The sequence below is a fragment of the Anolis sagrei genome, chromosome 3 (genome assembly GCF_037176765.1).
Source record: "Anolis sagrei isolate rAnoSag1 chromosome 3, rAnoSag1.mat, whole genome shotgun sequence".
NCBI classification, from domain to species: Eukaryota; Metazoa; Chordata; class Lepidosauria; order Squamata; family Dactyloidae; genus Anolis; species Anolis sagrei.
Window position 1 is genome coordinate 159,673,379 of NC_090023.1, and position 288,358 is coordinate 159,961,736.

Here is a 288,358-nt window from a genome sequence, read left to right on the forward strand (position 1 = left end):
GGCTTTTTAAGTCCCTTCTGCTGTGTTTTTCAATGTTTTTATGAGTAATGGTCACTTGTTGGCCTGATAAGTGTATTGTGTCCAAATTTGGTGTCAATTCGTCCCGTTATGTTAATCCCACAAACAAACATTGCATTTTTATTTAAATAGATATATGCACACACACACACACACACGACTTTGGTTTTTAGGCTTGTTCCTGGGTTAATTTGGGGTGTGAATTCAGAAAATGGTATTGGATAGACCAAATCAGCTCTAGTTTATTAGGTATAGTTATCATGGTTTTCTATGGCCAAGCAGATGGTAGATGGCAAATGGTCCATATCTTAAAAACTAGAACTGATATAGGAACACTGGTGCCATTTTTTGAATCAGCATGTCAAATATACCCAGAAACAGGTCTGACATTAGAGGCACCAAAATGTGTATATCCAGTGTTATCATTCAGTCTTGGGATAAGCACATTGGCAGCTAGGTCATTACGGTAGTAGATCTACTTTCAATTTAATCTGTATTTCAAAGGCTCACTCCAAAGTGTTGAAGCCCATCCTAAGAATAGGTTCAGTACCATGGATAGTTTTGTTAAAATTCACACTGAAACCAAGAATGGATTTACTGCCCCACTGACACCAAAGTTACTAGCTGGGACGGTAGCCCTCCAGATTTTGCTAGACTGTTTTCTCCTGCAGTTTAACACACATATATGTCTCATTAATGCTACATGTATTTTCCAGAACTTAGGAAAGGATCACAACTCTCAGATACTCATTCCAGCATGACCACTAGCTATGAGGTTTGGGGAATTCTTGAAGCTGTACTTCCCCAAAAAGTAACATTTCCAAGCTCTGCTGTCTAATGGCTATTCCAATATAAGGCATCTCTGGTAGGATGCAGATACCTTGCAATCCAGTTGCTTCAGTAGCCAGACTAATATAAGGGAAGCCTAATGGGTCACACCAAATGTCTATCTAGTCCAGTGATTCTCAACCTGGGGTCCACAGATGTTTTTTGGCCTTCAACTCCCAGAAATCCTAACAGCTGGGAAACTGGCTGGGATTTCTGGGAATTGTAGGCCAAAAACATCTGGTGACCCCAGGTTGAGAACCACTGGTCTAGTCCATCATCCTATTCTCCATAGTGACCAGCTGCCTATGGGAAGTTTGTGGCCAAGCCATGAGTGCCCTATTTCACTCATTGTTTATTTATTTATTAATAGCTGTACCCGCCATGCATTGCTGTGGCCAACCTTCCCTCCCTCTTTCTCTTCTTCTTTTTCTCTCTCCTTCCTTTCCTTTTTTTCTTTCCTTCTCTCCTTCCTCCCTTCTCTTCCTCTTCCCTTCCTTCTCCCCCTTTTCTTTCCCTTCCTCTTTCTCCCTGTTCTTCCTTCTCTGCCTATTCTTGGACTGCAACTCCCAGCAGTCCACCTGATCTATCTACCTACCTACCTATCTATCTCTATCTAATCTATCTATTGGGAGGATTGGTGGGAGTTGCAGTCTAGGTATTGGAAATTGGAAATATGCAGGGATTGGGATGCTCTCAAAGAAATCCAAGGAGAAGAAAGTTTGCATCTTGGAAGCAGTGCATTTGTATCATCCTTCTCTCCTAAAGGGACTGGTCTAGGGGATGCTGGGAGCTGTAGTCCGGAAGAGAGTGTGGATATGCTGTTGTATGTTTTGTTTGCCAGAGGAGTTGTTTTTGCACATGCGCTGTAGTGACTTTTTGCTTTTAAAGTCCCTTCTGCTGTGTTTTTTGTGTTTTTATGAGTGATGGTCACTCATTGGCCTGATAGGTGTATTGTGTCCAAATTTGGTGTCAATTCGTCCAGTGGTTTTTGAGTTATGTTAATCCCACAAACTAACATTACATTTTTATTTATATAGATTTATTTACTCCATTTATACCTTACCCTTCTCATCCCTGAAGGGAACTCAGAGCAACCTTACAAAATAGCCAGCAATTCAATGCCATAAATGATATACAGTAAAAAAATAAACAGTTACATTAAAAGCAAAAACATTAAACAACACAATAAAAAAGCTATTATTAAAAAAATAATGTTGCTTCCCAGTAACTGGTATTTGGTGGAATGCTACCTCTACACATAGTGGTCCTCACCATAACTTTTGAACAACAAAAGCCCAATTTTCTATTAATGCATCTGAAGCCCCTTTTAAAGCCACTTTAGTTGTCCATAATCACATCTTATGGCAGCTTTATTTTATTTTTATTTATTTTTTTGTTGTGTCAGGAGCAACTTGAGAAACTGCAATTCGCTTCTGGTGTGGAGAATTGGCCATCTGCAAGGACGTTGCTCAGGGGATGCTTGGATGAATTGATGTTTTTATTATCCTTGTGGGAGGCTTCTCTCATGTCCCCGCATGAGGAGCTGGAGCTGATAGGAGCTCATCCATCCCTCCCTGGATTCGAACCTGCGACCAGTCCTGCTGGCACAAGGGTTTAACCCACTACGCCACCGGGGTCTCCAGTGCTCTTATGGCAGTGAAGTCAATGTGATATAATGAATAGACCAGAGCTCTTGTATTCCCTTTGAATCTGAAATGAAGAAATCTACAACTTGAGGTCTTGTGGATTCAATTGACTTCATTAGATGCATCTTATCTTCCATCTTCATTTTGTATCTTATGAAGTAGACTGAGTAATGCTACAAACTTATTTAAGTCTCAATGCAGTAGGCTTAGCATGGGGATATCCACGTTTGAATTGTTGAAACTCATTTATTTATTTCTTAAACATCTCCCTACATATGGAAACCATGAAGTAGTGCCACGATATTAGGGACTGACCTATGTGTACTATATTACCTGTCCTGCAGTCTTTCAGATAGCCTGATACCCTCCGTTGTGATGTAAGAACTTGTGCCATCAAAGTAGGAGTCAATTACCGGTCCAGCAAGCCTCTGTATTTAGGATGCTGGCACCCATTTTGCTTTTTGTCTCATGTGGTAAAATACCTTTTTCCAGTTCTCATTAACATACATACATTTCAGTTCATAACACTACCTCCTGCAGGTTCAACTGACATCAAGCAGGGAAAACTTGATTCTCCTGAATGTATCAACAAGTCCTGAGAACCAATTTTTTCATTGGATTTCTAATATTAAAACGAAAGAGTAAAATGTTGAAAATGTTTCTTACCAGCATCATGCATTGTGCGCTCTGCTTGTTGAGCAAATCCCTGGATATTCTTGCCAGACATGCTTGCTTCCAACAGCTTTAGTCCTTAAGCCAATAAATCAATGGGCACTTCTTAAACATAGGTAGTTTTTTATACATGCCAAAGTCCCACCCTGATGCACACCTGGCATTTATTTGAAATGGGTGGAGCACCTCGATAGCTTAATTTTTTAGCTTAATGCGCACTGATATTTTGATTTTTTACCTTTCTCAGAGAGATGATCTATTTTATTTAACATGCCCTTTCTGCATCGCTGACATATTTCACATGATTTCTGGATAATTTCTGAATGGAAAATAACTGAACAAACACCTGGCATGGCAGCTTGGGGCAACAAAAATGCACCCTTGCCTCTTAATATCTGGGCTTGGCGTGCCTAGTAGAAGAGGCACAACAAATCGCATTCCGATCTATATGTGTTTTGATTCAAACATGCAGAACTTATGAAATGAATGAATATAACTTGGGTGAACCCTTTGGCCTAAATCAGCCAAAGGGAGCGGTCAACCCCCTGTTTAAGGAGCTCCATTGGCTGCCATTTATTTTCCTGTCCCAATTCAAGGTGCAGGTTATCACCTATAAAGCCGTAAATGGTTTGGGACTCTCCTACCTTCGTGACCGTATCTCCTTCCAAAACCCGCCCAATCCCGTCAATCTTTGGGGGAGGTCCTCCTTTCGCCCTTTCCTCTTGTTACATCCCGAATAGATTACTGCAACGCGCTCTACATGGGGTTGCCTTTGAAGACTGTTCGGAAACTTCAATTAGTCCAACGGGTGGCGGCTAGATTACTCACCGGAGCATCATACAGGGAGCATACCACCCCCCTGTTATGTCAGCTCCACTGGCTGCCAATCCAGTTCCAAGCACAATTCAATTGTTGGGCATCAAATTGTGCCTTTTGTAAGCCACCCTGAGTCCCCCCCTAGAGGGTTGAGAAGGGCGGGGTAGAAGCACTCCAAATAAATAAATAAATAAATAAATAATGACTTGTGGGAACGAGGGAGAGAGCCTTCTCCGCTGTGGCCCCCCAAGTCTAGAACTCACTGCCTGGTGAGAAAGATCTCAAAACTTGGTTTTTCCATTGTGCCTTTGGAGAGTGATATGATACTCCCTTTTGTTGTTCCTCTCATAAGGTTTGTTCTCTTATTGCCCTTTATATTGCACTTTTCGCTCCCTATTTGAAAGCCTGTCTCCACTACGTCTCCTACTTCTCTTTCACCCGTATCTCATCCTGAGTTTTTATCATTTTAACTTGTTCAGGTGGCCCACCCTTGGGATTGATTTTACATTGTATTTAATTTGTGCTATTTTTATTGTATTCTTATGTTTTTATTGATTTAATTGTATTTTGTGTGTTGTTGTTGTACGGGTACAACTGTACCAGGAGCTCTAATTTTGTTTGCTTTGCATTGAATGTTTGTTGTAGTCCTAAGTTTCAGGAACTCTGCAGATAGGTGGCTTCTTTTGGCTGCAATCATAGAGCAAGCCACCTGTCAATTATAGTTAGATTCCCTGGTCCTGCCCCCTTTTTGGGTTTTAGAGGGAATAGGAGCCATTTTGGGTTCAGTCCACACAGAGAAGCTTTTCATGCAGGACATAATACCAAGAGCTCCTGTAGAAAGCTTCGTCTTCCACAGCTTGGCCGGGGAGAAAGGTCCCATAGCTTGATCGAGGATTATACAGCCTTACAGTTCCTTTGCTGAAGGACTTCAGTCAGCCATCACGGAAACCTGAGTTCTTTTCCCCCTGGAGGTCTAAAAAGATCTGCTTGATAAGGGTCACTCGCGTACCAGGTGCAGGGGCTCCACGCCAACAGAGGCAAAGACAAGACTGCCCAGATTAGAAATTAAGGATTTCCCCATTAGTTACAGTTATGAAGATAGTGCCTGTTCCCTGTGGACAATATTGAGAGAGAGCCAATAGACTGTTAAGAAAACCTTAAAGTACCTGTTTGTTTTCATTAATAAAGAATTTTGTTGAACCTTTAAGCAATCTAAAGACTCTGTTTTAAGGAAATCCAAAGGCCTTTAATCTGAGGCAGCCCTGGCGTCCCGTTGGGCACACAGAATGTATGTCCTGTCTACAGTCTTATGCACAGGCCCAGCGTGCGACAGCACAGTTGTTTTGGTTTTATTTTACTGTACTGTACTATTGGGCTTGGCCTCATGTAAGCCACCCCGAGTCCCCTTTGGGAAGATGGTGGCCGGGTATAAATAAAGATTATTATTATTATTATTATTATTATTATTATTATTATTATTAACTCTCAAGTGGAGTAGATCTCTTGAGTCGATTACTGAATGATATGTCAATTCTTAATTAAATCCCATTGGTTAAATGTATTGGCTCTAGTTGGAGCATGCCATTGAATGTAGGTCATTGTTTCTTGCTTTCAGTTCTATATTTAAAGGGTTTTCAGAGGATAATCTTCTATTTGAAAGTTCCTTAAACCCTATATGGTTCTGGCCCAGCTTACTTGTCTGAACGTATCTCCTTCTACATTCCACCACGTAGTTTAAGATCAACTGGGAAGGCCCAGCAGCTTCACAAACATGTCTGGTGGGGATGAGGGTTAGGGTTAGGGCCTTCTCGGTCGTGACCCCCCGCCTGTGGAATTTGCTCCCCAGTAAGATCAGGTCGGCTTCTTCCCTCCTTTCCTTTAGGAAAAAAAACCTGAAATCATGGTTTTGGAACCAGGCCTTTGGCTAGCAGGCATGATAGCACTTTGGACATCGAACTGGACTGTATAACTGTGATAATAATGGAAATGACTATATGACTGTGATAATAATGTTTAATTGTTTTTAATCTATTGTTCTATTTATTGTTAATATTGCTGTTATTCGTTATATTTGTGGCATCGAATTATTGCCACTGTAAGCCACTCTGAGTCCGCCCTCCTCCCCCCGGAGTTGAGAAGAACGAGGTAGAAATGTTGTAAAAAATAAAATAAAAAAATACATAAATCAAAGGGCAGAAACAGCCTTGAAGATCCCAATCAACAGTAAACAACAGGCCAACAGGCTCAGCAAACAACCAATAACAGCCTTTCCAACTATGGTAAGATGTATTTCTTTACAAACTATAGCAACCACTGCTACATGTGTTTGCCTTGTAAGGTGGTCCTCTAAACAGACACTTCCAAAGTAGCATTTGGAGATCTACTGCCATCGTGAAAATGTCCAGTGTTTTCCTTATTTATTTCTAGATAACCATGAATAATATAAAATAAATGTCAACCCCCAGGTGTTTAGAATTGTTTGAATATCTTCAGGTTATTATACTAAAACATGAATATCTGTCGAAACTGCACTGAGAAAACCACACAGGAGAAAGTATAGATCGGACTCATTCCAAAACAGAGAGAAATGTGGAAACATCTTGTCTAGATCAGTTTCGAACTTTGAACTTTTTCCCCATCTACAAAGGCCCCAAACTTGGAAGAAATTTGGATAAAATGGGGGAGGTGGCTAGAAACCAGAGACTGAAATTGCACACTTGATCATGGGACTGCATGAAAACCATGCGATAAAAAGATTTGTATGCAATCTGATATCAGGCGCTGCTACGGAACTACAGTATGCTCCCCCCCCCCAAAAAACCCCAAGACTTCCTTGTTTTATGCTGATGTAGATTGCTCCCTAACCCTAACACATATCCTCATTTTAAAATCCCAAAACAGCTGATGAGAGATGTTAACAGATGGAGTCACATATGCACAGATGGCTAAATGGAAGCTTGAGAGGAAAGCAGTTCCCATGAGAACTTTTTCCAACCATTCCTTTGCTCTTATATTTCTGAAAGGAAACAGAGCTTGAATTTACACAGTAGGCAAGTGACTCCACAGGGAAACAGGGTTCAAGAGGACAAATCTAAAGGCTCCAGGAGGACAAGGAGAGATGATGACTGGAAATCTGTTTGTGTACACTTTATTAAAATGCCACTTTGTTCTGTAGCATGGGTGCCACCACTGAGAAGGCCCTGTCTCTAGTCCCCACCAGTCGCACATGCGAGGGCAGGGCCTCCTCGGACGATCTTAATCTCTGAGATGGTTCATAGAGTGTCATGTATCATATTCTGCAGTTGATGGTGGTTGGTGGTGGTAAGCCTAGCAGTTGGTGATGGAAAGCTTAATGTAAGTCTTAGTTCCAAAGGGTTGAGTAATCTGTAAGTAAGAGTTCATGGGTGAAAACAATTAAGGGTGGAGATATGCAAGAGATGGGTTGCAGCTGGGTGTTTCTGGATATAAAGGGCTAGCCTTGGGACTGATTTTTGGGAGAAAAGTATTGTCTTATCTTGGTGGTAAATGCTGCTGGTTTACTCCAGAATTGTCCATTTTTTGGTGTCCTGATCTGTCTCCTGAACCTTTGGAATCCTGGAACCTTAAACCTTTGGATTGGCTTTTGAGTACAGTATAGACTCATGATCCCTGGACTTTGATTCTGGGACCTGCAGTCCAGCAAAAACAGAGAGCAATATATTTCCCAGTGTTTCTCAGCCTGGGGGGTCGGGACCCCTGGGAGGGTCATGAGGAATATCAGAGGGGTCGCCAAAGACCATCAGAAAACACAGTATTTTGTGTTGGTCATGGGAGCTCTTCATGGGAAGTTTGGTCCAATTCTATCATTGGTGGGGTTCAGATTGCTCTTTGAGAGTAGGTGAGCTGTAAATCCCAGCAACTACAACTCCCAAATGTCAAGGTCTATATTACCCAAACTCCACCATTCACATTTGGCTATAACCATGCCAAGTTTGGCCCAGATCCATCATTGTTTGGGTCCACAGTGCTCTCTGGACAGGCATGTAGCTGGGGGGGGGGGGGGGGGGGGGCTCGGGGGGCTTCAGCCCCCCCCCCCCCGAAATTCTTATGGTGGTTCGCGAAAAGGCCTTACTGGTGCATTATTTAAACTGTTATGTTTATTCATATCATGATCTGATCACCATACTCAATATATCCCATATGCATGGGGGTATTGGGTAATGATACAAAAGGTTTGCTAGGCTAGACCCTCTTTCACTCAGACTCAGCCCCCCCCCCGAAACTCAGCCCCCCCGAACCCCTCCTGAAAAAAATTCACCCCCCCCCCCCCCCCGGAAACAAAATCCTGGCTACGGGCCTGTCTCTGGATATAGGTGAACTACAACTCCAAAACTCAAGGTCAATGCCCACCAAACCCTTCCAGTATTTTCTGTTGGTCATGGGAGTTCTGTGTACCAAGTTTGGTTCAATTCCATCATTGGTGGAGTTCAGAAGGCTCTTTGATTGTAGGTGAACTATAAATCCCAGCAACTCCAGCATTACCAAATGACAAAATCAATCGCCCCTAACTCCACCAGTATTCAAATTTGGGCATATGGGGTATTTGTGCCAAATTTGGTCCAGTGACTGAAAATACATCCTGCATATCAAATATTTACATGACGATTCATAACAGTAGCAAAATGACAATAATGAAGTAGCAATGAAAATACTGTTATGGTTGGGGGTCACCACAACATGAGGAATTGCATTAAGGGGTTGCAGCATTAGGAAGGTTGAGAAACACTGTGTTAGTAGCTTGAGTCATTCCTACAGCAGAGATGAGGAAGGGGTGGCTCTGCAGATATTGTTGGACTGCAGTTGTTTATATATCTTCAAGTAATTTATGATTATCGGTTAAACAGTGCCAGGTTGTATAAGACTACCCAATATCAATTCTTTCTTCTGTTGATTCCAGGATGGTGCAGTTTTTCCCCAGTGAGAAGGGGTGAGGGAAACCTTTGTGAAAGTTGACAGTGAGCAGCTGGCATTGCTGAATGTGCCTTATCTCATTTTAGAAAAGATACAAAGTGCTTGGAAAATGGAGCTTGTCTCCATTATATGCGAGCTTCCAATAAGCAATGCTATTAAACCAACCGCATGAGTCAGGTAAGGTCAGAGGATGATATAACTGCCTATGAGAAATGTAAGTTATTAAAAAGCTAATGCTTGTTCGCGAATCCATTTCTTTCAAGGAGACGATGAATAGTCAGGTCAGTTGCATTCTTTGGGGCAAAATGTGAATGAGCACATTAAAAGTTAGACACCTTCTATTGCAGTAAAGCTTTTACAGTTTGCTATTACTCATATTTAGGACAAAAGAAAGGGGGAGAGTTGCACATGAAGAGTGCAGTGTTATATATGTCTCCTTAGAATCATTTCACATTGTGCTTCATAATGTTTACTATGAGATAGTCGACTATAGAGGCAAGTTGGCAACATGCAACTCCCTGACAATATGTGTCTCCTGTCCGGTGTTGAGGTCCCTCTGAAATATGCAATCCTGTTAAATTCATTAGTACCCTCCACCTCATATATACAGACTTTAAATGGAGACATTTTAATATGGTTTTTGCTTGCAGTAAGTGCTGTTTTGTGCTTATATTTCTGGTCCTGGTCAGGATTTATTTATTTGTCGTGTCAGGAGTGAACCAAAACAGATGTATTGCATTAAAACAAACAAAGAACAAAACACAAAGTTTGCAGGCTTGGTATTTTATTAAATGTCCTTTGACCAGTATCTGGCCACTTGGAGTGCCTCTGGTGTTGCTGCAAGAAGGTCCTCCATTGTGCACGTGGCAGGGCTCAGGTTGCATTGCAGTAGGTGGTCTGTAGTTTGCTCTTCTCCACACTCGCATGTCGTGGATTCCACTTTGTAGCCCCATTTCTTGAGGTTGGCTCTGCATCTCATGGTGCCAGAGCGCAGTTAGTTCAGCACCTTCCAAGTCGCCCAGTCTTCTGTGTGCCCAGGAGGAAGTCTCTCATTTGGCATCAGCCATTGATTGAGGTTCTGGGTTTGAGCCTGCTACTTTTGAACTCTTGCTTGCTGAGGTGTTCCAGCAACTGTCTCTGTAGATCTTAGAAAACTATTTCTTGATTTAAGTCGTTGGCATGCTGGTTGATACCCAAACAGGGGGTGGTCTGGAGATGTCACTGCCTTGGTCCTTTCACTACTGGTTGCTACTCCCTGGCAGATGTCAGGTGGTGCAATGTTTATTTATTTATTTAGAACTTTTATATATCGGTCTTCCGACCTACAATGAGGGACTCAAGCCGGTTTACAACAGAGGAATTCATACACAATAGTTTAAAACATCACATCCAATAATACACTAATATAAAACACATTAAAATACAATCATATAATTACATAAGGCCAAGTCGTCAGAATAAAATCATCCGTCCATGTGGTCAAGAATTATTGACTCACTCATCAAAATGCCAGATTCCAGAGCCAGGTTTTCACCAACTTTCTAAAGGTCAGGAGGAAAGGGGCAGTTCTAATCTCCAATGGGAGAGAGTTCCAGAGCCGAGGGACCACCACCGAGAAGGCCCTTCCCCTCGTCCCCACCAGACGCGATTGCGAGGGTGGTGGGACCGAGAACAGGGCCCCTCCAGAAGATCTTAACAACCTTGATGGTTCATAGGGAAGAATCCGTTTGGACAGGTAAACTGGGCTGGAGTCATTTAGGGATTTATAGGTCAACACCAGCACTTTGTATTGTGCTCAGAAGCTAATTGGCAGCCAGTGGAGCTGGCGCAACAGAGGAGTAGTATGCTCCATGTACCCAATACTTGCTAAACAGTGTAATTTCTCCAGTGGTGTAGGGTGCAGACACACCGTGATAATGCGGCATGTCTCATTAAGAGCCACATCCACCATTTTAGTGTAGTGAGATGTGTTCCACATTGGGCATGCATACTCAGCAGCAGAGAAGCATAGCACAAGGGCTATTTACTTTACTGTATCTAGTTGTGATCCCCAGGTTGTGCCAGTCAGCTTTCGTATGATATTATTTCTAGTGCCCACTTTTTGCTTGATATTCAGACAGTGCTTCTTGTAGGTCAGAGCACGGTCCAGGGTAACTCCCAATATTTGGGTGTGCTGCAATGCTCCAGTGGGATTCTTTCCCAGGTAATCCTCAGAGCTCGGGATGCTTGTCTGTTCTTAAGATGAAAAGCACATGTCTGTGTTTTAGATGGATTAGGGATCAGCTGGTTTTCCCTGTAATAGACAAGAGTAAGTGCACCTAGAGCAATGGTTCTCAATCTGGGGTCCCCAGATGTTTTTGGCCTTCTACTCCCAGGAATCCTAACAGCTGATAAACTGGCTGGGATTTCTGAGAGTTGTAGGCCAAAAACATCTGGGGACCCCAGGATGAGAACCACTGACCTAGAGCTTCGGAGAGCTTCTGTTCATCCATCTCAAAACTCCCTGCTTGAGTGGTAATGGCACGATCATCAGCATAGATGAAACTCTCTGTCCCTTCTGGCAGTGGCTGGTCATTTGTGTAAATGTTCAACATTGATGGAGCAGAATGAGAGTACACGAATACATCCCTCCTGACTCTCAGATATTGGGTATCCCTGACCTTTCAAACAGTAGTCTTGACAGTCAAACATCAGTGAAATGAGGGTTTGGCCACAAGTGTACACCCAGAACAATTCACTCACAGTGTGTGAAATAGCATCAAGTAGTTTATGGTTTGTGTTTTTCTGCATGAATGAACACGCCTCTGCAATGACCAAGTCTGAGTTAGATAAGAACTGGTGAGAGATGTAACAGGTGGCCTCCTCGGAGGGTGAGCAATTTTTATGTCTCTCTCACTCAATTTTATTACAATATTTCAAAACTGTCAAATCGCTTGTAAATCTCTAGAAATGTCAGCCTATATAAAGGATTTCTTTTTGAAATGTGTGCTACTTCATGATCAGTTGAAGAATAAAACTCAACCCATGAGAGATTACATTACATCTCCAGAATGGTGGGGCTCACCAAAAAGTCACATCATAATATTCTTTTAATTTGTCAACTCTTGGCTAGTCTCAAATTTCCCCTATTTGGGTAAAGTCCTAGAACGTGTGGTGGCCTTGCAACTCCAGGGATTCTTGGAAGACATGGATTATCTAGATTCGGTGCAGTCTGGCATTAGGCCGGGACATGGTACTGCAACCGCCTTGGTCGCCTTAGTGGATGATCTACGCTGGGAGCTAGACAGGGGGAGTGTGTCCCTGTTTGTTCTGCTGGACCTCTCATTGGCCTTCGATACCATCGACCACGGTATCCTTCTGGGACGCCTCACAGGAATGGGCCTTGGAGGTACTGTTTTACAGTGGCTCCAGTCCTTCCTGGAGGGTCGCTCCCAGAAGGTGTTGTTAGGGGACAGCGGATACAGGAAGCGCACAATGCCCTTGTTACACCAGCTCCACTGGCTGCCTATTAGCTTCCAGGCACAACTGAAAGTGTTGGCTTTGGCCTATATAGCCCTGAATGGTTCTGGCCCAGTTTACTTCTCCGAACGTATCTCCGACTACGATCCACCTAGGACCCTAAGATCATCCGTTGTCTCCCCCATCATCGTAATCGTGTTTGGCGGGGACAAGGGGACAAGCCTTTTCTGTGGTGGCCCCTTGGCTGTGGAACTCCCTCCCAAGTGAAATTAGATCTGCTCCATCCCTCCTGATCTTTCAGAAACAAGTGAAATCCTGGCTATAGGATCAGGCCTTTGCAGACTAGGCTGACCTGCTGGCAATGGACTTGACAGACTGCATTTAGGACGATGACTTAAATCAGCGACTGTTTGACTGTTTGAATGTTTTATACTGTTTTATATTGTTTTTATTTAAATTGTATATTTATGCTTTTGGTTGTGGGCACCATGGTGTGCCAGTTGCTAGCCACCCTGAGTGTTGTAGTAGTCTGTTGGCAATGCTACAACTGGTAGTAGGAGTGGTAGAGGAGGGAAATGAGGCGCCCAGGTGTTAGATGAGGAGCAGCAAAGGAAGAGAATTCGGGAGATACTTATGTCACCCACTGATGAAGAATCCTTTGAAGGTTTCTCCTAGAGTGAAATGAGGAATAGAGGCATTAAGAGGACTACTCGAGAGCAGGAGTCAGACGAGGAGTGCCAGGGAAAGAAGATCTGGGACATACTTACTGCTCCCATTGAGGAAGAGGATTTCATGGGCTTTTCTGGGAATTATGAGTCTGGGAGTAGTGGGGATGAAGAGGAACCACTGGATTGGACCAAGGTTCAGGGGATTTGGAATGTGTGTACTCAACCAATGTCCAGTGACACTTTTGAGGGGTTTTCTGGTGGCGGGGATTGGCAATCTGGTGATACCATGGAATTGTGGGGAGACCTAAGTCTTGACAAAAGATGGAAGAGTTGGAGGGATGGGCGTTGGCATTCAGCTGTAGAGGCTAAGCCAGCTGACAGTGATGAGGATGGGGTGGAGGGCAGCTCATCAGTGGATGTTGAGCTGTAAGATAAATGAAGGCACTGGAGTGATAGAACTTTGCAGTAGGCAAAGTGTTGGTTTCGTGCCTTGGGTCTTGTCGCTGCCGCTTTTCTTGTTGGGCTTGGGTCCTGGATCTGCAGGTTGCTGCTTTCTTCGTGTACTGACCAGCTTGGATTCTTGTAAGTGCAGAGTTCCCCTCTCCTTGACTTCGGACTGTTTTTGATGACGACGCTGCCTTTTGGACTTTGGAACTTTCAGCTGGGATTTCTTCGACTTTGGACTGCTTCTAGACGACAGCTTCTCTTCACGGCTCTTTGTTTGCTTATTATTTTCGAACTGTGTGATTTTGGTGTGTTTTGGAAGAACTCTTATTTAATCTGTATTTTTTGCCAGTTTAATCCGGTTTATTTTCCAAGTTTGTTTTGCAAGCTGCAAATTGCTGCAATCTTTGAGTTTTGACCAGAGGCACTGAAGCAAGTGTCTCTGAGTCCTGTTTACTTTGCTTTAATAAACTATTGTTTTGGATATACTCCTGTGTCTGGTTCTTTAAGGCATCTGGGTCCCTCTGTGGAGATCGAGATAGGATGGGATACAAATGTCCAAAATAATAAATAAATAAATAAATAAATAATAAAAAATTCTAAATGGATGAGCCTATTTTCTTGCGCTTGGAGAACTAATGTCTTCCTTCTCAACCCTATGCTATTCAGATATGTTGTGTTAAAATTCCCATCCTTTTATTGCCATATATCAGTAACCAAGTTAGACGAGGCAAATTTAGATCAGCATGTAAAACTTTATTAGAAATACATGTATAATGAATGACCTGGAGGCAAACGTCCTCAATGTGTAGCATACTTTATAGTGGACTTCCCCATTCTGGTATGACCGTGAGTGGATATTAAAGTTCAAATTCTTCTAATCCGGTCATGCAGCTTGCAGGGGTTATGTAAATACTTACTCAATCTTCTGACAGTAGTGTTATTGACTCTAGTAATCGTAGTGCTGAACTAGTGTGTTTTAGTAAATGAAGCATGCTTTGCTCACCATTTAATGCAAAGATGGCCAGGCCATTAATGTCTCTTGTCTCTTGACTTGGATTTTTAAAAAGCAAAGAGAGCAAACAGTCACCTGAAGGTGGCAAATAAACATTAAGTACCGTCCAGCTGTTGGGGGGGGGGGGGCAGGGAGGAATTTTGAAAAGCCACCTCTTCTGAATTTCCTAGAAGAACCAAGATACAGCTTCATCTAGTATTTAATCAACACAACCAGTGGAAAGGGAAAACATCATTCTATAAGAGGTGATTCTAGACCAGGTGTGCTGTCGCGCGCTGGGCCTGTGATAGTGTCTGTTTACAGGACGCCGGGGTGCCTCAGCTAAAGGGTCCCTTAGGTTTCCCAACACAAAGTTCTGTAGAGGCTCAAAGTAAGTTCAACAAAGCTCTTTATTAAGGCTTAAATCCTCGAACAAATGAATTAAATACTTTATAATCTTGAAAAACTAGTAGCTTTCTCGATCTGCCAACAAGGGACAGGCAACTGCTTGATAAACTGTTCCTTTCTTTCTTGGTGAAACCTTCTGACCCCTCCTTGGGCAATCTTTCTTTACCTTACTGGCGTGAGGCCCCTACTCCTGGCTCCAATCTGCTTTATGGATAGTCCGAGTGTCCCTTAGCAGATAAGGTTTTTTGTAGATCTGCTAAGCTGGTGTCCTTTAGATTTTCCACGAAGGTTGTGGAACCATTCCTTTTGCCTAGCAGAGCTGGCTGTATTTCCCAGCAAAGATGGCTGCATTTCTTTCCCCCCAGCAAAGATGGCTGCATTTCTTTCCCCCCAGCAAATCTGTGAGAAATGAAGCCTTTTTGCAGTTTGGAGAGAGAAGTCCACACGTCCTGTCTGTTAGGCTCCAAGCTGTGAGACTGAACTACTGTTAGGCTCCAAGCTGTGAGACTGAACTAAAAGTCCCCTTTTCCCTCCAAACCTGGGGAAAGAGGTGGGTGTAAAGGCTCTAACGATGATTGATAGGTTGTTGGCCCTATGATTGCAACCTGGGGAAAGCTACCCAATTGCAAAATGCATGGCCCAGATGAATTCAAACAAACTAACACTGCAAGAAAAAGAATCAAATCTTCTGGGACAGCCATGCCAGTACACCAGGAGTCTGCAACTGTGGGAAACTAGGGGCACAGAACCTGGCAGTCAGCACTCCCATTACACCCCTGTTGCAAATCTTTGACCATAAAATGCCTGCTAACCCCACTAGGAGTTGTTGAGACATTTATCACATTTTAAATCCCCCCCCCCCCCAAAAAAAAACACAATTTTGGGTCCAGGGGGGTCTTTTTCGCAAAAGAAAGGAATTGGAAGGAAATTCTTGCTTGCTTTCTGTATTTTAAAAAAGTATCACTTGGCTCTAAAATGGCAAAATGCAAATCATTTCTTCTAGTTTTAATAAAATGTTTCCCCAAACTGTTTTTTTCCTGCTTGTTCTAGTTGGAGAATATGACTGGGAATATGACTGTAGCAGATGGACGATGAAAGCGACAGCTCCCCTGGTGGCCAGAAAAAGTTAAATAGCTTCTGTGTATGTCTGTATACGTTGTATGTCAAAATTGGCATTGAATTTTTGCCATATATGTGTACACTGTAATCCGCCCTGAGTCCCCTACGGGGTAAGAATGGCGGAATATAAATACTGCAAATAAATAAATAAATATTATTATTATTAACACCAAAGCACAGTATGTCACAGCAAACGAGATCTATATGCTGGATTTCATATCACAAAATCACAAGTCGAAGACTTCCCAAGCGTCTAGGACTGTGTGATGTATTTCCGAATGATGCGTACAGATCCAAGTAAGGTGGCCTTTTGCAGTTGACAAATCATGATTTTGTCAATGTTTATTGTTTCCAAATGCCAGCTGAGATCTTTTGGCATGGCACCCAGTGCGCCAATGACCACTGGGACCACCTGTACTGGTTTATGCCAGAGTCTTTGCAGTTCGATTTTGAGGTCTTGATAGCGGCTGAGTTTTTCCTGTTGTTTTTCCTCAATGCGACTGTCACCTGGTATGGTGACATCAATAATCCAGACTTTTTTCTTTTCCTATTATTATTATTATTCTGCTGCTAAGTCTTGTTTTTCCAGAACTGTGTGTGCTGTCGCACGCTGGGCCTGTACAAAAGACTGCAGACAGGACATAAATTCTGTGTGCCCAACGGGATGGCAGGGCTGCCTCAGATTAAAGGCCTTTGGATTTCCTTAAACAGAGTCTTTAGATTGCTTAAAGGTTCAACAAAGTTCTTTATTATTGAAATCAAACAGGTACTTCAAAACTTTCTTGATAAACTATTGGCTCTCTCAATCTTGTCCACAGGGGACAGGCATTATCTTCATGACTGTATTTTGACTAATGGGGAAATCCTTAACCTCTTATCTGGGCCGTCTGTCTTTGCCTCTGTTGGCGTGGAGCCCCTACACCCGGTACCAACTGCCTCTGGCAGCCGCAAGTGGCCCTTACCAAACAGAGTCCTTTGCAGACATCCAGGGGAAAAGAAGGTGTTCAGGTTTCAAGTGATGGCTGGCTGAAGTGCTGTGGGACTGGATTCCCTCAGCAAACGAGCTGTAAGGCTGTAAAACCCTCAGCAAAGGAGCTGTGCTGAGACTGTATCTCCCTGGCCAAGCTATGGGGCTGTATCTCCCCAGCCACGCTGTAAACGACGAAGCTTTCTACAGGAGCTCCTGGTTTTATGTCCTGTATGAAAGACTTCTCTGTGTGGACTGACACAAAATGGCTCCTATTCCCTCCAAAACCTAAAAAGGGGGTGGGACTAGGGAACCTAATGATAATTGACAGGTCATAGATCCAAGAAATACAAATTAAGGAAAGCCAGCTAACTGCAAATGCACAGAACCCCAAAATACATGCAACACTCAACAAATGGAAAGGGAGGTTGGAGCTCCTGGTACGGCCGTACCAGAACACTGTGAGATTTTGTACTTCTGCTATTGCATAATTTCCCTTTTAAGAAAAAGGAAAATAGAGTAATATGGATGGAAACTACACTTTCCTGAGTGATGGCAATTGAAGTGAGTGATTGTTGTTGAGACAGCAGGAGTCTATCACGTATGATGAGGGAGACTAAATTCTCAGTTTTTAAGCAACACGGAAAGACACAGAATACATTGTTAAGACAATGGTTTTCCCCACTTTTATCCACTTTCTCCCCCAAATAGTATAAGCTTCTAAGAAAGAGGGAAACAAAGGTTTAGTTGAAACAAGTTGTTTTATTTTGTTTCTTTAGAAATAAAAATATGTCCACCTTTTCTAGCGATATCAAGTGCTGACACTAATGGGCAAAAAGAAATTAATCAGCAATTCCAATTACCACTCTGCTAACAGTATCACACAGCTATCGGGCCATACACTTAGAAGGCATGGAGATGGGCAAAGAAGGAAGCCACAAAAAAGACAGTAAGGGAGACACAAATTGTGCTGCACACAGTTGCCCTAAAACATATGATCAAGACTCTGCCAGACACTTATGGTAAGTCGGAATGAGGCAAGTGAGACTGTCGTGCTGAATGAAGTTAGCCTAGGGGATGAGTGATTTCCCTGCTATGGTGTCAGCTAACATTTCTGTATTTACTCCTGGATTCCCATTTTTTTTTCACACTAGAAGACCGGAGGGGGGTTAATTTCCTTCATTTTCACCCTGGGAAGAAGAAAAACAAGAGAATGGGTTAACGTTTCTTAGTTAACTCTGCAACAGGGATGCCAGAACAAGGAATATTCTTCATATTCATGCTGAAATTTTCAAAAGAGGGCAAAACAAGTTGAATGCCCCAAGTCTCCATCTGATAAGAAAACAAACAGGCCATGGGAAGCATATATGAGTATGTTGAATGACTATTTCTCTCCAAGGATCATGCATCTTGATAATAAGGAACATGCAAGTAAATGGAAAAATTTCATGCCCATCTTAGCTGTGTCATAACATTAAATGGCAATGATTCTCTATTGACATTTTCTCTAACTTACATGTTAACATGAAGTGGGGTTGGGAGGAGAACATCTCATGGATCACTTGCATTGCGATACATTTATTTTTCAAGGGAATGAAATTTTGGAATGGCTCATTGAACGCTTGACCTGTATTTCTAAACAGTTGACTGAGGTTTTAAGTTATTGAAAGGCTACATATTTGGGTAGCACAGGAAAAATTCATTTAGTGGGGAAGAATTCTTGTTTAGGGAATAATGCTCACCCCCATCACTATGGCTGTGCTCCTGAACATTGCACCGGCATCTATATAAATAGAAATGTAATGTTATTGAAGCCCTTCTCACCCCGTAGGGACTCAGAGTGGCTTACAAGATATATATACATAATACATTATATTATTAGCATAGTACAATATCAGTATTGAATATTAATATATTGTAATATACCATTATATTGTAATCTATATAAATAAAAATGTAATGTTCATTTGTGGTATTAGCAGAACACAAAAACCACTGGACGAATTGACACCAAATTTGGACACAAGACACCTAACAACCCAATGTATGTCCTTCACTAAAAAATTTTGCTTTTGTCATTTGGGAGTTGTAGTTGCTGGGATTTATAGTTCACCTACAATCAAAGAGCATTCTGAACCCCACCAACGATGGAATTGAACCAAACTTGGCACACAGTTCTCCCATGACCAACAGAAAATACTAGAAGGGTTTGGTAGGCAGTGTCCTTGGTTTTGGAGTTGTAGTTCACCTACATCCAGAGAGCATTGTGGACTCAAACAAACGTGAACACTGGTGGAGTTTGGGCAAAATAGAATCTTGACATTTGGGAGTTGTAGTTGCTGGGATTTATAGTTCACTTACAATCACAGAGCATTCTGGACCCCACCAACAATAGAATTGGGCCACAGAACCCTTATATGGGCCACAGCAATGCGTCCCCTGCCACACGTTGCTGTGGCCCACATGGGGGTTCTGTGTGGGAGGTTTGGCCCAATTCTATTGTTGGTGAGGTTCAGAATGCTCAGAGATTGTAGGTGAACTATAAATCCCAGCAACTGCAACTCCCAAATGTCAAGATTCTATTTTCCCCAAACTCCACCAGTGTTCACATTTGGGCATATTGAGGATTTGTGTAGAGTTTGGTCCAGATCCTTCATTGTTTGAGTGCACAGTGATCTCTGGATGTAAGTGAACTACAACTCCAAAACCAAAGGACATTGTCCACCAAACCCTTCCAGCATTTTCTGTTGGTCATGGGAGAACTGTGTGCCAAGTTTGGTTCAATTCCATCGTTGGTGGGGTTCAGAATGCTCGTTGAGTGTAGGTGAACTATAAATCCCAGCAACTACAACTCCCAAATGAGAAAATCGATTTTTTAAAGTGATGGTCACTCCTTGGGTTAGTAGGTGTCTTGTGGCCAAATTTGGTGGCAATTCGTCCAGTGATTTTGAGTTATGTTAATCCCAGAAACAAACATTACATTTTTATTTATATAGACTAGCTGTCACCTGCCATGTGTTGCTGTGGCCCAGTCATTTTTTGAGTGAAGGACATACATTGGGTTGTTAGGTGTATGCTGTCCAAATTTGGTGTCAATTCGTCCAGTGGTTTTTGAGTTCTGTTAATCCCACAAACGAACATTACATTTTTATTTATATAGATTACAATATAATGGTATATTACAATATAGTAATATTCAATACTGATATTGTACTATGCTAATAATATAATATATTGTGTGTATCTTGTAAGCCACTCTGAGTCCCCTTCGGGGTGAGAAGGGCTTCAATAACACAAGCCAGGGACCTGCTGTTTATGAGCTGCTCAACAAACCGCAGAACTTTGATTTATGTTTTGTTTGCTGCATTGTCCAAACATGGAGAGCTTCCTCTCTGTGTTTCTCTCTTAGCAAACCAGAAAAGGAAACCTAAAAATGGATCATTTATTCTTTATTGAGAAACCACCATGAGCAGGAGTGACTGAGCAGCATGTATCAGGATGCTGCTCATAACTGAAAGGCTACTTCCCCAGTTTCCTGCTTTCATATGCTATCCAGCCACACCAGTGGTGTGTTTGTTATCTGAAATAGCTGTGGTTTAAAACCTAAAAAAAATGTTGAAATAACAAAATGGTACTAATGATAAAATTAACAAGCAAATTGGTCACCCAAGGCACAATGGTTTCAATGGAAGTAAGACAAAGTTGCCATTGCTGTCTTTAGGAGGGGAAGGCTGGACTTTCGAAGCAGCCTACACTTCCACTGCTTGGCTTCTGAAGTCAGGTTGTTCTATGAGGGTTGAAGGAAAAGTAATGCCTCCACCTTCATAACTTCTCAACAGATGGCAGTACTGGTATGCGGCAGGTACTGGTTTGTTCAGTAGACTCTCCTCTACAGTTCCATCTTGGCAGGAAGCCTTAGCATTGAATGGTTGTGTTGTTAAAGTGCAAAGTATGGAACCCTGTGCAGACGGTCGGTCAATGAGACTTAAGCAACGTGCAGTCATTGAATTCTTGACATCAAAGAACACAGATATCTATCACAAAAATACAAGTTGCAAACCATTATGCAAACAGAACTATGTTAACATAAACCATGTGAATACACTGCATATGAATGTAATAACGTGAGTAATAACGTGTGTGTAGTCTATCTCACTGGAATGCATGTCATTATCACTGAATGTTTTTGGTTTGGGTACCTTTTTGGCACATCTATTATGTTGTTTGTTATCACCCATTTAGGGACCAAGGCAGAGACATCTCCAGCTCATCCCCTGTTTGGGTATCAGCCAGCATGTCAACGACTTAAATCAAGAAATAGTTTTCTAAGATCTACAGAGACACTCGCTGGAACACCTCAGCAAGCGAGAGTCCAAAAGTGGCAGGCTCAAACCTAGAACCTCAACCAATGGCTGATATCAAATGAGAGACTCCCCCCTGGGCACACAGAAGACTGGGCGACTTGGAAGGCGCTGAACAGACTGCACTCTGGCACCATGAGATGCAGAGCCAACCTCAAGAAATGGGGCTACAAAGTGGAATCCACGACATGCAAGTGTGGAGAAGAGCAAACTACAGACCATCTGCTGCAATGCAACCTGAGCCCTGCCACATGCACAATGGAGGACCTTCTTGCAGCAACACCAGAAGCACTCCAAGTGGTCAGCTACTGGTCAAAGGACATTTAATCAACTACCAAACTTGAAAATTTTGTGTTTTGTCTGTCTGTTTGTTTGTTTGTTTGTTTTGTTCTGTTAGAAATGTAATACAATTGACTGGTTGCCCTGACATGACAAATATAAATACCCATTTAGGGATGTATGGTGAACCACCCACTTATATAAAGAAGACAAAATCCTGAAGAAGGGGAAGTCCCCCGAAACAAGGCAACCTCAACCCGGGGATCCTTGTCGCATTATAGTTTGGATAATATTTTGAACTGGACAGCATTTTGAACTATTTGGACTTTATTTGGACTGCATTTTGAAGACAGTTTACTTTCTCAAGGACTATGACATAACTAAGTAGCATTTATACTTGTAATTTTTTGTGTGGTTCATATGCAGTGTATTCACACAGTTTATGTTAACATAGTTCTGTTTGGATAATGGTTTGCAACTTGTATTTTGTCATTGAATTCTTGACAGCAGAAGGTGTCACCCCAAAGGAGATTCACCAGAGAATGCAAGCTGTTTATGGTGATTGTGTTGATGTGGGTACTGTGCGTTGTTGGGCGACTAAATTTAAAGATGTTGAGGTGGGAATATCTGACTTGTGTGACAAACAAAGAGTTGGACGTCCTGTGACAGCAACCACGGAGTTTCACAAGCAGAAGGTTAACAGATTGATTCAGGACGATCGTCGTATCATTCAGAGAGAAATTTCAAACATAATTGGCATTTCACAAGAACATGTGGGTTACATTATTGCTTTGCTTGGCTATCGGAAAATCTGTGCATGATGGGTTGTGGAAACAGAGTGTCAACTTCTTCCGTGACGGCTTCAGAAAACTTGTTCATTGTTGGCAGAAACGTATCCAATTGTCTGGTGATTATGTGGAAAGGTGAATAGTGTAGCTAAGAGCACATTCTAAGGATGATTTCTGTATTTGATTTATTAAAATATTCCCATCCAAACCCAAGTAACGAAGGTGGAGGCATTATTTTTCATTCAACACTCGTAAGGCGCTTGGCTTGGGAAATCACCTGTGCCATGGGGCAGATGATTTTTCAAACATGTCTTCCCAGAACATCCTAGCTCCAAGGACCCATTTGGAAGCCAAGCATTACTGCTCAGAACCTGCCTTGATTCTTAATGGTGACATGTTTGTTTGCCTTCCACCATGGCCATTGCACAACCCTAGCAAAAGTGCAATTGCTAGCGAAGAAGACGTAATGCATCATCAGGAGTGTTGCCAATATATTCATATTTGCAAATACTTGCAATACTTTATCGTGTTGTCTCTCTCTAGAAAAATAGCACATATAAAGTCTACTTGTAAATCACAATATTTTGCTGTATTTTGTAGGCTGCTCTGAGTACCCTTAGGGGTGAAAACAGAGGGGTATAAATATAGTAAATAAATAGATGGTAAATAAAGGACATTTCGGTGAGTTCAGTGAAACCTGCCAATCAACTAAAGTAGCTGCTGGTTTTTATTTCAGAGATTATTATTGTTGTGCAAATATTTTTCTAGTTTTGCCTCTAATAAATAGATTCTGGAGTTGTTGTAGGTTTTTTGGGCTATATGGCCATGGTCTAGAGGCATTTTCTCCTGACGTTTCGCCTGCATCTATGGCAAGCATCCTCAGAGGTAGTGAGGTCACCTCTGAGGATGTTTGCCATAGATGCAGGCGAAACGTCAGGAGAAAATGCCTCTAGACCATGGCCATATAGCCCGAAAAAACCTACAACAACCCAGTGATTCCGGCCATGAAAGCCTTCGACAATACATAGATTCTGGAGGTTTTTCTGCCATTTCAGAAACCTGTAAAGCCTACTTAACCACCTTCAACGATAGGAGAAAAAGGTTTGTGCACACCGTGGGAAATAAAATTCTCCGTCTTCTTTTTACTCGCTTACATACTACTGTCTGATCCTAGACAAACAAAGAATGGACATGGGCCAAATGTGGACAGATGGAAAAATAAAATGACAATATTTTTGAATAAAGATCAGCAGAAAAAAGATCTGAAATCACCTGTATGCAGAAAAGAAATGGAAACCAGCTCAGCACAGAGAAAGTAAGGAAAGAACAATAGATGGCGAGAAAAACCCCAGACCAGCCAATGATTCTGGGGTTAGCTGGGCTGTGACTGTGCTTTACCTCTGGACTAGTTTCTGTGGCTTCCACTGGGGCGTCTTCTTCTGCATCAGCAAGTGGCTCTTCGGGCTGCTCTGGGTGCTGTAAATCATCCTGCAGAATATAAACAAAAAGTATATAATAATAATAATAATAATAATAATAATAATAATAATCCTTTATACCCCGCTACCATCTCCCGGAGGACTCGGCACGGCTTACAAGAGGCCGAGCCCAATACATCAATAAAAACAACACAGCAATAAAGACAATAAATAACTCATAAACAAAGCAATAAACAAACAGTAATGCCACAATGCATTAAAACCTATGGCAGGGCCAAATGTAATAATTAAAATTTTAAAATACTGGGCATGACAAGGTGGCATATAACTAGGATGTGTATTTGGAGAGAAATGGGGTGAGCAGAGACAATCCTAGATCATCAGTAAAGTACGATTAGGGACATGTTGCTTAGGGTTCCTTATTTGTTTTCAGGCTCCTCTTAAAAACTACCAGAGTTGGGGCATGTCTAATGTCCTTGGGGAGCAAATTCCAGAGTTGAGGGGCCACCACCGAGAAGGCCCTATCCCTCGTGTCCACCAATCGCATTTGCGATGGAGGTGGGATCATGAGCAGGGCCTCTCCAGAGGAACGAAGAGATTGTGTGGGGTCGTACTGGGTTCACGTAGGTTCGTATACTTACTGGAGTAAAGAACACTAGAGGTCTACTTTAAAGACTCCCAAACATTCAAGGGAGCTACAGCCACTGAAGAAGAAAGGTTGCAAGTGAGAAGATAGCTTGGAAGTTGCTTAGTGAGGTTTGGAAGAAGACTAAAATGAGACACAAATATATCATGCAATAACTAGATCGAGGGAGTATTAGTACCACTCTATTCTGCTTTGGTTAGACTTCACCTGGAATATTGTGTCAAATCCTGGATAACATGATTATAGAAGGATATTAACAAGCTGGAATGTGTCCAGAGAAGGGCCACCAAAATGGTCAAAGGTGTGGAAACCAAGCCCTACAAGGAGCAACTTAGGGGGTGGTTATGTTTAGACTAGAGAAGGGGGGGTTAAGAAGAGACACGATTGACAAGGTTAAACCTTTGAAGGGATGTCATACTGAAGATAAAACAAGTTTATTTTCTGTTGCTCCAAGGGCTAGGATATGGAGCAGTGGGTTCAAACTACATGAAAAGAGGTTTCTACCTAATCTAAATGCTCTTCAGTAGTGGAATATACTGCATTGGAGATGAGATTTTTAAACAGAGACTAGATGGCCATCAGTTCAGAGTGTGTATTCCTGCACTGCAGGGAGTTGGACTGGAAGGCTCTCGTAGTCTCTTCCAACTCTATTATTCTTTCCATATTAATAAATTCTGGTATTTGAAAAAAAAAGACCACTCAGGTAAAAACAAACAAACAAACAAACTGGAGGGACAACATTGTCATTGAAAGGGCAATAAAATGCCACATAACTCCAAAACCCTGGATTCCGCCGCATTTTTAGTAAGTAAAGAGAATGAGGTCTAGTTAGTACTTGGATGAGAGGCTGCTAATAAATGCCAGGCTATGTTTCAGGGGAAGTAATAGGCAAAACCAACTCTGAGTATTCCTTACTTAGCAGAACCCTATGAAATTCTTGGGGTTGCCATACCTTGACAAGTGGGTTAAAGGAATATACCCACAAAAATAATATTAAGAATATTTGTGAGTACGAGATGCATGGGGAAAAATAAAAATAAAGTAGGGTGGGAAGCCCCCTGGAGGTCTAAGGTAGGAGAGCAACCCTTCAATCTGCTGAAGTTGTCCACTCCTATGCTATAGGTTAGGGGTCCTCAAACTAAGGCCCGAGGGCTAGATATGGCCCTCCAAGGTCATTTACCCGGCCCTCGCTCAGGGTCAACCTAAGTCTGAAATGACTTGAAAGCACCCAATAACAACAACAATCCTATCTCATCAGCCAAAAGCAGGCCCACACTTCCCATTGAAATAGTAATAAGTTTATATTTGATAAAACTGTTCTTCATTTTAATTATTGTATTGTTTTAAGTAGGTTTCTTTGCACTACAAATAAGATATGTGCAGTGTGCATAGGAATTAATTCATTTTTTTTTCAAATTATAATCTGGCCCTCCAACAGTTTGAGGGGCTGTGACCTGGCCCTCTGTTTAAAAAGTTTGAGGACCCTTGGGTTCGACAAAGTTGGGCCTAGTAGCCATGGGGACCTCATCACATACCTAAAATTTCTCATCCTATAACACTTCCTTGACACAGCTAGCACAGTCATAAAGATCTCATCCCATGACATCTACTTCCAGCGGGGCTGTGTGCCAGCAGTGCCAAGAAAGCATGGTGGGAGGGGTAAACCTGAAAATGGGAGACCACCTGTGTTCAGGTTAGTAATCATGGGGACAATGCAGATCAGGTTGGAAAGCTATGCTTTCTGGGGAAGCGGGTGATGTGGGCGATGCAGAGTGCCGGGTGACAGATTCGCCCTGCTGTCCTACGATTTGCCCTGCTGCTTTATGGGCTTCCCCACTGTCCCCCGCATGTCACACCTCAATGTGATGAGGTCCTTAGGGTAAGAGCTTGGAAACCTTTCAGTGCCATTTGCTGGGGAAGCATAAGCAGGAAAATGCTATTGTTTGTTTATGGGCTTCTGGAGTTGACCATATTTAAAGAGGTTTGATCTTCCTGTATTTTACATTTTTGTTGTACGTGTGAATGCATGCATGGATGCAAAGTGCTGCACAGAGAACTCAGTGAATCCAGCTCTCCAAATGTTTTTCAGCTCCCCCTCCCTTCACTCCTGCTTATTAATAGCATTATTCAAACTTATGCAATGTCCCACTGACAAAAAGAAAAGATGTTTGGCCACTTTTCAAGTCAGTTTGGTATGCAGGCAGTGGGCCATTGGTGCAATATTTAACTCTGTGTAGTGAAGAGCTCCAACTTCCGAATCCTTCGTATCAACCACACTCTTCATGGTTCAAGAGCAGGCCAGGACATTTTAGGGGCAAGGCTGTGGATCATTTGGCAAGCTTAAAAGAAAATCAGGCTGGCAATGTAAGCTTGGAGCTGAATACGGGAGCACATCCTCGGCTGGGAGAAGCATTTTTGGCAAATTTTCTTTTTTCTAATTGAGCACACGTTAATTGTTTTATCATTTGCACAGGGGCTAGTTTGGTTTTTAAAAAAATAACAATAGACACTTTCTTCAGTTTTCTGAAGAACAGGTCATAACGTGTTCCAAACTATGCTAGAAGGATTCTGCAAAATAAATAGATGGGAAGCTTGAATGTACTCTGCATACAGGGGCGGCTCAACCCATTACGCAAAGTAAGCATTTGCAGTATACATGATTTTGCCCAGGGACGCTCTTGAGGCGCTCTTGGGGGAAAATAGACCTTGACATATGCGAGTTGTAGTTACTGGGATGTATAGTTCACCTACAATCAAAGAGCATTCTGAACTCCACCATGATGGAAGTGAACAAAATATAGAACTCCCAAGATGAACAGAAAATATATATCAGTGATTGGTTGGGGGGGCACCAAAATACTATATGCTTACCATTGAAAATTACCTAGGGCCGCCTCTGTCTGCATACCAAACCTCAAAGTGTTCTTATCTGGGAGCAAGTCACATTGAATTTAATTGTGTTTGCATACACATATATCAAACTGTATTATTCTAAAAACTAACTGATAACGGATTGTTACTTGGAGGAGTGGGGATATCGATCTGTAAATTGTCAACATATTTAGGAGTGTTTTTGGAGCCACAATATCCTGTAAAGTACAGTCCAAGTGATGGTGGTGTGGAACTTATCCTAAAATAGTGTTAAATGTTTTGGCCATAAGCTGATCATGTCTAGAATCATAAAATCCTTCCTTGGAAGAGACCTTGTAGGCCATCCAGTCCAACCCCACAACAAAAAGAAGGAAGCACCGGGATTGTGGTGCAGCTGGCTGAGTGTCAGCTGCTTTAAGATCACTCTGACCACAAGGTCATGAGTTTGAAGCCAGCCCGGGTTGGAGTGGGTTTCCAACCAATTGTGTAGCCCGTTGTCAACCTTTGCAACCCGAAAGACAGTTGCATCTGTCAAGTAGGAAAATAAGGTACCACCTTAAAGTGTGGGGAGGCTAAATTAACTAATTTATGAGGCCATACAAAAGACTTCAGCAAAAAACATGCGGGGAATGAGGAAAGTACTTCATCAGTGTCGCAGATGGACGATGATAGCGACAGCTACCCTGGCGGCCAGAAAAAGTTAAATAGCCTCTGTCTATGTCTGTCTATGTTGTATGTCAAAATTGGCATTGAATGTTTGCCATATATGTGTACACTGTAATCCACCCTGAGTCCCCTGCGGGGTGAGAAGGGCGGAATATAAAAGCTATAAATAAAAATCGCATTCAAAGCATCCCCGAAAGATGACCATCCAGTCTCTGTTTAAAAGCCTCAGGAAAAGGAGTCTATTATTATCTAGAGATAATAATATCCCAGTCTAAGGACTGCTAATTCTAGCAAACTTGATTTTTCATTCAAATCTGCAGTTTTGCAATGCTAAACCTATTCTATCTCAATGCCACAATATTTTTATCCAACACACTAAATCTCCATGAATATTTTAAAATGTGTATTTTCCAAAATATAATTATTATGAGTTTTTCTTTCAGAGATAGAATTTTTAAAAGTTTGAGACCCCCCCCCCCCCCAAAAAAAAAAGCATTCCTATTTGGGTTTATTTTGAAGGAACATTTCTTTATATGTTTTTTAAAAAGCCATTTTTATGGCCAATTTTCTCCTTATCTCCTGACTGCATTGCACACATTCAAAATGGGTGGATTCTGTCAACAAACTCTATTCTGGTTTGTGCTTGGATTCAGAATGTGCCAAGGGGGCTGTGCGCAAACTGGATTTCTCACAGATCTACTATATTCCTACCCACCAAGTTTCCCTTTTCCTGAGCCACCAGTCAGGGAGTATGTTTATTGTTTTGAATACAAACTCCTGGACCATAAGGGAAACATGTCTCTATTGTGTTGATTTCCTTCTTCCTCCCCTACAGCTATTTCCCAAATTTTCCACCATGCCCTTCACTGTTCCATCTCCATTTCCCCCTGGAACAGGCCATGGTTTTAAAAAACCATGGCTTTTAATGAAGCCTCATAATATGAGGCTCAGAGTGTAGCTGAGGGTAGCTTGTGGATCAACACAACACTGGAGCAATAAGTATTGTGCCATTTACAATTATGCACTACATAGGTTAACATGTTCTGCAAATTAGACCAGGATCCTGTATTTGTACTATATTGTTCCTATTTATTCTCCCTCTGCTAAATATAAGAAGCTCAAAGTGATAACTGAGAATAATAAAAACTTTATCCCTTGGGATTCTCCTGTCATTGGCTACATATTTCTAAATCCATAAATATAGTCATAAGGGCTGCAAACTCCCTTGAAAAATGAAAATAGAGCAGCAGTTGGTGCTGCGGGGAGGGGTCCCCAACTGATGACATATGCAGGAGACAAGGTGGAACTGTCCCTGGCCCCCTCTCTCTTCACTCTGGCCCAGAGCAGCAGTTGGTGCTGCAGGGAGGGGTCCCCAACTGATGACATATGCAGGAGACAAGGTGGAACTTTCCCCGGCCCCCTCTCTTTTCACTCTGCCCCAGAGCAGCAGTTGGTGCTGCAGGGAGGGGTCCCCAACTGATGACATATGCAGGAGACAAGGTGGAACTTTCCCCGGCCCCCTCTCTTTTCACTCTGGCCCAGAGCAGCAGTTGGTGCTGCGGGGAGGGGTCCCCAACTGATGACATATGCAAGAGACAAGGTGGAACTGGCCCTGGCCCCCTCTCTCTTCACTCTGGCCCAGAGCAGCAGTTGGTGCTGCGGGGAGGGGTCCCCAACTGATGACATATGCGGGATACAAGGTGGAACTGGCCCCGGCCCCCTCTCTCTTCACTCTGGCCCAGAGCAGCAGTTGGTGCTGCGGAGAGGGGTCCCCAACTGATTACATATGCAGGAGACAAGGTGGAACTGTCCCCAGCCCCCTCTCTCTTCACTCTGGCCCAGAGCAGCAGTTGGTGCTGCGGGGAGGGGTCCCCAACTGATGACATATGCAGGAGACAAGGTGGAACTTTCCCCGGCCCCCTCTCTCTTCACTCTGGCCCAGAGCAGCAGTTGGTGCTGCGGGGAGGGGTCCCCAACTGATTACATATGCAGGAGACAAGGTGGAACTGTCCCCAGCCCCCTCTCTTTTCACTCTGGCCCAGAGCAGCAGTTGGTGCTGCAGGGAGGGGTCCCCAACTGATGACATATGCAGGAGACATGGTGGAACTTTCCCCGGCCCCCTCTCTTTTCACTCTGGCCCAGAGCAGCAGTTGGTGCTGCAGGGAGGGGTCCCCAACTGATGACATATGCAGGAGACAAGGTGGAACTTTCCCCGGCCCCCTCTCTTTTCACTCTGGCCCAGAGCAGCAGTTGGTGCTGCGGGGAGGGGTCCCCAACTGATGACATATGCAAGAGACAAGGTGGAACTGGCCCTGGCCCCCTCTCTCTTCACTCTGGCCCAGAGCAGCAGTTGGTGCTGCGGGGAGGGGTCCCCAACTGATGACATATGCGGGATACAAGGTGGAACTGGCCCCGGCCCCCTCTCTCTTCACTCTGGCCCAGAGCAGCAGTTGGTGCTGCGGAGAGGGGTCCCCAACTGATGACATATGCAGGAGACAAGGTGGAACTGTCCCCAGCCCCCTCTCTCTTCACTCTGGCCCAGAGCAGCAGTTGGTGCTGCGGGGAGGGGTCCCCAACTGATGACATATGCAGGAGACAAGGTGGAACTTTCCCCGGCCCCCTCTCTCTTCACTCTGGCCCAGAGCAGCAGTTGGTGCTGCGGGGAGGGGTCCCCAACTGATTACATATGCAGGAGACAAGGTGGAACTGTCCCCAGCCCCCTCTCTTTTCACTCTGGCCCAGAGCAGCAGTTGGTGCTGCAGGGAGGGGTCCCCAACTGATGACATATGCAGGAGACATGGTGGAACTTTCCCCGGCCCCCTCTCTTTTCACTCTGGCCCAGAGCAGCAGTTGGTGCTGCAGGGAGGGGTCCCCAACTGATGATATATGCAGGAGACAAGGTGGAACTTTCCCCAGCCCCCTCTCTTTTCACTCTGGCCCAGAGCAGCAGTTGGTGCTGCAGGGAGGGGTCCCCAACTGATGACATATGCAGGAGACAAGGTGGAACTTTCCCCGGCCCCCTCTCTTTTCACTCTGCCCCAGAGCAGCAGTTGGTGCTGCAGGGAGGGGTCCCCAACTGATGACATATGCAGGAGACAAGGTGGAACTTTCCCCGGCCCCCTCTCTTTTCACTCTGGCCCAGAGCAGCAGTTGGTGCTGCGGGGAGGGGTCCCCAACTGATGACATATGCAAGAGACAAGGTGGAACTGGCCCTGGCCCCCTCTCTCTTCACTCTGGCCCAGAGCAGCAGTTGGTGCTGCGGGGAGGGGTCCCCAACTGATGACATATGCGGGATACAAGGTGGAACTGGCCCCGGCCCCCTCTCTCTTCACTCTGGCCCAGAGCAGCAGTTGGTGCTGCGGGGAGGGGTCCCCAACTGATTACATATGCAGGAGACAAGGTGGAACTGTCCCCAGCCCCCTCTCTTTTCACTCTGGCCCAGAGCAGCAGTTGGTGCTGCAGGGAGGGGTCCCCAACTGATGACATATGCAGGAGACAAGGTGGAACTTTCCCCGGCCCCCTCTCTTTTCACTCTGGCCCAGAGCAGCAGTTGGTGCTGCAGGGAGGGGTCCCCAACTGATGACATATGCAGGAGACAAGGTGGAACTTTCCCCAGCCCCCTCTCTTTTCACTCTGGCCCAGAGCAGCAGTTGGTGCTGCAGGGAGGGGTCCCCAACTGATGACATATGCAGGAGACAAGGTGGAACTTTCCCCGGCCCCCTCTCTTTTCACTCTGGCCCAGAGCAGCAGTTGGTGCTGCGGGGAGGGGTCCCCAACTGATGACATATGCAAGAGACAAGGTGGAACTGGCCCTGGCCCCCTCTCTCTTCACTCTGGCCCAGAGCAGCAGTTGGTGCTGCGGGGAGGGGTCCCCAACTGATGACATATGCGGGATACAAGGTGGAACTGGCCCCGGCCCCCTCTCTCTTCACTCTGGCCCAGAGCAGCAGTTGGTGCTGCGGAGAGGGGTCCCCAACTGATTACATATGCAGGAGACAAGGTGGAACTGTCCCCAGCCCCCTCTCTCTTCACTCTGGCCCAGAGCAGCAGTTGGTGCTGCGGGGAGGGGTCCCCAACTGATGACATATGCAGGAGACAAGGTGGAACTTTCCCCGGCCCCCTCTCTTTTCACTCTGGCCCAGAGCAGCAGTTGGTGCTGCAGGGAGGGGTCCCCAACTGATGACATATGCAGGAGACAAGGTGGAACTTTCCCCGGCCCCCTCTCTTTTCACTCTGGCCCAGAGCAGCAGTTGGTGCTGCAGGGAGGGGTCCCCAACTGATGACATATGCAGGAGACAAGGTGGAACTTTCCCCAGCCCCCTCTCTTTTCACTCTGGCCCAGAGCAGCAGTTGGTGCTGCAGGGAGGGGTCCCCAACTGATGACATATGCAGGAGACAAGGTGGAACTTTCCCCGGCCCCCTCTCTTTTCACTCTGGCCCAGAGCAGCAGTTGGTGCTGCAGGGAGGGGTCCCCAACTGATGACATATGCAGGAGACAAGGTGGAACTTTCCCCGGCCCCCTCTCTTTTCACTCTGGCCCAGAGCAGCAGTTGGTGCTGCGGGGAGGGGTCCCCAACTGATGACATATGCAAGAGACAAGGTGGAACTGGCCCTGGCCCCCTCTCTCTTCACTCTGGCCCAGAGCAGCAGTTGGTGCTGCGGGGAGGGGTCCCCAACTGATGACATATGCGGGATACAAGGTGGAACTGGCCCCGGCCCCCTCTCTCTTCACTCTGGCCCAGAGCAGCAGTTGGTGCTGCGGAGAGGGGTCCCCAACTGATTACATATGCAGGAGACAAGGTGGAACTGTCCCCAGCCCCCTCTCTCTTCACTCTGGCCCAGAGCAGCAGTTGGTGCTGCGGGGAGGGGTCCCCAACTGATGACATATGCAGGAGACAAGGTGGAACTTTCCCCGGCCCCCTCTCTTTTCACTCTGGCCCAGAGCAGCAGTTGGTGCTGCGGGGAGGGGTCCCCAACTGATGACATATGCAGGAGACAAGGTGGAACTTTCCCCAGCCCCCTCTCTTTTCACTCTGGCCCAGAGCAGCAGTTGGTGCTGCAGGGAGGGGTCCCCAACTGATGACATATGCAGGAGACAAGGTGGAACTTTCCCCGGCCCCCTCTCTTTTCACTCTGGCCCAGAGCAGCAGTTGGTGCTGCGGGGAGGGGTCCCCAACTGATGACATATGCAAGAGACAAGGTGGAACTGGCCCTGGCCCCCTCTCTCTTCACTCTGGCCCAGAGCAGCAGTTGGTGCTGCGGGGAGGGGTCCCCAACTGATGACATATGCGGGATACAAGGTGGAACTGGCCCCGGCCCCCTCTCTCTTCACTCTGGCCCAGAGCAGCAGTTGGTGCTGCGGGGAGGGGTCCCCAACTGATTACATATGCAGGAGACAAGGTGGAACTGTCCCCAGCCCCCTCTCTTTTCACTCTGGCCCAGAGCAGCAGTTGGTGCTGCAGGGAGGGGTCCCCAACTGATGACATATGCAGGAGACATGGTGGAACTTTCCCCGGCCCCCTCTCTTTTCACTCTGGCCCAGAGCAGCAGTTGGTGCTGCAGGGAGGGGTCCCCAACTGATGACATATGCAGGAGACAAGGTGGAACTTTCCCCAGCCCCCTCTCTTTTCACTCTGGCCCAGAGCAGCAGTTGGTGCTGCAGGGAGGGGTCCCCAACTGATGAAATATGCAGGAGACAAGGTGGAACTTTCCCCGGCCCCCTCTCTTTTCACTCTGGCCCAGAGCAGCAGTTGGTGCTGCAGGGAGGGGTCCCCAACTGATGACATATGCAGGAGACAAGGTGGAACTTTCCCCGGCCCCCTCTCTTTTCACTCTGGCCCAGAGCAGCAGTTGGTGCTGCGGGGAGGGGTCCCCAACTGATGACATATGCAAGAGACAAGGTGGAACTGGCCCTGGCCCCCTCTCTCTTCACTCTGGCCCAGAGCAGCAGTTGGTGCTGCGGGGAGGGGTCCCCAACTGATGACATATGCGGGATACAAGGTGGAACTGGCCCCGGCCCCCTCTCTCTTCACTCTGGCCCAGAGCAGCAGTTGGTGCTGCGGGGAGGGGTCCCCAACTGATTACATATGCAGGAGACAAGGTGGAACTGTCCCCAGCCCCCTCTCTTTTCACTCTGGCCCAGAGCAGCAGTTGGTGCTGCGGGGAGGGGTCCCCAACTGATGACATATGCAGGAGGCAAGGTGGAACTGTCCCCGGCCCCCTATCTCTTCACTCTGGCCCAGTGCAGCAGTTGGTGCTACGGGGAGTGGTCCCCAACTGATGACATATGCAGGAGACATGGTGGAACTTTCCCCGGCCCCCTCTCTTTTCACTCTGGCCCAGAGCAGCAGTTGGTGCTGCAGGGAGGGGTCCCCAACTGATGACATATGCAGGAGACAAGGTGGAACTGTCCCCAGCCCCCTCTCTTTTCACTCTGGCCCAGAGCAGCAGTTGGTGCTGCAGGGAGGGGTCCCCAACTGATGACATATGCAGGAGACAAGGTGGAACTTTCCCCGGCCCCCTCTCTTTTCACTCTGGCCCAGAGCAGCAGTTGGTGCTGCAGGGAGGGGTCCCCAACTGATGACATATGCAGGAGACAAGGTGGAACTTTCCCCAGCCCCCTCTCTTTTCACTCTGGCCCAGAGCAGCAGTTGGTGCTGCAGGGAGGGGTCCCCAACTGATGACATATGCAGAAGACAAGGTGGAACTTTCCCCGGCCCCCTCTCTTTTCACTCTGGCCCAGAGCAGCAGTTGGTGCTGCAGGGAGGGGTCCCCAACTGATGACATATGCAGGAGACAAGGTGGAACTTTCCCCGGCCCCCTCTCTTTTCACTCTGGCCCAGAGCAGCAGTTGGTGCTGCAGGGAGGGGTCCCCAACTGATGACATATGCAGGAGACAAGGTGGAACTTTCCCCAGCCCCCTCTCTTTTCACTCTGGCCCAGAGCAGCAGTTGGTGCTGCAGGGAGGGGTCCCCAACTGATGACATATGCAGGAGACAAGGTGGAACTTTCCCCGGCCCCCTCTCTTTTCACTCTGGCCCAGAGCAGCAGTTGGTGCTGCAGGGAGGGGTCCCCAACTGATGACATATGCAGGAGACAAGGTGGAACTTTCCCCGGCCCCCTCTCTTTTCACTCTGGCCCAGAGCAGCAGTTGGTGCTGCGGGGAGGGGTCCCCAACTGATGACATATGCAAGAGACAAGGTGGAACTGGCCCTGGCCCCCTCTCTCTTCACTCTGGCCCAGAGCAGCAGTTGGTGCTGCGGGGAGGGGTCCCCAACTGATGACATATGCGGGATACAAGGTGGAACTGGCCCCGGCCCCCTCTCTCTTCACTCTGGCCCAGAGCAGCAGTTGGTGCTGCGGAGAGGGGTCCCCAACTGATTACATATGCAGGAGACAAGGTGGAACTGTCCCCAGCCCCCTCTCTCTTCACTCTGGCCCAGAGCAGCAGTTGGTGCTGCGGGGAGGGGTCCCCAACTGATGACATATGCAGGAGACAAGGTGGAACTTTCCCCGGCCCCCTCTCTTTTCACTCTGGCCCAGAGCAGCAGTTGGTGCTGCGGGGAGGGGTCCCCAACTGATGACATATGCAGGAGACAAGGTGGAACTTTCCCCAGCCCCCTCTCTTTTCACTCTGGCCCAGAGCAGCAGTTGGTGCTGCAGGGAGGGGTCCCCAACTGATGACATATGCAGGAGACAAGGTGGAACTTTCCCCGGCCCCCTCTCTTTTCACTCTGGCCCAGAGCAGCAGTTGGTGCTGCGGGGAGGGGTCCCCAACTGATGACATATGCAAGAGACAAGGTGGAACTGGCCCTGGCCCCCTCTCTCTTCACTCTGGCCCAGAGCAGCAGTTGGTGCTGCGGGGAGGGGTCCCCAACTGATGACATATGCGGGATACAAGGTGGAACTGGCCCCGCCCCCCTCTCTCTTCACTCTGGCCCAGAGCAGCAGTTGGTGCTGCGGGGAGGGGTCCCCAACTGATTACATATGCAGGAGACAAGGTGGAACTGTCCCCAGCCCCCTCTCTTTTCACTCTGGCCCAGAGCAGCAGTTGGTGCTGCAGGGAGGGGTCCCCAACTGATGACATATGCAGGAGACATGGTGGAACTTTCCCCGGCCCCCTCTCTTTTCACTCTGGCCCAGAGCAGCAGTTGGTGCTGCAGGGAGGGGTCCCCAACTGATGACATATGCAGGAGACATGGTGGAACTTTCCCCGGCCCCCTCTCTCTTCACTCTGGCCCAGAGCAGCAGTTGGTGCTGCAGGGAGGGGTCCCCAACTGATGACATATGCAGGAGACAAGGTGGAACTTTCCCCGGCCCCCTCTCTTTTCACTCTGGCCCAGAGCAGCAGTTGGTGCTACAGGGAGGGGTCCCCAACTGATGACATATGCAGGAGACAAGGTGGAACTTTCCCCGGCCCCCTCTCTTTTCACTCTGGCCCAGAGCAGCAGTTGGTGCTGCGGGGAGGGGTCCCCAACTGATGACATATGCAAGAGACAAGGTGGAACTGGCCCTGGCCCCCTCTCTCTTCACTCTGGCCCAGAGCAGCAGTTGGTGCTGCGGGGAGGGGTCCCCAACTGATGACATATGCGGGATACAAGGTGGAACTGGCCCCGGCCCCCTCTCTCTTCACTCTGGCCCAGAGCAGCAGTTGGTGCTGCGGGGAGGGGTCCCCAACTGATTACATATGCAGGAGACAAGGTGGAACTGTCCCCAGCCCCCTCTCTTTTCACTCTGGCCCAGAGCAGCAGTTGGTGCTGCGGGGAGGGGTCCCCAACTGATGACATATGCAGGAGGCAAGGTGGAACTGTCCCCGGCCCCCTATCTCTTCACTCTGGCCCAGTGCAGCAGTTGGTGCTACGGGGAGTGGTCCCCAACTGATGACATATGCAGGAGACAATGTGGAACTTGACCCTGCCCCCCCCCCCCCCCCAAGGAGTCAAGCAATTGCTATGTGTGTTTCTAGCCTGGCCTTCAGGAAACCTATAAACTAGGATCTGATTATGAGTGGTGGGATATATATACACCTTATGTTTCTGTCTTATGTGCCTCAGAATTTATTCCTGAGCATGATTTCATATCTCTGACTCACCAACCTATTTCTGAATAGGCAGGAAATGAACGTCTTGAGAACTTCTCCCTGAACCGGAACGGCAGCAGCTAACACAATTGCAGGATGAAGAAGTGTCAGCCTGGATTAAATTTTCACTCCATTTGATTTCCTCCTGCTGCCGCCCCCTCAACCTGATGAATTTGGTCTGTCAAGAAACACAAACTCTGGACATGGCGGGGCAGCAAACCTTACATTTCTATTAAACCGTAACCTTTGCATCTGTTCTTTGAGATATGCTTCAACACACCACACTAATATATTGCTGAAGAGCACACTCCAATTGCTGTATATGCTATACTCCTCAACTCTGAGATGAAAAAATGCCACTCAAAATGTTCCAGTTTTGTTAAAAAAATGGGGTGTGGAGGCTTTGGAGAGTATAAAGATGTGGGGTCCAGGAGTCACATTACACCCATGGATGAGATTTCCCCACTTCTGATCTAAAGGTGCTTTGAGTTCATAAGAAGCACTCTGTACAAGTCTACTTCATAATACATTGGGTTTGTACGATGAGGATGATTTTTCCACAATGTACCAGGCTGCCAAGAAAGCCAAAGTACGTCTCTGAATGGTCTCATGATTTTCACTGAAAGGCAATACTTGTTTAAGTAGGGGCGAGAATTTAGCTGCTTCCTGATGTTGCTGGGCTGCAATTCCCATCATTCTTCACCATTAACAATGCTGGCAAGAACTGTTGGGAGATGCAATCCAGCAACCTCTAGAGGGCTGCAGATTCCCATTCAAATCAAGTCTTTTCAAGTAGTTGGAAATAATCTGAGCTTATTCTGAAACACACACACACACCACAACACAACTGTCAACTGGGCTAAACATGACTCGGAAAAGAATCAGACTGACAATGCAACCCTTGTGGCCTTCAACTTGACTGTGACTTATTGTCATAGGTATTCTTGGCAATAGTTCTTGTGGGTTTTTTCGGGCTATATGGCCATGTTCTAGAGGCATTTCTCCTGACGTTTCGCCTGCATCTATGGGAAGCATCCTCAGAGGTGAGGTCTTGGCAATATTTTTTTCAGTGGAGGTTTGTCTTTACCTTCTTCCAAAGGTGGGAGAGTGTGACTCGCCTAAGTAAGTTGGGAAGGCTAAATCTAAACGGTTCTGGCCCAACTTACATGTCTCCCATTATGAACCATCTAGGACCTTAAGATCATCTGGGGAGGCCCTGCTCTCATTACCACCTTAGTAACAAGTACGTTTGGCGTAGATAAGAGACAGGGCCTTCTCGGTGGTGGCCCCTTGGCTGTGGAACGCCCTCCCTATAGATATTAGATCGGCCACCTCCCTTTTAACATTCTGGAAAAAAGTCAAGATGTGGCTTTTTGAACAAGCATTTGCAGATGCAGAGTAACTGACAAAGGAAAATGGGATGACTAGACAATGAGTCCGGACAATGTTTTTAACAAGGAGACACTATGAATTTATATTTTACTAGCTGTCCCCTGCCACGCGTTGCTGTGGCCCAGTCTGGTGATCTGGAAAATAAAGTAATGAGAAAGTGTTGGTTTCTAATATATGTAATGCCTTTATGCTTGTGAGTAAACAGTATTTCTTGTTGTTTCTTTGTCAGTGTTGATGTGGAGAGTGTCTGGTTTGCCTACTGTGGAATATGCAACGTATCATAGTCCTTCTTTAAGGATCTCTTTCAAATCCATGATACTATATCTGTGTGTGTGTGTGAGAATCATGTGTGTGAGAATCATATCTATCTATCTATAACTATGACTGGATGGCTCTTTGTCAGGAGTGCTCTGATTACATTTTCTTGCCCTGGTGAAGAGTTGGACTGGATGGCCTTAAGTATTTTCTGTTGGTCATGGGGGTTCTGTGTGGGAAGTTTGCCCCATTTCTGTTGTTTGTGGGTTTCAGAATGCTGTTTAATTGTAGTGAACTATAAATCCCGGTAACTACAAATCCCAAATGTCAAGGTCTATTTCCTCCAAACTCCATCTCTGTTCATATTTAGGCATATGGAATTTTTGTGTCAAGTTTGGCCCAGATCCATCATTGTTTGAGTCCACAGTGCTCTCTGGATGTAGGTGAACTACAACTCCCAAACTCAAGGTCAATGTCCACCAGTGTGTTCTGTTGGTTGTGGAAGTCCTGTATTCCATGTTTGCTTCAATTCCATCATTGGTGGAGTTCAGAATGCTCTTTGATTGTAGGTAAACTATGAATCCCAGCAACGACAATTCCCAAATGACAAAATCAATTTTTTTGAGTGGAGGACATACATTGGGTTGTTAGGTGTCTTGTGTCCAAATTTGGTGTCAATTCCCCCAGTGGTTTTTGAGTTCTGATGGTATCACAAACGAACATTACATTGTTATTTATATAGATTGATTTGTTTAGTTTTTATTATATGTTATGTTTTTAAGTATATTTATGACATTATAAGCATTAAATTTTGCCCTGTTAACCGCCTTGAGTCACCTATGGGCTGAGAAAGGCGGTATACAAATACAGCAAATAAAAACATAAATAAATAAAATAAGGCAGAGCACAGGTTTCTTATTTCAGCACACATCTACTCGGGATTAAATACCACTAAATTATGTGGAGCACAGTTCCTTGGTAAGAAGTAATATGATTCACCTTAAATATGGTTTATAGGTGTTGGAAAAAGAAATGACTTCTGATCATGGCTTGTGTATTAGTGGTTCACAGGATAGGTGAGGATTTGCACCTTGGTCTCTTACACTTACACTCCTTATGTGGGCAATAGAATCAAAGAGTTGGAAGAGACCTCATGGGCCATCCAGTCCAACTCCCTGCCAAGAAGCAGGAATATTGCATTCAAATCACCCCTGACAGATGGCCATCCAGCCTCTGTTTAAAATCTTCCAAAGAAGGAGCCTCCACCACACTCTGGGACAGAGAGTTCCACTGCTGAACAGCTCTCACAGTCAGGAAGTTCTTCCTCATGTTCAGATGGAATCTCCTTTCTTGTAGTTTGAAGCCATTGTTTCGTGTCCTAGTCTCCAGGGAAGCAGAAAAAAAGTTTGCTCCCTCCTCCCTGTGACTTCTTCTCACATATTTATACATGGCTATCATATCTCCTCTCAGCCTTCTCTTCTTCAGGCTAAACATTCTCAGCTCTTTAGCCGCTCCTCATAGGGCTTGTTCTCCAGACCCTTGATCATTTTAGTCGCCCTCCTCTGGAGACATTCCAGCTTGTCAATATCTGTCTTGAATTGTGGTGCCCAGAATTGGACACAATATTCCAGGTGTGGTCTAACTAAAGCAGAATAGAGCACAGGTAGCATTACTTTCCTAGATCCAGACACTATGCACCTATTGATGCAGGCCAAAATCCCATTGGCTTTTTTTTGCCACACCATCACATTGTTGGCTCATGTTTAACTTGTTGTCCATGAGGACTCCAAGATCTTTTTCACACGTACTGCTCTCGAGCCAGGCATTGTCCCCCATTCTGTATCTTTGCATTTCGTTTTTCCTGCCAAAGTGGAGTATCTTGCATTTGTCACTGTTGAACTTCATTTTGTTAGTTTTGGCCCATCTCTCTAATCTGTCAAGATCGTTTTGAATCCTGCTCCTGTCCTCTGGAGTATTGGCTATCCCTCCCAATTTGGTGTCGTCTGCAAACTTGATGATCCTGCCTTCTAACCCTTCATCTAAGTCATTAATAAAGATGTTGAACAGGACCGGGCCCAGGACGGCACCCTGCGGCACTCCGCTCGTCACTTCTTTCCAAGATGAAGAGGAAGCAATAGAAGTGAGATGGCTCTTTAGAGCCACATTGGCTGACTCTGTGTCTACTATGAGGCAATCATTATATCCTTAATGAAATAATGACTCCAAGTTTATTAGATGTTCAGTTGCATATGCCTAGTGGCAAGAAAAACCTGAGCCAATTTTATCTGAGTGCCAAGACACAGCAAATCTACCTCATTGATTATTTTATTGCCTCTCACGGCACATGTATAATCTGCGGTGTCTTTATGTTTTGTTTCTGAAGTATTCTGCTCTTTGGTTTGGGCCTGAATACATCTGAATGGAACTAAAGGGAGATAACAAAAAAGGCAAAGCATTAGCGGCCTGGATAATTTATCCTAGCTTTGTGGCTCATTTACAAATTTACCGGGTATTAGCTGGTGATCATGTGGCCAGTGCCTGCATTGCACCAAGCTTTCTGCTGTGTCATCCAGATAGAAAAGTTGATCCCTATTCTGAGTCAAGAACATTTAAATGGAAAAGAGGAAAAGTGTTCTTGCCATACATCAAGGGAACCACTGACCGCATAGGGAATCTGATGAGGAAACACAATATACAAACCACCTACAGACCCACCAAGAAAATCCAACAAATGCTACGTTCAGCAAAGGACAAGAGGGATCCTCTCACTTCTACAAGAGTCTACCGTATTCCATGTAGCTGCGGACAAGTCTACATAGGGACCACCAAATGCAGCATTGCCCAAACACGAATCAAGGAACATGAAAGGCACTGCAAACTACTCCAACCAGAGAAGTCAGCCATAGCAGAGCACCTGATGAACCAACCTGGACACAGCATATTATTCAAGACACAGGAATGCTGGACCACTCTCACAACCACCATGTCAGACTACACAGAGAAGCCATTGAAATCCACAAGCATGTGGACAATTTCAACAGAAAGGAAGAAACCATGAAAATGAACAAAATCTGGCTACCAGTATTTTAAAAACTCAAAAATTACAACAGCAAAACAACAGAGAGTAAACAATCAGGCATATCAAATCACTCCCAACGAAAGATTCCCCCCAGGCACTTCCAAGCCATTAAATGCTAATCAAGGTGGTCAGTTGAAACATTCACACCTAGCTCCAGCAGACAAAAGTCCTTTGTCCTACCCTGGTCATTCCACAGATTTATAAACCCATTTTCCTACTTCCAACAGATCTCACTACCTCTGAGGATGCTTGCCATAGATGCAGGCGAAATGTCAGGAGAAAATGCCTCTAGAACATGGCAATATAGCCCGGAAAACCTACAACAACCCAGTGATTCCAGCCATGAAAGCCTTTGACAATACATTTAAATGGAAGTTGGTTTGTTTAGCACTGAAGCATACTCAGAAAAGAGAGGAGATGTTATTCTGATGCACACACACACAAAGAGTTTCAACAGGAATGCCTACTTTAAAAAAAAGGGATATGTAGCTGCGGTTGGCTTATGGGCTTTTGTGGTTAGGACACAGCCCTCCACAAAAGTGGAAAAACCACAAATATTTGGAGGCGAATTCCACAAATGAGGTGGTGGAGGAGCAAGGCCACTTTCTCCTTACCCTGCTGTTCCTCCAGGGCTACCACCTCAACTGATCCTCCCAGATAGTGACATTGTCAGCATTGCCTGAATCAAACAGATGACCTCTACACACGGTGCATGTTTGCACTGTTTTGCTGCTTTTATAGCTGGCAAGGATGGGGCCTGCCATGCGCCACCACACAATGCATGGTAGGCCTCACCCATATTCTTCCCAAAGTGGAGGGAAAGTACCAATAGGTGCTTTCTCCTCCATTACATGGAGGATAGTGTAGTTTAGGTAGCTCCGATGGAGCTACCAGCACTTTCCTCCCCTTTTTACCACGTGATGGCAGAAAGAGTGGTGGGGCAACACGCATTGCCGCCCTTTTTGCCATCTGATGAGGGAGGGAAAAGATGCCAAAGCATCCTCTCCTGCCCCCACCATGTGATAAGAGGAGGAGGGAGGGCATGGGGCAGGCCCGTAGCCAGGATTTTGATTTGGGGGGGGGGTGAGTTTGATTCGGGGGGGGGGCTGAGTCTGGGTGAAAGAGGGTCTACCCTAGCAAACCTTTTGGATCATTACCCCAATACATATGGGATATATTGAGAATGGTGATCAGATCATGATATTAATAAACATAACAGTTTAAATAATGTACCAGTAAGGCCTTCTCGCGGACTACCATGAGAATTTCGGGGGGGGGGGTGAAGCCCCTATACCCCCCCCCCTCCGGCTACATGCCTGGCATGGGGGCACCATGAGCCACCCTGTACACCTTCCCTTTTACTGGCAATTGCTGGCGCAACAGCATGGCCTGAAAGGACCATGTGAAGAGGTCCCTAAACACGTGGTGCGTAGCAGCAGGAGGAGGAAGAGGAAAATACAGCCCACACCACCACAACCTCAGCTGCCCTGTTGATCTTCCTTCTCATCCTGTTGCTTATTACCTGGAGAGATTAGGAAAGCCCCTACTCTAGAAACCTTTAAAAAGAACCTTAAAACCTGGCTCTTCTGTTGTGCTTTTGGTGAGTATACAACCATACACTATTGCTTAGCCTCAATGTTCTGTCATTGGAGTATACGCCCCCCATTTTGTGGGTAAGCTTGATTCCACCATCCCCGTTTTAATGAGCCCTCTTCCGCAAATAACCTGCTTCTCCTATCTCACTCGAGTTTTTAATCAGTTTTTAATTAGTTTTCTTTCAGTCATTACATGTAGCCCGCCCAATGTCATTGTGATTGTGTTTATTGTAATTTTATATTATTATGTATTCATATGTGTTTGTAATTATGTTGACCTCACTACCTCTGAGGATGCTTGCCATAGACGCAGGTGAAATGTCAGGAGAAAATGCCTCTAGAACATGGCCATATAGCCCAGAAAAACCTACAGCAACCCACTCAAAGTGTATTTGATATTTAGTTAGTTTGTGCCATTCCTATGCAGATATGCTGCCCTGGAATTTATAGACCATCAGAACAGTTGTAAACATCAAAAAGTCAAACCTAGTTGTGACTCTCTGCCGTACCTATCGTAGTGAGAATTCGAGCCTCTGCAAGGTTATTAGGAGTTGACTGGTGAGATCTGTAAGTGCACATGAGAAGTAACCGAGTAGTCGCGATGGACATGGAATATCTTAGCAGGAGAGGTTGAAAGGGGTTTATTTACTCATCCTGCCTGCTAATTTCCCCCTGGAAATATCTCAATCTCATATTGATACTAGATTGTATGTGGTGAGAATGGAGTACCACATTCTTCAACCAACTTTAATGTATTTTGGGAGACAATGTGTTCTATCACCGCTGGGCCTGTAGTTAGTTGACTTTTAAAAATAGGATGTGTAACCTTTGCCCAGCGGGAAGCCAGGGGCCTAAGGAGAAGTTCGCAGAGGTTTCCACTACAAAAGAATCTTCAGATGGCTAGAGAAGTACAACAAAGTCTTTTATTAATGAAATCAAACAGGAACTTCAAGGCTTTCTTGATAAAGTATTGTTTCTCTCAATCTTGTCCACAGGGGACAGGCACTATCTTCAATAACATTTTCTTTAAAGGAAAATTCCCCTTTTTAACTTCTCCCAGGCAGACTGAAATCCAACCCTCACTGATGTGTGCTCCACTACGGGGCCGAACTGCTTCTCGGACGCCGAGTGGACATACCAACAAGACAGTGGATATTCTCCAGCTGGAGTTCTTTACTCTTTAAGGCTGTTTTCCTGGAAATTCCCAAAGCTGTGGGAATGCTTCCCTGGAGTTCTTAGGAGACTCTTAAAGCTGTTCTCCTCTGGATTTCTTTCCTTTCTGTTTCTGTTGGAATTTCTGTAACCCTGGAAATTCTTAAAGCTTGAAGCCTTGTACAGGGGAAGTTACACACATCCTATACAAAAGCTAACCTGGCTGAGACTAACTAACAAAATGGCTCACTTCCCTTCCAAAGCCCAAAAGGGGGGCGGGACCAGGGAACCTAATGATAATTGACTAGCAATTGACCCAATAACTGCAAAGTAAGGAAAGCCATCTAACTGCAAAGGCATAATTGAGGAATACATGCAGTAATCAACAAATCAAGATAAGCTGGAGCTCCTGGTGCGGCTGTACCAGAACACAATGTGTTTATTGAATGGTTAGACCTTACTGGTCTAACCATTTGATATCACCGAAGGACCACACTTACCATTTTTACAACCCCAGTGGAAGCTACTACAGTCTCTGCTCCTTCTACAGTCTGTTTTGCCACTGTGTTCGCACTGGCCACTACACTTTCACCCACGAGGTTGACCTGTTCTTTGGTCTTTTCAGCAACTGTAAATTAAATTGAAATAAGTTGAGGTAACAAGACAAGGTACCTTCTCTCCCATTTCCCACAATAAGGGAAGTCCTTCCAAATGATATGCCATGCTTCACTTAATTCCAATGTAGTAAATTCGCTTTTGGAGAATTCAATGAGGCGGTGACCTGGGTAATACCACTGAAGGTGTAGGCACATACAATGAATTTTCTTATATAGAGCTCTGTAACACAAAATTAGAGAGCGAATGTGGTGTAGTGGGTTGAGCATTGGAGTAAATATCTGAAAACCAGGGTTTGATTCCTCAATTAGGTATGGAATCCCATTGGCTAATATTGGGCAAATCAAACCCTCTCAGTCCAGAAAATCCTGTGATTGATTCACCTTAGTGTCATCATACATTGGAAGCAGCTTGAAAGCACACAATAAGAACAACATACAGTTATACAGTGTAGATGAAGCTACGTTATAACTCTTCTTCCAGACTTGCCAGTTGTTTATATCCATTCATTTGGGGAGCTGAACCCGCGGTGGCACAGTGGGTTAAACCCCTGTGCCAGCAGACTGAAAACCGACATATCATAGGTTCGAATCTGGGGAGAGAGAGGATGAGCTCCCTCTGTCAGCTCCAGCTCCTCATGCAGGGACATGAGAGAAGCCTCCCACAAGGACGATAAAACATCAAAACATCCGGGCGTCCCCTGGGCAACGTCCTTGCAGACGACCAATTCTCTCACACCAGAAGCGACTTGCAGTTTCTCAAGTCACTCCTGGCACGACAAAAAAAAAATTGGGGAGCTATAGGAGCAACACTAAAACATGTGATCCCCCTCCCTGTCAGCCCCCCCCCCCACACACATATACACACACACCTACTGTTTACAATAGTAGTATATCGAAAATGCTTGTTTGTTTATTGTTTTGTGCTTTCAAGTCGTTTCTAACTTGTGGCAGCCCTAAGCTGATCCTATCATAGGGTTTATTTGGCAATATTTTTCCAAGCGGCTTTGCCTTTCTCTGAGGTTGAAAGAATGTGATTTGTCCAATGCTCACTAGTGGTTTTCCATGTTTGAGTGAGGATTTGAATCTTGCTCTCTAGAATCATAGTCCAATGTTCAAATCACTTTACCATGTGGAGTCTCAGAATGTTTGTATGCTTTATTATTCAGTCTCAGAATATTCAGGATCTGATTTTGTCAGTTCAGTTTTACCTAAGCATAGTTTCTCATCTCCCTCACACCTAGGTAATTTACTCTAGGAAAAGACTCCGGAGCATGGCCATTAGACAAAGTGACAGATGCCGGAGAGCAGAAAGTAGAACTATATTGTTTTTAATGTATTGTCGAAGGCTTTCATGGCCGGAATCACTGGATTGTTGTAGGTTTTTTTGGGGCTGTATGGCCATGGTCTAGAGGCATTCTCTCCTGACGTTTCACCTGCATCTATGGCAAGCATCCTCAGAGGTAGTGAGGTGACCTCTGAGGATGCTTGCCGTAGATGCAGGCGAAATGTCAGGAGAGAATGCCTCTAGACCATGGCCATACAGCCCCCCAAAAACCTACAACAACCCTATATTGTTTTTACTTAGACATATTAAATATATGAGTGGGTGGAGGGCAAGATATCCAGACGGTTGAGAGTAGGCTTGCCAGGTCTTTAAATCAGTAATATGGAACAGTCAATGGCTAGTTCAAAACCGGATAAGGATACATAAGATAGGCTGACTTAAATCTTGAGTAAAGATAGCCTCTCATGTAATCTCCGTGTTCCTGTGAGATTTCAGATTTCTAGGTGTGTGGGAAACAGCACAGAATCTGCTCTGTTTTTGTTCTTTTTGTGTTTTGAATCTCACCTTCCCTCCCAAGTTCCTGAAACAGAAACAGAACTCAGGATTCTGAATCTGAATGGCCCTCTCTCCTAATCTTCCAGTATTTTCCCCAAAAAAAGAAAGGGAGTGTCCAAAATTTGAAACAAAACAGAACGGATTCGTACATCCCTATATTCGTACATCTCTATATGAGACCTGCAAAAACTGAAATCTCATGACAGCTGCTGATCATTATGTGAGGTGTTTAATACACCAAGGCTACAATGAGTGTGCTATTTGGCAACCTTAGTCAGAGAGTAGGAAGTGAAGGTTCCAGCCATGGTCCAACAGAGAGACCCCACAGCATTTAGTACACTATTCGAGGCCACTCTGCTTCACACCAAAGCCTTGTTGGTCCATTGGGAGCATGGCTAGCAAACTCAGTCACCAAACGAAGAACCACAACTTTGGGGATATTCCATATGATCCCCATGTGAGACCAGAATTTAAGTCGCTAAAAGTGGGGCACTCCATATAAAACAGAATGTCTGGACACCCTAGTTGGGAGTGGATGTGCACAGAAGAGTGAGGATATCATGTCAGTGGTTCTCAACCTGGGGTCCCCAGATGTTTTTGGCCTATAATTCCCAGAAATCCTAACAGCTGGTAAATTGGCTGGGATTTCTGAGAGTTGTAGGCCAAAAACATCTGGAAACCCCAGGTTGAGAACCACTGATGTAGATAATACTCAACTCAGTTCCAAGCTTGAAAGTGTTTAGAGCCTGTCAAAGCTTTCTTAGATCAGGAATGCAGCTCTTCAGGAGTCCTAAACAGGTTTTGCCCCCCAGCACCATCAATCCATAAACATGTTTGTTTTTTACCAAAACACTCCCAGCTTTGAGACAGAGTTTTGTGCTTGAGTGCTTGTTGGAGGCCTTCCAAAACAGCGGAAGAATCCACTCCAAAGGTGACCAGGATGTCACTTTCAGTGATGGACAATGGCACCTGTCGAAGTGCAGTGTATTCCCCACAGGGGATGGAACTTGGGTGAGAATGACTGCCACGAAAATGACATGTCATCAATTGCTGCCCGAGGCAGTGAGGTTTCTTGAAGTAAAGGTTATGACAGTGGTTCCCAACCTGTGGGTTCCCAGATGTTTTGGTCCCCAACTCTCAGAAATCCTAACAGTTGGTAAACTGCCTGGGATTTCTGGGAGTTGTAGGCCAAAACACCTGGAGATCCACAGGTTGAGAACCACTGGGTTAAGATGTCATACTCCACTTGAACCCCAGCATTCATGTACAGAAGATGATCAGAGTGAGAGTTCAGTCTTGGTTCAAGATTGGCTGATTAGTTCAAAACCAAATGTGAAGGAAGAAAGTTGTGTGCTACTCATACAACTCTCTCCTCCAAGACCATACTGTCATTCTCTTGCCCCTAAGATTTGTTGCCTCACTGAACCTAACCGTAGGGCCAACCCAGATGACACCGTGGAGCTTCCACTAGGAGACAACTGAAGTCACATAGAAAAATCATTGTTACAGGTTGATGAACAAATATGTAGTTTTACTTATAGGAGTGAACCGAAGGCATACAATGGAATGTACTCTCTAATGCACAGCACAATAATTCATTCCTTTCTTACCTGAAGTGACACTCTGTACTACACCCTCTTTGGTTTTGGCCCCTGTAAAAAAAAAAGAAAAGAAAAATATTATGAGTCTTGTTTACATAGATCCTTGATTGTTTTTTCTAGAACTCTCCCATCAATTTACGTTCATTGTTACATGATAACGTAGCAGAGGTGAGTCACCAAAGAAAAATATTTCCCGCATCAATGACAAGATGGCACTTTAGACAAGTGGCATGTTTGAGAAACCATTCAAAGGCAAAAAAATCAAACACAGAAAGAAAGAGACTAGAAATACATACACACCAGAACAGCCTTTTAAGACTGCATTGTTTTTGTTCCCTAACTTAACCCAGAACTGGGATACAAATTAAAACTTGAAATAAAATAAATACAATAATTTAATATGTACTAGGAAAATCTTTCACTGAAAACTCAATAATGCTTGTGAAAATAATATAATATTGTCGAAGGCTTTCATGGCCGGAATCACTGGGTTGTTGTAGGTTTTTTTGGGGCTATATGGCCATGGTCTAGAGGCATTCTCTCCTGACGTTTCACCTGCATCTATGAGAAGCATCCTCAGAGGTAGTGAGGTGTATGGCAAGCATCCTCACTTTCTCTGAGGATGCTTGCCATACAGGCATGTAGCCGGGGGGGGGGGGGGGGGGGGAGGGGCTTGAGGGGCTTCAGCCCCCCCCCCCCGAAATTCTCATGGTAGTCTGCAAAAAGGCCTTACTGGTACATTATTTAAACTGTTATGTTTATTCATATCATGATCTGATCACCATACTTAATATATCCCATATGCATGGGGGTATTGGGGTAATGATACAAAAGGTTTGCTAGGCTAGACCCTCTTTCACTCAGACTCAGCCCCCCCCCCCCCCGGAAACTCAGCCCCCCCTTAAAACCCCCCTGAAAAAAACTCATCCCCCCCCCCCCCAAATCGAAATCCTGGCTATGGGCCTGTTGCCATAGATGCAGGCGAAACATCAGGAGAGAATGCCTCTAGACCATGGCCATATAGCCCGAAAAAACCTACAACAACCCAATAATATAATATGAAAATAACAATTTAATAGTATGAAAACCAGCTTAGTAGTCCTAAAAACTGGATTTTATCAAATATTTAGTGATCCATAGCTTTTTGTTGAAGATTTTTGTAGTATTGGATTCTTTTATTCCTTTCTCCCCTTTTTTTTGGAGGATAGGGAGAGTATATTTGTTTTATTCCTATGTGTGTTAAAGATACTGCTAACACTTTCATAGTCTATTAAGTAAAGGTAAAGGTTTCCCCTTGACATTAAGTCTAGTCATGTCCGACTCAGTGTGTGTGTGCATGCTAATCTCCATTTCTAAGTCAAAGAGATGGTGTTGCCTGTGGACACCTCCAAGGTAGGAGCCCCCAGTGGCGCAGTGGGTTAAACCCTTGTGCCGGCAGGACTGAAGACCGACAGGTTGCAGGTTCGAATCTGGGGAGAGGCGGATGACCTCCCTCTATCAGCTCCAGGTCTTCATGCAGGGACATGAGAGAAGCCTCCCACAAGGATGAGAAAAACATTAAATCATCCGGGCGTCCCCTGGGCAACATCCTTGCAGACGGCCAATTCTCTCACACCAGAAGCGACTTGCAGTTTCTCAAGTCGCTCCTGACATGACAAAAAAAAACAAAAACCTCCAAGGTCATGTGGCTGGCATAACTGCAGGGAGTGCCGTTACCTTCCTGCTGAAGCTGTACCTATTGATCTACTGACATTTGCATTTTTTTGAACTGCCAGGTTGGCAGAAGCTGGGGCTAACAGCAGGAGCTCACCCCACTCCCCAAATTCGAACTGCCAACCTTTCAGTCAGCAAGTTCAGCAGCTCAGCTGTTTAACCCACTGTGCCACAAAGGGCTCCCTCCATAGCCTATTAGAGATGAACAAAAAGCCAAACTGTAAAATTTTATACCATGGATTTGGTCAGTTGTATCATTACAAGCATGGTGTACATTTTGATTGCCACTGATTTTATTCTGTGACCAGAGTTGGGTCCTATCAGGTGGTACAGTTGCCCATATGCCAATCACTTGTTAAATGGCTCAACTTTATTCCACCCAGGAGCCCCATTGTTATCAGACACAAATTAATGTAAGCTAAAGGAACAGATTGATGCCCTTATCCACGGGGAATATACGAGGGGTATTTTTTAAGTAAGGTCCGTTTTGTTGTAGACACTAGTAGTTTGCGCGCATACCGCAACTAGCGCATGCGTCGTGTACCGGCATGCCTTGGGAACAACTGTGCTCAGTTTCCGCTCTGTAGTTAACCTGTACGGTTCTGTTCTGTGCTTTAAAAATGTTTAAGGCTATCAACTCACCCTCCGCATGTGAGGTTCACTCAGTGATACGGTTTTTGTCAGCAAGGAACCTGCCTGCTGCAGAAATTCATCGACAGATTTGTGAAGTGTACGGTGATACTGTTATGAGTGAAAGCAAAGTGCGTAAGTGGGTACGACAATTCAAAGATTTTTATTATTGTTATTGTGAAGCGCCTGTTCTCATGAATCCTCGCTTCAACTGAAGCCACCAAATCGTCTGTAATTAAAGAAGGGCGACCAGAGCGGTCCTCATCATGGACGTTGTCACGACCATCTTTGAATTGTACCCACTTACGCACTTTGCTTTCACTCTTAACAGTATCACCATACACTTCACAAATCTGTCGATGAATTTCTGCAGCAGGCAGGTTCCTTGCTAACAAAAACCGTATCACTGAGCGAACCTCACATGCGGAGGGTGAGTTGATAGTCTTAAACATTTTTAAAGCACAGAACAGAACTGTACAGGTTAGCTACAGAGTGGAAACTGAGCACAGTTTTTCCCGAGGCATGCTGGTACACGACACACGCGCTCGTTGCAGTATGCGCGCAAACTACTAGTGTCTACAACAAAACGGACCTTACTTAAAAAATACCCCTCGTATTACTGGACTAATATGGAAACATGGATTATACTGAACCAATGGGATTTTGGCCTGCATCAATAGGAGCATAGTGTCTAGATCTAAGGAAGTAATGCTACCCCTCTATTCTGCTTTGGTTAGACCACATCTGGAATATTGTGTCCAATATTCCACCACAATTCAAGAGAGATATTGACAAGCTGGAATGTGTCCAGAGGAGGGCGACTAAAATGATCAAGGGTCTGGAGAACAAGCCCTATGAGGAGCGGCTTAGGGAACTGGGCATGTTTAGCCTGAAGAAGAGAAGGCTGAGAGGAGACATGATAGCCATGTATAAATATGTGAGAGGAAGCCACAGGAAGGAGGGAGCAAGCTTGTTTTCTGCTTCCTTGGAGACTAGGACGCGGAACAATGGCTTCAAACTACAAGAGAGGAGATTCCATCTGAACATTAGGAAGAACTTCCTGACTGTGAGAGCCGTTCAGCAGTCGAACTCTCTGCCCCGGAGTGTGGTGGAGGCTCCTTCTTTGGAAGCTTTTAAGCAGAGGCTGGATGACCATTTGTCAGGGGTGATTTGAATGCAATATTCCTGCTTATTGGCAGGGGGTTGGACTGGATGGCCCATGAGGTCTCTTCCAACTCTTTGATTCTATGATTCTGATTCTATGAACTCTATCAAAGGGAACAATATCTGCTGGAGGCATACAACAGAATTGCACTAGAAGACCTAGAAAATGCCTAAAGAGATTTTTTTGTGGGTAAGTGAAACTAGTCCTGCAGATATGGAGATTATACTGCTTGCTGTTTTTCTCTCTCTAAAATAACAAGGAAGGGAGTGGGGAGAGTGAGAATGCTTTGCTTTTTTGCTTCTCTGGCAACTTACACGGGACCTAAAAATCCCACTCAGCCATATTTTCAACAGAGCTGTATCCTTCACTCTCCGCTGCACGAGTTGTCACATGTTTATGGAGCTGACTGGGTCAAGGAAGAATGACTCATGCACCACCACACCCATTGCTTATAATAGAGCTGGAAGGTAAAAGAAAATAACTGCAGGCATCACAAAGAGCCTAGTCAAGCCCATGCCTGTTTAGCTGGGTTGCTCGAAAACAAAATTGTGAAGCTGAGCACATCACTTAATTCAGTTTGATGGATTTAAAGGTCATCATGGGTTAACTGAGACACACACCACACTCTCAGCCACCTGCCATCACAGGACATTAAAACATTAAATAATGCCATGGGCAGGCAGACAATGCTTTGTGTAGTGCAAACTCCAGACCTCTCCATCTGGCTTGGGAGTGATGGTCGGTGGAATCTAAAACCTCAGGAAGACCCCAAGCTGGGAATTCACTGGAGACCCAGTGATTATTTTACTATGCCTATAACCACAGAGGTTCAAACCATGCAGAAAGGCCTCTCTTAAGTATTATTTATTTACTTAGAACTGTTATATCCCGTTCTTCTCTACCTCAGTGGAGAGACTCAGAACAGCTAACAGCAAGAATTCAATGCTAGGCAACAGTTAAAAACATACAGATACAATAAGTTAAAATATGTATACCTCATATTCCAGCATATAAAACAACTGGGCGTATAAGACGACCCCCAACTTTTCCAATTACAATATAGAGTTTGGGATGTACTCGCCGTATAAGACTACCTTCTTCCAACGCACACCAAATAAATTTTTTAAAAGCATCAGATTTGATTTCAATATGGTAATTTTCCTATAACTATACCTCCTTCTCTGCCTCTCAGATCTCGCACATGCACACCTGCACCACTTCACTGCAGTGTGGAGCCCTATTCTTGATCTGCATGTTCTCCTGCAGTGACGGCATTGGTTTCCAGGTGGAAGGCGGTCCCGTTCGAGGTTGGCTTGATGCGCCTTCCTCTTAGCATGTTTTTCTCTTTTGCCCTCCATTTGTTCCTCTTCAAATTCTACAGCACTGCTGGTCATAGCTGACCTCCAGCTGGAGCGCTCAGGGGCCAGGGTTTCCCAGTTTTCAGTGTCTATGCCAGAGTTTTTAAGGTTGGCTTTGAGTCCGTATTTTCCTTTCCTCCAACATTCCATTTTCCATTCTTGAGTTCGGAGCAACTGCTTTGGGAGACGGCGGTCGGGCATCCGGACAATGTGGCTGGTCCAGTGGAGTTGATGGCGGACCAATGCTGGTGGCCTTTCCTGCTTCCAGCACAAGAGATTTGCAGGATTTTTTGGAGACAACGCTGATGGAATCATTCTAGGAGTTGCATGTGACGTATGTAGATAGTCCACGTCTCACAGGTATATAGAAGCATTGAAAGGACAATAGCTTTATAAACAAGCACCTTGGTATCCCTACGGATGTCCCGGTCCTCAAACGCTCTGTGCTTCATTTGGAAAAATGCTGCACTCACAGAGCTCAGGCTGTGTTTTATTTCAGTGTCGATGTTGACTTTTTTTGAGAGAGAGGTGGTTGCCAAGGTAGCGGAAATGGTCAACATTTACTAATGTTACACCATTAAGCTGTATTTCTGGCATTGGAGAGGGATCGGCTGGTGACTGCTGGAAGAGCACTTTGGTTTTCTCAACATTCAATGACAGGCTGAGCTTCTCGTATGCTTCTGCAAAGGTGTTTAGAGTGACTTGTGTCAGGATTAATTTAGTTATGTATGTGTTTTAAATGTGCTTCTATGTATTGCAAATATGGATGCCACTGTGAATTAGAAATGCTGTGTAGAATGTTTATACTATGATGCTGTGATTAAGTGAACTTGAGAAAAGGAAGATAAGGTTTGCTCTTGTTGGGAACAGAAGGGAGTAACCAGTCTCAGCAAGAGAAGATAAGCAGATGTGAAGAAGCTTTCGTTTTGACTAGTTCCTGAATTGTAGCTCGCTGTAGTAAGACATGTCTGTTAGGCTTGGGTAACCACAGAAAAATTTGGTTCTAAACTCGTTTTGTTTTTAGGGGATCCTTGCATTTCGTTTTTTAAAATAATTCCGAAATTTTCCTTTAAAAAGTTTCGAAATTTACGAAATTTCGTAAAATTACGAATCGATTCGTTAATGGCGGACGAAATTGCGCAACATGCTAAAAAAACCTCCAAATGGGACAGGAGGAACTTCTGAAGCTCCCCTCTCCCTCTGTTGTTGACTGTTGGTGTGATAAAACAAACAACAAGTATAAAACTTGCACCAGACATTCGAAAATAATTAAGAAATAATTATGAAATAATTACGAAATTGTTTCGAATCTTTATTACTCCTCACACAATTCCTGCATGGCTCAATATTGGATCGTAACCTAATTTAAATACGAATTAATAACGAATTACGAAATTAACCAACGAAACCGCCCAAGCCTAATGTCTGTTGAATGTGCTTAGTAAACTTAGTTTCTTTTGTAACTCAAAGCCTGCAGAGTCCTTATTTTGCAACTCAGTGTCTGCTGATCTAGCATTCCTTCCACTGGGCATCGTCTGACTCTGACAACTTGTAGGTCTTCTTCTGAATGCGTACAGATGACATGGTCATCAGCATATTGGAGTTCTATAACAGATGTTGTTGTAACCTTGGTTTTGGCTTTCAGTCTGTTAAGGTTAAATAGTTTGCTATCTGTCTAATAGATGATTTCTACTCCGATGGGAAGCTTCCCATAAACAAGGTGAAGTATCATAGCAATGAAGATGGAAAATAAGGTTGGGGCAATAACACATCCCTGTTTGACACCTGATTCCACCTTAAATCGGTCACTTTGGGAGCCATTGCTGTCCAAGACTGTTGCCATCATGTCATCATGGAGGAGCCACAAGTATAGCATGGTGCTATACTCCAGCACCATGGTGACTGTCATAGCTAAGAACAGGCCCCTGCAAATAATGTCTGAGTTGAAAACATCCAAACAACAGGAGATACAAAGCCAGAAGGAGGCAGTTTAGTAATGCGATTCCAAGCTTGTCCGGCCTTTTCTGTGTTCTTTAAAGACCGCACCCAGTGACTCAGACTTGATGCATCTCTTGTGCCTGGAATGAAATCAGATCTGGCAGCACAGAGCTTTGCCAGCAAAGGACAGCTGTTGCAAACAAAAGGGATCCGATCATGGCAGATCAACCTTTTTGCCTGCAGCCTGGGTGTGTGATGTTACAAGTTCAACTTGTCCCTATCACTACTGTCAATTGGCAAGCATACCCATCTCTTTTCTTTGCATCTCTTCCGCTGGGAAATGAAATTGTGGGTGGGAATGGAAGAAATGGCATATGTATAGAAAAATCTTCAATAAGCAGGCAGGCTGTACCCTTGCGCTGCAACCTGACCCCCAACCTTGAGGGCTACTGCATTAGACAAGTGGGTCTATGAATTGTGTGTCATCATAATTTCCCAGCATGCCCTAAAAGTAGCATCATATGTACATAATAGCACCCATCACCCGCCCACTTCCTCAGGCCACTTCTACACTGACCATATAATGCAATTTGAAGCCAACTTAGAATCATGGAATCATAGAGTTGGAAGAAACCTCATGGGTCATCCAGTCCAACTCCCTGCTAAGAAGCAGGAAAATTGCATTCGAAGCACCCCTGACGGATGACCATCCAGCCTCTGTTTAAAAGTTTCCGAAGATGGAGTCTCCACCACACTCCAGGGCAGAGAGTTCCACTGCTGAACAGCTCTCACAGTCAGGAAGTTCTTCCTTATATTCAGATGGAATCTCCTTTCCTGTAGTTTGAAGCCAATGTCCCACGTCCTAGTCTTCAGGACAGCAGAAAACAAGCTTGCTCCCTTCTCCCTATGACTTCCTCTCATGTATTTATACATGCTGGAAGAAGCAAAGACCACCAGCATTGAAGCGATGGTCTACCGCCATCAGCTCCGCTGGATTGTCCACATTGTCTGGGTGCCCAACCACCATCTCCCAAAACGGAAGATGGAATGTTGGTGGGCAGGAAAATTATTATTATTATTATTATTATTATTATTATTATTAACTTTATTTATACCCCGCAAAATCTCCTGAAGGACTCGATACGGCTTACAAAGGCTGAGATTTAAAGATGGGCTCAAAGCCAACCTTAAAAACTGTGGCATAGACACTGAGAACTGGGAAGCCCTGGCCCTTGAGCGCTCCAGCTGGAGGTCAGCTGTGACCAGCAGTGCTGCAGAATTTGAAGAGGCACAAATAGAGGACGAAAGAGAGAAATGTGCAAAGAGGAAGGCGTGTCAAGCCAACCCCGACCGAGACCGCCTTCCACCTGGAAATCAATGCCCTCACTGCGGGAAAAGATGCAGATCAAGAATAGGGCTCCACAGTCACCTACGGACTCACCAGAATACTGATCCTGGAAGACTATCTTACTTGGCCAATGAGGGATTACCTAAGTAAGTAAAGTAAAAGTAAATTTATACATGGCTATCATGTCTCCTCTCAGCCTTTTCTTCTTCAGGCTAAACATGCCCAGCTCTTTAAGCCACTCCTCATAGGGCTTGTTCTCCAGACCCTTGATTATTTTAGTCACCCTCCTCTGGACACATTCCAGCTTGTCAATATCTCTCTTCTATTGTGGAGCCCAGAATTGGACACAATATTCCAGGTGTGGTCTAACCAAGGCAGAAATAGAGGGGTAGTGTGACTTCCCTGGATCTAGACACTAGACTCCTATTGATGCAGGCCAAAATCCCATTGGCTGGGCAGAGTGGGGCTGGTCAACCCCCTGGAAGGGGAAATAGATTACTTAAGATGCTAACAGTCATGTTCCCTTTTTTTCACTCATACATCTCTGGTGCACTGATGCACAACTTTCTGGGAAATGTAAAAACAGAACAAACCCTGCAAAGCAGTTTGAAGCTAGGTTGCTTGTTGCGGCTAGGTTCCAATGTAATCTTTTTCTTAGCCTCAAATATCTTTCAGACCTGTCAATCTAATCATTCTGCAGTGAAACTGCATCCTTTTGAACTGGTTCCAAACTGGATTATAGTGTCAATGTAGAAGCTCCGTCCCTCTGAGGGCTAGATGCTGTGTCGGTGTGGTTTGTAGAGAACAACACTGGTTGCAAAGAGGGTCTGGCACCCTTTCCCACAGAGCCAGCTATCCTTCAATACCTGGGGTTCCTTTCCTCATAACCAGGGTTCTGATGGCGATGGTTAAATCAGCCCTTGCCGCTATAGCATTGGGATGGAAAGATTAAAAAATGGACAATGGACAGATAGAATTAACAAGTACAATAGGATATTATGGGATTAATACAACAAGATATCCCATGGAATCTATATAAATAAAAATGTAATGTTTGTTTGTGGGATTAACAGAACTCAAAAACACTTGATGAATTGACCCCAAATTTGGACACAAGACATCTAACAACCCAATGTATGTCCTTCACTCAAACAAATTGATTTTGTCATTTGGGAGTTATAGTTGCTGGGATTTATAGTTCACCTACAATCAAAGAGCATTCTGAACCCCACCAATGATGGAATTGAACCACACTTGGCAAACAGATCTCCCATGACCAACTGAAAATACTGGAAGGGTTTGGTGGGCAGTGTCCTTTGGTTTTGGAGTTGTGGTTCACCTACATCCAGAGAGCACTGTGGACTCAAACAATGATAGATCTGGACCAAACTCTACACGAATACTCAATATGCCCAAATGTAAACACTGGTGGAGTTTGGGGAAAAATAGAATCTTGACATTTGGGAGTTGTAGTTGCTGGGATTTGTAGTTCACCTACAATCACAAAGCATTCTGAACCCCAGCAATGATAGAATTGGGCCAAACCTCCCACACAGAACCCCCGGCGACCACCAGAGTGGGCCACAGCACACATGGCAGGGGACGGCTAGTATAAAAATAAAAATAATCAAAGAGAACTGGTTAATATATGTGAAATGAAGAAGGGAAAACTAATGATCAGATAAAGGAGAAAATGGACAGACTCCTGGACTGGCTTGCACTTAAAAAATGCTTTGTGAAGTTGGAGTGGGGGGGAGGAAAATAAAGGGGGCAAAAATGCAATGGTTTATGGATGTATATAAAGTAAGTTTATTTTGGTGTATTAGATGGATACCATTGCAATAAAAAATTATTAAAAAAATGAAATGCTACTCCCCCACAACTTGATGTTCATTACCGATGTTCGCTGCCCCCCACACTTATCAAGTAAACACACAGGGCATCTGTGATACAGAATACTTTGCCTCTCCAAACTCACCTCTGCAAGAAATTCTCAGTTTTACGTGGTGTTGATACATAGTGTTAACTTGTTCTAGGAAGTCGAAACTAGCTCCAAGAATGCTGTTATTCATGTACCAAGGTCTCTGTGTTTAAATTACAGTGACCTAGAGCTCATTAGCACACTAACAATCACACCCAAAGGTGGGAGCATAGCCAATGAAAGGGCGCCCCCAAGCTTACGATGGGATGTATATAAGCAACAGCAGTTATACGCATGTGCAAGTTATATAATTCCTTAACTGATGGAATGTTAAACATTTGTGATAAGTTTCTGCACTTTGAGTATAAACCAAGATACCTCTAGTGCTGTGGTTTTCAACCTGGGGTCCCCAGATGGTTTTGGCCTTCAACTCCCAGAAATCCTAACAGCTGGCAAACTGGGATTTCTGGGAGTTGTAGCAGGCCTGTAGCGAGGGGATGGTTTTAGGGGTTCAACCCCCCCCCCCCGAAATGTTTCAGATTTTTAAAAAAACCTAGTTTACTCATGAATTTTAACTAGTTAACCAAATCCCCATGCTACATCTATGAGATGCAAAAAATCAACAGTCCCTCCAGAACTGCAAGCACTATCTCAGGCAAATACTGACAATTTATTCACACTGTCATTACTTGTGATGTAGCGAAGTAACCAAGTTGGGGGGGAGGGGTGTTGAATGCTCTCATTAAGGAGGCCAGACTTGGTGGAGGTGGTTGACAGGGACAGAGCTGCAGGCTATTGAAGACTGCTCTGCCCCCTCCTGTGCTCTTTGCTTTAACGTGACCTAGGAGGCAGGTTTTAACCCCCCCCCATAAAATTTCCAACCCCCCCCCCCCTGAAAATTTCAACCCCTCCCGAAATTTTTTTCTGGCTATGGCCCTGAGTTGTAGGCCAAAAACATCTGGAGAACCCAGGTTGAGAACCACTGCTCTAGTGTTTGGTGTGCTCATCTTTAAGGAAGGACTCTTCCTGCACCTTTTGCTGCACAGAAAAATAAAACTTTGTTGGATCTTCTGGTATTTTCTTCTGATTGGGCTTGAGACACAACAGATGCATGGGCTAGTTTTGACCTGGGACATCAGTGTACCTTCTCAGATCAAAACTAGGCCCATTCATCTATTGCGTCTCAAGCCCAATCAGAAGAAAACACCAGAAGATACACTGATGACCTGAGACACCAGTGTATCTTCTTGGAGCCCCCGGTGGCACAGTGGGTTAAACCCTTGTGCTGGCGGGACTGAAGAATGACAGGTCACAGGTTCGAATCCCTCTATCACAGTGTTTCTCAACCTTCCTAATGCCATGACCCCTTAATACAGTTCTCCATGTTGTGGTAACCCCCAACCATAACATTATTTCCATTGCTACTTCATAACTGTAATTTTCCTACTGTTATGAATTATAATGTAAATATCTGATATGCAGGATGTATTTTCATTCACTAAACCAAATTTGGCACAAATTCCCATTATGCCCAAATTCAAATACCGGTGGGGTTGGGCAGGGATTGATTTTGTCATTTGGGAGTTGTAGTTGCTGGGATTTATAGTTCAGCTACAATCAAAGAGCATTCTGAACTCCGCCAATGAGGGAATCGAAACAAACTTGGCACACAACTCCCACGACCAACAGAAATACTGGAAGGGTTTGGTTAGTATTGACCTTGAGTTTTGGAGTTGTAGTTCACTTCCATCCAGAGAGCACTGTGGACTCAAACAATGATGGATCTGGACCAAACGTGACACAAATACTCAATATGCCCAAATGTGAACATAGGTGGACTTTGGGGGAAATAGACTGTGACATTTGGGAGTTGTAGTTGCTGGGATTTATACTTCACCTACAATCAAAGTGCATTCTGAACCCCAACAGTGATAGAATTGTGCCAAACATCCCCCACAGAACCCCTATGACCCACAAAAATACTGTGTTTTCTGACGGTCTTTGGCGACCCCTCTTACACCTCCTTGCGACCCCCCCCCCCGGGGTCCCGACCCCCAGGTTGAGAAACCCTGCTCTATCAGCTCCAGCTCTCCATGCAGGGACATGAGAGAAGCCTCCCACAAGGATGGTAAAACATCAAAACATCCAGGCGTCCCCTGGGCAACGTCCTTGCAGACGGCCAATTCTCTCACTACAGAAGCGACTCGCAGTTTCTCAAGTTGCTCCTGACACTAAAAAAGTGTATCTTCTGACTTTTTGGGATGCTAAATCAGAAGATTGTAATTCCCCCCATCCCAAACATACATCCAAGCCCTTGTTGTCTAGAGCAGTGCTACTTCAACTTTTCCTCTCATGACCCCTTTTAGCCCGAGAAATTTTTATGTGATTCCAGGTTTTTATAGGTCTATAAAATAGGTATAAAATCAAACATTTACTGATAAGAAATCAGCATTTACAAGGCTTGCTAAATAGGCTGGTTTTCTTTTTTATGAAGCACAGTGGAAGTATCCCCTTCAGAGTTCACTGTAAACACTGTACAACAGATTCAAGTCAATGTCTAAAACAGCCACTAGATGACGGTGAGAAAATGTTTACTGTTGCCAAAATTTCTGGGATCCCACTTTTGTGCGAATGGGATCTCATTTGGGGCCAGGAGCCACAGTATACGAAACAGTGCTCTAGAGATCCAGGCTGTGGGTGAAAGTTTTTCTTTTTCTTTGCTTCATGACCAGAAATTGCATGCAAATCTCTGTCCACTGTGCATCATTTTTTCTATCACACTGATCCTCCAGCTCCATATTTTTGCTATCTTCCAGTTAGCTCAGTGTTTCTCAACCTGGGGGTCAGTCATGAAGGGGTGTCAGAGGGGTCAACAAAGACTATCAGAAAACAGTATTTTCTGTTGGTCGTGAGGGTTCTGTGTGAGAAGTTTGGCTCAATTCTATCATTGGTGGGGTTCAGAATGCTCTTTGGCTGTAGGTGAACTATAAATCCCAGCAACTACAACTCCCAAATGTCAAGGTCTATTTTCCCCAAACTCCACCAGTGTTCACATTTGGGCATAATGAGTATTCATGTCAAGTTTGGTCCAGATCCATCATTGTTTGAGTCCACAGTGCTCTCTGGATATAGGTGAACTATAACTCCAAAACTCAAGGTCAATGCCCACCAAACCCTTTGAGCATTTTCTCTTGGTTGTGGGAATTCTGTGTACCAAGACTGGTTAAATTCCATCATTGGTGGAGTTCAGAATGCTCTTTGATTGTAGGTGAACTATAAATCCCAGCAACTACAACTCCCAAATGGCAAAATCAATTCTTTCCCCGCCCCAATCCAACCAGTATTAAAATCTGGGCGTATTGGATATTTGTGCCAAATTTGGTCCGGTGAATGAAAATACATCCTGCATATCAGATAATTACATTACGATTCATAACAGTAGCAAAATTACAGTTACGAAGTAGCAACAAAAATAATTTTATGGTTGGGGGTCACCACAGCATGAGGATCTGTATTAATGGGGGTTGCAGCATTCAGAAGGTTAAAAAACACTGAGTTAGCTCATCCGTTCTCTCCTTAAACTAGGGCTTATGTAGCCCTTCATCTGTTTTTCAATTTCTGTTTCTATCAACCCAAGTCATCTGATGGGAGCTAAAATGAACTCTTCTCCATTAATGTTTTTGAACATTAGAAGTGAGATCCTAAAGTAGTGATGGCAACGATGAAGGAACTAGATAAGATTCAATATGCAAAGATACTGGATTTAAAGTCATCCATGTTTTCTCTTTCTGGTTTTTATGTGTGGCTGCAAAAACTGGATATTTAACAAAGCTGACTGGGAAAGAATCAACTGATTTGAAATGTGGTAATGGAGAAGAGTCCCGCGGATACATACTATGGATTGCTAAGAAGACAAATAAATGAATCCTCGAGCAAAGCAACCCTAAACTCTCCCTAGGTGCTAAAACTGAGACAGCCATACATGGATATATCATGGATCACATGACTTCTTACTATACTCGTTGGCAAAGTGGCAGGCAGTGGAAAAAGGAGGAAGACCAGACTAGAGGTTTTTGTTGTTCATTCATTCAGTCATTTCCGACTCTTCATGACGTCATGGACCAGCCCACACCAGAGCTCCCTGTCGGCCGTCACCACCCCCAGCTCCTTCAAGGTCAATCCAGTCACTTCAAGGATCCCATCCATCCATTTTGCCCTTGGTTGGCCGCTCTTCCTTTCTCTTTCCATTTTCCCCAGCATAATTGTCTTCTCTAAGCTTTCCTTCCTTCTCATGATGTGGCCAAAGTACTTCATCTTGGCCTCTACTATTCTTCCCTCCAATGAGCTGTCGGGCTTTATTTCCTGACGTATGGACTGGTTGGATCTTCTCGTGGTCCAAGGCACTCTCAGAACTTTCCTCCAACACCACAGTTCAAAAGCATCGATCTTCCTTCGTTCAGCCTTCCTTATAGTCCAGCTCTCACATCCATAGGTGACTATGGGGAATACCATTGCTTTGACTATGTGGATCTTTGTTGTCAGTGTGATGTCTCTACTTTTCACTATTTAAACGAGATTTGTCATTGCTCTCCTCCCAAGAAGTAAGCATCCCCTGATTTTCTGCTGCAGTCTGCATCTGCAGTAATCTTTGCACCTAGAAATACTATACCATACTAAGAGTATAGGTAGACAGACTAAATTAAGAAAGCCACAACCCTGAATATTCATGATGTGAGCAGGCTATTCATTATAGGCAGAGGTGGCCCTAGGTAATTTACAATGGTAAGCAAACAGTATTTTGGCACGCCTCCCCCCCCCCCCAACCAATCACTGATATATATTTTCTGTTCGTCGTGGGAATTCTGTGTGCCATATTTGGTTCAATTCCATCATTGGTGGAGTTCAGAATGCTCTTTGATTGTAAGTGAACTATACATCCCAGTAACTACAACTCGCATATGTCAAGGTCTATTTTCCCCCAAGTGCGCCCCTGGGCAAAATCAAGTATACTGCAAATGCTTACATTGCGTAATGGGTTGAGCCGCCCCTGATTATAGGTCTCTTGGAGATCTCTCATTCATAGAGTTGCCATAGGTCAAAGCTGGCTTGATAGCAATTGACAGTGATAACGTTATGTCAATTTTCAGACTATAGGTTATGGGTATCTCTTGGCCCTATCTCCTAGGAGAGAGGTAAAATGAAAGACTGAAGGAAGGTGAAAGACACAGGAGTTGGAGTCAAAATGGGTGCAGTGATGGAATGAGGATGGGAACCATCCACAAGTAATCAGTCCTCTGATAAGGTAGACAAAAACAGGAAGAAGGGCAGTCAGATGTGTGTATATGGAGAGGTTTCTGGCAGGAAGAGCTGTCTACAAGCAGCTCACTGTGTAGGAAGGAAGAGGATGAAGAAGAAACAATATGAGATCAAGGAAGAAAACAAGAGGTAAAGGAATAGAAGAGAGACTGGGGAAGGTCTGGTCTCACCCACCTTTTGCTTAGGTCCTGACCAACAGAATGGAGTAATGTATTGTCGAAGGCTTTCATGGCTGGAATCACTAGGTTCTTGTGGGTTTTTCCGGGCTATAGAGCCATGTTCTAGAGGCATTTCTCCTGACGTTTCGCCTGCATCTATGGCAAGCATCCTCAGAGATAGAGGATGCCTCTGAGGATGCTTGCCATAGATGCAGGCGAAACGTCAGGAGAAATGCCTCTAGAACATGGCTCTATAGCCTGAAAAAACCCACAAGAACCTAGAATGGAGTAATGTTTTAATGGTGAACAATAACTCAAAGAGACAAGGGTTTGAAACCTGTCCAACCATGGAAATCCACTGAGTGACCTTGAGCAAATCATAAGGTCTCAGCTTTAGAGAAAGGCAATAGATCCCCACCACGGCACAAATCTAACCAAGAAAATATCATGATAGGTTCACCATGAGTAATAATGAAGAGCCCTTCCACACAAGAACTGGATTTTATGGCAAAGTGGACTCAAATAACCCAGTTCAAAACAGATATTGTGGATTATCTGCCTTTATATTCTGGGTTATATGGTTGTGTGGAAGGGCCCCAACTTGAAGGCACAATACAACAACAATTTGCACTTTATTTGGGCCCTTCCATGCAGCCCTATATCCCAGAATATCAAGGCAGAAAATACCACAATATCTGCTTTGAACTGGGTTATCTGAGTCCACACTCAGATAATGTGGGATTTTCTGTTTTGATATTCTGGGATATAGGTCTGTGTGGAATAGCCCTTGGTTTAAGCTTCACCCACATCTGTCTTCAGTCCTGTACACATATTGTTCTAAAGGACTGAAAAACACAGGAATCATGCAAGAAAACAAATTTTCTATCTCCCATCCTAAAAGTTGATGGAGAAGCTGCACAATGGTATCCTCTAAGGCAGTGATTCTCAACCTGGGGGTCGGGACCCCTGGGGGGTTCACAAGGGGGTGTCAGAAGGGTCACCAAAGAACATCAGAAAACACAGCATTTTCTGTTGGTCATGGGGGTTCTCTGTGAGGAGTTTGGCCCAATTCTATCATTGATGGACAGAATGCTCTTTGATTGTAGGTGAACTATAAATCCCAGCAACTACAACTCCCAACTGTCAAGGTCTATTTCCCCCAAACACCACCAGTGTTCACATTTGGGCATATTGAGTATTTGTGCCAAGTTAGGTCCAGATCCATCATTGTTTGAGTCCACAGTGCTCTCTGGATATAGGTGAGCTAGAACTCCAAAACTTAAGGTCAATGCTCACTAAACTCTTCCAGTATTTTCTGTTGGTCATGGGAGTTCTGTGTGCCAAGTTTGGTTCAATTCCCTCATTGGTGGAGTTCAGAAGGCTCTTTGATTGTAGGTGAACTATAAATCCCAGAAACTACAACTCCCAAATGACAAAATCATTTTTTTTAAAGTGATGGTCACTCCTTGGGTTAGTAGGTGTCTTGTGGCCAATTTTGGTGGCAATTCATCCAATGGTTTTGAGTTATGTTAATACCACAAACAAACATTACATTTTTACATATATAGATTTATACCCTGCCCTTCTCACCCTGAAGGGGACACAGAGTAGCTTACAGAACATCATTGGTGGAGTTCAGAAGGCTCTTTGATTGTAGGTGAACTATAAATCCCAGCAACTACAACTCCCAAATTACAAAATCAATTTTTTTAAGTGATAGTCACTCCTTGGGTTAGTAGGTGTCTTGTGGCCAAATTTGGTGGCAATTCATCCAATGGTTTTGAGTTATGTTAATACCACAAACAAATATTACATTTTTACTTATATAGATTTATACCCTGCCCTTCTCACCCTGAAGGGGACTCAGAGTAGCTTACAGAACATCATTGGTGGAGTTCAGAAGGCTCTTTGATTGTAGGTGAACTATAAATCCCAGCAACTACAACTCCCAAATGACAAAATCAACCCCACTAGTATTCAAATTTGAGTGTATTGGGTATTTGTGCCAAATTTGGTCCAGTGAATGAAAATACATCCTGCATATCGGATATTTGCATTACAATTCATAACAGTAGCAAAATGATAGTTATGAAGCAATAATGAAAATAATGTTATGGTTGGGGGGTCACCTCAACATGAGGATCTGTATTAATGGGTCACGGCATTTGGAAGGTTGAGAAACACTGCTCTAAGGGCCCTTCCGCACAGTCATATAATCCAGAATATCAATGCAAAATATCTGCTTTGAACTGGATTATCTGAGTCCACACTGCCATACAATCCAATTCAATGTGGATGTTATACAGCTGTGTGGAATGGCCTATGTGTTGAAACCCACTCCCTTGCTTTTTGAGATGTTCCCCTTTACTTTGGTCAGCTCTCTTTAATGAAAATGGGCTTAGATTGTGTTAGAAGCACCCTATTCATTCATTTTAAATGTGTATAATTTCCACCCAGCACTACTGGGTACGTTGAGGGATTCTGGTAAAACGATGCCGATGTGATGAAACACATCCTCAAAACAGTTATGTAGGACTGCTGCTGTCCTGCGGTAATAGCCCTCACTAAGCTCACGGTCCCTCTCCAGCTCCGCAGTGACTCATCAATGTATTGCAGCTTGAACTTCTTCACAGTGAAAAGGAAAAACCTTGGAGGATATTCAAGAAATCCCATCAATGCAGTGATAGGGTGACTGCCAATTAGCTGCATAATTGAGTGCCAAGTCTGAAAATCAATCCAGGTAAAGGATTAGTTCGCTACAAGGCAAGAGAAGACTCTCAGAGGTAATGGGATCGAAAAGCTTCTTCAGGGCAACTGCAATTTTTCTGATCCCATTTGTATTTCTTCTCCTAGAGCAGTGTTTTTCAACCTTCTTAATGCCGCGACCCCTTAATTCAGTTCTTTATGTTGTAGTGACCCTCAACCATAACATTATCTTGCTACTTCATAACTGTAATTTTGCTCCTGTTATGATTCGTAATGCAGGATGTATTTTCATTCACTGGACCAAATTTCGCACACATACCCGATATGCCCAAATTTGGATAGTGGTGGGGTTTGAGCGGGGGATAGATTGATTTTATCATTTGGGAGTTGCTGGGATTTATAGTTTACCTACAATCAAAGAGCATTCTGAACTCCACCAATGATGGAATTGAACCAAATATGGCACACAGAACTCCCACGACAAACAGAAAATATATATCAGTGATTGGTTGGGGAGGGGGGGGGGGGGGGCAGGGTGCCAAAATACTGTTTGCTTACCATTGAAAATGACCTAGGGCCGCATTCTGAACTCTACCAACGATGGAATTGAAACAAACTTGGCACACAAAACCTCCATGGCCAACAGGAAAAACTGGGCATTGACCTTGAGTTTGGAGTTGTAGTTCACCTACATCCAGACAGCACTGTGGGCTCAAACAACGATAGATCTGGACTAAACTTGGCATGAATACTCAATATGCCCAAATGTGAACACTGGGGGAGTTTGGGGAAAATAGACCTTGACATTTGGGAGTTGTAGTTGCTGGGGTTTATAGTTCACCTAAAATCAAAGAGCGTTCTGAACTCCACCAACGATTAAATTGAACCAAACTTGGCACACAAAACTACCATAGCCAACAGAAAACACTGGAAGGGTTTGGTGGGCATTGACCTTGAGTTTTGGAGTTGTAGTTCACCTACATCCACACAGCACTGTGGGCTCAAACAATGATGGATTTGGACCAAACTTGGCATGAATACTCAATATGCCCATATGTGAACACTGGGGGCATTTGGGGAAATAGACCTTGACATTTGGGAGTTGAAATTGGTGTTTATAGTTCACCTACAATCAAAGAGCATTCTGAACTCCACCAACGATTAAATTGAACCAAACTTGGCACACAAAACTATCATAGCCAACAGAAAACACTGGAAGAGTTTGGTGGGCATTGACCTTGAGTTTTGGAGTTGTAGTTCACCTACATCCATAGCACTGTGGGCTCAAACAATGATGGATCTGGACCAAACTTGGCATGAATACTCAATATGCCCATATGTGAACACTGGGGGCATTTGGGGAAATAGACCTTGACATTTGGGAGTTGAAATTGGGGTTTATAGTTCACCTACAATCAAAGAGCATTCTGAACTCCACCAACAATTGAATTGAACCAAACTTGGCACACAAAACTATCATAGCCAACATAAAACACTGGAGGGGTTTGGTGGGCATTGACCGTGAGTTTGGAGTTGTACTTCACCTACATCTAGGCGGCACTGTGGGCTCAAACAATGATGGATCTGGACCAAACTTGGAATGAATACTCAATATGCCCAAATATGAACACTGGGAGAGTTTGGGGAAAATGGACCTTGACATTTGGGAGTTGTCGTTGCTGGTATTTATAGTTCACCTACAATCAAAGAGCATTCTGAACCCTTACAACAATCAAATTGGGGCAAACTTCCCACACAGAACCTCCATGACCAACAGAAAATACTGTATTTCCTGATAGTCTTTGGCGATCCCTCTGACACTCTTCCAGTTGGTTTGGGCAAAAGAAAACTGTGGTGCAGCTGGCTGGGAGTCAGCTGCATTAAGATCACTACTGATGGTCATGAATTCAAAGCCAGCCCGGGTCGGATTGAGCTTCTGACCAATTTGTGTAGCTTGTTGTTGACCTTTGCAGCCCGAAAGACAGTTGCATCTGTCAAGTAGGAAATTTAGGTACCACTTATGTGGAGAGGCTAATTTATCTATTTTACAAGGCCATAAAAATCTCCAGCAAGCATGCAAAGAATGAGGAAGTACTCCATCAGTGTCACAAATGAACGGTGAAGGGACAGCTCCCTGGTGGCCAGAATACCCTCATGAAAAAGCTGGAATGTTTATTTATTTATTTGCTACATTTGTATACCGCCCCTCTCAGCCCGTAGGCAACTCGAGGCGGTTCGAAAGGCAACAATTCAATGCCAACAACATCATAAAGACATTAAAACATTTAAAAGCATTAACACATCAATTAAAAGCATGACAGTAGTAAAAACAATCATTTCGTCTCCTAGATGAAACATAATCCATGAAACTCATCGTCCAATTGTTCCATAATCCTATGTTTAATTACACTGCCTTTTGTTAAATGTTAAATTGCCTCTGAGTGTCTGTCTATATATGATCCAATGGGCGGCAGCCAGGTTGTTAACTGGGGCTCCTTACAGGGAGCGGTCAACCCTCCTATTCAAGGAGCTCCACTGGCTGCCATTCATCTACTGGACCCAATTCAAGGTGCAGGTTCTTACCTACAAAGCCCTGAACAGTTTGGGACCCACCTACCTGCGTGACCGCATCTCCATATAGGAACCCACACGATCTCTTCGATCATCCGGAGAGGCCCTGCTCTCGATCCCACCAGCATCGCAGGCGCAATTGGTGGGGACGAGAGAGAGGGCCTTTTCGGTGGTGGCCCCTCGACTCTGGAACTCACTCCCTAAAGACATCAGACAGGCCCCAACTCTGGCAGTCTTCAGGAGGAGCTTGAAGACGTGGCTGTAAAGTGCTTTGTCCTCCAAAGCACTTTACATTTCTTTAGGTCTGCTCGTATGCCCTTCCACAAACACCACTATCACCTTCTCGTCCATGTCCCAGCATTACTTCCAATTTTAATTTTACATTTGGCCTTCCCATTGTTTTTAACTGTGTGTTGTCTTATTGATAATGTTGTATATTTTATTGTCTATTTTTAAAATTTCTTGTATTGTTGTTTTATTGCTTGTATTGTTGTATTTGGGCTCGGCCTCATGTAAGCCGCACCGAGTCCCTTGGGGAGATGGTAGCGGGGTACAAATAAAGTATTATTATTATTATTATTATTATTATTATTATTATTATTATTATTATATGTTCTGTGTCTATGGCATTGAATGTTTGCCATGTATATGTACATTGTAATCCTCCCTGAGTCCCCTGCGGGGTGAGAAGGGCGGAATATAAATACTGTAAATAAATAATAAATAAATACATTTCAGCTTCTCCTAGCTTGTGTTTTTCTTTCTCGGTAATAATCTTAACCATATTTTCAGATGACCCAGTTTTCTATCTGTGAAATGTTGGTGAGCATGAAAAGTGATCTGCAGCTTTAATCCACATATCTAATCTATTGACCCATTTTCTTGTTCAATCAATGCATGAAGAATCAGTGAACCCGACAGTGGAGTCCATACACCACTTCTTGAACACCAGATGTGACCACTTAAATGCCACCAAACTCAAACAGGGACACCATTCACATGGCCCTACTATGCCTATCTTCTCTCACGAATTATGCAGTGGATTGAGCAGTAGGATACAAATAAGGAACAGACACATCTGTGCACATTCAGAAGAAGATCTACAAGCCACTCTAAACACATTCGCAGAAGCATATGAGAAGCTCGGTCTGTCATTGAACATCAAAAAAACCAAGGTGCTGTTCCAGCAGACACCAACCAACCCCTCTCCAGTGCCAGCAATACAGCTTAATGGTGTAACATTAAAAAATGTTGATCATTTCCGCTACCTTGGCAGCCACCTCTCCACCAAAGTCAACATCGACACCGAAATACAACACTGCCTGAGCTCTGCGAGCGCAGCATTTTCTGAATGAAGCAGAGAGTGTTTGAGCACCGGGACATCCATAGGGATACCAAGGTGCTTGTTTATAAAGCTATTGTCCTCCCAACCCTGCTATATGCCTGTGAGACGTGGACTGTCTACAGACGTCACATGCAACTCCTGGAACGATTCCATCAGCGCTGCCTCTGGAAAATACTGCAAATCTCTTGGGAAGACAGGCGGACAAACGTCAGCATGCTGGAAGAAGCAAAGACCACCAGCATTGAAGTGATGGTCCTCCGCCATCAACTCCGCTGGACTGGCCACGTTGTCCGGATGCCCAACCACCGTCTCCCAAAGCAGTTGCTCTACTCCGAACTCAAGAATGGAAAACGGAATGTTGGTGGACAGGAAAAGAGATTTAAAGATGGGCTCAAAGCCAACCTTAAAAACTCCGGCATAGACTGAGAACTGGGAAGCCCTGGCCCTTGACCGCTCCAGCTGGAGGTCAGCTGTGACCAGCAGTGCTGTAGAATTTGAAGATGCATGAATGGAGGACGAAAGGGAGAAGCATGCCAAGAGGAAGGCGCATCAAGCCAACCCCGACCGAGACCGCCTTCCACCTGGAAACCAATGCCCTTACTGCGGGAGAAGATGCAGAGCAAGAATAGTGCTCCACAGCCACATACGGACCCACAAGAACACTGGAAGATAATCCTCCTCGGAAAACGAGGGATCGCCTTAATAATAATACAAGTAAGGAAACACTATAAGTACTTCTTGGATGGGAGATTTAAAAAACTAAGGTCAATCATGACCTGGCACAAAGTTGAAGGCTATTCTTTCTTTCCCTAAAACATGCCCATGACCCAAATACATAACACTGTTACGGATACGAAATGATACTGCCTCAAGTGCCTATTAAGAGGATCGGCACATCTGGGTCAGGAGTATGAACGATGATGAGTCATGGTCATGCTAAGCTTGGATGTTGGGGTCCAGAAAGCAGTCACGATGCCTTTATTTCTGAGAGTTTTGCAGAAAGGATAGATTTGGTAAGCGGAGCTTGTTATGAAACAATGAAGTGAGCACCACCAGTTTCTTTTGTGCAGCTATTAAATTACACCAGTGTCTTTCAACCACACACAGATATGTTAAGGAACAAGTATATGGCTTAACCTTTCCAGACACAAAGAGAAGTCAAAATATGATATTGACCATCTGTTGTGAGCCCAGCAGTCTTTTAAAAAAGCACAAACACACACAGAAACCAAATCTTTCCACTAGTGTTCCTTTCACTCAAATCACAGGGGAAAAATCACTGCTGCTAGTCCGATGCTATACTTTATTTAAAGGGACAGCATCACCATGACTGAGCAGGAAGAACACAGATTCAGCGTCTGGTGTCTAGAATCGCAAAGCATCCTAATGTGCTAGAGAAAAGATTGGAAAATGTGAGATGACCTCCCAAGAGATAACAGTAGCACTAAACTTCATATTTATTTATTTATTTATTATTATTTACAGCTTTTATATTCCGCCCTTCTCACCCCGCAGGGGACTCAGGGCGGATTACAGTGTACACATATATGGCAAACATTCAGTGCCAATTTTTGACATACAAACATATACAGACATAGACAGAGGCTATTTAACTTTTTCTGGCCGCCAGGGGAGCTGTCACTTTCATCGTCCATCTGCAACACTGATGAAGCACTTCCACATTCCCCGCATGCTTCCCTGCTGGAATGCTTTGCTGGAGTCTTCTTTATGGACTCATAAATCAGTTAATTTAGCCTCCCCACACTTTAAGGTGGTACCTTATTTTCCTACTTGACAGATGCAACTGTCTTTCGGGTTGCAAAGGTCAACAACAGGCTACACACAATTGGTTGGAAACCCACTCCAACCCGGGCTGGCTTCGAACTCATGACCTTTTTGGTCAGAGTGATCTTAATGCAGCCAACATTCAGCCAGCTGCGCCACAATCCTAGTGCTAGCAAAGTTTCAGCATCTTCTCTAGTCATTAAACCAGAGGTCCTCAAACTAAGGCCCGGGGGTCGGATACGGCCCTCCAAGGTCATTTACTCGGCCCTCGCTCAGGGTCAATCTTAGCCTGAAACGATTTGAAAGCACACAACAACAACAACAACAACAATCCTATCTTATCAGCCAAAAGCAGGCCCACACTTCCCATTGAAATACTAATAAGTTTATATTTGTTAAAATTGTTCTTCATTTTAATTATTGTATTGTTTTAATTATTGTGTTTTTTGCACTACAAATGAGATATATGCAGGGTTGTTGTAGGTTTTTTGTGCTGTATGGCTATGTTCTAGAAGCATTCTCTCCTGACGTTTCGCCTGCATCTATGGCAGGCATCCTCAGAGGTTTGTGAGATCTGTTGGAAACTAGGAAAATGGGGTTGATATATCTATGGAATGTCCAGTGCGCATGGAAATTAATTCATGTTTTTTTCAAATTATAATCCAGCCCTCCAACCGTTTGAGGGACTGTGCCCTGGCCCTCTGTTTAAAAAGTTCGAGGGCCTCTGCCTTAAACGTTACATTCTCTTTCTCATATTTTGCTTCTGAAAAACTCCAGTTGTTTGTTTAAAAATTAAATACAATTTCTTCACTCTTGACAATGCATTACCCAAAGCAGCCAACCATATAGATATACCGCACAGCAGGTTAGAAGCTAAATACCATAATTGGATTAGGAATTGGAGAATATGTATTATCGAAGGCTTTCATGGCCGGAATCACTGGGTTGTTGTAGTTTTTTTTCGGATTATATGGCCATGTTCTAGAGGCATTCTCTCCTGACGTTTCGCCTGCATCTATGGCAAGCATCCTCAGAGGTAGTGAGGACCTCACTACCTCTGAGGATGCTTGCCATAGATGCAGGCGAAACATCAGGAGAAAATGCCTCTAAAACAGTGTTTCTCAACCTGGGGGTCGGGACCCCTGAGGGGTAGTGAAGGGGTGTCAAAGGGGTCACCAAAGACCATCAGAAAACATAGTATTTTCTATTGGTCATTGGGATTCTGTGTGGAAAGTCTGACCCAATTCTATTGTTGGTCGAGTTCAGAATGCTCTTTGATTGTAGGTGAACTATAAATCCCAATAACTACAACTTCCAAATGCCAAGGTCTATTTTTCCCAGACTCCACCAGTGTTCACATTTGGGCATATTGAGTATTCATACCAAGTTTGGTCCAGATCCATCATTGCATGAATCCACAGCACTCCTCTGGATATAGGTGGACTACAACTCCCAATCTCAAGGTCAATGCCCACAAAACCCTTCCAGTGTTTTCTAATCATCATGGGAGTTCTGTGTGCCAAGTTCGGTTTAAATCCATCACTCGTGGAGTTCAGAATGCTCTTTGATTATAAGTGAACTATAAATCCCAGCAACTACAACTCCCAAATTACAAAATCAATCCTCCCCCAACCCCACTAGCATTCACATTGGGGCATATTTGGAATTTGTGCTCAATTTAGTCCAGTGAATGAAAATACATCCTGCAAATCAGATATTTACATTACGCTTTATAAAGTAGTAAAATGACAGGTATCAAGTAGCAACGAAAACAATATTATGGTTGGGGGTCACCACAACATATGAAACTGCATTAAGGGGTCACACGGCATTAGCAAAGTTGAGAACCACTGCTCTAAAACATGGCCATATAGCCCGAAAAAACCTACAACAACCCAATTGTAGAATAGTTTTTCTGTGATCACTAGTCCACACAACAGCCGTATTCAGGACTCCAGGCTCTTGGTTGAATCCACCCATCTATAATGATACAGATAGGCGAAGATTCAACATTTCAGATGTTAGTAGAGCAAGCAGTTTCTAGCATTAGGATGAACTCTAGCACCACGCTACAAAGCAGGGAAGATGCACTAGGGCAGTGGTTTCCATTTCAGTAATATCATGGTCATACTTTCTCATTTAAGGATAATGATATATTTCCCCCCTTTCTTTAGCTCACAACTAAAAATGGGATTGTGATGGAGCAACCACAGAGTATCAAAACAATGTTTACGGAATGGGAAGACATTGCCATGGATGGTTAATCTTTTCATCATTTACTGATTCTCCTCTGCAAATCTTCCTTCCAGCAGCCTCACTCCCATTGGGTTCCAATGAATACTGTTAGAACTGCAGATTTAGCAACCAAAATACATAAATAAATAAAATTCAATGAGTTTCAGACTGAGGTCTTCTCCATATTTGCTTCCCTGTCTCATATTCAGGGCATTCTTTCTCATTTCCTACATGGAAAATGGAAACTTATTCTATGTATTGTCGAAGGCTTTCATGGCCGGAATTACTGGGTTGTTGTAGGTTTTTCTGGCTATAGGGCCATGTTCTAGAACAGTGGTTCTCAACCTGGGGGTCGGGACCCCTGTGGGGGTCGCGAGGGGTGTCAGAGGGGTCACCAAAGACCATCAGAAAACATAGTGTTTTCTCTTTGTCATGGGTGTTCTGCGTGGGAAGTTTGGTCCAATTCTATCATTGGTGGGGTTGAGAATGCTATTTCATTGTGGGTGAACTATGAATCCCAGCAACTACAACTCCCAAATGGCAAGGTCTGTTTTCTCCAAACTCTACCAGTTTTCATATTTGGGCACAGGCATGTAGCCGGGGGGGGGGGGGGGGGGGGGGGGCTCGGGGGGCTTCAGCCCCCCCCCCCCGAAATTCTCATGGTGGTTCGCGAAAAGGCCTTACTGGTGCATTATTTAAACTGTTATGTTTATTCATATCATGATCTGATCACCATACTCAATATATCCCATATGCATGGGGGTATTGGGGTAATGATACAAAAGGTTTGCTAGGCTAGACCCTCTTTCACTCACTCAGCCCCCCCCCCCCCGAAACTCAGCCCCCCCAACCCCCCCCCTGAAAATTTTTTAGCCCCCCCCCCCCCCGAAACGAAATCCTGGCTACGGGCCTGTTTGGGCATATTGATTATCTGCGCCAAGTTTGATCCAGATCCATCACTGTTTGAGTCCACAGTGTTCTATGGATGTAGGTGAACTACAACTCCAAATTCTCAAGTTCAGTGTCTACCAGACTCTCCCAGTATTTCTCTTGGCCATGGGAATTCTGTGTGCCAAGTTTGCTTCAATTCCATCATTGGTGGAGTTCAAAAGGCTCTTTAATTTTAGGTGAACTATAAATCCCAGAAACTCCAACATTCCCAAATAACAAAATCAATCCCCTCCAACCCCACCAGTATTCAAATTTGGGTATATCAGGTATTTGTGCCAAATTTGGTCCAGTGAATGAAAATGCATCTTGCATATCAGATATTTATATTACGATTCATAACAGTAGCAAAATTAAAGAAGTAGCAACGAAAATAACGTTATGGTTGGGGGTCACCACAAGGTGAGAACCTGTACTAAGGGGTCGCGGCATTAGGAAGGTTGAGAACCACTGTTCTAGAAGCATTCTCTGTTGTGGTTTATCAGTCTACGCGGAAGCTACCCAGTAGTCTTCCCAGCCCCAGCCCTCTAGTTGAATCACAGAGTCAGAGTAAAAGGAAAAACAAAATTTACTCTTGAGTAGTCAGAGATAAATAAGCAGCTTTACAAAATAACCAGCCTTGAAAATAAACTGAGTCCATTGCAGCAAAATAACTCACACAAAAGTCCAATGCATTAAAATCATGCATTCTCTTCTTCTTCATTGGTGCAAGGAGTCTTGCAGTATAGAAGTCCCATCCGGGCTCCTCCTGATCATCTGATCACCATGTCTCCATCTCTAAAACCACCATGAAGCACTCCTCATGATATACTCCATGCAGGGAGTGGCTCAAGCTTAATTGCTTAATTGTCCAGGTGTTCTTCCTCAACACGCACCCATATAGGCAATGATCCTTGTAAAAACTTAGCATACATATGCACATTCTGTAATATTCTCTCTTGACCTTTTGCCTGCATCTATGGCAGGCATCCTCAGAGGTTGTGAGGTCCTCAACCTCTGAGGATGCCTGCGATAAATGGAGGTGAAACGTCAGGAGAGAATGCTTCTAGAACATGGTCATATAGCCCAAAAAACCTACAACGACCCAGAAACTTATTCTACTGTGTTGGTTGAAATAGAAACCTCTGAACTCCTTCAAGCACTTCTGAATTGATAACAGAATACAATACTCAGTAGTTACATCAATAGGAGCATAGTGTCTAGATCTAGGGACGTAATGTTACCCCTCTATTCCACCTTGGTTAGACCACACCTGGAATATTCTGGGCTACACAATTGAAGAGAGATATTGACAAACTGGAATGTGTCCAGAGGAGGGCGACTAAAATGAACAAGGGTCTGGAGAACAAGCCCTATGAGGAGCGGCTTAAAGAGTGGGGCATGTTTAGCCTGAAAAACAGAAGGCTGAGAAAAACATGATAGTCATGTATAAATATGTGTGAGGAAGTCATAGGGAGGAGGGAGCAAACTTGTTTTCTGGAGACTAGGACGCGAAACAATGGCTTCAAACGACAAAAAAGGAGATTCCATCTGAACAATAGGAAGAACTTCCTGACTGTGAAAGCTGTTCAGCAGTGGAACTCTGCCCCGAAGTGTGGTGGAGGCTCCTTTTTTGGAAGAGTTTAAATTCTTGGCCATCTGTCGGGGGTGCTTTGAATGCAATTTTCCTGCTTTTTGGCAGGGGGTTGGACTGGATGGTCCAACTCTATGATTCTATTATTCAATTCTGCATGTCTTTCCTTGGCTGTCTTTGCAACAGAATGAGCGACAGAATGCAAGAGACTTAAAACTGATCTTAATAAACAACAACACTTAGAAGAACTGGAATTTTTTTGCTGTTACTAAAGCTGTTTGAGAGAGCAAATGGGATAAGAAAGGGGAGATGATTTCCATTATTTTCCCATAGACTAAGCTCCCAAGTTGCTGCATTTTTCTCTTTTTCTACCTCCAAGCTGTAATATATTGGTCAAAACTCCTTCCTGACTTTGAGATCGGGGCAGGAGATACTGAAGTCTAGTGCTCAGAAAAGCTTTGCTAATTTCAAAGAACATCAAACTGCATATGGCATGGGTTAGGGCAGGGGTCCTCAAACTAAGGCCCGGGGGCCGAATGTGGCCCTCCAAGGTCATTTACCTGGCCCTCGCTCAGGGTCAACCTAAGTCTGAAATGACTTGAAAGCACTCAACAACAACAGCAATCCTATCTCATCAGCCAAAAGCAGGACCACGCTTTCCATTGAAATACTAATAAGTTTATTGTTGTTAAAATTGTTCTTCATTTTCATTTTGTATTGTTTTTAAGTGTTTTTTTGCACGACAAATAAGATATGTTCAGAGTGCATAGGAATTCATTCATTTTTTTTCAAATTATAATCCGGCCCTCCAACAGTTTGAAGGACTGTGACCTTGGCCTCTGTTTAAAAAGTTTGAGGACCCCTGGGTTAGGGTTATGCCCCCCCCCCCCAAATTCTCAAGGTGGTCCACGAGAAAGCCTTACTGCTACATTATTTAAACTATTATGTTTATTCATATCATGATCTGATCACCATGCTCAATATATCCCATATGCATGGGGGTATTGGGGTAATGATACAAAAGGTTTGCTAGGGTGGATCCTGAGCCCCCCCTCAAAATAAAACTCAGCCCCCCCCCCTCACCGAATCAAAATCCTGGCTACGGGTCTGATGGGACATATAGAATCATAGAATCAGAGTTGGAAGAGACCATCCAGTTCAACTCCCTGCCAAGAAGCAGGAATATTGCATTCAAATCACCCCTGACAGATGGCCATCCAGCCTCTGTTTAAAAGCTTCCAAAGAAGGAGCCTCCACCACACTCCGCGGCAGAGAGTTCCACTGCTGAACGGCTCTCACAGTCAGGAAGTTCTTCCTCATGTTCAGATGGAATCTCCTCTCTTGTAGTTTGAAGCCATTGTTCCGCGTCCTAGTCTCCAAGGAAGCAGAAAACAAGCTTGCTCCCTCCTCCTCCCTGTGGCTTCCTCTCACATATTTATACATGGCTATCATATCTCCTCTCAGCCTTCTCTTCTTCAGGCTAAACATGCCCAGCTCCTTAAGCCGCTCCTCATAGGGCTTGTTCTCCAGACCCATGATCATTTTAGTTGCCCTCCTCTGGACACATTCCAGCTTGTCAATATCTGTCTTGAATTGTGGTGCCCAGAATTGGACACAATATTCCAGGTGTGGTGTAACCAAAGCAGAATAGAGAGGTAGCATGACTTCCCTAGATCTAGACAATATACATTCAATGCATTTCAGTCTGCTATTGAGGGGTAGATTTGGGAGAGAAAACATAGGGGAAAAGAAAGAACAGAAGCTATCAAACCAAGCTTTCCGTACTTGCAGTTTCTAAATTATCACTTTTTTACAACGTTCAGTATCATACAGGGCAGACTGATCTTTCCTTGTCCATTTGCAAAGTGTCCCTGTTTGTCTGCCCACCCCAAGGTCAAACCGCAAACATGGATTTGCTTGCTAACAACAGTGTGCTGCAGTTGGCGATGCCCCTTTGGAAGAGAGTTCTGTTACCTACCTACATACATCACCCCTTCCTTGGTCTTCTCCGCAGCTTCAGTCACCCCTTGCTTGGTCTTTTCTGCAGCAGCCACCACACCTTCTTTGGCGATGGAAAAGCCTTTCTTAAAGACATCCATGGTGGCTTTGCTCTTGTGTGCCTCTGTGGAAAGCAAAAGCTCTTCTCTCAGAGAGATGCTGCTGGCTGGCTCGGCTCTGCAGAGTCCCTCTAAGCTCACTTTTTCTCACCGAAGTCTCTCTGGCTCTTCTTCCTCTGCCAGAGGCATGCAGTGGGCTGCTCCCCCTCCTTGCCAGCTCTTATCGATGAGCTGGGTTGCAGCTTAGCCAATGTCTGCCAGGGGCCGAGGCTGAAATATTAATGATATGGATTCGCCTGGTAAGGTTTTAGAGAAAAGCAGAAGGGATGGGAAGGGGGGTGGGGAGATGCCTAGGTAAGTGAGAGGCTTTTTGGAAAGCATCCAGATCACAGCCTTTAAAAGAACTGCTGCAATGCTTCCTCAAGGACACTCAGCAGGGATGCTTGCAGTAGAACAAGGAGAGACTCGTAGACCTGCTCCAGAAAACTAAAGCAAAAAATTCACAAACCATAGGGTGGAAGCGAACAGGAGTGACAGAAAGTACCCAGAACACTGCAAATAATTTCATCATTCAGTTCAATCGTAATTTCAATCAGTGCTAACATGGGTCATAATGACAACTCCAAGACACACAGGACCACATCTATTATGAAAACTTTCTCGTCCGCACAGAAAAATCTAAGGTTGGATTTTACTGTATGAGGCATGCAAACTGGCATTGAAGCTGGACTGTCACATAGAATCATAGAATCAAAGAGTTGGAAGAGACCTCATGGGCCATCCAGTCCAACCCCCTGCCAAGAAGCAGGAATATTGCATTCAAAGCACCCCCGACAGATGGCCATCCAGCCTCTGTTTAAAAGCTTCCAAAAATGGAGCCTCCACCACACTCCAGGGGAGAGAGTTCCACTGCTGAACGGCTCTCACAGTCAGGAAGTTCTTCCTAATGTTCAGATGGAATCTCCTTTCATTCAGTTCAATCATAATTTCAATCAGTGCTTTTGTAGTGCTAACATAATGACAACTCCAAGACACACAGGACCACATCTATTATGAAAGCTTTCTTGTCCGCACGGAAAAATCTAAGGTTGGATTTTACTGTATGAAGCATGCAAACTGGCATTGGAGTTGAACTGCCACATTTGGTCCCCATCGCATGAGACTGTGTGCATCTCATTGTTGATCTGCCGCTTCCCTGCAATGAATCTACCACTGTATTGTCGAAGGCTTTCATGGCTGGAATCACTAGGTTCTTGTGGGTTTTTTTCGGGCTATAGGGCCATGTTCTCTCTGCTGTTTTGCTGTTGTAATTTTAGAGTTTTTTAATACTGGTGGATCTTCAACTGGGCTCTCCAGGCCAATGGATACGCCACCTCAGACATCAGAAGAGCTGCAAGACCAAGAACAAGCCACGAGAGTAAAGATGAAGATCCACCCAGAGGAAAAGTGTTCCTGCCATTCATCAAGGGAACCACTGACCGCATAGGGAAGCTGATGAGGAAACACAACATAAAAACCACCTACAGACCCACCAAGAAAATCCAACAAATGCTACATTTAGCAAAGGACAAGAGGGATCCCCTCACTTCTGCAGGAGACTACCGTGTACCATGCAGCTGTGGGCAAGTCTACATAGGGACCACCAAACGCAGCATTGCCCAAACACGAATAAAGGAACATGAAAGGCACTGCAGACTACTTCAACCAGAGAAGTCAGCCATATGGGAGCACCTGATGAACCAACCTCGACACAGCATTTTGTTTGAAAACACAGAAATGCTGGACCACTCTCACAACCACCATGTCAGACTACACAGAGAAGCCATTGAAATCCACAAGCATGTGGACAATATCAACAGAAAGGAAGAGACCATGAAAATGAACAAAATCTGGCTACCAGTATTAAAAAACTCTAAAATTACAACAGCAAAACAGCAGAGAGGAAACAACCAGGCACATCTTAACACCTCTCAACAAAAGATTTTCCCAGGCTCAGCCAGGTCTTCAAATGCTAATGAAGTTGATCAGTTGAAACATTCACACCTAGCTCCAGCAGAGAAGAGCTCTTTGCCCCACCCCAGCCATTCCACAGATATATAACCCCATTTTTCTAATTCCAACGGACCTCACTAGCTCTGAGGATGCTTGCCATAGATGCAGGCAAAACGTCAGGAGAAATGCCTCTAGAACATGGCCCTATAGCCCGAAAAAACCCACAAGAACCTAATCTACCACTGCTGCTCACTGAAAGGTAAAGCCTGCCAACAGTTGGCAATCCCACAACACTAAAATGATCAAGGGTCTGGAGAACAAGCCCTATGAGGAGCGACTTGGAGAGCTGGGCATGTTTAGCCTGAAGAAGAGAATGTTCCTAATGTTCAGAAGGAATCTCCTTTCTTGTAGTTTTTTTTAAAATAGCTTTTATTAAGGTTATGTATAATTACATGGAAAGAGGGGGAATATTTAGAAGGAGATAGAAAAGTAGGAATAATAGCCACCTGATCCCCGGCCAAGCCCAACCCAGCCAAGCCCAATTGTGAGGAGGTAGATCAGGCCTCTCATTTTTGAAAACAAAAGAGCCAAAATGTTTCTTTTTCTTCAGGATCACAGCCACTGCCTTCCCAGCCATGTATCTGCCTGGCAGAGCCCCACTTGCGAGCTTGCTGTTGGCTCCAAGAAGAGGGAAAATTGTAGTGTCAATATGAATTTGAGCAGACGAAATGCGTGACTATCGATATAATTTCAAATGGGTAGATTATGAGCAAGTGTGGCACTAATAGGGTGGATTTAGGGCAGATTTTGCGCAGAATACTCTGAATTGCAGCTGAATTATTTGCAGGTGTAGACAACACTAGACAACATTTGCAATGAAGGTGGGATTGAGAGCAGGGCCTCCTTGGAAGATCATAAATTTCGAGGTGGGATGTAGAAGCTCTGATCATGTCTCTGAAACTGTCCCGTCATGTCTGTGAGGCAGCAGTTTGGGCAACTTAGGATCTCCCTGTTGATACATGCCTACTGGTTCAGGATCTACCATTAAAATGTCTGTAGAAGGCTGCCTTAGAGAAATACAGTATTTGGCTATTGTGGTACAATCTAGTGGGCTGCCAAATAAGTCAGAGTCCCCAGGGCCAGATCAACTAGACCCAAGAGTATTGAAGGAACTAGCGGAAGTCATTTCGGAACCATTGGCAACCATCTCTGAGAGTTCTTGGAGAACGGGAGAAGTTCCAGCAGATTGGAGGAGGACAAATGTGGTCCCAATCTTCAAGAAGGGAAAAAAGGATGGCCCAAACAACTACCGTCCAGTCAGCCTCACGTCGATACCAGGCAAGATTCTGGAAAAGATTGTTAAGGAAGTGGTCTGCAAACACTTGGAAACAAATGCGGTCATCGCTAATAGTCAACATGGATTTATCAAAAACAAGTCATGGCAGACTAATCTGATCTCTTTTTTCGATAGAGTTACAAGCTGGGTAGATGCGGGGAATGCCGTGGATGTAGCGTACCTGGATTTCAGTAAGGCCTTCGACAAGGTCCGCCACGACCTTCTGGCAAGGAAACTCAAACTAGTCCAATGTGGATTGGCAAAACTACGGTGAGGTGGATCTGTAATTGGTTAAATGGACGAACCCAGAGGGTACTCACCAATGCTTCCTCTTCATCTTGGAAAGAAGTGACGAGCGGAGTGCCGCAGGGTTCTGTCCTGGGCCTGGTCCTGTTCAACATCTTTATTAATGACTTAGATGAAGGGCTAGAAGGCATGATCATCAAGTTTGCAGACGACACCAAATTGGGAGGGATAGCCAATAGTCCAGAGGACAGGAGCAGAATTCAAAACGATCTTGACAGATTAGAGAGATGGGCCAAAACTAACAAAATGAAGTTTAACAGTGATAAATGCAGGATACTCCACTTTGGCAGGAAAAACGAAATGGCTCGAGAGCAGTATGTGTGAAAAAGATCTTGGAGTCCTCATGGACAACAAGTTAAACATGAGCCAACAATGTGATGTGGCGGCAAAAAAAGCCAATGGGATTTTGGCCTGCATCAATAGGAGCATAGTGTCTAGATCTAGGGAAGTAATGCTACCCCTCTATTCTGCTCTGGTTAGACCACACCTGGAATATTGTGTCCAATTCTGGGCACCACAATTCAAGAGAGATATTGACAAGCTGGAAAGTGTCCAGAGGAGGGCGACTAAAATGATCAAGGGTCTGGAGAACAAGCCCTATGAGGAGCAGCTTAAGGAGCTGGGCATGTTTAGCCTGAAGAAGAGAAGGCTGAGAGGAGATATGATAGCCATGTATAAATAAGTGAGAAGAAGCCACAGGGAGGAGGGAGCAAGCTTGTTTTCTGCTTCCCTGGAGACTAGGACACGGAACAATGGCTTCAAACTGTAAGAGAGGAGATTCCATCTGAACATGAGGAAGAACTTCCTGACTGTGAGAGCCGTTCAACAGTGGAACTCTCTGCCCCGGAGTGTGGTGGAGGCTTCTTCTTTGGGAGCTTTTAAACAGGGGCTGGATGGCCATCTGTCAGGGGTGATTTGAATGCAATATTCCTGCTTCTTGGCAGGGGGTTGGACTGGATGACCCATGAGGTCTCTTCCAACTCTTTGATTCTATAATTCTATGATTCTATGAGAGGAGACCTTTGTGTGTATATCCCTTCAAATTGCCCATCAATTTATGGCAATTCCATGAATTTCATAAGTTTTGTTAGGCAAAGATGGTGGTTTTGCCTGTTCCTTCCCCTGAAATATAGCGTACAGACTCCCATCCAAGTTCCAAGATGAATCAAATCAAATGCCTTCAGGGGTATTTCAGCCCTGGGGGGATTTTTTTGCCCGTCATTTCCTTGAATCTGGAGTTGGCTTTGATCTGAACCCCATTTCACACATATTTAATTTATTAGGTTTCTGTATCACATAAAAGCGAATGACTTTACTGATTCCCAGAACCAGAAAGGGCTTGAAGTGACAGGACCACTATGAGGAACAATACATCTCTTTTATTGTACTCCCTTAGATGCAAAATAAATATTCAGGTCTTGAAAATGTTGCGTTTCTGGCTGGAAGCTTTTAAAACTTGCACAAGCTGGAAATGCAAACAGAGAAGCTCTAACTGCGAAGGAAAAGATAATGTGCTGCAGTATCACGAAGAATAACGGCCCATAAATCACTTGTGCAATAAACAGGCAAAAGGAGTTTTATTTACAGAGTAGCTGTGAAGTTAGTCATTTGCTGAATCCTGACTGAAATCCAAATGAAAAATGATACACAAGGATATACAGATATTCTTTTCTCCAAGTGAAAATGAACTGGGGACTGAGCTTCTCACCGCATCTTTTAGGAAAAGGCCGAGGAGGATAAGATACTAATGACTGATGCAGTGTAAACACTGCTCACTGGGTGCTATCCTTCTTGTGTGATCTCAAGCAGGTTTGAAACCAAAGTCTAGGAAAGAGAATTAAGCAGCGAATCCTCTTTTGAAAGAAACCTGATTATTTTGTATAGGTTAAGCCAGTTCTTACACCTGGTTATCTATATATATATAAATGCTCTGTGCATAATGAGTACCTTAAAAACAAAAGAACAAAGGAACGAAATCACACCAGTTTGGCAACAATGTCTCACAACACAAGGATGTAATGTTTGTTTGTGGTATTCTCAGACCTCGAAAACCACTGGGGGAATTGACACCAAATTTGGACACAAGACACCTAACAACCCAATGTATGTCCTTCACTCAAAAAGTTATGATTTTTCATTTGGGAGTTGTAGTTGCTGGGATTTATAGTTCACTTATAATCAAAGAGCATTCTGAACTCCACCAACAATGGAAATGAACCAAACTTGGCACACAGGACTCCCCTTACCAACAGAAAACACACGAAGGGTTCGGTGGGCATTGACCTTGAGTTTGGGAGTTGTAGTTCACCTACATCTAGAGAGCACTGTGGACTCAAACAATGATGGATCTGGACCAAACTTGGCATGAATACTCAATATGCCCAAATGTGAACACTGGGGGAGTTTGGGGAAAATAGACCTTGACATTTGGGAGTTATAGTTACTAAGATGTATAGTTCACCTACAACCAAGAGCATTCCGAACCACACCAACGATGGAATTGGGCCAAACATCCCACACAGAACCCTCATGACCAACAAAAAATACTGTGTTTTCTGGTGGTCTTTGGTGATCCTTCTGACACCTCCCGGTAAACCCCCCTCCCCCCGGGTCTTGACTTCTCAGGTTGAGAAATGCTGACTTATGGCCATCCAGTCCAACTCCCTTCGCCAAGGCAAGAAAACATAATCAAAGCCCTCTTGACAAAGGGCCATCCAACCATTCACACATACACACATATGTATATGACAAATGCAGTATCAAAGATTTGAAAGGGACCCCTAAAGAAGGACAATTGTATGTTGCATGTTCCAGAGTAGGCAAACCAGACAATCTCCACATCAACCCTGGCAAAGAAACAGCAAGAAATACTGTTTACCCACAAGTATAAAGACATTACATAGATTAGAAACCAACACTTTCTCATTACTTTATTTTCCAGATCACTAGACTGGGCCACAGCAATGTGTGGCAGGGGACCGCTAGTACTTATATAAACAACAGGGCACTTTGCTTATATATTAAGCCCCTGTTGTCTCATGTGCATGCTGCCATCTTCATGCTACATACATATTATAATTGACTAGCCGTCCCCTGCCACAAGTTGCTGTGGCCCAGTCTGGTGATCTGGAAAATAAAGTAAAGGTTTCTTCTATATATGTAATTCCTTTCTGCTTGTGGGTAAACAGTATTTCTTGTTGTTTCTTTGTCAGTGTTGATGTAGAGATTGTAATGTTTGCCTACTCTGGAACATGCAACATATAATTGTCTTTCTTTAGGGGTCCCTTTCAAATCTATGATACTATATCTATGTCTGGATGGGTCTTTGTCAGGAGGGCTTTGATTATGTTTTCTTGCCCCGGTGAAGGGAGTTGGACTGGATGGCCTTAAGGCAGCGTTCCCAACCTGGGAGTTGGGACCTCTGGGCCGGGGGGGGGGGGGTTGTGAGGGCGTGTCAGAAGGGTTTTGAAAGACCAACAGAAAACACAGTATTCTGTTGGTCATGGGGGTTCTGTGTGGGAAGTTTGGCCCAATTCTATCGTTGGTGGGGTTCAGAATGCTTTTAATTGTAGATGAACCATAAATCCCAGCAACCACAACTCCCAAATGCCAAGGTCTATTTCCTCCAAATTCCTTCTGTGTTCATATTTGGGCATATAGAGTATTCATGCCAAATTTGTTCTAGAGCTTTCATTGTTTGAATCCACAGTGTTCTCTGGATGTAGGTGAACTACAACGCCAAAACTCAAGGTCAATGCCCATTAAGTGTTTTCTGTTGGCCATGGGAGTCCTGTGTGCCAAGTTTGGTTCAATTCCATTGTTGGTGGAGTTCAAAATGCTCTTTGATTGTAGGTTAACTATAAATCCCAGCAATTACAACTCCCAAATGACAAAAACAATATTTTGATTGATGGCCCCCTCCTTGGGTGAGTAGGTGTCTTGTGGCCAAATTTGATGGCGATTCGTCCAGCAGATTTTGAGTTATGATGTCACTGAAAACAAACAGAGCATGTCTATATATATAGATGGGCTGACATAGGATGGACCATGAAGCTCACTGCATGACTTTGGACAGCTCACAAAGCCTCAGTCAAAGGCAATGGAAAAAAGGTACTTTTCCACTATCCGGGCTGAGGTCACTAAGGGGCACTAGAAAGAAGAATGGTTAGTCCATTTTATGGGGTGGGGGGTGGGGGATTTGAAGGAGGAAAAGCTTTTCTCCTGTTTTACTTTTATTCCGCCTCCCCTGTCCCATATCATAAATGAGGGTTGTTTCCACAACGGTGACATGGGTGGGGGGAAACAACTTGAAGGCACATGAGTTGGGGGGTGGGGGTGGAGAGAGGAGGCAAGCCTCTCCAGTAAGTTTGGGGCCCAAATGGGTGGCTTTGGGATAGCGTCATGCCATCCTGATTTCACTTGGGATGTCATGTAGCTGCCCCACCCCCCAGGGAAAGTCCAGAATTTGGGTTGGGGGTGGAGAACCCAAGTGGAAGTGGGTTATTTTAACCCGTTTCTATGCAGGTTTTAGCTCTGTCTGGAAGTGTCCTAATAGTTCTACCATACCACACTATGATATCACTATATTTCACCTCAATCGCCATCGCACTATTCTGCGGAATTTAGGGATTTGCCATTTAGTGATACCCAGGAGCTGTCCCCAAAATGCAAAATGTATTTCTGTAAAGTGCACATCCTAGTATTCTTTATGTTTTCAAGGTAGTTACAGTGGAACATAATGTAATTGATAGAGCCCTAAGGTTCTGTGCTATGGAGATCCTACTTCTGCAACAACAAAACAGAATTCTGGTATTTATTTATTTATTTATTTATTTACAGCTTTTATATTCCACCCTTCTCAGGGTGGATTACAGTGTACACATATATGGCAAACATTCAATGCCAATTTTTGACATACAAACATATACACAGAGGCTATTTAACTTTTTCTGGCCGCCAGGGGAGCTGTCGCTTTCATCGTCCATCTGCGACGCTGAAGAAGCACTTCCGCATTCCCCGCATGCTTCCCCACTGGAATGCTTTGCTGGAGTCTTCTTTATGGCCTCATAAATCAGTTAATTTAGCCTCCCCACACTTTAAAGTGGTACTTAATTTTCCTTCTTGACAGACTGTCTTTGTTACCAATATAATTCATGAAGTAAGGGCAAATTTCCTTAATGCCCTTGCATATATTTTTCATTACTCCCACTTTTGCTAAACCCAGGAAGAAATAAGAACTCCACAGACAATTGAAAGTGTTGCAACTTCGATGACATAATTATTTTACAAGGACATCTTTACCACCATTAAGACTAGAAACTGGTCTGGCCACTTTCACTCTTAAATAGGGAAAACCAGAATTCCCAGGAAGCTGAATTCTGAAGTCAGATTATTGTATCCTGCAAAGTTTGCTTACACACTTTTGCAGATCACGCACCTCTTTTTATGACTGAAATGGAAGTTAAAAATCTTCAACTTCATGTGATGTATTCATGTTTGAAAGTAGCAATAGCAGCACTTAATGTTTATACTGATGTTCCTTGACCCTGCATGTCCCAGTTTTCATATGTGAAATGGAAAGTATGTGTGTGCAAAGAAGCCTGCCCTTTGGCTTTCCAAATGTCCTATTTTATAGAGTTTGCAAAGAAGACCAGAAGCAAAGAGAAAAAGTAGAAAGCCTCAGAATTTGATTTCTTTGTGCTCATGAAAGCAACATGAAGTGTGTTAAATCCCAAGAGCCATTGCACTGAGAGTGCAAGACGGAGGATGGGTAAATGATATACATGCAACAGTGTCTGCATTATAAGCAGATCAGAATGAACCAGCACTTTAAAAAGTGCTATATTTGTTCACTAAGAGCAGTTTTTTACTCCAGTTATTTTCAATTTAAAATCCTTTTAAATTATTCAAATTCTGCGCAAAAAATTCATCATAAGGCAATTGTCTTCTCTTTACCTCCCTCTTTGCTTTATATTTTCTGATTGGTAGGTATGAGATTTTGCCTCATTTTGCATTCTGTACAGTTTTGAAGAACAAGCCCTGGAGACAACAACCAAAAAGCCCACGATATGGTTCAGATATGTGGATGACACCTTCACCATTTGGAGCCATGGAGAAGAAGAACTCAACAGGTTCCTGGACCATCTTAACAGCATCCACCCAAACATCCAATTCACCATGGAAAAAGAAAAGGAAGGAAGACTGCCTTTTCTAGATGTCCTAGTCATCCGCAAACCAGATCAACAATTGGGTCACACCGTCTACAGAAAACCCACACACACAGATAGATATCTACATAAAAACTCCAGCCATCACCCAAGTAAAAAAAGAAGCACCATTAAAGCCTTGGCAGACCATGCAAAAAGAATCTGCGAACCCCACCTCCTCCAAGATGAACTGAACCACCTCAACTGGGCTCTCCAGGCCAATGGATACTCCACCTCAGACATCAGAAGAGCTGCAAGACCAAGAACAAGCCACGAGAGTAAAGACGAAGATCCACCCAGAGGAAAAGTGTTCCTGCCATACATGAAGGGAACCACTGATCGCATAGGGAAGCTGATGAGGAAACACAACATACAAACTATCTACAAACCCACCAAGAAAATCCAACAAATGCTACGTTCAGCAAAGGACAAGAGGGATCCTCTCACCTCTGCAGGAGTCTACCATGTACCATGCAGCTGTGGACAAGTCTACATAGGGACCACCAAACGCAACATTGCCCAAACACGCATCAAGGAACATGAAAGGCACTGCAGACTACTTCAACCAGAGAAGTCAGCCATAGCAGAGCACCTGATGAACCAGCCTGGACACAGCATATTATTTGAGAACACAGAAATGCTGGACCACACCAACAACCACCATGTCAGACTACACAGAGAAGCCATTGAAATCCACAAGCATGTGGACAATTTCAACAGAAAGGAAGAGACCATGAAAATGAACAAAATCTGGCTACCAGTATTAAAAAACTCTAAAATTAGAACAGCACAACAACAGAGAGGAAAAAAAACCAGGCACAGATTAACACCTCCCAGCAACAGATTTTCCCAGGCTCAGGCAGGCCTTCAAATGCTAATGAAGGTGATGCAGTTAGGTGTGAATGTTTATTCACACCTAACTGCAGCAGGGAAGAGCTCCTTGCCCCACCCCAGCCATTCCACAGATATATAAACCCATTGTCCTTATTCCAACAGACCTCACACCTCTGAGGATGCTTGCCATAGATGCAGGCGAAACGTCAGGAGAAATGCCTCTAGAACATGGCTCTATAGCCCGAAAAAACCCACAAGAACCTAGTTTTGAAGTAATTTGTGGATACCCAGAGCCGCTGCTCTGCATCACCCACTCCTCTGGCTGTTGATACCATGAGGGATTGGCTTCCCCCATTGAAGTCAATGGCAACACAGGAAGCCTCCTGTGTTGCTTCGACAATATGCCGGTTCCACCCTGCTTCACCCACGGAGCCAGCATGACATTGTCTGATAGGAGCTGATGGCTCCATGGGTGGCCAGGGCTAACTCGGCACATGCCACCAATTTTAGCCCTGTATGGTGAGTTGTAAGTCTCTCACCAGCTCCTTCATGCTTCATCACTGCCACCTTCCCCTGATACCACTTCCCATTCCCCCCAGCTAAGTTTCTCCTGCCCTTGGCAGTGGTGATCTCAGCACTCAGACTGTACACACAGATTATTAACCAAAGATGGATTTGTTACATGCAAACATTCTTGCATGATGGAGCCGGGCTTTAGCACAGCAGGTTAACCACGAGCTGCAATAAAATCTTGCCAATCAAAGGATTGACAGTTCAAAGCCTAGGTTGGGGTGAACTTCTGGCCTTCAGCCCAGCTTCTGCCTACATATCAGATCAAAAACAGCAATTGTGAGTAGATAAATAGGTACCACTTTAAAGCAGAGAGGTATTTAAGGAACCCATAAGGAAATGCCAGAAAAAATGTCAGTGATTTGATCAGGGAGGAAGTTTATGAACAAAGCTCTTTGGCAGGTAAGATGGAGCAACAGCACCCTCCTGTGGCCAGAACCGAGCACAGCCTCCAAGATGCCAAATATAGGAGAGCCTATATGCCTCTATTTATGTACAATTGTCTGTCTTGTCATTGTATAATTGCATTGAATGTTTGCTGTATATGTGTTCTGTGATCCACTCTGAGTCTCCTTAGGGGTGAGAGGGGCGGAATATAAATACTGTACATTTATTTATTTATTTACAGTACATCCCACCCTTCTCACCCCGAAGGAGACACAGAGTGGTTTAGAGAACATACATATGGCCAACAGTCAATGTTGATTATACAATTAACAAGGACAGACAACACAAACACAGGCAAAGGCATTTTCCCCATCTAATTCTGGCATCTTATAGGTTGCAGGGGGGGTGGGGTGCTGTTGCTCCATCTTCCATGCTGAATAGCTTTCTTCCGATCAATGTCCTTTTAATGATGCCTTTTATTGTCTCACTGCTAAAAGTGGTGCCTGTTTTATCTACTTGCATTCCTGCTTTCAACCTGCTAGGTGAGCTGGGGCTAGTAGGGGCTAATTGTGGGTGCTCACTCTGCCCGGGCTTGAACTGCTGATCTTCTGATCAGCAGGATTTTTCTTCAGCACAGCAGTTTAGCCTGCTATGCTAAGCTTGGCTCCATTGCTCAGGATAGAATCATTTGTTTATGTTCCTATTGTCCCACAGAGTAAGAAACACATATGTCTTTGCACCATTTTCTAGGTTGTGCCAGGTTGTGCCAGCTGGCTGGCACAACCTGACACAGTGAAGACATCTGCCCTTGCGCTATGCTACTCTGCTGCTGAGTATGTCCAGTGTGGAACACATCTCATCACACTAAAACAGTGGATGTGGCTCTTAATGAGACATGCCGCATTATCACAGGGTGTCTGTGCCCTACAACACTGAAGAAATTACACTGTCTAGCCGGTATTGCACCACCTGACATCTGCTGGGAAGTAGCAGCCAATAGTGAAAGGACCAAGGCAGTGACATCTCCAGCCCATCCCTTGTTTGGGTATCAGCCAGCATGTCAATGACTTAAATCAAGAAATAGTTTTCTAAGATCTACAGAGACACTTGCTGGAACACCTCAACAAGCGAGAGTCCAAAAGTGGCAGGCTCAAACCCAGAACCTCAATCAATGGCTGATACCAAATGAGAGACTCCCGCCTGGGCACACAGAAAACTGGGCGACTTGGAAGGCGCTGAACAGACTGCGCTCTGGCACCACGTGATGCAGAGCCAATCTTAAGAAATGGGGCTACAAAGTGGAATCTACGACATGCGAGTGTGGAGAAGAGCAAACTACAGACCATCTGCTGCAATGCAACCTGAGCCCTGCCACATGGACTGGAGGACTTTCTTATAGTAACACCAGAAGCACTCCAAGTGGCCAGCTACTGGTCAAAGGACATTTAATCAACTACCAAGCTTGTCCAGGGGAGCATTTGCATAACTCAAACTTCTGCGCCAGTTGCGCCCGTACCTTGGGAAGTCAGATTTGGCCACGGTAGTCCACGCTCTGGTTACATCCCGGATTGATTACTGCAACGCGCTCTACGTGGGGTTGCCCTTGAAGACTGCCCGGAAGCTTCAGATGGTCCAGCGTTCGGCGGCCAGGTTACTAACGGGAGCAGCACTCAGGGAGCACACCACTCCTCTGTTGAGCCAGCTCCACTGGCTACCAATCTGCTACCGGGCACAATTCAAAGTGCTGGCTTTAGCCTATAAAGCCCTAAACGGTTCTGGCCCTGCTTACCTCTCCGAACGCATCTCCACCTATGAACTGATGAGGATGTTAAGATCGTCCGGGGAGGCCCTGCTCTCGGTCCCGCCTGCGTTGCAGGCGCAGCTGGTGGGGACGAGAGACAGGGCCTTCTCGGTGGTGGCCCCTCGGCTATGGAATGCCCTACCCGTAGACATCAGGCAGGCCCCTTCGTTGCTGGAGTTCCGGAGGAGGGTCAAGACGTGGCTCTATGAACAGGCGTTCAGTCAACAAGGCAACTGAACTCATGAAGACGGTATAAATGAACGAAGGAATGGTAGAAGGATTATGAGAACGGAATCTGATTTTACTGAGGCGTTGATGACCATGTTGTTTGTCTTGTATTGTCTGTCGTGTGTGTTGTGTTTTAATCTAACTGTCATTGTTATATAAATTGCATTGTAAACCGCATTGAGTCGCCGATTTAGGCTGAAAAATGCGGTATAAAAATAAAGCAAATAAATAAATAAATAAATAAATAACTTTGTGTTTTGTTTGTTTCTTTGTTTAAAAAATGCAATAAAACTGTTTGGTTTGCTCCTGACACAATAAATAAATGCCTTTGCATAATTTTCTAAGGATATGATTGCCATCAGACTCTTTACTAGAGGGTTGTCTTCACACACACATATGAAGGTAAGGGCAAAAACTCATTGGAACAATCTTGCCGGGAAAACCCCGTCATAGTTTAGGATTGCCACAAGAAATTATATGAAGGCATATAAGAATACCAGGTCCATACATTTACTAGAGCAAAACCATGTATTTCCTACTACTAAGTTATAGCAATTAAAGGCCTACATAGTTACTCTACTAAGGTATGTATTAGGCTACTGAAGCATGCGGTCTACAGCATGGGAACCTGTTCCATCGCTCAATATTTTCTTTTCCTCGCCTCCTCATTAAAGCTAACATCCTCTTCCTGTACCCCAGCAAGAAGGCAGCTGATAAAAGACTCAGTTCCTGTTCACTGATAAATTAAGATACCGGCTAGAAATTGGAAAAAAAATATCCCATCCTTAAATAATCCATGATCTCATGTATATTCACAGACATACATGTTTCTATCTTTGGATCTCCCTCTCTATTTAGACATACATGCAAATGTATACAGATGCAAACACATAAATGCCACCTTTTGCACTGAAGTCTTTTAGGTTCCTGCACAGGAACCCTCCTCTCCTCTGTCGTCTGACCTCTGACATTTCAATGGCAGCTGGGAGGGTTAACAGCTTAACTTCCGCTCTTTGTTAAAAGTGGTAAAATTCCTCCTTCCAAGCTTTAACTTAAGGAATGATGCAAGGAGGATTGTAAGAACAATCTGATCTGAGATCCCAGGAGGTGTGAGCAGCTGAGAGGAACCTACAATGATTGCTAAGATTTTACTCCTTTGTGGTGCTATAGGACTGATACGGTCAGATATAGGTTTGCAGGATCCAGATCATCATGGGCATAAATCATGGCCAGAAGATCATGGGATGCCAACCAGCTCACAGCCGTCTTCTCTGTTTGAGGAATATTGGGGGACAGAGTTTGATCGGGATGAAACCCCAAATCAAGCTCCAACAGCATTGACTGGATTGGACCATTACAACACGGGAAGTGATCGGTCAAGAAATGGGTAAGTTTCTGACAAAAAGACTTTTTTTTGGCTAAGTATTGAAATGTAATTACATCCAGAAGGACAGTTTGGGATTCTTGGAAAGATTGCTGTTTAGTCTGGAGCACGACTGGACTTCATATCCATTGAGAATGAACTCAAAAGCATAATCGTAGCTTTCATTTCATAATAGTTAATCTTGTAATAGTGCTTCTAAACCTGAAATAGATACATGTGTTTTGCAGTAACATGGCTCTAGATCAGAGTTTCTCAACCTTCCTAATGCCACAGACCCTTAATACAGTTCCTCATGTTGTGGTGACCCCCAACCATAAAATGGTTTTCGTTGCTACTTCATAACTGTAATTTTGCTACTGTTATGAATCATAATGCAAATATCTGATATTGTCCTGATTTTAGAGTTTTTAATACTGTTTGAAGCAATATGGAAGAGGCAATTTTTGAATGAAATGTATGTCTGAAGTAGGATTGATCTGTCCAAAATCAAGCTTTGCTTTCAGTGAACAGGACAAAAACACATGTCATTTTTTCCACCGAACACAGTGGGAAGTCACTGAAGCACTTTTGAACTGAGGACAGGTTGTGTCCTTTGCATGTTTGGTGGCAACAACGGGATGGTGATTATTTTGTTTCGTTTTGACCTTTTTTTGACAGACAGCAAAAATTTCATAGATGGGTTATTTTTGCTTATATAACCCTTTGAAACCCTGGTCAATTATCTCGAATTCCAACTGTGCGCTGACACAAGCGCGGACAGGTTTCTTTGGTCTTGGAGAGCAGTAGCAGTCTTTCTGTGGGCACATCTCTTTTAAAGGACTGAATTGTCTCTTTGTCACACAGTCTGTTCTGGCGTTATTCACAAGCTACATAATTTACAGGCTTGGGCCTCAGAGGAACTTTAAAATATGAACAGACACTACTTGCTTTTCTAGATTTCAGGTTTTATATAATAGACCCTTTTTTTTGGGTGATGTGGTGGGTTCTTTGGTTGAAAATAAAATAAAAACTCATCAGAAAGTAAAGCTGTTTATATGTATGGATAGATAATCCCTAACTTAGAATTACAAAATATTCCAAAATTAGGTGGCTGAGATCATGATACTGTTGCTTTCTGATGGTTCAATGAACACAAAATTTGTTAATACTAAATTATTGAAATCTTGTGTCGGAACCCAGACGCCTTAAAGAGCCAGACTCAAGAGTATGTCCAAAAGTAGAGTTTATTAAAACAAAGCAAAAGGGACTCAGAGACACTTAACTCGGTGTCTCTGGTCAAAACTCAAAAGTAGCAACTAGTTCCAGTTCAAAAGGTAAACTGAAGCAATAATCCGGATTATCCGGAGAAAAGATTCGGATTAAAACAAAACGCTCCAAAAGTCACACAAAATAACACAGCAAGTAAAAGGTTAACAAACAAAGAGCCGCAAGGAAGAAGACATAGTCAAACGAAGTCCGAGGTCGTAGTAAGCCAAGTCCAAAGTTGCAAGGTTCCAAATCCACATAGGCAGCGTCATAGTCAAAACCGATCTGAAGTCAAAGAAGGGGAAATCCGCACTCATGAAAATCCAAGCTCAGTCGAAACACACATGAACGGGAGCAGCAACCTGCAGATCCAGGACCCAATACCAACACGAAATAGGCAGCGACAAAACCCAAGGCACAAAACCAACACTTTGCCTTCTGCAAAGATTCCCCATTTCAGAGCCTACTTTTATCTTACACCTCATCATCCGAAGATGAGCTGACCTCCGCCCTGTCATAATCTCTTACAGCTGTCCTTGACTCTACACGTGAACTGCGACGCCCATCCCTCCAACTCCTCCATCTTTTGTCAAGACTTAGATCCCCCCAAGACTCAGAAGTATCTCCCGACTGCCAATCCCCACCACCAGAAAACCCCACAATCGTGTCACTAGATGTTGGCTCTGCACATACATTTTGTACCTCTTATACCTTAGTCCAGTCCAGTGTGTCATCCTCACTTTCATCACTCTCTAACCCATCATTCCCAGAGAACCCTGCAAATGATACTTCATCTGTGGGAGCAGTAAGTATATCCTGGATCTTCTTCCTTTGTAGCTCCTCATCCGATTCTTGCTCCCGAGTAACCCTCTTAGTTCCTCTATTCACATCCACTGTGTCTCCTTCCTCTTCCTCACTCATCGACCCTTCATTATCAGAGAACCCTTCGAATGAGTCTTCATCGGTAGGTGCCATAAGTATATCCCGGATCCTTTTCCTTTGTTGTTCCTCATCTAACTCTTGCTCACGAGCACTCCTTTTCCCCCTTCTGACACCCATACTACCACTTGCAATGTTATTTACAGGCTCTACTACAACATCTTGTGTATAAGAATATCTTCAGGCTATGTGTTTAAGGAATATATGAAGTATATAAATGGATATTGTGTTTAGATATGGGACCCACCCCCAAGATTTCTCATTGTGTAAATGAAAGTATTCCAAAATTAGAAAAAAAAAATCCAAAATAAGGAACACCAGGACTGTGGCGCAGCTGGCTGGGAGTAGCTGCACTAAGATCATTACTGACCAAAGGGTCATGAGTTCAAAGCCAGCCCGGGTTAGCGTGAGCATCCGACCAATTTGTGTAGCTTGCTGTTGACCTTTGCAGCCCGAAAGACAGTTGCATCTGTCAAATAGGAAATTTAGGTACTGCTTATGTGAGGAGGCAAATTTAACTCATTTACAAGACCATAAAAATCTCCAGCAAGCGTGCAAAGAATGAGGAAGTACTTCATCAGTGTCACAAATGGTCGGTGAAGGGACAGTTCACCTGGTGGCCAGAATACCCTCAAGAAAAGCTGGAATATTAAATTGCCTCTGTGTCTGTCTATATATGTTGTGTGTCTATGGCACTGAATGTTTGCCATGTATATGTATATTGTAATCCACCCTGAGTCCCCTGCAGGGTGAGAAGGGTGGAATATAAATACTGTAAATAAATAAATAAATAAACAAACACTTCAGAGACCCTTCCACACAGCCATATAACCCAGAATATCAAGGCAGAAAATCCCACAAGATCTGCTTTGAACTCGGTTATCTGAATCCACACTGCTCAAAGGAAAAACGTGGGATTTTATTCAGTTGTGTGGAAGGGGCTCTAGCTTTAATTATTTTGAATAAGAGATCTGTATCCGCAAGGTTTCTAAAGACAATGGATTGGAGAGATGTCTGGGACATGAAGTAAGTAGGTCCTTAACTGATAAAATATAAAAAATCTTGCTGGCAAGCCTAATGAATGTTTTATAGTCCAACCTCTTAACTCCAAAGCAATGCCTGGGATAGCAGCGGGAGTCCAGTTTTTTTTAAAGGCACATGGCTTGGTGCCATCCGCATTTTATTCTTTTCCTTTTTCCCATGGAAATCTTGCTTCCGATGCAGAGTCAAACTGACAGCATGGAAGGGAGTGTCTTCTGTCTTTGCTCCCAAACTTCCCTCTCTCAAAAAAAGTGAAAGAGGAATATTGTCATACTGTTACATTCTTCCCATATTTTACATCTTTCATTTATGGTGGACAATAGGTCCCATCATTCCAACTCAGCTCTCAGCCTAAACACACCAGTTGGGAGTGATTTATTTAATTTATTTATTATTTGTGCATTTATTTTATGGACTACTTTTCTTCCAGCACTGATCCAAGGCTGCTTACAGTAATTTATTTATTTTATTTATTTACAACATTTATAGCCCGCCTTTCTCAGCCATATGGTGACTCTATAACCATACCGGTTACAGATTGGCATGACTCGATACCATGCATTCATAAAAGTGCTATTAAAAAAGGTCAACATATCAATATAAAAACATATAAAAACCATTAAAATATTTAGTCACCAATGTCATCTTGTTAGAAACATTTTCCAGTAACAACGTCTGGCCATTTCATGTTCATCATTCATAGTTTCATCTTATCTATTCCGCTGCATTCTCATAAGCTTGCTCAAAGAGCCAAGTTTTTACCTTTTTCAGAAAGTCAGAGGGGAGGGGGACAATCTAATATTCCTGCAGAGGGAGTTCCGTAGCTGGGAGGCCACCACTGAGAAGGCCCTGTCCCTCGTCCATGTCAACTGCACTTGCGATGCAGGCAGGATCGAGAGTAGGGCCTCCCTAGACGATTTTAGGTGACTAGATGGTTCATAAGGAGACATACATTTGGACAGGTAAGCTGGGCCAGAACTGTTTAGGGCTTTATAGGCTAAAGCCATCACTTAGAATTGTGACTGGTAGCAAATTGGCAACCAGTGGAGATGATGCAACAGAGGAGTAGTGAGCTCCCATAGCGCCACTCCTGTTAGTAACCTGGTTGCTGCCCGTTGGACCATTTGAAGCTTCCGAACAGTCGTCAAAGGCAACCCCATGTAGAGCATGTTGCAGTAGTCTATATGGGATGTAACCAGAGCGTGGACCACCATACCCAAGTGAGCAGAATTTTTAATGACATTTTGATTTAACCTTTCCACTAAAAAGGAAGTGCTTGAGATAGTTAAAGTTGCTTCCCAAGGTATGGGCGCAGCTGGCGCACAAGTTGATAAAGTTTTTAGTCCAACACATTCCCAGGCTCTGTTGAGCTTGATATGGAGATCTATTGGGGTTGTTTCTTTATGAACCATGTTGAACATCGGGTCCCTTTTTGAGTTTATCAGGCTCAAAAGTGTCCCCAAGATTCACAGTAGTACATGGGGCAGGCTTAAGTGGTGAACTCCAGCATACCAAGTTTTCTCTTCGTTGCAGTTTTATTTCTGAATCAACACAGTGGTTAGAGCAGTATGACTTGCCCAAGGCATTGGCATGATGAAACATGGCATGCCTATTGCTCAGGAGCAGACTAATGCCAGTTATTTCTTTCACTTTGGAAAACTGGTTTAGCACCTTGGATAGCTCCTTGAAGGCTGAACTAAAACCTAGGAAGGATTCACTGCCATGGGACCACAACTACCTCAGATGTCTTCTTATTTTTCATCCTCCTCCTCCTTCTCTTCCTCCTCCTTTTTTTGCCCTTGCTCTTCTCCCTCCTCATCTCTTGACTCAGCACTTTTGAGAAAGCTTTGCAAAACTGGTAATGAAAAAACATAGGTCCATGCTTTAAGGAAGTTAAAATTTCATATATGTTTTTCATAGGCGATCCCTCGTTTCCCAAGTAGGATTGTCTTCCAAGATCAGTGTACTGGAGGTGGGTCCGTAGGTGACTGTGGAGCCCTATTCTTGATCTGCATCTTCTCCCGCAGTGAGGACATCGGTTTCCAGGTGGAAGGCGGTCCCGGTCAGGGTTGGCTTGACACGCCTTCCTCTTGGCACGTTTCTCTCTTTCACCCTCCATTCATGCCTCTTCAAATTTTACAGCACTGCTGGTCACAGCTGACTTAAAGCTGGAGCGCTCAAGGGTCAGGGCTTCCCAATTCTCAGTGTTTATGCCAGAGTTTTTTGAGCCCATCTTTAAATCTCTTTTCCTGTCCACCAACATTCCGTTTTCCATTCTTGAGTTCAGAGTAGAGCAACTGCTTTGGGAGATGGTGGTCGGGCATCCGGACAACGTGGCCGGTCCAGCAGAGTTGATGATGGAGGACCATCGTTTCAATGCTGGTTGTCTTTGCTTCTTTCAGCATGCTGACATTTGTTTGCCTGTCTTCCCAAGAGATTTGCAGTATTTTTCGGAGGCAGCGCTGATGGAATCATTCCAGGAGTTGCATGTAACGTCTGTAGACAGTCCATGTCTCTCAGGCATATAGCAGGGAGTCATAATACCTGGGAGTCACTCTGGACCGTTCTCTGACCTACAAGAAGCGCTGCCTGAACATCAAACAAAAAGTAGGTGCTAGAAACAATATCATACGAAAGCTGACGGGCACAACCTGGGGATCACAACCAGATACAGTGAAGACATCTGCCCTTGCGCTGTGCTACTCTGCTGCTGAGTACGCATGCCCAGTGTGGAACACATCTCACCACACGAAAACAGTGGATGTGGCTCTTAATGAGACATGCCGCATTATCACAGGGTGTCTACGCACTACACCACTGGAGAAATTACACTGCTTAGCCGGCATTGTACCACCTGACATCCGCCGGGAAGTTGCAGCCAATAGTGAAAGGACCAAGGCAGAGACATCTCCAGCTCATCCCTTGTTTGGGTATCAGCCAGCACGTCAACAACTTAAATCAAGAAATAGTTTTCTTAGATCTACAGAGACACTCGCTGGAACACCTCAGCAAGCGAGAGTTCAAAAGTGGCAGGCTCAAACCCAGCACCTCAATCCGTGGGTGATACCAGATGAGAGACTCCCCCCTGGGCACACAGAAGACTGGGCGACTTGGAAGGCGCTGAACAGACTGCGCTCTGGCACCATGAGATGCAGAGCCAATCTTAAGAAATGGGGCTACAAAGTGGAATCCACGATATGTGAGTGCGGAGAAGAGCAAACCACTGACCACCTGCTGCAATGCAACCTGAGCCCTGCCACATGCACAATGGAGGACCTTCTTGTGGCAACACCAGAAGCACTCCAAGTGGCCAGATACTGGTCAAAGGACATTTAATCAGCTACCAAGTTTGCAAAATTTGTGTTTTGTTTTTTTAATCTGTTTGTTTGTTTTGTTCTGTTAGAAATGTAATACAATGTTCTGGTTGCGGATGACACAATAAATAAATAAATAAATAAATAAATAAATAAGCAGGGTTGGGAGGACAATAGCTTTATAAACAAGCACCTTGGTATCCCTACAGATGTCCGGGTCCTCAAACACTCTCTGCTTCATTCAGAAAAATGCTGCACTCGCAGAGCTCAGGTGGTGTTGTATTTCAGTGTCAATGTTGACTTTTGTGGAGAGGTGGTTGCCAAGGTAGCAGAAATGGTCAACGTTTTCTAATGTTACACCATTAAGCTGTATTTCTGGCATTGGAGAGGGATTGGCTGGTTCATGAACATATAACCAAAGTGTCTAATAGATAGTATTAAGCAATAAATTAGTCATTAAAATGATAATAAAACAGGAATTAGTATCATGGTCTAAAAGAGCCATTCTCATCAAGATCCCGTCTGTTGTATTTGGACTACAGCTCTGATCAGCCTCATCCAACATAGTGAGTAGTCAAGAATAATGGAGCTGGTAGTCCAAAATATCTATAATGCACCAGGTTAGGGAAAGCTAATCTAAATCACACTGGCAACAAAAATCCACCTAGTCAAAGCCATGGTATTCCTGTAGTAACCTACGGATGTACGAGCTGGACCTTAGGGAAGGCTGAGTGAAGGAAGATAGATGCTTTTGAACTGTGGTGTTGGAGGAAAGTTCTGAGAGTACCTTGGACTGCGAGAAGATCCAACCAGTCCATCCTCCAGGAAATAAAGCCCGACTGCTCACTGGAAGGAAGGTTGAAGTTGAGACAAATTGAAGTACTTTGGCCACATCATGAGGAGACAGCAAAGCCTAGAGAAGACAATTATGCTGGAAAAAGTGGAAGGTAAAAGGAAGAGGGGCCGACCAAGGGCAAGATGGATGGATGGTATGCTTGAAGTGACTTGACTGACCTTGAAGGAGCTGGGGGTGGTGACGGCCGACAGGGAGCTCTGGCGTGGGCTGGTCCATGAGGTCACGAAGAGTCGGAGACAACTGAATGAATGAACAACAACAACAATCTAAATCAGTGAGTCAGCAGTTAAAAGCAGTGGTAGTAGTTGGCTCTGAAATCAAAAACAGAATTCAGAAATGCCCAAGCAGTCATCAATACAGAGAGTACAGACAAGTAGGAGAGGAAAGATGAAAACAACTTGTACGTGACAGATGTGAGCAGAATTTTTAATTACATTTTTTATTCAACCTTTCTACTTAAAAGGAAGTGCTTGAGATAGATAACATTGCTAAAAAAAATTAGATCATTCAAATAAACACTTAGTAAACATAGAACTAGTTTAATTGTTCAAAGCTAACTGTCACAACTAATGAGAGTCGGCTGTATCTGGTGTTTAAATGTGGTTTCTGAGAACAATGTTGAAAGAAGATGGAGATCATCGGGATCCTATTTCTCACAAGACACTAATGCCTTTTCTGAACATCTTCTAGACCAGGGGTCCTCAAACTTTTCAAGCAGAAGAGTGGTTCATGGTCCCCGAGACTGTTCGGGGGACTGAACAATAGTTTGATTAAAAATATCAACTAATTCCTATGGACATATTTTATTTGTAGTGAAAAAGAACCTTTGAAGAACAATGCAACATTTGAAAGGTAGAACAATTTTAACCAGTAGAAACTTACCAATGTTTAAATGGGACGTGTGGGCCTGCTTTTGGCTGATGAGATAGTCAAGATAATTACAGTTGTTGTTTGCCTTAGGGCAGTGGTTCTCAACCTGGGGTCCCCAGATGATTTTGGCCTCCAACTCCCAGAAATCCTAACAGCTGGTGAAGTGGCTGGGATTTCTGGGAGTTGTAGTCCAAAAACATCTGGGGACACCAGGTTGAGAACCACTGCCTTAGGGCAACCCTAAATCATAGAATCATAGAATCAAAGAGTTGGAAGAGACCTCATGGGCCATCCAGTCCAACCCCCTGCCAAGAAGCAGGAATATTGCATTCAGAAGCAGGAATATTGCATTCAGAAGCAGGAATATTGCATTCTTAAAGTTTATGGCAGGGGGGTGCGTAAATGACCTTGAAGGGCCACATTCGGCTCACGGATCTTGGAGACCCCTGATCTATGCAGTGGTAGATGATGATTTTCATGTCATTGAAGTGGTTTAACCTGTTGGAGCAAGCACGGAATCAATGTGTGTGTGTGAACTGTAACATAAGATGTATGAAGCTGATTGATTGGGTAATGCCTGGGGAACAGGCTGAGCCTGGGACTTTTGGATACTGTTACATTTTTGTTCAGGCTTGAGCTACGCAGGTGTTCAGAGGGAAGCAGAGAAAGACAGAGTTTGGAGTGTGCTCTTGCTTCATGAGCTGTTGAAGTAGATTATCCATATGGACAAAGAAAGACCATTTTAAATCTCCTATAAAAGGACATTATGTGAGTTGATGCAACTGACCACATTGTACATATGTTGTTCTGAACTACGAAGAGTAAATTACTTGTTCTTTACTGCTCACCTGTATGGCATATTTCCTTTCTCTGGCAAGGCAGTGTGTTGGCTGACCAAATGTGAACTACATGTGGTTCATTTTACATTATGCCACAAAACCCTACTACCCTACAAAGAAATCATGGACAGTAAAAGTTTCTCTGGGCATATAATACACTCCAGAAAATGTGCGCATGAAATCATTCCATGTGGTGGTCTAAATGTGGTATTCACCTATTTCCTCACATGAAAGAGCTCTCTGTTTTGGAAATGGCCCATTGACAATGCATGAGAGTCACATCATAGGAAACAATTCAGTCTCCAGATGGCGACATCAGTGACTATACATAAATATATACCATTCTGTTGACATTTTCCCATACAAGGTCATGTGGAGCATTACACCACTTCCTATCATCTCACAACAGGTGGTTCAATGTATGCCTGGAGGAGGTGTTGTACTGTCCGCTATTTCAATACGTTTTCCTCATCTTTTGTAATGGCTTTGTCTGACTATAAGGAAGTTGTTTTGTCTGCCTTAAAAAAAGAAGTTGACTTTCTGATGTGTCTAGGTTCAAGCTCAGGAACTCTTAGAAGTTCGCCAACCCCTATGGATTTAAGGTTTTCGAAAGCAGTGATGCTATTTTAGACTCTGCGATTAACGGATGTATATTTTTATACATGATTTTTACCAGATGTTTAGACTGCCTTTTGGGGGTTTACTCTCCCAAGATAAGAGTATTCATACATCAGAAAACATAATAGAAAGATAAGAACAATTTAAAAATCCCAGAAAGAATCAACAATTGAAGCCAGAAAGTTCAGTCAACACAGTACTTTTTAAACTTTGTCATAGGCCAAAATAAACAGGAGAGTCTTTAGACTCTGGGATTCAGATCTGACTTTTTCTTTTTCTCCAAGACTTCGTGGAACAATATTGCTGGCCTTGTATGTAATTTTAAATGACATTTTGTTATTCCTAACCATTTGAAGTGGGCAGTTTAGTGTGTTTTTTCCCAGCTGAAAAATGAAATGCAATGATTTGAATTTTGCTTCTGTTTGGGTCTTTGAGTGGTCAGTGATGGAGTCCAAGGAACAAATAAGACCCCTCTGAGATATCTGTAGGCAGTACAATTCTTACCCCTACTTTAAGTCAATCTGTTATAGAACTCCAATATGCTGATGACAACGTCATCTGTGCTCATTCAGAAGAAGACCAACAAGCTACTCTAAACACCTTCACAGAAGAATATGAGAAGCTCAGCCTGTCATTGAACACCGAGAAAACCAAAGTGCTCTTCCAGCAGTCACCAGCCAATCCCTCTCCAATGCCAGAAACACAACTTAATGGTGTAACATTAGAAAATGTTGATCATTTTTGTTACTTTGAATGGAGGGAGAAAAGAAAGAAATGTCTTTCTCATCTACATCAGAATACTATGCGCAACAGTGGGCAAGAATGGAGTAAAGGAATGAGAAAAGAGAATACACTGCTTTGAGTCAAGACTCAGTCATGCTTTGACTAGAACCAAAGAAATGAAAGAGACTTAATTTACTCACAATTAACTTAAATCCTATTGATTTCAATGTATCTGCTTTAATGTAACTCTGGAGTACACTGACATATAATGCAATTCAATGCAGTTAAACTGCATTATATGGCACTGTAGATGTGGCTCAAGATATGCCACATGTCCCTATTCCATCAACAGATACACCAATTGTAACAAATTACTTAATTTATAGGAGTTTTTAAAAAGGTTTTATTGAGTGATATTTAGTACAAGCAGGTCAGCTTGAAATGTAGCCATTTGTTGACTGTGTTGCCATAGCGACGTAGGCCTCTAGGCAAAAGAAAAAGGGGTGGAGCTAACTGCCTTCTGTGGAGAGAGCACAGTTTAAAAATTGAATCTTTGTCAGAAATACTTAAAAACGGTGTCAATACACTTTGACAGAAATCAGGCTCTATTGATAAACTTTGGTGGACACTCAAGAGTGCAAGTCCAGTCAGTCTTTCTTGCCTCATTGTACTTCTTGTGTATGTTTTCAAACATTTAAGGGTTGAAAACGACATTTCATTTGTAGCTGTTGACACTGGCAATGTTGCAGAAATCTAAAGAAGTTTCTTCACATTTGGAAAAATATTGTCCATCACAGACAAGATAAAATATGCTTCCAGTGCATTTGATGGTTTTTCTGCAGGTGCAATTTCATAGACTTAGCATGGGGATTTGGTTAACCAGTTAAAATTCATGAGTAAGCCAGGTTTTTTTTACTTGAAAAATTTCGGGGGGGGGGGGGTTGTTGCATCCCAGTTCAAGAAACGAGACCATAAGATTAAATCCACCACAGTGGACTGTAGGAAAAGCAATCCTTGTTTATTGATGAAAAATTGGTTACAAAAGAAAGGTAAATGCAAAGTCAAAAAGCCACAGAAAAACACAGCAGTCAGTAGAATCTCTGAACTTGAGCAAAATTCCAAAAGCCACAATACACGAACCAGGATTCTGTTAGCCTTTTACTAACCATGAACTTGAAAACTAGAAGCCTCTAGGATTACTGGCCATGGAACACAGGAATTCTGCCAAGGCACAGCCACAGTCCCAAACGTTGCTTGATCTAAAGAGGCACCCGGCAGGAGGCCTCTTAAACCAAAGAAGCTATTCTTTGAAACGCCCCTTGACTTTGAAGTCTGTGCCTGTCTCTCCTGTAAACGATGTGACCTTCGTAGACACTGGGAAATATTTCTGTCTCTAACTATCTGTTCTCTTCGGTCCTCATTAAAAACCCCAGGTGGAAAGATATCACTGCTAGTGATATCACGGCAGCTGAGTCTCATTTTCATCGCCGCTGACCTCAGCATCAACAACAGATTCCACACTGTCAGGGTCAGGGAGAGCTTGCTCAGTTGGAAAAACTATCAGAGAATCCGGTTCACACAGATCAGGATCAGGCTGAACCCCAACAGGGTTGAACCCCCCCCCCCCCCCCGGCTACAGGCCTGTCTGCACGCATTATTCGCTGATACAACACACAGTCCTAGACATTTGGGAAGTGTGCGACATGTGATCCAATACAACAGCCAGCAGAGTGATCTTGTCTGCTGTGGACTCATCTTGTTGTGTTTCAAATAATAATAATAACTATTTATAACCCACTCTATCTCCCCGAGAGGACTTAGAGCGGTTTCCAAACAAAGTGGCAAACATTCAATGCCATAATAAAAACGGAACAAGAAACATGCCAAATCAAACAATAAGTAAAACAACAATGCTAACTTATAAAGCTAACCTAAAAGTAGCATCTAAATAAACATAATATAACAACAAGCACATTTATTTATTTTGAGGGCCTGTTCCAGACAAATCTGTAAGCATGGGAAGCAAATAAAATACAATAAAATAATAACCCCCCCCCCCCATCCAGTTTTTTTTATCATGTCAGGAGCGACTTGAGAAACTGCAAGTCGCTTCCGATGTGAGAGAATTGGCCGTCTGCAAGGACGTTGCCCAGGGGATGCCCGGATGTTTTGATGTTTTTGCCATCCTTGTGGGAGGCTTCTCTCATGTCCCCGCATGGAGAGCTGGAGCTGATACAGCAGTGTTTCTCAACCTGGGGTTCGGGACTCCTGGGGGGTCACGCAGGGGTGTCAGAGGGGTCACCAAAGACCATCATGTTGGTCATGGGGTTCTGTGTGGGAAGTTTGGCCCAAGTCTATCTTGAATTGGGCCAAGTGGGGTTCAGAATGCTCTTTGATTGTAGATGAACTATAAATCCCAGCAACTACAACTCCCAAATGTCAAGGTCTATTTTTCCCAAACTCCACCAGTGATCATATTTGGGCAAATTGAATATTTGTGCCAAGTTTGGCCAAATCAATCATGGTTTGAGTCCACAGTGCTCTCTGGATTTGGTGAACTAAAACTCCAAAACTCAAGGTCAATGCCCACCAAACCCTTCCAGCATTTTCTGTTCGTAGTGGGAGTTCTGTGTGCCAAATTTGGTTCAATTCCATCATTGGTGGAGTTCAGAATGCTCTTTGATTGTAGGTGAGCTATCAATCCCAGCAATTACAACTCCCAAATGACAAAATCAATCCCACCAGTATTCAAATTCAGGCGTTTTGGGTATTTGTGCCAAATTTGGTCCAAGGAATGGAAATACATCCTGCATATCAGATACTTACATTACGATTAACAACAGTAGCAAAATAACAGTTATGAAATAGCAACGAAAATAATGTTATGGTTGGGGGTCACCACAACATGAGGAACTGCATTAAGGGGTCGTGACATTAGGAAGGTTGAGAAACACTGTGATAGAGGGTGCTCATTCATGTCTCCCCGGATTCGAACCTGTGACCTGTCCGTCTTCAGTCCTGCTGGCACAGGGGCAGGCCTGTAGCGAGGGGGTGGTTTTAGGGGTTCAAACCCCCCCCGAAATGTTTCAGATTTTTTAAAAAAACCTGGTTTACTCATGAATTTTAACTGGTTAACCAAATCCCCATGCTGCTAAGTCTATGAGATGCAAAAAATTAAGAGTCCCTCCAGAACTGGAAGCACTATCTCAGGCAAATATTGACAATTTATTCACACTGTCATTACTTGCAGCAATAGCTGATGTAGTGAAGCAACCAAGTTGGTTGTGTGTGTGTTGAATGCTCTCATTAAGGAGGCCAGACTTGGTGGAGGTGGTTGACAGGGGCGGAGCTGCAGGCTATTGAAGGCTGCTCTGCCCCCTGCTGTGCTCTTTGCTTCAGCATGAGCTAGGAGGCAGGTTTCAACCCCCCCCCTGAAATTTTCAACCCTCCCCGAAATTTTCAAACCCCCTCCCCAAAATTTTCAACCCCCCCCCCCCCCCCGCCGAAATTGTCAACCCTCCCCGAAATTTTTTTCTGGCTACGGCCCTGCACAGGGGTTTAACCCACTGCGCCACCGGGGCTCTATCCAGTGGGAGAAAAGAAGTGGGGAGAAAGTGGACTACACTGGTACTACACTTCTTTTGCTCAGTCTGTATATATATTTAAAACATTTGGGAAGACTCTAGATTCCTCACCTTATGAGGAAAGCAAACCAGGAGAGGCTGGACTTGGAGGAAATAAGTCATGAAAGGAGATTTATTTCCAATGTTATGTGTTATCTCGCACAATAGCACCCAGACTTCCCTGCTTGTGAAAGGCCATCCAGAGCAGGGAACCACAAGGAGCCTCTCATGGCTGCCTGTCTTGCTTGAAATGATAAATGAATCCATCAGGAACTCTCCAAAGTGTTGGAAGCAGATAAAAGCAATGCAGAAATCCCCACTGCCTTGCTTCTAAGGGAAGCCAGAACAATGCTCGGTCGTAAATGCTTGTTTGCCTTGCTTGATTTTACCGGAAAACACTCAAAGCTCTAATGAAGGCCTTTTTTTTCATGCTGTCTGGTTTGTGGCATAACTGCTGAAAAGGCTCTTTCGATAACAAGCCCACACAGACATTGTGACTAGGGCTAGGTTTTGTCTGAATGCAGTACTCTTGCCTGATGTGATTTTGCATTTCGTAGCAATTGCCAACAAGGAAAAGAAAAACCACTTGACAATGAGTTCCATGAACCTGAGATGAGAAAGATAAGTTGGAAAATGCCCAAACTGTTTTCAACCATTATAAAGGTTGGAGATTGTCACAAAGGTGATTTGAAGCAATCTTATCTTCTAATTGCATACATTTTAAAAAATATTCTATGGTTGTCTGATCTCAAATATATTTTCAATTAATATAGAGACACATGTAAGCTATTTGCATGCTAAAACAAAAGGGCATCGCAATTCTTTCATAGGACAGAAGAGCCATTGAAATCCACAAGCATGTGGACAATTTCAACAGAAAGGAGGAGACCATGAAAATGAACAAAATCTGGCTACCAGTATTAAAAAAAACTCTAAAATTACTACAGCAAAACAGCAGAGAGGAAACAACCAGGCACATCTTAACACCTCTCAACAGAACATTTTCCCAGGCTCAGCCAGGCCTTCAAATGCTAATGAAGGTGGTCAGCTGAAACATTCACACCTAGCTTCAGCAGAGAGTCCTTTGTCTCACCCTGGTCATTCCACAGATATATAAACCCATTTTCCTATTTCCAACAGACCTCACTACCTCTGAGGATGCTTGCCATAGATGCAGGCGAAACGTCAGGAGAAATGCCTCTAGAACATGGCCCTATAGCCTGAAAAAACCTACAAGAACCTTGTCATAATTTCATACCAATTTCTCTAATTTTAATCAAATGTGATAAGGAACCCCTGGTGGTGCCATGGGTTAAACCCTTGTGCTGGCAGGACTGAAAACTGACACGTCAGAGGTTCGAATCCAGGGAGAGTGTGGATGAGCTCCCTCTGTAGGCTCCAGCTCTCCATGCAGGGACATGAGAGAAACCTCACATAAGGATGGTAAAACATCAAAACATCTGGGTGTCCCCTGGGCAACATTCTTGCAGATGGCCAATTCTCTCACACCAGAAGTGACTTGAAGTTGCTCCTGACACACACACACACACACACACACACACACACACACACAAATTAAATGTGGCATAGCACAATATTGTCTTTTCTTTTTTGCTATAATTATTTGCATTTTATCATTTTATCATCCTTTTCTTCAATATTCCCTTGCTTCAAACATGTTGGGACACACACACCTTCTTTGTTGCTCATTGCTTATCTAGCCAATCTCAGATCATTTGAGCTTTAGCTTTGCTTATATTATGCCTGCAAGCTTGGGTTACACATCTGAATTCTTCGCTAGTGATTTGTCCTTCCTTTCTTTAGTAAAGGTAATGGATTCCCTGGACATTAAGTCTAGTTGTATCCAACTCTGGGGGGTGGTGCTCATCTCCATTTCTAAGCCAAAGCGTCGGCGTTGTCCGTAGACACCTCCAAGGTCATGTGGCTAGCATGACTGCATGGAGCTCCATTACCTTCCTGCCAAGGCAGTACCGATTGATCTACTCACATTTGCATGTTTTCCAATTGCAAGGTGGGCAGAAGTCTAGTCATGTCCAACTCTGGGGGGTGGTGCTCATCTCAGTTTCTAAACTGAAGAGCCTGCTTTGTCCATAAACACCTCCAAAGTCATGTGGCCAGCATGACTGCATGGAGCTCCATTACCTTCCTGCCAAGGCAGTAACGATTGATCTACTCACATTTGCATGTTTTCCAATTGCAAGGTGGGCAGAAGTCTAGTCATGTCCAACTCTGGGGGGTGGTACACATCTCCATTTGTAAGCCAAAGAGCTTGTGTTGTCCGTAGACACCTTCAAAGTCATGTGGCCAGCATGACTGCATGAAGGCCCATTATCTTCCTGTCAAGGCAATACCTATTGATCTACTCACATTTGCATGTTTTCCAATTGCTAGGTTGGCAGAAGCTTCTTTATACATTTCCATTTGTTCATTTCACTTTTTCTTTGAGTATATTGTGCAATCATGTTGGAAAGATGACCAAATTTTCTCCAGTTCCACCTTCATCCGGTAAGAGAATGGGGCACTTATCACAGTGACACCAAGGCCAGTGACAAAAGAGCCATATGAAAGTTTCACACGTGAAAATAATGTGCTCACACATTACAGTTGGTTCTCCACATCTATAAATATCTACAGATTCAACTATGCACAGTTGGAAAATATTTTTAATCCAAAAAGCAAACTATGATTTTGCCATTTTATATAAGGGGCACCATTTTACTATGACATCAAGTATAACAGGACTGGAACATCCATGGAGTTTTATATCTAACAGGGAACCTGGAACAAACCCTGGCGCTCAGACAGGGCTCACAGTATGTTCCAATTTGAAGCAAAATAGGGAAGGTTTGGAGTGAGTTTTGGGGAAACTCCAGCTGGCTACCACCATCTTTGCTTCTAAAAATGAACCCCTTCAACTTTTCTTCCAACGGAAACACAAGCTGGATAGCATATGTGGTTATTCTGCAAAGTAGGCAGTACTCTGGGAAACCTCTCATAAGTTCCTACCAAAGTACTAATAGCTTTGTAAATAAAACACACTGGTTGTCCATCATATGTGCACCATGTTCCCAATGGAAGCTCTGGAGTGGCAATTGCAAGGCTATTCGTTCTTTTAGGAGTGCTATTAGCCTTGCATTTTGGTTGAAGGGCTTTTTTAAAGTTAGCTTTTGGAAGTAGTGTTGGAGAGAGAGCGGCAAGGCCTATTAAAAGGGTTCTGGCCCCCGTTGGCACAGTGGGTTGAAGCGCTGAGCTTGTTGACCTAAAGATTGCAGGTTTGAATCTGGGGAGCGCCGTGAGCTTCGCTGTCAGCCCTAGCTTCTGCCAACCTAGCAGTTCGAAAACATGCAAATGTGAGTAGATCAATAGGTACCACTCCAGCAGGAAGGTAACGGCGCTCCATGCAGTCATGCCAGCCACATGACCTTGGAGTTGTCTACGGACAACACTGGCTCTTCGGCTTAGAAATGGAGATGAGCACCACCACTCAGAGTCGGACACGACTGGACTTAATGTAAGGGGAAAAACTTTACCTTTACCTATTGCAAGGAAATTAAGATTATTAATTTATTCCATGACCTGTTATTGGAGGAATGTAACAGAATGGCCTGCGTCTTTCTCGGGGTAAATCACATTTTAGTACAGAGTGCCACAGTTTATCAGAAGCAAGAAAGTGGCAACTCTTGTGTTTCTTTGGCCATTTCTTTATCTCTGAAAAAATGTTTCCTTGAGGACTAAAAGTATTCCTCCCTCCCCCAGACACTTTTATTCTTTCTGTTTTAATCCTGCCAAATCTGTCCATTTCCAGCTACCAATCCCCTTTAAAACCTTGTTCTGCTCTTTGTATCGTGCTTGAATGATTTCAAATGACCTACTTTCAAATTTTCTTACTCCTCATCTCCTTTTCCCACTTTCAGTGCTTAATTTTGTTCTTCATTTGTTCCCCATCCCTCTTATAATTATCTATAACAAGACTTTCTCTTACTCTTTCTGCCCTTTACTGGTGTCTCTTTCCCCCAGTTTAATAGGTACAATCCCAATTAGTTCTGTTCCTCTCTTCTCCTCTCTCTTCCCTCCTTTGTCATCATCTTACTTCAACTGCTGTATCCTTAGGGCCATTTTACACATGCCTAAAAACCCAGAAGAAACCAGGATATAAGGGGGTGGGGGCTAAATGACATTTTGGGAAAGTTCGCATTGAATCGGGTTAACAACTGAAAAGCATGTGTTTAAATGGTGCACTTCCAGCCAAAAATGTGCATATTCTCATGACTGTATAACCCTTCAGTCATCGAAAACATGTGACTTCTTTCTGACCCCCTGCTGTGAACTGCTCCAGCGCATGTGCATGTTTTAAAAGCCCAAAACGTCTGATCGAGCTGTCAAAAAATGGAGCCATGGACATACAGGTGGCTCAACCTAAGCACAGTTGGAAAGCAATTAGAACTCCCTGCAACCATCCCTTTTGTCTAATCTTTATAATCTTAAACAGAGCTTGAATTTATAGTTGGGTGTACTTAGTAAGAGGGAGAGAAGTGGAAATGGGAAAATACCACTCTTCCTAACAAGTTCAAGCAAAAGTAAGATAGTTGAATGCTCAAACCACTGCATCATTGTCACGTTGACAGGGTTCTGCCTTTACAGAGGCAGAGATGAACCAAACTCTCAGTTTATGTTAAACAATTTAATTAAAACAGCATATATAATATAAAAGATAAAGATAGCACTCAGCCACAGAATAAACAAAAACTGACAGCAAACACTGTTGCAGGTTCAAGATAACACTGTAGTAAAAATATCCAGTCCAGTGGTCAAACGCCAAGAGTTCAGTGAGCAAAGTCCAGGGATCAAGAGTCTATACCAGGGGTCCTCAAACTAAGACCCAGGGGCCGGATGCGGCCCTCGAAGGTCATTTACCCGGCCCTCACTCAGGGTCAACCTAAGTCTGAAACGACTTGAAAGCACACAACAACAACAACAATCCTATCTCAAAAACAGGCCCACACTTCTCACTGAAATACTAATAAGTTTATATTTGTTAAAATAGTTCTTCATTTTAATTATTGGATTGTTTTAAAGTTTCTTTTGCACTACAAATATATAATCCGGCCCTCCAACAGTTTGAGGGACTGTGACTTGGTCCTCTGTTTAAAAAGTTTGAGGACCCCTAGTCTATACCATAGTGAAAAGCCAGTCCAAAGATTCAAGGTTCCAAGGGTTCAAGAGACAGGTCAAGATAGCAGAACTCCACAAACCTGGGGGAAAAACCAGCAGCATCTACCACCAAAATAACACAACACTTTTCTCCCAAAGATCAGTCCCAAGTCTAGCTCCTTATATCCAGAAACACTCAACTGCAACCCATCTCTTACATACCTCCACCCTTAATTGCTTTCACCCATGAACTCTTACTTATTCAATCCTTTAGAACTAAGACTTACATTAACCCTTCCACCACCAACCACCATCAACTGTAGAACATGATACATGACAATCATGCTGATTTTCTGTTACATAAAATCTTGGAGGCTTTGGTAATGAAAGGGCTGAAATACTTTAAGGGTATCAGATCCATCCGATCATGGAAGCTAAGCAGGACCAGCTGGTTAGTACTATATTGGGGATTGTCAATGAATTCCAGGTATTGTAGACAGTATTTCAGAAGACAAAACTGACAAAACCACTTCTTAATATTTCCCCAATTGTTTTCCCAATTACTCTTATTGATTCTGCCTTTTCCCCTCTCCAGTCTAAATCTTGTTGCTTTCTTTTACAGCCCCTGATGCTGTCTTAACACTATAATTTTTCAAAACCTATTGTCTATTTTACTGTTCCTGCTGGAGAATCCCTTTTCTTTTTAACAACCCCTCACCTTTAAACATTAGTTGATTTTGTTTTAATTGCTTCCCCAGGTTAAGAAGCTTTGGCCTCCCTAAGAGTGCTTCTAAGTTGATTTGGCAAAATGTCCTTCCCACTGTAGAAGGATGAAAGCAAAATGCAAGCTGCCTTCTGAATGTTTGAGAGCACTCGTATTGTGGTGATGATAATGTAGGAACCAAAGATGCTTTCAGAAGGAAGAAAACATTTTATCATTGCATTAATCTCATGCTAGAGAAATTTTGTACTCATCTCAGAGATCAAAAATCCATTTCAGTTTGCCATCTTTTGACCTCTACTTTCTCTAATGTTTCTGAATTGGTGCCTTTTGACTTCAGTCAAACTCTCTCATAAAGAGACTGTTTTGCAAATGGACTGGGAAAGGGCCACAACTCAGGAATATCACATATCTTTTGCAGATGGAACATCCCGAGTTTAATTCCTGGCATCTTTCAGCCTGCAATCCTGGGAGCAACTGCCAGTCAATAAAGAAAATGTTCACTTAGATATTGGATTGCCAACATGTGCTCTGTCCATTTTTATGCACACCCCACCCCATAAGAATCATAGAATCATAGAATCAAAGAGTTGGAAGAGACCTCATGGGCCATCCAGTCCAACCCCCTGCCAAGAAGCAGGAATGTTGCATTCAAATCACCCCTGACAGATGGCCATCCAGCCTCTGTTTAAAAGCTTCCAAAGAAGGAGCCTCCACCACACTCCGGGGCAGAGAGTTCCACTGCTGAACGGCTCTCACAGTCAGGAAGTTCTTCCTCATGTTCAGATGGAATCTCCTCTCTTGTAGTTTGAAGCCATTGTTCCGCGTCCTAGTCTCCAAGGAAGCAGAAAACAAGCTTGCTCCCTCCTCCCTGTGGCTTCCTCTCACATATTTATACATGGCTATCATATCTCCTCTCAGCCTTCTCTTCTTCAGGCTAAACATGCCCAGCTCCTTAAGCCGCTCCTCATAGGGCTTGTTCTTCAGACCCTTGATCATTTTAGTCGCCCTCCTCTGGACACATTCCAGCTTGTCAATATCTCTCTTGAATTGTGGTGCCCAGAATTGGACAGAATATTCCAGATGTGGTCTAACCAAAGCAGAATAGAGGGGTAGCATTACTTCCTTAGATCTAGACACTATGCTCCTATTGATGCAGGCCAAAATCCCATTGGCTTTTTTTGCCGCCACATCACATTGTTGGCTCATGTTTAACTTGTTGTCCACGAGGACTCCAAGATGGAACATCCCGAGTTTAATTCCTGGCATCTTTCAGCCTGCAATCCTGGGAGCAACTGCCAGTCAATAAAGAAAATGTTCACTTAGATATTGGATTGGCAACATGTGCCCTGTCCATTTTTATACACCCCATAAGGATTTCCTTTAAAACAAAGGGCATGCTGGGTTGTTGTAGGTTTTTCAGGCTATATGGCCATGTTCTAGAAGTATTATCTCCTGAAGTTTCACCTGCATCTATGGCAAGCATCCTCAGAGGCCCAAAAAACCTACAACAACCTGGTGATTCCAGCCATGAAAGCCTCCAACAATTGGCATGCTCTTCATGCACCATGTTTACAAATCAAATAGTATACCCAGGAACTTCTTAGCAGCATTAAATTTCTTGTAAATGAAGCACAAGAGGTGTGTAAAATATTGTGTGGACCTGGGTTTGATTGACCCCACAGGAGTTAGCTCAGTGACAGAAGTGTGGAGTGGAGCCTCCACTGGACTAAGCAACTTCCAGTATGGTCCTCTGTTCTGCAAAAATGGCCTAATTTTTCAAATAAAAATGTAATGTTCGTTTGTGGGATTAACATAACTCAAAAACGACTGGACGAATTGGCACCAAATTTGGACACAATACACCTATCAGGCCAACGAGTGACCATCACTCATAAAAACACTGAAAACACAGCAGAAGAGACTTAAAAAGCCAAAAACAAAATTATATTACAACACATGCACAAAACCACATATATATACACAAACACACATATACACAAATATATACACAAAAAACATGTATACATAGACTGGGCCACAGCAACGCGTGGCAGGGGACAGCTAGTCTATATAAATAAAAATGTAATGTTTGTTTGTTTGTCGGATTAACCTAACTCAAAAACCACTGGACAAATTGCTGCCAAATTTAGCCACAAGACACCTACTAATCCAAGGAGTGACCATCACTCAAAAAATTGATTTTGTCATTTGGGAGTTGTAGTTGCTGGGATTTATACTTCACCTACAATCAAAGAGGATTCTAAACTCCACTAATGGTGGATTTGAACCAAACTTCGCACACAGGACTCCCATGACCAACAGAAAACACTAGAAGGGTTTGGTGGGCATTGACCTTGAGTCTGGGAGTTGTAGTTTACCTACAATCCTACATATTGAGTATCCCAGCCAAGTTTGGTCAGATCCATCATTGTTTGAGTCCACAGTTCTCTCTGGATGTAGGTGAACTACAACTCCAAAACTCAAGGTCAAGGCCCACCAAACTGTTTCACTATTTTCTGTTGGTCATGGGAGTTTTGTGTGCCACATTTGGTTCAATTCCATTGTTGGAGTTCAGAAAGCTCTTTGATGCTCTTTGATTGTAGGTAGGTAGTCCCCCGACATTAAGTCCAGTCATGTCTGACTCTGGGGTGTGGTGCTCATCTCCATTTCTAAGCCGAAGAGCCAGCGTTGTCCGTAGATACCTCCAAGGTCATGTGGTCGGCATGACTGCATGGAGCGCCGTTAACTTCCCGCCGGAGCGGTACCTATTGATCTACTCACATTTGCATGTTTTCGAACTGCTAGGTTGGCAGAAGCTAGGGCTGACAGCGGAAGCTCACGCCGCTCCCCGGAATCGAACCTGCAACCTTTCGATCAACAAGCTCAGCAGCTCAGTGCTTTAACCCACTGCGCCACCGGGTTATGAAGTAGCAATGAAAATAATTTTCTGCTTGGAGTCACCACAACATGAGGAATTGTATTAAGGGGTCACAGCATTTGGAAGGTTGAGAAACACTGTCCTAAAGACTGCCAATGTGGGGGCTTCTGTGATATCCCTGGGGAGTGAGTTCCAGAGTCGGGGGGCCACCATAGAGAAGGCCCTCTCCCTCGTCCCCACCAGTCATGCCTGCGAAGGGATTGGGAGCGAGAGCAGAGCTTCTCCTGATGATTGAAGAGATCGCGTGGGTTTGTAAACAGAAATGCGATCACGCAGGTAGGTGGGTCCCAAACCATTCAGGGCTTTGAAGGTGAGAACCTGCACCTTGAATTGGGACCAGAAAATGAACAGCAGCCAATGGAGCTCCTTAAACAGGGAGGTTGACTGCTCCCTGTTAGTAATCTGGCTGCCACTCGTTGGACCAATTGAAATTTCTGAGCTGTCTTCAAGGGCAGCCCCACATAGAGTACATTGCAGTAATCCAATCTGGAGGGGACTAAAGCGTGGACCACTATGGTATGTATATTGTGTATAAAATTACATCCAGTCTCTGTGTATAATGTACATAGGAAACCAAAATGCATTTTGTGCTTAGACTCGGATCTAATTTCCAGTTTATCTCATTATACACATATAATGGATAAGGGATAATCAACCTGTCGTGTAATGCAAAAGGGCCATGAGAGGTTTTACAGAGAAGGCAAGGCACTGGCTCAAGAAGCAAGAGTTAATTTCACTGGGAAAGACTAAAACAATAAAAGAAAAGAGAGACTGATTCTCTCTACAAGAAAACAGCCTGTGCCTGAGGCTGGCAGATTTCCCAAGGAGCAGAGGCAAGACTGTTTGAAAGGAAAGCCCAGCCGGTCCAAACTGGAATCCACGTGGTTCCATTTACATGAAATAGCAGAAAGGGAGCTAATTCTGGCAGTGATCGTGCATTTGTGTGTGTGTGTGGAGAAGAGAGCTTTCAAAGCATCCCCTTGTGAAGCATTGCAGAAGAGGCAAGTGTGTCTTTCTTGGATACCTCACTCGTTATTTTATGGAGTTCAAATTCATTGTTTCCTTAAATCTGGTCATCAAATCCCAGATACAGAGTGCTGCAACAGGCCCGATCATGGGAAGAAAGAGAAAATTTCTGAGCTGCCTATTTCTTATTTCTGTTTCTTCCAGTGTCTTTGGTGTTTTTGTGGCTGTTATGCTCATTGCCTTTTTCTTTCTAGCAGAATCACTGATGCTGGCATGATTCTACTAGTATAGTCATGCTGGTGCAATGCACCAGCAGGATTTTGTCCACTCCCAAAGTAATTGTCCAGCCTCAAGTCACCTATTTATTTATTTATTTATTTCAAAGTTTTATATACCGAGCTTCTCACCTCATAAGAGGGATTCAGCCCGGTTTCCAACCATAAAAACACATACAATCGGTAAAATATCAAAATACACATTACAATAAAACATTTAAAAAGCACATATATTTAAAACTACAGTGGTCAGTCGTCATACTAAAATAGAATATACACCGTCTTCCATCCAAATCGTTGTCTTATTCTTCAAAAGCCTGTCTCCATAACCACGACTTCACCTGTTTCCTGAATGTCAGGATTGTTGGGACAGTTCTAACCTTTGGCGGGAGAGAGTTCCAGAGTCGCGGGGCCACCACCGAGAAAGCCCTGTCCCTCGTCCCCACCAGCCGCGCTTGTGAGACCGGTGGGACTGAGAGCAGGGCCCCTCCAGACGATCTTAGTAATCTTGATGGTTCGTAGGGGAGAATACGTTCGGAGAGGCAAACAGGGCCGGAGTCGTTTAGGGCTTTATAGGTTAACACCAGCACTTTGAATTGTGCTCGGAAGCTAATTGGCAGCCAGTGGAGCTGGTGTAACAGCGGAGTGGTGTGCTCCCTGTACCCAGCACCTGTTAGTAATCTGGCTGCCGCACGTTGTACTTGCTGCAGCTTCCGGGCAGTCTTCAGAGGGAACCCCACGTAGAGAGCGTTGCAGTAGTCTAAACGGGATGTAACCAAAGCGTGGACTACCGTGGCCAAGTCAGCCTTCCCACGGTATGGGTGCAGCTGGCGCACAAGTTTTAGTTGTGCAAAAGCTCCCCTGACCACCGCCAAGACCTGGGGTTCCAGGCTAAAGAACCACAGTGAGATTAGGCCCCCACGTTCTTGCTCAGTTACTCAAACTGTTTCCCAAACAACAGAGCAGGCAAGTGAGGAGTTTCAAAACTTTCATATTGAAGCAAGGTTCTGTTTTTAGCCCACTTTCTCCTTACCATGCTTAGTTCTGAACTGTTCTAACATGCCCCCCCCCCCCCACATTCACCAACTTTTTTTCCTAAACAAAAAAGACAAAGATCAGCCACTTCTCCTCGCAGGGACATTGCTTCCCCTGATTGTTTGAGTTGTTCTTTTTTTCCTCCTGCCTCCTTCCATCACAACTCTTTAAATGCAGATTAAGGAATTTATCACAGTGGCTATTGGATTGGCCATACATTGTGGTAGAATTCATGGGGTCCTGGTGGCGGGGGGGCGGGGGGGGGCTAAAGAATCCATTGCCTCACACCCCACATTGCCCAACTTACTGCTGGCCCCATCCCACAGAGTGAAACGCCGCTGCCCGGCTTCCCCCCATTTCTCCAAAGGCCACGTGGGAAGCCTGCAGGGTGGCAACCTGTGCTGGACGGGGTTACACTCCCCCTGAAGTCACAGGTCCGCAGTTTGGGTGTCCTCCTGGACTCATCACTTACGCTTGAGGCTCAGGCGTCGGCGGTGGCCCGGGAGGGCTTTTGCACAATTGAGACTTGTGCACCAACTGCGACCGTACCTCCCAAAGGCTGATCTGGCCGTGGTGGTCCATGCTTTGGTCACCTCTAGATTGGACTACTGTAATGAGCTCTATGTGGGGCTGCCCTTGAAAACGGCCCGGAAATTCCAATTGGTCCAACGGTCGGTGGCCAGGCTGTTAACTGGCACTCCTTACAGAGAGAGGTCAACCCTCCTGTTTAAGGAGCTCCATTGGCTGCCGTTCATTTTCTGGTCCCAATTCAAGGTGCAGGTGCTCACCTACAAAGCCCTAAAAGATTTGGGACCCACCTCTCTGCCTGACCGCATCTCCATATACGAACCCACTCGTTCCCTTCAGTCATCTGGAGAGGCCCTGCTCACGATCCCACCTGTGTCGCAAGCGCATTTGGTGGGGAAGACGGACAGGGCCTTCTCTGTGGTGGCCCCCCGACTCTGGAACTCTCTCCCCAAGGACATCAGACAAGCCCCAACGTTGGCAATCTTTAGGAAGAGCCTGAAGACCTGGCTGTTCAAGTGTACCTTTCTAGAATAGGAAACTCCTGACATCATGTCCCAAATGCACTTTGTTAGTTTTAGGATTGTCTGCACATTGCACCTACCTCCAAAAACCTCTACATACCTCCTGTCAAGTTCAGCACTTTTAAATTCTGTCCATCACATTTGGCCCGGCCTTAGGTTTTAAATGCGTCATGATGTCATTGTTTTTAGTGTTTTATTGTTTCGCTTGATGTTTATTATTTGCTTATGAGTTTTACTGTGATATTTGTATTTTGTTGTTGTTGGCGGCCTTGGCCTTTGTGAGCCGCATCGAGTCCTTTGGGAGATTTTGCGGGGTATAAATAAAGTTAATTAATTAATTAATTGCTGCTGTAGTGTAGCGTGCTGCTTCCTTGCCCCTTTCTCCATGGAGCTCTGCCAGAAGTAGGTATGTGCCATGTAATGGGCTCCATGGAGAAAGGGGTGAGGAAGCAGCATATGACGGGCAAATTATTCCATACAGTATTATTCATTATTTATTTATTTAGAGCTTTTATAACCCGGTCTTCTCGACCTCCGAAGAGGGACTCAGGCCGGCTAACAGCAGAAAATTCATACACACATAGAATAAACATAATAGCATCATAATACATTAATACAGAAATACATTAAAATACAGATCATACAATTACAAAAGCCAGGTCGTCAGAGTAAAATCACAAATTCATCACCATCCGCCAGTGTGGTCAGCCGTTATTGACTCAATCATCATTCTGCAAATGCTATATTCTAAAGCCAAGATTTTACCAGCTTTCTGAAAGTCAGGAGGGAAGGGGCAGACCTAATCTCCAACGGGAGAGAGTTCCAGAGCCGAGGGGCCACTACCGAGAAAGCCCTGTCCCTCGTCCCCACCAGACTTGATGGCGAAGGAGGTGGGACCAAGAGCAGGGCCCCTCCAAAAGATCTTAACAACCTTGATGGTTCATAGGGGAAAATCCGTTCGGACAGGTAAACTGGGCCGGAGTCATTTAGGGATTTAAAGGTCAGCACCAGCACTTTGAATTGTGCTCGGAAGCTAATTGGCAGCCAGTGGAGCTGACGCAGCAAAGGAGTTGTATGCTCCCTGTACCCTGCTCCTGTTAGTAATCTGGCTGCTGCTCATTGGACGAGTTGAAGCTTCCGGCAACCCCACATAGAGTCTTCATAGGCAACCCCACATAGAGAGCGTTGCTGTAGTCTATACGAGATCTAACAAGAGCGGTTGTATATGCACTTAATTTTGACTGTTCTGCTCCCTGAAGGGGGGGGAAGCAACAAGACAAGGACATTACCTCCCCAAATAATACCTTTGCTCTCCCATGACATTTTTGTTCAGGCTTCAAATGTCTAGCATTGCAGAGAGTGAGGCACTGGAAATGATTCACACATAGATACCTTATATTTGCTGTATTGTTATTTGTTAGGCATTGCATTTTTGCTATTTTTGTTATTTTTGTAAACCACCCTGAGTTCTTTTGAGGAGAGAGGGTGGGTTATAAATAAAGTTTTTATTATTATTATTATTATTATTATTATTATTATTACTATTATTATTATTTGAAACACAACAAGATGAGTCCACAGCAGACGCTCTGCTGGCTGTTGTATTGGATCACACATTGGACACTTCCCAAGTGTCTAGAACTGTGTGATGTATCGGCGAATAATGCATCCAGATCCCAGTAAGGTGGCCTTTTGAAGCTGGCAGATGGTAATCTTGTCAGCACCGACTGTGTTTAAGTGCAGGCCAAGGTCTTTAGGCACTGAACCCAGTGTGCCGATCACCACTGGGACCACCTTGACTGTCTTGTGCCAGAGTCTTTGCAGTTCGATCTTTAAATCCTCATATTGTGTCAGCTTTTCCAGTTGTTTCTCTTCAATCCTGCTGTCACCTGGGATTGACAATCTATACTTTGTTTTTTAACATGATTGTGAAGTCAGGAGTATTATGCTCCAAAACTCTGCCAGTCTGAATTCGGAAGTCCCAGAGCAGTTTGATGTGTTCGTTCTCTGTAACTTTTTCCGGCTTGTGATCCCACCAGTTCTTTGTCGCAGGTAGATGGTATTTGTGGCACAAGTTGCAATGAATCACCACCACCACCACCACCATCATCATCATCATGCACCGGGATTGTGGCGCAGCTGGCTGAGTGTCAGCTGCATTAAGATCACTCTGACCAAAAGGTCATGAGTTCGAAGCCAGCCCGGGTTGGAGTGGGTTTCCAACCAATTGTCAGCCTATTGTCGACCTTTGCAACTCGAAAGACAGTTGCATCTGTCAAGTAGGAAAATTAGGTACCACCTTAAAAGTGTGGGGAGGCTAAATTAACTGATTTATGAGGCCATAAAGAAGACTCCAGCAAAGCATTCCAGCGGGGAAGCATGCGGGGAATGCGGAAGTGCTTCATCAGCATCGCAGATGGACGATGAAAGTGACAGCTCCCCTGGCGTCCAGAAAAAGTTAAATAGCCTCTGTGTCAAAAATTGGCATTGAATGTTTGCCATATATGTGTACACTGTAATCCGCCCTGAGAAGGGAGGAATATAAAAGCTGTAAATAAATAAATAAATAAATAAATAATCATATTATTATTATTATTATTATTATTATTATTATTATTATGTTACACTTCCCTTCGTAACTTTGCCTGTCATTTTTCTTTGAATGGCTATATTCACATTCCTAAAAGCTCAAGTAAAGCTTTAAGTTGTTGCAATGTAACAATTTGGAGACTGGAGGAAAATTTCATTTGGGAGACAGAATTCATATGGGGAAAATTCCCTCATTTTGCCAACCGTGTAGCTACATTTCGGTCCACACTCCTAGCTTTTGTGTTTTTGTTTGTTTGTTTGGTTTCTTTCTTTCATGTTGCTAAGCGTTCTGTCCCCTCCGCCTCCTTCGCACACACAAACTTTCTCTGCAATGCTGACCTCAGGCTCCACTCTAGTGTTTTACGTCTTTTCCTATTGTTTTTGCTGCTCAGAGTTTCAAGCCAAAAACTTTCCCATGTATGGAGATTATCTGAGTTTTAGTTCCTCTGTTGAAGATCTAAGATTGGCAGCGCAACGCCAGTCATTCTTTAGAGGCAGCAGATTCTTTCCAATCTTGGACAAACACTACTCTTTTTCAATGCAAATCTCCCAAAACAACACAGTGGAGAAAAGCCTCCTGACCTTTCTGAATTCCCACATGACGTTGGTGGCATTGCGTGAAATTTTATGTTCTATTTTATTGTTGACCCACCTTCCCTTTTTAGGGGGAAAGGATTATTTTTGTCTCCACAATGCAAAGGGACAGCCCACTCCATGAGAACTCATTCACCCTACTTAGTGACCTATGCCAAAGCAGTTGTGTTTAGAGTAAAGTGAAGCATCCTTTGTAATACAGCCTTTTAGAGCTTTGTCATATTTATTTATTTATTTATTTCTCACACTTCTATCCCACCCTTCTCAACCCCCGAGGGGGGACTCGGGGCGGCTTACAAAAATGCTGGCACAACAACAAAGTAAAAAATAAAACATATAAACAGTAATTAAAACAATCCATTATACATCACAATCCCTAAAAACAATCTAATGCTCAATGTTTACCAGCTCAGAGTCCGTAAATTCAAATTCCACATTGTCCAATCCATTAATTCTAGTCGTCGCTTGTCCCTTATCTATCCGCCAGATTACCCGAAGGCCTGGTCCCAAATCCATGCTTTTAATTTCCTTCTAAAGGAGAGGAGGGATGTCAATGACCTAATTTCCCTGGGGAGTGTTCCACAGGTGAGGGGCCACCACCGAGAAGACCCTGCTCCTCGTCCCCGCCAATCTCACTTGTAATAGAGGTGGGGCCGAGAGCAGTGCCTCCTCAGATCTTAAACTCCAAGGTAGGACGTAGAAGGAGATGCGTTCGGACAGATACACTGGGCCGGAACCCTATAGGGTTTTGTAGGTCAAAACCAGCACTTTGAATTGTGTTCCGAATTGGATCGGCAGCCAGTGGAGCCGACATAACAGAGGGGTGGTATGCTCCCTGTATGATGCTCTGGTGAGTAATCTAGCTGCTTGACTAATTGAAGTTTCCGAACAGTCTTCAAAGGCAACCCCACGTAGAGTGCGTTGCAGTAATCTATTCGAAATGTAACAAGAGTGTGGACCACTGTGGCCAGATTATGCTGGAATAGTGTAGTTAACGTCCAAAGGAAAGTAGTTTCTCTGGGTTTTGCCTTTTGTCAGTGCAAAAGCATGGATTTCCTTACCAATGGTTACAAAAACAATTAAACGTATGGCAAAGGGTGTTACCCCCAACTTGCACTTTCATCCAATCAAGGTGTGGTGGCACATCGGAGTAAAAGGAAAACTATATGTCTGGCTATTCTTGGTGACTGTCGGTATACACTCTGATATACTTCCGTTCTTTAAAATAAAGACTCTTGAGACAGGATTAAAGTTAACCAAAGACGTTTACTGGAAGCAAAAGGCAAAGTTAATTTCAGTTAGAGTTCTTGAAAGGCGAATCAAAGTAAAATATTACAAAGACAAAGTTTGTTGATTGAACTTAGTTACACTGGTAATAAACACTTGACTATATTCGTAAAATATGAGGTACAATACTTTACTATAATTGTGGTAAGTCACTTGTAAATTACTTGGCTATTGAAAATAAAATACTGGACTAAATTATTGGTAAATGCTTGGCTATATTGGCTATAGTAAGGTTCTTGGCTATTGATATAGTACAGAACTGAAATGGTAAAGTACAAAACTATAATAACTAAATAGTAAAGGTACAAGCTATATTGGTTATGTGGTTTATGTACAGCTATGATGGTCTGTACTAGCTATGCTGATGGTATAGTACAAGCTATGAAGACTATAAAGTATATACTTTAGACAGCCTTGGTCGCCTTGGTGGATGACCTCCATAGAGAACTGGACAGGGGGAGTGTGACTCTGTTGGTTCTCTTGGGCATCTCAGCAGCTTTCGATACCATCGATCATGATATCCTTCTAGGTCGAATCTCTGGGATGGGTCTCGGGGGCACGGTTCTGTCATGGCTCCGGTCCTTCCTGGAGGGACGAACCCAGATGGTGAAGCTGGGAGATGCCTGCTCGGACCCCTGGCCTTTGACCTGTGGGGTCCCGCAAGGCTCTATTCTGTCTCCCATGCTTTTTAATATCTACATGAAACCGCTGGGAGAGGTCATCCGAAGTTTTGGAGTTAGGTGCCATCTCTACGCAGATGACACACAACTCTACTACTCCTTTCCACCTAATTCCAAGGAGGCCTCTCGGGTGCTGGACAATCCGGCAATGTTTCTGTCACTTACCTTGGTACAATGGACCCCTTCCACTTCTGTGCTGGCATGACAGCAATAATATGATATTGGGGGCCAAATTCTCCTCCATCTCTAATCTGGCTCATTATTTCCAAGCTGACTCTTTTGCTTTTATTTTATACATATCTTTTTTTGTTTTTAATAATAAAATTACATAATTGCACTAAAAATAAAAAATGTTTCTTTAAAATTAAGGAATCTCAGTTACGTGCAGAAGTATAATCATGGAATCACATAATGGCAAATCAATGCCATTATGTGTACGATTTTAAAGGTGGTCAACACAATATGTACCCACCATCTATGCTAATTGTGACTGCAGTGGAATAGTTAATTTGATGTGAGAATGTCATAACTGCATTATTTGAGAGGCCAGAGGTAGAGCCATGGCAGAACATGAATGGTCATAGGCAGAGCTTAGAAAGGTGTACCTATCTTTGTTCTGATTATGGATAGTTCCAAACTATTGATTTCATAGGCCTTGCTGGACACAAGTTGGAGCTAACTAGCTTTTCAGGCCTCTGGGGCATGACTTTTGTGTGGGCTATACCAAATGCCATCTGATTTACAGCCCCAATTATAAGAAGTTGTTTACATAGATATGCCCCTGGGTCTCTTGGAAGGATATGGAAGCCCCAGGCAAAAGTTGGTAGGTTTTATATGCCATTCACATACATCTTAATTAGAAGTTCTTGCAGTGCCACACAAAAGACAGAAATGAACAAAGAAGTAGTGCATTAGATAGGCTTTCCCTGTGGATTCCTGCTTGCTATATACCCATTAAAGGTAGAATGATTCAGCCCATCAAAATGATGCTTGCATAATTGCCAGTCTGACAATGGTAGATCCGCGCTACTGGTATTTTTCGACCTTACCGCTGCCTTTGACACCGTCGACTACGATCTAATGATTCACCGTCTTGCCATGTCCGGAGTTTGTGGTCAGGCCCTCAATTGGTTCAACTCATTTCTCCGGAACCGGAGTCAATGCATCGAGTACATGGATCAAGTCTCCGATAGATCCCCCCTCCTATGTGGGGTCCCCCAAGGTGCAATTCTCTCTCCTCTTCTCTTCAACATCTACGTTAGACCCCTTGCTAGTTTGGCTTGGAGTTTTGGCCTGGATTGCTACCAATATGCAGACGATAACCAACTCCTTCTGCGTCTGGAGCCTGGAGCAACGTCAATTCCAGACAATTTCACCCTATGTCTGGAAGCTCTGTCAAACTGGCTTCATGCTAGCAGACTGAAGGTGAACCCGGCGAAGACTGAGATTCTCTGGCATGGCCGCCCAGCAGGTCTGACTCCTCCATTACCCACCTTCGATGGTGCCGCCCTATCTCCATCGACCACTGTTAAGAGCTTAGGTGTCATCCTGGATTCACAGCTGACAATGGAAGCTCAGGTCGCTGCTGCCAGCAAACAGGCCTTTTTCCATCTACGACAAGCGAGGCAACTGGCACCCTACCTATCTGACGAGGCTCTGGCAACTGTCATCCATGCCACGGTCATGTCTAGGCTGGACTATTGCAACACCCTGTATGTGGGCCTTCCGATGTCTATGACCCGAAAGCTTCGTATTGTTCAGAATGCGGCAGCCAAGTTACTCACAAGAACGCCCATGAAATGCCATATAATATCAGTGTTGCAACATTTACATTGGCTTCCAACTGAGTACCGTGGCCTGTATAAGATGCTAGTTCTGACCTTTAAAAGTCTTTACAGGCAGGGTCCATCATACCTTAGGGACCGCCTCTCCTTCTCCCATCATTGGAGGTCGCAACGACCAGCCCAACGTGACTTACTCCATATACTGGGTCCTAGAGAAGTGCACTTGGAAAGGACCCGACGCAGGGCTTTTTCTATTTCTGCCCCTGCCTTGTGGAATTCCTTGCCGCCCTACATGAGAGCCATGCGTGACTTAGGGCTTTTTACTCTCACATTTAAGACCTGGTTTTTTACTAGAGCATTCGATCTCTGTTGATTTTAAATTTTTGTATGTATGTATTTTATCTTTTGTAATTTAGCTGTAAATTGCCTGGAGCATTCTCGGATGGAGGGCGATTAATAAGTTATTAAATGATGATGGTGATGATGATGATGATAATTTCAGATGTATGTAATGGCTATTTTTATAACTTTCCTGGTTTTTCCTTCTTTTCACCTAGAAATTGGTGCTCCTCCATCAGGTCCCGGCCGATCACATACATAGCTGCTTGCAAGACTGAAAAATACGTTGTTAAGTCACAGCGTCCATGTCCAAATGGGACTCCAGATTGCCAGAAGATCATGTAAGTTTGACAGCTTCCTCTCCTAATGAGGTTTCATGAGAATGTCCAGCCCTTCTCAGCTCTCTCTGAAGGCTCTCATTTTTATGTCTGTTGAGATGTCATGGCTATCCTAAAAACATCCCAGGAATTGTTTCACCAGAGCTGCCTAGGAGAATGGAGAATGATTGAAGGAAAAAAAATCAATAGAATGTTAAATTTACAAATAGTAATAGTTAATAGAAATTTATCACCTGCAAATATAACAGGAGTGAAGAATATACAAAAGGAAAAAAAAATGGTGCACAGATTGTTTTAGTGAGGGCTTGGAAAGATAAAACAAAATGGACACTGACCTATTGGTATTTATTTATTTATTTATTTATTTATTTACAGTATTTATATGCCTTCTTGAACAGCCAGGTCTTAACTCTCTTTCGAAATGTCAGGAGGGAGGGGGCCCATTTAATGTCCCTAGGGAGGGCATTTCATAGCCGGGGGGCCACCACTGAGAAAGCCCTGTCTCACGTTTCCACCAATCGGATCTGCCAAGAAGACAGGACTGAGAGCAGGGCTTCTTCAGATGATCTTAAACACCTAGATGGTTCATAGGAAGAGATGCGTTCAGACAGGTAAACTGGGCCAGAACCATTTAGGGCTTTAAAGTCTAAAGCCAGCACTTTGAATTGTGCCCGGTAGCAAACTGGCAGCCAGTGGAGCTGGCGCAACAGAGGAGTTGTGTACTCCCTGAGTGCCGCTCCTGTTAAGAACCTGGCTGCTGTCCGTTGGACCAATTGAAGCTTCTGAACAGTCTTCAAAGGCAGCCCCATGTAGAGAGCGTTGCAGTAGTCTATACGGAATGTAAACAGAGCATAGACTACCGTGGCCAAGTCAGACTTGCCAAGGTATGGGCGCAGCTGGCACACAAGTATTTATATTCCACCCTTCTCACCCCGCAGGGGACTCAGGGCAGATTACAATGTACATATATATGGCAAACATTCAATGGCATAGAAACACAACATATATAGATAGACATGCAGAAGCTATTTAACATTCCAGCTTCATGAGGGTATTCTGGCCACCAGGGGAGCTGTTGCTTCACTATCCATTTGTGACACAGATGGAGTACTTCCTCGTTCTTTGCACGCTTGGTGGAGATTTTATGGCATCGTATTAGCCTCCCCACATAAGCGGTACCTAAATTTCCTATTTGACAGGTGCAATTGTGGAATTTTCTGTGGAAGAGAATTCAAAATACCCTGCCCTAAACTGCATTTTCCAGAATTCTGCTCAGCATCAGAAAGTTCCAATTAGGATTGGAGAAAGATTTTTTCCTCCTAGCAGCAGCCAGAATTCCAATAAATTGTTGAATCTGCAGAGGAGTAGTGGCTGATATGTCAATATTAGTAAATAAATCAGTGCTGGGATGGGAAAGAATCCCTAAATTCAAGTTCAATGGGAGACAGTCAATGAGAAAGCTGTTGTGCCTTTTTTGGTCAAAACTTTTTAAAAAAATCTCCAAAAATCAGTAGATATATGAATATTTCTGAAACTTTGGGGGAATGATCCCCTGTTATCTTGTGTCATTGTATAGAAAATTCATGGAGGATAGCTCTTGTAGCTTGTTTTTTTAAAATGTTGTTTGTAAAAACTTTGAAAATTCCGCCCAAAATCCATAGATGAGTGAAACATTCCTATACTTGATGGGTTAACAGTGGTAAATGTGTTTTATAATTGTAGCAAGTTTCATGCCAATAGCGCTAACAATGAGGGACAAAGGAGCCCTTGAAGTTTCCCCATTGGCACAATTACTTAACAAAAAGTAATGAAGAAGTAGTTAAATCATTGTAGTTAAAATAGAAACCCCATCCAATTTTGGAAACATTTTAGAAATGATTTCCCCCACCTCCTAATTTCATATTGAGTAATGAATTATTTTTTCATTGATCGCTCAGGCTAATAACTATAGTGACAGAACTCCATTGTCATAGCTACTTCTGCAAATGACACTCTACAGTTCAGAGTGCTAAGAAATGACAGCTGTAACATTCTCTTGGTCATGGAGTATATGGAGAAAAGCAGCTGCAGCAAGACTCAAACACATGACTCCAGCTGCCTGTCACAATGTCTCTCATGTCCAGGGGAGCATTGCAGTTATAATTTCCCCAAACTTAATCTTCAGTGCATTAGAAACCTTTCTGTTGGGGTGTCATCTGGCCTGAAAGGTATATTTAGCTATTATATTTGGTCATTAGCACTCAAATATTGAATCTATAAAATAATGAGATCATAAGTCCAGTTTATGATTGTAAATATAGTATGACCCCTGTATCTGAGGGACCAGTATCAGTTTCACATATCTATTTTTGACAAAATATGGTCTCCCTAGGCACTTTCCAGATTCTCCAGAGTAACTTTGCGAGATTCTTGAGCTAGAGGCCCTTCATTTCAATAGCATTTGCTTTTATCTCTGTGTTGAGATTAACTTCACAATTCAGCAGCAGATCAGTTGCACAACTTCAGCGCTTTCCAGTAGCTTCTTCCTGCACAGTATTTTCAGTCAACTGCTCCCACAGCCTGCAGTCACGCTGGAACCTTTTACAGACACTTGAGTACATGCCCGGCCAATGTCAGTTTTGCCATTGTTTTTCCCCCAGTCTAGATGATATTACAAACTTACCACAGCATACAGTTATATCTTGTCTTAGCAGACAGGTTCTTTTAATTACATATAGCCTTCGACGAACAACATCACAGCACAAGGAGAAATATACACTGTACATGACTTCCTTATATACAATTCATTTACACATAGCAATCTCTGATTGGTTCCCAACTCTTTGACTTAACTCAGACCCAGGATTACATCATTCACAATCACCTGGACTAGGCCAGGACACATTCCTCAAATGATTCCCTATATACAGTTAATGCATGACACAGCATTTCCAATAGAAGCCCATTAGCAGTGCATGACTCAGCTATATTACATTACAATACATTGTAAAACCTGACACTGTGGTTTCACATATTCACACAAAATCTGTGAATATAACCTTTATGGAAATATGGGTCATACAGCATTGATCAAGATGCCAGTCATCTGATTCAGTTCTTCCTAGTACTATTTGGCAGAAGTGGGAAGGGTTGGTTGAAATTTGCATGTCCTTGTTTGATATGTTGGCCTAATCCAGTACTTTCCAACAGCTCACATTTTATTTTCTTATTATCTTTGCATGTGTGCCATTCCTTTAGGTACAGAGCAGCATTGAAGCCAGTCTACCAAGTAAAACACAAAGTCATAAGTTCTCTATACTGGAAGTGTTGTCCTGGGTACAGTGGGAAGAACTGTGAGCATCACGGTAAGAAAAATAGAACAGTATCATCCATATAGAATTGCCACTAAAGCACAGGAAGTAAGCTTGCCAAGAAAGTCAACCCAGAATCTATAAATGTTTTCTATGGGTTATACTTTTTCCAGGAAAGGAAAAAAATGTGCAATATGGCATACCGAACTCTAAAGCAGGAAATCCTTTGTTCCAATCTTGACTTTACCTTGCACATCACAGGTGATCTTAGGCAACCTGCTGTGTTTCGGATCCTGAGATTTTGAAATAGCCATACGTAGAATGTATTATTGTAATGATGAGGGTAGAGTTTTGGTAGATATATGGCATTGTGACAGAAGTCATGGGTGGGGGTTCACAGGTGGGAATGGGGATGGTGGGGTTGGGAAATAATATTTGTATTTTGATTTTTGAATTTCATAGATTGTATGCTTTTTTCACATAACACAATACAATTATTAAATCGAATGACTTTGTGGGGGACACAAGCAGCTAGAGAGGATGACAGAGGATGATAAGGTTTCTTTCCATGGATGTTCTTCCTTCATGGTTGTCAAGATCCATGCTCTGTGCTCAGTACCATATAGAGATTTCCAGATTCTGGGAAAGTAACTTATTTGAACTACAGCTCCCAGAATCCCCATGACCATTGGCCATCCTGGTTGGTTAACCCTGGAAGTTGTAGGCCAAATTTTCATCCTGGTTGGGGAACCCTGGAAGTTGTAGACCAAATTGTCATCCTGGTTGGAGAACCCTGGAAGTTGTAGGCCAAATTTTCATCCTGGTTGGAGAACCCTGGAAGTTGTAGGCCAAATTTTCATCCTGGTTGGAGAACCCTGGAAGTTGTAGGATACATTTTCATCCTGGTTGGAGAACCCTGGAAGTTGTAGACTAAATTTTCATCTTGGTTGGAGAATCCTGGAAGTTGTGGGCCAAATTTTCATCCTGGTTGAAGAACCCTGGAAGTTGTAGGCCAAATTTTCATCCTGGTTGGAGAACCCTGGAAGTTGTAGGCCAAATTTTCATCCTGGTTGGGGAACCCTGGAAGTTGTAGGCCAAATTTTCATCCTGGTTGGAGAACCCTGGAAGTTGTAGGATACATTTTCATCCTGGTTGGAGAACCCTGGAAGTTGTAGACCAAATTTTCATCCTGGTTGGGGAACCCTGGAAGTTGTAGGCCAAATTTTCATCCTGGTTGGAGAACCCTGGAAGTTGTAGGATACATTTTCATCCTGGTTGGAGAACCCTGGAAGTTGTAGACCAAATTTTCATCCTGGTTGGTTAACCCTGGAAGTTGTAGGCCAAATTTCCATCCTGGTTGGAGAACCCTGGAAGTTGTAGGCCAAATTTTCATCCTGGTTGGGGAACCCTGGAAGTTGTAGGCCAAATTTTCATCCTGGTTTGAGAACCCTGGAAGTTGTAGGCCAAATTTTCATCCTGGTTGGAGACCCTGGAAGTTGTAGGCCAAATTTTCATCCTGGTTGGAGAATCCTGGAAGTTGTAGGCCAAATTTTCATCCTGGTTGGAGAACCCTGGAAGTTGTAGGCCAAATTTTCATCCTGGTTGGAGGACCATGGAAGTTGTAGGCAAAATTTTCATCCTGGTTGGAGAACCCTGGAAGTTGTGGTTTAAATCTCCTAACTGGTGAGAGCTCTGGTCTACCTTTTCTAGGTTTGATCAAAATATAGCCAGATTCTTTGAATGATAAAAGTTTATATAAGCTTATATAAACAGGAAATATTGCTAGAATGCTTTGCAGAAATTTTCTCACACACACCCTTAAGCTTTTCTATTTGTTGTTGTGTTTCAATCTGGAACTGAAATTGATTTAACTGGCATTGTTAACACAAAATACACAACACTGTGAAGGTACAAAAATATTGTTAATATGGATCAGACATAACATTAAAAACAAAAAAACATATGGATACCTCTTAGGTCCATAAATATTTCCCCTCTCCTCCAAATCAGAGTATTTACATGCTTTAATGTAAGTCTAGCACATAGAAATGCATGTTTGGAGTATCTGTTGAATGTGATTTTCCTGCTTTTTGGCAGGGGGTTGGACTGGATGGCCCACGAGGTCTCTTCCCACTCTATGATTCTATGACATACTTCATCCAAATGGATTTTCCCAGTGTATTGAATTGTGAATAGCCAAGGAATGAAGAGAATCACTATTTTAATACATTCATTTGCAGAGCCGAATTTTCTTCCGGTGCCCACTGATCAGCCAAGAAGCTGGGAAGAAGAAAGTGATGCTTTTGCAAGCCAAAGTATGTTTCAATGCAACATATCATTCTAGAGCTGAATAATGTGTTGTAATTTTGCTTTTACTTTTAAAAACAATCATTATTTTTCTCTTATATTTTCACATTTTATTACCAGGTAGAATATGTTTCCAGTGCAGAAGCCTCTCCATGCTGGAGCATGTAAAATCTGATACATTTTAGTTTACCCATGATCTTGTCTATTTATATTTTATAATAAGATATAATATGAGGGGTATTTTTTTAAGTAAGGTCCATTTGAACATAAGTACACAATGAAAGTTTATTTCAAAAAAGTAAATTTATTTTCAGAAAGTACATACTTCACTCTATTTTTTGACATAGTTGCCAAGTTTGTTCAAACACTTATCATACCTCTGAACCAATTTTAAAATATCCTCTTCATAAAAACTTGCCGCCTGCTCTGATAACCAAGAGTTCACTGTAATCAAAGAAGGGCGACCAGAGCGATCCTCATCATGGACGTTGTCACGGTCATCTTTGAATTGTCGTACCCACTTATGCACTTTGCTTTCACTCATAACAGTTTCACCGTACACTTCACAAATCTGTCGATGAATTTCTGCAGCAGGAAGGTTCCTTTCTGACAAAAACCGTATCACTGAGCGAACCTCACATGTGGAGGGTGAGTTGATAGTCTTAAACATTTTTAAAGCACAGAACAGAACTGTACAGGTTAGCTACAGAGCGGAAACTGAGCACAGTTGTTCCCTAGGCATGTCGGTACACGACACACGCGCTCGTTGCGGTATGCGCGCAAACTACTAGTGTCTACAACAATACTGACCTTACTTAAAAAATACCCCTCGTAGTAGTAGTGCTCCTATGCCATGGCATCCTATTTTTCTCTGTTCTATCCATTTTAGATAATAGCATGTTTTGTCCTGTTACCCAGAATGCTGGTCATTGACAACGGCCCCTTCTACACTGTCATATAATCCAAATTATCAAAGCAGATAAATCACATCATTGGCATTGAAGTGGATTATATGAGTCTACACTGCCATATAATCCAGTTCAAAGCAGATAGTCTGGACTTTATGTAGCAGCATAGAAGGGGCCAATAATGATAATAAAGATTGTCTGACTGAAAGATGGATGAGTGGATTGACTGTTTGATTCATACTGTAGGAAATTCCCTGTATCTTTATCAACTTCATCAGCATCACTACCACCAGAACATCCGTCTGTTTGTACACTGTTTTCCTCATATAGGTCAAAGTAGAGGAGATCCCAAAATAAAAGCAGCAATTACAAAAATCTATTAAAGTTTAACAACAGGCAAAATCAATAATACAGCTATCTATAAACTCATGAGTTGTCCATTAAGAATATCCTTCTGGTATGTGTATGTGCAAATAAATGCCTGTGTCTCAGAAAGGATCTGCTTTCACTGTATACACAAGTATAGCTCTGCACATGCAGTTTTTCTCCCCTTCCCATCTGCTTCTGTTATTATTTGCCCTCAAGCCGAACTTGATATGTGATGAACCTATGCCTGAGAGACCTTGTGGTGGTGGTCTATATTTGCTTTAATGCCAACAGACCTGGGCCAAACTTGAAAGCTACTTTAGCAGTAGATTCTGCCATGTACGAGGGTTGAATGAAAAGTAATGCCTCCACCTTCGTTACTTGGATGGAAATATTTTAATAAATCAAACGCAGAAATAATCCTTAGAATGTGCTCTTTAACTACCACTATTCACTTTTTCACATAATCACCAGACAATTGGATACATTTCTGCCAATGATAAACAAGTTTTCTAAAGCTGTCACAGAAGAAGTCGACACTGTTTCGACAACCCATAGTGCACAGGTCTTCCGATAGCCAAGTAAAGCAATAATGTGACCCACACATTCTTGTGAAATGCTGATTATGCTTGAAATTTCTCTCTGAGTGATATGACGATCATTCTGAATCAGTCAACCTTTTGCTTGTGAAATTCGGTGGTTGCTGTCACAGGACGTCCAACTTTTTGTTTGTCTCGCAAGTCAGATGTTCCCACCTCAACATCTTTAAATTTACTTGCCCAACAATGCACAGTACTTACATCAACACAATCACCATAAACAGCTTGCATTCTCTGATGAATCTCCTTTGGGGCGACACCTTCTGCTGTCAAGAATTCAATGACTACACATTGCTTAAGTCACATTGACCAATGGTCTGCGCAGGGTTCCATACTTTGCACTTTAACAACACAACCATTCAATGCTAAGGCTTCCTGCCAAAATGGAACTATTTATTTATTTATTTGACTTGTATACCGCCACCCCCAATTTGGCTCAGAGCGGTTTACAGCAGTAGATGAAAACAATACAACCAACTTTAAAATACAATAAAAACGAGAACAGACATAGTCCCGAGTTATTCACCGATCGAAAGCTTGTTGGAAAAGAAAGGTTTTACAGGCTTTCTGAAAAGCAAGTATCTCTCGGATGGTTCAGGTTTCAACTGGCAAGGCATTCCATAAATAAGGGGCTACAATCGAGAAGGCTCTCTGCCTAATAGAGGACAGATGATAAGTCCGGATGTTGGGGACTTCAAGCAAATTTTGGTCTTCGGACCGAAGTGATCTCTGGGGTTGGTAGGGGGATAAGCGGACCCTCAGGTACGCTAGCCCTAGACCATATAAGGCCTTAAAGGTTAGTACCAGCACCTTGAAAGTAATCCGGTACTCAATCGGAAGCCAATGCAGCTGTTGTAGAATTGGGGTGATACACCTCGCTGGCACCCCGGCGAGAAGACGAGCTGCTTCATTTTGCACCAACTTCAGTTTCCAGGTCACTGACAAAGGAAGGCCAACGTAGAGGGCATTACAGTAGTCAAGCCTCGAGATGACCGTTGCCTGGATCACCGTAGCCAGGTGATTCCTAGATAGGAAGGGAGCCAGTCGCCTAGCCTGACGTAGGTGGAAAAACGCAGATCTGCTCACAGCAGAAACCTGGGCCTCCATTGTGAGCAGAGGGTCCAATAAGACACCAAGGCTTTTTTACAGAAGATGACGGACATAGTGTCTCGCCATCCAGGCTATAGAGGAGAGTCTACTGAACAAGCCAGTACCTGCCACATACAAGTACTGCCATCTGTTGAGTTACGAAGGTGGAGGCATTACTTTTCATTCAACCCTCGTAGTTACTGTGGTCTGATCTCCAACTGCAGGAGAAAAAACAGAGAGCCAGAGTTAGAGGCAGAATGGCTTTCCTGGCACTTCTCCCAAGTCTTTGCTTTACAGAGGATGTGTTCATAGTGTGTATGTGTATGGGATGACTCTTGCCCTTGTGTATGCCATATCTTTGTCCTTTTCCTCCACATTTCCTTCTTTTCTCTGGCTATTAGTGGTTTAAGCTGTCACAAAAGAACAGTCAATGGACAGCTTTCTTACTAATGCAGTTTTAGCATCGGGGAGAGGAAAAGCACTGGAGGAGGGTTACTGCCCAAGGTGCCAAAGTAACTTGGCTGGCCTTGAGTACTATGTCACCTTCTGCTGGGGAGGATGCCATATGCTGCTCTGCAAAACATTGTTGGCCAGCCCTTGTCAGTGGGCAGGGAACTAAAACAGGAACAGAGCTTGAAAAGTTACTTACTTTTCCAATTAGGATCTCCAGAGCTGACCTGCCAAGTTGGCTAGTGGCCATTCCGACTGAGATATGTGAGCAAAACTAGTTCAAAGCAAGCAACTTTTCCAATTCTGAGGGAACTGGGTTCGTCTGCAGTCATTTCTTTGTTACTCACATTTTCTTTATTGCTGGACACAGGAGAAATCATTGAAACTCACCAGAGCCATGAAGCCCAGCTAGAAGACCTGCAGAATGATGTTCAGCAGGCCACAAACCATTTGGGAGTCCTACAGAAGGCACTGCAATATAACGTCAGCATGGCAAGAGGAGAAGTGAAGAACAACCGATCAGGTGAGATTGGAACTTTGGAAGCCACAGACACAATTAGACCAGTCTCAGCGGCATGGACCTCATTGTGAACTTATGTATTGCAGGGCCACTGAAGTCATATGTGTATGTGCTCCCTATGTTTTTGGCTTTTTAGAAGATATATTTATGCTGCAGCCTGCTTAAACTCATAGAATAATAGAGTTTGAAGAGACCACATGGGCCATCCAGTCCAACTCTATGTCATGCAGGACAAGCATAATCAAAGTATTTCCAACAGATGGCCATCCAGCCTCTGTTTAAAGCAGTGTTTCTCAATCTGGGGGTCGGGATCCCTGATGGGGTCGCGAGGGGGTGTCAGATGGGTCACCAAAGACCACCAGAAAACACAGTATTTTCTGTTGGTCATGGAGGTTCTGTGTGGGAAGTTTGGCCCAATTCAATCGTTGGTAGGGTTCAGAATGCTCTTTGATTGTAGGTGAACTATAAATCCCAGCAATTACAACTCCCAAATGTCAAGGTCTATTTTCCTCAAACTCCACCAGTGTTTACATTTGGGAATATTAAGAATTCGTGCCAAGTTTGGTCCGGATCCATCATTGTTGGCGTTTGGGGAAAATAGACCTTGACATTTGGGAGTTGTAGTTGCTGGGATTTATAGTTCACCTATAATCAAAGAGCATTCTGAACTCCAACGATGGAAATGAACCAAACGTGTCAACCAAAAAATTATGATTTGGTCCAGTTCCATCATTGTTTGAGTCCACAGTGCTCTCTAGATGTAGGTGAACTACAACTCCAAAACTCAAGGTCAATGCCCACCAAAATCTTCTAGTGTTTTCTGTTGGTCAGGGGAGTCCTGTTTGGTTCAATTACTTCGTTGGTGGAGTTCAGAATGCTCTTTCATTGTAGGTGAATTATAAATCCCAGCAACTATAACTCCCAAATGTCAAGATCTATTTTCCCCAAACTCCACCAGTTTGGTAGTTGATTAAATGTCCTTTGACCAGTAACTGGCCACTTGGAGTGCCTCTGGTGTTGCCGCAAGGAGGTCCTCCATAGTGCATGTAGCAGGGCTCAGGTTGCATTGCAGCAGGTGGTCTGTAGTTTGCTCTTCTCCACACTCGCATGTCATGGACTCCACTTTGTAGCCCCATTTCTTAAGATTGGCTCTGCATCTTGTGGTGCCAGAGCTCAGTCTGTTCAGCGCCTTCCAAGTCGCCCAGTTTTCTGTGTGCCCAGGGGGGAGTCTCTCATTTGGTATCAGCCATTGATTGAGGTTCTGGGTTTGAACCTGCCACTTTTGGACTCTCGCTTGCTGGGGTGTTCCAGTGAGTGTCTCTGTAGATCTTAGAAAACTATTTCTTGATTTAAGTAATTGACATGCTGGCTGATACCTAAACAAGGAATGTGTTGGAGATGTCACTGCCTTGGTTCTTTCACTATTGGCTGCTACTTCCTGGCGGATGTCAGCTGGTGTGATACTGGCTAGACAGTGTAATTTCTCCAGTGGTGTAGGGCGCAGACACTCCATGATAATGCGGCATGTCTCATTAAGACATGTAGTGGATTGAATGTTAGACTAACAATCTTATCACATGAACCAGATGAAGTGTCCTGCTTTGCCTGGCTTCACTAAAGAAACAGAGGGGCAGTGGGGTGAGTCCATCATCTCCCTCATGGCAATGCTTTCCCCATCACGTGTGGGATGCATTGATCTAGTGGCAAGGCTTCGTGCTGGACAGGCTCCCGTGTATGACACTTCCACTCCAATTTTGGGTAGAGCCTCTGCTAGAAGTACAGCAATATCATGGGATGGGCAGGGTTTCCATCTGTAGTTGTAATGGTAAGGAAGCATCCTAAGATGCTTCAAAAGCCCCATTTCATGAGATTGTAGAATTCCAGGAGACCAAGTCTGAAATGTATTGTCGAAGGCTTTCGTGGCCAGAATCACTGGGTTGTTGTAGGTTTTTTCGGGCTATATGGCCATGTTCTAGAGGCATTCTCTCCAGACGTTTCACCTGCATCTTTGGCAAGCATCCTCAGAGGTAGTGAGGACCTCACTACCTCTGAGGATGCTTGCCATAGATGCAGGTGAAACATCAGGAGAGAATGCCTCTAGAACATGGCCATATAGCCCGAAAAATCCTACAACAACCCAAGTCTGAAATCTTCACTTAGCCTCAGAAACCCGCTAGGAGGCCTTGGGCAAGTTGCAATGCCTTAAGAGAAGGTAGAGGGAAACCTTTGAATAAATTGTGTCAATTAAACACTATGAGAGTGTTTCCATATGTTAATGAAACGTATTCTATAGTGTCTAAAACAATCAAGTGAGGTAGGGCAGGGGTGTCCCTTACATTCAATCATGCTGCTTTTCACATTTTGTGTTATGCTAATATTAAACAGAAGAAGTGCACAAATTTAATGTTCATCCAAAGAAGGGTTGTGTAGGCAGAAAATGATTCCAAAAAGGAGCTTTATTAACTGAAAAAAAGGCCTAAAATTCCTTCTAATATTGTAACTAACTTGTGATACTTGAGGCTGCCATTGAAACTGTTTTAGTTCATTGGCTATTGGATGTCTCCTGGGGAGAAGCTGCCCTGAGTCATCTATAAAACATCCTCTATGTTTCCAAGTATAATTGAAGCATAGTGGTATGCTTTAAAGAACCCTGAATTGCATAGCACAGCATGGCATCCCTAAGGGACCAACTCATTTCATTTGTTCTAGTACAATCTCTGAGGTCCATTGAATGTACCAATTTAATGATTGGTGCTATGCATCATGTTCAGACAGCTGGGGTAAGACTAGGCTTGATAGCATTTATGGTGGTTGTACCTTGAAAAATAGTTTTATTTCCAGATGTGAGCAATCACAATTGAACTTTTTGGCTCTCCAGATCTTTTGGATTGCAATTTCTACATCCCTTTACCATGGATCATGCTGGTGGAGACCTCTGTGTATTGACATTCAGAACATCAGGAGAGGGGACAATTGTTCCCCTTGCTGATATACATGTTTTCCATGAAAAGTTTCATGAGTCAAGTTTAGTGTACCTGTTTTAAAAGCATGAGTGAGAATAATGAAGGCAGAATGGATGTCCAAAGAACTTCTAACTGAGCTAAGACACAAAAGAGACATGCACAAGAAGTGGAAAAGGGGAGAAATCACCAAAGAAGAATTCAAACAAATACCCAACACCTGTAGGGAAAAGGTCCTCAAGGCTAAAGGGACTGGAGAAGAAGCCCTATGAGGAGCGGCTTAAGGAGCTGGGCATGTTTAGCCTGAAGAAGAGAAGGCTGAGAGGAGATATGATAGCCATGTATAAATATGTGAGAGGAAGCCACAGGGAGGAGGGAGCAAGCTTGTTTTCTGCTTCCCGGGAGACTAGGATACGGAACAGTGGCTTCAAATGACAAGAAAGGAGATTCCATCTGAACATGAGGAAGAACTTGCTGACTGTGAGAGCCGTTCAGCAGTGGAACTCTCTGCCCCGGAGTGTGGTGGAGGCTCCTTCTTTGGAAGCTTTTAAACAGAGACTGGATGGCCATCTGTCAGGGGTGATTTAAATGCAATATTCCTGCTTCTGGCAGAGGTTGGACTGGATGGCCCATGAGGTCTCTTCCACCTCTTTGATTCTAGGATTCTATGATTTTAATGTCACTTGTTGCACGGGGTTATCAAGGCTAGTTTTGACCCTCGTCTTCATCCCTCCTTTGATCAAGGTTGAAAATCACCTATAAAAGCAGGCCCGTAGCCAGGATTTCGTTTTGGGGGGGGGGGGGGGCTGAATTTTTCTCAGGGGGGAATTCGGGGGGGGGGGGATGAGTTTTGGGGGGGGGGGGGGCTGAGTCTGAGTGAAAGAGGGTCTAGCCTAGCAAACCTTTTGTATATGCATGGGGGTATTGGGGTAATGATACTTTGCTAGGGTAGACCCTCTTTCACTCAGACTCAGCCCCCCCTGAAACTCAGCCCCCCCGAACCCCCCCTGAAAAAAACTCAGCCCCCCCCCCCAATCGAAATCCTGGCTACGGGCCTGGATGGAGCCAAAGAGTACGGAATATAGATGTATGTGTGAGGAGCAGAGATATGAGCTAGTCAGAGAGCTCCTGTGGACTGCTAGTTCTCTATCTGTTTCCTAAGTAAATAAATATTTCTATTATTTTTCATATTTTGTGTTGCATTTCAGAAGCACAGGAACAATTTCTGCAGCAAATGCTCTTTCCCCACATGGAGAATTTCTTAAGGGAGCATTTTCAACCAGTTTGGGCAAACTTAAATAAAAGCCTACAGGATCTTTCTATTGGTCTGAAAAACCTTTCACGTGGTGTTGAGGCGAATCGGAGAAGCATAGAGAGATTCCAAGAAACCACGGTGCCCAAGAAAGATTTCCAGGAGCTGGGAACAAAATTTGAATCCAAAGTCCAAACTATCATATTTGGGGTGGAGGAAATGAAGAGGGAATTAGAGGAACATTTCCACCAACAGCAAGCAGCCATTCATTACAATCTCACTATGATCAAAGCAGACACTGACATCAAGCTGAAGAGAAATCATAAGAATCACCTTGTCGATTTGTCAGCTTTAAATAACAGCCTCTCAGGCATGAGACAGGAGCAAAGCAAGCTTCAAAGAGAACTTGAAGCCCTGAGCAGAAACGTAGCTTTCCCAATACAACCTGACAGTCCAAATAGGGCATTTGCTGAGGAAGATGCTCAAATTCTCAATCAGAGCTTGGCAAAACATGCAAGGCAACTAAAAGAGCTTTATGAGCAGTCCGATGAGGACTACCAAGAACTCAGTCAATTAATCAGTGACTTAAAAGCCAACACAAAGCAGGAAACCAGCGAGCTTAGAATAAATTTAATGGAGAAGAGTCTGATAATGGAGGAATACAGAGAAGGCATGGAAAGGAAGATTGTGGATCTCAACACTACTTTGGCAAATATTGAAGAAAGACAGTGGGATCTAGAAAAATCTCTGAAAGTTTGCCATTGTGAAAATCTTCCTCTGGGCATTGCTGTGGAAGAGCAAGAGAATATCACTCAGATATATAGAGAAGAAATAAAGCAACTGGATGCACGTTTAAAAGATCTTGCTGCGGCTTTCCCCCTTTTATATCAGTCTCTTGATTTCCAGCAGGAACAGAATCGGAAGCTGGAAGACGACATGTCTCTTCTTCGGTCCCACACTGACACATTGTCTGAGATTATGGGCACTCTGCAAAAAACAGATGAAAAAATGCATGGACACATTAAGTATCTCAATAGCTCTTTCAATTCTCTTCTGGTTGATGCAATGAGACATGAGAAAGCACTTGTGGCCATGCTTGGAGATGAAATTATGGAAACCTTGTCTGAAGATGATCCTGAAAGTCTTCTCTTGCCTCCAGATCACCTGCATGTTATGAATATAGAACTGATCTCGGATCATCTCAAGAAGCACAACCTTACACTGGAATCTATTATGAACAGAATCCAGTCTTTGGAAATGGATCACAAGAATAACATCGATGTCTACACATCTCTTCAAAATCAAGACCTTGACAAGCAAATGGAGGACATGGGAAAAGTGGTCAGCACAGAACAAGGGAGAATGGAACATATGGAACCAAACCATGAAGCTGCCATCGAGGATGCCCCTGTCTATCAAGATATCATGATCCTAAAGAAGGAAATTGGACATCTCAGTAAGGAGATGAAAGAATATCGGTTGCAATGGGACCATGCTCGTTTGTGCTGTAATCAGACCAGGGTCAATCTAATAGAACCACTCAGTATTTCAGTGGAGAATTTGAGAGAAGACTTTGCATCAACCCAGCAAACTTTGGAAGAGCACTTACAGGCTGTTCAAAAGCTGTTTGGAAGCTATAGAGAATTACTTGCAGCAAATGTAAGCTTGGATGTTGCCAAGATTCAATCAATGATGGGCAGAAGAATGAGGAAGCAGCTTAAAGTTCAGGAGCAGGAAAAAATGAGAGACAAGAAAGAGGCCAAGGACATTAAAGAAGGCACTTTAAATGGAAGAAACAAGATACATTCAGAGATCTTGGAGACAGGTAGGTCCCTTCCTTCTTTAATAATTCCATTGTCATTTTCTAGGACTCATTATGTAAGAATGTGGCTGTATCCATACCTGCAAAATAATTCATTCATAGCTTGGTCTTGTTCAAACACACAGTGTTCCCTTGGTTTCAAAGAGAACATTTCTTTTAGACATCTGAGGACTATTTGAGGGAGACGACAACTCTTTTTTTAATTACATTAGAAGGGAAAGGCAGATTGGTGGATAGTAGGTGCGAAGTTGCTGTAATTATCACTGCCACCAACGTGAGAAGTAGTCAGCAGAGGAGTAGCTAAATTACAAGTGCTGTTGTGTAACAGGAGAGTAGAGGGAGATTTATTATTTATTTCTCTGTATTTCTACCACCAACGTGAGGTAAGATGTATTATTGTGAGAAATGGCACACTGGACGCAGAATTGATGGAGATGAGGCAGTCTTCAAACAAAAGTTAACAAATTTATTGAGCACAAAGCGTGTGGTTGCAAGTTGTAACTTTTCTTATAGAACTCAGAATAATACTTGGTTAGTTGAAAGTTTCACTCTTTCAGGTTACACAGTATCTTCCTGAGGTGAAGCACTTATTACTAAACAAAGTTTCAATACAGCGATATCTCCCTTAACTGATCCTCCCTTGACCAGATACTTAATAAGCTTATTCTTTAGCCTTTCCTTAGACTAAAAGAATACTGGTTATGTTTCCCTTATCAGCCTCTCTAGCCTAAGAAACTTCCAGTAGCTTAATCTGGCTTTCCAAAGCCTCGAAACTTTGCTTCACAATTCACTCTCTTTCAGCTACAACCTCCTAATACTTTCCTCTACCAACTCCTCACCCTCCAATCCTTAACTGACTCTTCTCAACTCTTAACTCCCTCACTAACTGTCTATTTTCAAAACTCTCCCCTCTAGGCTCCTCCCACTTCTCTCTCTGCCGGCTTGCCTTGGTCTCCATGGCAACGCAGATGGAGGATTCCTTCGAAACAGGCCGCTCCAGTGTTACTGCAGCCAACACAAACCCATAAATACAGTTTAAATCATGCAAATTATTATTAACTTCCTCACAGTAGGCTTGGTTGATCTTGTTTGTAAGTTTCTAAACTCGTAATGAATTCATATTAAATTACTTTTTGATCCAATATTGAGCCATGCAGGAAGAGTGTGAGGAGTAATTACGAAATGAAACAATTTCCCAATTTTTCGTAATTATTTTTGGATGTCTGGTGCAAGTTTTACAATCTCGGTTTCCCTGGCCTCCCTGGTGACAAGCGGCGATGCGGAAGGGCGAGGTGGGCGTGGCTACGCCCCCAGTGGCCGTCAAGAAGAGCTGGGCATAGCCACGGCCACCTAATTCCCCTGTCATCCATCGCCATTCAGTCACCCAGGGAAGGCAAACTGCGAGAATTTAAAACTAATCTCGCAGTTTCCCTTCCCTGGGTGACTGCGAATGGCGATGGATGGCAGGGGAATGAGGTGAGCGTGGCTATGACCAGCTCTTCTTGACGGCCACTGGGGGAAACCGCATCGCCGCTTGTCGCCAAGGATACCAGGGAAACTGCGAGCTTTTAAACTAACAATTCACGAAGTAAACAAAGCTTTTCAGATTTTTGCTATTTCCGATCTTTTTTTCAAGAAAATTTGAGAAATAATTTAAAAATCGAAACACCAGCGCCCCCTATATATGAAACGAGTTTAGAACCATTTTTTTCTTGATAGCTAAATAGGCAACCATGTCCAACAAACATGATGTTGCCATATTTTAAGTATGTGGTCATCTGTACATTCATATATTCTAAGGTAGCATTGCATACCTTTGCAAATCAGAATTTAAACTTGCCATATGACTTCACTTTTTAGAATGGCAGGTGCTTTTTTGAGACAAGAAGAAAGAGGGTCTTGTGGAACAGGAAAGAAACTATGAGGATAGAATGAAAAGTAATGCCTCCACCTTTGTAACTCCTCAACAAATGGCAGTACTGGTATGCGGCAGGTACTGGCTTGTTCAGTAGACTCTCCTCTACAGTTCCTTTTTGGCAGGAAGCCTTAGCATTAAACCAGGCATGTAGCCGGGGGGGAGGGCTTGAGGGGCTTCAGCCACCCCCCCCCCAAATTCTCACAGTTGGTCCGTGAGAAGAAGGCCTTATTGGTACATTATTTAAACTGTTATGTTTATTCATATCATGATCTGATCACCATGCTCAATATATACCATATGCATGGGGGTATTGGGGTAATGATACAAAGGGTTTGCTAGGGTAGACCCTCTTTCACTCAGACTCAGCCCCCCCCCCCCGAATCAAACTCAGCCCCTCCTGAATCAAAATCCTGGCTACGGGCCTGCATTGAAAGGTTGTGTTGTTAAAGTGTGAAATATGTAACCATGCGCAGACGGTTGGTCAATGCGACTTAAACAATGTGCAGTTATTGAATTCTTGACAGCAGAAGGTGTCACCTCAACATCTTTAAACTTTAAACATCGCCCAACGATGCACAGTACTCACATCAATGCAATAACCATAAACAGTTTGCATTCTCTGATTAATCTACTTTGAGGTGACACCTTCTGCTGTCAAGAATTCAATGATTGCACATTGCTTAAGTCGCATTGACTAGCTGTTTGTACAGGGTTCCATACTTTGCACTTTAACAACACAACCGTTTAATGCTAAGGCTTCCCACCAAAATTGAACTGTAGAGGAGAGTCTACTGAACAAGCCAGTACCTGCTGCATACCAGTACTGCCATCTGCTGAGGAGTTACGAAGGTGGAGGCATTACTTTTCATTCAACCCTCATATAGACTTGATCGCCATTAGAGGGTATGGATACAGTCAATGTGTGAGGAGCCTATAAGGGCAATTACATTTGCAATGGGGGACAGCGGGGGGCAGAGAGAACATATGTGAAAGCTAAAGTAACTACTCAGTTATGGTCCTGGTAACTTCCTGTGTCATTCAATGGGAATGCAGACAAGGTAATATGAATGATAACAAAATAAGTGAGGCCATGGAAAGCCTGCTAGGAGCTAGCAGCTACTAGCTCTCCATATAGCTGCAGTCCTAGCCCTTGGAGCTCAAAGAACAGAATTCAGCTAAGTCCAACATGGGTGCTTTGTTTGGATGTGTTGAAAGAAACAGCATGAGCTGAGCTTGTGTCTGTTGAGTTAAACCTGCCCAGCCCATGAGATCGTTTTAGTAGAGTTTGTTGGGTCAAGGCTTTTGCTGCAGTAACACATGTGGAAACCTGAATGCCTGCTGTTTAGGTTTCTATTGTGTTTTGCTATCTAGTTAGTTAAGTGGAAGTTTGCTGGGAGGGTAATTGGTGTTCTGTTGTGTGTAGGCCCAGGTCACCTACCTTAGCACATGATCTCAGGAAGGTAGAAATTAAAGCAAGATACATGGTTGAGGGAGGAGCTAACAGCCACTAGCTCTCTACATAGATAGAGACTTCGGACTTTTGGGTTGTTAATGATCAAACATGATCCCACACACCTATCTCTAAAACCAGGCAACACCCTAACTGAAGTTTTTGAGGTAATGCAGATCAGTGTATTGGAAGCTGATGCCATCAGTGTTCTCTTGGTTCCAGAACACATTGATATGAATGCCTGTGGCAGGATAGGATTGGTGGCTGGTGACTGTTCCAGCAGTCACCAGGCATTCCCTTTCCAATGCCAGAGATACAGCTTAATGGTGTAACATTAGGAAATGTTGACCATTTCCGCTATCTTGGCAGCCACCTCTCCACCAAAGTCAACATTAACACCGAAATACAACACCACCTGAGCTCTGCGAGTGCAGCATTTCTTCGAATGAAGCAGAGAGTATTTGAGGACTGGGACATCCGTAGGGATACCAAGGTGCTTGTTTATAAAGCTATTGTCCTCCCAACCCTGCTATATGCCTGCAAAATGTGGACTGTCTACAGACGTCACATGCAACTCCTGGAACGATTCCATCAGCGCTGCCTCCGGAAAATCCTGCAAATCTCTTGGGAAGACAAGCGGACAAACGTCAACGTGCTGGAAGAAGCAAAGACCACCAGCATTGAAGCGATGGTCCTCCACCACCAACTCTGTTGGACCGGCCACGTTGTCTGGATGCCTGACCACGGTCTCCCAAAGCAGTTGTTCTACTCCGAACTCAAGAAAAGAAAACAGAATGTTGGTGGGCAGGAAAAGAGATTTAAAGATGGGCTCAAAGCCAACCTTAAAAACTCTGTCATAGACACTGAGAACTGGGAAGCCCTGGCCCTTGAGCACTCCAGTTGGAGGTCAGCTGTGACCAGCAGTGCTGCAGAATTCGAAGAGGCACGAATGGAGGGTGAAAGAGAGAAACGTGCCAAGAGGAAGGCATGTCAAGCCAACCCTGACCGAGACCACCTTCCACCTGGAAACCAATGCCCTCACTGCGGAAGAAGTCAGCTATGGATCCACAAGAATACTGATCCTGGAAGACTATCCTACTCGGCTAATGAGGGATCGCCCTGTTTCATCCTGATACTCCTAAAAAGTCTCTAAAGTTTTCCCTTTGGCACCAATGGACTGAATCGTACCAGAACAAAAAAGGCACTCCCCCCAATGTCAGCAATTTCCCAGAAAACAAAATGGGGCTGGAGGGACAGCCGAAAATGAAACCAAAACCAGTACATTTTTTGGACATTGTGCATACTCCTACTCCTTTCCCAGCAGCCAGTAAATGTTCATGTTCATGCCTCTGCAGCAGGCATGTGAGAGGACTTTAGGAAGAAAGAAATCCTTTTTTAAATATCATCTTTCGTAAAAGTTTTGAAAGAAGTAGTAAAAAAAAAAGCTAATAGGTATGATAAGTAAGGTGAACAAGGTAAGGGATGTGGAACAGAGATCAGGAAAGAAATCCTTTCAAAGCCTGTTTAGAAAAATAATTATCCTTAATGTAGCTTTCACTAAAATATTTATAAATGATGACTGATGAAAGGCAGAGGTGGGTAAAGGATGGAGAGATTAATCATTCAAGATAGAGCAGAAAACAGCTCTGGGAAACTTACAGCATCACAGCTCTGGGAAACTGCAGTGACATAGCTTGACTTACAAGTTTTGTGCAGCATTACAGTGACACCTCCTGGCAGGAAAGATGTTTCCAGTCACAAGGCTTATTCCTTCAGAGGTCTTGAGCCTCTGACATCCAATTCTTTACATCCTCTCCTATTCTGCCCCACAAATTGCTGGGAGAGGGGAAGATCACTTTTGAGAGAAGTGTATTCACTTAGAGGACCTTTGAAAGCTGTGAGTTTCCCATCCTTCTTTAGAATGGCATATGCATCAGGTCTACACAACACACAAGGTTATGAAGCCTTTAAGAGATAGAATGGGATGTATGTGCCTTCAACTTCCCTGATAAGTTATGGTGATTCCATGAATGTCATAGTTTCCACTGGCTATCTCCTAGACATGGCTAGGTTCGGTTGGAATCCTTGTTATTCAGAATAAATTAGAAAAGATTTCCTTTTTGAAGCAATTTCGAAGTTTTTAAGGAAACCGGAAGTCCCTTTGCCCTTCCGAAGCTTTTTCCGCCATTTCTCTTACGAATCAGTAAGTGAGTCGGAAATGTCAGACCATGTCAGACTACACAGAGAAGCCATTGAAATACACAAGCATGTGGATAATTTCAACAGAAAGGAGGAAACCATGAAAATGAACAAAATCTGGCTACAGTATTAAAAAACTCTAAAATTACAACAGCACAACAACAGAGAGGAAACAAACAAGGACATCTAATCACCTCTCAACAAAAGTTTGCTCTAGGCACTGTCAGGCCATTATATGCTAATCAAGGTGGTCAGTTGAAACATTCACACCTAGCTCCAGCAGACAAGAGTCCTTTGTCTCACCCTGGTCATTCCACAGATATATAAACCCCTTTTCCTAGTTCCAACAGACCTCACTACCTCTGAGGATGCTTGCCATAAATGCAGGCGAAACGTCAGGACAGAATGCCTCTAGACCATGGCCATATAGCCCAAAAAAAAAAAAACCCCTACAACAACCCAGTGATTCCGGCCATGAAAAGCCTTCGACAATAAATTGAGTCAGAAATTATTCAGCTTTCCCCCCGCTTCTGTTAATGGCCTCAGTTCAAGCCAGAGAAGCATTCTAAACCATGGGGATGGATTTCCTTCCTTTCCTTTACCTTCCACTTCAGTCTTAAGCGAGAGAAGTGGTTTTAACCAGAGTGGATAGATTTCTTCCCTTTGCTTCCCCCCCTCCCCCGCTTCTGGAGTGAAACAACTACTTTCAAAGTAAAGACTACCCAATGAAACAGGAAATAACACTTTGAAACCATTAATGAAGGATTCAGAAGTCTTGGAAGTTTCGCAAAGTTTTGAGCATTTTTTTCTGTGAAAATTGGAATTGACTTTAGATCGGAACCACCATCCGAAACGAGTTATGAACCATTTTTTTGGATCAAACAAGTTACTATGTCCCATCAAAGTACTAAACAGGGCTGACCCTTAGTTTCAAATATCAGGAGTCTTTAATGGATATAGTCTCTTCAGAATGGGCCATACCACTTGAGAGTCCTTGAGAGAACCTTTGTGATCCTTTTGCGGTCATGGCAGGATATTTTGCACAATGAACACATAATAATGAAAACACCACACGTTCCTCCTGTGCAATCCTCCACTGCCATTTAGTGTAAGGAGTGGCCAACAGGGATTCAGTTAGGGTCCTACAAGAACTCATTATCACAATATACTTCTGGATCTCTGAAAGACCTTCAGAAGATTTTGGAAGATGTTTTTTGTTATTGTAGGAACATAACTTTTGTCTGATCTTGTCTTCTTCATGTCACTAAATAGCTGTCTTATGGGGAAAGGGCAAATTCAGATGGAAAATGAATGAAGCATCATTTCATTCAGAAATGGAGGATCTCAGTTGTCTTCATTCTTCTGCAATGTTAACTTCTTGGTCATAATGAAAAACAAGGACAGGGTGGTCATACTGAGGAAATGATCCTGTTTCTGGGATTCAGTAAAAATATGACTCCAGGGATAATTTGTTCCTTAGGAAGGGAATATATATGTTGCCTGAATTTTCTTTTGTATAATACAAAAGGACGAGATCCTGCATCAGGAATCATACGTGTTTCAGGTAACTACATGTTTCTCTAGATGAGTCCACTAAAACTCACCTTATAGGACTCCCAACAAAGTCATTTCTGTGTTGTCAGAGAGCAGGGAAATAAGCAAGGAGCAGCATTTACTATGACGTCAATGGGTTGTCACAAGGTCTCTGCAGTCACAGAGAAAGTTATTACCACTGTTCTTTGGAAATTCAGCATCACCCTGTTATGAACTCAATATCCAGGCGTTCACTTACCCATATCGCCCCCCAAATGGAAGTGTTTTGTGGGCATTTCTAGGTTTCCCAGTGCTGTTCTATGGCATGCTTCCAGCCCACATACAGTCAAAATAGAGGCCCCTATATTATTCCTCATTTCTGGTTACCATGGGGGTCTTGGAATGTATGAATAAGGGGGCCTTACAATATTAGGATTTTATAAAATTAAATTTTCTGTTTACATGCTTTTCTTTCTCTATTTAGAAACAAAGGTGGCATTTTATGTGAGATATCCAGAAGGAAGAGAGCACCAACCAAGTTTCAATGGAACATACCTGAATTATGGAAAAGGTTACTTTCCTGAGCACAATTACTTCCAGTCTCCACAGAGTGGTGTTTATATGGTTGCTATCAGTGTGGAGCTCCCTCCTGGACATGTCCTGGGACAACTGGCTTTTAGCAATGGACAGAGACTGATACTAACCGGGAACAAGCGAAGGAAGGCCAGTGGTGGCTCCATGACTACTTTTGTGCTAGTGGAGCTCATGAAAGGGGAGCGCGTGTGGTTTGAACTGGTGCAGGATGCTGCAGTGAAGCGGGACCCAGCTGGCTTGAGCATGGCAGGATTTCTAATATTTAAAACTTGAAACAAAGCCCTGACAAAATAAACAATATCTTTCTGTAAGTGCAGTTTTTGGCTGATGACACTGCTTGCCACTTTTGCTGCATGTGGTTTAAACATAGCCTTGTCCTTGATTTGGCTTAGTGCTACTTTTTAGAAATAGTTCATTAGTTGCTATGCAGCATCACAACACAAATGAAGGGAGACTGAATTTCTTTCATAACACTGAATAAAGTTGACATCTCGGATTCTTTTGTTTTCCTTGGACTCCAAAACAAGTGCTCCTTTCTTATCCACAAATGCCTAGACTGACAAGTGGAGAACAAGCAGTATCTTTATCAAAGCTTTTGGGGAGAAAGGAATTATTTTAAGATTTTAAAGAGGTTTTTGCCTCTTACATTAACAGGACTGGCATAGCTGTCTTTGCACCACGTACTACCAAGTTGGTAGTAGAAAACAAATGCAGGTGCTGATGACAATTAGCATGTCCCACATAGGAGTATGCATGTATATTTCCGAAAGGTAAAATCAGCCATTTCTAATGCATGCAATAACTATACTTAAGAGGTATGATGAAAGAATTTAACTAGGCTGTAATCCCATATACATTTATCTATAATTCTCATCAAATTCAGCAGAGCATACTTCTGGATAAACATATATAGCAGGGATCCCCAAACTAAGGCCCGTGAGCCAGATATGTCTCTCCAAGGTCATTTACCTGGCCCTCGCTCAGGGTCAACCTAAGCCTAAAACATCTTGAAAGCACACAACTATCCAATTTCATCAGCCAAAAGCAAGCCCACACTTCCCATTGAAATTCTAATAAGTTTATATTTGTTAAAATTGTTCATTTTAATTATTGTATTTTTTTAAAAGCGTTTTTTGTGGTATTACAAATAAGATATGTGCAGTGTGCATAGGAATTCATGTTTTTATTTTCCAAATTATAATCCGGCCCTCCAACAATTTGAGGGATTGTGACCTGGCCCTCTGTTTAAAAAGTTTGCGGACCTCTGATATATAGAGACTGTTTCTGTATATCCTCGATAAGTACCCTTTTTTCTACTCTAGGTTGTAGTTTGCGTTACAAATTTTAATATTTCACTCAAGCACTGGGGTCATAAAATGTTTTTGTACTTAAAACTGTACATAGTTGAAAAATATATTTTGAACGGTTGGCTCACTAGACCAGATTCAATAACTCCAACATTGGATTAAATTAAAGTGTAGGTCCTGTAGTTATGCATTTTGAAATAATCAACATGTACTTTGTAAAATTAAACTATTTTAGTTTCAGTTTTTATAAAAGCTACTTAAGACTTATATGTATTATTTGGGTTCCTCTGATTCAGTGGTCTTCTATTTATATGTGAAATAGCAAATTACAGTGGTTTGTACACACTGGCCAACATCTGGAGCCCTCGGTGGCGCAGTGGGTTAAACCCCTGTGCCGGCAGGACTGAAGACCGACAGGTCGCAGATTCGAATCCGGGAGAGGCGGATGAGCTCCCTCTATCAGCTCCAGCTCCTCATGCGGGGACATGAGAAGTCTCCCACAAGGATGATACAAACATCAAATCATCCAGGCGTCCCCTGGGCAACGTCCTTGCAGATGGCCAATTCTCTCACACCAGGAGTCACTCCTGACACGACAATAAATAAATAAATATCTGACACTATGCTTGCAAAGTGTAAACTAAATTCTACCTTCCTACCTTGGATTAAAAAATAGGATCTTCCTTTCTACCTCACAGTTATTAAGTTTTACAGTAATTTACTATACCATCAGTCTGCAAAAAAGGTATTACGCACCAGATGGAATATCTGCCATAAAGGGTTTCTATCCCATTATGCAATGAGGAATGTAAACTGGCCTTTAAAGATGGGATACTCTGCCCATTTGAGTGGGTAGAATATCCCTACTTCGTGGTGGCCTCCTCCTTGCCACCTCGGAGGCCCTTTCCTCACCAGGCTGGGTGCCCATGCCTGACGGCCAGCGTGGCGAGGAAGGATTGAGAAGCAGCAACAAGGAAGAGGACACTGCCGCCAAGGCCCTCCTCCTCGACGCCTCAGCTGTTCCCTGCCTCAGAGGCCCCTTCCTTGTCAGGCTGCAGCTATACAGTTTTCCCTCACCGCTCCCCGTGAAACAGCGAGTCCGCAATAAGCAAACCGCAAAGTAGCGATGGAACACTATATACCTAGTTACCTATACCAATACCAATTCTGGGCACCACAACTGAAGGGAGATGTTGACAAGCTGGAATGTGTCCAAAGGAGGGCAACTAAAATGATCAAGGGTCTGGAGAACAAGCCCTGTGAGGAGCGGCTTAAAGAGCTGGGCATGTTTAGCCTGAAGAAGAGAAGGCTAAGAGGAGATATGATAGCCATGTATAAATATGTGAGAGGAAGCCACAGGGAGGAGGGAGCAAGCTTGTTTTCTGCTGCCTTGGAGACTAAGACATGGAACAATGGCTTCAAACTACAAGAAAGGAGATTTCATCTGAACATTAGGAAGAACTTCCTGATGGTGAAAACTGTTTGGCAGTGGAAGTCTCTCCCCCGGAGTGTGGTGGAGGCTGTTTCTTCAGAAGCTTTTAAACAGAGGCTGGATGGCCATCTGTCAGAGGTGCTTTGAATGCAATTTTCCTGCTTCTTGGCAGGGAGTTGGACTGGATGGCCCATGAGATTTCTTCCAACTCTATGATTCTATGCATATCTCACCACCAGGATGCATAAATGGGCAAAGATTTTCTTCTCACATGATGCTCTCCTCTCCATAGCCAAGTTCAAATTAAAAAGCCATTAGACATCCATATTTAAGAAGACCCAGAGGTCACGTGAGACTGACAAGTGGACTGTTTAGGCACATTGTAAAAAAAAGTGTGTGTGTTTTTACAAATATGGTTTGCATCTTTTGTAATGGATGAGCCTGGAATCTTCTTTTGTACCTGATACTATTTTCAACAATTTTAAACACAAAACATAATGCTATGACTGTAGATGCTTTCAGGACAAATATGAAAACAAATATATTACTGATGTTTACTAAAATAAGGTTATTTACTTAAAAATGATACATTGACATAAAGTTGTGTACAGAACAAAGCAATTCATGGTAAACTTAAGGCACGTTTTAAATCAGATACTGTACAAAAAGACATTTAGTCTGTTGCATTTTAAAACATTCTACACTTCTGGCATATGTAACACAAAGAGTATAATCATTTTGCTCATTTCATCACCCTCTCTTTTTTATTTACATTTTCTATAGGTCAGCTACATTATTCTCTCTGTATACAATATTGTACATTTTATATTGAGCACAGGTAGGTCAGAGCACAGAACATGATACAATTTGTGGACTTCTACATTGCATTTAGAGGTACTATAGGACAAGGCAACTTATTCGGTGAGATGACTTTGGTGAAAAGTATCGTTCATTTCATATTTTATAGAAGCTTATAGTTTTGAAAACATGGTAGGAAACTTGAGGCAAGCTTGAAATGAGTAAAGGTTGCTTAGGAACATGGCTATCAAGATAACTTTCCATTCTTTTTGCTGAGGTTACTTCTGACTAGCTCCTATACTTTTTAATGAGTTCGTCCATTCTGCTACAGTGAGTTCTGAAAAGATACATTATGCTCTTGGGCTATTGTTACTATTAATTACTGTTGCATACTAGAAAAAAAATCAAATAAACTAACATTTTGTTGAACACAATTCAAATTGAGATTCCTCTCTTAGTCAACCGGGCAAAAGATGGGATACTTAATTTGCACATTGTGGGTAAAATGATATAGCAAAGGGACTTAGAATCACCTAGCTCCAGCAGACAAAAGTCCTTTGTCCCACCCTGGTCATTCCACAGATATATAAACCCATTTTCCTACTTCCAACAGACCTCACTACCTCTGAGGATGCTTGCCACAGATGCAGGTGAAACGTCAGGAGAAAATGCCTCTAGAACATGGCCATATAGCCCGGAAAAACCTACAACAACCCACGGACTTAGAATCTCTACTTTTTCTTTCACTTTGTTTACTCATGAATGCAGGAAGAAATAGGTTTCCTATCATCAATGTATTTGGAAGCATGATGGACTAATCAATATATAGGTTAGAGCTTGGCCTGATTGGAGAAGAGAATCCCAAAAAAGCATTTACCAAACAGAAATGGCAAGCAAATCTGTATTGAAAGGGTTCACAATGAAGCTAATACTTGCAGTACAAACCTGTAACACAAAGAAGCAGGTGAAACCCACTACTCGGAAATTTATAGAGGTTTTCCATGGCACGTGAATCTATTATGTTGATTTGTTATGGCATAAGTAAGATCAAAACTCTTTTTGCATAGCTAGAAACTGGAGCATACTAAAAACAAATAAGCAAAAAGTAAAAACAAATATGCACATCTCTAGTTCTTGGCCGCTGATTTGTAGGTTAGTCAACATGACAATGGCTAACCTTGCACAATAGAGATAATTCAGTTTAATTAGAAATTTGATTACTACATTGAAGTTGACATTGCACTCAATATTTATGAGACTGTAAACTAGATTTACAATTTTGTAATTCTGGGTATTCAGTTTTTATCATTCATTCCTGGTCATTAATGACCTCACAATTGTACCTCTTCAGCCAGGCCATATCCTACCTGGAGGGATTTTCAGGTAATGCACATTGGGATGTTGGAATTGCAGTGCTTTCCCAGTCATGAGGTGCGCTGAGACCTATAGCTGTGGCAGGACCCCAAGGGATCTTTCCAGCTGCCTGTCTCAGCATGCCCTGAAACCAGGAGACTGTTGAAACCATCATTTCCCATCATCCTGGTGAATCTTTGTTTGGGACACTGCCTGGCTTAAGAGGCAGGCCTTTAAGAGTGTGGCACCAGCAAAATAATACAGTAATGGAGCACCATCACCTCAGCTCTAATGATGCAAGAACTTGGCTTGAGTTTTAGGAACAGTTCAGGATAAGCAAAGAGAACTGCAAAGAAAAAAATCTGTATTGATTATTCTAAAATACATTTAGTATTTGAATCAATTCTGCAACCCCACCACTGATATATGGGACAACTGAGCAAACCGCCATCAGACCTACCAATTTGTAATTCCACTGACCAAGTTCTCTTTGTGTAAAGTGTAGTTTCACCTGCTTCTTTCAGCCTTGCAAATGTGGTACATCTTTGGAAATTGGAGAGGTCCCTCACAAAAAAGAGACATTTGACAACTGTACCCCAGAACAAATAAGGTTACCACAGAAACATATTCATTTAACTTTCATTAATCTCAAAGCTTCAAGATACAAACTCTTTTTTAAGATGGTTTTGTTAAAAGCATAACTTCAAGGCACAAGTTTGCAGTTCATGAAACACTCTGTGCAGTACACAATGGAAGACATTAGGAAGTATAGACTTCTAAAAAGGTGGGACACATGTCTCAAAGGCAATCTGATAAAAATGATTCATTTGTACATAAAGTCACACAATCTGAGGAAAAAAATGAGACCAGAATTTTGTGGGTTTTAAAAATAAGGCAATTTGATGGGGAAAAACATGGAAAATATGTTGAAAATTGGATAATTCCATTTTGCCACATTTCATGTTTTACTATCTAATTGCAATTGTTTCTCTGGTTCAAAATGTCTCTGGATAACTACACCTTTGATTTATAAGGTTTGCTGTGTTACCTAGCTTCCAATTCATGATCTGTCTCCATGTTCCTCCATGCTTTATGAGGATTTGGCAGAGACGGTGAAATAATGTGACACAACAGCTTTACTGTGCAGCTTGTCCATCTGTACCATATCTATATCAAGTTATAAGTGTACCCCACATCAGGTGCAGATACGTGGTAAAATAGTTCTCTATATTACCTGCAAATGAATGCAAAATTTTGGGTTTCTTACTCTATTGCTAGTAAGATACAAGAAATCTGAATAACCTACAGGGATGTTTTATTACCTACTCCAGAAAAGGCATATAAGTTGCTTGTATTCATAAATGGGCCTAAGAAACTAAAAGGGAAGTGTGAGATATGACAAACTGAAACCTGAAAGATTAGTAGCATGAATTAGACAGAATAAAAGCTTTTCTCCATAATTCCTTGGCCAGAGCAGCATGCAAAAATGTGGGGAGAGGGGAGGATTGGAGTTAATATTAATGAAAGAGGGAATATTCAGCTCAACTTTAGTAAATGAATTTTGACTCTTGCTGCCACGATGAAACCAGGGGCAACAATTTAGCAGCAAGAGTGAGAAAGACTCTTGCTAGACAGTATTCACGTTTTTTAAAAGGATAGAGTTGAAGAATCTGGTGCCTCCAGTAAAGAAGGAAACTGCCAGAGATGGGTTGCCTTTATACAGAATGCAATGCATTCTGAAATAAGAGCCACTAACTATACTGTATATTAAAGTGCCCCAAGAAAATACTGAGGAGATGCAATAGATTGCCATAGATGCAGGCGAAACGTCAGGAGAGAATGCCTCTAGACCATGGCCATATAGCCCGAACAAACCTACAACAACCCAGTGATTCCGGCCATGAAAGCCTTCGACAATACATGCAATAGATTGTTGGCATGGTAGAAAGTGCAATGTCTATGGACTCTATGGCTAATGGCTCTGATATAGTATTGGCAACCAGGTACATTTTATTCTGAAGTCTCAATCCAACATTTTAAAAAAAGTTTCAGCACATAATGAATTACTTGTAAAACCACACAACCTACATGGCTCTTTTAAAAAAGAACACAGGACCTGTATTTTATTTTAGAAGATGGGGGAAAATATTCCACCAAAATTTCTCTGAAAACTCATACAAATAGGTGAAAATGAAAAGTTCTTAGCCCCCATACTACTGTCTTAATTCAAGAAACCAAGCTTCTTTATGAGCTCATAATGGTAGGTTTTTCAAGACCACCAGTAAATGGAGACAGTCCCAGGAGAATGCTTCCCCTTTACTACTGCTTTTGCCTGGAAATACTGAGTCATACTAGGGAATGAAGTGTGTCCTAGTGCAGTGCTTCTTACATTATCTGACGCAGGGGACCAGCAGGATTTTTTCCTAAATGTGCCAGGGACCAGCAATACGTTTATGTCTATTGATTACAACTGTTTCTTTCCTTCCTGGAAAGTCACCATGGAGCTGCACAGATCCATGAACTGAGTAGTGTTTTTGGCTATGTACTCAGCCTTGAAGAGTAACAGTGAGGCAAAACACGTCTGGCTTGTGCTCCATCAGGCCTGAGTGCATTTTAAAACATTCTGTTTAAAATACTTTACGGCATGTAAGGGGTCCGTAATCAACTTCAAAACGTTGACATGAATGCTGGCAAATGGTGGAAAAAGAGGCTGCGAAAGCACAAAGGAGGAAGCTAATGGTTCAAAGCCATAATTTGGTGATTTAGTCAAATCTTTACCAGTAACCTGTGCAAAGCAAAGTAAGAGATAGGTCTCATACGTATAATCAGCCTGATCAACTTCCTAGCAATGGACGGATAAATGAAAAACTTTTAACATGATCTGTGGCACAATATTCTCCACCAAAATAAATTAAAACATAGCTTATGCACTCATGAACGTTTCAGCTGGAGATGTATTAATACTTAAAAGGCATCACTGAAAAAGCAATGACTTAAGGAAACGTTAAATAAAATTTGTACACCGATATAAATTAAAAACAAATACTGTAATATATTGCCTGACCATTTACCATTTGCAACCTATAGAACATTTTCTTAAAAACTAGACCCACACATCTGATTGTTGTTTCAAGTCGCACTATTATTGGATTACATTTCTTACTGAAGGCCTGTAAATGGAAAATTTAAATATCTCTGTAGTATCCATGCACATACTTTGACAGACTATCCAACAATTTTGCATGTCACATTCAGCAAGTGTGCATCTCATCCAATGTCAACAAAACTACTTCTTAGGTTCTTTTCAGATCTGGTATCGTATGTTTACACATTTACAAAAGAGCAGGTATGTAGCAATTAAAAGTACATTAAACACTATATAAATAACTTCCCTTTTTAAAGCTAGCTAAGATACAGTTTACAGTACAAGATTACAGGCACTTAAATTATCAAAGATGTTCAGTTGTTCCATGTTGTGTGCTCAGTCTTCGGAAGTTCATAGGGTGTATGTTATCACCTCTTCTTCACAGACTTGAAGGTGACCTACTGCATAGGCTTACAGAAGAAGTTTTGGAATTTGGTCATGAAACATACATTTCCTCCACACAGCATAAAAGAACATAAGAACTCAATGTTCTTTGAAAATTTTCTTTGAAAACAGTCTTCAGGGCCAAGGCATTACAGAATAAAATGACAGCTTTGCACAAAAATTAAATGGCTTCTTTAGTATTCCCAATGGCAGGAGAACAATTTTGGCGCATGTGTAAACACGCACACACACAACACACAAAACCATGAAGGGTATGAGGGATTTTCAATTATGCAATACCCCAGGCTCATAACCATAGGCTACTCCATCAAGACTTGGTAAGGTATCATCAGGTAGAAGGCAAAAAAAGCTTATTTTTCTCCACTGCAGTTGAATTTCTTTAACTTAAGGCTTTCACAGAAAGCATTATAATCTGAATATGCAATTCGGCACTCCAGAAGTGTTTGAAAGTATGATTAAAATCTCAATGCAGCTCAAATCAAGAAGTAAAATGAGGCTATCAACATGTGTACCATTATAGTGTACACAGATACCATATCTTACAAAGTACTGAAAGACTTAATATTAGCAGCCTGTAAAAGTGGCGAGGAAGTGGGCTAAAACTCAGCTGCTACTCCACTCCATTCCGTTCCACCAGACCTACATATCTGCTTGAGTGAACAGCTCTAGGAGTCCAAAGCTCACTCTTCAGTGACCTTTCTTTGTCAAATTTTAACATCTTGTGATTCTACCATCTTGCCAAGGGTCTTCTTAATCCTCAACGCAGTAAGTCTGGAGGCAGGATTGTGGGCCCAGCATTCACACATTAATTTCAATATTGCTCTTAAGCACTGAAAAAGTAATCACAAAGAAATTGTTGTGTAAAAAAATAACAATACGAATGAGAAAAAACATGCAGCTTTTATAGTTAAGTACTAATAAAATACACAGGGTTGATTATGCTTAACATATGAGGTCCTCTGGTGGATGCTTACTCCAACCAGCCAGAACTTGACTGGTGACTGTCACCCAGAGGACCTTTTAATCGGCCGCTCCAAGACTGTGGAATGATCTTCCAGAAGAGCTTTGACAGTTAAATGAGATATTGGAATTTAAAACACAACTGAAGGCCGAGATCTTCTGGCAGGCCTAATCTGTCTATGACTTTCACATTTTATGTTTACTGTGTTTTAACTTTTGTTTCATGCATTTTAATATGAGTATGTTTCCATATGTGCTTTTATGGATGTATTTTAGCCATGTTATGCCATAAGGAGAGGCGGGTAATAAAATAATAATAATAATAATAATAATAATAATAATAATAATAGTGTTACAAGTACCACCTGCCAGCAGTAAAGAATTGGTGGGATCATAAACCCGCAAAGGTCGTGGAAAATGAACATGCAAAAATATTGTGGGACTTTCAAATCCAGATTGACAAAGTTTTGGAACACAATACACCAGACAACATGATTGTGGAAAAGAAAAAAGTCTAGATTATTGATGTCGCCATACTAGGTGACAGTCGCATTGAGGAAAAACAACAGGAAAAACTCAGCTCCTATCAAGACCTCAAAATCGAACTGCAAAGGCTCTGGCATAAACCAGTACAGGTGGTCCCAGTGGTCATTGGCGCACTGGGTGCCGTGCCAAAAGATCTCAGCCAGCATTTGAAAACAATAAACATCAACAAAATCATGATCTCTCAACTGCAAAAGGCCACCTTACTTGGATCTGCGTGCAGCATTTGAAAATACATCACAGTCCTAGACGCTTGGGAAGTGTTCGACTTGTGATTTTGTGATACGAAATACAGCATATATATCTTGTTAGATGTGACATACTGTGGTTTTGTGTCAGTAAAATTATAATAATAGTAATAATATCCCTACTTATATCAACAGGCCTGAAGGCAGTGTAAAAAGGCATCAATTAAAATGCTGAAATATTGTAAAGATGAAAAATAATAAGATAGAACATATAACTGCGTATAAACTATTTTCTATTCTTGGCTATAAATCCAAGTAATTAATTGAAGAATTTTACAGTGTGGTAAAGAAAAAAATGTCCTTCAAATTAACTTTAATGACTGCTGAGAATGACTTGAAATCTCAATTTCTTGTTGCGTGCCTTCAAATAGTTTCTGATTCCCCTTGGGGAGATAGGGCAGATTATAAATAAAGTTATTATTATTACTACTATTATTATTACTATTAGATGCATAACAAGATTAGTACACAGAAAACAAGATAGCTATGCTGGCTTTTGTATTTGATCACACGTCGGGCACTTCCCAACTGTCTAGGACTGCGTGATGTATCAGCAAATAATGTGTGCAGATCTGTGTAGGGTGGCTTTTTGCAGCTAACAGATAGTAATTTTGTCAGTGCCAGTTGTTTTTAAGTGCAGGCCAAGGGTTTTAGGCACTGCACCCAGTGTGCCGATCACAATTGGGACCACCTTTCCTGGCTTGTGCCAGAATCTTTGCAGTTTAAATCTTTGATTCGTGTAAGCTTTTCCAGTTGCTTCTCATCAAGTCTGATGTCACCTGGGATTCCAACATCGACAATCCATACTTTAAATCTTTGTATCGTGTAAGCTTTTCCAGTTGCTTCTCATCAAGTCTGATGTCACCTGGGATTCCAACATCGACAATCCATACTTCCCCCCCCCCCCCCTCATGTGAGGTCAGGAATACTGGGCTCCAACACTGAATTAGGAAGTCCTACAGTAGTTTGATGTGTTCATTTTCCATAACCTTTTCAGGCTTGTGATCCCACCAGTTCTTTGTCCCAGACAGATGGTATTTGTGGCACAAGTTCCAATGAATTATCTGAGCTCTGCTTACAGTCTGTCTGCGTGATCTTCTTGCAGCAGCTGAGTATGTGATCCATCATTTCATCTGCTTCCTTGTGAAGTCTACATTTGGAATCTGTTGTCGACTTTTCTAGCTTTGATGGCATTAGTTCTAATAGCTTGTTCTTGGACTGCAAAAATCAGTCCCTCTGTCTCCTTTTTTCAAAGTTCCATCTGTGAGTCACATCCATGTTTTTCCTTGTTAATTTTGTTCTCAATTTTTGCCAGGAACTGTTTTTTATTATTATTAGTAGTATTATTATTGGTCCTTTGACCAATAATAATACTGGTCAAAGGACATTTAATCAACTACCAAACTCACAAATTTTGTATTTTGTCTGTCTGTTTGCTTTGTTCTGTTAGAAATGTAATATAATTTGACTGGTTGTCCTGACACGACAAATAAATAAATAAATAAATAAATATTATTGGTGACAGGGTTTTCCTAGCAAGATTTGTTTAACGGTGATTTGCATTTGCCTTCTTCTATATTCCACAACAATATACTGGCTCCCTAGCAAATCTCAGTATCAGTCAATCCCAAAACCTAAAACCATATCTAATTCTGTAACTAGGATTATGCAAACTAGAAATAATTAATGTTTTAGGGTACTGATTTTCTTAATTCACACAATTCATGTTTGGAACTTTTTCACAGAATTTATTGTCTGACTTGTATTAAATTATTATTTTGGTTAGGATTTAAGTGACAAGCAGAGGGGAAAAGCACAATGTGCCGATGAGGCCAAAGATGGAGGGTCATGTGGAAGCCATGAAGGCTTCACAGACGAGGTTACCATTTCATCCCATAATTAGAAACAACAAGAATTTTTATCATATTTAATTTCATCAAAGAGGCTTACCTCATCACTGTTCCATCTATTCGATACTACTGGGCGCAGGTGCTTAACACACACCACCTCCCTCATATCTTCATATGAAGGATCATTTGGCACCATATCATAGTAGGGGAGTTGATAGTCTTCAACAATTCCTGAAAGTGGCAGAAATTTAATTCTGCTATGAAAACTGGAAGGACATGCACTTTGAGGTCTTGACAGGACTAACACTGAACCTTCTTCTTACTCAGGTCCCTGATAGCCTTAGATGCCCCCCATTTTCCTACTGCATTGTTCTTTAGTTTCACAAGGAGCTCAGCACACCATATAGAGGGGCTGAAACATGTATAACAAGAAGATTTTAAAAATAAAAGAGAAGAAATGGAAAGAAAACATGAACACTGCTGCCCCCCTGAGGCAACGCTGGTGCTTTCCCCTCTCTGTGGAATAGCCCTCACCTTATCCACAGATTATATCAACATCTATAATTCTGGCCTCAAAACCTGACTTATACATGAGGTTGTCACATACACAAGTATATATGATACATCATACACTACCCAACTAGTGCAGTTAACAATTTATCAACTTAGTCTATCATAAAAAGTTGTACAAACTAAGGAAACAGATACAGAACTGAAGAAAAAGATGCAGTCTGAATATGTGAACTCTTTAGTCTTTCTTCCAGCATGCCAAGTGAACTGGCTTAGAATACACACGCTGCATACATGATACCTCATCCATTTTAGGCATGTGTTTGTCTTACCTCCTGTGACACAACGCCGAGCCATTTCCCAAAGTATCAAGCCAAAGCTATAGATGTCAGCCATGATGTATGGCTGGAAATGGTTTTTATTCAGAGTTTCATCTAGGACCTCTGGTGCCATGTAACGCTTTGTTCCCACTCTTGTATTCAAAGGGACATCAACTTCATTTGTATCACTATAGTAACATAAAAATCATGTTGTTGAAGCAACATAAAATAGGATGTATAAAGAAGCAGTTAAGACACCAATATTACCATCTTTTCCTCAATTATAAAATAAAAATCAGCACATCAAACAGATCTATAATAAATAACAGTTTTAAGAACCTTGTGCTGGCAAATTGTTTGTACAGCCATTCATCAGACTAAATAAGGGAGTCACTATGCCATTTATAAAGTTCAATCTAGTTCAGTTTAAAAAATATTACATGTTCTGAAGGACCTAAAGGGTGTCTTCGTTGCAATTAAAATATTTTAATTGGACAAAGATCAAAATACTGAACTGCAACATTTGTCCTTCGCTTATTTGAAAATAAAGAAACTTTTTTTAAATGTGTGACAGTCCTCTATCTCTTGTTCAAGAACATTTGGAAGATATATTAGTCTCATTTATTCTTTCCAAAGTACATTCAGCAAAGAAAATGTTTACTTTGTCAGGGACATTAATTTTAAACAACATTTCCCTGCCTGAGCTAGCGGGGGTGGTCTCGAGCCTGGTGGTGGAGTCCCAACGGCTCCTTGTGCTGGGGGACTTCAACATCCATGCCGAGGCAACCCTCACAGGAGCAGCTCAGGACTTCATGTCTGCCATGGCAACCATGGGGCTGTCCCAACAAATAACTGGCCCCACCCACTGTGCTGGACACACATTGGACTTGGTTTTCTGCCAGGGATGGGAGCAGGGTGGCGGTGTGGAGGAGTTGTCCATCTCTCCGTTGCCATGGACCGACCACTTCCTGATCAGATTTAGGCTCACTGCGCCCCCTAACCTCCGCAAAGGTGGAGGACCCATTAAGATGGTCCGCCCCAGGAGGCTTATGGATCCGAATGGATTCCTGATGGCTCTTGGGGACTTCCCCGCTACCTCGGTAGGTGACCATGTCGAGGCCTTGGTCGCTCTCTGGAATGGGGAGATGACCAGGGCAATTGACAGGATCGCTCCGGAACGTCCCCTCTCAAGTAACCGAGCTAAACCAGCTCCTTGGTTCACTGAGGAGCTGGCAGCGATGAAGCGAAGGAAGAGGGAACTGGAGAGCGTGTGGCGCTCGGACCCAAGCGAGCCAAATCGAGCACGGTTTGTGTCCTTTCTAAGGGCATATGCCGTGGCAATAAAGGCCGCAAAGAAAACTTTCTTTGCGGCCACTATTGCGTCTGCAAAAAACCGTCCAGCGGAGTTGTTTCGGATTGTCAGAGGTCTTTTAACTCCCCCTACCTCAGGTGGGAGCCCTGACAACTCGGCCACGCGCTGTGAAGCATTTGCTCGGTTCTTTGCAGACAAAGTCGCTTTGATCCGTTCTGGGCTGGACGCCACATTAAATGCAGTCTCCGTGGATGTGACACAAGCACCTGCTTGTCCTATTTTGATGGATTCTTTTCAGTTTGTGAAGCCCGAGGATGTGGACAAGATACTTGGAGGAATGAGGCCCACCACGTCCATCCTAGACCCCTGCCCATCCTGGCTTCTAAAAGAGGCCAGAGGGGGATTGGCTGAGTGGGTAACGGTGGTGGTTAATGCCTCCCTTCGGGAAGGCAAGATTCCAGCGAGCCTAAAACAGGCTATTATAAAGCCGCTGTTGAAGAAACCATCATTGGACCCCACTAAATTTGACAACTTTCGGCCTGTTTCCAATCTTCCCTTTTTGGGCAAAGTCATGGAAAGCGTGGTGGCCTCACAACTCCAGGTATTCTTGAGAGACACGGATTATCTGGATCCGGCGCAGTCTGGTTTCAGACCGGGACATGGTACTGAGACGGTCTTGGTCGCCTTAGTGGATGATCTCCGCCGGGAGCTAGACAGGGGGAGTGTGTCCCTGTTGGTGCTCCTGGACCTCTCAGCGGCCTTCGATACCGTCGACCACGGTATTCTTCTGGGACGCCTTGCAGAGATGGGCCTTGGGGGCACCGCTTTGCGGTGGCTCCAGTCATTTCTGGAGGGTCGTACCCAGAAGGTGTTATTGGGGGACTCCTGTTCAACACCACAGCCTTTGACCTGTGGTGTTCCTCTGGGTTCCATACTGTCCCCCATGCTGTTTAACATCTACATGAAGCCGCTGGGTGAGATCATCCGGAGTTTCGGGGTGCGGTGTCACCTGTACGCAGATGACGTCCAACTCTGTCACTCCTTCCCACCTGCTACTAAGGAGGCTGTCGAAGTCCTAAACCGGTGCCTGGCCGCTGTAACGGTCTGGATGAGGGCGAACAAACTGAAATTAAATCCAGACAAGACAGAGGTACTCCTGGTCAGTCACAAGGCCGAGCAGGGTATAGGGTTACAGCCTGTGCTGGACGGGGTCGCACTCCCCTTGAAGGCGCAGGTTCGCAGCTTGGGTGTGACCCTGGACTCATCGTTGAGCCTGGATCCCCAGGTTTCAGCGGTGACCAGGGGAGCATTTGCACAGCTTCGGCTCGTGCGCCAGCTGCGCCCGTATCTTGGGAAGTCTGACTTGGCCACGGTGGTACACGCTTTGGTCACATCCCGCCTTGACTACTGCAACGCTCTCTACGTGGGGCTGCCCTTGAAGACGGCCCGGAAGCTCCAGCTAGTCCAGCGCGCGGCAGCCATGTTGTTAACCGGAGCGGGACGCAGGGAGCGCACAACGCCCTTGCTGTCCCAGCTCCACTGGCTGCCGATCTGCTACCGGGCCCAATTTAAGGTGCTGGTGTTATCCTACAAAGCCCTAAACGGTTCCGGCCCAAAATACCTTGTGAACCGCATCTCGGCCTACGAGCCCACGAGGACCTTGAGATCATCTGGGGAGGCCCTTCTCTCGGTCCCGCCTGCCTCACAGGCACGCCTGGCGGGGACGAGAGAGCGGGCCTTCTCGGTGGTGGCCCCCCGGCTATGGAACTCCCTCCCTGCTGAAATCAGACAGGCGCCTTCCCTCATGGCCTTCCGTAAGGGCCTGAAAACCTGGCTCTTCAAAAAGGCCTTCAACTAATGTGCTATGTTTTTGGAATGACCACCGGAATGGACTATGACTATGAGATTGACTATGACCCCAAACTAGACGAAGCGGATTTTTATATGTTGTGTTATGGTCTTGTTCTACTGTAAATTGTTGTCTTTTCTATGTTCTGTACACCGCCACGAGTCGCCCCCGGGCTGAGAGTGGCGGTTAACAAGTGCAAATAATAAATAAATAAATAAATAAATAAATTTCTGTTCTTTTGTTGTGAACCAACGAAATGAGGAATTCATTTTCCAGATCTGAGCACAATACTTATCCCACGAATATGTGAACACTGGATTTTGTATCGCCAGACAAGATGAGATCATATACCTGTTAAATTTGACAGCTAGACCCAAGTCAGCAATACAGCAGGTCCCATTTCTCTTTATCAAGATATTTTTACTCTTCAGGTCTCTGTGGGCAATAGCAGGCTTGCCTTGTGTGCCATATATCTCTGTGTGTAAATGGCAAAGACCGCATGCGGCAGAATAAGCCAGTTTGAGTAGAGATCTGGTGTCCAAAGTGGTACACTTTAGGTAGTCGTACAATGATCCATTTTCATGATAATCTGTAATCAAGTATAGATGGGTCCAGGAGCCTGTGCCTTTAATATCTGCTGCTATAAAGCCTGTGGGAATTCAGAAACATAATTAGCATTGTCTATTTCCCAAAATTCAACAAAAACTAAAAATGAAAATAAAGCAAAACAGGGAACTGTGGTAGATTCCTTCTAACTCAGGACAGAGACGTCAAAATGTTTTTGGATGGGATTCTTGGCAATCCCAGCCAATGTAGCCAATAGTGTGGAACTCTGGGAGCTTCAGTCTAGGAACAACTATTCTAAGTGTAGTCACTGTGGTCTTTAAAGAGACAAAACGAACATGAAATTACATGAAATTTAGCCCAAAAGGATGCACATTACATTTGAGTAAATATGGTTTATATATATATTAGCTTTGGTGGTGCATTTTTTGCTGACTGTGCCAAGTTTAGAAGATTTCACCTAGCTTTTTGTCCCTGTGATAATTGGATTTTGAAAAATTTTGCTTGTTTTTTTTTTAATAAAACCGTTTATTTTGGTTATGGTACATAACAGAAAAGCAAATCGTGGCAGATATAATCAGGTAACAATATTTTTGATGTGTACATGCCTATCTACCTCACACCTAGAAAAATTTGGCTTGTTGTGGAAATAAGGATTGGTGATAAAGCTTCAGTTGAGACACCTTTTTTCTTTGGACTTCTTTTCAGGACTGAATTTCCCTTCTATGGGGTGTATCTCTCTCACTTCCTATTCTCTCACCCCCGTTCTTAACTATGAGTTGTTTATAAATTGGATTTTTGTAACTTGGGGACTGCTTGTAATATATAAATACAATCACAATGCAAATCATATCATATTCCCTTTTAGATTTTGAATGATTTTTGCTTTTCATTAACTAGCAAGCCTTGAGGAAACTATCTTCAGATACCACATCCCCATTCAAAGATTATCTTTTTTACATACCGAGTATATTCTCATGACGCATGAGAACTGTCTGGTAAATCTCAGTTTCTCGAAACCAGCTGGCTTCTTCGGTGGTGAAAAACACTTTCACTGCCACTTTTTCACCTCGCCATTTACCCATCCAGACTTCACCATATCGACCTTTTCCAACTTGTCGTACCATCTGAATCTGTTTAGCAATAGTCCGTTGGACCTGTAGATGCAATCTGAAATTACTAAAGCAATCCTAATAATATTAATAGTTTAAAATTGCATATTATATAATAATATCTCTACAATTGTTCTCCAAAACTCAAACAATTAGACAGAAAGAACTTTTCTTTTTTGCATTTACATTTAAGAACAAATGTCGTCACTTTAAATCAATTGGACTAACAGACTATATGTTAGCCATATAAATTTAATGGAATTTATTATGTTGGAAGGGAAGTGGATGAATCCAAATACTTCAAACATATATGTGTTGGGAACAACACAAGCAAGAAACATATTAGCAAGATCTTACATGAAACTTACATAACTTTAGATTGTCTAATTCATAATTCTCATTTTTCAACATCTAAGGACTTTATATGTCCAAGTCTAGGAAACCTGCTTAAGAATTAATAAAAAGAATAGGCCAAGTGATAAAACATTCATATTTTCCTCTTTCTTTTCCATCTGCCAACTGTTCTAGCTAATGCAAGTTTGCCCCTATCCTATTTGCTCTGTCTTACTTATTTAAGGAAGAGCTCAGAGGCAGATTTGGCAATTCACTGGATATCCATAATTTGAAGTGAGAATCTTATCTCCATCTCTGACTAAGAAAACTATTCCTCACCTCTCCCTCCCCTAGTAAAAACACTATAAAGGTATTCCCTCCTAAAAGATGGCACTGGCCTTCATATTAACTTGAAAATTCTGGTAGATAGGCATCTGTTTAAATCTCACAAATTTAATGAAAACTAAACAATTCTCAGTCTCTCCCCTATCTCCTGCACTGCTCTGACTACTTTCCTCCTGTGTTTGTGTATATATTTCAGGAGTGGACAACTTCTTGGCATTGCCAACTCCTTAAGCCTAAGTCAAGTGTGAGGGATGCTGGGAGTTTCAGTGGGACAACCTCTGGAAAGCTCCAATTAACCCTTTTGGGTATACTAAAAATTACTTTGTGTGAGCGGTCATCGGGTGTATAGTTAACTAGTACACTGTGTAAAATAAAAACAACCCTTTTAACTAATGAATTGTTTTTCACAAACTGTCTTACCAAAAGTGGAAGTCCTGAACCACTGCCAGAACTCTGTGATTGGTCAATAAGATCTTTCAGAGACTCCCCAACAGGAATAAAGGCTTCATCCTGTTCCAGATCACGATTGTAACACTGTCTTTTTGCTGCCCATTTACAATAATGCCTGGAACGGAGTAGATCATTTGTTTCATAAGCACATTAACTTTTACATTTTATTACATTTTGCATAACAGGAACGTATTTTACACAAAACTCAGGGCCCTTCCATACAGCCCTATATCCCAGAATATCAAAGCAGAAAATCCCATAACATCTGCTTTGAACTGGGTTATCAGAGTCCACATTGCCATATATTCCAGTTCAAAGCAAATAATGTGGGATTTTCTGCCTTGATCATCTGGGATCTACATGTTCAGCCAGGTCAGCACATATATAAATGTGAACACATATCACAGGAAGGGCTCCTCTATTAATTATCTAAAGATGAGGCAACATGCAGATGAATTCCAATGGGTCTACTTTAGTTGGGACTAACAGGAAGACACAATGTGCATCTGTATTACATAATATATACGTTCACAAAATAGATAACACAGCACTTTCATATAGATGACAATTTTCCTAGAGATGCAAATCACATCATATGAGATTCCGGCAAGCCTTAACTTAACTTAAGCATTTTATGAAGTAAAAGCATAGAAAAATCAGAAAGATATTTTACCTGTAGCAGCAAAATAAGACAATCAAAATTATTATACAGACTGCCATAGAAACAAGCACAACTCTCCAATGTATACTGCCATCAAAGAAACCATCTAAATAAAAACACACAATAACAACATAATCAAATTAAAGGCAAATTTTTCTCAAGGAATTATTATTATTAAATGAATAGAACCCACCCTTTTCAATTCTGTGCCACTGTACAATGGATACATTTTAAGTGACTTTGTGGAAGTGCTACAGGTTGATTTCTCAAGTATGGAAGCTGGCAGTATAAACAAGCCCTGAAGTTGTGGTACATTTTTGTTAACTGTGATTATCAAGTAATAGGAAGTGATTTTCCAGTTCTATATTATTCAAATGCCTTCAAAATCCACTTTTAAAAATCAAGCACAGTATGACTTTGTTGTAAAATATCCAAGAATGCCCATTACCAACCCTCTATTGCCCAGCTTAGTTTTGCTTTTTCTAACTAAATATAATGACAACTGAAAAATATTAAGCCAAAATGTCAAGATATAGCTGGTGAAACACCTGTATCTTGCATCTTGTCTTAAAATTGACAATCATGCTTGTCTGTTTCGTTAAGAAAAAAAAGAGGGGAAGTGTGAGGCATCTTTAAGATGTCAGCAGGGAATCTTCCTGGATTACAATTCATTTTTTCAGATACTACGATGGAATACTGTGACCAAGCCTCCAATATAAATGCCCAGTTATATAGTTGGGAGAGTGGGACCAGAGTGAAATAGGATACAGAAAAGGACAACTGTTAGGCTAGCCATAAATCTGTAAAGGACTGGTTTAGCATAAATATTATTTCATCTGCAAGCTAATATAGAGGCTAGAAGGCTGCTAATTATCTCTAAAGTATGAAAGTAATAAATTTCCTTTTCTGATGATGTATGTAGTGTGATAAGAAGGCATTATCTCTGTTCATGTCTGCTAGTAGTCTGGAATTTCTGCTTCTTTTTCAGTCTCCAGTTAAAATCTCAAAACTTCTGCCAGGGACCAAACAGCCTTTAGTCATTAAAACCAGGGCGTGATATTTTTGAAAGGTATTTTAGTCTGATTTAAATTTTGTTTGTACTTAATTACGACTTTCCTGAGAACATTGTCTTTGGTCAGGTGCATGACAATGTAACCATTAAATACATAAATAATAATGTGTTCTGAGCACCCTAACACTACTTTTGGGGTACACTGTCCCCTCAAATACCAGATTTGTATCCATTCACTTTCTTGTGTAGAGGCTGCTCTATTTTTCCTAGGTAGAACACAGAAAGCACTGGCAACAGAAGATGGCTAATAGTGTAGAAGATGAGAAAGGATGAGCAACTCAATGCTGTGATAATGTTAGGATCTATAATGTTAGTTTGTTTCAGTTTAAAAAATGAGGGTGGAGGAGGGAGGTCTTGTCACACCTATAAAACCAACTGACTAATAGACTAAATTGATAATAATAATGACAGATCCTCAGTATTGTATTTATGGCTGCTCAAAAGTTCTATCAGAAGTGGTTGGGCAGGTTATCATACAGATCCATAGTTACTCAGCATAGTTCAGACCAGGCATGGGCAAACCTCTGTGTGTTTTGGATTTCAACTCACACAATTCCTAAAAGCGGGTAAGCTGGCTGGGATTTCTGGGAGTTAAAGTCCAAACCACATGGAGGGCCCAAGTTTGCCCATGCCTGGTTTAGACTATAGGTTCTTGTGGGAAGTAAATGTAAGAATCTGAAGGTACGTGCAAAAGCCCTGCCCATGACTGTGTGGAGGGAATACTGGCAAGCACTGTACCGGAAGAAGAAGGGGGAGGCAAGGTGGGCTGCAGATCTCGATTACAGAAATCTGTCCGACAACATTCAATTGTCCTCCGTAGTTGTGCTTTTGGTGAGTCCTGTAGGGTAAAAAGAAATTTCAGACACAAACACATTTTTCACAGTCTCTGAATTACACTCAGCGATAAAAGAAAGGGCCAATTCTGAAGTAGAAATTTTCCCCTTCCTACATATACAATTAGACTAGATAAAATATACAGAAAGTTCACAAGTGGGACTTGCAGCAAACCGTTGCAATTTGGAGTAAAACTCTTTTCATGTTTCTAGTAGCCACACCTTTGGGCAGGATAATCTCACCTCTCCTTGGTTTTCATTTACTGTTCTGACAGCAAGTTCTGAATTCCACACTCATGGAGCATAGATATTCCCCACTGGGTTCACTCCTCATTATCTGCATCCCCAGTAAAGCATTTGAGGTTTTTCCTTTGCCCTTTTTGTACTTCTGCTAACTTTGATAGTCAACCAGGGCTCCTGTATATGGATGGTTATCTTTTGCCTGCACCACTATTTGCACTTGGAGAACAATTTGCTATTTGTAGGTATGATTATTGCTAATCTCAAGTCAACAGAGTTGGCATAATATAGTGGCTAAGGCTGGGTACTACAATTTCGTCCCTGTCATAAACAAAACATTTTTCCTTCCATCTCTCTCTCAGTCAGCCTCTCATATATAATATGGTGATAATACGATTGACCTATGTGCATACTTATTGAACTGTATGAGAAGACTTCCAAACACTCTACAGAACGAAATAATATCAACTCTGTTAGAAAAAGAAAAAAAGAAAAATCACTACCAAATTTTGTCTTTGTTGGTTGGTGGTAGTGGTGTTGGTTAAAATTCTTATTATGAAATGAAGTTCAATTGTGAGAAACTACATGAATGTAAAGCAATGCTTTTTTCTTTGCAGTATTAATATCTCAACTACTCTTTTGGTTACGGTGCTTTTGTTGACTTGTATTCAACGGCATTGGAGTTCACAGTATTTTTCATTTTAAATAAATTGCTGCTTTATTAGATAGGAATTAAGAATTTAGAATGAAAAAAGTTCAATGACTTAAAAGTGGATTATTTCCCCCCGGGGTTTCAAACTAAATCAAAACCAATTCCCACACTATATCCCCCATTCCAAATCAATGCATTCTTTAGAACAGCAATTTTGAGACCTCACAATCTCTGAGGATGCTTGTCATAGATGCAGGCAAAACGTCAGGAGAGAATGCCTCTAGAGCATGGCCATATAGCCCGAAAAAACCTACAACAACCCAGCAATTTTGAGAATTTTACTTAATACAATGTAGTTCAGACCTGCTGACTTTATCTAGGTCAATATATAGTACAGCTATACATTGCTAAACATCCCTGGGTTTAATTAGTATGGTACCCATCAGTATCATAATAAACTTGACATGCAGATTTAATTATCTAAATTTAATAACCAGTCACCCAAGTCTCTTAAGACAGTAGAAATACCTTGCACTGGAAGTCTGAACCTTCATATTTCATGCAGCCAGAAGCCAGTATAATTTCTCCATTTTCCTCTTCAATGATGGCAAAGCAATGTCCATTTGTTCTGGAACAGATAAACCGATTTCAACCTTTCTATACATTGCTGTGTTTACATAAAGCCAAGCAAACTATATTTAACAGAATATGCAATCTTGTATTATTCCCTCCAATCGAAGAGCATATACCACTGTGCCTCTAGAGCAGCGGTTCTCAAAGTGTGCTCCATAGAGCCCTTGGGCCTCCTCAAAGCATTCTGAGGGGCTCCATGGTTTCTTCCTCCTCCATCCTTTCCCTCCAAACTTTCCCTTCCCTTTCTTACTCCTCCTCCCTCCTCCTGCCTCCCTTGCCACCAAAGCCATTTTTCCCTGAACCTCCTTGCCCTCAAAAGCCCTTTTTCATCACCTCCCTTGCCACCAAGATCCTTTTCCCCCTCTCCTTCCTTGTTTCCAAAACCCTATTTCCGTCCCACTGCTCAGGGGTGCTTTGATTGTGCTCTTCCTGCATGGCAAAAGGGGGTTGGACTGGATTGCCCCATGGGTTTCTATTATTGTTGTTGTCCTCCTCCCCTCCCCCTGCTTCTTCTTCTTCTTCCTCCTCATCCTCTTCCTCTTCTTACAAAATCTGGGTGGTCATCTGTTGGGGGTGCTTTGATTGTGCTTTTCCTGCTTCACAGAAGTGGGCTGGACTGGATGGTCCCTGGGATTTTCCATTGAAATACTGTTTTAATTTAGGTAAAGGTAAAGGTTGTCCCCTGACATTAAGTCCAGTCGTGTCCGACTCTGGGGTGTGGTGCTCATCTCCATTTCTAAGTCGAAGAGCCAGCATTGTCCGTAGACACCTCCAAGGTCATGTGGCCAGCATGACTGCATGGAGCGCCGTTAAGTTTACCTTGGTCAAAATGTTTATACAGTATGTTTATATATTATATTATATAAAAACATTTATTTGGGTTCCATGAGAAACTTTTGCTTCAAAAAGAACTTTGCGGCTGAAAAGGTTTGAGAACCCCTACTCTAGAGGAATGGGGGATTACACATAGTTACACTTGTCTGATAGTAAGGAAAATGTTAGGCACTCCAAAAGACCTACATCCATGGTTTCCATGTAAATATCTGTGCTCGTGATGAAGGTTCCATCAAGATTCATTCTTTTATAATGGGTGCACGCGTCATGAGTTAGCGAAAAAATCTATTTCTGGAAAAATTGACTGCCTATTTTCCACAAACTGAAACACTTTCTTGTCCAAAGTTTATCAGTTAAATGGAACTCCTTTTAACAGAACCCAAATTAAATATTATTTTAAAAATTCTCCTTAGCCAGGAATTAAGAAATACAGTGTAAATTTACATTTATCAGCTACACAACAATGAAGACTGCAGAAATTATACATATAAAGATGAACACCAGAGGGCAATAAAACGCAACATTACACTATGTAACACAGTTTTTTGTTCCTGGGTTATAAATGTCATTTCCTAATTGGCTCTATCATAAAAACATGGAAAAAGTTGATTAAACTGTAAACACCTTGTGTTTCAGGGAAATCCTGCAGCACATTTTGCTCCAGTTTTTCAATACATTATCTCATCGAGTCTCAAGTAATTCAACATAGTTTGTGGCAGCCACAAAAACCAAGTTTCTGGAGTATAACAACTACTTTCAAAGTAGGTACCGCACAGTTAAACAGGAATAACATTTTCAAATCAGGAACTGATTTTTTTTTTCAAATTTTAAAAATTTTAGATCTTCGAAAACACAGTGTTCTAAGATCTAAGATTTCATCACATTAAATCTCCTTAACTATATTAAGTGCATTATGTAAAAAGGTCAAATACAATCAAATTTTAAGATGCATATTAAAAGGTTTGAACAATTTCAAACTAATACAAAGTAATTCTTCCTGACTTTAAATGTACAAGAAATAAAAAGAGGAGGAAGAAAAGAAGTGAGAAATGGAGGACCAAGAAAAGATTTTGAAATCTCTAGTCTTACAAGAACTTTGATTACATTCACTGCCTAGAGGGAGTCTGCATGCCATACTTACTTGCATGTGTTATTAACTGCATCTTCTGGACAGTGCCCTGAGCAGTAGCATTGTAAAAAAGGCAAGGTGTCCTCTGGAGCCAGAGTTACACCGTCTTCCTGCTTCTTTTGATCAGGATCTGTTTTCATCCCTGTCCCATGCAACATGCTGTCCAAATTTTGTCCTGTAGGATGTGAACAAAATATAAATGTTTTGTTTTACAGAAATGGTTCAGGAATTTAGGTGGTTGTGGCCTCCCTATTGTCTTTTAACCTTTGGTGCCTTTCCCAGGAAAGTGTGTTCATTTCCATATTTCTAAAACCTTTACACACCAGGTTGAAATCTATTTTCTGTCACACATGCACTTCCAAGTTTTGATATAATCAAAGTCCAGAATAAATTTGATGACAAATATCAGGCCAAAAATCTTTTTCCTGGAGAATGTGTTAAGTTTATCCTTTATGGTGTAGTCACTAACCCAAAGGGGGAACACTCCAGGGAGTAATAAAAAACTCCTGTTTGATTGGAAGGAATGGCAATGTGAATATATATGATGTACATCTGTGGCAGCAAAACAATCTCCTTCTCAAGCTATGGGAAGGATATTAGTAAATACAACTATACAGACATACAGAGTTTGCGGTGTGGTTATAGCAGTCACTTAGCATCTCAAACAAAATCCAGTATTTCAGAATTCTCTGAAAGAGACAGGGGTTAATATACTTTCCTTGGAAATGAACTTGAGGATTTCTTCTAGTAGCAGACAAACAAAATTAACCATTTGAAGGAATAACAAACTCTTATCAGTAACCCTGATGAATGATGGACAGAACCCACTCTGATCTGTAATTATGTAACTTCAAGTCAAGAGGTAACAGAAAAGGCAGCTGGTGATGATGAGTGTGGTATGAACCTTAGCCACGAAGATGATGCTAAATGACAGGAATAGTCAGTCAAAGATAAAGACTGAGTCTGATGTAGTACCGAACTGGGAAGAGGAGGACGACAATGTCTTTTTAGTCATAAGGAAATTGTCTCTAGAAGCAGACCAATATTTATTCCTCTGATAAAAGAAGGCCTTGGACAATTCACTGAATTAATAAATGGTATACTGAAAAGAATTATTTATGCATTTAGCTGTGTTAAACTATCAAGCCTTCGATGGTTTCTGTAGTAGAGCGGTATTTTTATCAGTCATGTATCAAATCAAATATCTTCAACTTTCATATAAACATCCTAGGCAAGTGCCATATATCCTCAGTGTCATCGCTTCCTAAAGAGAATTGGATGCACAGTCAGCTGCCTGCTGTGCTAGATTGATTTGTTCCACTGCTAAAAACCCAGTTTTTGTGAAACAACAAGAGATCGCCACCTTCCTTATCAGAAAGAAAGTGCTCCATTAAGGATGCTATTTTATCCTATGTAAATCTTTACTACTGCCTAGAAGAATAGCATAGTTCAGAATTTTCAAAGTCAAGAAAGATAAGGCTTTTGTCCTATTCTGTCCTTTTTTAGCTGAAATCTCAAAAGGAGAGTAGGCTTGCCAGGACACTCCTGCTGCCAAGAAGAAAAAGGAGCAGACTCAAGAAGAAGGATTGATAGAGTTGAAGTGATAATGGGGGGAAAAAATCTATGGGCTCAAAATGACGTATCTGCAATATTGAGCAAATGATAAATCTTTAAAAGGAAAAAAACGGATAAAAGATAAAGAATAAAACCGTATCTCTGAAATGCTCAAGAAGTTCTATGAAAGGTTATTACCACTGTAGTGAATGAAGCAGATCAAAGAAGGTATGCTCATAAGAAAGAGGGCAGATGTACTAACAAAATCTTGGCAATCTAGGGCCACTTCTACACTGCCTCTATATCCCAGGATCTGATCCCAGATCTCCTTATCCTAGATTATCTGGCAGTGGAGACTCGTATAATCCAGTTTAAAGCAGATAATCTGGGATCAGATCATGCGATATAGAGCAATGTAGAAAGGGCCTTAGTTTCAACTGAGTGCAGATAAATGCATGGGATGCACAGAGACCAGAAGGAAGAATTGGATTGGAAAAAAATATACTGTTTTAAATTAGAAGAAATTTAATTACAGACATTTAAATTATCCTAGATCCTAATATTTTATATCCAAACTTTATTCTTTTCTGGAAAAAAGAATTAGCTCAAGGAATACAACAGTGTTAATGAAGTCCCCATTAAACATGGGATAAGGTAGCAGTGGAGAAGGCAGCAAAGAATCTGCAAATAATCAAGTTCGCAAAGAATCTACAAACGTGGTAGGATAATTGCAGTACTTTCAATACAAGCTAATTCAGCAACTGAAACTTTGCCAAATAGTACATAAAAGATTGGACCACTTCATTTTTTTTCCAAAGTGATTTACAGATCCATTCTTACTTTTACTCATAAAATTATCCCACATATTATCATTGCAGATTTGTTAAAACAGGATGCATGTGAATAAGTCCAAAATTCACTTGTGAGACCAATTCAAAACTTTCCCATTCTGAACTATCATTTCTTATATACTGCCTTTGAACAGAGCGTATTGTGTTAAGGGATGCTGGCAGAAGATCCTGTTGGTAATGGTTACAATTCAAAGAGATGCATAAAATCCACTCCCACAATTGTTCAGACACTATCATTTCATGAGACCCCCTATTAAAATCTGAATTGGTTTCAAAAATTCAGTGCTGGCTATAAAATTCCCAAAAAGTATAGAAGTCACTTTTCAGGTGCATAGAAGAGCTCTCCTTTTCAACAACTTGCATTATATGTCTCTGAACAGCATTTTAAGATTCTAGGTTTCAAATGTTTTTCAAAAGTTACATCATCTTACCAGCACCTATTTCAAACTACAGTTTGAACATAACATTGCTTTATATGCAAACATTTCATATATGAAAAACATTTCTGAAATTGGGTTTTTTTTTACCTTGAACTTGAAAAATGATGAATGCACAAAACCCCAGCAATCTGACGTAAACCTTCAGACAAATCATTGTTCACATTTAAATCCTTCCTGTTTCCTGTCAACTTTGGCAAATTGCCTTGTTTCTTGACAACTTTTAAGATGGATTTTTTTTTGGCGAAATTTGATAGAAGATTTAGTGGTCAGTTAAATCAATGATTTAATTATTCCACCTTGTTTTCTGAAAAAAATGAACAAAACAGATAATAAGATCCAACTGCAAAATTCCAAAAAAGAGGAAAATATTTCAAGTCAGTATAAAATCTTAAATAACAAATGTATTTACATAAACATGGATAATGGAACTTCACCACTTTGCATTTTAATCCCTTTACAACTCATTACTCAGATGGATGCAGCTCAAATTTAAAATTCAAGGTTTATTAAACACATCTGAAACCAGAACTAGTAACAGACTACCCATCATCCCATTCCAACATACCAACATCATATTAGCAGAATAGATTTATACAGTGAACAAAAGTGGAAGAACACCACTCTGTGCAGGACTCCCTAAGAATAATATTTTAAAATAGTTACTTAACTGCACTAAAGACAAGACAGTTAAATTACTTTACCATCTTAAACTGCTTTTCAGGAATAAAATAATTAAACACATATATTTAAGTATAACAGCTGCAAAAATGAATAAAGTTCAACTAGGGCTCCAAGGAATACAGAGTAATTTGGACACCTAAGTAGGTAATACAGACAATACAAATTTGTGTTAAGATGAACAGAACACTGATTTTGCCTTTCTTTGGCCTCTTGTTTGAGTGGGCTTGACCCCCTTGACCCCTGTCAGCCTGGCGCTTTTCTTGAATGAAAAAAAATGTATTTGTTCAAGGATGTGCTGCAATTACTATTGGTGGTTGCTTCTACCATAAATAACTCAATCTGTCTTTTGGCAAAAGCGAAGAACTTTTTATTTTAATTACTGCTTCATAGGCATTTATCATGGAGGGAAATTACTGGTGGAGCATAGAGGTATCTGTCACTTTCAATTTATACACGCAGAGGGCATGCAGCCTTCGACCTGTGGCCTACTTTTCACACATCTGTGACTTTTTAGTAATGAAGAAACAAAGCAGCTTCCTCACCACAAGAAATAAAGCCACTGCAATGGAACAAACCAGCCACAGGATACAGAAACTGATGTGTGAATAACACTGGGCTATGTCCACATTGTAATAACTGTGCATCAACAGCCACCTTTTAAAACCAACATAAAACTTTTAAAATTTATTTATTTAATTCTGAAATCTGATTGCTTGAAAAAATAGATTTTATTCTACTGATTCATGTTACTATTTTTGTAAACACATGCTATGTAATAACTGTTTAAAATATGGATGCATTCTTTACGGCATTAAATATGTTATGACTGTACCAAAATATTTTGCCCGCTATCCTCAAAAGGTATCTTAAATAGTACATGAACAAAAACCTTTACTGCAAGCAAAGGTATAGTTTCAATTTCTAATCCCAATTATAGGAAAACAACTGAATCTATGATAAAATGGTAAACTGATGCTCATGTAAATCCCCCTGTGCTAGTTGGGACTTGTAATTTGTTTTAGCTCAACATTCCTGTTTCCTGATTGTTTCAAAAATAACATACTATATATCCTGCAACTTTTGAAATGTACATTTTTATCGATGTTAAAGACCTAGCACATATAAAAGAAACTTTGAACTTTCCAGATATTATTAGACTACTAGCCATCCCCTGTCATGCGTTGCTGTGGCCCAGTCTGTGTATATGTGTTTTGTGTGTGTATATATGTGTAAATGTGGTTTTGCACATGCGTTGTAATGCATTTTCTTATTTTTTGGCTTTTAAAGTCCCTTCTGCTGTGTTTTTCAGTGTTTTTGTGAGTGATGGTCACTTGTTGGCCTGACAGGTGTATTGTGTCGAAATTTGGTATCAATTCGCCGTGGCCAGCCTTCCCTCCCTCTTTTTCTCCTTTCCTTTCCTTCCTTTCTTCCCATCCTTCCCCCTCTTATCTTTCCTCTCCCCTTTCTCTCCTTTCTTCCTTATCTACCTATTCTTGGAGTTCAACTCTCAGCAGTCCTCCTGATCAATCTATCTACCTACCTATCTATCTCTATCTAATCTATCTATCTTATCTTGCTGGGAGTTGCAGTCCAGGAATAGGAAACTGGAAATATGCAGGAATTGGGATGCTCTCAAAGAAATCCAAGGAGAAGCAAACTTGGAAGAAGCGCATTTGGAGCATCTTCCTCACCTAAAGGGCCTGGTCTAGGGGATGCTGGGGGCTGTTGTTTTTGCGCATGCACTGCATTGTCGTTTAGCTTTTGGGGGTTTTTAAGTCCTTTCCGCTATTTTTTGGGAGGTGTTTATGAGTGATGGTCACTCATTGGCTTGATAGGTGTATTGTGTCCAAATTTGGTGTCAATTCATCCAGTGGTTTTAGAGTTATGTTAATCCCACAAACAAACATTACATTTTTATTTATATAGATAATTCTTCACATTTGTCACCTTTAATAATACAAAGGATGATTAAAGAGCCAACAAATACAATGAGCCCTCAGTATCTACCGGTGTTTAGTTCCAGGATCCCCCATGGGTAACAACATCTGTAGATGCTTAAGTCCAACTATAAATAACCTAGTAAAATGCTGCAAAATGGGGAGATTTTGATTAAAAAAAATATTTTCAAGCCCTGGACAATGGAATCAATGGATACAAAATACTGAGAGCCAACTGTATTATGTGAAGAATTTTGCATGTGGAGATTGTCTGGGCTTCAGCATGAGGAGCCAAGACAATTTCAATGTCTGTCACATTCTAAACACACACACACATTAAATCCACCTCTATTTATTCTTTTTCTGAACATTAAACATCTAAGTTGCAAATCCTGCTTCCATAAACCATACCCAGAGCAAGCTAGCTAGCTAGTTTTACTGAGATATCAACTGAGCAATGGCCTAGTGTGTTTTTTTTCTTTTTCTGCTTTGTCTCACAATCTGTGGCTGACATACACTACTGGGATTTACTTGCACTACATGGATCCTTTCTGAGTGGTAGTCAGTATGATGCACACTTACATATTTGATTAATAACTCACCCTATCAAAAAGGACTAACATATACCTGCTTGTTCCTGGCCATTAAAAGGTTGCCCAAATACCTTTCATCGCCTTTGAAAGATGTTCAAAATGACTCTGATAAAACGAATGAGTTCTAAATTTGTGGAAAGTCCACAAGAAATATACATATACGGATATCACAGACTGAATATTTAGAAGAAAGTTATGTATCTTGAAGACAAATGACAAGAGCCTGAAAGAAGCAATTTCCCATCTGAAATGTAGGGCTAAAGGCACGGATCATTGAACAGTTACATTAATCTGGTTCCTTTTAACCATCATAGTTCTAAGATTCTTTTTCAAATGTATTTAGAGAAAATGGAAATATTTTCTGATTTTTTTCTTTGATATGCAAATAGATGTATATAAATCTAGTAAAGGGAATATGTCCAAAGCTTATGAAATAAAATACACTAAAATCAATGAGAAATTTCTAAGAAAGCAAAGATATTTTGTTTCAAGAGTTTGTCAAAAGTTATTATTGACAATATAATTAAACTTACATTAAGTGGTACACTTGGTTTTAATTTCATGGCTAATAGATATGCTAATTTAGACATAACTTCTTGCAGAAAATTTCCAAAGCTACTACAGATGGTGCTCATCTCTATGTGATAAACATAAGGAAGTACAATGTGTGTGTGTATGTACCACCTGTATACTTATGGCTACTTCCTGAATTTCAGGAGATTTTTTTTTGCCAAGAAAAACTTAAAAGAGATTGTTTGCCAATACCCTCTGAAATACAACCTTCAGAACTAGGTATTTCCTTCTGAGGACTAAACAGGCTTGTTCTGATTAGCTTCCAACATCAAACAGGATCTGGTGCCTTCAGTGTTTAGGCCCAAGGAGGAAGATCAATATATTTTAGCTCAGATTTATCTGTATCCACAGAAACACAATAAACAAATGGGTTCACAATGCTCAACTGCTCAGTTCTGCTCCTGCGGTACCATGTAACAATGATGCTTGTGAACAAATAGCCTACAAGGTTTATCAAGTGCCCAACACACTAAAGGTTAATTCTTAGTTGTAAAAATAATTAGAGAAGCAACCAACAACATTTTATCTGGCTCCAAATGAATGGAAAGCAGTGATTTATTATTATATGAAATTAAGACACTGTGCTAGAAAGGACAACATTGGAATGGTAGAACAGGCAGAACTCTGGCCTTCTTATTTCCAAGTTTCTATGTGAAGCTTACTCATGTGATCACATATTCAGCTAACAGGCAAGATCTATGATCCCTATGATCCTGGCAACAATCTGTTTTTGGTTTTGTATTCCTTCTCACTTAAATGACAGGAGCTAAGCCTTATTCATACATCTAGACATTATTTTAATGATCAGAGATTAAACAACTCTTGTGAAAACTCTGAAAGATGTAAACAATTTCAATTAGGCACGGCACTATGCAGCTATCTATCTCATGAGGGAATACCCCATGGCACCTCTAGTCTTCCCACTCAAAATATGGTTGTGAGGAAACAGTCTAATCTCTAAGCATATGTTATCACCTTATAAAACAATGATGTGCCCTGAATCTAGTAATCTATGCCATTATATGTTCTAAGCCCTTGCTGAAGAATGTGATGCTCCAGGTGATTTCAGATTGCTGATGTTGCTCAATAGCCACAGTCAGTATAACAAATGAAATTATCCAATATTATCAGCCACACATTAAGGGTCTTTGCATCACTGAAAATCCACTTCTCTTTGTAAGCTGCTATTTAAAAAAACTAGACATTGGATGTATGAGTCACAAATCTCTGTTTTGCCTCACCTGATGTGTAAAGGCTCTACAGTGGGCACAAGAAACAACCACGTAAGCTTCTCCAAGACAGAGACGGCACTTTGAGTGTCCATTTGTCCTCAAGAATTTTCGAATCAGCCAAAAAAATACAGCATGATCCTATGATCAACATCCAGCAGAAGAGCTGTCCTGGAGAACCAGAAATTTCTAGACTGGTGCTCCCTCAGTTAAAAATCAACAGTGGTTTTAAAAATCGCAATTTCCCAATTTTTGTGGGGGTCCTGCGTCCCTCACTCCCACAAAAGTGGAGGACGCACTGTAGTTTTTCAGTGTATTGTTTCCATTGTCTTTTTATTTCCACCTGGTCAGGTAATGTGTTCCCCTGCTGGATATACAGCAAATGTAACTCTTGGTTAACATCTCTCTCAGATTTTTCAGAATTTGTGGAAGCAGCCTCCTGTTTTTCCTTATTTTGTTTCATTCTCCATTTTTCTGCATTGATTATAGTAGTTCTTTTTGTCCCTGAATCCAAGTCACTAAGCACTTGCATCTAGTGTTAATTCTATTTCTATCACCTTTTACTTTTGCTTCTTTTCTGTTTTTAACTGCCTGAAGAGTTTAATCTGTCACCTGAGGATTAGAATATGGTTAGTTCAACCAGCATAGCTCATGTGTGCTATTAGTTCAGCTGGCATCACATTGCACTTTGTTCATTACTTGTAATGGGACTTTTTGTTCTGGGAAAGATAGCAATGACAATGATTCCCAAGACAGGCAGAAAGAAAGGGGACCTAACTTTATTATGCCAGGCTTTTGTTATTATTGAAGATTACAACTTGCACATTAGCTCTATCTTAAGAGAATCTATCTACCTGCAGTATGCAAAGCATGGCTACATTAAATAAAGACAACTGCTTTCCTAACTACAAAATCACCACACAAACAAATTATAAACTTATCTTTAAATTGGCCAATTAGAAGGCTTGAAGGTGAAACAAACCTGAAGTATCAATACCAAGAAAAGGTCAGCTAGTTAAAGTTCAGTTATTTGAAACAGCCACCTTTGTAGTAACCTTTTATTTTAAGAAAATCTACTTGTGTTGCAGAAGCATAAATTGTACAAAACTTAGTCACCTAGTTACAGCCCTGCCAAATAGCCAGAAACCAATCCAATGGAATGTTCCTTGAATTCCCTATAATCATGGTACTGATTCATTTGTTTCAACCCATCCACTGTTCCTTCAAAGTTGTTGTCCCTTTGTCCTCCAAGCATGGTTGCTCTTGCAACCAACCACCACAGGCAAACTCTTCTACCACACAGTTCCAATATCTGTGTGGGGTTGCTTTGATTCACAGGCTATTCCTCTTCCTCCTCCCTACAATCTTCTTCCCTCTTTTTCCTACATTTCCAAAGCCAGTGTTCTCCTCTTACTTGAATCACCTTAGTGACTGATTTATCTTCACACCCCCAGAAGTACTCAATGTAGCCTCCAGTCATCTGACTCCTTTGGCAGAGACCAATTTGACTGTAAACTCAAGCCAGTTTGTTTGGGAAACCAAATACAACTCATCACACACATACAGTTGTCTTCCTTTCAGTTTCTTTCTCCTTTTTGTTTTCTTTTGTTTGTTATCTCCAGAAAAGTCAAAATCCAAGAAGAAGCCTTGCTTCAGTGCAGTAGACCAGCTTTGAAAAGTGAGATTCTGGAATCTCTAATAATGTGTTAGCCAATCTTTGGGGCTTTTCTCATTGCATGTATAAGTGCACTCTGAGTGAATCGGAACACCAGTGTGCTGTGTTTGAAGAGTATGCCAAGGCCCATGTCTGTTGTGAGTTTCCAAGCACTTATCTCATCTAATAAAAAAGAGAGTTTTTTTGTATTCACCTTAACTTATATATAGAATCACTGAGATAATAATAATAACAACAACAACAACAACAACAACAACAACAACTTTATATTCCGCTCTATGTCCCTGAAGGCACTCAGGGCGGATTGGACTTGAAAGCTACTGAAATATATACGATACTGTTATCCATAGTTTCACCATCCTTCTCAGCCACATGAACACCACTTTAAATGAAAATGATAACAAAGGTGAAAGAATTTCTTATGGCCATGGGTAAAAACTGAGGATAATAAGGGATCTGGACATGTGAACTAGTAGTTCAATCTCTCTCTCTGTTATGCAGCCTCATTTATATTTTATTTAAATATTTATGTAATACTTTCAATCAAAATGGTTTCATGAGCAGTTCATAAGAACAATGTAAGCCCCCCTTTAAAACACACATTTCCCACTTGATATAAAAGGAAACAGCAAACTGTGGTGGGTCCGGGAACTACAAGTGTAGCCTGGGGGAGCTGTGTTTGACCTATAAACTGCACGCTGCTTACTTCTGCTGTGGATCTTCATGTTCCTGGAATAGCTCCTGTATAATTGGAAAATCACTAGTAGGGCTTTTCATTATTATCCAGGCTGGGGAGGGAGTTTCTGACCTTGTACCTACTTCTACTAAGAAAAAGAGGATCTATAATATTTAAATCCACCACCCTCCAGGTTTCCTTGTCGGGAGGTTAGAAATATTCTGGGGGGAAACCCCATATAAAATAGAACAAACTGCTGATGCTGATTAATTATTTATCATATCGGAGAGAGCCAATATGATACAGTAGATTGAGGTCTAGAACACTGGGGAGCAGGGCTCAAATCTCTAGTCAGCTATGAAAACCCATTGGGTTACACTCTCTCAGCCGAAAGGTAAGGCACATGCAAGCCCCCTTTTTACAAATCTTGTCATGAAAATCCCATGATCACTTTTAATTAGGTCACCACCATACATTGGAAATTATCTGAAGGCACACAACAACAATAAAGAAACATTATTATACTCAGAAATGCATTCTCACTGTGCTCGATTATTCATTTTACTGTTCATTCTAGTCTGCACAGAAACCTTTGTTATCAAATAGAGTATTAACTTGTTATTCAAGCAGTAAAAGTAATATTATTTTGTGAGTATATCCATTTTTAAAATTGTTATACCTCATATTACTTGAGTAGGAGGTTACTACTCTATTTTACTTTTAATGATAATACTGGGCTTTGTGAGACGAAATGCACATTATCATTCCCTAGCAAAAATTGCAAGTTCATAACCTAGACACGTGTGTGCTTTCAAGTCATACTGAATGCTTCGGGAATATGTATGTGTTGAATTGAAGCTAAGCTGAACAGTATTCCTCAGCTGTAATTATATAGTACATGTAGATGATTATAATGTACAGTACATGCAGATAATGTATATAAATACATTATGTAAAAGAGTAAAAGACAAATATAAAAGAAATTAATGCATATTGCCTGTCTGTAGTTTTATACTTGTAACAAAGTTAAGCGAAAATAAAACTATTTTCAAACCTATATCCTTATTCCAAAAGAAGCTACGTGTAGAATTTACAGCTTTGCATGAAGAAAATGTTCAGGTTGAATGTGAAATTTAAATGCAGCCAAACGGTAAGACTTCAGCAGAGCAGAACTCTAAGATTTCAGCTATTCCTTTCCCTCTCTCACTCTCTTCTGTTTCCCTTGTCTTAACTCTTACTGACTACCTCATAAGGTTCCTTTCTTTGGTCATCTGCCAGTTCCATAAAATAACTTGGAATAGAGCGCTCCCCTTTTCTTGGGCCCCTCCCCTTAAGCAGCCCTAGGCGCCCTGTCTCATATGCTTCTCAAGGCGTGCTAGACTACACAGCAGACTTTCTGGCTCCACTTCCATTGTTTGCATGGCTGCATTGCTTCTTATCCACAGAATGGATTAGCATAAGAATACTGTCGGCTCCTTCACTAAGCAATCCCCCTTACAGACAAAATACTGAAGGACTTTAGGGATAAAATGGTGAAAGCAATTGCTTTGCTAATCAGCATCCTTTTCTACATGAAATATAAAGTAATTTAGAAGAATGAGGGGCAGTAATTCAGCTTATACGCAGTGAAAGACCAATAAAATCTTGTGTAAGAATTCTATGTCTTCTTGGTATACTCTGGTAGTGACAGTTAAGAATATTATATAAATTACTGCTGGATGTTTAATTGGCACAAGTATTTTCAATTATATAAACTAGAATTTACAGAACAGGAGAAGGAAAGAAACCAACAGATTGTGAACATATCTTTTAAGCTGTCTGACATTAGACAATGAAGGATATGATCTCTTTTACTCCAGAGTTTTCCGTGTGAATTTACCAATGAAGGTGTTAAGACTTCAGATGAGTCAGACTTGATACTCAGCTATCCTCTTTAAAAACCTTTACTAACAGGGTCACAAATTCTTGGAACAACAGCACAGTCTAAATTATGAAATCAGAATAAAACATTTCACTTAATAATATTTAAAAACATCAGACAACGTACAAGTACTCTTTTAAAGATGGAATTAGATGAATTCCTTCATTAAAAGGATGCCTTAAATCCAATTAATAGTCTCGATCAGAGTTTATTCTGTGAATTAATAGATACTTGGTGAAGGACAGGTTGCTTCCCTGTAACCGTGTTGTTTCGAGTGGTCTTTTGAGAATCCCCACATATAGAGTTACTGCACCTGTGCAGATTTCAACGGAAAGCTTTCCAAGCTGTGATCTTTCAAATTTTGGCAATAACCCCCACCTACTTATCCTGGTTCCATGCTCCTTATTTCCTTTTTCCCTGCCTCTCAGCTTTCTTCCGAACTTTGTAGATATCAACGACTCATTTTAAGCGTTGCACCCAGTGTGCATCAAAGATCCCCGACTCCAAAAAGCACGCAAAATGCTTGCTCTGCCTTAGAGAAAGCCATGTGGTTTCCCTGACCCTTTCTGGTGTGGTGGTTGGCAGTGGGAACAGATCTTGTTGGGCCTGGGTCTGCATGGCTGGAGGTAGTAGCAGTTGAGATGGGGCCCGGATGACAGTACAGGTAGAGTGGGACAAGAAGTCCCGGATTTCTCCGTTTGATAGTGGTTCCACTCCTGAGTCCAGTGATGGATGAATGGACTGGGCTGGGCTGGCTGAAGAGAGGGCGAGGATCAACAGGACGAAGTCGCTGATGATGAAGCTTGGCCCCTTCTAGATGAGGATGAAGATAAGATTTGCTGTAACTTCCTCCTCTTGGCCGCAGCTTGAGTTTGCATCTTGAGCTGCGCCTCAAGAGATTTCCCCAGGGTCAGGGGATCGGGAGGGGATCAGTTTGCGCTGACCCCTCCGCCTAAGCCCACCTGGACTCTTTGTGAGCCTGCTTGAATGCAAATCCACATTGACGGCGTCAAAGGTGGTGTTGCCATGACTGAACAGGTCGACCACGGCTTGAAGTCAAAGGGGACCTGGGGTTGGGCGGACAGGATGGCTCGTGGTGAGGCTCATTGGTCTCACGGTCTTTGATGCTCGGGAAGACTTGGAGCCCTTAGAAGCAGCCGAGGTTCTCGATGGAGCCAGAGGTGGAGCCCTGGTCGGGGGGGCTAAGGACAGTTGGTATAACAGCGCCTTTAGTCTTGCTGTCCTATTCCCTTCTGGCTTGGGACGTGAAAGCTTGGCAATGGTGGCAGGAATCAACCACATGGCTTTCTCCATGGCAGAGAAAGGACTTTGCATGCCCCTCTGAGTCAGGGATCTTTGAGGCACACTGGGTACAATCCTTGATGTCATTGACATCTCTACAAAGTTCCAAAGACAGCTGTGTGGCAGGGGAAAAAAGGAGCATGGAGCCAGTGTGCCTTTTATGCCCTGGGAGGAGTGGACGGGTTTGCTGCTGAAATTTAAAAGATTGGAAAGCTTTCTAATGGAGCCTGCATAGGCACAGTAATTCCTTACACGTGCATTCACAGAGACCATGAAGAAAAATCACAAGTTCCATCAACTGAATGGATCTGCTCTATTTGGGATTAGGATCAATATTTCAACTGCAATGTCCTAGATAAGGGTTTCTCAACCTTCCTAATGCCGCAACCCTTTAATAAGTTCCTCATGTCGGGTGAACACCAACCATAAAATTATTTTCATTGCTACTTCATAACTGTAATTTTGCTGCTGCTGCTGCTGCTGCTACTGCTGCTGCTACTGCTGCTACTACTACTACTACTACTAACAACTTTATTTTTGTATCCCGCCACCAATTCCCCCGAACTCGGGGAGGCTTACATAGGGACTAGCCCAGTCAAACATACATTAAAACATAACACAACAAAGGTTATAAAAGCAGTATTATAAACAACATAAAATATCATTAACAAATACATGAGTCTCTACTTGCTGTTCTTCAAGAGAGAGATTTCATCTCAGCTTGCTATATTACTGTGTAACTAGCACAAGTGTTTCTTAATCTGTTAGTTTATTTGAAGGAGACCGTTTCCCTCAATCTTTATTTCTCTTTTTTTTAATTGAACAGTTTCTGCAGTGAAAATAACATTCCTTTTTTGTCAAACCAACAGTTTTATTGATGTACATTCTAGGAAATCTGATAGTATGATTTCTGTTCTATACAACAGAACTGATTTTTTTCCTTCACAAGGCAAAAGTTCAAGATTAAAAACAAACAAACAAACAAAAGGATTGTACGCCTCTATGTCTGTCTTTCAGAAGCTCTGAATTCTAGATGCCTCTATTCTAGGTACAATTTTCTTTCTTGGATACCCTCCAGAGAGGTACTCTTAAAAAATCCTCAACTGCATCAATTTGTCTGCAAATTGGCAAAGGTAATCCCCTTCTAACATGCTACTAAACCTGTTCATTCAGTTCGGACAAGGAAAAGTTATATCCATGTTTGTATTTCTTGTGATAGACAATGTGAGATAAGAATCGCTTGGATCCTGTGATGGATTCAAGACTAAAAAGTGAACCAGACCAGTTCTAAATAAATCAGAACCAAAGCAGCCCATTTTCAGAAACACTTCTTTCAGAAATACTGAATCAGGATCTGAACTGGATTTCAGGGTCTACTCAGGACCACGGTTTTAAAACACATTCCAGTATGCAAATTTAACTGTTCTTGATTATACTAATGATTGTTACACATATATCTTTTTTCACTAAAACAAAAACAGATGGAGGGATTTGGATTGTAGCTGCCCCATGATCAAGACAGAAAATTTGGTTTTTTTAAAAAATCTGGCTGATTACAGTAAAAATACTTTTATTATCTGTATGTTATTGGAATGCAATCTGTATCTGGCCGTGCTTTGTGTTTTTATTGTAATGTTTCATCACCGAAATTATGTTTTAAATGTGCTTTAACAAAAAGTTGTTAAGTTTTGTAAAGCATAGCTGGATTTTGTTTTAAATCAATGTAAGACAATTTCAATCTTCTGCCAGGAAAGAAGAAAAGCAAATTAGCACTAGCCAACAAAGTTAGTGGTGAGAGTATCTGGAGAACAGAACATTCTTCATTTCTCACTGAAGCTTATTCTTGGGTATATCAGAAAACTATATCTGTAAGTCCAAAGTTGCACACAGATCAGCTAAATAGAGCCATTGTGTCACTGTGTCTGCAGCAGTCCTAATTATGAATTTTAAAAGATCTGATTTAAAAAAAACATATTTAGTCAAAGTAAGATATACCATATATACTCAAAGTATAAGCCAATCCAAAAATAAGCCAAGGCACCTAATTTTACCACCACCAAAAAAAAAAAAAAAGAAAGAAAGAAAGAAAGAAAGAAAAGAAAAAAGGATTGACTCGAGTATAAGCCAAGGGTGAAAAATGTAGCAGCTACTGGTAAATTTCAAAATAAAAATAGATACCTATAAAATTACCTCAGTTGAGGCATCAGTAGGTTAAATGTTTTGTAGTATTTACATAAAAACTGTAATTTAAGATAGGACAGTGCAACTCTGATTAAATCATTATTCTAACCTTCTTCAACGTACTCTTCCAATAATTCAAATAATTATTGCAATGATACATAATAATAATAATATTAAAATAATAAATGTAATAAAATAATAACAGAGAAAAATAATGGAAATGTAATAACAGTAATAATAATAGGGTAAAATAATAAATGTAATACAAACAATAATAGAGCAAAATAATACATGTAATAAAACAATAGAATAAAATAATACATGTAATAATAAAAATAAGAAATAAGAGAAAAATAAAAAAATTAATAATGGAGTAAAATAATACATTTAATAAAAATAATACTAATAACAGTGTAAAATCATAAGTAACCTTGACTCGAGTACAAGTCGAGGGGAGCTTTTTCAGCCTAAAAGGGGGGCTGAAAACTAGATATATGCGAGTATATACAGTACGCATGCAAGATTTACCAAAGAGCTCCTGTGTCTTTACTCTTTCCATGCATTAAAAGTGAATCCTGATTATTTTGGATTTATGGATATCTATGATCTAGCTTTATACATGAGTATATACAGAACATCCAAATATGTGGAATTCCATTATATTAATCAAAGTGGACAATTTCTGGGGGTCTGGAGATGAATTGCCCTTCATAATCACAGCAGGGGGCGTACATCTGTAGAAAGCAATTACCGATAACCATCTGTGAGGATGCCTGCCATAGATGTGGGCAAAATGTCAGGAGTGAATGCTTCTGGAACATCACCATACAGTCCGTAAAACTCACATAAAACCAATTACCAATTATTTTGTTCACCCCATATATGTGTTCTACTGCAATTTTGGGGAATACTGGTATTCATCATTACCTTTGCAAAGTATAATTTACTCCTTGCCTATCCAACAAGAGCTCTGTTGGATTTTTTTTTTAAAAAAGAGCACAATGAAGGAAACACACATATCCAAGCTTAGTTTTTGGACTTCTGTATTCATCTATAGAAGCTATACATTATACAAGAACTCTTTTCTCAGTTCAAGGGCATTCATTCAAGGGTATTCACATAAATATTCATAAACTTAAGACAAGGTTGTACTGATGCTGAATACTATGTGCTAATTGCCTACAAGCTTAGTTATGAGCTATAACTCTATTGATTTGTGATTTGTGAGTTCAGCTAGTCTATTATAAATGAAGACACAAGAGCTGCATTTTGTCTTTCAAATGACAGCACAGGAAGCTGTCCATCTGTAACTACAACAAGTTTTATTTACAGTAATTTTGCCAACCAAAGAAATGGCTTGCCAATCTTGACTTAACAGTAATAGGGAAAGATGCTTTTGTGAAAATCTTGAGCTGATCTATAAGAACCATTTCCTGTTCCCTAATTATGGCTGATCTACTGGGATGTATCTTCAGGACACTGGATTCTTTCTGCTCCCACCAATACAACCATGATTCACCCAGACAAAACTACAATTAATGCTAAGGGTAGTCGTATAACCTAAGAACTGACATCAGTATGAGGCTGCTTGCAAATCCTGAGTTATGAGTTCATCCAGGTTAGTACTAACCATACTGGACATAATAGTCATAGCTTTAAGGCAGCTACAGCATGTGTGGATGTTGGAATAGATTTAAGGAAGAGAAATTGAGATTCTGTACTATAATGTGAGTCAAGGAATCAGGTGCAAAGCATCTGAAGCAGCCATTATTTCTGCCACATGAAAAATACATACAATTAGAATTCTAGGAGACTACATCTGGAAATAGTATTCTTCCAGGATCACATTCATACATACAAATCATAAATGATGGGAATAAAAGCATGACAGTCTAAGAAAAACGAACCTAATGAAGAACACCATTGAATTAATCAAATTAACTTTTGTATACATTTACTTATGACACAAATGGCTCTTTACTTATTTTTTACAAGTAGATGTTATAGAAATCAAGATCGCAGCAATCTTGGAGAACTATTCCAAGAAAAAGGAACTTCAGGCTTTGGGTAAATCCTCAGCTTTACTGAAACATGCCTAATTTGTTTCTGCTGACCTTATGTTACTGTTTTTAGTTTCTTTTTTAGTAGATAAAAGCTTTTACTGCATTTTAAATTTATATATTCTGACACTGTCAATATCCAACTTTGTTAACTGACAAGCTTAAATGAAAGATAAGATATAATTTTTAAAAAAATAAAATAAATATGCTCAGTTTAATAAATCATGAGAATGCTTACCTTTTATTGGAGAAATGAATGAAACAATGCTATACAGTTGATATTATGTCAACTGGTTTCATCTGTATTTCCACTTCAACAATTCCAGAACAAAATTGTAACAATGCATATTTCTTTAAATCTGCAAGACAGAAAGAGTTAAACGTTAAGTCCACAGAAGCTTTATGAATGATTAAGAACAAATTTCATTCTATCAGCTAAAATGTCTTTTATACACATCCATCAGCATGCATAGAACTAGTTCTGCACAACTCCTTAGGGCCATGCAATAAAATACCTTATTTCAACTTGGAGTGATGTTCAAAGTAGTTTATGAAAATAGCATGAGACAAGATGGTATATAAACCTCAGGCTGCATGCTAGCCATTCAGAATAATGCTACAACAAATAATTCTTCAAACTGTGTGGTATGCCTTACAGACCTAATTTTTGATAAACTGAGATTTGAAAAAAAATATTTTAAGACTTTAATTCCCAAACCTAGATGCTGCGTTTTAACTCAAGAAGACTAGATGAAAAAGGAATTATAGGAAAAGACTGCAGGAATCAGACTCGGCCTTTAACTTCAAAGGGAAAATCTTGCATTGTATAGATTTTGCATTGTATAGATCACCTACGGATGTGAGAGCTGGACCTTAGGGAAGGCTGAGCGAAGGAAGATCGATGCTTTTGAACTGTGGTGTTGGAGGAAAGTTCTGAGAGTGCCTTGGACTGCGAGAAGATCCAACCAGTCCATTCTCCAGGAAATAAAGCCCGACTGCTCATTGGAGGGAAGGATACTAGAGACAAAGTTGAAGTACTTTGGCCACATCATGAGGAGACAGCAAAGCCTAGAGAAGACAATTATGCTGGGGAAAGTGGAAGGCAAAAGGAAGAGGGGCCGACCAAGGGCAAGATGGATGGACGGCATCCTTGAAGTGACTGGACTGACCTTGAAGGAGCTGGGGGTAGTGACGGCCGACAGGGAGCTCTGGCGTGGGCTGGTCCATGAGGTCACGAAGAGTCGGAGACGACTGAACGAATGAACAACAACATAGATTTTTTGGGGACATACACACATGTAAATGGTAGTGGTGGTTATTTCTGGACTGCTTTCATGGGCTAGGATATTTTTATGTTAAGTCCACATGGAATAGATTTGGTCCAATGACAAGAAACTGTGCTTGTCCACATGGGGGAAGGATCTGGTCCAATGACATTGTTGTCACTCCCAGGGGAGGAAAGGAAATGATGCTAAACCAAGTGATCAGAAAAACATGACTGGATAGGTCAGTCTGAAATACAGGGAAGCAAACTGATAAAGCACTGTATCTCATTATTCTATTTCAGTGGATGTTCTAGTGTGAATTTGAATGATGATTAGTCCCTGTTTATGAATGGCCAGCCCTAATTTATTGATAAGGTTGTATTCAGCACTTTACCTCCAGCCCCAGCCCTATAGTTTTCTTTTTGCACAAACCCATGCCATGCCCTCTCTAATCTGATCATGCCCATCATATTCCTGGTTACTGGTTGTTGAGGTTGGTTTGATACTCTTTTATGATGTTTTTATACTCCACCGTTTCTAATTGTTTTGATTAGATTGTTTATGTTATATGTTATTATGTTTTGACTGTATCTTAGCTGGTAAATTTTGTTGTATGCCGAGCTTGGTCCCCATGTAAATTGCCCTGAGTCCCGTTGGGGAGATGATGGCGGGATAAAAAAATTAGGTTGTTGTTGTTGCTGTTATTATTATTATTATTACAAAGTCATAATACATCTGTCTCCAAGACTTATAATCATTGGTTTAACAGCATTAGCAACCAATAATAAAATTGGGTAAAAACTGAGCAATTTGACACTAGCTTGAACACATTCCGTTCTTAATGGCAATAATCTTTGTGAAATAAACAGGCTGATGGTTAACTTTTAAGTAAAATATAGAGAAGGTGCTTTTGTATTATATTTTGAAACCTTCGTTTAGATGTCTAGAAAACATCGATACAAAGCCTTCCAAAGCAGGTTTTCTATCCCTTACACAAAATTTCTTGAATTACTACTGAATCCCTACAAAGTATTAAAAATTGAAGGCTGATTATTACAGCCCTCATGCAGTCAAGTCATATACAATATAATTTTTCTTACAAATCCACACGTTTTGATAGCATACTGAATGTCCTACAACCACAATGGAGTATACCCTACAATGAAACCTTGAATCTAGTAAAAGTGCCCTCTCCACACATCAGACAGCAAAGCTGGTGTTGTACAACAAAAGTCTCTGGTGCCACACGAGAGTCCATCTTTAGCCAAACTCCCTCCCTCTCTGTTATATTTTATTTGTAATATTTTCCCAAATTATCTGCAAAACAAAAATATAGACAGAGTCACTTTAGTTCAGCAGAAATATGTAACATGAGCTTTGAAGTAACTTTCTATTTGACCGTCTTCATGAGACACCTCTCTGTTATTAAATAAGCTGGGTTTTTTTCTTTACTGACAGAAAAGCAATTGAATCAGTTCAATATTATTAAAATCTTCTTAAAACATATATGTCACTGAAAAATATCTATCACAGATCTACTGCAAATGTCTGCTGCACACAAACCCATTATCTCACCACTACAGCAAGCATGAGACAGGGAAAGCAACTGGCTGGGGGTTCCAGTCTGTAAACTGATCATTGCAAATGGAAAAAAGAAAACAACTACAACTGTATTTTTTATAAAAATCAGCTGCCACCAGAAAAACAAGCATGTTACAGGAGGGATCCTTCAAAATGGAAGAAAGATCGAGAACTAGTCTCCTAATTAAGGTAGGACATCTGCTACCTCAGGCCTTATTGTTTCTATTATGTTTAAATGTATGGATTACACAATCTGAAATACCTCCAACTGAATGAGGGATACAGTACTTGAGTAGCTATTAATTAAATCCAAGTGCCAATTTTGTGACTTCTGCAATTTTTTCACACACTGCTGAACTATCAAACATAGGACTCAAACAAGTCAAAGCATGGCAAATCCCTTTGAATACTGTCTGAACAGGAGGTATAGTACAAATAAACTATTAAAGAATGTGGAAACAAGAAGAAAGAAATTACATATTGGAGTTTCATAAGAGATAAACTCACAAAAAGAAATAAAGGAATTCAGAAGCACCTTTGAGACTGAGAAGAAATGTGTAGCATAAACTTTAATGGACTCAAACCACATGACAAAAATAGTACAGATGAAGGCTTAGACAACTGAGAAAGTAAAAGAAAAATTCAGTTACCATGCACTATCATCAGGAATTCTAACTACACAGAAAGCTATGCATTTAACTTTGTGGAACAGGATACACAGTGGAGCAATGAGAACCATTTTTATGTTTCATATATGAAAGTGTTATTGACAAATAAATTACCAAGCTTGAAGAAAGCATGCTGCTAATTTTAAAGCTAAAACCTTAGTAAATTTAACTATAACTCCTTAATTTATTCAATTCATTTGACTTCAGAAACTAAACTGTATTGGCCCTCATAAGTACTTCAATGGGACTCCACCAAGACTATCAGGGATCTCTAGGCAGTGCTAATACAGATTTATGTGTACACTAAATGTTAGCAATACTGGGCTAAACTGACTTAGGATAAGGCACCTTTGTCTCCCCCTAACATTACATTAATGTTCCATTAAGCTAACCTTCTTATATATAAATCAAGGTAAAAAAATTGTAATTTTATGGAATTTACTAAACAGTTAAAATTATGCATCTACTTCATACAATTTAACAAATTCCTAGATTGAAGGCAAATGTTGAATTCCACCATTCATTTTATGTGGTAGCCTTCCAATTAAAATAGTTAATTTCTTTGACCACAATCTCCCTTACGATGTTCATCCAAAGTCAGTTGAACTGGCAAGATAATGTTTTTAAACCAATGAGGCACACATGCATACAAACACTGTTGTTACTCAACAACTACAGTTGAAATGGTGCTATACTATCCATACTAAGTTGCACAATGGAAAACAATATATTTTTTATTAATTTGGAAATTATATTTTGTCTGCACCACAGTTCAGATTAGCATATATTCATGGTGTTCTCTACATCTACCCAGCTTGTAAGTCTATCAAAAAACGAAATCAGATGAGTCTGGCATGACTTGTTGTTGATAAATCCATGCTGACTATTAGTGATGACCCCATTCATTTCTAAGTGTTTGCAGACCACTTCTTTAATGATCTTTTCCAGAATCTTGCCTGTTATCGATGCAAGGCTGACTGGACAGTAATTGTTTGGGTCTTGAAGATAGGGACCACATTTGCCTTCTTCCAATTTCTATAAACTATTTTGAAAAATTCACTTAATGCACAAACTGACTTAAAGAATCAAAGTCTATGCAGAACACAGTCTTGGTCAACTGTTGAAAGATCACCAGGGTTGGAGTCAGCCTGGCTTCTCATAGAAAAGGATGTCAAAAGACGAAGCTCTGTTTTACAGGTTCATCAAGTAAGCCTTGTAATAATACCATGTCCCCAAGTCAAACATGTCATCAGGGAAGGCTTCCTAGTTGAAGCACAGTAACTCTCCAGGGAAATGTGGCTAGAATAAATACTATCAGTTTCACAATCAAATCAAAACCTTTTGGTTTGCCAAAACATTTTGATCAACTGATCCTTTCTTCCACATATTTTCTGCTTCTCTTTGTTTTTTAATCTGTTCACAGATTTGGAATTTTTTTTATTTGTATTTGTATACTTACCTATACATGGAAGGATAGAAGGCAATCTAAACTATTTTATCAAATAGTTAAAATAATACATGTTGGTATTTTTATTTTATTTATTTTTGTTTCATAACCCACCTTATTTATTTATTTATTTATTTACTGTACTTGTATACCGCTGTTTCTCAGCCTAACTGGTGACTCAACGCGGTTTACAATAAAATACAACAATAAACAGTATACAATTTAAAACCATAAAAACATAATACACAGTATTAGCACATCAATAACAATCTAATGCATCTCCTAATTAAATCGCGATCCAGTTTCGTCGTCTTATATATTTATAAGATATATTTATAATATATTTATATATTTATATTTACATCTTAGCTTTGGGGAAAGACAGAGTATAAATAAACCAAGATTATTACATTCTACTACACTGTACTAAAATACTTTCCTATAATACTGTACATTATAGGAAGACTTAAAACTTCCTATGATGTCTGATGGTGGCTTAGACAATTAAGAGTGGAGAGAGCAAATCAAACTTTTTTCCCCTCTATAAATATCAAAATACACGAATTTGGCTGGAAGTGATTTCCAGAATGTCAAACAGAATTATGTCCTCACACTATGCATACTAAACTTATAACTAATAGAATTACAATTTGTGGTGAGAGTTTTTCAGTTTCACTGACTCATTCTATTCACTACTTATTAGTTCCATTTCAAGATGAGAAAAATCAACGCAGCAACTAGGAGCATTTCCCCTCAGTGGTTGCCAAATGCTATATGGAGCTGATCTAGGGTAAGAAAGGGCAAGGCCACCTTAACGCCACCTCACCCCACATTAACCAGGGGATAGGGCAAATTCTGGCCCAGAATTTGGACTATATCTTGACTTTGGGCATGTCAGAACAGTTGGTTCTGTTGCAGAACTCGAAATAACTGTTCCCACGGTCATGTCATGTTTCCTAACTTCGGGCAGCACAGGGACATGGGATGGCAGCCACCATCCCTCCTGCCTTCTGTGTCATGTCTGGCCATAACACAGATCCTACCTGTTCACCATCATCTGCAGTTACATCTGCTGTGACGACGAGGTACTCTGGGAAGAGATGGGGCGGAGGAGGACTAATATCTCAGCTGATGTCACCACAGGTGACAATGGACAAGTAGGATCCATGTTACAACCAGAGTCTGCCCCACTATGGAGGATGGGAGGGGATGGTTAGTCTCACCATCCAGATAACTATGGATATGTACAAGTGTGGAAAATTTTCCACACAAGTACATACTGCATTGGATTTTTCTATAAAATTTAATTCCATAAAATTATTTTTCCGCTCCACATTCTGACTTCAGATTCCATTAGAAGCTGCAATGTTTTTTTGGACTCGGTTGTGATCAAATCGTCATTGCTCCTTGGATTTTTCAGTTTTCTAGAAACAGAAGGATTATAATTGGAATGAACAAGGGAAATAATACTCAGAAGTTATATTAATTTGAATTATTAACCTATGGAAAATCTGCAGACAATCCAAAGTACTCTAGGTATATCTCCAACCTCAGTTAAATGGAGGGTAACAAAAGAGTCACCATATGTAGGATAAAATAAATGCAGGAAATTAGAACTGATAGTTCTGTGATCAATCATCTCATATGTCCTCTTCTGGAAAATGGAACCCCTTTCCTCTCCACCACCCAAGCTTCAGATTACTGAAGATTTTTTAAAACAATTGCAGTTCTGTATATTTAAGGATTTGGTTCTCTTTCAGGTCAATGCAACTGAAATATTTATGTTTAGGTTCTGCTCCACTTAACTGGAGTACAACAGAACTCAAAAAACTAGTTTTTTGTGTTCAGTAAAACTCTCTGATGAACATACACAATCCAAAAGATCCAAACCCACAATATCAAAAGATGGCTAATCACAAACGTTTAACATGAAATAGTATTTGAATGAAAAGCTGGACATGCAGTAATTGGATCCAGGTGTAAACAATATATCCAGAATGACAGAATTCTGAGCCAGGAATGTTTTCAGTACTGGAATATGACAGAGTGCATGGTCCTTCAACACAAAAGTCCACTGTACGTTTATACCATTAATATTTCTTCACTTCAGGAGTATATTTTACAGAAGGGGGGGATCATCTTGTTGATGCCAATGTTGAGCAATTAGGTTGAAGGAAATTTTTGCTCCCTTCTTGCTATTTAAAATTGTCCAGAGATCAATCAAGATTTTAGACATGATAAGGTGTATAGCACTTGTAGGGCCAACTTCAGCTGACATACTCCTATTATTTGGTTTTACTAGCATCATCTACAACTTTCAGGGGCATGCTTCTATAACACAGGATTCAGCTTCTGGATGGAAATGGAAGGAGGTTTTTCCTGCTTCATTCCATTATTTGCACAGTGAAGAGCTATTTCCTAAATGAGGATAAACTCCAAGTCTGTGTGAACAGACAAAACCGATATATGTATTGTCGAAGGCTTTCATGGCTGGAATCCATGGGCCGTTGTAAGATTTTTGGGCGGTATGGCTATGTTCCGGAAGCATTGTGTCCTGACATTTCACCTGCATCTATGGCAGGCATCCTTTGAGGATGCTTGCCACAGATGGAGGCGAAACATCAAGACACAATGCTTCCAGAAGATGGCCATACAACCCAAAAATCTTAAAATAACCCAAAACTGATATACTTTTAGGAAAGCGTTTTTGTATATAACAATATATGTACCCCAGTGGGAGAAACTGAATCGGGCAATTTCTTGTTATACCAAAATCCAAGACTAAATTATAACAGAACATAGAAATATCATAACAAATGACTGACAAATGGTTTTTAAACCTTTATATTGTTTGCATGTACATTATACTGAACACTGTAATAATATGTGGTATTCGTAGGATCTTAAAGCACATTTGTGATTTGTTAATGGCATCTTCTTCAAAGTTCTTTATGGTATTAACCTTATTTTCCAAAAAAAAAAAAAAACCCAGAGAAAATCCAGGTTTGAGCAAAACTAAAACCCTAAGTAAAAACTAGGGAAATGCAGAATGCAAGGGCAGTAATAATTACATGATGGAGATGATAAAAGATTTATAGTAAGTAAACTTAAACATTTCTGGAGAGAAGAAAATTGTTTTCCCTTTCCAGGCCCCTTTAAAAGAAAATCTCTTTTGGTCTCTCCCCTGAGTGGGGGGAGGAGGACTAAAGACGATTGGCAACTGTGTATTCTAGCCAGCATGTCTCCAGCCTTCAAGTGTAGTGGTAGGCTCTGGAATGCGAATGAGTAACATGATATTTTCCCTTCTCTTCTCCTTCACAGAAACATTTAGAAAGTAATTTAACCTCTTAAAATGGCATCTCAGCATTGGTTCATAGTTATTCTGCTGAAAGCGGGAAACAGTAGTAGCATTTAGACAGACACACACACACATACACACGTCAATCTTAGATACACATCTATAAATAAGTCTCAGTTTATCAGTGTGTATATCGACTTTGACGAATAAAAGCATTTCAGTCTCATAAAGTATGCTTAAAACAAACTCCTTCACTAAAATCTACAAACCCTAAATAGAAAAATGTATGGATACATCTTGTCAGATTTTTCAATTTTTTAAAATGATTTATTAATTTATTTGACAGGATTGAATTTTCATGTATAGGTTGAGTATCCCTAATCCAACATGCTCGGTCCAGAAGTGTTTTGAATTTCCTTCTTTTCTTTTTTAAAGATTTTGAAATATTTGATTATACTGTACATAAATAGATATCTTGGAGGTGGGAATTAAGTCTAAACATTAAATTTATTTGTGTTTCAAATATACCTCATATACATAGTCTAAAGATAATTATAGAGACAATATTTGTAAAAAATGCATTAAACAAAATGTGTGTGTATACTGGACCATCAGAAAGTAAAGGTGTCACCATTTCAGTCATCCATATGGATGTTTTTGGAGCACTTTGGTTTTTTGTTTTCCATATAAGAAAGACTGGATCTTTATTATATTAGTTTACAACAGTTTCTATATGTAACATGTATTCTTTAACTGAACCACAGAAGTCAATAACATTTTGAAGTTTTCTTTGTTTTCTTTCTGGTACAATAGATATTCAACCAATCACTAGTTATACTGTTTATATCCAAAGAACATTTAGAGGGTTACCAGTTCCCCACTCCTTGCTTAAGTCCAAATGCAACTATTTTCTCCAGGGTAAAACAGAAGCAACATTTCTGTCAGTGTTGCAAAACTGTGTACTCCATATACATTTTACTGTTTCAATTATGAACAGAGATGAAAGACTTCCTGAATCCAGGAAGGATGAGTCAGGTTATTAAAGGCTGAAGCAATAATAGAGTAAGGGTAATGAATGACGAAGTTTGAGTGACATACTACTATTTCCTACTGCTCTAAATTATGAACATCTTCTACACTGGCATATAATCCAGTGCTTGTGATTACTGTGAATTTGAACTGTACAATATGTTTCAATAGTCACATTATTGGCTGAACTTATTTATTTTCCATGTTGTATATAAGTGAGCTATTTTGTTGTAACCCAGGAACCAAGTCATATCGCATAAAATCCAGAATATCAAGACAAATAATCCACATTGTCTACTTTGAAGTGCATTATCTGAATCTACACTGCCATATAATCCATTTCAAAACAGGTTTTATACAGCTGAGTAGAAGGGGCTTCAGACAATGCTAAATACATGTAATTTGAAGGTCATCAAAATGCTTATCTCTGTCTCATGTTCAGAAGGAGCAGAAATAATGTGAAGGATGAATACTAGAGGTGTGAAAAAATTACTTGTTGGAAGTTGTATCAAATTTGTTAAATGTGTACATACAACACGATTTCCGAAATATGCAGGAAAGGGTGGGTGGGTGGGGGGTAGAAATTTAAACACTCACTAATATTTTTTGTAAAGGTTCTGTAACGTTTGGATTTTTCCCAAGGTCAGTTTAATTTCCAGTATAACTACTAACCACCATTAAGCAACTTTGGTAAAGCCAAGAGAACGTAAGAGTGCTTTAAAAACCATTCTGGTCCCGTTGACACCATAAGCAAGGCTGGGGGTGGGACTATAGGAAGAGTGAAAACACAGTAATCATAAATGTAGTTTGGAAAGGTAAGGTCCCCAATTGCCATGAATGCAAAAGGCTCTGCCACAAACTATATTTCCCAGAATGCAATGCTGCTCAGGACCCAAAAGAGGGCTGAAGGACCCAAATACAGTAGAGTCTCGCTAATCCAACATTCTGCATTATCTGACACAGTCCTGTTTCAATGGATTGCGATGTTTTGGTGCTAAATTTGTAAATCCAGCAATTACTACGTAATGCTACCATGTACTGAACTATTTTTTCTGTTAATTTTTTGTAAAGCATGATGTTTTGGTGCATAATTTGTCAAATCATAACGTAATTTGACGTTTAATAGGCTTTTCCTCAATCCCTCCTTATTATCCAACATTCTCGTTTATCCAATGTTCTGGTGGCCCGTTGATGTTGGATAAGCGAGATTCTACTGTAATAGCCAGCTGCAGCAGCCACCTTTTAGAGTCAGTCTAAATAATAAATTAAAACATGGAATCTGTAAAGAGGACTAAAGTAAGTAAGTAATAGTATAAATCTGTGCTAAATTGAAGCAATGTGGTTGTGTGTCAAAAAGACAGACAGACATGAAAGGGGATTGTTGTTGTCCCTTTTTGGGGGATAAATTATTTTTGTCTCAAATTTTAAAAATCCCCAATAAACTGTAGATGTGTGAATCTTTCTGAAACTTCCGGGGATTGATGCCCTGGTTATCTTGTGCATTACATATGAAATTCAAGTAGATAGCTCTTGTAGATTTTTAAAAATCTATGGATAAGTGAAACATGATCAAACTTGATGGGCAAAGAGTGGTAAATGCGTTCTACCACTGTAGCAAGTTTCACCCCAATAGCTTTAAACATGAAGAAGATAGGAGCCCCTGAATTTTCCTAATTATAATAATTTAATTATACACATATGCAGATGTTGTGTGGAATGTGAGGAGCTATATACCTGATCTATACTACATTTCCCAGAGTCCATCAGCATCAGAATGTACCAATTAGGATAGAGGAAAGAGAATCTGTCCCTCCCTAACATCAGCCACAGAATCGGCAAAGAGGAGGACTGTGATCTCTCTCTAATAAGAAAGCCAATCTCTGTGCTGGGTTAGAAAAAAAAATGAACTAAATGCCTGGATGGGGCTTGGGGCTTTTCTCCAACTCAATAGGGGAAGCATATTAACTGGACATCAGGAGAGTTTGGATGGTGATTTTTTGTCCGGAAGAAGGGGGTCTAGATGTCCCATGATGGTGTCTGTACTATGATTTCTGTACCTGGGTTATAAATGGCAGTTCTCAATTAGTTCTGTCACTAAAACATGGCGAAAGTTTATTACACTGCAAGAACTTTGTCTTTACGCAAGGGGCATCGCCCTATAGTACGTTTTGCTTTGTCGAGTCTCCACCAATTTAACACAGTTTTTGCCACAAAAACAAAGTTTCTGGAGTACAACAACTACTTCCAAAGTAAAAGCTACACAATGAAACAGGAAATAACACTTTCAAACCAGGAACAGATTTTCTTTTTTATGATTTTTTAAATAATTTTATTTTTGCCAAAAATCCATGGATAAGTCAAGCATACTGAAGTTTGGTGAGCTAACAGTGGTACATGTGTTCTACCATGGTAGCAAATTTCACCTCAATAGCTTTAAAAATGAGGGAGCTAGGAGCCTAGTGATGTTTCCCTTAATACACATGCACAATCGTAATTAACGACATAGTAACAAAATTTCTCTAGTCTCGTTAGTTCCAAAATTTTCACCACCCAAACTTTAGAAATGACGCGCCAACACCCCCTAGTTTTGTACTTTTGAACCATTTTTTGGTTCACACATGCCTAATGAATACCCAACAAATTCATGCTAGAACACATACAATTTTCCAGTGACAAATATTTCAAATCTGATGAACATACACCATTGCTACAAGACAATGCTAAATAGATATTTACTTATTTTATTTATTTACAGTATTTGTATACCGCTTTTCTTATTATTTAAAGTCTTTTATAGTATGTCATTGCAAATCTCTTTTTAAAAATAAAGGGTTCAAAAGCTTTCATGTGGGCTTGCAGTAAAAACAACCCGATCCAATATGAAGCATTCAACATCACAATAACAACAATTGCTGTGTGTCCAAGTCCTCTCTTAGATTTTACCAAAGCATGAAGCAATACATTATCCCAATTACCATTTCAAGCTTACTTGACCATTAAGAGAAAGCAGCACTGCCATACATTTAAATCATTTTTGCAATGTCTTCTCTTTATTAGGAAAAATAGTCTCTAAGCACTCATTCTGGCATCTTCACAAATAAATTAAGAGAAAACAGATGCATTGGCAGAGACGCATGGAAAGCAGTTAGACTTCAACCATGTCAGGGATCTATTGTGCTATAAATACAACAGTATGCAACCCAAGGAGGTTCCTCCGTGGATACACTTGTCTTTTCCATAGCAGCGGTAGCAGGTTAATATAGATTAAATACTTCATTAAAATAAAATGTTAAGAAATTGTATTGCCTGCATTTTACAACTCTTTTGACTTCCATTTTGAAAACTGCCCAAAAAAGGAGTGACCTCTCCCAATATGAATATCTTTACAGAACATTTTAACAAACAACAAAGGAATCTTTAAAATGTAGGCCTGCGAGTCACATCATCATTTTTCCTTCTTCTGTATGATTTTAAACACCTTTTCCTGACAAAGAAGCCAAAGCTTGCATGATTTATTTGGTGCATTTTTGGTTGGAAAATCACATTCAAAGCACCCCCGACAGATGGCCATCCAGCCTCTGTTTAAAACCTCCAAAGAAGGAGACCCCACCATACTACGGGACAGAAAGTTCTTCCTAATGTTCAAGTGGAATCTCCTTTCTTGCAGTTTGAAGCAATTGTTCAGGGCAGCAGAAAACAAGCTTACTCCCTCCTCCCTATGATTTCCCCTTGCATATTTATGTATGGCCATCATGTCGCCACTCAGCCTTCTCTTCTGCAAGTTAAACATGCTCAGCTCTTTAAGCTGTTCCTCATTGTTCTCCAGAACCTTGATCATTTTAGCTACCCTTCTCTGGACACATTCCAGCTTGTCAACATCTCCCTTCAGTTATGGTCCCCAGAATTGGACACAGTATTCCAGGTATGGTCTGACCAAGGAAGAATAGAGAGGTATCATGACTTCCCTGGATCTAGACACTATACGTTGGCTTTTTTGTTGCCACATGACATTGCTGGCTCATGTTCAACTTGTTGTCCATGAGGACTCCAAGATCTTTTTCACATGTACTGCTGTCAAGTCAAGCATCCCCCATTCTGTATCTTTGCATTTCATTTTTTTCTGCCTAAGCAGAGTATTTTGTATTTGTCCCCGTTGAACTTCATTTTGTTAGTTTTGGCTCTTCTCTCTAATCTGTTAAGGCGACCGTTTTGAATTCTGCTCCTGAAGACACTAGATCCCGCCTGCTTTTGGGAAGTTAACAGGAGCAGCCCTAGTTAATACTCAGATGGGAGACTGACACCAAATGTCAGGTTATGCAGGGTATATTTGAGATGAAACTAGCAAAACCACTTTGAAAATTTCTTGCCAAAAACACTATGAAATCTGTGGAGTCCCTATAAGTTGACAGGCAAATGAAAGGCACATGCATACACACAGATACATATTGCCTATGTATGATTTTATATACACATACTTCTTAGGAATAGTCATTTGAAAAAGTGACTTTTGAAATTGACAGCAACTCTATTTGACAGTTATTTTGTTGGGTTGTTGTAGGTTTTTTTGGGCTATATGGCCATGGTCTAGAGGCATTCTCTCCTGACGTTTCGCCTGCATCTATGGCAAGCATCCTCAGAGGTAGTGAGGTCTGTTGGAACTAGGAAAAAGGGTTTATATATCTGTGGAATGACCAGGGTGAGACAAAGGACTCTTGTTTGCTGGAGCTAGGTGTGAATGTTTCAACTGACCACCTTGATTAGCATATAATGGCCTGACAGTGCCTAGAGCAAACTTTCGTTGAGAGGCGAATAGATGTCCTTGTTTGTTTCCTCTCTGTTGTTGTGCTGTTGTAATTTTAGAGTTTTTTAATACTGGTAGCCAGATTTTGTTCATTTTCATGGTTTACTCCTTTCTGTTGAAATTGTCCACATGCTTGTGTATTTCAATGGCTTCTCTGTGTAGTCCGACATGGTGGTTGTGAGAGTGGTCCAGCATTTCTGTGTTCTCAAATAAAATGCTGTGTCCATCAGGTGCTCTGCTATGGCTGATTTCTCTGGTTGAAGTAGTCTGCAGTGCCTTTCATGTTCCTTGATTCGTGTTTTGGTGCTGCGTTTGGTGGTCCCTTATTATTTTGTTGTTTCATTCTGTTACAAATTAATAAATGGAAATTTATTTCTAATGTAAATTTTGACAGAGCATTATCATAAAGGAATTCTTTCTATTTTGGAAAATGCCTGGCTAAGATATTTGCAAGAGCTAATATATGCTTTATTTATTCCCATATAATGTGCTTTCCTAGCATTAAAAAGTAATGAAGGGGTTAAGTGTAAGGACAAGATTCAAACAGAATCTTAAAGGCGTCTTTGGATGTGTATAATATTAGTACTCTGATGGCTGGCTTTGATGGGGGAAAACACATTCTGAAATTGTAGATCATAACCATTGGAATGGGTAGATTCTTGTTTCTTGAGTATCACAAATGTTGGAGAATGAAAATTAATAACTATACCAGGACAGGTAGAGTCCAGAATGATTGATGGCAATTGAGCCTTGAAAGTGGAAAGGTAAGGCAAGAAATGAATGAAAATTCATATAACTGCATGCTTTCAAAATGGGATGGAAATCTAAAGAAATAAAAATATGCCACATCTTACATTTGCAAATGGATAGACTCCACAGCTGCTAAGCAGATGTTGAATTCCACATTTTGATTCTCTTTCTAGTTGATTTTTATTAAACAGTGTCACACATCTGTTCTTTGATATTCATCAAGTTACTGTCTGTCTGTTTTTGTTTATATTTATTCTGTCAGAAAATGTCTCAATGCAATATACATGTTAAAGTGTGAGTTGGAGAAGTGATAGTATAAAATGGGCAATTTGAAGTAAAGGCATGTACTAACATGGGATTAAGCCTTATTAGAAAAGCCCATTCATGCATGTAAAAACCAAACTACAATAGTAACATTTCTGCAGGATGCAATTCTGGTTTCAAAGCTATCAATGCTTACAGGGTTTAAATTAAGAGTACTTGTGGAGTAATAAGCCCGTGTGAAAAACAAACAAGGAGGTTAATAGGATTTGCCCAATTTCTTGAATAAGTCTCTATTTTAGGTTTAAGTAATCTTTAATCAACTATTTTTAAAACAGTAACAACAACCTGAAGAGTTAGTCCCTGCATTACAGTGTGACCAGACTCTGCCAAAACTTTAGAAAACAGCAGACACAGTTGTAAAAAAGAACATCATTTTATTAAAATACAATTAGGCATTGGCCCCTGAACTATTTAATTATTTACAGCTTCTGAATATCCTACTCAGTTCTTTGACCTGGCTGAATGTCCAATTCTTCATATAGCTTTTACCTATCTTTATACCACCTTTTCCATATCTCTCTGCAATCTCCCTCCAGCTGCATTTTGTCAGAGACAAGCCTCAGTTTTGTATCCTCCCTATCCCCACATCACTCCCTGAGTTGTGATTGGCCACAGGCTACATCAACAAGGTTTTCTCAGCTCTTCCCTTCACAGGATCACAGAACTTGGTTGATCTTCAGTATGCTCTTGTGTTTCTATAGATGCAAGCGAGGATCAATTTATATCTTTTTCATGCTTTTTTAGTGGCAACTTAAATGAAAAATGTCTAAATGGTTCGAGATTTCTTCAATGGGTTGACTATGTTGAGTGATAGAAAGATTTCTGCTACTTCTGAAGCATTTGCTTTTAGTTTTTTATAAAGAAATCTTTGGGTTTTTTAAAAATAATCTATAGGTTAAAATTTCAAATTGTAGATGATATGAATCTTCTAATGTGATAAAAATGCTCCTTTACTATGGGTTTGGTTTTTTTTCTTTTGGTAATTTGTCCATCAATAAATAAAAAGAGATATGATGTAGCAAAACTGTGTTGTGACATCATAGAATCATAGAATAATAGAGTTGGAAGAGATCCTATAGGCCATCTAGTTCATGCAGGAAAGCACAATCAAAGTACCCCTGACATATGTCCACCCAAACTTTGTTTAAAAGCCTCCAAGAAGGAGCATTCACCACTCTCGGAGGCAGAGAGCTCCACTGTTGAACAACTCATACAGTCAGGAAGTTCTTCCTAATGTTCAGACAGCATCTCCTTTCTTGTAATTTGAACTCGTTGCACCAAGTCATAGTCTCCAGGGCAGCAGAAAACAAGCGTGCTCCCTCTTCCTTATGGCACCCTTTCACATATTTATACATGCACACCTCAAGTGAATAATATAAACCTCAAGTGAAAAATGCTTGTACTATTGGAAAGCTTAAGATGTCCCAGTGTTAGAAAAGTCTACAACAAAATAAAATCTATAGTGATCGTTATAGAATGTGTATTTGTTGCACATATTGACTAATCTCTTATGAAAAAAATGTTATACTGAAAATGTTTCTCACACAGTGTAGCAATACTGATTTTTCCACTAGAATCTCCTGTTTGATGTAGTTTCTTTTAAGAAATTGTTTAGATACTTGTCATTAAGAGACGCTTTGACATAGTATATTTGTATATTGTTCAGATGCATCCTTTTCCCCATTCCAGTATTGAAAAAAGGGACTGGGAACAACAAATTCTGCACATTAAATTATGCTGCTAGATTCTTTTTTATTTAGTACAATGATGTTATTTTGTGATTATAATTTTAAGAACATGTCAGGGGTGCAGTGGTTTTTAACTGTGAATATGTTTTAATGGATTATAACTGTGATTTTTAAATACTGTTTATATTTAATTCTGTTTTAATGTTTGTATATTTGTATATTTTAAATTGTATGCTGATGCTTTCATGTTACACAACTTTGAGTCTCCTTCAGGAGAGATAAAATGGGGTATACATAAATAAAATAATACATGGCTATCATGTCTCCTCTCAACCTTCTCTTCTGCAGGCTAAACATACACAGTTCTTTAAGGCTCTCGTAGGGTATGGTCTCCTCTGGACACCTTCCAGCTTGTTGATCTCTCTTTTAAACTGTGGTGCCCAGAACTGGACATAGTATTCCAGGTAAGGTTTAACCTAAGAAGAATACAAATGCACCATGACTTCCCTTGATCTAGGTACTATATGCCTTTTTGATGCAGCCCAAAATCCTATTGGTTTTTAAACTGCTGTTGGCTCATGTTCAAGTTGTTGTCCACAAAGACTCCAAGATCTTTTTCACAAAGACTGTTGTCGAGCAAAGCATCACCCATCCTGTATCTTTGCATTTCATTTTTTTCTGCCTAAGTGTAGTGTTTATCTTACATTTCTCCTTGTTGAAATTCATTTTGTTAGATTTGGTTGAGATCTCTATTACGCTCATTTTGAATTCTGATCCTGTTCTCGGGAGTATTAGCTATCCCTCCTAATTTAGTGTCATCTGCAAACTTGATAAGCATGCCCTCTAAACCTTCATCCAAGTCATTAATAAAGATGTTGAACCATACTGAGCCCAGGACAGAACCCTGTGGCACTCCTTTCCAGGATGAAGTGGACCCATTGGTGAGCACCCTTTGGGTTTGGTCACAAAACCAATTACAGATCCACCTAACAGTAGCATTGCTAAGCCCACATTTGACTAGTTTTCTTGCAAGAAGGTCATTGGGGACTCTGTCAAAGGCTTACTGAAATCAAAATATGCTACATCCACAGCATTCCCTATATCTACCAAGCCTATAACTCTGTTGAAAAAAGAGATAAGATTAGTCTGACATAACTTGCTTTTGAGAAATCCATATTGACTTTTAGTAATCACAGCATTCCTTTCTAAGTGACTGCAGCCTGTCTCCTTAATTATCTGCTCCAGAATCTTCCCTGATACTGATGTCAGGCTAACTGGATGGTAATTGTTTGGGTCCTCTTTTTTCCCTTCTTGAAGATAGGGACAACTTTTGCTCTCCTCCAGTCTGCTGGGACTTCTCCTGTTCTCCACGGATTCTCAAAGATTATTACCAGCAGTTCTGAAATGTCTTCTGCTAGTTCCTTCTTGGATGTAGTTCATCTGGCTCTGGAGACTTTAATTCGTTTTGAGTAGCCCGGTACTCCTGGACTACTTATTTTTACTCACATTTTCCCTATTACCTTGTCCATTCCATTTTGCTCAGGTTGAACACCAAGCTCCTTTTGGGAAAAGACTGAGGCAAAGAAAGTGTTGAACAGGTCTGCTTTATCCTTATCCCGTTAGCATTTCACCACTTTCTCCACACAGAGGCCGTAGCATTTCCTTTTGCTTCCTTTTTCTACTGACATAATCAAAGAACCCCTTCTTATTGGTTTTTAATCTCTCTTGCAAGCCTGAGCTCATTTTGTGCCTTAGCCTTATGAACCTTTCCCTACACCTGTTGGTTATTTGTTTGAATTCCTCTTTGGTGATTTCTCCTCTTTCTTGTACATGCCTCTTTTAAATCTTAGCTCAGCTAAAAGTTCTTTGGGCATCCATTCTGGTTGTTTTACACTTCCCCTGTTTTTCTCCTTGCTGGCACTGTTTGCAACTGTGCCTTCAGTATCTCACTGTTAAGAAATACCCATTCATCATTAGCTGGCTTCTCTTTTAGTATTCCTGTCCATGGAATCACGCTCCTTATTTCCTTAAATTTCCTGAAGTCAGCTCTCCTAAAATCTAGAATGTGTGTTTGACTTTTCATAGCCAGTTTGGTTTCAAAATAAGTTTTAAAAGGTTTAGGGTTTGTTTCTGCTAATTACAGTCTTACTTGCAATGTGTTAATACATCTGTAGCCGTCATATCCTACCTACTGATCACCTAATGGACCTAAGCTGGCCATTCTTAGAAGCAGGATACTGGAATAGATGAACCCTTAAATTGATTTAGCATGCTCTTCTATGATTCATATGTTTCAATCATATCCTACAATAGTAGGGAATGAAAAATGTGGAGGCCTTGAAATTGGATTGGGAACTAAAGGTTGACTACAGGAACAACACATGTTCCCAGTCCTTTTCACTTAGACCTAATGTACCCTCAATGACAAATACTTAAATATTTACGAATTTTAATACAAAACAGCATGAGCCACATATTCAGAATGGATATGCAGTTCAGTATTTTAAAAATCCACTAGTTTTTGCAATTTCTAAATATTCTAACTAAATTATTGGTTCGAGTGTATTAAAAGACGTACAAACTATATTTCATACGAAAATTATATTTATAAGATAATGTTTTCAAATTTATTTGAATTTCATTTGTTTCATCGACTAATGCTTAAACTGGGCAGAATCACAGAGTTGGAAGAGACCACAAGGGCCATCCAGTCCAAACCCTAATTGACCGATTTCTCCATCCCCTTATACAATTATATATTTAAAAACACTATAAGACCATGATAACTACAGGAGATAAGTAAAAGTACAGAGTAAAGATTTTAGATCCTTTAAAATTTAAAAACTAAGTTTAAAATAACTTTATTTGAAATAATGTATGATTTTAACACAAAAGAACATGATAAATTGTATGTATTCATCTAGAAACAAATAGACTGTTAAAAGTAATATTGAGTGATATCAAATATACTGACTTTGTCTGGATGTTCCTATCTTGGCTTAATGTCATACTATCAAAGAGTTTTTTAGTTATAAATGCTGCCCCTTCATTCCTCTCTTTGGCGAGCAACAGCCAAGAAAGTTTACAGCTTCCCATTTGTCTGACCGGGGAAACCATTGTTAATAAATAACTTCCTGATTTGTCTGCTTCCTCAGAGCGAAAGGGGTTATTCATATCTTGGCTTATTAAGCTGCTTTTGTGGAATCACCCTCTTTTTGCATAAAGTTATTCACAGTTCTATTCTGACAATTATAGTTTGTCTGAAAAACTCTGTTGGCACACTGTGGAAAAGATTACTAATCAGTCTAGACTTTAGAGGCGACATGCTGCTTTTATTATGCACCATGTTAATGATCCCATGCATATTGCTATATGTTATGCAATACTATAACACGTTTGGGGATTAAATATCTGCTTGGATCTCAGTACATATTATATTGTTCAGTATTAGTGCACACATTTATTAACAGAACTATTTCTAATAATGAATGAACATACAACAAACAAAGTTTAATAAATCCATCACAACAAAACAACTTATGACAATGGTTAAAGAGTATTTTATTAGAACCTGTTCGCATAATTTATTTTCCCACTAGATCTTAATGAAATCTTCATATGTGTTCCATATCAATACAATGAAAACGGTTGTACAAGTGATCATTTGACCTAAAGATATATTGTATAATCTTTCAGTTTTTGCAGCAAAGATTGTGAAATGGAACAATACATCACTGCATGTTATGGAATGCCTTCCTACTTTTAAAACACTAGGATAATCCTAGAATATCACAACACACACTATAATGACCATAAAAACAACAACAATCCAGTACTGTAATTTCTGGCAAGTGGGAGAAAGAAACAACAAACCATACCAGGCTTAGAGATAACCTTCCTGACTGTGTATGAGGAGTAAGAAGAATTCTCTCTAAATATTCATACTGGGCAGCTTTACCATAGCTGTTTCGTATTATTTATTTCAAGACACAAGTGTCCAACAGCTGTAAACATAAGCAGGAGAAGTTGCTTAAATAGAAACTCTGTGAACGAGTAACTTTTGTTGATTAATTTGCTAGAATGAAGAAGTGTATGAACGTAAGACTCACATGATTCAGAAAAGTCACAGACACATATTTCAATCCAACACCCTAGTTCTGCCGCTATAATGCCTGTTCAAATTATATTTTTTCAAGAATTCCATATGACAAATTGAGTTTAATAGTTTACCTTCTTGTTGAAAGGGATAGATGCTCATCTTGGTTTTCTAAATTGTGTATCATTTAATTTCACTGTTATGAATTCCAAGAAATGGGAAGTGCACCTGAATCTCCAAAAAAAGGACCCCGAAATTTCTATCACATGACAGAGATCTCTTTGGAAATTCTCTAGGTCATGCCACAACCATGGTTGTTTCTATTCTGTAAGGAATCCAGACATTTTCCCCTTGAAAATCCCTTCTGTTTGAGGGGTACTGTGTTTTCTAGCACTGCTATACACGGTAACTCATTAAATGTTATTTTTTTTAGTTATACAGTAGAGGTATACATTGTAACTCATTAAATATTACTTTTAAAGCTATTCAATAGAGCTATTATTTTTCTGGAGCACAAGTGTTTTAATTATATAAAGCAAAACAGGGAATATTTAAAATGCAGCTGGACTGCCAAACATAGTTATCTGCATTACTGGTTATACTGCCTAGAATTCAGAAGAGCAGCAGTCCAAATTGGCGAGCCACATAATGTGGAGGATATGGGAGAGGACATTCTCTGCTGTGGCACCTCAGTTATGAAATAGTATCCCTAAAAGACCTGACTGGGACCAATGCTGTCATTACAGCAGCAAGCAAAAACACTGTTATTTTGGACCATGACTGTTTTCATTTAAATTTGGCACATTGGTTAGGCAGGATATTAAAAACTGTTGGAGAAAGAGAAAAGGGTTTAACTGATCAATTGAAAAGGAATGGTAGCTCTTGCAAGCCAAAGCTAAACCCAATCATTGTGAGCTATGCCACCATGCCATGCCTAGAATAAATAGTAAACAAATAGATGAGGCACAACCATTTGACAAGGCTTGCATATTAATCTTTTTGAAAGAGTCTTCTCCCCACACACTCCTGGAATATAACCTGCAAATTTGGTCACATATGTCTGTATAGCCATAGTAAAGAAAGCTATATACCACACCAAAAACATTACTGGGGATTATAGCAATCAGTCATGATTTCAAAAGCGCTGTCTTAAGTGTGTGGAACCCCCCTCCCCTCCCCACACACAGTTTCCCTTCTTTTTCTCTTCCACTTTGAGTATATATGTTCTTTTCTCTACATATATACTACATAGGCCCCACTCTGCCTATTCAATTGTCATCTAGTAGTCCTGATAAATCTCCAAAATCTTACTTCTCAATTACCACTTTTTTTCCTCCATGTAACAGCACCCTCCTCCCATCAGCATCTCTCTTCACCTTACATCTCTCCAAGTTATCATTCTCCCTATAGCTTACCTTGGTAACTATACTCTCCTTTCCCTTATTCCAGCTTCACTATAAAGTCACTCACCTTTTGTTTCTCCTTTTCATTCTGCCAGCTTTTTTTCTACTCAGTCCACCTTGCCCTCTCTATCCTTCATCTTGCAGTAACATCTAAAGCTTTAACCTATCCAGTAATTAACATCAATAAAGGGCATCTTGGCGAAGGGAGTGCAGCACAATGTGTTGGCTCACTGCAAAATCCAGAAAAAGTGTTGCCCACTCCTCCATAAACCTCTGACTATAAGGAGAGGAAGAATACTGCAGAGGCAGCTATCTTCTCAAGCTTCCTTTCTGAAGGCTTTGGAAAACTTCATGTTACTATAAAGTTGTGGAAATGGTCAACAATAAATACATATAGAGAGTAAATATAGACTTCAGCATAAGACCGGTGGCACAATAGGTTAAACCCTTGTGCTGGCAGGAGTGACAGGTCGGAGGTTCGAATCTGGAGAGCGCACGGATGAGCTCCCTCTGTCAACTCCAGCTCCCCATAAGACAAGCCTTCCATAAGGATGGTAAAACATCCGGGCATCCTCTTGGCAGCGTCCTTGCAGACTGCCAATTCTCACACACAAGAAGCAACTTGCAATTTCTCAAATCGCTCCTGACACACACACACATACACAAAAGCATAAGACTAGCCAAATTATTTCAGAGCATGGCATTCTGCAAACAGCTCTTGTTCTAAGAATTATTTACAACTCCCAAAAACCCAGCATTATCCACAACTCCCAAGCCAAAATGCTATCCAAGGGCAAGTAAAGAAACCAAATTAACCCCAGCAATGTTACAGGGTTGATAAATCCTTTCAAATTGCGAAATAATATAATAAAATAATAAACTTTATTTCTACCCCACCACCATCTCCCCGATGGGGACTCAGAGCGGCTTACATGGGCCAAGCCCAGACAACATAATACAGCAATAAAATCAAAGCATATACATCATACAACAACAACATTATCAAAATGACATTAAAATAATAATAGTAATAATAAAATAAAATTCTAATAGACACAAGCACGATAGAGATGACAATGGGCAGGCCACATATTCTGAATAAAAACAATTAACAGACTATGATGAGATAAAATAGGAGCGGGAAGTTTAAACGGAACTTATAAAACACAAAGAGTTGTGAAACAAATGAGATAGACAAATTATTTCACAGGTTAAAGTACCAGATATCTGTAGTTTTCTTGCATTTTTGTTAATATTAGAATATAATTAAATAAAAGTCATTTAAAAGAAAAGTGTGTAGCTTCTTGCCCAATCACACATGCAGAAACCCTACCCTTACCAAATCAACAATCTTCATAATGTGCAGCTTGTACATTAACACTTCAGTTGGTAGAGGCAAGACAAGGCTTTCAGAAGCTAAAAAGTTCAAGTGATGTACTATAATACTCATCTATGGCATGTAGTTACCTCTGATTTGCTGCTAAATCAATCTAACTGGATGTTAGAAGGCATGTGCAAATATTGTAATACATTAATATGTACAAGTTCTGTAATGTCTACAAATTTTGTAACACATTAAGATGATAGTAATACATCATGAATCCACTAACAATTTAAGAAGAATATGCTGTATGTTGTGATACAGGGAGATAAGGCAGAAAAAGCAGCTTGCCATGTTTGTTACTGTTACATCCTATATATATCTGTCTCACTTGAGAACAATTGATGCATACACAAAACAGGAAAGATGTGGTGCAGTGAATAGCTACAATATACTTTAATAATGGTTTTTGAAATTATTCAAATGCAGGGAAATATAGCTTGGTAAAACTGCTTTTCTACTTTGTATTTCAAATGCCAGTTTCTAAGGCATCACAATCCTGTGTTTACCCTCTTGGAAGTATGCCTTGCTGAAATCAGTAGTAATTATTATCTATGATTATTATTATTATTACCCCACCTTTCTCCCTGTGGGGACTCAAGACAGCTAACAATCCATGCTAGACAAGTTTAAAAAGAGCAATACAAAAGTTATAAAACAATTAAATAAATAACTGTAAATTAAAATACAATAAATGTACTAAAACGTCCTTTAATACTCATATCCCCCTAATTCCACCCAACCCGCAGAGTAGGAATACAGTAGGTAAATTCCCAGAGAAGTAAACCTTACTGAACACAGTAAGGCTTACTTTTAATTAAATTTGCAGAAAAAAAGTAAAGAATAAAGTACTTTTACTCATATTCTACAGTAGCTTTAACAATCCTCCTTAAATCATGAACATCAGATGAAGGTAAGAAGAGATAGTGTTAGAATGAAATAATAATATTGAAATATATAACTGTTAATCTATTTGTCCACAATTTATGCACCCCTAGATTAAATGTAAAGATTAGTATATTCACTTCTGTTTTATGGCATCTTACAAATCAAACATGTTCTGATACCAGTTATTTATTGACGACGATTTATCTTCTTTCCAAGTAAAATTCATTTCTACCTAAAACTCTGGCAAATTTACCTAATCTGAGGATGGCCCTCAAAAACATGTCCCTTTCATCTTCTTTTTGTAGGGCTCAAGATAGCTATAACTTTTTATGATTGGTTTTGCCCAATATTTATCTTGCTTTCAGTAAAACCTGCAACTTCAGAATTTATCACTTAAGTCCAATGCTACTATGCAGAAACTCCTTCAGAAAATGTTTCGCTCTCAAGGTTTCTTAGTTTTGTTCTTCAATCTTCCTTTAGTCAAAAGAAACTTACTGACTTTTTTTAAAAAAGAGAGTAATATTCAATGTCACTTAATGTAAGAACTCAATTTTCATGGTGATAAACTAACAGAAAGAGTGAAACTAATAGGTATTCAATATCACATGCCCTTCTTGTCCACCATCTTCAGTCTTCTTGGAGAATACTTCACTGCCATCAATTCATCATAATTTTCTTCCACTAGTTCACCAGAATCTGCACTTACTGACAATGTTTAATCTTAATTTGGCTTTTCAAGCATCTTCCACTTCCGCCTTTAGAGCTTTCCTTTTTCTTTCTTTCTCAAAACAACCCTTTTGAAAACTCTTCTGAAGATTCTCCCAAGTCTACTAATTCAATTCTCTGTGCCTCTTGTATAGATAATGTTTTGAATACATGAGCACCAACATGGACAGGACAGCCAATCTGGTGGTTATGTAGGATAAATCAAAGCCCTAACAGGGCAAATTCTAGGCTTAGTGGGTTTTAGTTAGAAGTTATCAGGAAATTATACAAAAATGCTGTTCAGGAGAAAATCAAGGATGGATTTTGAGTCTCGTATATCAACACAATATGTTTCAGATGTACCTAGCTGAAGCAACCATCACATACAAAAACCTTGGCTGCGAAAGTTTAGTAATAAATAAGTTTAGTAATAAATATAGTCCCACACGACTCTAGCTTAGACACAATTGTGATAAATTTTTCTGTAATGAAATTACATTAAAAAAAGCTCATTAAAAATTAAATGCAACACAAGTTCAATATCCAAAATCTTGGAATCAGAACTGTTTTGGATTATTTATTTATTTTGGAGTACCTATATTTTCATATGTGTACATAATGAGATATCTTGGAAATGAGACATAAGTCTAAATATATTTATGTTTCATATATATCTTTTACACATCGGCTGAATGAGATTTTTGCAGGAAACAAAGTCTGTGTACTTTGTAAAGGTGTTACCATCTCAGTCACCTATATGGACTCTTCTGGATTTCAGAATAAGGAATGTTCATTGTACACTTGAATAAAGAAGAGTCTAATTTCAGGGAAGACAAGTTATTATCTGTCTAGCATTAAATCATGCCTGATCCTAATACGCTTACCGAGAGGAATTTAGCTAAACTGGAAATCTCCAGGTAACAAATTAAGAATTGTGGAGAATACTCATATTCCAATGTCATTTGTGTGTGACAGTCTATATATAATTGGAGATAGACATTTTTTCTTGAAAAACTCAAATCTTTTCTAAGAAAATGCTTTGTATGTTTGGTTTGGGGCAGAAAATAAAGGACCCACATTCAATCAATATACTTGTATTCACTCTCTATGTTGCTTTCTAAATCCTATAATACATTGAAGACCAAGATCAAGACTTCTAATACAATGCCTGTTCACAGATTCTAAACTACAGTGTACCATCTGCAAGTCAGGTCATGCATTTTGAATATAAAATACACCTGTTAAACATCTCATAAGTATGACTTGCAAACTAGAAGAATATTTCTCATGAAATTATACTGCGTATAGCAAAAGGGCAAAATAAAAACGTCAAGAACAACTGCAAACTTTGAGAACAAACCAAATATCCCAAGCTACAGTTCCACTTTAGTACGTTTTGAGGCTTCCTTTGGGAACTGAGTCTACTGACCATGGACTTCGTAACAGGAGAAACAGGAGTGCTTAGAAATACCAGCAAGGCATAGGCTCCTCCTACTACTGCCAAAGTGTAACACATCTTCCCACTTAATTCATGTTTGACACCCATTCTACAGGTTGACCAGCTACAACATTCCATAAGGTTGGCTTTGCATTATTCTTCCACTACAATATTCCATAAGGTTAGTTGTCCATGATTCTTCTACTAAGGTAGAAAACACAACTGATACACAATAGCAATCCCACTACTTTATTTTTGTACAAGATAATGTTCCTTATATGGAAATGAGTTAACATACATTTTCTTCCATACAATGATGGGTACAACACTGGGTTACAATGATCAAATCATTTTCATTACAGCTAATTACTGATAAATCTCAGACACCACCCAAGCTAATTAATCACATCTAAGGAAAAATGACAGTTGAATCACAATACTAGACCATCCAAAGCTACGATTATAAAACCTATTTTGATTCACATCAATACTTGCAGTCCATTTATAAATAGATTTATGGGAAACTAGACCCTGCGATCTCCTCTCAAAAGTTAATTCTGCACAGAGTGCATTACTACTGCTCCTGAATTATACCCAATCCTTTTTTTTAATTGATGCACTAGAGAAAAGTAGCACATATTGTGCATTACACAATGCTGTAGCTTAATTGTAGCAGCTTTCGATGTCTTTCAAGTTTATTGGTTACTTTGGTGGGTGTTGTAGAAAGGATATGAAATAATTTTGTTAATTAAAAAGTAATATAGCCAAGGACAGCCTTTCCCCTGCATAAATACTGTACTATTACCATTATGTAGCACCTTAGAGACCTTCTGAGAGATAGAAGCTTTCCTAGACTAAGGCCATTTCCACAAAGCTGTATAAAATCCATATTGAACTGGATTATATGGCAGTGTGGACTCAGGACCCTTCCAGACAGGTTGTATATCCCAGGATCTGATCCCAGGTTTTCTACTTTAAAGTGGATTATAAGAGTCCCCACTGCCAGATATCTGGGAGAAACAGAAAACCTGGGATCAGATACTGGATATAGGGCCTGTCTGGAAGGGCACTCAAGACAATCCAGTTCAAGCAGATATTGTGGATTATCTGCCTTTATATTCTGGGTTATATGGCGGTGTGGAAGGATCCCTAGACTAAGTAAGCTTCCTCAGATGTATTTAGTCCAGGAAGGCAACTATGGGCAAAACTAACCAAAAGGCTTAAAAGGAGGAGAGAGGGGGCATGAAAGACTACTTTTGGTATAAGGATTTGTAGAGGGCTGCCACCTTGATTTGCTCTGGAATCACTAACTCCTCCCAATCCCTTTTAAAAGAAGCAAAAACCCTAAGAGAAGCAGCATCCCAATGCAGTCAACTAAATGGAAACTGGCTATGGCAATTCCTCCTTGCAAGGAAGTACATTGGGGTGAGTTCACCCCAACAAATTTGGGGCAGTAAGAGCAAGAGCGTGTTTGTAGGCGAAGGTGGGAGACACGTGAAAAGGTGAGGAAGGCTGAATTCTCAGGGCACTTCCACACAGTCATATAACCCAGAATATTATATGGCAGATTATTATTATTATGTTTATGTTTATTTATATCCCTCCTTTTCTCTCTATATGGAGAGTATATAAAACCATAGCATCCCGTGACTAGATCGTAAACACCTTCATCTTTAAATGCATGTTTGAAAAAAAAGGTTTCAGCCTGCCACTGGAAGAACTGCAGGGAGGGGTCTATTTTGGCTTCCTTGGACAGCGAGTCCCAGAGTCTCGGCCACCAAGGGCCCTTCCACAGCCATATAACCCAGTATATGGCATTGAATTTTGCCATTACTTATGTGTATACCGCTTTGAGTCCCCCTTGGAGTGAGAAAAGCGGTATACAAATACTGTAAATAAATAAAATAAATATATCAAGGCAGATAATCCACAATATCTGCTTTGAACTGAGTTATCTGAGTCCACACTGTGATATAACCCAGTTCAAAGCAGATAATGTGGGATTTTATTCAGCTGTGTGGAAGGGGCCAGAGAAGGCCCACCAGCTGAGCAGAGAGAAGGGCCTCTCTTGAAGATTTCAGGACCAGGACAGATTCGTACAAAAGGCCAAACAGCCTGGAACTGAACTGTCTAGGAGCCCTTTCACTCAGTCATATATCCCAGAATATCAACGGAGAAAACTCCACAATATGTGCTTTGAACTGGGTTATCTTAGTCCACACTGCCATATAATCCAGCTCTGTGGAAGGAGTTCTGGTAATACCAGTTTTGAACTGGATTAATGAATCCACACTGCCATATAATCCAACTCAACGTGGATTTTATACAGTTTGGTGGAAGGGGCCTTGGATCTTCGGGGAAAGTCCATTCCTATCTTCTTCGCCCTTCCCTCCCAAAATAAGCCTGTGCCAGACCCATCCTGCCTCGGTTTGTGAGGAAGTCAAGCTGCAGCGCGGTGAGGTGTGTTTATTTTAATGGGAGCGTGTGCAAAAGAGCAGGTATACTCCCCCCCCCCCCCCCAAACCCAACAGCTCCTGACTTGCTTCAGCCAAGGAGTGTAATGTCTACGGGTCCTTCCAGACAGCCATATAACCCAGACTATCAAGGCAGAAAATCCCACAATATCTGTTTTGAATTATGTTATCTGAGGCCCCTTCCACACTGCCGAATAAAATCTCACAATCTTGAAAAACTCTAAAATTGCAACAGCAAAACAACAGAGGGGAAACAATCGGGCACATCTAATCACCTGTCAACAAAAGATTGCCCCGGGCACTGCCAGGCCATCAAATGCTAATCAAGGTGGTCAGTTGAAACATTCACACCTAGCTCCAACAGAAAAGAGTCCTTTGTCCCAACCTGGTCATTCCACTGATATATAAACCCACTAGCCGTCCCCTGCCACGTGTTGCTGTGGCCGACATGGGGGTTTTGTGTGGGAGGTTTGGCCCAATTCTATCATTGGTGAGGTTCAGAATGCTCTTTGAACTATAAATCCCAGTCACTACAACTCCCAAATGTCAAGATTCTATGTTCCCCCAACTCCACCAGTGTTCACATTTGGGCATATTGAGTATTTGTGTAGTTTGGTCCAAATCCATCATTGTTTGAGTCCACAGTGATCTCTGGATGTAGGTGAACTACAACTCCAAAACCAAAGGACACTGCTCACCAAACCCTTCCAGTATTTTCTGTTGGTCATGGAAGTTCTGTGTGCCAAGTTTGGTTCAATTCCATCGTTGATGGGGTTCAGAATGCTCTTTGATTGTAGGTGAACTATAAATCCCAGCAACTACAACTCCCAAATGACAAAATCAATTCTTTTTGAGTGAAGAACATACATTGGGTTGTTAGGTTTTGTCTTGTGTCCAGATTTGGTGTCAATTCGTCCAGTGGTTTTTGAGTTCTGTTAATCCCACAAATGAACATTACATTTTTATTTATATAGATTTTCCTAGTTCCAACAGACCTCACTACCTCTGAGAATGCTTGCCATAGATGCAGGCGAAACGTCAGGAGAAAAAACCTACAACAACCAACAACAACAACAACAATTCTTTATTGATTAGTCAATTTTGACCGTATCAAAACATGCAAAACATACACTTGGCCATACATACAGTATACATACAGTAAAACCATATATGAATACAAGGCAAGGCATATTCCGGTTTCTCTTCAGATCGCATAAACCAGGGGTCCTCAAACTAAGGCCCGGGGGCCAGATACGGCCCTCCAAGGTCATTTACCCGGCCCTCACTCAGGTTGAACCTAAATCTGAAACGACTTGAAAGCACACAACAACAACAACAACAACAACAACAACAACAACAATCCTATCTCATCAGCCAAAAGCAGGCCACACTTCCCATTGAAATACTAATTAGTTTATATTTGTTAAAACTGTTCTTCATTTTAATTATTGTATTGTTTTTAAGGGGTTTTTTGCACTACACATAAAATGTGTGCATATTCAAATTATAATCTGGCTCATGCTGCAGATACAATAATATCTACACCAGTGGTTCTCAACCTGGGACCCCTGGGGGGGGGGTCGCGAGGTGGTGTCAGAGGGGTCGCCAAAGACCATCAAAAAACACAGTATTTTCTGTTAGTCATGGGGGTTCTGTGTGGAATGTTTGGGCCAATTCTATCGTTGGTGTGGTTGAAAATGCTCTTTGAATGTAGGTGAACTATAAATCCCAGAAACTACAACTACCAAATGTCAAGGTCTATTTTCCCCAATCTCCACCAGTGTTCACATTTGGGTATATTGAGCATTCATGCTAAGTTTGGTCCAGATCGATCATTGTTTGAGTCCACAGTATTCTCTGGATGTATGTGAACTACAATTCCAAAACCATTCCAGTATTTTCTGTTGGTCATGGGATTTCTGTGTGCCACGTTGGGTCCAATTCCATCATTGGGGGAGTTCAGAATGCTCTTTGATTGTAGGTGAACCCTAATATATCCCAGCAACTACAACTCCCAAATGATAAAATCAATCTCCCTCAACCCCACCAGTATTCAAATTTGGGTGTATTGGGTATTTCTGCCAAATTTGGTCCAGTGAATGAAAATACATCCTGCATATCGGATATTTACATTACAATTCATTACAGCAGCAAAATTACAGTTATAAAGTAGCAACAAAATAATGTATTGTCGAAGGCTTTCATGGCTGGAATCACTAGGTTCTTGTGGGTTTTTTCGGGCTATAGAGCCATGTTCTAGAGGCATTTCTCCTGACATTTCGCCTGCATCTATGACAAGCATCCTCAGAGGTAGTGAGGTCTGTTGGAATTAGGACAATGGGTTTATATATCTGTGGAATGGCTGGGGTGGGGCAAAGAACTCTTGTCTGTTGGAGCTAGGTGTGAATGTTTCAACTGATCACCTTCATTAGCATTTGAAGGCCTGCCTGAGCCTGGGAAAATCTCTTGCTGAGAGGTGTTAAGATGTGCCTGGTTGTTTCCTCTCTGTTGTTTTGCTGTTGTAATTTTAGAGTTTTTTAATACTGGTAGCCGGATTTTGTTCATTTTCATGGTCTCTTCCTTTCTGTTGAAATTGTCCACCTGGTTGTGGATTTCAATGGCTTCTCTGTGTAGTCTGACATGGTGGTTATCGGTGTGGTCCAGCATTTCTGTGTTATGGTTGGGGGTCACCACAACATGAGGAACTGTATTAATGGGTCGTGGCATTAGGAAGGTTAAGAAACACTGATCTACACCATGCTGCAGATATAATTATTATTATTATTATTATTATTAAAAAAAATAAAAAATCTGGCCCTCCAACAGTTTGAGGGACTGTGACCTGGCCCTCTATTTAAAAAGTTCGAGGATCATTGGCATAAATCGTTACAACAACCCAAAATCTCACAAGATCTGCTTCGAACTGGCAGTGTGGACTCAGATATTCAAAGCAGATATTGTGGGCTTTTTCTGCCTCGATAGTCTGGGTTATAGCTGTGTGGAAGGGTCCCAAGTCCACACTGCTATATATTCCAGTTCAAATCGGATAATGTGCGATTGTATTCAGCTGTGTGGAAGGGGCCTATGTGTGCGAGTGGGTCTTTCCATAGAGCTCCCGGCCAGGCCTCGCCTACTCTTAGTCTGGAGACGGCGACTAAGTCTCTTGCTTCTTAAAAGGCAAAAACGAACGCAATTCAAGCCAGGCCTTAAAGGAGGAGGGAATATTTTCGGAAGGGAAGAGAAGGGACTCCTTCCCGCCGCCATTAGCTCCCCGCCTTTGCCTCACTCACCCGTGCCGGGGGGCCTTCATCCTCCTTTGTGCGGAAGGAGAGAGACAGAGAGAGAGAGAGAAGCAGGTCTGAGGTAAACCGCGTCCCCTCGGCTGAGGGCCTGGCCCGGTGGGGACCTTCCTCGGCTTCTCTACACGACGAAGGCGAAGGCGGCCCACGAAGACGAGGGAGAAAACTGTGAGGAGACAGCGCAGGCCTCTCCGCCTTTACCACAGCCTTTACCACAGCCGCCTCTCGACGCCAGCGCCGCCGTCCCCCCTCCCTCGTCAGAGCGTGAGCGCGCGCGCGCGCGCGTGTGCCTCTGTGTAGATGTGTCTGGGCACGCGCCTGCGCAGGAAGACGCGGAGGGAAAACGTCGCGCGCGCGCACACACTCCCTCGCGCTCTCTCTCTTGCGTGCTTGAGGAGTACGGCAGGAGGGGGGAGCAACGTTTGGAACGCTCTCTCTCTCACTCACTCGAATTATTCCAATCACTGCTAGTCGTGAAGCATGCCATGATTGGCTGGGGAGGAAAGTGCGAGGCGCGCGGACTCTACCTCCCCCCCCCCCTCCGCGCGTGCCTGCGTCTGTCCTTCCCCATCCCCCGTGCTCTCTCTTTTTAAAGTCCCTAAGGTGTTATTTGGCTGCCTTCCCGCCTCTCTACGGAAGTAGCCGAATAAGTTCGGAAGGGGTCGGCTTTAAAGTGAGGCCCCCAGCTCCCCGCACAGGCCAACTTGGCGCAGGCGCATTGGGATACACCTTTCCCAAAGAGAGGAGAAAGGGGTGCCGAAGTGGTGGCGGAGATTCCCGAAGGAGGCGCCTTCGGGGAAAGCGAGGCGGAGCTTCCCCGCCATTTCCGACCTTGGGAAGTTTTGGCGATAGAATCATAGAATCAAAGAGCTGGAAGAGACCTCATGGGCCATCCAGTCCAACCCCCTGCCAAGAAGCAGGAATATTGCATTCAAATCACCCCTGACAGATGGCCATCCAGCCTCTGTTTAAAAGCTTCCAAAGAAGGAGCCTCCACCACACTCCGGGGCAGAGAGTTCCACTGCTGAACGGCTCTCACAGTCAGGAAGTTCTTCCTCATGTTCAGATGGAATCTCCTCTCTTGTAGTTTGAAGCCATTGTTCTGCATCCTAGTCTCCAAGGAAGCAGAAAACAAGCTTACTCCCTCCTCCCTGTGGCTTCCTCTCACATATTTATACATGGCTGGCTATCATATGCTGGGGAAAGTGGAAGGTAAAAGGAAGAGGGGCCAACCAAGGGCAAGATGGATGGATGGCATCCTTGAGGTGACTGGACTGACCTTGAAGGAGCTGGGGGTGGTGACGGCCGACAGGGAGCTCTGGCGTGGGCTGGTCCATGAGGTCACGAAGAGTCGGAGACGACTGAACGAATGAACAACAACAAATCATATCTCCTCTCAGCCTTCTCTTCTTCAGGCTAAACATGCCCAGCTCCTTAAGCCGCTCCTCATAGGGCTTGTTCTCCAGACCCTTGATCATTTTAGTGGCCCTCCTCTGGACACATTCCAGCTTGTCAATATCTCTCTTGAATTGTGGTGCCATATAAGCAGGAGCGGTTTAAGGAGCTGGGCATGTTTAGCTTGAAGAAGAGAAGGTTGAGCGGAGATATGATAGCCATGTATAAATATGTGAGAGGAAGCCACAGGGAGGAGGGAGCAAGCTTGTTTTCTGGATGGCCATCTGTCAGGGGTGCTTTGAATGCAATATTCCTGCTTCTTGGCAGGGGGTTGGACTGGATGGCCCATGAGGTCTCTTCCAACTCTTTGATTCTATCTGCCTTGATATTCTGGGTTAAATGGCTGTGTGCAAGGCCCCTGATTTCAAAGCAGATATTGTGGGTTATATGGCTGTGTGGAAGTTCCATAAGGGGAAGTGAGCAGCCCAGGATACCAAGTTGTATTTATTTGCTACAGGAATGGGCAACCCATGTGGCTCCTGATATTGGGAGAATAGCACCATGTATGCTGGGACTAATAATAATAATAATAATAATTTTGTGTGTGTGTGTCAGGAGTAACTCCTGGTGTGAGAGAATTGGCCGTCTGCAAGGACATTGCCCAGGGGACACCCGGATGATTATGATGTTTTTATCATCCTTGTGGGAGGCTTCTCTCATGTCTCCGCATGAGGAGCTGGAGCTGATAGAGGGAGCTCATCTGCCTCTTCCCAGATTCGAACCTGCGACCTGTCGGTCTTCGGTCCTGCCGGCACAGGGGGTTAACCTGTGGTCAGTGGAAACATTCACACCTAGCTCCAACAGGCAAGAGTTCTTTGCCCCACCCTGGTCATTCCATTTTCCTAATTTCAAGAGACCTCACTACCTCTGAGGATGCTTGCCATAGATGCAGGCGAAACGTCAGGAGAAAATGACTCTAAAACATGGCCATATAGCCTGAAAAAAACCTACAACAATCCAAAGTACCATTCCTGGTCCATTAGGTAAGAAAGAGTGAGTTATAATGGTGAACTGGAGATAAGCAGGAGTGGACAGCATATTTCTTTTTGTTTAGGAATGATATGTTTAAAACTGATGATGATGATGATGATAATAATAATAATAATAACAATAAACTTTATTTATATACCGCTCTGTCTCTCTCGGGAGACTCGGGGCAGTTTCCAAGCAACAAGATCAAAATATACAGAGTCACAACATGAACAAAAAATAACAGCAACATAAGCATGGAATTACCCGACAACACATAAATATTAAAAGAAAAGATCTTGCCTGCTCTTCATATCTGCACCGGGATTGTGGTGCAGCTGGCTGAGTGTCAGCTGCATTAAGATCACTCTGACCAAAAAGGTCATGAGTTCGAAGGGTTGGAGTGGGTTTCCAACCAATTGTGTGTAGCCTGTTGTCGACCTTTGCAACTGTTGCATCTGTCAAGTAGGAAAATAAGGTACCACCTTAAAGTGTGGGGAGGCTAAATTAACTGATTTATGAGGCCATAAAGAAGACTCCAGCAAAGCATTCCAGCGGGGAAGCATGCGGGGAATGCGGAAGTGCTTCATCAGTGTCGCAGATGGACGATGAAAGCGACAGCTCCCCTGGTGGCCAGAAAAAGTTAAATAGCCTCTGTGTATGTCTGTATATGTTTGTATGTCAAAAATTGGCATTGAATGTTTGCCATATATGTGTATACTGTAATCCGCCCTGAGTCCCCTGCAGGGTGAGAAGGGTGGAATATAAAAGCTGTAAATAATAATAATAATAATAATAATAATAATATCTAATTTTTAGGGCATGGAAAAGGAATGGGTCAGGACAATTTAAAATGACAACTTTTTTTTTAAAAAAAACACACAGCAGTTCGGTAAATATATTAGGGTTTTTTTAAATTAAAAAATCAAGTCTGTTCTGTCTTAAAAATACTTTGTGAAAACTGCATTTTCACATTGTCCTCAGCACATTCATATAAAAACCTGACAGCCTATGGAAATGTCCCAGTCAGCATGAGGAAAAATGAAGGAAGGGTTTTGCTTAGTAATGTGAAAAACGAGTTGCATTGCCTGTGAAATCTACTATAAAGAGACTCCTGCATTGTGCCAATGTACTTGTCTTTTCCTTGACAGCTGACTAAGATGTTATTGGGATATCGCAGCAGTTTCTCATGGCACGGTGCCCTCTTCGCCAAGCAGTTTGTGAAGGACAAGTGGATGGGAAAAGCATTGAAGATGCTTGAAATTGGCAGCTGGCCTTCTGTGAAGCTTCAGAGGGAAACAGTGGCCTGTATTGTTCGCCTTCCAGCCTACCACCCTCCAGTTCCAATACTGGAAGCTGGCATTTAGAAAGAACTGCCATTGCTTCAGAATAGAAGAGGAGAGCTCATGGCTCAAGAGCAGTACAAGCTCTTTGTGTCCAAAACACTTCACATTCATCATCTTAGTGACTAACATCTCCACTGGTTTTGTTGCCCGGTGGTATTATTGTATAACTATGTCATGCCCGGTTGTTTTAAAGGATGTAAAGAAAGAAAAAAGGGATAAAAATATTTTAAACTAGCCGTCCCCTGCCACGCGTTGCTGTGGCCCAATCTGTGTATATGTGTTTTGTGTGTGTATAAAATTTGGTGTCAATTCTTCCAGTGGTTTTTGAGTTATGTTAATCCCACAAACAAACGTTGCATTTTTGTACTAGCTGTCCCCTGACACGCGTTGCTGTGGCCCAGTCTGGTGATCTGGAAAATAAAGTAATGAGAAAGTGTTGGTTTCTAATATATGTAATTCCTTTATGCTTGTGAGTAAACAGTATTTCTTGTTGTTTCTTTGTCAGTGTTGATGTGGAGAGTGTCTGGTTTGCCTACTCTGGAATAGCAACATATCATAGTCCTTCTTTAAGGGTCTCTTTCAAATCTATGATACTATATCTGTGTGTGTGAAAGAGAATCATATCTATCTATCTATATTTATGACTGGATGGCTCTTTGTCAGGAGGGCTCTGATTACATTTTCTTGCCCTGGTGAAGAGAGTTGGACTGGATGGCCTTAAGTATTTTCTGTTGCTCATGGGGGTTCTGTGTGGGAAATTAGTCCCAATTCTGTCGTTTGTGGGATTCAGAATGCTCTTTAATTTTAGATGAACTATAAATCCCAGCAACTACAACTCTGAAATGTCAAGGTCTATTTCCCTTAATCTCCATCTGTGTTCATATTTGGGCATATGGAATATTCGTGCCAAGTTTGGTCCAGATCTATCATTGTTTGAGTCCACAGTGCTATCTCGAGGTGGGTGAACTACAATTCCCAAACTCAAGGTCAGTGCCCACCAAACCCTTCCAGTTTTTTCTGTTGGTCATGGGAGCCCTGTGTGCTAAGTTTGGTTCAATTCCATCATTGGTGGGGTTCAGAATGCTCTTTGATTGTAGGTGAACTATAAATCCCAAGAGGAAGGCACGTCAAGCCAACCCCGACCGAGACCACCTTCCACCTGGAAACCATTGCCCTCACTGCGGAAGAAGATGCAGAGCAAGAATAGGGCTCCACATCCCCATACGGACCCACAAGAATACTGGAAGACAATCATCCTCGGAAAACGAGGGATCGCCTAAATAAGTAAAGGTGCAAGTCTTTTTTTTAAAAGTTGCTCATTTGAATTCTTGATAATAAAAAGTTCCCCTTGTGCCATATTTTTCCTAAAAAGAGAGGATCTAATGAAGGTAAAAGAAGCCTGAAAATGAATACAGCAAAATAAAAGCAAACTAAGCTGCAGAGTGAACAGAACAATGGTATCAATTTTGTGTATGCAGGGAGGATCATGGCCAGATGTGCCCAAGCTTAGAGCAGGATGACCCTGAGGTTACATTTGAATCTAGGCATCCTGTTCCAAGTGTCATTCATTTGGCAGTGAAGAATGCCACTTGTAATTTTCTGTATTAACATGGAAGATAACATTAGACCATATAATGGGAACATTGTGTAATTTCCAAGTCAGCAATGTGAAAAGCAGTCTTTTGAAAAGTCCCTTAAGCAACTCAATATGTTACTGGCATAAGAATATATATATATGTTTCAAGCAAACTTAATCATTAATAGGACTATGGGCTTTTGGTGTGGTCCGTGCCTATGTTTGTTCCAGTGGTTGCCACAGAGTCTAAAACTGGTTCCAAAAGTTTCTTATTTTTACATTAATAAGTGCTTTTGTTTATCACAAAAAATCCTTTCTATTTAACAACGTGTTATAAAACCGGTTATTTTTAGGTACGAAATAAGCTGTTGCCTACCAAGAGAAACATCTAACATATACTGTTAGCTGTATCGGACATGTTTCTGTGTACCTGCTAAATCTCACTTTAAAAAAAGAAAACAGAAGAATTTGGGTTAATAAGAGGAAATGCCTGAATATTTTTGTTTTATACAGAAAAATTGTGCATTGGCATTTGAGCACATTCCCAGATGCCAGTGGGTGGACTCAGTATTTTTAAAAACACAGCATACTATGAAGTTTGTAGTGACATTTCTGCATATCTTTCCAACACTTTATGTGTTTGAATATTAGAATTAACTAGCTTTCCCTGCCACGCGTTGCTGTGGCCCACCTTACCTCCCTCTTTCTCTCCTTCTTTCCCTCATTCCCTTTTCTCCTTTCCTTCTCTCCTTCCTTCCTTCTCTCCCTCTTTCCTTCTTCCTTTTTCTTTTCCTTTCCTTTCTCTTTCTTCCTTCTCTGCCTCTTTCCTTCCTTCCTTCGTTTGGTTTTTGTTTCCATTCTTCCTTTTGTCTTTCCTTCCTTCCCCCTCTTTCTCTTTCTTTCTCTTCTTCCTTTGCTCCTCTTTCCTTCTCTCCTTCCTTCCTTCTCTTCCTCTTTCCTTCTTCCTTTTTTTCTTTTCCTTCCCTTTCTCTTTCTTCCTTCTCTGCCTCTTTCCTTCCTTCTTTTGTTTGGTTTTTGTTTCCATTCTTCCTTTTGTCTTTCCTTCCTTCCCCTCTCTTTCTCTTCTTCCTTTGCGCCTCTTTCCTTCCTTTTCTTTCCTTCTCTCCTTCCTTCTTTCTCTACCCATTTCTTTCTATTCCTCTTCTTTTCCTCTTTCTCTCTTTTCTTCCTTCTCTACCTCTTTCCTTCCTTCCTTCGCTCTTTGCTTCTATTTTTCCTTCTCTGTTTCCTTCCTTCCTTCAATGTTTTTCCTCTTCCTTGATTGGGCCCGCTGCCTAGGAGGCTAAACCACTGCGTCACTTGGCGAGGCCTCGGTTGTTATGGCTGTGCCGCCAGAAATGCTGGGAGCAAGACTGACAGGCGAAGGAGCAGAAGTGCAGGAAGGGGTGGGGCGGCGAAGGAAGGGGGCGTGACTTCCACGGAGGGCGCGTGGGAGGAGGCAAGGATTGAGTCTGGGCGGGAAGGAGCGGGGTGGCGAAGGGAGGGGGCGTGGGTTGGGCGGAGGGCGTGGGCGGCAGAGGGGGAGGAGGGAAGGATTGAGTCAGGGAGGGAAAGGGCAGGGCGGTGAAGGGAGGGGGCGTGGCTTCTGTGGAGGGGGCGTGGTGGGCAGTGGAGGAGGAGGTGGAGGAGGGAAAGAATTGAGTCAGGGAGGGTAGGGGCGGGGCGGTGAAGGGAGGGGGTGTGGTTTGCGGCGAGGGAGCGTTGGCCGGCAATGTGCACGTGGCGGGAGACTCACGCCGGGGCGCTTCTGCGCATGCTCCCTTTGTTTTCAAAATTGTGGGTTTGGTGAAATGTTGTTTGCTATTTTGATGAGATTTGTGCATACCTTGTGGGTTGAGGTATGTGCATGGGAAATTTGGTAAATTTTCGTTGGGGGGGGGGATTGAGTTTTGCTGTCCCGTTGGACGCCCTTTCCATTTTTATATATATAGATATTTGCCTGATACTATGCCCAGGTTTTCTTGTTTTTGTTTTAGAAGAGTTTGATGCCCCTCCATACTATATCACACACTGCTTTTGAAAGCTCAGTTTCAGAAGGATCTTGCTATGTAGTGAAGGAAATAGATCTGTAGGCAATGTGGAAAGAGTTACTGTTTGTTCAGTCCTCTCCCATGGTTGTTTGGTTTCTGTTACAAAACATCCCACCATTTCAAGAAACTAAACAATCTTCCCCAAAACATACAACTTAGACGGGTTCCACTGAAGCGACTACTCTGAATTAGTCTATATAAATACAAATGTAATGTTCGTTTGTGCTATTCGCAGAACTCAGAAACCACTGGGGCAATTGACACCAAATTTGGACACTATGTCACTAACAACCCAATGTATGTTCTCCACTAAAAAAACAACGAAAACAAAAAGCAGAAAGGACTTCTAAACTGCATGTCCACAAAGGAGAAACTGCATGTCTACAGAGTCCCATGGCCATGCCCCCTCCTCACGGGGAAACAGCTGGCCGTTAAAGCCAGGCGCATGTGCACAGCTACACACACACACAAGCGAGTGGAGTGGAGGTGGAGGCTTGCCGCCTGCAGCCCTTCTCTTCCCCTCCTATGTCAGGAGAGCAGTCTCCTCCTCCTTTCCCTGTTGGAAGAGGAAAGGGCGGATGAGTGCCAGCAGCAGCAACAGAGCCTCCACACAAGGAAGAAGGGGAGGAGGAGGAGGTGAGGAAGGCCCACGGTGCTTGAATGAAGGACCTTCCTTCTCTCTCTCCCTTCCCTTCTTTCCTCCCCTTCCTTCCTTCCTTCCTTCCTTCCTTCCTTCCTTCCTTCCTTCCTCTCTTTCTTTCCTTTCCTTCTTTCCCTCCTTCCCTTCCTTCCTGTCCCTCTTTCCTTCTTCCTTTCCTTCTTTTCCTCCCTCCCTCCCTTTCCTCCTTCTTTCCTTTTCTTCATTTCCTTCCCCTTCATTTCCTTCCCTCCCTCCTTTCTTCACCCCCCTCCTTTCTTTCCCTCCTTCCTTCCTCCTTCCTTCCTTCTTCCCTCCCTTCCTGTCCCTCCTTCTTTCTTTTCCTTCCTATCCCTCCTTCCTTCTGTATTCCTTTCCTTCTTTCTATGTAAAATGTAAATACAATATTAAATGGAAGAGACAGTCAAGAAGTAACGAGAGAAGGAGGGAAAGGGAAGGAAGAAAGAAAGGAAGGAAGGAAGGAGAGAAGCAGAGAGGGAAAGAAGGAAAGAAAGAAAGATAGAGAAGCAAGGAAAGAGAGGAGGAAATAAAAAAAGTGAAAGGAAAAAGAGAGGGAAGGAAGGAGAGAAGGAACGAAAGATAGGGAAGGAAGGATGTAACCAAAGAGCAAAGAAAGAGAGGAAAGAAACAGGTAGAGATGGAAGAAAGAAGAGAGATAGGGAAAGAAAAAGAGGAAAGGAAGGAAAGAGGGAAGGAAGGAGAGAAAGAGGGAGGGAAGGTTGGCCACAGCAACGCGTGGCAAGTACAGCTAGTATATAATATACGTGGAATTTCCAAGAAAATGTTTCAGTGTAGATTGCTTGTGTTCAGGATTTCAGACAGTATTTTGCACACACATGCATACAAAGGTTTCTTGTTACTTCTTCCAGCTATTGCAGGGACCCACTCACGTGTTTTTTTAAATCCTAGAAATCTCTCAAATCTGCTAATGCTGTCTTCTTACATTTTTTCTTCTCTGGCCTCTTCATTCTTTTCACCTTTTCCTCCTCTGCATTGCAGCATTTCCATAGCTAATTTTATGCCATTAATGAAAGTATAGATCAGTTAATGAAGTGGGTGCCTTCTTGGGCATTACTTCTTTAAGAAAAACTTTGGAATCAGAGGCAGAAATAGCACAAAAGGACAGAATTTGGTTTGGCAAAAAAAAAAAAGTTCCACATGCTTCGGAAGACTTTTTTCTTCAAAACTAACAATTGCCACATGTGAAGTAAAAGGTCAATCTTGCATAAGTAAACAAAGCCATTTCAACCTTCTAAAAACCACTTGAAAGCATCTCCAGGCTCCCCCACTTTCTTTCACCAACCTCCAGTTACCTTATGATTTTCCGATAGAGCTGTGTTTTTAACATGCTTGGGCTTATCTTCTCTTCCCTTTTCTCTTTTCCTTTTCCTTCATGCTCTGCAAGGCATTCTGGGGGTAGCTGTGGTTCACTTTGCCTGTTGCAGGTGGGTGCACATGACTATGGTAGCATAAGCTAAAGTACAGGGTGAGGCAGCATAACTTCCTTTTTTAAAAGGTGCGCCATTCAGTCGGTTGAAGATGTAGCGGAGCGCTAGTGGTCTCGTTCGAGAGGCGGGAGTATAAAGTTTTGTCCTGACACAGTTCAGTCACCAACATGCGTTGGAACAGTGATGAGTGTGCTTTTGCCGTTGAGGCCTACTTTTCGAGCGGATTTGGAGTGGCCAGCCCGCTCTCCAGATTTGGCCCCTTGTGATTTTTTTCTTTGGGGTTTTTTGAAATCCCGTGTTTATGTGATCCGTCCAAGGACCCTACAAGATTTGAAGACCAACATCCAGGAAGAAATTGCCAATATAACGCTTGCTATGCTGGCAAGAGTCATGATAAATGCCAGAAATCGGTTTACCAGTGTATGGAGAATGGGGACTTTGATCTTCAAAACTACGTAAAACAAAACTTTAGGTATGCGCCTATGTTATAAAATAAATAAATAAATTTCTGATTCATACAATGGGTTTTATTAAGTTTTGAAAAAAGGAAGTTATGCTGCCTCACCCTGTAGAACCTCACTGGTACCAAGCCGATGTTTTACTCCATTGCTTAGTGCAGTAGGGATGCTGCTAAGAGACTTTTAGCTGAACAGATTTTGGATTTTGCGTTACTGATCTTTGGGAAATGTACGAAAGGTCTGTCTTTCAGTTCCACACAATCAGACGAGATCTGCTGTAGGAATGAGAGCAGGCCTTCTTGATGACTTTATCCTAGGTTTCATTTTTGACATTTCTTTCTGTTCCAGCAACTTTCTAATGAGTGTGTAAATATTTAGCATGGTTCAAGGTAATATAATTTGTGTGCTGTACTTTTTATAACATTTTATTACTTTTTATTATTTGGGGGGCAGTGGGTGTTGCGTGTTTAATTGTTGCTTTGATGGCATCATTAATGGAACTTCTGCTATCACGTGTGTAATTTATTCTGTTTTTCCTGGAATCTTTTTAGTATGTTGGAATCTGCATTGCATTCCAAATGTGGAAGAAAGGCAGGATATGAATCAGTCTGTCAAATAAACCTCGGGGCTTCCTTGCTTCAGCTGATACTTCCCTCTTGTGACTAGCAGTTCTTGTTCCGACTACATAGAATCATAGAATCAAAGAGTTGGAAGAGACCTCATGGGCCATCCAGTCCAACCTCATGCCAAGAAGCAGGAATATTGCATTCAAATCACCCCTGACAGATGGCCATCCAGCCTCTGTTTAAAAGCTTCCAAAGAAGGAGCCTCCACCACACTCCGGGGCACAGAGTTCCACTGCTGATCGGCTCTCACAGTCAGGAAGTTCTTCCTAATGTTCAGATGGAATCTCCTCTCTTGTAGTTTGAAGCCATTGTTCTGCGCCCTAGTCTCCACGGAAGCAGAAAACAAGCTTGCTCCCTCCTCCCTGTGGCTTCCTCTCACATATTTATACATGGCTATCATATCTCCTGTCAGCCTTCTCTTCTTCAGGCTAAACATGCCCAGTTCCCTAAGCCGCTCCTCGTAGGGCTTGTTCTCCAAACCCTTGATCATTTTAGTTGCCCTCCTCTGGACACATTCCAACTTAATATGAGTTAGAATATAGAAAGACTACATTTTCCCAAAGGAAGACTGTGTTAATTTCTTAATGGCATAGAGTCTTCTGGCATCTTGAAGACCAACACAATTTTGCCACCTTTTGAAATCCTTTTTCTTGAATGACAAGATGATTCTACGTAATAAAAAGGTAAAGGTTTTCCCCTGACATTAAGTCCAGTCGTGTCCGACTCTAGGGTGTGGAGCATTTCTAAGCCGAAGAGCTAGCGGGTCCGTAGACACCCCCAAGGTCATGTGGCCGGCATGACTGCATGGAGCGCCGTTACCTTCCCGCCGGAGCGGAACCTATTGATCTACTCACATTTGCATGTTTTCGAACTGCTAGGTTGGCAGAAACTGATACAACTCTCTTTTTATCTAAGGTCCTTCAAACTACTAAGTGATGATGTCACTGACAAATATGTCAAAGACATTTCAAGATGACACATCAAGCCATTGTTGTGTCAGGAATGACTTATATTGGAGCTTGGTACATGGGTGACAGTCAGGATCATGTGTTCAAACAAGCCCTCCTAGCTGAGCTGCTTTTAGGGCTTCTTCCAAAATATTTTGTAATACGTATGAGGACTGCTCTTGAAAGCTATTTACGGCATACTTGGGGTGGTGTAGGAGTATGGACACATCATCCAAATTAATCTTTGCCATCTTTATCATAAAGATATGGCGTTGAAGATAAGCAGAGGACAGCATGTATGATTTTTGAACAATCTGATCTTTTATCATCCTAAATATTTTTCTTTCCCTAAAATGTTAATGTACAATTAGATTTTTTCTATGCATTTTATATAGGTACCCAAAGATAAGATCTGGAGGGCCTTACCTTTGGCAACCTATATATAGAATTGCTTTAAGTGGTTGGAGAAGTCAGACTTAGCTGTGGTACATCTTGAATAGACTACTGCAATGCGCTACATGTGGGGTTGCCTTTGAAGACTGTTTGGAAGCTCCAAGTAGTCCAATGGGCGGCAGCCAGATTGCTCACCAGAGCAACATACAGGGAGCAAACAACCTCTCCGTTACATCAGCTCCAATGCTGCCAGTCTGCTACCAAGCACACTTCAAAGTGCTGGTTTTTGCCTATAAAGCCCTAAACGGTTCCATTCCAACTTACCTATCTGAACGTATCTCGCTGGAACACCCCAGCAAGCAAGAGTCCAAAAGTGGCAAACTCAAACCCAGAACCTTAATCAACGGCTGATACTAAATGAGAGACTCCCCCCTGGGCACACAGAAAACTGGGTGACTTGGAAGACGCTGAACAGACTGTGCTCTGGCACCACGAGATGCAGAGCCAACCTTAAGAAACAGGGCTACAAAGTGGAATCCACGACATGCGAGTGTGGAGAAGAGCAAACCACTGACCACCTGCTGCAATGCACCCTGAGCCCTGCTACACGCACAATGGAGGACCTTATAGCAACACCAGAGGCACTCCAAGTAGTCAGCTACTGGTCAAAGGACATTTAATCAACTACCAACTTGCAAACTTTGTGTTTTGTCTGTCTGGTTGTTTGTTTGTTTTGTTAAAAATGTAATACAACGGTCTGGTTGCTCCTGACACGATAAATAAATTTAAAAAATCTGAACGTATCTCTCCCTATGAACCTGCTAGAGCATTAGGATCTTCTGGGGCGGCCCTGCTCTTGGTCCCACCTCAGTCGCAGGCACAATTGGTGGGGACAAGAGACAGGGCCTGGGTTTTTAAAAATCTATATAAATAAAAATGTAATGTTTGTTTGAGGGATTAACATAACTCAAAAACCACTGGACGAATTGACACCAAATTTGGACACAATACACCTGTCAGACCAATGAATGTTCTTCACTAAAAATATATGATTTTGTCATTTGGGAGTTGCAGTTGCTGGGATTTATAGTTCACCTACAATCAAAGAGCATTCTGAACTCCACCAATGGTGGAATTGAACCAAACGTGGCACACAGGACTCCCATGACCAACAGAAAACACTAGAGGGTTTGATGGTCATTGACCTTGAGTTTGGGAGTTGTAGTTCACCTATAACCAGAGAGCACTGTGGACTCAAACACTGATGGATCTGGACCAAACTTGGCACGGATATTATTTATTATTATTTATTTACTTTATTTGTATACCGCTCTTCTCAGCCCTTAGGCAACTCAGAGCGGTTAACAGCAACGGTTTCAGTATACAGAATACAAGATTATTAGGTATTTAAAAGAAATCACATAACAAGTTAATTAAACAGTAAACATCAATACAACAATATATCAATACATCAATATAACAAATCCATCAGATCTCATCACTAGAATCAAAATCCAGTCTCATTATCCATTATTCCATGTTCCGCTAATCAATCAATTGCACTGCTTAGTCAAATGCCTGTTCAAACAGCCAGGTCTTCACTTTTCTCTGGAATGTCAGTAAGGAGGGGGCCGATCTGATGTCTGCAGGAAGGGCGTTCCACAGCCGGGGGGGGCCACCACTGAGAAGGCCCTGACTCTCGTCCCCACCAGGCATGCTTGTGAAGCTGACGGGATCGAGAGCAGGGCCTCCCCAGATGATCTTAATGTCCTAACTGGTTCATAGGAGGAGATGCGTTCGGACAGGTAGATCGGGCCAGAACCGTTTAGGGCTTTAAAGGCTAAAGGCAGCACTTTGAATTGTGCCCGGTAGCAAATTGGCAGCCAGTGGAGCTGGCGCAACAGAGGAGTGGTGTGCTCCCTGAGTGGTGCTCCTGTTAGCATCCTGGCTGCCGATCGTTGGACCATTTGAAGCTTCCGAGCAGTCTTCAGAGGCAACCCCACGTAGAGAGCGTTGCAGTAGTCTATACAGGATTTTACTAGAGCAAATATGAACACAGACGGAGTTTGGGGGAAATAGACCTTGACAATTGGGAGCTGTAGTTACTGGGATTTATAGTTCACCTACAATCAAACAGCATTCTGAACCCCACAAACGAGAGAATTGAGGCAAACTTCCCACACAGAACCCCCAGGACCAACAGAAATTACTTAAGGCCATCCAGTCACCAGGGCAAGAAGACATAATCAAAGTCCTCCTGACAAAGAGCCATCCAGCCATAGATATATAGATAAATATGATTCACACAGAGAGAGATATAGTATCATAGATTTGAAAGGGACCCCCAAAGAAGGGCGATGATATGTTGCATATTCCAGAATAGGCAAACCAGACACTCTCCACATTAACACTGACAAAGAAACAGCAAGAAATACTGTTTACCTACAAACAGAAAGAAATTACATATATTAGAAATCAACACTTTATTTTCCAGATCACCACACTGGGCCACAGCAATGTGTGGCAGGGGACGGCTAGTAAAAAAAATTCCTTCTGCAATATACATAATTGACAAATTATTGTAAACTATACAAGCACAGTGATATAATACATTTTATAGATATGGACAAAAATCACATATGCATGTTTAAGTTCCAGTCATTCATTTAGATATATAAAAAAGAGTGTGGTATTTAATATTAATAAGCAATTTATCCTAAAAGCAACACACACTTTTTCATTAATTTCCTTGAATATATGTTTTCTCTCCCTTTTGTTTCTACATACCTAGAAGTCATGGTGATACCATATTTAAAACGAAATGTTCAACATTAAAAATCACAGCAAACAGTGCACGAGGCTTAACATTCAATTCGAAACTTTTAAACAATAGTTCCTGTTTCATGTGCAGCCACAGGAAGCTCAGCTGTGCTTCTCTTACAATTAATTGCTTCCGCTGTATATAAAATTGAAAGTATTGGGTACTCTGGGGCGGAAAAAGGATATCCTCATACACTGCTCCTATTTCCTTACCAAAGGCTATTACCAAACCTTTCAGCATTAATTCATTTATAATACATTATCCTGTGATGACAAAAGTGACACAGAAACACAAAGGCGACTATTATCAGGAGTGTTGAAAATTTTCATTCTCTCTGGGCACTAGATTATGTTTACAGAATGCGTCTTTGAAATATTTTTCATTTTTTTTAGAGCGAGTGCTTAACTATATTCTCTAAAATCGCTCTTACAAGCTTAAATATGGGGTTTTGGGATTATTATTTTTTTGAAATTCTGTTCAAAATGGTCCTACAAAGCAACTTATTTCTCTACCAAACAGTCATAGAATCCTAGAGTTGGAAGAGACCTCATGGGCCATCCAGTCCAACCCCTTGCCAAGAATCAGGAAGATTGCATTCAAAGCACCCCCGACAGATGGCCATCCTGCCTCTGTTTAAAAGCTTCCAAAGAAGGAGCCTCCACCACACTCCAGGGCAGAGAGTTCCACTGCTGAATGGCTCTCACAGTCAGGAAGTTCTTCCTAATGCTTATTTATTTATTTAGAACTTTTATATACCTGTTTTCTCCACCTCTGGAGAGGGACTCAGGCCGGTTTACAACAAGATTCATGAACAGTAGTTCATAGAATCATAGAATCAAAGAGTTGGAAGAGACCTCATGGGCCATCCAGTCCAACCCCTTGCCAAGAAGCAGGAATATTGCATTCAAATCACCCCTGACAAATGGCCATCCAGCCTCTGTTTAAAAGCTTGCAAAGAAGGAGCCTCCACCACACTCCGGGGCAGAGAGTTCCACTGCTGAACGGCTCTCACAGTCAGGAAGTTCTTCCTAATGTTCAGATGGAATCTCCTCTCTTGTAGTTTGAAGCCATTGCTCTGCGTCCTAGTCTCCAAGGAAGCAGAAAACAAGCTTGCTCCCTCCTCCCTGTGGCTTCCTCTCACATATTTATACATGGCTATCATATCTCCTCTCAGCCTTCTCTTCTTCAGGCTAAACATGCCCAGTTCCCTAAGCCGCTCCTCATAGGGCTTGTTCTCCAGACCCTTGATCATTTTAGTCGCCCTCCTCTGGACACATTCCAGCTTGTCAACATCTCTCTTCAATTGCATTGCCCAGAATTGAATCATTGTTAGAAGGAGCTGCAAAGCTTTTATTCGACCTGCTGCCAAGCAGGAAAGCAGTAGCATAAAGTTGTGATAGTGGTACTAGTGATACTACTAGTTGTTGTCATTGTGGTGTTTCTTCAAGTCATTCCTAATTTATGGTAGCCTTAAGTATTTCACCTTGCCTTTCTTTGACAATGAGAGATTATGTTGTGACCAGGGTCACTTAGGCTTGATCTACAGTGCCCTACATTCCAGGATCTGATCCCAGATTATCTGGCAGTGTAGACTCATATAACCCAGTTCAAAGTAGATAATCTGGGATCAGATCCTGAGATATAGAGCAGTGTAGATCCAGTATCGGTGGGTTTCCATGGTGAAGCAAGGATTTGAACTTTGATTTTTCAGTGTCCTAGTTCAGCATACAAACCATGGCAACAACAATATATCTCATTAGCAGTAATACTACTAATGATATATTAATATTGATAGTGTGTCCTGTCCAGGAACTCTTAAAACTATCTTCCAAACCTCCACAAACCTTGCTATGAAATTGCCTCATAGTCTGTGCCTGGAATGATTTATACATCTCAAACAAATCAGTTTATCTTTAATATGCATAATTTATTTAACCACTGCTATTCAGAGTTTCCTAAGAATTCTGAATTATTTATGTTTGTGAGGATTCCTGGAAGAAAGGAGGAGATGCAACCAAAAATGACAAAGCTGATGAAGATTGTATGCTGAGCTTCCAATGCGTGTGTGCTTGTCTCTGTGTGTGTCTGTGTGTTTCAATGCCAGTTAGTAGTATTTATAATATACTTTCAGATTTGGGGGGGGGGGGGGTGTATTACTAATTAACTTAAGTGAGGTTAATGGTGCCAAAGTGGATGGGATTAATATGATCCTGCCCAGAATATGGATTGCAGAGGCTAGCTCTAAGGTTGTTAACCACAGTTAACATGGAACTACCCTGTTTATTTGTTTAATAACACAGGTTTATCTTATTCCTGGCAACAAAGATTGGCAACAAAGATCCGCCTAGTCAAAGCCATGGTATTCCCTGTAGTAACCTACGGATGTGAGAGCTGGACCATAGGGAAGGCTGAGCGAAGGAAGATTGATGCGTTTGAGATGTGGTGTTGGAGGAAAGTTCTGAGAGTGCCTTGGACTGCGAGAAGATCCAACCAGTCCATCCTCCAGGAAATAAAGCCCGACTGCTCATTGGAGGGAAGGATACTAGAGGCAAAGATGAAGTACTTTGGCCACATCATGAGGAGACAGCAAAGCATAGAGAATACAATGATGCTGGGGAAGGTGGAAGGCAAAAGGAAGAGGGGCCGACCAAGGGCAAGATGGATGGATGGCATCCTTGAAGTGACTGGGCTGACCTTGAAGGAGCTGGGGGTGGTGACGGCCGACAGGGAACTCTGGCGTAGCTGGTCCATGAGGTCACGAAGAGTCGGAGACGACTGAACGAATGAACAACAACAACAACATCGCATTCCTAAATGTCTACAATTGACCGAACTCAAGAACGGAAAACAGAATGTTAAAGGACAGGAAAAGAGATTTAAAGATGGGCTCAAAATCAACCTTAAAAACTCTGGCATAGACCCAGAGAACTGGGAAGCCCTGGCCCTTGAGCGCTCCAGTTGGAGGTCAGCTGTGACCAGCAGTGCTGTAGAATTTGAAGAGGCACGATGGAGGGCGAAAGAGAGAAATATGCCAAGAGGAAGGCGTGTCAAGCCAACCCCAACCGGGACTGCCTTCCACCTGGTAACCGATGTCCTCACTGTGGGAGAAGATGCAGATCAAGAATAGGGCTCCACAGTCACCTACGGACCCACCGCCAGGACACTACACTTGGAGGACCATCATCCTCGGACTATGAGAGATCGCCTAAGAAAGTAAGTACAGTTGACAGCATCATTGTTTGTGTGTGTAGCATAAATGTGCCATTGATATACTCCATGTTAAGCATTTCTATGCAGGCACAGCAAGTAGTAAGTTTTCATCCACAGAGCAGATTTTGGCCCCATTTACATTGCCATATAAAATCTAGGTTATCTGCTTTGAACTGGCAGTGTAGACTCATATAATCCTGCCAAGGGCTGCTTTAAATGTTCTACATGCAAATACAGTTAAAAAAGGGCTGGATTAGAAATAATGGGCCGATAACACTATGTAGCACGATTTTTGTTCCTGGGTTATAAATCTCATTTCCTAATTGGTTCTGTCATAAAAAACTGGGAAAAGTTTATTAAACTGCCAAAACTTTGTTTTTGTGCGACATCCTACAGCGCATTTTGCTATAGTTCTTTAATGAATCTCCGATAGTCTCAACCAATTCAGCAGTTTGTGGCAGCCACAAAAACAAAGTTTCTGGAGTATAACAGCTACTTTCAAAGTAAGCACCACACAATTAAACAGGAAATAACACTTTCAAACAGGAACAGATTTTTTTTTTCAAATTTTGAAATAATATAATGAGATAATAGTGTAATAATATAATAGTCAAGTAACAATCAAGGAAAGGTTGAGATCTTTTCTTGTTTGTCCAAGATGCCAGTTATTCTTAAGTTTGATACCTCTGAAGTGGGATCAGATATCATACCTTGTTGCTGTTGGGAGACAGAACTTCCACTAAGGGTTTGGTGTAAAATTTAGTAGTTTCTGAGTGTTACCTCACCGTCTTAGGTAAAGGTTTCTCCCTGACATTAAGTCTACTTGAGTCTGACTCTGGGGTTGGTACTCTTGTCTATTTCTAAGCCAAAGAGCCGGCGTTGTCTTACGTCATGTGGTTGGCATGACCGCATGGAGCTCTGTTACCTTCCCACTGAAGTGGTACTAAGGCAGAAAGGTACAGCTATAGAAAAGGTAAAAAGCACAGCTGTAGTTTTACCAAAGCTGCCGGGGTTTGCATGTAGAAAGAGAACGGATGGACTTGACCATATATGGGAGACAAAGACAGACTGAAGATGAGTTTTTTTTTGTGAAAGGGTGAAAAATCGGTCATGAGACTTGCCAACTTTGCAGAAAGGAAATAGCCAAGGCTAAAGTTAGAACTTGCCAAGATCAGCAGATGTTTTCAGCTGTATTTTGCATGTCGGCATCTTGAGATGTTTCCAAGAAGGGGGCTTGCTTATTGCGAAGCGAAACTTAAAAATATATGAGCTAATTGCTTAATATAATTATAATATTGACAGCTTTTTAACCAATGATTTAATCTTCGGGGCGGCTCTTGAAGCCGAACCCCTTTTGATGTATAAAAGGAACACTACCTTTGAAGCGGGTGGGCTTTTCCCAGAGACGCCATGTTGTGTCGAAAAGCCACTAGCAGCTGCTATAAATAAACTATGATAATCTTGCTGAACCCAGTTGGCTGTCTTTCCTGACTCATCTGCGTCCGCAATTTGAACTGAAACGGAGCATTTTGGCTGAGCCCCTGAGCAATTGCTCGGGGAAAGAAAAAGCCTGCTTCATTTTCTATTAATCTACTCACATTTGCATGTTTATGAACTGCTCATTTGGCAGAAGCTAGGGCTAGCAACAGGAGCTCATCCCATCCTGCGGATCTGAACCGCTGACCTTCTAGTCAGCAAGTTCTGCAGCTTAGCAGTTTAACCCACTGCGCCACAACCATTCTGATATTTACAGGCTTCTTCCATTTTTTGCTTGCCCTCTTGTAGTTCTCTTTAGCCCTGGCACATTGATACATGCTTCAACCCAGTAGGTACTTCACTGGGAACTCAACTGGGTATGTCTTTCAAAGATCTACGAGTCACAGCCTGGAAAAACCATTATTTTGACCCGAGTTTTTGACCCGAGTTTCCTGCCATTTTTCCAAATAGTAAGCGCGTGGTGCCGGTTGGTAGCTGCTCTTAATTCCTCTGTGAAGGTTGAGAAAGGATACAAATGCCCTAAATAAATCTATATAAATAAAAATGCCATGTTTGTTTGTGGGATTAACATAACTCAAAAAACCACTGGGCGAATTGTCACCAAATTTGGACACCTATCAGGCCAACAAGTCACCATCACTCATAAAAATACTGAAAAACACAGCAGAAGAGACTTTAAAAGCCAAAAAACAAAGCAAAACACTACAACGCATGCACATAACCACACTGTTCCCCTGACATGTCCGACTCTGGGATTGGTGCTCATCTCTATTCCTAAGCTGAAGAGCTGGCATTGTCCATAGACACCTCCATGGCTGGCATAACTGCATGAAGCACTGTTACCTTCTTGCCGGAGAATGTCATCCTTTCTGCACCTATTGATCTACTCACATTTGCATGTTTTTGAATTGCTAGGGCCTGACATTGGGTGCTCATGTCGCTCCCCGGATTCGAACCTACGACCTTTCGGTTAGCAAGTTTAGCAGCTCAGCGGTTTAACCCGGGGGCTCCGGCATAACCACATGTGTATTTATGCATAACCACATAAACACACACACACACACACACACACACACACATATATATATATATATATATATATATATACGAGGAGTATTTTTTAAAGTAAGGTCCGTTTTGTTGTAGACACTAGTTCGCGCACATACCATGACGAGCGCATGCGTCGTGTACTGGCATGCTTCGGGAACAACTGTGCTCAGTTTCCGCTCTGTAGCTGACCTGTACGGTTCAGTTCTGTGCTTTAAAAATGTTTAAGACTATCAACTCACTCGCCGCATGTGAGGTTTGCTCAGTGATACGGATTTTGTCAGCAAGGAACCTGCCTGCTGCAGAAATTCATCAACAGATTTGTGAAGTGCACGGTGATACTGTTATGAGTGAAAGCAAAGTGCGTAAGTGGGTACAACAATTCAAAGATGGCCGTGACAACGTCCATGATGAGGACCGCTCCGGTCGCCCTTCTTTGATAACAGTGAACTTTTTATGAAGAGGGTATTTTAAAATTGGTTCAGAAGTATGATAAGTGTTTGAACAAAATTGGCAACTATGTCGAAAAATAGAGTGAAGTATGTACTTTCTGAAAATAAATTTACTTTTTTGAAATAAACGTTCGTTGTGTACTTACGGACCTTACTTAAAAATACCCCTCATTCATTCATACACACACACACACACACAACATATATACACAGACTGGGCCACAGCAACACATGGCAGGTGACAGCTAGTAATAAATAAACTATTGCCTTCCTTCTTTCCCCCCCAGAATTCAGAAATAATTTGCAGACAATTTTTTGTTTTGATAAAATTTTATTTTTTGTTGGCACAGTTAATCCATGCAAGGTACACTCTCTCACAAATCACACATTACACTGGGAATCTGAAATAAAAACCTAAAGTGATCACATCCAAACTCTATGTAAAAGTAAGGACACTTGTGCTGTTCAGGCATTTCCATATATTTTAAAAAGCAAGATACCTAGTAGGATTGTCGCAAAGAACAAATCACACCATTGCTAATTTTGACTTCATTTAAAAAAGCAAAATATTAGCATCAACTACTTGGTCTTTTTCAAATTAACACTGGATGACCCAATAGCTGCTGCTAATTTGTACTTAGAGCTGTAGCACATACATCAATGAATACAGAACGAGCTTTGGATTAAAAGTTGAATCCAAGCTACTGACCATTGAAGGACCAAACTCATCCCCTTGTTATGGCATATTTATTTTTTTGTAAACACAATTATTTTTATATGCCACAGTAAAATTGTGCGTGGTGGAATTCTTTTCTGAAAAAAATAATGAATAATACAAAATATATTTCCCTTGAGGCCAGAAGTCTAAATGTCAGTTGCAAAAAAAGTACAATCCAAAACCATTAATAAAAACAAGAGTTTTGCTATAGAACTCAATCAAAAATGGATGGCACCCAGGAGGGTTTTAACAGGTATTCATAAGTTTCTACAATTATAATTCGAGATCATTTAGCAAATCCCTTGAAATGGATTGACATAACTTTTGTTTACTTGGTCATTCACAGGTACAGTATTTGATTTTTTCAAAAAGTAAAAGACAAAAATCACTACCACACTTTCTGGTGAAGCAAAATATAACAAGAATACTTCAGGTATTACATAGATCATTGCTATGGGCCATAAAGACATCAGAGGAGTAAATATTCAAAGTGTTCTTCTCCTCTCAACACTTAGTTTCCTAGATGGCTATGGGCCAAACTCTGTATTACACATTCATAGCATTGCTAACCTTATAAACAGTTGTCTTAGTACAACTGAATGAGAGCCTACTCAGGTAAAAGCCCTGAATACAGGTAAATGTCGGGATCATTTTAGCTCTGCCTTCTTTTTGCACATTTCCATTGCTCTTTGTGTGTCATCATTAGAAAAACTGCACTGGAGGACATAAGGAATTTCCATTCTTACAAAAGGTTTTCATCTCCAGAAAGTCATTCTCGACATGTAGTAAAAAGCATGAGGAGGGGAGGGTTGTCACATTTTCCCATCCTTGCAGGTTTACTTGGGAATTTTAATCCTTGGATTTGCCTGACATTATTACACTGATCTTAGCTAGCTTTATAAGTAGCAAATAAGGAGCAGCCGGTGGCACAGTGGGTTAAACATCTGTGCCGGTAGGACTGTAGACCGACAGGTCACAGGTTCGAATCTGGGGAAAGCGCAGATGAGCTCCCTCTATCAGCTCCAGCTCCTCATGTGGGGACATGAGAGAAGCCTCCCACAAGGATGGTAAAACATCAAAACATCCGGGCATCCCCTGGGCAACGTCCTTGCAGACGGCCAATTCTCTCACGCCAGAAGCGACTTGCAGTTTCTCAAGTCGCTCCTGACACGACAAAAAAAAAGTAGCAAATGTCACTGCAAACATTATTGGGAGGGGACAGTTTGGGACAATCAAGTATTTGAGCAATTGCATGACATGCAAGATTGGAGAATGGGACTTTCAGCATTTCCTCCCTGTTTCTACCCACCACAGATTTCTTATCAAATGCCCACTTTCGGCAATAAAGTATTCACCCAACAACATCACCTCTTACTTTTAGCATACATAAGGCTGTTATATTTAAGCACATTTTAATTGAACTGATTTAATGTTTTTAATTGTATGCAGTTATTGGTTTTATTATGTATTTTATTACTTACACATGAAGGCATCGAATTGTGCCGGCTGGAAGCCGCCCTGAGTCCGTGAGAAGGGCAGGGTACAAATATTTGAAATAAATAAAATTTGAAATAAATCCAGTGGCATCAACATAATCCTTTCTATATTGTCGAAGGCTTTCATGGCCGGAATCACTGGGTTGTTGTAGGTTTTTCCGGGCTATATGGCCATGTTCTGGAGGCAATTTTTCTCCTGATGTTTCGCCTGTATCTATGGCAAGCAGGCGAAATGTCAGGAGAAAAATTGCCTCCAGAACATGGCCATATAGCCCGGAAAAACCTACAACAACCCATAATCCTTTCTGCGCTAAATATGTTTAAGGTAACCTGAAAAATTAGCATATATAAGATTTGTAAGTGAGAGATTCTGCGTATGGGGAGAACAAACTGTGGAAGATATTGAACATTTCTTAGTTGACTGTCCAGCATGCACTGAGTTGCGAGACAGATATTTACATCCCATATTATCCAACTGCAGATCCCCCAAAAGAAATGATCTTCTGACACCCCTCTTGCAAGGACAGGAAAGATCCATCATAATCAGAGTAAGCCTTTTTATTCTGAAAGCTATTAAGAAAAAAAAGCAGATTTCCTGAAGGGAGAACCAGGAAAATAAGACTCTGACTGTAAATAAAAGGTCAGCTGCTTTCCTCACTTTTTTGCCTTGCTTTTTTAAACTCGTGTTCTATTTTGAAATGGTCAAATGACTGGTCAAATAAATAAATTATTATTATTATTATTATTATTATTATTATTATTATTATTATTAACATTTGTATACCTCAGCAGGGGTGTATAAAACAGGACAGTTCCTGTTCAAGTTGTCCAAGTTGGGTGAATATCTTTTAAGTACGTTTGCCACTTATGGGCACTGGCAAGGGCACTTCCCTCATGCTTCTTGCTGTCCTAATTTTAGTCCTCAAAGTATTACTGGAACAGGAAGGGATGCAGCCATCCGACAGCTGCAACAATGCTATGCCTGCAAACATCAGAATGGGCCTCACTAAGAGACAACTCAATGAGTAATGACTCTGCTTCCCCAGTGCAGTCAGTCCATGATCTATGGTAGAGTTTGTTATGCAGTTGTGAAGCAATAGAGAAGACAAATGGCAACCAGAGAGAGTCTAAACTGAAAAGAAGCACTGGGAGCCACTGAGTCTTGTTTGTGCGTTGTTGGCGTTGCCATCTCACACCATAGAAAACTACACTGTTGCAGTCACCAGCTATTAACTCTAAACATGCAAAATAAAAACAATTGTGTCTCAGACAATTTTCTTTAAAAAATGAACAAAAAATGCTAACAATATATATTTTAAGAGTAAATAATAACCACACAATTCTGCAACCGTTCTTGCTAAAATGACAACATCAATAAAAGAATTAAAGTGCTGTACTTGCATATCTTCTACAAGTCAAATATGCTTAGCTCTCCAAAATATGGACTAAACAGGAGTAAACCGTTGTGTACTAGAAATGTGAAAGTTGTGTTTAAAAAAGGGGGCAAAGGGGCTAAATACCTCATTTTTCAGTCCTGCTAAGTTTAACTAGAGAATAAAGCAAAATCAAAAGTGGTGTCAAAATGTTTTTTATACCATATTTCTTTCAATAAGGCACAGTGCATTGAATAGGAGATAAGGTAGTTTTTGGCTACTGCTTTACTGATAATAAAATCCACTTAAATGGGTTTATTGATCAGCAGGGATTAAATGGTAAACATCATCAAAACTAAATTGTGGTTTTTCATTTATTTTTTGTTAAAGATAGTAAACATGTTTTCCTATAAATATACAGTCATGTGTGACAGTGCTGAAGCTATTAAATGTGGAGTACAATGACGAGATTACTTTAAAATAAATGGCTTCGTCTTTATGACCATTTTGTTACGAACATTGGCATGGGATGTGTGAGGACACTTCCCTGCCCAAGTCACAGTTTGGGATGCTCATCAGAGTAGACTTGAAGCCCAGACAATTACGTAATACTAACGTCTTAAATATCCAAAGTTTACAGTTGGAATAAAGACACGCTGCCAATCACAACAGTTCAAAAGCGCCAATATTTCTTGAGATACTAAATAAGATTCATTCTGCTCTTAAGTTCTAAAGGCTTTAGCAGCAAACACAATTACACTTCAGGCATGCATCTCACTTGGGTTTGCCTTGTGAATGGTATCAGTTTTGCATCTACCAAAGGCATGGAAATAACAATAAGAGTTGACTTCCCCCTACTTTTTCTGTTTTGTTTTTTTGCTGTTCTCTTAGGGCTAGTACAGACTTAGAACTATTTCCTATTAGCCTCTCATTTCTTGGATCAGGCCATAACCAAAAAGATAAGGGGACAAAAAAGAGAAAAAGCGTCTTGACTACACAATGAACTACAATACCAACCCTTTCCTCTTCCCTTATGTACAATATGTGGAAAATTTGCTTCCTTTTAATGCTCTGAATGAGGTAATTTACTACAACGCTTTGTTGTTATACACCAGGGGTCCTCAAACTAAGGCCCGAGGGCCACATACGGCCCTCCAAGGTTATTTACCCGGCCCTCGCTCAGAATCAACCTAAGTCTGAAACAACTTGAAAGCACATAACAACAACAACAACAACAATCCTATCTCATCAGCCAAAAGCAGGCCCACACTTCCCACTGAAATTCTTAATAAGTTTATATTTGTTAAAATTGTTCTTCATTTTAATTATTGTATTGTTTTTAGGTGTTTTTGCACAACAAATAAACTACGTGCAGTGTGCAAAGGAATTCATTCATGCTTTTTTCAAATTATAATCTGGCCCTCCAACAGTTTGAGGGACAGTGACCTGGCCCCCTGTTTAAAAAGTTTGAAGACCCCTGTTATACACTCTATTGGAATTAATGTTAGGCAACTTACTTTCCCCAACACAACCCATCACCTCCACAGAAAACAAGTCCTTTCCAACACACCTATGGGGCCGCTTTCCCATGGTTTCATCTCACATGGGTACAAGATGTAGGTGAATATCATAATGACTTCAGGATTTCTGATTGCTTGACTATTTCTTCCATCATCACTACTGAAATCCCACTTTCCTTTATAGGAGGAAGACATGCAATGCTCCCTCCACTGCAATATTCACACATACATCATGGTCTTGTAAGATAGAATAGCAGGGAAATGCCTCCTTGGTGGCTTGGGCACATGCAAAATTGTATGCACCACAAGGAAGGCCAGTTCACACCCACAGCCAGGCATGTAACCAGGGGAGGGGGTGTGTTGGGGGGCTTACCCCCCCCCTCCGAAATTCTCATGGTGGTCCGCGAGAAGGCCTTACTGGTGCATTATTTAAACTCTTATGTTTATTCATATCATGATCTGATCACCATACTCAATATATCCCATATGCATGGGGGTATTGGGGTAATGATACAAAAGGTTTGCTAGGGTAGACCCTCTTTCGCTCAGATTCAGCCCCCCACTCCGAATCAAACTCAGCTCCCCCGAAACAAAATCCTGGCTACGGGCCTGCCCACAGCAGTTGTGAGAACCATTTCCCTGGGATTATCGTCTTTTGTTTAAGTTTAAGTTACTTAAACTTGTTTTGATAATGTGGGTATGAAGAACTAGGTATGAGGAAACAATTGCATGATGATTACAAATGCTTCCAAGTTAGGAAAGATTGCACCAAATCCAGATGTGAGGAAAAGCTACACAACTGGTCCTGACAATATGGTTTCCCGATATAAAGATGAAAATGATATTGTCAGGACCAGTAGTGTGGGTTTATCCTTATATAAAGACAAAAGACGCAGAATGCCAGAGTGTTTTGAACTCTGATAACACAGATATCTATAAATCAGTTGTAAATAAGCAATTGTCCTATTTAAATAGGCTTCAACATAGGTAGAGGTTTACGTAACTTCAATAATGAAACACACAAAATATATACGGTTTACAAAATATATAGGACATATACATCAATGAATATATTAAGCTTAAAGGCAGTTCACATTGTGTTTAGAGCACTTGAGAATATGTCCATAATGTTACAACAAAAGTTCACGTTGTATTCCACAAACTTGAGCGTATCAAGACTGTAAACAGTTTGTGGTGCTTTCAGCCAACTCGGGAGTCCACAACAAGGTTCCCCGGGTGCGTTGTGTCCTTGTTTCAAGAACCAAATTCATACAACATGAACTTTTGTTGTAACATTATGGACATATTCTCAAGTGCTCTAAACACAATGTGAACTGCCTTTAAGTTTAATATATTCATTGATATATATGTCCTATGAAATTATTTGTAAACTGTATATATTTTATTGTCGAAGGCTTTCATGGCTGGAATCACTAGGTTCTTGTGGGTTTTTTTGGGCTATAGAGCCATGTTCTAGAGGCATTTCTCCTGACGTTTCGCCTGCATCTATGGCAAGCATCCTCAGAGGTAGAGGTCTGACCTCTACCTCTGAGGATGCTTGCCATAGATGCAGGCGAAACGTCAGGAGAAATGCCTCTAGAACATGGCTCTATAGCCCGAAAAAACCCACAAGAACCTATTGTATATATTTTGTGTGTTTCACTATTGAAGTTACTTAAACCTGTACCTATGTTGAAGCCTATTTAAATAGGACAATTGCTTATTTACAACTGTTTTGAACTCTGGACTATGACTCGAGAGACCAGGTTTAGATTCCCTGCACAGCCATGGAAACTCACTGGTGACTTTGGGTGAGTCACACACTCTCAGTCCCAGATAACCCTGTGATACATTCAGCAGAGGGCATCATCATTCAGAAATTACTTGAAGGCACACAACAAGAATATAAATATGTTTAGGGTGACCTAGAACCGTATCTACCACAAGGAAGCAGTTTCCTCATCACTGTGGAGAAATGTGAGCAAGCTCTTGTGTCTGCATTCACATCTTGATTGAGTAAAATGTTGGAGTTGCTTTCAGTTAATTCTATGTGGTTTATATAAACATACACAATATCCAGTATTAAGAATAAAAATTATGACATGAATAACAGGAAATAATACTACCGTATTTTGTGAGGAATACTTAATGGACCTGTTGTTATACATTATTACTGTAAAATGTATGCCACACCTAATATTTTTTTCACACGTTTGTGTTATATCATCGTTCTGAAAGAGGCCTATATTTCTCATCTATCAGTGCTCGGAAGCCTGCCCTGGTGAACACACTAAAATATATTAATTATTTATAATGTCATGCTATACTTTTAGAAATGATTTTATCCTTTCTTGTTGTTTATTTTCCTCAAACATTTGCAGTAATAGTTCACTGACAGGTTTTAAATATTCATTCACTTTCGTATTAGATACACAAGAACAAGATTTCCACATATGAAAGCGACCAAAATCAATGTCAGAAGTTTTCTTAATTCACCAGCCCACCACGAGAAAGCAATTGTTATCTATACTTCATCTGTTGAACCATCCACTAAATCTTTTCCACTTGTTATCTCCTTGTTCTTTAGACGTTGATGGCATGGGCATGCTTCTTGCATAGGGGCTTATCCTTCTTGGAATAAAATGGCTGACCTTCCAAATTCACATGGCACACCTGGAAGTTAAGAATATGTGAAAGTTAAGTGTAATCAAAGGTGGTAAGAATATAATTTGCTAGGTGGGTTGAAGCAGAGAGATTAACAAACATTGGTTGTGCTTTACACCACAAGCAGAAAGAAATCGGGTAAACAAGACACAATGACTTCCATAACCCAAGGGCTACAGAATTTCAATCACTTGCTTGGCATAAACAGGTGGCTGCATCAAATGAAGTCTTCTTCTTCTTCTTCTTCTTCTTCTTCTTCTTCTTCTTCTTCTTCTTCTTAACTTTATTTATACCCCACTAACATCTCCCGAAGGACTCGATGCGGCTTACAAAAGGCCAAGGCCCTCAATAAAACAACAGCATAACAAATACAACAATAAAACTCATAAAGCAAAACAATAAACATTAAAGCAATAACAATAAACATTAGAACAATAACACCACAACGCATTTAAAACTAAGGCCAGGCCAAATGTAATGATTTAAAAAATGTAGACATGACAGGTGAAATGTATAGGTTATTAGAGGTAGGTGCAGTGTGCAGACAATCTTAAATCTCTAGTAAAGTGCGTTTGGGACATGATGCTGGGAGTTTCCTATTCTGGAAAAGCACACTAGATCAGCCACGTCTTTAAGCTCTTCCTAAAGACTGCCAATGTTGGAGCTTTTCTGATGTCCTTGGGGAGAGAGTTCCAGAGTCGGGGGGCTACCACAGAGAAGGCCCTGTCCCTTGTCCTCACCAACTGTACTTGCGACGCAGGTGGGATCGTGAGCAGGGCCTCTCCAGATGATCGGAGAGATCGTGTGGGTTCATATACGGAGAAGCGGTCACGCAGGTAGGCAGGTCCCAAACCGTTTAGGGCTTTGTAGGTAAGCACCTGCACCTTGAATTGGGACCGGAAAATGAATGGCAGCCAATGGAGCTCCTTAAACAGGAGGTTTGACCTCTCTCCGTAAGGAGCACCAGTTAACAAACTGGCCACCGCCCGTTGGACCAGTTGGAATTTCTGGGGAATTTCTTATCACTACTACCTATAATGCTTCAAACCCCACACACTTTTTATTCCATCTCCACTTACTTTGGATTCTGGGCCCACCTACCATCAGTTACAGCCTCCAATGACATTTCTCATGGGTCAATCACCCCTTATAGGAACAAAAAAAGTATCTCTGCCCTTGAGGAAAAGGATGGAAGACATCTCTGCAATGCAAGAGATGACCAAAATCCTTGTCTCAATCCTACAATCACTGTATAATAGACATCTGTAATAGCTGGGTTCCATATACAGTTTTCAGGTCTGTGGTTGCCAACCTAGAAGCATAAGAAAGTAAAGAAGAGGAGACTAGAGATTTTGATTTGCTCATTAGCTTTAGGGCGGGGGTGGGGGGAGAATGAGATTTCTTTTTGGCTGCATGAAAAATGGTGAGGTGGTTTTTTGCCTCCCATAAATCCACAGAGTGCTTAATAATAATAATAATAATAATAATAATAATAATAATAATAATGACAACAACAACAACAACAACTTTATTTAATACCCCGCCACCATCTCCCCAACAGGGACTTGGGGCGGCTTACATGAGACCAAGCCCAATAGCATTACAATACAATAAAACCAAAACACAAACAACAACACAGTGAAACACATAAAACAGATGAATACAGTAAACAATATAAAATACAACAAAATCATTCACAATCACAGTGACAATGAGCAGGCTGCATGTGCAAGATAAAATACTAAAAACTAAGGGTGAGGGAAGAGCTCATAAAGGAACAGGGTCATAGAAATAGGCCTTCATACAAGTGGGGAGAAATGTACTCTAGGAACAAAACACTGAGGGGGAGCAACTGTGTATGGTTGTATGGCTACAAAAGTGCAATGGAAAAGCCAGGTTTTGAGATCCCTCTTGAACGTTTCTAAGGTGGGGGCTTTCCTAATCTCACCGGGCAATGAGTTCCAGAGTTGGGGGCCACAGAGGAGAAGGCACTCTCCCTTGTACCCACAAGACGGGCCTGTGATAATGGCAGGGGCAAAAGGAGGGCCTCCCCCAAAGATCGAAGAGCTTGGGCTGGTTCATGGAGAGAGATCCAGTCTTCTCAGCAACATCACATTATCATGAAGAGTTAAAGACAAAACATGTAGTGGATATAAGCAACCACATCATGGGGGAAAAGGGGGTCCATGAAGAAATACTTTGGCTTTCTGTTTGTTGTTGTTCATTCGTTCAGTCGTCTCTGACTCTTCGTGACCTCATGGACCAGCCCACGCCAGAGCTCCCTGTCAGCTGTTACCACCCCCAGCTCCCTCAAGGTCAGTCCAGTCACTTCAAGGATGCCATCCATCCAACTTGCCCTTGGTCGGCCCCTCTTCCTTTTGCCTTCCACTTTCCCCAGCATAATTGTCTTCTCTAGGCTTTCCTGTCTCCTCATGATGTGGCCAAAGTACTTCAACTTTGTCTCCAGTATCTTTCCCTCCAGTGAGCAGTCGGGCTTTATTTCCTGGAGGATGGACTGGTTGGATCTTCTCGCAGTTCAAGGCACTCTCAGCACTTTCCTCCAACACCACAGCTCAAAAGCATCGATCTTCCTTCGCTCAGCCTTCCCTAAGGTCCAGCTCTCACATCCGTAGGTGACTACAGGGAATACCATGGCTTTGACTAGGCGGATCTTTGTTGCCAGTCTGATGTCTCTACTCTTCACTATTTTATCGAGACTGGACATTGCTCTCCTCCCAAGAAGTAAGCGTCTTCTGATTTCCTGGCTACAGTCTGCATCTGCAGTAATCTTTGCACCTAGAAATACAAAGTCTGTCACGGCTTCCACGGTTTCTCCCTCTATTTTCCAGTTGTCAATCATTCTTGTTGCCATAATCTTGGTTTTTTTGACGTTTAGCTGCAACCCGGCTTTTGCGCTTTCTTCTTTCACCTTGATTAGAAGGCTCCTCAGCTCCTCCTCGCTTTCGGCCATCAGAGTGGTGTCATCTGCATATCTGAGGTTGTTAATATTTCTTCCAGCAATTTTCACCCCAGCTTTGCATTCATCCAGGCCCGCACATCGCATGATGTGTTCTGCATACAAGTTAAAAAGGTTGGGTGAGAGTATGCAGCCTTGCCATACGCCTTTCCCAATCTTGAACCAGTCTGTTGTTCCGTGGTCAGTTCTGACTGTTGCTACTTGGTCCTTGTACAGATTCCTCAGGAGAGAGACAAGGTGGCTTGGGATGCCCATCCCACCAAGAACTTGCCACAATTTTCCCTGATCTCTTTAGTTTTAGGCTTTCTGTTACTCATAATGAATATGAACTTTATTTTCTATCTACAAAGTGCTTTTGATTGAGGAACACTCCCTCCTCTGCCTTCAGTTCATCTGCCACACAGCAAGTGAAAACAACTAGCACACGAGGGAGAATATCATCATTGAATAGTGGTTCTCAATCTTTTGTTTGTTACTTTAGGTCTCTGAATCTCCAAGTGATGATTGTATTGTCTGGAACCTCTGGGAACAGAAGTCCAAATCACATGGAGAACCAAAGCATTGGCCTGAAATTCTTATTGTCATGGTAGCTTTCTATGATCAGGGTCTTTCCTTCAATTGGAGAGAAAGCAGCCTACAAAGCAGGCATAGGCAAACCTCAACCTTCCAGGTGTTTTGAACATCAACTCCTATAATTCCTAACAGCAAGTAAGCTGGCTAGGGTTTCTGGAAAGTGAAGTCCAAAATATCTGGAGGGCCAAAGTTTACCCATGCCTATTATAAAGAATAACAACAGCAACAAGCATTCAAACATGGGGACTCTCCCCTGGAGTCAAGAAAGCTACCATCCAGCTCATTTGCAAGTTTAAGAAAGTCCAAATCTGAGCCAATAAAGAAACATACAGCACAAATGAAGCAGGTATCATGCCAGGTGTGTCCAAGGGCTTCAATGAACTTATCTCCTGCTTCAACAGGGAAATCACATCCATGACATTTGGTGCTGAACAAGGCAACATAGTCTAGAAGAAGAAGAAGAAGAAAAAGAAATATAAATTTAGTATGGAATATAAGCAGTATTAACTCTTCTCCAGTACACAGAGCTGCCTTGGGTTTATTTTTTATTGCAATTCCCTTTACTGCCTTGTGAACAATTTTGAAATAGCTTTTGAGATGTACTCATTTCATTATAATAACCCGCAGATTTGGGTGCTGGAATTGGGTAGATTGGGATTAGAATAAAATTTCCATGCCTCCATAATGGTTATTTGGAGAAGTTAGGCCAACTGGTATATTTTATTTAACATGGCTCCTGTGATAGTTATGAATACAAACTAAGACTGAAATAATGTGCAAAAATACATATATAAATTGAAAAATAAAATAACAAAAATGGTTTTTCTGACATTAAGAAATCCTGATGAGGAAAATCCTAGACCAGCCAGAATCTTCATATCCAAAATTTTATTCTACTGGGAAAATGCACATTATTTCTTGGTATGAAGAAAATTACGTTTTCTATGCTGAAAACAAATTATTCTCTCAGTATTTTCAGTTCAGAAAACAAGCTTTTTTGTGTAGAAAAAAAGGATTTTTGCTTTGTAAATTAACATTTTATGCATAAAATGCTACTAGCTTCTCTATCAAATCCCTCATGCATCATTTGAGATTTGAATAAGTTTTGAACTATGAATATTTTTCAAAACCTATGCAGTTTTCAATTAGTTTCTTGGGTTTGGGAGTTGTAGTTCACCTATATCAAAAGAGCACTGTGGACTACACAATGGTGGATCTGGACCAAACTTGGCACAAATACTCAGTATGTGCAAATGTGAACACTGGTGGAGTCTGGGGAAAATAGACCTTGACTTTTGGGAGTTGTAGTTGCTGGGATTTATAGTTCACTACAATCAAAGAACATTCTGAACTCCACCAACGATAGAACTGGCTCAAACTTCCCACATGACCATCAGAAAATACTGTGTTTTCTGATGGTCTTTGGCGACCCCTCTGACACCCCTTCATGACCCCTTCAGGGGTCCCGACCCTCAGGTTGAGAAACACTGCACTAGAACATAAGAACCAAAACATAACTAATTGTGCAAAAGAAATTCTGGGTTATAGATGTGACAATCCTGAAGGACAAGCAAATCTAAGAGAGGGGGAAAGAGCAGGAAATATCAAGACCTACAAAAACCTCAACTAACAATAGTATTAATAGCAATGATACCCATTTTCCCTGCCTTCTCCCCAAAACTAGGACTCAAGGTCTGCCTGGATTCCCATTAAGTGAAGCCTGGTTACGACAGAAATTACCAAAGGGAAAAAAGAAAATAAAGCAAACTGTGGTTTTGTTTTTAAAGTCAGGCTATGACAGAAAACTGGCTGAGTGCAAAGTGGCTCCATTTCACATTTGCTCCAAGGTGGGCGCAAGTTAAAATTGGATAGTCAGTTGAGAAAATCGGCACCAGGCCAATTCGGGCAACCAACTTCTTTCTTGCCCGCCAAGAGCAACAGTCCATGAGTACACCGAGAAACATATTTCAAGCAGGTTTCAGCAGCGTTACTGTGTGCAATACCTTTCTCGCAGTAGGGCTCGCCATCCTCCATGTGGAAAAGGCTATTCCCAAAGGGCTTCCTGCAGGCAGCACAGACAAAGCAAGTTGTGTGCCAAGTCTGCCTCAGGGCATGCATCACTTCCTGAAAGGCAAACAGAGCAGATGTCTCTTGCACTGCCGAAACACATTTCACCAAGAGAGAAAAACAGACCAAAGGCCAGGCAGTGAAGGGTGGAACGCTACGAGCTGCTTCAACCAGACGGGAGAAACTTTGGGCTGAAAGGGGAATGTATTTAACTCTTCCCTTGCCCAATTAGTTTGTCCTTTGAGTCTGCCTTATTTATTTATTTATTTATAATTCAAACTTATATGCCGCCACTCCCCTGGGCTCGGAGCGGCTTACAAGAACAGGCTAAAATCTAACACAATTTTAAAACAATTTAAAACCATTTAAAAACAATTTAAAACAACAATGTCAGAGATCAAAAGCCTGTCGAAACAGATATGTCTTACAAGCCCTGCAGAAAGCTGATAAGTCCCGCAAGGCACGGACTTCAGGTGGCAGAGTATTCCAGAGTGATGGTGCCACTGCGGTAAAGGCTCTGCGTCTGGTTGCTGTAAGACGCAAGGTCTTGACACTGGGAATTTCCAATAGATCTTGGTCCTCAGAACGAAGGGATCTCTGGGGTTGGTAGGGGGTGAGGCGGTCCCTCGGGTACATCGGCCCCAGACTGTGCAAGGCCTTAAAGGTGAGTACCATCACTTTGAAAGTGATCCGGTGCTCAATTTGTAACCAATGCAGCTGCAGTAAGATTGGTGTTATGTGGCATCTCATCGGAATTCCTGCAAGAAGCTGAGCAGCTGTATTTTGTACCAACTTGAGCTTCCGGATCGCCGACATAGGAAGGTCAATGTAGAGGGCATTACAATAGTCCAGTCTTGAGATAACCGTAGCCTGGATCACCGTAGCTAGGTCGTCCCTGGACAGGTAGGGGGCCAGCCGTCTAGCCTGCCGCAGATGAAAAAAGGAGGTTCTGCTAACGGCGGAGACCTGGGCCTCCATTGTCAGCAGAGGGTCCAAATGGACTCCCAGACTCTTTACCAACGATGACGGGCGTAGCGCCTTGCCATCCAGGGTAGGCAGCTGGATATCCCCACTGCCTGGTCGACAGCCATAGGATCTCCGTTTTTGCTGGATTCACCCTCAACCTGCTGGCTTGTAGTGTGCCTGGTAAAAAATGAGAGCACTGACTTCTCCAAAAAAGTTATTCTCCCCCCCCCCCATTTTTTCCTTACTTAATTTTTATTAAATTTTCAAGAAAACACAACTTCAATCCTCGTAACTGAAAATAAGAATTAAAAAACACAGACAAATACAGTAAAACAAATAAAGCAGTACATTGACTTAAGAGCATAATTTGTTTTGTGACTGAGCTCTTAACTCAAAATGTTCTGAACTCAAAGCAATTTTCCCCATTCCCATTCCCGAAACCACCCCAATTGTTTGTGTTACGTGTTTTTAAATAAGAAAATGTACTTTTTAAATAATGTATAAATGCACATTCACATGGAACAATAAAAAAGAAAGATCAACTTTAAAATGGTAGAAGCAGTAAATTGTGGCAAAGAAGCACAAAGTGAAGAGGATGAAGCATCACTTTCTTCATACTGTACTCATTCGAGCCTCCCTCCCTATCTTGCTTTTTCCCTTTCTCTCTTTTCATGAAGCCAAATATACGAGGAATAAAAATCACAAAAAATCATCTAACTCAGAGTGGACAAGAGCAAAGCTGACAAGAGCACAAGACATGGAAGCTACTCTCTTAAAGCCTGGCCTAAAGCCTTGTACTCTCACACTAGCACTCCCTCTGGTGCTAGGTCTTAACTTAAAATGCTGCTCTTATGTGAAAGCGAAACCAGGACTTAACTGAAGCTCTTAAGTCAAAATTCTCTTAAGTTAGGACACTCTTAAGTAGAGGTTTCACTGTACTAAAATGATTCCCCAATCCTCCATCTATGCATGTATCCCCCCATTTATGTATGTGTATATATCTATATCTATAGGAGCCCCCAGTGGCACAGTGGGTTAAAGCACTGAGCTGCTGATCTTGTTGACCTAAAGGTTACAGGTTTGAATCCGGGGAGCAGCGTGAGCTCCCGCTGTCAGCCCCAGCTTCCGCCAACCTAGCAGTTCAAAAACATGCAAATGTGAATAGATCAATAGATACCACTCTGGCAGGAAGGTAACAGTGCTCCATGCAGTCATGCCAGCAACATGACCTTGGAGGTGTCTATGGACAACGCTGGCTCTTCGGCTTAGAAATGGAGATGAGCACCACACCTCAGAGTTGGACATGACTGGACTTAATGTCAGGGGAAAACCTTTACTTATATATCTATATCCTAATTACATATTGTGTCTCTTGTTTTTTCCAGAGTACCAGTGTTTTTAAAAAACTGTATCTAATGTAACTAACATTTTGCCCCTGAAGTTCAAGTGATTAGAGCAAATAAGGACTGCAGGAACTCTGAGTAGTTAATGTACCAGTAGCAGGTCTGGCAACAGCTAATTACATATCAGACAATGGTTTAGAGGCTCAGATGGTTAGATGGGAAATGCTTCCTCTTTCCAATGTTTTAATTCATACTTATACAGATATTATGTAATCTAATCGGGCATTCTGTCTTTCTCTCCTGCTGTTGAAAGCCCAGAATCATTTGTGTTAGCAGCATGTCTCATTAGTGAGTCACCAGCAGCTAGTTTAATTAACTTAAATGAATGTTTGCATAACACCCTGGTTGACGAGCTCAGATGACGGTATGGAACTCATGAAGAAAATTCAGATTGCAAGCAGGAAGACGTTATTTGCTGGTCTACCGAGGGATCTAGTATAGTAGGCCCCTCACTTTTGTGGGCTCCAGGGCACAGGACCCCCACAAAAGTGGGGAAATCTTCACTTTTTTCATTGAAATATTCCTTGCTAGATATTTCTAGTTCTCTAGTGTCAACATAGAATTATGCTGGAGGATCTCAAGATTTCCTAGATTCTGAGATTCCTAACATGTTAATCAAATCCATGGTTAGATGGGATGAAAACCAAGCGCTTTTCATCTCAAGAACAGACAAGCATCCCGAGCTCTGAGAATCACCTGGGAAGGAATCCCACTGGAGCATTGCAGCACACCCAAATACGTGGGAGTCACTCTGGACCGTGCTCTTACCTACAAGAAGCACTGCTTGAACATCAAGCAAAACATGGGTGCTAGAAACAATATCATACGAAAGCTGACTGGCACAACCTGGGGATCACAACCAGACACAGTGAAGACATCTGCCCTTGCGCTATGCTACTCTGCTGCTGAATACGCATGCCCAGTGTGGAACAAATCTCACCACGCTAAAACAGTAGATATGGCTCTTAATGAGACATGCCACATTATCACGGGGTGTCTGCGCCCTACACCACTGGAGAAATTACACTGCTTAGCTGGTATTGCACCACCTGACATCCACCGGGAAGTAGCAGCCAATAGTGAAAGGACCAAGGCAGAGACATCTCCAGCTCATCCCCTGTTTGGGTATCAGCCAGCATGTCAATGACTTAAATCTAAAAATAGTTATCTAAGATCTACAGAGACACTTGCTGGAGCACCTCAGTAAGCGAGAGTCCAAAAGTGGCAGGCTCAAACCAATGGCTGATACCAAATGAGGGAGTCCCCCCTGGGCACACAGAAGACTGGGCAACTTGGAAGGCGCTGAACAGACTGCGCTCTGGCACCACGAGATGCAGAGCCAACCTCAAGAAATGGGGCCACAAAGTGGAATCCATGACATGCGAGTGTGGAGAAGAGCAAACCACTGACCACCTGCTGCAATGCAAACCGGAGCCCTGCCACATACACAATGGAGGATCTTCTTGCAGCAACACCAGAGGCACTCCAAGTGGCCAGATACTGGTCAAAGGACATTTAATCAACTACCAAACTTGCTAATTTTGTATTTTGTCTGTTTGTTTGTTTGTTTTGTTCTGTTAGAAATGTAATACAATTGACTGGCTGCCCTGACACAACAAATAAATAAATCAAATCCATGAGTGATTAAAAGTAAACCTGGGGAGCTGATTATAAATAGATAGTATGGTAGATGCAGTCCACTGATTAGAAGCTTTACCAAACAATTCTAAAGATGGCAAAATGATTCTTAGTTGATGAGGACTAGTAAGGATCTGGCCTTTGGCACGGAGAATGCCACAGTTCATCTTTCAACCACTTACACCCGAGGTGGGACAATGGCATCTCGAAATGTATTGTTGAAGGCTTTCATGGCTGGAATCACTGGGTTGTTGTAGAAGCATATGACCATGTTCTAGAAGCATTCTCTCCTGACGTTTTGCCTGCATCTATGGCAAGACCTCACAACCTCTGAGGATGCTTGCCATAGATGCAGGCAAAACGTCAGGAGAGAATGCTTCTAGAACATGGTCATATAGCCTGAAAAACCTACAACAACCCGGCATCTTGAAATGTTAGAGCACAGCTCCCATAATATTTGATTGTTTGTAAGCATTTCTCTGTTAAGATGTGGCTGTATGCATATTCCTATAGTTTTCTGTATTAGCCTTTGAACTTACCCCCATGACCTTGGTATGGCATCTGGCACAGGTTGGGGCAAAGAACTGCTCGTAGCAACGCTCACAGTACACATTGTTCTGTTCTTCAACAAATCCCACATCAACCAGGGTGGTCTTGCAGTGGGCACAGTTGAATTCCTCTGGATGCCAAGAACGACCCATCGCCACCAGGAAAGGGCCCCTATAAAATTGTTACAGTAATAAATATCTTAAAAGATACTACTAACAAGATACAGCTATCTGGCAAAATCATACGAATTTCAAATCTCTGTGGCTGCTCTCAGCAAATCTTGGGAATTAGTTTGAGAAAGTTCGGAGAACTTTCTTTAAGAGAAGCAGGTTTGCTTGTTGAAGACTCTTCAAATAAAAGAGCATTGAATCCCTAAACACCCTAAAGGCTCATTTATGTTTATTTATTTATTTCGGGTACTTTAACCCCACCCTTCTCTACCCCCGAAGGAGGACTCAGGGTGGCTTACAAAAAAGGCACAATTCGATGCCTATACAAATTACACATAATATACAAAACCATAGTTAAAAGCAGTTATCACAGTTAACACAATCAACAACCAGTACATAACACATCATATCAAAACTATTCTCGTGATCAGCGTTCGTCTTTCAGAGTTCCATAGATCTAATCCATTAATCATTTCCTAATCATCATCAAAGTTCTTTCTTTATCTGCCCGCTTGTCCGAATGCCTGGTCCCAGATCCATGTCTTTATTTTTTTCCTAAAGGAAAGGAGCGATGTTGCAGATCTAATTTCCCCGGGGAGTGAATTCCCCAGGTGGGGGGTCACCACCAAGAAGGCCCTGCTCCTCATCCCCACCTTGTGATAGAGGTGGGGTTGAGAGCAGGGCCTCCCCAGAAGATCTTAGACTCCGGGGTGAGACGTAGAGGGAGATCCGTTCGGACAGATACACTGGGCCGGAACCGTATAGGGTTTTGTAGGTCAAAACCAGCACTTTGAATTGTGCTCGGAACTGGATCGCTCAGCCCTTGTTTGTACTTGGATAGGAGACCACCAATGAATATTAAATGCTGTAGGCTATATTTCAGAAAAAGAACTGGCAAAACCACGTCTTGAGTATAATAATAATAATAATAATAATAATAATAATAATAATCCTTTATTTATACCCCGCTACCATCTCCCGAAGGACTCGGTGCGGCTTACAAGAGGCCGAGCCCAAATACATCAGTAAAACACAAGAACAATACAATAATAATAAAAAAAAGCTCATAAACAAAGCAAAAACATTAACAATAACACCGTGGCGCATTAAAACCTGTGGCAGGGCCAAATGTAATACTTAAAATCTTTAAAAGTGCTGGGCATGATCAGGTGAAATAGGCTAGATATTTTAGGGATAGGTGGGGCTTGCAGGCAATTCTAGATCTCTAGTAAAGTGCATTTGGGACATATTGCTTGGAGTTTCCTTATTCTGGGAAGGCACACTGGAACAGCCATGTTTTCAAGCTCCTTCTAAAGACTGCCAATGTTGGGGCATGCCTGATGTCCTTGGGGAGTGAGTTCCAGAGTCGAGGGGCCACCACTGAGAAAGCCCTGTCCCTCGTCCCCACCAATGCAAGTGGGATCGCGAGCAGGGCCTCTCCAGATGATCGAAGAAATCATGTGGGTTCGTATGCAGAGATGCGGTCACGCAGGTAGGCGGGCCCCAAACCGTTTAGGGTTTTGTAGGTAAGTACCTGCACCTTGAATTGGGCCCAGAAAATGAACAGCAGCCAATGGAGCTCCTTAAACAGGAGGATTGACCTCTCCCTGTAAGGAGCACCAGTTAGTATTCCTTGCCTAAGAAAATTGCAGAAATAAATGTGGTTGCCATGAGTTGACAAGTGACTCGAAAGCACATACACACACAACGTGGCTTCGAAACAGGGCATTCACTTTAATCGACCAAAGTCTACATCACCAGAGACACAATTCCTCTGTGCATGTTTTTGTACAAACATACAGGTGGCATTTATATTTGTACACAAACAGGGGTATAGAAATGGAAATGTCAACAGGGACACCAATGATATCCAGATTATTTCACCACTGTCTATGGATGCTTTGAGAATTTGTTATGCATTATTTTGTATGTTTAAATCTTTAACTGAATAATCCTAGCTGCATCTTTTGTAAGACCAACTCACTCCATTATTTACAATTCTTCAGACTTCATTCTGTCCTGGGGTGGGATGATTTTTTTTAATTCCCCTACCTGTGGAGCAGGCATGTAGCCGGGGGGGGGGGGGGGGGGCTTGGGGGGCTTCAGCTCCCCCCGAAATTCTCATGGTGGTCCACGAGAAGGTCTTACTGGTGCATTATTTAAACTGTTATGTTTATTCATATCATGATCTGATCACCATGCTCAATATATCCCATATGCATGGGGGTATTGGGGTAACGATACAAAAGGTTTGCTAGGGTAGACCCTCTTTCACTCAGACTTAGCCCCCCCCCCCGAACCAAACTCAGCCCCCCCCCCCAAACAAAATCCTAGCTACGGGCCTGCTGTGGAGAGTCCCATATGGCCGTACCTGATTATGCTATTACAGTGTCCACAGAGTGGAGTCCGGCTGCTGGCTGGGAAGCGCTCAGCCCTTTGAATGGTGCCCCGGGCCACAGCAGGCGCCTGAGAGGAGGCCGGTATCGAAGGAGGTGGATAAGCTGGAGCAGAAGCAGTGGGCAGAGGGACTGGAGCGCCCCGTGGCAAGATATTCTTAGTAATGGTGGTGGTACTTTTCCCAGGAGCAAACTTCTGGGAGAAAGAGTCATCCGTGATCCAAGGAGGACGGCTGGAAGGCTCCACTTGGCTTGGAGTATAAGTATGTACAGACACTGATGCTGGGGCAGGAGCCGGAGCTGGAGCCGGAGCCGGAGCTGTGGTATGGAAAGAAAACTCTCATTTAATGCCTTTATTTTTACTATTGGAAACCATAGTTGTTTACCAGCACCAAATTTGGACACGATACACCTAACAACGCAATGTATATGCTTCACTCAAAAAACTGATTTTGTCATTTGGGAGTTGTAATTGCTGGGATTTATAGTTCACCTACAATCAAAGAGCATTCTGAACCCCACCAACGATGGAATTGAACCTAACTTGGCACACAGTTCTCCCATGACCAACAGAAAATACTGGCAGGGTTTGGTGGGCAGTGTCCTTTGGTTTTGGAGTTGTAGTTCACCTACATCCAGAGAGTACTGTGGACTCAAACAATGATGGATCTGGACCAAACTCTACATGAATACTCAATATGCCCAAATGTGAACACTGGTGGAGTTTGGGGAAAATAGAATCTTGATATTTGGGAGTTGTAGTTGCTGGGAGTTATAGTTTACTTACAATCACAGAGCAATCTGAACCCCACCAACGATAGAATTGGGCAAACCTCCCACACAGAACTCCCATGTGGGCCACAGCAATGCATGGCAGAGGATGGCTAGTAAATAAATAAATAAAGATGATGATGATAATAATAACCAAGGCAGAGACATCTCCAGCTCATCCCCTGTTTGGGTATCAGCCAGCACGTTAATGACTTAAATCTAGACATAGTTTTCTAAGACCAAGGCAGAGACATCTCCAGCTCATCCCCTGTTTGGGTATCAGCCAGCACGTTAATGACTTAAATCTAGACATAGTTTTCTAAGATCTACAGAGACACTCACTGGAACACCTCAGCAAGCGAGAGTCCAAAAGTGACAGGCTCAAACTCAGAAACCTCACTCAATGGTTGATACCAAATGAGAGACTCCCCCCCTGGGCACACAGAGGACTGGGCGACTTGGAAGACGCTGAACAGACTGCGCTCTGGCACCACGAGATGCAGAGCCAACCTTCAGAAATGGGGCTACAAAGTGGAATCCTCGACATGCGAGTGTGGAGAGGAGCAAACCACTGACCACCTGCTGCAATGCAACCTGAGCCCTGCCACATGCACCATGGAGGACCTTCTTGCAGCAACACCAGAAGCACTCCAAGTAGCCAGATACTGGTCAGAGGACATTTAATCAACTACCAAACTCACAAATTTTGTATTTTGTCTGTTTGTTTGCTTTGTTCTGTTAGAAATGTAATATAATTGACTGGTTGCCCTGACACGACAAATAAACAAACAAATAAATAAATAAATAATCATGCCTAACTCCTTGATCACAAATCAAATGCTAGAGCAAATCCAAGAATATCACATAATCCCATCTGTAGAACAAACTGAACTATAAAAGCTACTGGCTGCCGATCCAATTCCGAGCACAATTCAAAGTGCTGGTTTTGACCTACAAAACCCTATATGGTTCCGGCCCAGTGTATCTGTCCGAACGGATCTCCTTCTACGTCCCACCTCGGAGTCTAAGATCCTCTGGGGAGGCCCTGCTCTCGACCTCGCCTCTTTCACAAGTGAGATTGATGGGGACGAGGAGCAGGGCCTTCTCAGTGGTGGCCCCTCACCTGTGGAATTCACTCCTTGGGGAAATTAGATCAACGACATCCCTCCTTTCTTTAGGAAAAAATTGAAAACTTGGATTTGGGACCAGGCATTCAGACATTCTGGCAGCTAAAGAAAGGACTTGACGATGGACAGGAATTGACTAAATGGAATGGAATTATGGAACTCTGAAAGATGAATGCTGAACATGAGATTTAGCTTTATTAATTGTGTTATGTACCGACTGTTTTAACTTGCTAATTGTTTTAACTGCTGTTTTGTATGTATGTATATCTCGTGTAGGCATCGAATCGTGCCTTTGTGTAAGCCACCCTGAGTCCCCCCTCAGGGCTTGAGAAGGGCGGGGTAGAAACACCCGAAATAAATAAATAAATAAATAGATACTGTCCAGCTTCTGTTGTTCCAGTCTTTGTCAAGGCTGCCAACAAGAACACAGTAACATTAAGGTTTTTAGGGATGAGAATTATCCATATAACATAGGTAAGACATCAGACAGGCCCCAACATTGGCAGTCTTTAGAAAACCTGGATGTTCCGGTATGCCTTACCAGAATAAGGAATCCTAAGCAATATGTCCTCAATGCACTTTATGAGAGATTTAGAAATGTCTGCACGTCTACCTTTCCCAGAACATTCCTCCTATCCCCTTTAAACTTCCCAGCTTTTAACTTTTAAAACTTTCACATTTGGCCCGCCTCATGTTTTAAAACGTGTTGTGTTATTATTGTATTGTTTTTACTTTTTATGAGTTATTTACTGTTTTGTTGTTGTTTTATGATGTCGTTGGGCTTGGCCTCTTGTAAGCTGCACCGCGTCCTGCGGGAAATGGTAGCGGGCAGGGCCGTAGCCAGAAAATTTTTTCGAGAGGGGTTGAAACTTTCGGGGGGGGGGGGGGGTTGAAAATTTTGCGGGGGGGGGGGGGGGTTGAAACCTGCCTCCTCGCTCACGCTGAAGCCAAGAGCACAGCAGGGGGTAGAGCAGCCTTCAGTAGCCTGCAGCTCTGCCCTTGTCAATCACCTCCACCAAGTCTGGACTCCTTAATGAGAGCATTCAACACACACACACCCAACTTGGTTGCTTCACTACATCGGCTATTGCTGCAAGGAATGACAGTGTGAATAAATTGTCAATATTTGCTTGAGATAGTGCTTGCAGTTCTGGAGGGACTCTTGATTTTTTCCATCTCATAGACTTAGCAGCATGGGGATTAGGTTAACCAGTTAAAATTCATGAGTAAACCAGGTTTTTTTAAAAAATCTGAAACATTTCGGGGGGGGGGGTTGAACCCCTAAAATCACCCCCTCGCTACAGGCCTGGTAGCGGGGTATAAGAACAATAATGTCAGCCTTCCTGAAATGGCTGTGACGGCTGACATGTTTCAGTCATGCACAGGCCCGTAGCCAGGATTTCGTTTGGGGGGGGGGGGGGCTGAATTTTTTTCAGGGGGGGTTTCGGGGGGGCTGAGTTTCCGGGGGGGGGGGGGGGCTGAGTCTGAGTGAAAGAGGGTCTACCCTAGCAAACTTTTTGTATCATTATCCCAATACCCCCATGCATATGGGATATATTGAGTATGGTGATCAGATCATGATATGAATCAACATAACAGTTTAAGTAATGCACCAGTAAGGCCTTTTCGCGAACCACCATGAGAATTTCGGGGGGGGGGGGGGCTTCAGCCCCCCGAGCTCCCCCCCCCCCGGCTACATGCCTGGTCATGCATGTATTCAAATGCTTCCCCTTTCCCTCCTGTGTTTAGAACATACAGTAGTAGCAATCGATAGAAAGAAACCTTGGGTCATAAAAAATCTAACAAACATCTGTGTACCTTTGTGGGCATTTGAGAATTAGCAACTGCAAAGGAGTGTTGGTGGCTTCATCTCAGTTTGTTTTCCCCCTCTTCTCTTAAGTGAGGATAAGATTTATCTCCTGTCATAACCAACCCATGAATTTTTCCAGAAAGAAACGTGCCAGGGCAAATCCCCCCAGCCAGGCAGGCTTGCCGTTTGCATGCACTGCCTTGCACAGTTCTTTCAAGCCCCGGACAGCTGCAGGGACTCCCTTCTGGAATGGCAAATATTTTGTCTCCATTATTACACTGCTTCCTGACTCTCCTCCCCCTACCCACCATAATATCCCTTTACTTCTATTAAAAGCTCCAGGGCTTGCCTTTCTTCCTCTGACTTGTTCCAAGATCCCCTTCGAAGAGAGCTTATTCACTACCAGCCTTAGAGTTACTGGGATCTGATCTGGTGGTAGCAATTACAGAACCTAAGACTTCTTTTGACAGAACAGCGGGAGTATTGTTTGGTAGCTTATTGACCTCTCCTTCTCTCAGACCCTTACTTTTTACAGATCCATAGGGCTGCTGTATGATCCCTGCGGAAACTCAGCTGCCTTTGGAGAATGCCACCATTGTGCTGGGCTCAGATAGTGTGCTGCTCAACCATCTTTAGAATACCACAGCTGTTACACTCTGGGTAACGTAGCCACTGGCATTTAACCCATTGCAGAAACCAATTAGGGACCTCTTCCTTTTTTTCCAACTTTTCCAATAGTTCTACTTATGCAATGGTCAGAGTGCCTTTTCTTCACATAAGGTACAATTTAATTACTGGAGTCAAATCTATATAAATAAAAATGTTCTGTTCGTTTGTGGGATTAACAAAACTCAAGAACAACTGGACGAACTAACATGAAATTTGGACACTATACCCTTAACAGACCAATGAGTGACCATCACTAATAACACCCCCCCCCCCCAAAAAAAACAGCAAAAAGGACTTAAAACCCCCAAAAAGCTAAATGATGAAAAGCTACAGTAAAAAGGGAAGGAAGAGGGAGGGAAAGAAGGGGAGAAAGAAAGAAAGATAGAGAGATAAAGATGGAGGGAAATAAAGAAGGAAAGAGAGAAGAAAGGAAAGAGGTAGAGAAGGAAGAAAGGAGAAAAAGGGGAAGGAAAGGAAAAAAGGGGGAAGGAAGGAAAGAGGTAGAGAAGGAAGGAGAGAAGGAAAGAAAAAGGGAAGGAAGGAAAGAGGGAGTGAAGGAAGGAGGGAAAGAAGGAGAGAAAGAGGGAGGGAAGGAAAGAGGATGGAAGCAAAAAACAAAGGAAGGAAGGAAGGAAGGAAGGAAGGAAGGAAGGAAGGAAGGAAGGAAGGAAGGAGAGAAAAAGAGATAAAGGAAAAGGGGGAAGGAAAGGTAGAGAAGGAAGGAAGGAGAGAAGAAAAGAAAAAAGGGAAGGAAGGAAAGAGGGAGCAAAGGAAGGAGGGAAAGAAGGAAAGAAAGAGGGAGAGACGGTTGGTCACAGAAACGCGTGGCGGGTACAGCTAGTAAATGATAAAGAATAAGTTTGTATGTTTGTATGTGTGCCATTTTGTCCTTTCTTTCATGCAGCAAACTGTCCTGGAACAGTCCAAAATGCTCTATGTAAGGAGAAAGTATAATATCCAAAGAGCATGTAGTACACCTGTAAAGGTTTTCCCCTGACATTAAATCCAGTCATGTCTGACTCTAGGATCTGGTGCTCATCTCCATTTCTAAGCCAAAGAGCCGACGCTGTCTGTAGACACCTCCAAGATCATGTGGCTGGCATGACTGCATGGAGCACCGTTACCTTTCCGCTGGAGCACTACTTCCAATCTGAGCCAGCCAGTCATCTCTGGGACACTCACATACAGTACCTCTTCACCACTAACTGTCCCCAATGCAGACTCTCCCTATTGTCTCTGAATGTGGAAATGCCATTTATTTATTGCTCATAATCCTCACTTGGCCATAGAAACCCAACAGGTGACCTTGGGAAAGTCACATTCTCTCAGCCTCAGAGGAAAGCAAAGGCAACCCCCTCCTGAACAAACCTTGCTGAGAAAACATCATGATAAATTCACTTTCGGCAGTCGTAAGTCTGAAATGATTTGAAGGACCTCCTTGACTGGCTTGTGCCACAGTCTTTGCAGTTTGATCTTTAAATCCTCATATCATGTCAGCTTTTCCAGTTGCTATTCTTCAATCCTGCTGTCACCTGGGATTGCGACGTTGACAATCCATGCTTTGTTTTTTAACACGATCGTGAGGTCAAGAGTATTGTGCTCCAAAACTCTGTCTGTCTGAATTTGGAAGTCATTTTCTGTAACCTTTTCCGGCTTGTGATCCCACCAGTTCTTTGTCGCAGGCAGATGGTACTAGTGGCACAAGTTCCAATGAATCATCTGAGCAACGGTGTTATGCCTCTGCTTGTAGTCTGTCTACACAATCTTCTTGCAGCAGCTAAGGATGTGATCCATTATTTCATCTGCTTCCTTGCAGAGTCTACACTTTGGATTTGTCGTCGACTTTTCAATTCAGGGTTTGATGGCATTGGTTCGAATGGCTTGTTCTTGGGTTGCCAAAATCAGGCCCTCTGTCTCCTTTTTCAAAGTTCCATTTGTGAGCCACAGCCATGTTTTTTCTTTGTCAATTTTGCTTCAATGTTTCCCAGGAATTGTCCATGGAGAGCCTTCTTTGGCCAGTTTTCTCTTCTGCTTTGCATTGTATTTTTACAGTATTCAGTCTTTGTCTTTTGCACTTGAAGCAGTTTACTACTATTGACTTCCCTCAATGTTGGTTCTTGACTGCCTTTCACATAATCTGCCACTGCATGTTTCTCTTCTTCTATCATTTGTTTCACTTGCTGAATATATTATTATTATTATTATTATTATTATTATTATTATTGACACAAAAGCACAATGTGTCACAGCATACTTATTGATTATGATTATTATTATTATTAAAATTAATTATTATTATTATCTTTATTTATATCCCATTTTTCTCCCCAGGGGGACTCAAGGCGGGTAACATCTTTTGTTCTGTCGTGCACTAGGCTTGAAACGAATTGCTTTTAAAACAGGACGTGCCACTTTGGACCAGCAGGAAGCCAGGGGGCCCGAAGAGAAATTCGTAAGGATTTTCACCATAAACAGTCTGTAGAGGGCTTGTAAAATATAACAAAGTCTTTTATTGGTGAACAATCAACAGAAACGTCTTTTGTCTTCAAAGGGTTAAACAAATGCTTCCAGGCTCTGTGCAACTGGTGGCTTCTGGCTGTTACTTTACTCTAAAGGAAAATCCCTTTCCAAACTTCTCCCAGGCTAACTGTGAACCTAAACCTAACGGCTGTGGGCTTCACTACCAGGTTGAACTGCATCTCAAAGCACCGAGTGGACCTACCAGTAGGCCTGTAGTCACTTCAACTGGAGTTCTTAGATATTCAAAGCTGTTTTTCCCTCCGAAATTCCTCAGAGCTTTAGGACTGTTTCCCTGGGAATCTTTGGGAATCCTTTGCTCTTAAGACTGTTCTCCCCCGGAGGGTCTTAAGGGTTGAAGCCTTTGTACAGGAGAAGTCTGTACACATCCAGTACATTGACTTTCCTTGCTGAGACTGACTGAAAATGGCTCCCTTCCCTTCACAATTGTCCTGAACAGAGGCGGAACCAAACTTAACGAAGATGGACAGGGGGCCTGCCCTATAACTGCAAACTTTAACAGGAAACCACTCTTCTGCAGAACCCCAAGCCTTGGGCTGTAAGCAAACACTTAATACAAGGCAAATAAAGTGAGAGCTTCTGGTACAGCTGTACCAGCACATCTTTGTTTTATGAAAGGTTGAATAATGCATTTCATTGGAATCCCCCAGCCAACAAGGCAAATGATCAGATTGGCTGGAGGATTCTGTGAGTTGTAGTGCAAACAGGTAATTTTTCCAAGTTCTAGTTCAATGAATGTTACCAGTACAGGCTAGATTTCCATGTGAGACTCAAGTTTTTGAGTTTGATGCTTCTCGTACATGAGTAACATAGTTTTTATACTATATTTTCATTTAATAATTCCTTTCTCCTTCTATTCATCCCAAGTTTCATTTTGTACCTTTCATACACAGTGAACACCAAAAGTTCCTGCAGTATGACAGCATCATTCCCCACCTTAGCTGCAGGCTTCATTTTTTCACACCAAAAAGGTAAATAGAACCAAATTCTCCACTCTCCAATCACATTAAGCTTCAGGGTGTTGCTATTTCTGCCTAAGTCAGTCAACATTACAATATTCCATCTCTAATTGTCAAATTCAGAACCCTCCCAGCCTTGGCATTCTGTACTTAAACAGAGTGGTTTCATCTGTTCGCTGTGTTCCTAGTTGTCATTATCCAAGAACAGCTATTTGCTTGGTGAAAAATATCATTATTCCAATTCTTGCAATATTCTTTCTGAGTTGGTGTAGGTTTTTTCGGGCTATATGGCCATGGTCTAGAGGCATTCTCTCCTGACGTTTCGCCTGCATCTATGGCAAGCATCCTCAGAGGTAGTGAGGTCTGTTGGAACTAGGAAAATGGGTTTATATATCTGTGGAATGACCAGGGTGAGACAAAGGACTCTTGTCTGCTGGAGCTAGGTGTGAATGTTTCAACTGACCACCTTGATTAGCATATAATGGCCTGACAGTGCCTGGAGCAAACTTTTGTTGAGAGGTGATTAGATGTCCTTGTTTGTTTCCTCTCTGTTGTTGTGCTGTTGTAATTTTAGAGTTTTTTTTTTAAAATACTGGTAGCCAGATTTTGTTCATTTTCATTGTTTCCTCCTTTCTGTTGAAATTGTCGACATGCTTGTGTATTTCAATGGCTTCTCTGTGTAGTCTGACATGGTGGTTGTGAGAGTGGTCCAGCATTTCTGTCTTCTCAAATAATATGCTGAACAGCGAGCTGGTTCAGTCAAAGTTTCTGAGATCGGCTTTGCAGGTCCCTAAATGCGTTTCTAATGCCACCCTGCGACTAGAGATGGGCTTTATGAGAGTGGAGACCAGGGTGTGGGTGGCCATACTCAACCTCTGGCTCAGACTATCCCGTGCACCCTTTGGTCTTGCCCCAATAACCATGAAGGATGACTTCCAATCCTCATTGGGATTTTCTCCAGGTCTACTACTTGCTATGGATTACAATCAAGTCAAAGCACTTATTAAACAACGTATCACAGACACAGAGCGACAACTAGATCTGGCCTCGGTTCCAACCTTCCTTATCAATGAAGACAGCAGATATCTTGCCTCCCCTATGGCATATTTAACAAACTTAGAAGTTCCCATTCATCGAAGGGCTTTCTCCCTGGCTCGATGCCACGCTCTCCCGTCAGCTGTACTCGAAGGCCGCTACCAAAAGATCCCTTTCCCAGAGAGACTCTACTCCTGTGACTCGGGTCATGTAGAAACAATAGAACATGTGCTTCTCCAGTGCCCATTCTACAGGGATATCCATGCCAGGCTTATCTTACCTCTTTTATACAAGCACCCAGGCCATTCAGGACAATTTTATACCTTCATGCTACTTGCAGATATTAATTCAGCTACAACCTACAATGTTGCAAAGTTCTGTGCAGCAGCATACAAAATCCGTCAGGGAATGACTAGTCCCAAAAGTTAACTGTGTGTCCAGTAATCATCTTCGCTGAATCTACAATTTGGTGCTGGATCTGGGCATTGTATGTTTTTACCCTGTTTCCCCTTCCCTTCTGCTCTCTCACCCATATTGTGCTTCAGTAGTTATATTTATATTTTTAATGTACCAAACATACCAAGTTTGTATGAAAATGTGACTATTTCCTGTGCTGGTCAATGACTGAAATAAATGATTTGATTTGATTTGAACAGAAAGCACAATGTCTGCTGTGGACTCATCTTGTTGTGTTTCAAATAATAATAATAATAATAATAATAATAATAATAATAATACTCCTGAAACTGTTCATCAGTGATTACCACCTGGACAGCAAACTGAGTGTGTTGGTCACCCAGTAGCAGTCTTATATCATTTATTTCCAAAAGTGCTTAGTTGCAGAGCTTTTTTCTGACAGCTGAGTGTGGCTCAGGCTTCAGAAGTGTTAACCTTATGAAGGAGGAGGCCACGTTCTTTGACCAGAAGTTCCTGGATTCTGGTTAATGTTTGAACACAGAGTATAGTGTTGCTATTGATTGTATGATAAATGCCTTTGTTTCCTAAGCATTCCATGGCTCAGTAGCAAAACCATGGCTACAGAAGGGCCTGCAAGTGGCACATTTTTGTTTCTACAGGAAATGTCCGTTCACAGCAGGACTTCCAGTCGGATTGGGCTTATTCTACTATATTCCACATTAGCAAATGGTTCTATTTGTTTTGAATCTCATAAATTCTGACTCCCATAAAACCTATGCCCTGCTGAATTTAATGGATGTATTCCCAAGACATAGGATTGGGGCATAAATCATGAAACCCTATTTATTTAAATATGATATGTATGGAATATTTATTTTTATTTGAAAACTTGGAAAGGCTCTGTTTATGTATAAAAAGTATCAACGTGGATGGAAGGCCCTCTATTTATCATCACTTTTGCTTTGTTGCTTTGTTGTTGCTTACTGCTTTTGCTTTGTTGTTGCTTACTGCTTTTAAGTTTTCAACTCAAGCTTGCCAGGAACCTCCTTGTTGTACCTTTAAAGCCATTCTCTGTTCATTAAGAGCGCCAACAGAGTGACCTTGGAGGATGTCGAGCCAGAGCAACAGTGACACCAAACCCCCATGTTTACCCCGGAACAGGCTGGTGAAGCTCCCTGCCCAGGCCAATGGGCTTGGCTCCTCCAGCATCACCAAAGGGACCCCCGCCATGAAGAACCACCTGTGCCAGCCCTCCTCTGTGCCTGCTGCCATCATGGGCCCAGCCTTAGCCAACCATGCTGAGCTGGCCCTCCCTGGCCTGGCCTCACCCTTGCCCTTGTCCTTGTCCACCCTGGCTGGGATGCTGTCCCCATCCAGTGCTAACTTGGTGGGGCTGGGCTCCACCGTTTAGGTGCCCCCAGCCAATGGAGACATGCCCCTCTCCTCTTTTGAGGCTGAGAGGCCTCTGGCAGTGGACGAGAAGATCCTCAACCGCCTTTGTGTACCTTTCAGCCTGTGAGAAGTGTGTACTGGCCCAGGTGTGCAAGGCATGGCGGAGGGTCTTGTACCAGCCCAAGTTCTGGGTGGGCCTGACGCCAGTCCTGCACACCAAAGAGCTCTACAACCTTCTTCCCAGTGGTGACAAGGAGTTTGTCAATCTCCAGGGTTTTGCCATCCGGGGCTTTGATGGCTTCTGCCTGGTGGGGGTCTCAGACTTGGACATTTGCAAGTTCATCGATAACTATCCCCTGTCCAAAAAAGGGGTGAAGTCCATGAGCCTTAAAAGATCAACCATCACAGATGTGGGCCTCGAGGTGATGCTGGAGCAGATGCAAGGAGCTGGAGCTGTCCGGCTGCAACGACTTCACCAAGGTAGACCTCTGGTCGAGCCTGAATGCCCACATCACCTCCTTGAGCGTCAGTGACTGCATCAATGTGGCTGATGCTGCCCCACCTGACCGAGCTAAACCTGCAGGCCTACCACGTGACGGAAACAGCCCTAGCGTACTTCACGGCCAAGCAGGGCTACACTACCCACACACTCCGCCTCAACTCCTGCTGGGAGATCACCATCCACGGGGTGGTCAACATGGTCCACAGCCTGCCCAACCTGAGCACCCTCTGCCTCTCAGGCTGCTCCAAAGTCACTGACGATGGGGTGGAGCTGGTGGCCGAGAACCTCCGCAAGCTCCGCAGCCTGGACCTCTCCTGGTGCCAGCGCATCATTGACAAAAAATGTATAAAATGATAAATTGAGCGGGGGGGGGGGGGAGGGTGCCATTTACAGAGTTCGCTCTTGTTAGCAAATGTTAAAATAATAATGGGGGCATTATATAAGTGGGAAGAATTCTAGCATAACCTCTTCTTTCCTAGGCTAGTTTTCATAGACTTTTAAAAGTTTAACATGAAAGGGCATTAAACAAATTGAGTCCTGTTAAGAGTCTTAAAAGTGAAGTCTATTCCGCCACTTCAGCAGCTTGTTGCTTCCCTGACCTTTCAATCTGCTAAATGTATCGACTAGGAGATTAAGCTGAAAACCCCCGTGTTCATTTTGGAGGTAACCTTGGAGGGACATTATCATGTGTGTGCCACCCTGTGTTTGAACTGCTTGGGAGCTGAAACAACCTGGAAATAGTTTTAGGGCAGTGAGAACATGAAAAACTAGGACACCATGCCACCTAGTGACTAGAATGGGAAACCGAACCCTGGAAGCCTAGGTATACAGGATAACAATGTATGAACTGATTCCTGAAAAGCAATTTATTTCCAAAAGGATGCACTTGCAAATATTTTAAAATGTGAATGAAAGACAATGTCAAGCATTTTTGTAGGAAACAGATTGCTTGGAACCATTTCTTTCTGTGAGGGTACAGCACTGAAATAGGCTTCATCATCCTAAATCAGGGGTCCTCAAACACTATATTATGTAACCTCTAGACCATATGTGGTCTCCAAGCTTCCAGACCTCCCCAGATAACCCCCTGCCATGTTTCTTGGTTAAAACTGAGAATTCTCTTCTAGGACAATGGGTAAGTCCTATCTACAAACTGTTCTAGCTTCGTGATTAGAAGGCCCCTTCAAGTAGCCTTCCAGGTTTGTCAGGCATAACTAGTGTGGCTATTGAAAGTGTTCTGGTACAGCTGTACCAGGAGCTCCAACTTTATTTGCTTTGTATTAAATGTTTGTTTGCAGTCCCAGGTTTCAGGGACTCTGCAGATAGGTGGCTTCTTTTGGTTGCAGTCATAGGGCAAGTCACCTGTCCATCATCATTAAGTTTTGGTCCGACCCCTTGCTCAGGGCAATTGGGAAGGGAAGGGAGCCATGTCTGTCTCAGCAAGGAAAGCTAATGTATAGGACGTGTGCAAGCTTCCCATGTACAAAAGCTTCAACCCCCAAGACTTTCCGGGGGAGAACAGTCTTAAGAGCAAACCAGAGAACTCCAGGGAAGCCTCTCCAAAGCTTTGAGGACTTTCCGGGGGAAAACAGTCTTAAGAGTCTCCAAATATTTCCAGGAAAACAGCCCTAAAGACCAAAGAACTCCAGCTGGAGAGTCTACTGCCTTACTGGTAGGTCCACTCAGCATTCGAGAAGCAGTTCGACCCGGTAGCAGAGCCCACATCAGTAAGGGTTAGATTACAGTCAGCCTGGGAGAAGTAAAAAGGGGGTTTTCCTTTAAAGAAGAAGTTATTGAAGACAGTTGCCTCTCCTTCATGGGCAAGATTAGGAATTCACCAGATGCCTAAAAGCTTGGAATCATTTGCTTAACTTTACTGAAGACAACAGAAGTTTCTGTTTGATTGTTCATTAATAAAAGACTTTGTTGTACTTCAAAAGCCATCTAAAGACTATTTGTGGTGAAAACCCTTTGAGAACTTTAGGCCCCTGGCTTCCCTCTGGGCAAAGGTTGCACGTCCTGTTCTAAAGGAAATTCTTTACAGGCCCAGCGCGCGACAGAACAGAAAGTTCCCAGATCCTGGACTTAGATCACCCCTCATTACTTTTAGACTGGTTAAATACAGCCCCATTTGAACAATTGGAAAATGTCTTACCTGGTTGATAGACTGAAGGCCTTATGCTGGCAGTAGTGACAACTCTAGGTTTTGGAGCAGGAGCTGGGGCTTCACTGTAGCCCGAGTAAGGAGCTGGGCCATGGGAAACCGGTGCAGATGTATAAGTTTGGCCTGGACTTCTAAAAGCAAAGTAAAGCCATGAGCAAATCATTTGTATACTAGAAGATCAAGACTGATAAAACATCTGGAGAAAGATGGCTTCCACAGCATGGTGTGAGATACTACCTGAAAGTTCTGCATGAAAGGACAGAGATATTATACTGAGTCTGTATTTGAGAACTTGTGGAATAAAAACAGTTACAAACATTCATTTAAATCGTAAAATGTTTACAACATTGAAATGCTTAGGGTTGATAAAATCAGCACACAAAGCTATACCGTTTAGAAAGTCTATATTGGGTTGTTGTGAGTTTTTCGGGCTATATGGCCATGTTCCAGCAGCATTCTGTTCTAACGTTCTTTCTCCCACCCTGGACATTCCACAGATATATATATATGTGTGTGTGTGTGTGTGTGTGTGTGTGTGTGTGTATACTCGACTTGCCTCGCTGACAACAGAACCTCTGAAGATGCAGGCAAAATGTTAGGAGAGAATGCTACTGGAACATGACTATACAGTCCAAAAATTCACAATAACCCAGTGAGTCTGGCCATGAAAGCCTTCGACAATACATCGTTTATATTTCCAATACAACACTATTTAAGTCACATAAACATAACATAAACTAGGTTGCATTTTGCTGGGCGGATAAATGGTAATCAAAATGTTATTTGATTGCAACTTCCATCAACCCGCATCACTGACTTTACTTGTTAGGGCTGAGGGGAGGCGCATTTCAACAACATTGGGAGAAACGTATTCCCTAAGTCCTGGCCCAGTGAATGTTGCCTATTAACTCACTTAAATGGGAAGCAACATCAGGAGCAGATGAACATGATGGAAAGTAGTTATAAAGGTTTTCTGAAAAACTAATTCTGATTGAACTGTTTTCAAGAGGAGCAGTTTGGTCAATGAGGAGGAGGAAAGAAATTAAAATCTAGAGTAGAATTTGAACGACACAATGTTCTTCCGCTTGTCCGCATCCTTGACATTCTTCTTCCACTTGGGGAGCACTTGATGCATCACTACTGGCCAAGCAAGACCTGATATTGCTGTGCTATTACTCAGTTCACTACCAAAAGGTTTGGTGGGCCAACGTTCTCAGGTGGCAGATTTGAGGTGTCATGAAATTGTAAGCAAGGGCGGCTCAACCCATTACGCAAAGTAAGCATTTGCAGTATAGTTGATTTTGCCCAGGGGCGCTCTTGGGGGGAAAATAGACCTTGACATATGCAAGTTGTAGTTACTGGGATGTATAGTTCACTTACAATCAAAGAGCATTCTGAACTCCACCAATGATGGAATTGACCCAAATATGGCACACAGAACTCCCACGACGAACAGAAAATATATATCAGTGATTGGTTGGGGGGGGGGGGCACCAAAATACTGTTTGCTTATCATTGAAAATTACCTAGGGCCACCTCTGATTCAAGAATTGCTCAGTTAGCCCAGAAACATAACTGTGACATCTAACATGAATGCAGTGTTTTGGGAACTTGAAAATATATAAAAGATTTCTAGAGCGTTTTAGAACCACTAAGGAATCTATAGAAACTGTAGTATGGTCATAATTCCTTTTTGGAAGGTATAGGCAAGATGTTTCAACAATGTCATTTCTGATTTATGGCCATCCTGAAGCAAATCTATCATGGTATTTTTTGGCAAGATTTGATCAGAGGAGGGTTGTCATAAACCTCTTTTTGAGTCTGAGAAAGTGAGATCTGTGTAAGGCCAACCAGTGGGTTTCCGTGGCATTTGAACCCCGATCTCGCAGGCCCCTTTTACATTGCCATATAAAATCTAGATCAGTGTTTCTCAACCGGGGGGTTGGGACCCCTGAGGGGGTCATGAGGGAGTTTCAGAGGGGTCACCGAAAACTGCAAGAAAACATGTATTTCTGATAGTCTTCAGAATCACTTTGGAAGAGAAGGCCGAAGATCTCTCTGCCTGTCCTTCTCTTCGTTTTTGGAAACAGACAGCAAATTCTCCCACCAAAAGTCCTCCTCCTCCTCTCTGGATGTAGATGAACTAAATGCCCACCAAACCCTTCCAGTATTTTCTGTTGGTCATGGGGGTTCTGTGTGGGAAGTTTGGCCCAATTCTATCGCTGGTGGGGTTCAGAATGTTCTTTGATTGTAGGTGAACTATAAATCCCAGCAACTCCAACTCCCAAATGTCAAGGTCTATTTCCCCCAAACTCCACCAGTGTTCACATTGGGGCATATTGAGTATCCGTGCCAAGTTTGGTCCAGATTCATCATTGTTTGAGTCTACAATGCTCTCTGGATGCAGGTGAATTATAATTCCAAAACTCAAGGTCAATGCTCATTAAACCCTTCCAGTATTTTTCACTGGTCGTGGGAGTTCTGTGTGCCAAGTTTGGTCCAATTCCATCATTGGTGGAGTTCAAAATGCTCTTTGATTGTAGGTGAACTATAAATCCCAGCAACTACAACTCCCAAATGGCATAATCAATTCTCTCTCCAACCCAACCAGTAATCAAATTTGGACATATTGGGTAAGGTAAGGTAAAAGTTTTCCCCTGACATTAAGTCCAGTCATGTCCAACTCTGGGAGTTTGTGCTAAATTTCTAGGCCAAAGAGCTGGTGTTGTCCATAGACACCTTCAAGGTCATGTGGCTGACATGATGGCATGGAGCGCTGTTGTAGGGTATTTGTGCCAAATTTGTTCCAGTGAATGAAAATACATCCTGCATTTCAGATATTAACATTATGATTCGTTACAGTAACACAATTACAATTAGTAGGTAGCAATAATAATAATTTTATGGTTGGGGGTCACCACAACGTGAGGTGCTGTATTAAGGGGTTGCGGCATTAGGAAGGTTGAGAACCACTGATCTAGATTATCTGCTGTGAACTGGATTATATGGCAGTGTAGACTCACATAATCCAGTTCAAAGCAGATAATGTGGATGAGCTGTTTTGATAATCTGGATTATATAGCAGTGTAGAAGAGGGGCCAGTGTAATAAATATTCAAACCATACTCTAGCTGAAGTCAATATCCATAGCCTTATTATTCTAGGACTATGTTTTATATATATTTTTGTTTTTCAAGTATCTTAGATCAAATCCCTGATATATCTGGATTTGAAATATTATTGTCGAAGGCTTTCATGGCCGGAATCACTGGGTTGTTGTAGGTTTTTTTCGGGATATTACGGCCATGTTCTAGAGGCATTCTCTCCTGACATTTTGCATGCATCTATGGCAAGCATCCTCAGAGGTAATGAGGTCTGTTGGAACTAGGAAAATTGGGTTTATATATCCAACAGACCTCACAACCTCTGAGGATGCTTGCCATAGATGCAGGCGAAACGTCAGGAGAGAATGCCTCTAGAACATGGCCATATAGCACGAAAAAAACCTACAACAACCCACTGAAATATTATTGATTGTTAAAAGTTATTCTAGTGTCAAAAAACATTTGCATTTTATGTTTCTCTGAGTACGCAGTGTGACTTGCCAAACATTTGGTTAAATTATTATTGTGGCAGCTGTTACAGAGATAAATGAATTCATTGTTTATTTAAAGAAGTGGTTCAAGACCGCTTCCCTCACATGGCAACATACACAATGAAATCGGTTTCATCAAAATGATTATATCTTATCACAGCATACATTTTAATGCCTACTAATAATAAATTAGTTAATGAAGTAGACTAGATTTTCCAATATTTTTCTAAGTAAAAACCAATGTACTAAAAGATTTCAGAAAAAATATTACTAAGTAAAACCCAAATGCTCCAATATTACAATTTAAAATAAGAATGTCTAACATTCCAAAGAAATGAGCAATACAGATTAGAATTTGTAAAACAACAAGAACAACAACAACAAAAACAACAAAGAGGCTCCTGAAAAAGGAAAAACCACACTGCGTCATTAATAAAAAGTTTTAGCAAAGTTAGGTGAGTCAGAGGAAGTTGTCAGTCAATATTTCTGCTGCAGAAAGTTAAAATGGTTCAGGTAATTTGGGAAGAATATAGCCTAAAACTGATTATTTCAAAGAATAGCTCTATCCCCCTTAAAAGCAACCATGATTACATCTGTAATAGGTATCAGCAAGAAAAGGAGCAAGTGCATTTGGAAATATTAGTCATCACGGGGACAAACCGCGGCTAATAAGTCAATTGTTTAGATTAATATTTCATCAGCTGGCAAATGGAAAGCAATAGACTAGTTATTAGAATCTGCATACAGGAGCAATTTATACCTCTTTTTGGACTGGTAGGTGATTGAAGTGGAAGAATGTCGGTTGAAGCTAAAGGAGACAAAACGTGGTATTTTTTTCATGCTAAAGAAAACACACCCAAAATCTGATGTAATCGGCTATGAAAGACATGAACTAAAAACATGAACAAGGTTTGTTAAACATAGCAATATGATTAGATATGTCAGAGTATCTGAATTCTGTGATTTTCTTCCAAAGTTGAACTTTCATCTTATTCACAAAGTGAAAACTTAGTATATGTTGGTTAGGACATTCGATGAAGCAGCACATTTACAGTCAGTGAGTTATTACTTCAAACAACAGTTGTGATTTTTAAAGAGTTCTGAATATACATGTTGGGCAAATGTGTACATTCAATGTATTTGGGTGTGAATAAGAAGCAAAACAGATGAAGGAGTAAGTCTTAGGTTGAGATGAAGCTGCTTGTGAAGATATTGCTCTTCTCAGTCTTGTATCTTCTTAGAATCCCATGATCAGTGGACAATAGAACCTGAAGACACCATTCCCTTCGAAGTGCTCCACCCTTTTCGTTGAAACAAGACCATCCATTCCCCTTGCTTAATCATTTTATAGATAGGGGTGGGAACAGGAGTGTTACCTGTAGGTCACATTTGCTCCTCAAGAATCTCCAGGGATCAAAACATTTTTGGAAACAGAAAGTAACGAATGGTGGATTTTGGATCATTTACAATTGAATAAAGACAATTATGGAGAATTTACCACCACCACCACCACCAAACATGTTTATACTTTAAATCAGGGGTCCTCAAACTTGTTAAACAGAGGGTCAGGTCACAGTCCCTCAAACTGTTGGAGGGTCAGATTATAATTTGAAATAAACATGAATGAATTCCTGTGCACGCTGCACATATCTTATTTGTAGTGCAAAAAACACAAAAATAATACAACAATTAAAATGAAGAACAGTTTTACAAATATAAACTTGTCAGGTTTTACAATGTATTGTAATATAATATAGCTGAGTCATGCACTGCTAATAGGCTTCTATTGGAAATGCTGAGTCATGCATTAACTGTATACAGAACTTCATTTGGGGAATGTGTTCTGGCTTAGTCCAGGTGATAGTGAATGATGTAATCCTGGGTTTGAGTTAAGTCAATGAGTTGGGAACCAATCAGAGATTGCTATGTGTAAATGTACAGAATTGTATATAAGGAAGTCATGTACAGTGTATTCTCTCTCCTTGTGCTGTGATGCTGTTCGTCGAAGGCTCTATGTAATTGATTAAAAGAACCTGTCTGCTAAGTCAAGATATAACTGTGTGCTGTAGTAAGTTTGTAATGTCATCTAGACTGGAGGGGAAAATAATAGTAAAACTGACAATGGCTGGGCATGTGCTCAAGTGTCTGTAAAAGAGTTCCAGAGTGACTGCAGTTTGTGGGAGCGGTTGACTGAAAATACTGTGCAGGAAGAAGCTACTGGAAAGCGCTGAAGTTGTGCAACTGATCTGCTGCTGAATTGTGAAATTAATCTCAACAAAACTTATTAGTATTTCAATGGAAAGTGTGGACCTACTTTTAGCTGATGAGATAGGATTGTTGTTGTTGTGTGCTTTCAAGTCATTTCAGACTTAGGTTAACCCTGAGCAAGGGCCGGGTAAATGACCTTGGAGGGCCGAATCCGGCCCGCGGGCCTTAGTTTGAGGACCCCTGCTTTAAATAATGCATTGTGTACAACATTTCTAGAATTTGTGCAATAATCCTGCTAGGCAATCTCCTGTCGCGGATGAGAAACTGAGACAAAAGGGGAATGAGGGAGTCCAAATAAGGTTGTCTAAGCCCATCTAATGCACTTGCAGTTGCAGAGATGTTTCAACCAAGGATCACACTGTTAATACTCATTGATGTAGCACTATATCATTAGCACTCTGAAATGTTCTAATTATGTGTCTTATTGATAGAGATTGAGGAAAATGTCATTTTTTTTGTTTTTAGGTTTTATGAAAATACTAGGGTATATACATGGAATTGCCCGGGTTTGAATTTTCTTAGTGGCTCTTTCTTTTCTTCCTTTCTTTCCTATTTCCCTTGCTTTCCCTTATACAGCTCTCCTTCCTTCCTTCCTTCCTTCCTTCCTTCCTTCCTTCCTTCCTTCCTTCCTTCCTCTTCCCTACTTTTTTCTTTCTTCTTTCCCTTTTTTCACCCTTTGTGCATCTTCTTTTCTTTTTCATTCTTCCTTTTCCCTTCAGTTCCTTCCCTCCTACCTTCCTCTCTTTCATTTGTCTTCTCTAATCTGCTCTTTTCTTGGAAGTCTGTGTTTTAACCTCAGAGCAAGAGGCAGGCAGGCGGGCAGGCGCACACGCACACACACACACACACACAGAGCTTTCTAAGTATAAATCTTCATTACATTGCCTACTTCTTTATGGGATGTATATCCAAACAGTAGACCCCAGGGCTGTGTGTTTTGTCTCATGTTGGACTAATGGTTTGGATGCAATTTTGTCTAGCAGTATCTAATTCTA

General features: G+C 42.0%; 5 protein-coding genes and 1 pseudogene across 16 annotated transcripts in view; 2 read left to right on the top strand and 4 right to left on the bottom strand.

The window, feature by feature from the left end:
* Window positions 1-3,310, bottom strand: part of ADIRF (adipogenesis regulatory factor) — a 9,650-nt gene extending 6,340 nt beyond the window's left edge. Inside the window, exon 1 of the mRNA XM_060766846.2 lies at window positions 3,159-3,310. Within this exon, the coding sequence (XP_060622829.1) occupies window positions 3,159-3,219 (61 nt within the window). The 5' untranslated portion in view covers window positions 3,220-3,310. The remainder of the gene's footprint in view (window positions 1-3,158) is intronic.
* Window positions 3,311-17,731: 14,421 nt separating this feature from the next.
* SNCG (synuclein gamma) lies at window positions 17,732-79,823 on the bottom strand. Of its 2 annotated transcripts, none has more exons than XM_060768984.2 (5): window positions 79,338-79,823; window positions 48,659-48,700; window positions 45,092-45,219; window positions 23,690-23,905; window positions 17,732-18,179 (listed from the first exon to the last, which is right to left on the bottom strand). In XM_060768984.2, the coding sequence occupies exons 1-5, from the start codon at window positions 79,456-79,458 to the stop codon at window positions 18,159-18,161; spliced, it is 528 nt and encodes a 175-aa protein (XP_060624967.1). In that variant the 5' UTR covers window positions 79,459-79,823; the 3' UTR covers window positions 17,732-18,158. The 2 variants fall into 2 exon arrangements, with proteins under 2 accessions (XP_060624967.1, XP_060624968.1); XM_060768985.2 differs by having other exon boundaries at window positions 23,816-23,905; window positions 79,338-79,780.
* A 14,133-nt stretch (window positions 79,824-93,956) lies between these two features.
* Window positions 93,957-152,051, top strand: MMRN2 (multimerin 2). Its single transcript, XM_067465638.1, has 7 exons — window positions 93,957-94,463; window positions 128,179-128,301; window positions 131,536-131,642; window positions 133,829-133,903; window positions 137,678-137,830; window positions 141,996-143,864; window positions 151,446-152,051. The coding sequence occupies exons 1-7, from the start codon at window positions 94,210-94,212 to the stop codon at window positions 151,826-151,828; spliced, it is 2,964 nt and encodes a 987-aa protein (XP_067321739.1). The 5' UTR covers window positions 93,957-94,209; the 3' UTR covers window positions 151,829-152,051.
* A 2,796-nt stretch (window positions 152,052-154,847) lies between these two features.
* On the bottom strand, window positions 154,848-226,937 carry BMPR1A (bone morphogenetic protein receptor type 1A). Its single transcript, XM_060768983.2, has 13 exons — window positions 226,645-226,937; window positions 194,357-194,477; window positions 179,378-179,594; window positions 176,458-176,620; window positions 174,378-174,477; window positions 172,863-172,962; window positions 171,065-171,158; window positions 170,362-170,506; window positions 169,116-169,308; window positions 167,939-168,236; window positions 164,439-164,614; window positions 163,697-163,827; window positions 154,848-160,825 (listed from the first exon to the last, which is right to left on the bottom strand). The coding sequence occupies exons 3-13, from the start codon at window positions 179,442-179,444 to the stop codon at window positions 160,700-160,702; spliced, it is 1,593 nt and encodes a 530-aa protein (XP_060624966.1). The 5' UTR covers window positions 179,445-179,594; window positions 194,357-194,477; window positions 226,645-226,937; the 3' UTR covers window positions 154,848-160,699.
* Window positions 226,938-255,050: 28,113 nt separating this feature from the next.
* Window positions 255,051-288,358, bottom strand: part of LDB3 (LIM domain binding 3) — a 264,318-nt gene continuing 231,010 nt past the window's right edge. For 9 of the 11 annotated variants that reach the window (XM_060768974.2, XM_060768975.2, XM_067465640.1 and 6 more), the window contains 7 exons: window positions 285,856-285,903; window positions 281,493-281,632; window positions 268,093-268,435; window positions 265,542-265,722; window positions 260,932-261,052; window positions 259,259-259,374; window positions 255,051-255,387 (listed from right to left, as the gene is read on the bottom strand). In XM_060768974.2, coding sequence (XP_060624957.1) covers window positions 255,298-255,387; window positions 259,259-259,374; window positions 260,932-261,052; window positions 265,542-265,722; window positions 268,093-268,435; window positions 281,493-281,632; window positions 285,856-285,903 — 1,039 coding nt within the window. In that variant the 3' untranslated portion in view covers window positions 255,051-255,297. The remainder of the gene's footprint in view (window positions 255,388-259,258; window positions 259,375-260,931; window positions 261,053-265,541; window positions 265,723-268,092; window positions 268,436-281,492; window positions 281,633-285,855; window positions 285,904-288,358) is intronic. The other 2 variants (XM_060768980.2, XM_060768978.2) reach the window with 1 other exon arrangement.
* On the top strand, window positions 278,552-279,691 carry LOC132769748 (F-box/LRR-repeat protein 16-like; annotated as a pseudogene).

Bases quoted from the DNA above. Each gene is read 5' to 3' on its own strand.
- SNCG (XM_060768984.2), bottom strand. From the start codon at position 79,458: ATGGATGTCTTTAAGAAAGGCTTTTCCATCGCCAAAGAAGGTGTGGTG. The intron at 45,220-48,658 runs GTAAGAAAGGAA...TTTAATTTACAG, and splicing joins AGTACAGAGTGTCACTTCAG to TTGCTGAAAAGACCAAAGAA. The intron at 18,180-23,689 runs GTGATTTCAGAT...TCTTCTTCCCAG, and splicing joins CATTTCTTTTCTGCATACAG to GGTGAAAATGAAGGAAATTA.
- BMPR1A (XM_060768983.2), bottom strand. From the start codon at position 179,444: ATGATTTGTCTGAAGGTTTACGTCAGATTGCTGGGGTTTTGTGCATTC. The intron at 170,507-171,064 runs GTAAAATATCTT...ACTCCGTTCCAG, and splicing joins GTCTTATTTTGCTGCTACAG to GCATTATTGTAAATGGGCAG. The intron at 169,309-170,361 runs GTAAGACAGTTT...TTGCATCTACAG, and splicing joins GTTCAGGACTTCCACTTTTG to GTCCAACGGACTATTGCTAA.
- MMRN2 (XM_067465638.1), top strand. From the start codon at position 94,210: ATGATTGCTAAGATTTTACTCCTTTGTGGTGCTATAGGACTGATACGG. The intron at 128,302-131,535 runs GTAAGTTTGACA...CCATTCCTTTAG, and splicing joins CCAGATTGCCAGAAGATCAT to GTACAGAGCAGCATTGAAGC. The intron at 133,904-137,677 runs GTATGTTTCAAT...TGCTGGACACAG, and splicing joins TGATGCTTTTGCAAGCCAAA to GAGAAATCATTGAAACTCAC.